The following is a 251,523-nucleotide window of genomic DNA, read 5'->3' as shown; positions in this document are numbered from 1 at the left end:
GAGTACCAAGATTCTAGATTCCCTTAGGCACCTCAGTAGTGAATATTCACACCATGAAGAAATGTATAATGAAACATAATATCCAAGCCCAGTAAAAACATTATAATAAGTTAAACTCATATTGGAAGTCTCTAATAATATTTTGAACATGGACAGGGCACTCCTATAGATGACGTCAGGATGTCCAATGCATCCAGCACCCTGTTGGAAGGGAGGGAGGAGTGGTGTTTGCTGCTATGCCTCCAGTTTGTGTGTTTGTTTGAAAACAATTTCCCTCACATTGCAAATGAATTTAGATCAGCTCCAGGCCTGGTCTAAATTTTCAACCTGGTCAGGGGCATGTTTAAGGGTTGGGAGAATTTTGGATCCTGTATATTGAGAGTCTGCTGCATATCACCCACAGCATACCCTTGATCTTCTTCCTTTTCCCCCTCTCCAGTGTCAGAGCTCTGACGTCAGAAAGGTGAGGGGCATAGACAGGGCTGGCCCTACCACTAGGCAGGGTGAAGTAGTCACCTCAGGTGTCAGATGCTGGGAGATGGCAGCAAGGTGTTGGAGGAGAGAGCTGTGTGCCTCACCGCCTGTCCTATGCTCCCTTAGCTAGCCTGTTGCCTTCAGGTTCAATCACCAATGTTGAAGAAACAGCCTAGTCAGCTTTTGTACACGAAATGGGAGAGGGTGCCATCTTGTTCTTTGCCTCAGGCAGCAAAATGTCTTGGGCCGGCCCTGGGCATGTATCTTTCCATGGGGGGGCATGGAGGGGGGATCCGAGATTGCTTAGGGTTAAACAACCCGGAGTTATAATCCATGGTTTGTTGTTGGGTTAAAACGCTGGGGTGTTTAACCTTAAACAACCCAGAGTGCCAGGTTCGCATGTCACAACAACAACCCAGGAATGGGGAGTTCCTGGGTTGTTTTGGAAAGTTGATTCAAAGTGGAAGTGGGGGGCAGGTGGGGGGCACTATGGATGCTCACTCCCGTGCAGCTACACCAGTTCCTGGGTGGTTTAACCCAGGAATGGCCATTACATACAAACCCGGTCATAGTCTTTTACAACAACAAAGAATCCTGTGCCACCTTATTGACTAACCAATATATTCTGCCACAGGCTTTTACAGGCCAGAACCCAGTTCATCAGGTGCATGGAGTATCATCCTCAGTTAGCATGTGTGTGTGTGTTTCAAGGATGCTATTAGAGAAGAGAGGGCTTCCTTCAGAAAAAGGAAGTCTTGCCCAAGTCAGGAAGACAAAGAAGAGCACAAGCTTACATAAAGGCACTTCAAGCAGACAATAAGAGATGCAAAAAAGCATTTTGAAGAGCATATTGCTAACAACATTCAGGCCAACAATAAAGAATTCTTTAAATATATCAGAAGCAGGAAAACAGCTAGGGAGACAGTTGGACCAGCGGATGACAATGGAGTTAAAAGAGTACAAAAGGAAGACAAAGAGATTGCAGAGAAGCTGAATTAATTCTTCTCATCAGTCTTCACTACAGAAGATATAGGACAGATACCTGTGCCTGAACTGATGTTTTCAGGAAGGGAGTCTGAGGAACTGAGGGTGTTAGATAAAAAGTCCTTGCTTTCGGATTAGAAGAAAAGAATGCCAGGCAGGCAGCAGTGGATCCAACACTATTTTATTGAACGTTTTGCAAAACGGGTGCAGAGCAGTCTGGACCCCGAGACACGTGTGCAAAAGCCTTTTATATCATATCGCTTCTATTGTTCTCACCAGTAACCAATGAAACAGTTAGTACATCGGCTCACTAAGTTAATATCCAATAAACAGTCACTATCAGCTTACCAAGCCGTTAGTCATGAGTGCGTCAGTATGATTCCCTTTTTGCTCCACCTATATTTTCCCGCCACTCGGGCTCTTACGTAACTTGAGACGCCAATGGTTATGGAGTCTCCTTTTTTTCTAACAATTCCCTCCTTTAAGTCTTTATTCACGTCTTAAAGCATTTAAAACGGAGTTTCTTTATCAGCACAATAAAGCAAGAGCATCTGTTTTGACAGAGCGGTTTCAATTAACCGCTGGGATAAGCCTCTAGCGCAGGGGATAATGCAACAACCAAATAACACTAAAACTCCTATCATCACTACAAGCGAAATAAGGATTGAGGCTGCTAGGTGTTTCCATTTTCCAAACCATCTCTCCAACCAGTCAGTCACGGGGTTGTTAATCCCTGAATTCTCGGCTAATTCTTCAGACAAGGCGGTGAGACCCTGCAAAGCCCTTGTTACCGTGCCATCTGGGGCAGTGTTGTTAGGGATGAAGGTGCAACACCGTCCACCTAGCATGACACAAACCCCTCCTTTTTCTGCTAACATCATATCAAGAACACGCCGATTTTCCCAAGCCATTTGGCTGGTGGCATCTAGCTGCTCAGCCAATCCTTTTACAGCATCTCGAGTATAGTTTATAAACCTCTGCTGATTATAATAAACGTAATTGATCCAATCTACATTTTTGTTAATGGTCACCCACCAAAACAGGGTAGATTCAAATCCTGCAGAAATTTGATTTCTTCCTTTGAACTCATCTGGCACTCCCCTTGGTACTCCTATGGAGTCAATATATATTTGATCATCAAAAGGGGTTACTGATCGTTTCTGCCGGGGTTGGCCAGTCTTCTCTGCTGGATGGTATGCAATTGAAAAGGGGACTGCCAACTGAACTAACCCACAAGCTCCGGACCAATTGGAGGGCAATACCTCATACAACTCTAGGCCACCACAATACCACCAGAGATCAGCTCGTGGGATTGAAAGGGAATTATTCCTAAAGCGGGTAGAATTAACACATCTTACTTTACTCATCAGGTTCCCTATACGCCCCTCTGTGTCTGCAAGGTTTCGGTGTATGCATCCGGTATGGTTTCTTCTTTGCAGGAAGACTGTGGAAGGTCTGACACGATCCTTTGATTTGAGTGGGGGGTATAATTTATTGAGGGTTTGGCATTCCTCCTCTCCCCATGCATCAGGGTGTTGGAACAAACGGATCACGCAGGTGAGGAGGGAAGGAGTGTCCCATCCCAGTGGAAAGGGCAGCACCTTTGCCACAGATCTCCCTGTGGCACAAACAAAACAGTCAGACTTATTTAAAGACTTGGCTGTATACTTTATCCACTCTAACCACACATTATCAGTTTCCTCTGTTATTGGGATCCCTAACCTGGTTCTCCAGGGACGCCTCTCTTTCTCAGGGATCTGTACCAGAAGTGGTCTGAGGGGTGTTGGTGTGACATTTCGGGGTTTTATCTTAAAGCTGTCAAGCCCAAGTCCTTGAGGTATCACCATCCACGTTAATATTTCTTTAACCAACATTACCAACACCACCCACAATACTTGCTTCATATTACAAGTTTTTTGTAATTCGAACCCGAGCTTTTCCCAGATGTTGTGACTTGTATATTACAGGCGATTGTGGCTCCTGGATGGCTTCTTCGCCTGTGTCCTTGGCAGCTTCCAGAGGGGTGCCAGGGAGCAAAGGACCGTTGCCTGTGTCCTCCTGTTCTTTCCAAGTGACAGAAGGAAGCGAGGGTCGCTTAAATGGCTTTATCCGGCTGCAGTGTGTCCATTTACTAGAACCCACAAGCTTTACACACGAGTGGCTGGTTGGTCCCACCAAATAAGGCCCCTCCCACCCTTCCTTTAAAGCTTCTTTATTCCACTTTTTCAGCAACACCTCGTCTCCCGTCTGGAAGAGATGGATAGGTGTATCTAACGGCAGTCTCTGAAACGGAACGGAATAAGCTCGTAGCTGTGAAAGAACAGACTGTAGAGAAGTCAACTGATCCCTTAGCATCTGATCACCCACCTCCCACTTGACTTCCTCCCTCCTTCCGCAGTGTACCCGAGGCGGGAACCCAAACATCAGTTCAAAGGGGGACAATTTTATGTCCTTTCTTGGCATCCTTCGAAGCTTCGTTAAAGCTATTGGCAGAGCCTCAACCCAAGTGAGCTTCACCCCTCGTTGGAGTTTGGTTAAAGTCTCCTTGAGGCTCCGATTGATTCTTTCAACCTGTCCACTTGCCTGGGGCCTCCAGGGGCAATGTAAATGCCACTCTACTCCCAGAGCTTGTGCCAGCCCCCGTGTAATAACTGAGGTGAAATGTGAGCCCTGATCGGACTCTATAACTTCGGGCAGGGAGAACCGGGGCACCACCTCCTGTAACAATTTAGCAACAACAGTTTTAGCTTGGCAGTTCCTACATGGAAACGCCTCTACCCACCCTGTCATTTGACATACTATTACAAGCAAATACCTGTAACCCCTACATGGTGGCATCTCAGCAAAATCAATCTGCGCCCTCTGGAAAGGATAGTAGGCCCATGGTCGCCCTCCTTTTGGAGGAGGGGGTGCCCTGGGAGGGTTGGTTTTCTGGCAGACTTCACAGGTTGCGGCTAGTCGGTGGGCGCATACAGTTAAGCCAGGGGAGACAAACAGCCTCTTGCAATAGTCGATCATGGCTGATGCTCCAGGGTGTCCAAGAGAATGGTGAACTTGCTCTAGAACAACCCTCTGCAGGGTCTGTGGAAGAAGCAGTCTTCCATCTGTCATCTGGATCCATCCGTCATCGCAGGGACTTATTCCGTGTTCTTGTGCCATCCGTAACTCAGCAGGGGAGTATGTGGGGCGCTCTTTTCTTTTGGGTAGAATGAGGAATGTTCCTTGGATTCCCTCTCTGGCTGCTCTTTTTGCGGCCTCATCTGCCTTCTGGTTTCCCTGTCTCCATTTTTCCTCTTTTTCTTTCCCATGGGCTCGGACGTGGACAACAGCTACTTGTGAGGGTAGCTGGAGGGCATCCAGAAGATCCACTATTAGGCCGCCATTAGCCACTGGAGATCCGTTTGCTGTAAGGAATCCCCTCTCTTTCCACAGTTGCCCATGAGCATGCACAACGGCGAAGGCATTTTTGTTATCGGTATAAATATTTACTCGCTTTCCCTTGCTGGCTTGCAGGGCTCTTGTCAGGGCTACCAGTTCAGCGGATTGGGCGGAGAAATGAGGAGGCAGCCTTTCCTCACGCACACTCTCCTCTAGAGTAACGACAGCCGCGCCTGTGTAGCGCCTTCCATCCAGCATATAGCTAGATCCATCTACAAACAGATCTCTGGCTCCCTCTATTGGTTCATCCTCAAGGTCCGGTCGGCCTTTGGTGTCCAGGTCTAATACTTCAAGGCAGTCATGATCTGGGAGTCCTGATCCGTTTGTGCCCAGTAATGTTGGCAGCAGTGTGGCGATATTAAAGCTGGAGCAAGCCTTAAAAGTGAGGTTTTCGTTTGTTAGTAAACCTATTTCATATCGGGAATGCCGGGCTGGGTTGAGAAATTTGCTTCCTCCTCCTGATCCCAAAATTTGTGGCACTCCATGCGGCACCCAAATTTCAATGGGTCCTCCCATTGTCAATTTCTCCGCTTCAGCGCAAACCAGAGCCGTTGCCGCTACTGCCCTCAGGCAACTTGGCCATCCTCGCGCTACGACATCTAGGACCTTGGAGTAATATCCCACTGGTCTCCAAGAGGGCCCTTTTCGCTGGCAAAGCACTCCCGAAGCTATGCCCTTATTTTCATGCACATAAAGTCTAAATGGCCGGCTGGGATTTGGTATGGCTAGAGCAGGTGGTGACACAAGAGCAGCTTTAAGACTGAGAAAAGACTTATTCATTTCCTTAGTCCATTTCCATTTATCCAGTCTATCTTTCTGCAGCGCCTCATACAGCGGCCGCGCTGTCTCCCCATAGTTTGCTATCCATAGTCGGCAGAATCCGGTCAACCCCAGGTAGGCCCTCAATTCGCGGGGGGACTTAGGGACAGGAGTGTCACGGATGACTTCAACTCTTTCTTGCCCTAGGCTCCGAGTCCCCTTAGTTATGTGGTAGCCTAGGAATTTTACAGTTGGTTGGGCCAACTGTACTTTTTCTTTTGACACTTTATACCCCCCCCCTGCTAGATAGTTGAGGAGGGAAACCGTCCCACTCAGGCACGCATTCTTGGCCTTGGCTGAAATCAGGAGGTCGTCACAGTACTGGAGGAGATGCACCTCTGAGTGCTGCTGGACCCAGGGTTCGAGATCCTTTTGGAGCTGCTGGCCAAAGACCACCGGTGAGAGATTCAGCCCCTGAGGGATGACTGTCCATGCTAATTGAACTTTTGACCCCCCCCCTGGGCTTTCCCATTCAAAGGCGAACAAAGGCCTTGAATCAGGGTGGAGGGGGATGCTGAAAAAGGCGTCTTTTAGGTCTATGACAGTGAACCAGGCGTGCTCTTCCGGAATTCCTACAAGGAGGGTTTGTGGGTTGGGGACCACAGGATGGGGGGCCTCGATCTGCTGATTAATGAGCCGGAGGTCTTGCACTAAGCGGTAGCCCTTGCCCCCCCCTCCCCTTTTTGGCACAGCGATGATGGGCGTGTTATAGGGAGACATTATCTCAATGAGCCGGCCTTCTTCTCGGAGCTTTGTTATTACTGGTTGTAGGCCCTCCTTTCCTTGGCGGGAAAGGGGATACTGTTTCACATGAACAGGCCTTGCTCCCTCCTTGAGGGGAATTTTGTATGGTGCTGCCGACTTGGCACGAGAGGCCCCTCCAATCCTGGCCCAAGCTAGAGGGTTGACTCTGTTTTCTATTAAGCTCCAGTCCTCGGTGGCCTCTGGGATGGATTCTTCTGCAAACTTCAAAAGGGCCATTTGGTAGTTACTACTCTGCTGTTTAGGGAGCCGTATCTCCATCCTTCCGTCAGGAGTAAAAGCAATCTCAATTTGGAGTTTAGTCAATAAGTCCCTCCCTAGCAATGCCACCGGACAGGAGGGGGTACAGACAAATGCATGTTCTAGGTATGTTTTCCCAACCTTGGTGAACAGGGGACGAGAGAGGGGCACTTGAGTTGCCCTTCCCTCGACCCCCATTATGGTGGTGAACCTCCCACCTCCCGTTGGGGGCTCACTGAGGGGGAGGACGGACAGGGCGGCCCCTGTGTCCACAAGGGCTTTGTAGGAGTGGCCCCCAACCTTTATTTTGACCATGGGGTCCCATCTTGCCTCAGAGACGGCTAAGAGGGGGCCGGGCCCCGGTCTGTCCTAATCTCTTTCCTGTTCATACAGAACTCTCTGCGCTTCTCCCATATTTTCCCCTCTCTCTTTCTGCTTCAAAGCCTCACAGTCACGCTTCCAGTGCCCCATTTTCTTACAAAAGGCACATTGATCTTTCCCCAGGGGAGATCCTTTCCTTCCCCCTTTCCTCCCCTTCCTAGCTCCCTCCTTGTCAGGTTTAAGAACCGCAGCAAGGAGCTTGGCCTGCCTCTTGTCTTTTTCTTTTCCTTCTTCTTCTTCTCGCCTCTCATAAACCTTTTGAGCTACTTCAACTAAAACTCCTAAGTCAGCTGCCAACCCTCCTTCAACTTTTTGCAACTTCTTTCTGATGTCCTGGCAGCTATTTCCCACGAACTGAGTCGTGAGGATCCTTAAATTATTTGGATCATTCAAGTCAATGTCAGTATATTTAGCGAAGGCTTCCCTCAGCCTTTGGAGGAACACAGCAGGAGGTTCGTTTTTGTCTTGCTTTAGAGTCAGGACTTTTTGCAAATTGGGGGCCCTTCTCGCGGCTTGCTTCATGCCTGCTAAAATGAGTCGAAAATAGTCAGCATGTAAGCGTCTATGTGCCGCTGTGGCCACCCCCCAATTGGGTCGCCCTGTGGGCAGAACCTCCACCGTCTCCTCCTCAGTTGCTTGGGGATTTTCCTCCCTATACTTGGCTCGTGCCCCTGCAAGGATGGTTGGCTTTTGGCTGAGAAAACAGGTGTTCAATAGCATTTGTGTATCGTCCCATGTGGGGTTGTGAGTAAGCCTCACATTCTCCATCAGAGACAGGAGTGGCCCGGGATCCTCTTCAAAGGAGGGGTTAAATTGTTTCCAATTATACAAATCAGATGTTGTGAATGGGACATAAACAAACATCGTCCCTTGAGGATGTTGGGCGGTAGGGTCGGGGACTTCTCTGATGGGGAAGGTGAACTTCACCGGTGGTTGGGGGTCCTTTCGCAGATTGTAGTTAGGTCCCCCTTTTGCCTCTCTCTGTAGGACCTCCAATCTTTCCTCTAGGGAATATAGACGATCTTGGAGAGTGTCCTGGCGTTCAACTAGAGGGGTGGGGTCCTCCGGTACTATTTCATGAGAGGGGTCCTTCTCGGGGGCATCTAACCGCTGGGCGGGCCCCTCAGGAGAGGGTGGTGGTTGCAACGAGCGCCCTGCGACGGCTGTCCCGTAGGGAGGAGGAAGCAGTAGGTCCTCCGGTGCCGTGGCCACGACCCTGGGTGGTCCTTCTTTTGGTGGTTTCCTTTTGACCACCATGGGAAGGGCAAGGGACATGCATTTAACAACCCACGGAGCAGGCCTGCCGCCAAGGGGCACACAAGTTGCCCACGAATCAATATAAGGGAACTGGTCCCAACTTCCCCTCTGTGCTACTATTGTTCGCACATCAGATACCAAGGTTGGGTCAAAAGACCCCTCGGGTGGCCATTTGGGTTCTAATATTGGCCATTCCCGGGTGCAAAAAAAGACAAGACGATCCTTTGTCATCTTAGTTCCATAATCCTGCTTAAAATGTGACCAATTGCGCAAACAACACTCCAAGGGCGTATGGGACTTCTTCGCAGACTTAGATTGGGACCCGCCCATGACGGTGGGAATTTCAGTCAGCAATTCTTGCGCTTCGCCCTCCTCTGACCTAGCCCGTCTCCGGGGTAAGGAAATGCAGATCGGGGCTCCTCACTCGCTTCGCCCGTAGGCGTCTCACACAATCACAAACACACCACCGTCCCGCGTTTATCCCCTAATGTAAGCTGTTTCACTTACCCCAAAAGCCTCTTCTGTCCCGCCCGCAGCTGCGTCCAGCTGCTTTATTGATCCACTGCCGGTGCCTAAAAGGAGTGATCACGTCTCCCTCTTCCTCTGGCGTTGGTCCCCAGGCGCTTCTGCCGCCACCGTCGTGAGGAGAAGGCAGTATAAAACAACCGCCTGTGGCCACTTCTCCTCCGCGGCCCCTCGGCTCAGCGCGAAGGGGACGCGCCCCGAAGCAGGATCCGAGTCACGGCACCAAATTGTTAGATAAAAAGTCCTTGCTTTCGGTTTAGAAGAAAAGAATGCCAGGCAGGCAGCAGTGGATCCAACACTATTTTATTGAACGTTTTGCAAAACGGGTGCAGAGCAGTCTGGACCCCGAGACACGTGTGCAAAAGCCTTTTATATCATATCGCTTCTATTGTTCTCACCAGTAACCAATGAAACAGTTAGTACATCGGCTCACTAAGTTAATATCCAATAAACAGTCATTATCAGCTTACCAAGCCGTTAGTCATGAGTGCGTCAGTATGATTCCCTTTTTGCTCCGCCTATATTTTCCCGCCACTCGGGCTCTTACGTAACTTGAGACGCCAATGGTTATGGAGTCTCCTTTTTTTCTAACAAGGGCAATAGTGGTGACAAAAGATAGTTTTCAACCTTATTGATAAATTGAAAGCAATGACTATGAACTTGAGCACACTCTGGGAGAGAGCGGAGGACAGGAAGGCCCGGCGTGCTATGGTCCATGGGGTCACGAAGAGTCGGACACGACTTAACAACTGAACAACAACAAATCACCAAGCCCAGATGGTATGCTAGAGTTCTCAAAGAACCAAAATATGAAAATGCTGATCTTCTAACCAAAACATGCAACATGTCCCTAAGATCAGCCTCTATACCAGAGGACAGGAAGATGGCCAATGTAACACCAATTTTCAAAAAGAGATCCAGGGAGGACCCAGGAAATTACAGGCCAGTTAGCTTAACGTCTGCTCTGTGTAAATTAGTTGAAGGCCTTATTAAAGATAAAATTAGTAAGCATATAGAAGGGTAAACCCTGTTGGAAAAGAATCAACATGGATTCCGCAAAGGTAAGTCCTGTCTCACTTAACTTTTTAGAGTTCTTTGAGAGGGTCAACAGACATGTAGACAGGAGTGATACAGCAGACATTGGGCATTTCTGCACCAGCCTGAAATCCTGCATTTATGAGGCTTTCTGCTTCCGTTTTAAAAGCAGGATCACAACTGCTTCCCTTTACATGTGCTTCCTTTTTTACTTCCCCTTTCCCCCCATTATCTGAGTCTTCCATTATCTGTCATTGATCTTGCACCTCTTCTTGCCACTTTAAAACTTTTGAGGGAGGAAACTGACGTGGAATACAATGTGGTAATTTGATAGCTCATTATCTGCGATCTATTTAAAAACTGAACAAAGGGCATTTAGTGCAGGAGGGTCACGGCAGGGTCGCTGCGTCATGTAAAGAGCCCGCAAACTTCCGTGAAGGAGCAATCTCAATCGCAAGATAAAAGCCTGGTGTGAAGGAGCCCACTGTCTACCTGAACTTCCAAAAGGCTTTTGACAAAGTAAGTCTCTCACTAAAGATTCCTTAGCTAGCCTAGCAGTCATGGAATAAGAGGACAGGTCCTCTTATGGAACAGTAACTATTTAGAGAATAAATAGTTCTTAACTGGTCACCAGTTGTTTTCTGGGCCAAATTCAAGGTGTTGGTTTTGACCTTTAAAACCCTGTACGGTTCTGGCCCAGCTTATCTCAAGGAGTGCGTCCAGCAACATCGGACAGGCCACTCAACAAGATCAGTCTCAGATGGCCTTCTCTCTGTCCCATCAGCCAGGACAGCTAGACTGGTGAGGACGAGGGAGAGGGCCTTCTCTGTGGTGGCCCCCACTCTGTGGAACTCTCTCCCTAGGGGACTCCGCCATGCCCCCTCTTTAATGAGCTTCCACCATGCATTGAAAACTTGGTTGTTCAGGCAGGCATTTGGGGTGGGTTAGAGTATTTTTAGATGATGTTTTAATGTGTAATTTTACTGTTTTAAATTGAACTGTTGTTGTACATTGCCCAGAGTGGCTGGGTGATGAGCCAGATGGGCAATTAAGAAATTTAATAAAGAAAGAAAGAACAGAAAGCAGAGACTAGGTATAAATGGTAAATTTCCCAATGGAGGGATGTAAATAATCGGGTCCCACAGGGATCTGTATTGCGACCAACGCTTTTCAACTTGTTCATAAATGACCTGGAATTAGGAGTAAGCAATGAAGTGGCCAAGTTTGCGGATGACACCAAATTATTTAGGGTGGTTAAAACAAAAAGGGATTGTGAGGGGCTATAAAAGGATTTCTCCAAACTGGGAGAATGGGCATCTAAATGGCAAATTAGGTTCAATGTAAGCAAGTGTAAAGTGATGCACGTTGGAGCAAAAAATCCCAACTTCAAGTATAGCCTAATGGGATCTGAGCTAGCGGTGACTGACCAGGAAAGAGATCTTGGGGTTGTGGTGGACAGCTTGATGAAGATGTCAGCCCAGTGTGCGGCTGCTGTAAAAAAAGCAAACTCCATGTTAGGCATAATTTCAAAAGAAATTGAGAATAAAACTCCCAATATCATACTGCCCCTATACAAATCTATGGTGCAACCACACTTAGAATACTGTGTACAGTTCTGGTCACCACACCTAAAAAAAGTTATTGTAGAGCTGGAAAAAGTGCAGAAACAGGCAACTAAAATGATCAAGGGGCTGGAGTATCTCCCCTATGATGGAAGGTTACAACAGCTGAGATTGTTTAGCTTGGAAAAAAGGCTAAGGGGAGACATAATAGAGGTTTACAAAATTATGCATGGTGTGGAGAATGTGGATAAGGAGACTTTTTTTCCTCCCTCTCTCATAATACTGGGCCGTGGGGTCATCCCATGAAGCTGATTGGTGGGAGATTCAGGACAGATAAAAGAAAGTACTTCTTCACACAGCGCATAATTAATTTGCTACCACAAGATGTACTGATGGCCACCAACTTTGACAGGTTTAAAAGAGGGTTAGATAAATTCCTGGAGAAGGAGATCAATGGCTACTAGTCCTGATGGCTATGTGCTACCTCCAATATCAGAGCAGAGGCAGTAGGCCTATGTACACCAGTTGCTGGGGTCCATGGGAGGGAGGGTGCTGTTGCATTCGTGTCCTGCTTATGGGTTCCTGATCAACAGCTCGTTGACCACTGTGGGAATGGAATGCTGGACTAGATGGACCCTTGGTCTGATCCAGCATGGCTCTTCTTATGTTCTTAGGTAGGTGTGTGTGTGTACATGTACATATATGCACACACAAGGACTACAGTTTTTTAATTGATTAATCAGTTAGATTAACTTTTAATTCACTACAAGAGTCCCTAGTTAAATTGGGCAGCAGATTTAAAATAACACATGTGTATAGCTGTGCTGCCTGATGTTTTTTACCCAGCCAGCTACTTCCAATATCCCAGCTAGGCTGAAGGGAAAATTAAAGCTGTGGAGTGTGAGAAAGTTAGATGGGAAAGGTGTGGGGTTTATTTATTTATTTATTAAATTTATTAATCGCCCATCTGGCTGGTCACCCAGCCACTCTGGGCAATGTACAAGCATATAATAAAACAGTTTAAAACAATAAAATTCTACAATAAGAACATTTTCTAAAATACCCTAACCCACCCCAAATGCCTGCCTGAACAACCACATTTTTAATGCACAGCGGAAGCTCATTAAAGAGGGGGCATGGCGGAGTTCCCTAGGGAGGGAGTTCCACAGAGTGGGACCACCACAGAGAAGGCCCTCTCCCTCGTCCCCACCAGTCTAGCTGTCCTGGCTGATGGGACAGAGAGAAGGCCATCCGAGGCTGATCTTGTTAAGCGGCCTGTCTGGTGCTGCTGGAGGCGCTCCTTAAGATAGGCTGGGCTGGAACCATGTAGGGTTTTAAAGGTCAAAACCAACACCTTGAATTTGGCCCAGAAAACAACTGGTAACCAGTGCAACTCCTTCAGCACTGGAGTGATGTGATCTCGCCAGCGGCTGCCTGTAATCAGGCGAAGTGCCGCATTCTGCACCAGCTGCAGCTTCCGAACCGTCTTCAAGGGTAACCCCACGTAGAGTGCATTACATTAGTCTAAACGAGAGGAGACCAGGTCATGTACTACCGATGGGAGCAGATGGTCGGGAAGGAAGAGGTGCAGCCGCCATATCAGATGGAGTTGATACAGCACTGTTTGGCTCACAGCTGACACCTGAGCCTCCATGGACAGCTGGGAGTCCAAAATGACCCCCAGGCTGCAGACCTGGTCTTTCAAAGGTAGCCGTACCCCATTCAACACCAGGTCAACATCCCCCATGCTCCTCTTGTCTCCCACCAAAAGTACCTCGGTCTTTTCAGGGTTCAGTTTCAGCTTATTCCTCCCCATCCAGCCACTCACCGTCTCCAGACATTTGGACAGGGATTCTACGGCCAACTTTGGTGAAGATCTGAACGAAAGGTAGAGGTGCGTGTCATCCGCATATTGATGACACCGCACCCCAAACCTCCTGATGATAGCCCCCAGAGGCTTCACATAGATGTTAAATAGCATCGAGGAGAGGATGGAACCCTGTGGCACCCCACAAGTGAGTGGCCACGGGTCTGAAACCTCCTCTCCCAGTGCTACCCTCTGGTACCTGCCGGAGAGGAAAGACCGGAACCACTGCAATACGGTCACTCCAATGCCCAACCCCTCCAGGCGGTCCAGGAGGATACCGTGGTCAATGGTATCAAAAGCCGCTGAGAGGTCGAGGAGAACAAGGAAGGAGCATTCACCCCTATCCAGAGCCCTCCTCATATCATCCACCAAGGCGACCAAGGCCATTTCTGTCCCATGCCCAGGCCTGAAGCCCAACTGAAATGGGTCTAGATTATCGGTTTCTTCCAAGTGTGCCTTCAACTGCATCGCCACCACCCGCTCAATCACCTTGCCCCAAAATGGCAGATTTGAGACTGGACAAAAGTTGTTCAAAATTTGACTTCGTCCTGTCCCCGGTATGCTTCATTGTGTTAAAAGTAGATACAGGAAGCTGCCTTATACTAAGTCAGTCCCTGGATCCATTTAGCCTGGCTTGTCAACACTCACTGTTAGCAGTCCAGGGTTTCAAGCAGGATTCCTTCCTAGCCCTGTCTAAAGATGCCGGGGATCAGACTTAGGACCTTCTACATGAAAAGTATGTGCTCTACCACTGAGCTACAAACCCTGTTTTATAGCCAAACTAGCAAGTATGTGTTTCGCAAACACGTGTTTAGCCATAACCATGTCCTGTCATCTTTCATAGATTTTGACACAGGGACCCTTCAGATGCAGTTACAGCCATGTAGAGACTTATTTTCTGTGACTTAGATCATTTCCACACCAGCCTAAAATCCTGCATTTAAAATGGGGCTTTCTGCTTCCATTTGCATCACAACGGACTCCCTTTACACGCACTTCCTTCTCCCCCTTTATCTGAGTCTTCCATAAATTTCATTATAAAGCCACTAGATGGCACTGTGGTCTAGCTCCTCTTCTTGTGCGTTTTCCTCTTTTCATGGAGGAACTCAAGCAGAACTCATGTGTGGTATAGCTCATTATCTCCAATTTTTTAAAAAATAGAATAAAGGTCATTTAGTGCGGGAGACGCCCTGGAGGTTTGTGACATCATCTAAAGGACCTGCAAACTTCCATGAGTAACCAATTTCAATAGCAGGGCTGCATGTGAATGAGAGAACTGACATGGATCTTTTCCCATTTCTCTGTGCCTGAAGTCTGTAGTTGTATTTGTGTGTGTGTGTGTGTGTGTGCACGCACACACGCAATGAGAAATTTATTGCACAGCCTAACACATTTTGTGGCATTTCAAGTAAGGGTCCAATTGCTTTACTCAGTAATTGTCCAGCTACTTGGATGATGTTTCTAGTCTTCTTCCTAGTAATATCAGTATTTGTAGAAAGTGCGATTGTATTTTTCTTGTGCGCATCCTCCTAACACTATGTCTTTGATACCTATTATAAACTGATAGGCATGTCTTTGATACCTACTATAAACTGATAGGCAGAGCTTGAGAGGCCAAAATTTGCTCTCTCTCTCCCACTCCATTTTCCATTCCAGCCCCCGCAATTGACATCCTCAATATTCTGCGGCTCAACTGCTCTCAACATTCTGTAGATCTCAGAAGCTCACAGGGTTTTTGTCAAGCTATTTGGGGTCTTTAAAAAACACTACTTTTTCTTTTAATTTGCAAACTGTGTGTGTGTACACAAACACCCATAATAAATGTGTTAGTCTTTAATATGCCACAAGAGTCTTCTTCCCAAAAGTCAACTATTTATTTTGTTACAAATCATTGGGAAAGCCCCAGGGCAGAAAAACTTGGATGGGAGGGGTACGGGGGAACCAAGTGCAACTTACCTGAAAATTGTTAATAGTCCACATATGTTATGTTGTATTTTGTTTTTATATTATATTTAAGTTTCGTTTTGTGAACTGCAAGAAAGCTTCAGCTACACGCCAATATAAAAATGTAACAGATAAATAAGTCTCAGGATTGTGCTTGGTCCCAGGGAGATTATGCAGGCTCAACAATCCATATAGGCCTCCACTGCAAAAGTGAAACTGTTTCTTCCCAGTTCACTCACATAGCCTGCTCATGCTGAGGCTTTCTGGTCTTGCCTCTGAAAGAGGCGTTACACAACAGGTACAGCAATTTGAGAAACTGTCCTACGCACTACGACAAAATGGCTGCCATGGGAGGCCTGGCTAGTCACTGTGTAGCCCAATGACAGCCATTTTGTGGTGGTGCCCAGGAATTTCTCAAATTGCCCAATGTGCCCACAGACCCCCAAAGGTTGCCTACCCCTGTTGTAGGTATTTACCCTTGTCCAAAGGGCAATGGTTCAAGTGGTCTGTTCTTGATGGTAGATGAAAGTGTCTCTTTGAAGTAAGGCTGGCAAACCTCAGGCCAGGAGGCCAAATCCAAGGTTCCCCAGTTGCCCTCCTTCTTTTCCTGGGCCCCAACCCCTTCCCAACTGTTTGACGATGTCCCAGCTTTTGTGCAGTTTTTCCCCCTTTCTGAAATATTGAAATTCTTAGAGCTTTAAGCTACAAAACGCTGGTATTTTTAGCCCCACTGCCTTTGCCTTTGGTCCACACCCCCTTTACCTTCAGCCCTGGAACACAAGCCCTGGAACACAACCCCTAAAAGCTTCTCTGAAATTGAATTCGACCCTTGGGCCTTGCTCTAAAGTGTAGCTATCATTTGGTTTCCAGCATAAGGTGATGTTTATATATCCACTGCAGAATTATTCTGTGGTTCCCAGAACTAGTTAGTAGTAGAATGTTAAGTTGTTGGTCCTAGTGGAGTTTCTCAAGGTTCTCCTTTCCATGAATCCCGTAAGTGATTCTTCCAGAGGATAACATTAGGGTGGCCGCTTACACATAATCAAAAATAAGGAAATGCATCACCAAAAAAAGGACAAAAGAGGCGGACTTGGATAAAAATTTGCATGTGTTAATTTGTATGTATAGATATAAATTTAGAAATAATTACTATAATTTAAACAGAAGTACAATGCATCTAACCACAGCAGGGAAGACAGTGAGATGACCTGTGTGCTTGCTCAGTCTGCTGTCCAGATGCTGATTGCAGATACGCAACTTCAAAGCCCCCCATCTCCCTTCTTATGGTCCTTTATCCTTAAACCAGATATAGACTGGACAGCCTTTCAGGAGGCCTTCAAATAGATTACTGTCCTTTCTAAAATAAGACACATGGCCACCCTACAAATACCACCTCCACCCATGTTCAGACCATATGTGATTATTCCTCAGGAACACACATCTCTGGTTATTGACAGATATAAGGATTAACCACAACTAATTATCTTAAAATATATTAGGTTCAGGACAGATGTTTGTTTTTTTGCAATTTAATGTTGAATATATCCAAGATCTGACCTCTGAAGCTTGCTATGAGCCCTCCCACACCTTACTGAAACGTCTTTCCTTCTGGCACCAAAACATTAACGAGTACCCCTGGGAGATGTGAACTTTCAGCAGGACGCTCCATATGTTCTACTCAAATCCCTGAAGCTCATCTAGCTGCAGTATCTTGTCCCATATTTATCAGTCCTGGAAAGGAAACCTGTCCAAAAAAAAAAGGAAGTGCAACATTTGTAGGGGATTATGATTCAGCTTGGACTTTATCAAACTGCTCAGTGAGAGAATGGTGGATAAACACAGAATATCTCATTTGTTTGGAACTCACACAGAGAGCAAAGGTTGAACATTTCAAAGTCAATCATACTATAAGTTCAAGACTTCATCCAAAAGAGATTAACTACGGAGAGATGGAGGGAAAAAAAGCCAACATCACTGAATTAAAGAAATTATCTGTGATGATAGTGTTCATGCTTGGAATTTGAACAACTCTGCTTGCCATCAGCTGAGATGTCTGTGGCAAGATCATCAGCTCTTAAGGAATCTTCAAAGAAAAATCTAGTACTGAAACTGATTAAAATAGCCAAACAATATGACTTCCAAGCCCCAATTCCAAGGATAAATTATCAATCAAGAGTCAAAAGAAGGAGGTAAATTTGAAGACATTGGTTTTTTTTTTAAGACATATCTGACCACACAGAAGCACAGCAAAATATCAATTTAAGGTTGCAATCCTATGCATGCTTACATGGAACTCTGTTTATCCTATCCACACACACATCCACACACCTTTACCTAGGCCCAAAGGAAAGGAAAATGCCCCCAGCCTCAAAAGGAAAGAAAAAGTTTTTGCTACCTTTACCCCACGCTCAGTCACTCTGTTCCCCACCATAGTTTTAACAATATGAAAGAACTATTAGATTAACCTGTGTGAGTCATACTTCCTGGGAGTTAAGGGCAACACCCACTGCTTCTAGCCTGGAAAGAGAGAGTGGCCACAGCCTGAGACAGCTTTGTACAGAAGCCCTTGTTTAAATACAACTTGGAAGATTGTTTGTAAAGCAGAGTCTATTTGAATCTGTGGGGTGTAGTCCACTAACTCTGAAATAATAGCAAGAAAGAACAAGGCTAGAGGCTAGGAGGGGAGAGAAACAGCCAGGATAGAAGCTGGGAGTAGATGGGAGAGAGAGCTCAAAGGGGAACGGTCTCTGTGGGTGAAAGAAGATTGGGCGAGGCCCGGAAGCAACTTTTTCCTTCTCTTCCTGCCTGCAAACAGTTGATCAGTGGCAAGTTCAGGAACAGGAAGGAGAAGCTAGCGCCCTAAAGTTTTTCAAGTTTTTCTAATTACAGATAATTCTAGGAAGGGGGCAAGGAATGGAGAGTTTTGCTGGTGCGGTTGGAGATCCCTGCAGGTGACACACTGGGGACCCCTGATCTATGGCAGCGACAATTCCCACCAGTCATGGCATTAGCCATACACAGAAGAAGGAATATAGCCCTGAAAGGTGGGGTATACGTCTTTGAACACATAACTAAATAAACACATAAATGTCAAAGTGCCCCTTTTTGTGGGCTTCCACTAGAGTTCCCATCATCCAAGTTCTCTCTTATGTTTCTAAGGTCTCTAGGCATGAGGATATAGTTTTGTAACCCATTGATACCCCCTACCCCAGAGCTTTCCAAACGTTTTGTGTTGGTGACACACTTTTTAGATATGCATCATTTCGTGACACGGTAACTCAGTTTTACTAGCAAACCGGAGGTTAAACTAACCCGTTATAAGAGATACGGACACATACATAAATTGTAATAACGAAATGTATGGGGATACAACATATCTCATGAAAACCTTTCATTTATATTTTTAAAAATATATGATTTGTAAGATAATAACATACATTGTTGTCATTTATGAGTAACAGTATGTAAATATGTGCAAGAATTTAAAAAAGTTGAATAACACCAATAACTACTTACCATTTTAATGGGATGTATGAGGTTGATGGGATGAACACAGCTTTTCAATATTTGGTGGAATATTAGATAAAGACACTCGCATTTCGTCATCAAGCATTTTTAAGCTTCCACGTTTCAGTGTCTTTAAGTTTGCCATCGTTGAAAAGGATACTTCACAAATGTATGTAGTACAAAACTGCAGAAGAATTTTTAACGCTTTTTTAGCTATGTTTGGATGCATTTTTGAAATGTGAATCCAAAAGTTGTCTAAGTCACCCTGTTCATGCATCATTAACAGATTTCGATCATTTTTTATGTCAGCTAATTCTTCTTCAATAAGTGAAAAATTCCTCATTGCAGTTGAAAGAAATGGATTTCTGATCCAATCATAGTCTTGGATTTTAACATTTGGGAAGTAATGATGAACTTTCTCTCCAAGCAATGTTAAATGGTCAACAATTAGCGAGCTGATATCACATTTTAGCTGGCACTCAGCAGTTTTGGAAAACATTTCAAAATTTCCTTCTTTCACTTTCCTTTTCCAAATTGCTATTTTGTCTCTCATAGCACAAATGTTATCTACCGCTGTTAAGATATTTTCTCCTTTTCCTTGCATACTGGAGTTTATTTTATTCAAATGTTCAAATATGTCAGCAAGATATGCCAATTTTGTGCACCAAAGTTTGCTTTGAATTAGATTGCAGAATTCATTCTGCTGATTTTCCTCAAAAAGTTTAAGCATCATTTCCCTCAATTCATATACACGACAAAGCACTCGACCTCTTGAGAGCCAACAAACTTCTGTGTGTAATAGAAGCTTTTTAAACCTTGCCCCCATGTCTTCACAAATATGAGCAAATAATCTTGATTGAAGAGGTCTACTTTTAATGTAATTGACCATTTGAACCACTTTGTCCAAAACTTTTCTTAATTCATTTCCAATGGTTTGCGCGGCTAGTGCTTCGCGATGTAAAAAGCAATGAGTAATTATAATATTTTCATTCTCTTTCTTTGCTAAAGCTATAAAACCTTTTGTTGAACCAACCATTGAGGGTGCGCCATCTGTGCATATTCCTACACAATTTAACCATTGCAAATTATTTTCCTTCATGAAGCAATCAAAAGTTTTAAATATATCTTCACCTCTAGTTCTCATTGGAAGTTCTAGACAACACAAGAATTGCTCAATAATTCTGTCAGTATGAATGAAGCGTATAAAAACCAATAATTGTGCTAACCCACTGACATCTGTTGCTTCATCTAATTGCAATGTAAAGATCATATTATCGTCTTGAAAAATATCCTTCATTTGCTGCTTAATGTCATCAGACATGTCTTGAATACGTCTTCCGATTGTGTTATCTGCCGAAGGGATTTTATTAACTTCTATCTCAAATTCAGGCCCAAACATTGTTTGAACGATAGCACAGCAAGATTCCTTTATGGTGGTGTCGGCAATAGCGTGTGGGTCCTTGTTTTTGGCAATTATTTGAGCAACCAAGTAACTTGCCTTTTGAGCTTTCTCTGATGTCTTCATTCTCTTTGTGAGTGATGCAGACTCCTTCTTTATAGATTTTGAAAGCTCAATAAAGTATCCTACTGATTTTTCTGACAAATGACACTGTTTTGAGGTAAAATGACACTTTAATTTATTTGGTACCATACTTTCATGTTTTTAGTGCTTATCTTTCTCTGTTTTTTCTTATGAAAATAACAGCACCTGTGCTCCACTCCCACAGCGATAAAGTGAGATAAAGATAGGAATCAGGACTAGGAGAAAATGTGAAAAATAAACAAAATTAACTAAAGTATTTACAATACATATTAGGACACATAGGTCCAGGTAGGAGCTCAGCTGCAAAAACACATGAAGTAGAGAAGCAAAAGTCCAACAAAAATGGTGTAAATATATATGTCTCACTACAAGGCTATACTGCTGTAAATATTTGCAATGCCTATGTCCAGAGTCCAGTTCCAGCACTCTCCGGTGGTACACTGCCAGTGGGTGGTTAATCCACAATTACAGCAGAGTAAAAATAAAAATAAATGGCAGAAATCAACTGAGCTCCATTCTGACTGGCCAAGATGGCAGACGGCCCGCTCGGTGCAGTCCCAGGTGGCGTTTCCACCTGTGTGGTACTTTGGCCAGAAGTCCGCGAAGGGCACGCCCGAAACCACGCAGGGCTGGTGGCCGCTGCCAGTTCTCCGCGCCGGTGTCGGCCGAGCTCTGCTCCCAGAGCAGTGCCTCCCTTCCCCTCTCTTCGCCCCGCGCCTCTACCTTTCTGGGGAGCGCAAGCTCGAAGCTCCTCGCCTGCGCAGCACAGCCCCCCTGCTCTGGGGGTGTCCGGCAGGCCGTTGTTCTCCCCCGCTGCCCTGCAGCCGCACCGAGGACGTGGGGAAGCCTCTCACCCGAGCTGATTGCAAATTGCTTGACTAATTGCTCTGCTAACTTGGAATTCTCCACACTCCTCGTGCAGCCAGCGTTTCCACACTCCTCGTGCAGCCACACTCCTCGTGCAGCCAGCGTTACCACACTCCTCGCTGTACCGCTCCAACACCGCCAATCACGTGCTTCCTGCATCAAGACACCACGTGATCCTAAAGCAGCTAATGTTAAAGCACCTAAGCTAAGCCTTAGCAGCTAAGCTGCTTTAACATTAGCTGCTTTAGGAAGTTCCAGGGGAGGGACCAAGCGAAGCAAACGTGAGTAAGGGAACTCCGCGGTGCCCTTCCACACAATTTTCGTGCGACACACCTACACACTGCCGGCGAGTGTGTAGGTGAAGCAGTCACTAATGTGTCGCGACACACAGTTTGGAAAGCTCTGCCCTACCCTATTACCTGAGAAAGTGTTCCGTGAGTGAGTTCTATATATTATTGGTGGTGTGCTGTTGCTGCAGTAAAGCTGAATTCAAAATGCCTCCATGCATTCACTGAACACATGGAGGGGGCTTTCAGCTCAACCCTGACTTGCTTGTGTTTACCAGAGAGTCTGCAATGGGGAAGCTACATGCATACAGCTGTACAGATGTGGACTCCCCATTCAGACCTTGTGCCGTGTGTGTGTGGGGGGGGGTGGAGTTGGCAGGGATGTTGATATTAGGGGTGGAGCCAGCAGGGGTGGCCCCATTCAACTCTCCACGCATTCAGTGAATACATGGAGGCTTTTCTGAGCCGTGGTGTTAAGGAGCCAAGGTTCATAGGGGTGCAGCACCAGTGTGCTGCCCCCAGCTCTGTAACTGTATTAAAGTATAAGAAATGTATACATTTACACTGTGGGTGGCGAGATCAAGGATCTGCTAGCCAGGCCTGCTGTAGCTGGATCCCAGCAGTCTGAGATGAACTAGTAGAGACTTTCCTTTGGGCAAGAGTCTTTTTTTCACTGTTGGCCTAGCCAGCAAAGCAGCGCAAGGCTCAGAGGACCTGTTTTTACCAGGCTTCACCCCTTTTTATCCAGCATCCATGAATAATTTCCCACTGGACCAAACCTTCATTTGTGACAACAACCTTATTTCCTGTGGACTGTGAGTTATTATTTCTTTTTTGTGCCATTGAAAGAGACTGTTCAATAAAGAATTGTTTGTTGGATTTAAAGAGAGGCGTGAGTTCAACTGGCTGAAAAGTGTCTATACGCAGGGCACATGGTCATGGAGACCTGGACACATGGTCATGGAGACCAGGGCACATGGTCATGGAGATGGCACAACCAGCACTTTTTTATTAGCAGGGTTGCTGACATCATCTGCCAACCCCCCTCAGAGCTTAACTGCAATACTCAGTGTAGTTTTATTATTTGTTTGCTATATTTACATCCTGCCTTTCCTCTGAGGAGCCGAAGGCGTCATACATGAGCCTCTTTTCATTTTATTCTCTCAACACCCCTATGAGGTAGGTTAGGCTAAGAGTTGGTGACTGACCCAATGTCACAGAGTAAACTTCATGGCAAAGTGGGGACTAGAACCCAGGTCTCTTCAGGTGTAGTCCAGCACTGTAACCAATATGAGTTTTCCCAGCAACAGTATATTATTCCTGTTGTAATGCAAAGTATCTTGGGGAGGCTTGAGACAGAATCCAACTAAAGTCCTACTTAGAGTAGACCCATTGAAATGGAGTTAGTCTTGACTAACAAGCCCCATTCATTTTAATGGGTCTACTCTCAGTAGGACTTTAGTTGGATTCTACCCTTGGTCTTGAATGGGCAGTTAAGACCCATTAGCGTTACAAAAGACCTGCTCCTGGTAGAGATGAAAGCTGTTGGAACTGGTTTGTTTGTATGGATCAATCAACACAGCTGCCTGAATTTTCAGACTCTTCTTGGGGCCTGTCACAATGAGTGCCTGCGCTTCAAAATTTACCACTGCACTACTGAATTCTATCCTACATTGTGGCTGTAATATAGAACTGGGGGAGGTGGGACACTGGGGCAGTCATTTTGGGTTCTCCATTGAGTTATTTAGTTACTCAATGGGAGTATTTTAAGTTAACTACCACTTGAGTTGAATGGGAGTATGGAGTTGAATGGGAGTATTTTAAGTTAACTACCACTTTTATCAGTGGGACCAAGATCTAAGCAAGCAGAGTATTTTGATTAAGTCCCACTCCTCCCCTGCTATGCCCCTACTGCCACCCTTTGGCTCTTGTGCCAGTAGAGTGACACCAGTCTCGCAGTTATGGAAGCATAACATTACACTAGTATGGCCTGACACTGGAATATCTTTGCGATCTGCCCGCACAAGGGAACTTAGTCAGCTTCCTGTCCTCATCCAGAGAGCTTCGGCTATTGGGCGGTATAGAAATGAAATAAATAAATAAAATAAATAAATATCCAGCCAGGATAAATTATGGACAGAATTGCATAGTTGGTTTTTGTGAATTTTTAAAATATTTTTAAGCCATCTAGGTGACTGAACATCACCACATTTTGGGGTAGGGAATCTCATAAGTTAATTATCCATCATGTGAACAAGTACTTGATTTTGTTTGCCCTGTCTTGAATCTACTGCCAATCAATTTTATTAGGTGAATCCTGGAATTATGAGAAAAGGTGAAAATATTATGTCTTATCGATCAGCTCCACACATTCATAAACTTATACACCTCTCTCATGTTCCTCCTTATTGTCTTTTTTTAAAAACCAAAATGCCTCAAACACATCAGCCTTTCTTGTAGGAAAAATGTTGCTGGAATCTTTTGAAAAAAACTGCTTTTTTTCTATACCTTTTCCAGCCCTACAATATCCTTTTAAATGGGGTGACCAGACCTATACACAGTATTCCAAATGTGGCTGCTGCATTGCACTGTAGACTCTGGGAAATCTTGCACATGGCAATGGAGCAAACTCCAACATAAGGAAAGATAAAGAATGAGAGACACTCTGGAAATGGATATCTTCTGAGACAGGAGAAGGAGCTGCCAGAGTCAAGAAGGCAGCAAGGAAATCTCTTGGAGATGCTTCCATCCATCAGGCTTTGTCATCAAAGACGTGGCTTGAAGCATTTTCAGTTATTTGAATCCCTCCTGCTGAAATCAAAAGATATTTCCACACAGGAGCCTCAAGACAGCATTCAAGAGACATTTCCAGTGACACTCGCTGGCCCTCAGGTCACCAGCACCAGCCCTGTGAGATCCTCCATCACAAATCCTCAGAGGCAAACCCAGCCTTGGAAATAGCCCAGCCAGAAAACCAGACGTGTGTCAGTGATGGTCTGCTGTCAAAACAAGGAGCATGGAAAGCTGTCCAGCAACTCCCAGTTTACATGTTGGTGTTTGTTTACTTTAATATTTCTTCTGCTTTCACTTAAGCAGGGCACCTCTGAGACACAGGGAGGGACAAAGGCAAAGGCCAGCCCTGTGGGTGTTTCAGGCCAGACGCTTTGGGAGTGGTGTTCTCTAAACATAATCATGCATATTAACAATGGCCTGGACCACACACTGTGGAGGCTGGCGCACAACTCTATATGTAAACATGTGAATACAAATGAGAGAGAAACCTGGGGGGCGCTTAAAAAGTGAAAACCCTGTTTGCAGCGATATTTGAGATTGAGACAGCTCAAGTTGTAAAGCGATAGGGCTTACTGTGGTTTGGAACAGCAGTTTGAAACTGTTCTTTGCTCAGTAATCACACTGATCATGTGCCCTCTCAGCAGTACCATCAATGTGCCAAGTTACAAAATTGCAAATATGTACAAAGGCATTTTTGTGGTTGTCCCACAAGTCCTCTTAGGGATTCACCAAAGCATAGTCACCCGCAAGCATTTTCCTGAACTGATTCTCACTTTGCATTTTGTACTGAGATATCCAAGTACAAAATATACGTGTGCCTTGTCAGTTGGGACAAATGTGAAGGGTACATGCATGTAAAATTCTGCATGTGTCTCTTTAAAATACTTGGCACTAAGTAAATACTCTGTATTTTCAAGAATCTATTTAATTATTTGTATAATGTATGTAATTTTAAATGTAATGTTACATGCTCAGAGCATCTCGTATTAGACACGCAAAATTTAAATAAAGAAAAAATAATTTTGTATTTCTGCACTACTTTTGGTAATTAGAAGCAAAAAGCAGTAGAAAAAAATGGTTCAGTTATATCCCAGCACCTTTTCTCAGATTAATTATTTAAAAAACAAATAACAGAGAGATAAAGTGGGCTCCCTGATTGCTTTGCCCCAAGCTACACAGTCCTCATTATACTGGCTTCTCTCAAGAATGTCCTTGTTACTCCCAGTTTTAAGCAGGGATGGGCAATTTGTGGCTGTCCAGATGTTGTTAGGCTGCAACCAGTGGTGCACCTAGGTAATTTTAGATCCTGGAGTAAATGGTCTTATGAGAGGCCCATTTAGGTGGGCCTGTGTATTACTTCAGTAGTGAAGCACAAAACTAACATTTCTGTGCCCCACCCCGCCGTTCCATGCTTTCAAGCTTCTTCTACATTCCTGATGTTAGAACAACAACAACACTGTTTGCCAATGCTGATAAAAAAAATACTTTGAGCATGTGCAGTTTTCCATCTTTTTAACTCACTTGAATCATAGCTACAGCATGGCTTCAGCAGTAAACTGGAGTTTGTTTCTGATGCCTCATTGCTTGCTGCTTTCTGGGTGGTCAGTTGGGGCAGGGGGGACTGGCCCCAAGGTTCAGCCCTAGCTGCACCACTGACTGCAACTCTCATCATCCCTCACCACTGGCTAGGGCTGATGGGAACTGTTGTCCAACAACATCTGGAGGGCTACAAGCTGCCCACCCCTGCCTTAATACACCTTATGGATGGCCAACTAGGCACTTTTGCAAGTGGCAAAAACAGCAGTGGGCTATGACACCCCTAAACAAGAGGACCTGGTCCAGTAAACCTTGGAGATGGAATAGGGATAGACCTGTGTTCCTGCCTGCCACTCCTATACTGTGCTGCTGCCTGTTCCCCAGCTCTGTGGACTGGCCTCTGGAGAGCAAGAGTGGGCCTGCAGCATCCAGAGAGCCGGAGGATGCTGAGGATTGCATGAAATTAGGCTGGGGATAATGGGTCCCTTTGGGCACTGGTTCCCACCTCAGGACAAGAGGGAAAACTGCATCAAGACCCAACTGGAGAGGTCTGCATATGTACATATAAAATGGCTTTAGTTTGAACAGAAGCAATGCTAACAGCCCAGGTGACTGGGGTCTCTCCAGAGACTGGTGTGTCCTGCACAGGAGGGAATGGTGCCAGAACTAGAAGTAGCAGTCAAAAGCACAGCATGAGAACAAGGAATACAGAGTGTTCCTTTTCCAGCTCCCCAATAACAGCCTGGACCTCTGCAGTCTCAAGCGGAGGAACTGTAACACTTCCCCTGCTAGCAGACTCAACAGAGATAAAGGCTGTGCAGAAGAACGAACTGTGGAGACAGTGTGATGACAGCCCAGAGGGCGGTGAGGAAATTATAATGACAAATGCAGGAGTGCCTATTAATTCCCATCAGAAAACACTGTGCTCTAAATACAAATGCCACTGGGTTAATCCTCAGTCTTTCCTGTAACTAAATAATTGAGGATGGCAGTTCTATAGTAACCAAGAAAGTTCGGTATATGGATGACTCAGTATAACACAAGGGCCATAACAGAAGGGGGAGAGTGTATCATGAGGCTGCACAAACAGCTCAAGCCAACAGAGATTCATTCTATAGGTCACATTGAGGGTTATATTGCAACCACCAACATTTCCATTTACAAAAACCCAAGCGTCCCACAGGACCTAGTAAATTTGCAGGGCACAAACCAGCAAAAGTTTGTCACAATCGTGAAATCAATCTGATGCATTTTTGTTACTGAGAGAAGCCAAGCAATATCTGAAGACCTTGATCGCATGATCAGAGTATTGTGCCTCCACCTTATTCTTTATACCTGGGTCCCCAATCTTTTTGGACCATGGGTGCATTTGGGAATTTGAGATACTACTCTGGGCACCACCACAAAATGCCTAGTCAGTGGGTCACTCCTTTGGTGTCTGCCTGTTGCGTCTATGGATCTTAGGCTGCATCTTATAAAGCAAAAACTTTTGTTTTGAGTCTATTGCACACCGCAGTGTCTCTTTAGTAAGGGGTTGCCTAATTCAGCTATTTGCTGGCAGTGCAATACAGCTAATGCGTCTTTTAAACATATGTTTTGGCGATGTCCAAAACATATGTTTAATTTTAAAAAAAATAAAAAATAAATTTTCAGGTGCTGGTGGGCACCTTATTGGGGACCCCTGCTTCACACAGTATGCCCAGACCAAGTGCTAATGCAAAATCTCATAATGTCATCGATTAGAAGGACAAGTCTGCTTCAATTGCAAATAATAGCTTTATGGGTGATATAGCCTTGCTACTTTTCATCACTGTGGTTGGTTTTGTGTTTTGTGTTTTGGTTTTAAATAAAGTGTCCCTTATTTAAAACAAAATAAAGTCCCCAGCGCACAACTTGGTTATTGAGTTTATTGCATTGCATCTACCCATTCCACAGCCTCTTGCCTGGAAGATACAGTTATGTCCTACACATCAGACCTTCAGCTTAAACATTTTGAAGATAATTTTGTAGAGTAGGTAGAGGAAAAGATCAACTATGTCTGCCTGCAAAGTTCTGTCATCTTCTTTCCACAAGGCTTGTACATGCTGACTGAAGATTATGGAAGTTGTAGTCAAACACATCTGGAGGGCACCAGTTTGGGGAAGTCTGCCATAAATGAATCCCATGCAAATTAGGCCTCAATTTATAATTCCTGATTGCAGAGTTATTTATATCTAGCTGGTGCAAGAATATTGCAATAGACTCCAGGAGTACTCAGCTATGGTGTGTCAGGCAGGAGTGGGCAACTTGTGGTCCTCCAAATACTTTAGCCTACAATTTGTATAATTCTTGGCTATGCTGGCTAGTGCTAATGGGAGTTATGGGCCAAAACATCTGATGGGGCCACAAGTTGCCACCCCTGCTGTAGGGCATCAGAAGTCAAGCAGGGGGAGTTTAGTTTCCACCCTCAGCCAGTATTACAGACACCTGTTTATCCTAGCCCAACACACTGTAAGGTTGGAATCTGTTGGTGGGTAACCTAGCTGTAACTGCCAGTTGATCCTGTGCTTTTCTTTTTAGCACCTTTTCCAGGCCATTACCTAAACAAGGAGACAGTTTCTGGACAGTGTGTGGCACCAGCAATGACTCAACTGGTTTCATGCCTCTCCCCATCTGGAGTCAAAACAAAGGGCAGGGCAGTTTGGGATGAAAAGGCAGTTATTCTGGCTTGTATTGCCCCTTCCAAGCCCTGGTAACAGAGGGCAAACCACATCAGTTGGAGCAACAAGCAATATCTGCTAACCTTTGAAAATCCCAAAGACAGACATTCAGAATTCTCCTCCTGCTCTTGAAGCCCTGACTCATTTGCCCCTACTACTTTGCCTCAGATGTCCATGCATCTTACTTAACAGAGGACAATCCCCTATTGGAAGGTGTCCTGTCTTTGAAGGGCTGTCAAGTCCAAGTCTGGTTTAAAGATTAAAAAAAAAAACATAAGAAACCCTAAGAAGGGAGAGCAAGGGCCTTGAAGTTGCCCTCCAACAGGTAGTACCTGGGCAACAGACTGAGCAGGCATTCAGGTCACCTGGTTGCAGTCTTTCCTACTCTAGTGAGATGTATTGTCTTTCTATTTAAATGATAGCAATTACTTCTAAATTTGCACATTATGTAAATTTGTGTCCTCTTTTTTGGCTATGCGTAAGTATTCACCTTAACTCCCCACCCACCTCCGATAATGATAGCAAAAAATAAATAAATCTGAGTAGATGCTAAAACATACAGAAAGGCACACTGTTCCTCACTTCCTTCAGGCTACCTAAAGAGGGAAGGAAAGTTGAATCCACCAATGCTACCACTGCCATTTCATTCTGACCTCTCCACCTCTTCAAAGAGCTCAGGTGGAGAAAAGAGAAGTAGGGTATGTTGCTGCTGCTACAACCCACTCCTTACAACTCATCTCTTCTTTCCCCTCAGCTTAAGCAGGGGAATGGAAGCCAGCCACACTGCTCTTGTGCCTTTTCTTCCTCCTTCTCCCCGACACCACCTACCTTGGCTTTCAGTGGTCCCTGAATCAGTATCGTTCTTTCTTGGCAAGTTCTCACATACGTTGGGGGGAAGTGAGGAGAAGATACCACAAGATCAGCGGATGCAATAATAGCATACCCTGTTCCCCTTCTCATGCCACGCGGCTCAGTTCAATGGACCTAGGTATCACCTTCATGCAGACCTGAGCCAGGCTTTGGGCTTGATCCAACCCATAGGACATAATTTCCTGATCTAGCATTCCCACACATGACTAACCTTTCAATTTACTATCAGAAATTCCTCTGCAATTGTCAGGAGGAACATTTATAAACGTATACCATTCCTATAAATGGTAGAAGAAAAACAGCATTTGGGGGCTAGTTCAGTTTGTTGCAGACTTATACGAGCATTGTGTTGTTGCTGTAGTCTTTTGACAAAGAGATCTGATGCAAGGATAGAAATAGCCTGTAGATTAATAACGGGGACAAATTAAGGAGCATTAGATTTCATAACACAATTGAGTCAAAAGTAATTTTGACTACTTGTGGATGTCATTAAGGTAACAACCCTATGCATGTTTAGCTATGCTGGCTGGGGGATGCTGGGAGTTGTAGGACTTTTTTCTGTCTAAACATTTGTACGATTGCACCCTAAACACACACACACACACACACATGCGAGTGTGATCTTTGGCAGGAGCAGCACCGGGGGAGAGGGGCGTCACTAAAACCCAGTATATCAGTTACTTGAATGAAGACGGAAATTTACCAATCTCATCTGTGAATGATAAGAAAGTGTGGGAAGTAGAATGGGATTAAATGTTTTATTAAACGGGAAAACAAAATGTGAAAGTTATCATAGGGAGAAAATATCTATGAAAGAGGCACTAACCACTGTATATATGTGTGTATGTGTTCATTTCATTTGTATCCTACTTTCCTGTTAAAAGTAAAAGGCCTTCACAATATAATCAAAACCATTAAAAACATTGAGACCAACTAATAAAAACAATATGAAAGAATACAAAAGAAAAATAAAATGGTAATATCACATTAAGGATTTCTCCCAGGAGACTACAGGAATGAGTCAACAGTGCAGCCCTGCAAAAGTATTATGGGTAAGAATCAGGATACAACAGAAATAGTCTTCAGATAGGGGATAACCTCTTTGCCCTGAAGGTGGAATCAGCTTTCTTATCTCATCTGCTGAGATCTTGTATTGCAGTTAGGACTAGAAGACCCCAGAGGGAGCAACCTCTGATGGTTGTCCGCCTAAGCACTCAGCAGTGAATGCTGTACAAGGAGTGGCCAATTAAAAGTTAACCAAGGGCAGGAAGGCAACTGGCTGATGGAGCAGGTAATAGTAGTTAGGTCCAGTCTAAGTTTTGTGGAGGACTTGAGGGGAGAAAAAAGGGGTTATAGTTTTCTCTGCACAGCACAATAAAGTATGTCGACATGAAAAGCACTCCATCATGGTGATTGGGGAGGACTTTTCTGCTGCTGGTTTCCTCCAGCAGGGAAGAGGAGAGGAGAAGCATGGGAGTCAGGAATTTTAACTGCAGCACAGGTCTACTGTCAAGGTTTGGATACAGCAAGAGAAATTATGTGAGTGCCTAGTCTCTGGTGAGACAGGCAATTGGGCCTTCTTGGTGGTTAATTACCATATAGCCAAAGCATTCCTCCTTCTGGGTCAAACTAAGGGATGGAGAAATGAAGGCAGGAATGAAACCAAGCCCTCAACAAAATAATCTTCTTGTCAGTCTGTCCACAGGAATTTAAACTTTAAATTCCACAGGCATTTATATCTTGGTAGATATAAAGATATGCTGAAACCAGAATGCAAGAAAAGGAGGTATACAGCAGTGAAGTTGGAGATAGATATTATAGTGACGTGTTTGCTATTGCTACACTTACTGAAATAGAAAACACAGCTCTTGGGATGCATTACTGTATGGTTTTAGAACTGGCAAAAGGATTCCAAACTTAATACTTGGGTAAAATGGCTTAATCTGGAGAAGGAAATGGCTGGAATACACACTCCAGTATTCTTGCCAAGAAAACCTCATGGAACGTATCACAAGGCTAAAAGAGATGACGCCGGAAGATGAGCCCCTCAGGTCGGAAAGTGTGCAATATACTACTGGGGAAGAGCAGAGGGAATTTCCAAGTCGCGCCAGAAAGAGTGAAGCGGCTGGGCCAAAGCCGAAAGGACACTCAGCTGTGGATGTGTCTGGTGGTGAAAAGAAAGTCCGATGCTGTAAAGAACAATATTGTTTACTGGAATGTAAGATCAATGAATCAGGGTAAGCTGGAGGTGGTCAAACATGAGATGGCAAGATTGAACATTGACATCTTGGGAATCAGCGAACTAAAATGGACAGGCATGGGTGAATTTAATTCAGGTGACCATTATATCTACTACTGTAGGCAAGAATCCATTAGAAGAAATAGAGTAGCACTCATAGTCAACAAAAGGGTGGGAAAAGCAGTACTGGGGTACAATCTCAAAAACGATAGAATGATCTCAGTATGAATCCAAAGCAAATCATTCAACATCACAGTAATTCAAGTCTATGCCCCAACCACTGAGGCTGAAGAAGCTGAGGTTGATCGGTTCTATGAAGACCTACAACACCTTCTAGAACTAACACCAAAAAAAGATATCCTCTTCATCATAGGGAATTGGAATGCTAAAGTAGGAAGTCAAGAAATCACCGGGATAACAGGCAAGCATGGCCTTGGTGTACAAAATGAAGCAGGACAAAGGCTAATAGAGTTTTGCCAAGAGAACACGCTGATCATAGCAAACACGCTTTTCCAACAGCACAAGAGGCGACTCTACACATGGACATCACCAGATGGTCAATATCGAAATCAGATTGACTATGTCCTTTGCAGCCAAAGATGGAGAAGCTCCATACAGTCAGTAAAAACAAGACCTGGAGCTGACTGTGGCTCAGATCATGAGCTTCTTATTGCAAAATTTCGGCTTAAATTGAAGACCGTAGGGAAAACTAGGGGTGGATGAAAGTCCCTTACCTTTCGCCGAAGCTTGTTCGCGGTGGGGGGGAGGCGCTTCGCTGCCCCCCCCCGCGAAGTTCAGGCCAGGGGGGGAGGCTTCCCGCCTTGCCCCGGCCGAAATTCAGGCCGGGGGGGGAGGCTTCCCGCCTCGCCCAGGCTGAAATTCAGGCCGGGGTGGAGGCTTCCCGCCTCGCCCGGCCGCGAACTTGAAAGTTTAAAAAAAACAAAACACGCCCCCGTGATAGGCTACGTGACGATTAACGTAGCCTATCACGGCTAGATCTGCAAAGTCAGCCGTGATAGGCTACGTTAATCGTCACGTAGCCTATCACGGGTGACTTTAAATAAAAATAATAAAAAAGCACGTACGCTAATGGCGGTCCCCATAGGGAGCCACCATTCGCGTTCCTTACTTGGTCGCTGTAGTCTACGTAAATCTTTACGTAGACTACAGCGACCAAATAAGGAATGGGAATGGCGGCTCCCTATGGGGGCCGCCATTATCCGTACGCGCTTTTTTTTTTAAGTCACCCGTGATAGGCTACGTGACGATTTACGTAGCCTATCACGGCTGACTTTGCAAATCTAGCCGTGATAGGTTACGTTAATTGTCACGTAGCCTATCACGGGGGCGTTTTTTTTTCTTTGATTGGAATGGCAGCGGCGGCAGCCGGTCAAAAGACCGGCTGCTGCTCCCGCCCCGCACGAACACCCGCTGAACCGCCGGCCGGACCCGCCGCCGGGAGGGACATTCGGCGAAGGTAAGTCCCGTCCCGGGGGTGTGTGCGGGGGCGGGGGGGGCGGAGGATTTCTCCCCGAAACTTGTTCGGGGGGCCAAACACGTTGGCGCTCGGCCCCCCGAAGTTTCGGGGAGAAATTCTCCGCCATCCCTAGGGAAAACCACTAAACCATTCAGGTATGACCTAAATAATATCCCTTGTGAATATACAGTGGAGGTGAGGAATAGATTTAAGGGATTAGACCTGATAGACAGAGCGCCTGAGGAACTATGGACGGAGGTCCGTAACATGTTCAGGAGGCAGCAACGAAATCCATCCCAAAGAAAAAGAAATGCAAGAAAGCCAAGTGGCTGTCTGATGAGGCTTTACAAGTAGCTGAGGAAAGAAGGGAAGCGAAAAGGAAGGGAGAAAGGGAAAGATATACCCAACTGAATGCAGAGTTCCAGAGAATAGCAAGGAGAGACAAGAAGGCCTTCTGAAATGAACAATGCAAAGAAATCGAGGAAAACAATAGAATGGGAAAGACTAGAGATCTTTTCAAGAAAATCGGAGATCTCAAGGGAACGTTTTGTGCAAAGACGGGCATGATAAAGGACAAAGAAGGCAGGGACCTAACAGAAGCAGATGAGATTAAGAAGAGGTGGAAAGAATACACAGAACTATACAAGAAAGATCTTAATGTCCCTGATAGCCATGATAGTGTGGTCACTGAACTTCAGCCAGACATCCTCGAGAGTGAAGTCAAGTGAGCCTTAGGAAGCATTACTAACAACAAAGCTAGTGGAGATAGCAGTATTCCAGCTGAGCTATTTAAAATCCTAAAAGATGATGCTGTTAAAGTGCTGCACTCAATAGGCCACCATATTTGGAACACTCAACAGTGGCCACAAGACTGGAAAAGGTCAGTTTACATTCCAATTCCAAAGAAGGGCAACGCCAAAGAGTGTTCAAACTACCGCACAATTGCGCTCATTTCACATGCCAGCAAGGTGATGCTCAAAATCCTACAAGCTACGCTTCAGCAGCATGTGAACCGAGAACTACCGGAAGTACAAGCTGGGTTTCGAAGAGGCAGAGGAACTAGAGATCAAATCGCCAACGTTCGCTGGATCATGGAGAAAGCAAGAGAATTCCAGAAAAACGTCTATTTCTGCTTCATTGACTACGCTAAAGCCTTTGATTGTGTGGATCACAACAAACTGTGGCAAATTCTTAAAGAGATGGGAGTACCAGACCACCTTACCTGTCTCCTGAGAAACCTGTAAGAGGGACAAGAAGCAACAGTAAGAACTGGACATGGAACAACCGATTGGTTCAAAATTGGGAAAGGAGTACGACAAGGCTGTATATTGTCGCCCTGCTTATTTAATTTATATGCAGAGTACATTATGAGAAATGCCGGGTTGGATGAATCACAGGTCGGGATTAAGATTGCCAGGAGAATTATCAACAACCTCAGATACGCAGACGATACCACCCTAATGGCAGAAAGCGAAGAGGATCTAAAGAGCCTCTTGTTGAGGGTGAAAGTAGAGAGTGCAAAAGCTGGTCTGAAACTCAACATTAAAAAAACGAAGATCATGGCATCTGGCCCCATCACTTCCTGGCATATGGAAGGGGAAGAAATGGAAGCAGTGACAGATTTTACTTTCTTGGGCTCCAAGATCTCCGCAGACGGTGACTGTAGCCATGAAATTAAAAGACGCTTGCTCCTTGGGAGGAAAGCTATGGCACACCTAGACAGCATAGTAAGAAGCAGAGACGTCACCTTGCTGACAAAGGTTCGTATAATCAGAGCTATGGTTTTCCCAGTAGCAACATATGGCTGTGAGAGCTGGACTATAAGGAAGGCTGAACGCCGAAGAATTGATGCTTTCGAACTGTGGTGCTGGAGAAGACTCTTACAAGTCCCCTGGACTGCAAGGAGGTCAAATCAGTCAATCCTAAAGGACATCAACCCTGAGTGCTCATTGGAAGGACAGATACTGAAGCTGAAGCTCAAATATTTTGGCCACCTAATGCGAAGAGAAAACTCCTGGAAAAGACCCTGAGGCTGGGAAAGATTGAAGGCAAAAGGAGAAGGGGACAGCAGAGGATGAGATGGCTAGATAGCATCACCGATGCAATGAATCGATGCAATGAGCCAGTGTAGTGTAGTGGTGAGAGTGACGGACTGGGAGCCGGGAGATCCGGTTCTAGTCCCCACTTGGCCATGGAAGCTCACTGGGTGACTTTGGGCCAGTCACAGACTCTCAGCCCAACCTACCTCACAGGGTTGTTGTTGTGAGGATAAAACTGAGAGGAGGATAATGTAAGATGCCTTGGGTTCCTTGCAAGAGGGAAAAAGGCGGGATATAAATGCAATAAATAAAAATGAATATGAACTCGAGCACGCTCCGGGAGAGAGCGCAGGACAGGAAGGCCTGGCGTGCTATGGTCCATGGGGTCACGAAGAGTCGGACACGACTGAACGACTGAACAGCAGCAACAACAACAATTCCAATTCTACTTTCTCTCTCCCAGCCCCTGAATGGTTCTTGAACTCTTTCACAACACAACCCTATGCTTGCCTACTTGGAAGTAAGTCTCACTGTGTTCAATGAGGCTTACTCCCCTGTAGGTGTCTTCAGGATTGCAGCTTCTATGTGAATTCCCATTAGGAAATTATAAGTCTACTCCTGGGCTTTTCAGTTGGTTTTTCAATCTAGTTTTTATTACTTTAGTGCACAAAGACCTGCATAAGGAGTATTTATATTTAGTAGATTCAACTTGTAATAGCCATTTAGGGGGATTGTACACCTTAAGAGCACAAGAAAGCTGTAAGGAATGGGTCTCCATGCTTGTTACAACATCTAAATATGACATAATTACAACCCTCCTCAAAGGACCTATTAGGGTATATATTTTAGTGCCATTAACTAGCCTTTGGTTCCATGGCTACTAAGATTAAACAATACATATGCTTAAGATCACAGTTAAGGGAAACCCAGAATTATCTCTCTGTTCCCAGGTCTGTAATTCAGAATCAGAGCACTTACCTGAAATTGCTCTTGAAGTTTTCTTGAGTTCTTTTGGATGAATTTCTGTTTTTGCAGAGAGTAGAATCTATCAACATTAAGGAGCAATGTCTGAATATTATCCCAGGAACACAATCAGCTTTAGCATTGGCTTCCTTATAATTTGCAATTCCATGTCTCTGGCCAATCTATAACCTGTTTACTAGGGTCTATAACTGCCATATAGGTCAAAGTATAGCAGGGAAATGGCAGGAACCTTTCATTTTTTAAAAATACATTATTATCTACCCTTTTTGCCAGTTAGCTTCTGGATAAGGCTAAGTTATCAAAAATATTTGACTTTAATTGAGGGGTGGGGAGGCAAAATCTGCTCCAAAACCACTCCTCATCTCAATGTTTTTCTCCACTGCCACTTTTCTTGTGGTGACAGAACTTCTAGCAGCTGGAGGTTGCCATTTTTCCCTCAGAATCTCCCACAGAATGATGTTACATCATCACTTAGGACATTTCTACATGAGTCATTTATCATGCCCTCATCATTCCCTACTGATGGTTGCTTATGGGTTCTTTAGACAACTACCTGATCTTCCAGTTTTGCTTCTGTGTCTAACCAGCACTTTCAGAGAGTTTTTTTAGAGCAGGGAAAATGTGGCTTTAATTGTGAAAGCAAAAGAAAGTGTGATTTTTTCTGGCATATGTAGGGATGTGCGAAAGTCACTTACCTTTTCGAAGGGTGACATTCACGATGGGGGGGAGGCGGTCCGTCCCTCCCCCCGAAATTCTGTCCAGCTGGCCTCGGAGATTCCGCAGAGCTGCCGGCCGGGGCCACCCGCAGCCGGACAGGGCAGCCTGCAAGGACGCAAATGGCGGCTGCCATAGCCACCGCCATTTGCGTCCCTGTATTTTGCTGTGATAGGCTACATAAATATTTATGTAGCCTATCACGGCAAAAAAAAATACAAAACACTGGACGCAAATGGCGGCGGCTACGGCGGCCGCCATTTGCGTTCCCTTTTTTTTTGCCGTTTTAGCCTATGTAAATATTTACGTAGGCTATTACTGCAAAAAGAAAAAAGGGAATGCAAATGGCGTAGTGGCCGCCATTTGCATTCCCTTTTTTCTTTTTGCAGTAATAGCCTACGTAAATATTTACATAGGCTAAAATGGCAAAAAAAAGGGAACCCAAATGGCGGCCACCGTAGCCGCCACCATTTGCGTCCGCTGTTTTGTTTTGTTTTTTTGCTGTGATAGGCTACGTAAATACTTATGTAAATACTTACGTAGCCTATCACGGCCTCCGCAGGGACGCAAATGGCGTCCCTGCGTTAGCCGTGATAGGCTACGTAATTATTTACGTAGCCTATCACGGCTATAATGGGGAAGCGAATGGTGGCCACAGACGCGGCCGCCATTCGCAAGTCAGCACGGACGGCAGCAGGTAAGTGCTCCATTTCGCGCGCCTTTCGTGGGGGGGCGGGGGGCTTCGTTCTGCCATGGATTTTGGGGGGCCGAATGCACTGGCATTCGGCCTCACCGAGATCCGTGGCGGAATTCTCTGACATCCCTAGGTGTATGTGTGCTATTCCACTCTACCACAATGCCACCTAGAGGTTATGTAGCAGAAAAACAGAAAAGGAAACACCCTTCATCTAGTGCTCAGATCTCAATTCTGCAATGAAACCGAAAACAGATACAGCCGATTAATAGCCTCATGTAGAAAAGCTCTGCGTGTTGTTCTAGGGGACTTGGAGGGGGAAATGGTGGTCAACAGCGACCAAGAGGAGCACCACTGCTGCCAGTAAGTTTGGCTGGCTTTCCCCTCACCCACCCTCAATATCACTGAAATGGCCAAGTCGTTTTCTTTGCCTGCAGAGAGGACAGTGAAATGCAGCAGGGGGCAGGGAATTTCACCACAGCATTAATTTATATTAATTGTGACTGCTAAGGTTTAGTCAGTTTGCCATTACTGACTTTCATCTTAAAGGGGCAAAACTCCATTTTGGTACCTAGCCAAAGTATTCAGTCAGTAAAACCTAGCTCTCTATCTTTTCCATGCTGCCTAAGTAATGGCTCCTAAATGTCCTGACATTCTCCAGTCTAAAGGGTCTTAGCCAGACTAGTGCAGAGACGAAAATTAGATATTCTTCCTGCAACCATTAATTTGAATTAGCATGACAAATAAACTGTGCTACAATTATCTTCTTTGTCTTTTCACATGTTCTGCATCTTTGTTGTCTTCGATTTGTAAGAACTGATTGTTCCATGTCATCCTTTCCTCAAACCTGTTTCCCCCTATTAAATTTAGCAATAGGCAAACTCCCCTTGGCTTGACTTGTGGAATCAGCTCAATATTTATGAGATTTGGGGGTGAGTATTTCAGGCCTGTAGTCAGGGGGGAGGGGGGCTTGCCCCCCTAAATTTTCTTTGCCCCCCTAAATTTTTGTACAAACAATTAAAAACAGTTTACAATTTTGTCTCTTAAAAGGCCTGCGAACCAGATGAAGTGCTCCCCTACTTTTTTTGCCCCCCCTTCTTAGGCTGGCTATGAGCCTGGAGTATTTGAAGAAAGCTCATCTATTTTAATGATGTGGACATAAAGTACACTGATAGCACCATGCATAGGTACTGCCATTTACCCCCTTGGAAAAAACAAACTTGGGGACATCATCACAATGTAGGCAAAACTTACCCCTTTTAATACATGGCCCAGCCTCCACTGACAGGGACCCCGCCCACCCCCAGAGACCCCAGAGGTGGCAATTTGTGTGCAGCCTGCATAGAGATGCATTGAATCTACAGAGGGTTCATTGCAAAAGACTGGCCTTCCTCCAAAACACCCCCCCACACACACACACACACTGCACACACACCCAATTTTGTTAGTTGATACTAAAGACCAAAGTGGCCATGGGCAAAGTCCCTGTAATATATAGAGCAATTCCTGGATCATCAGTGAAAGAGCTTGAAATGTGCAGGTCAGAAGAACATAAATTACACAGACATTTGCTTAAAATACAGAGATAAATACACAGCTTCGAGGTGGTCCATCTTTGACACAGTGGACAGTTGTATAATCCAATGGTGAGATACACAAGTTTTTGCACACTTCCAGATGCTTTGAGATGAGAAAGAAGTCTACCATGTTATTGATGATGTAGATATTTTTAAATCATACTGTGCATCCTGCCTAAGCTGCCTGGAAAGATCAGCTTGCCAATGCATAGATGGTTAAATCGTTCATGGGGAGGAAATAAGGCCAATATCAAGGAACACTGCTAGTGAGATACTGTATTATTATTAAATTAGTCATTAGTAGCAGCAGCAGCAATTGTCTTCCCAGATTATAGAGAAACAGTATTCTTTCTGCTTTTTGAAAACTACTTTGGCGACATCAGGGATCTTGTTCCATTTCCAAAAGCTTTGATTTATTTCAAACTAGCATTTCCACAGAACTATCCCTGTCTAAAATCAGAGAAAATAGCCATTTCCAAGGTTGTGCAAGACCGAAACCCCCCGGTTCTGTTTCCTGGGATAAGGGGGGGCCCTCTTTTGTGTTTGGAGCACATAGAAGAATACAAAAAAGGGGGTGGAGTAATTAGTCCCTAGGAGACAATGTAGCAAACCATGGGGACATGTCTCCTCTTGTAAGGACAAAGATGCCTGGTGCTGGAAAGTGTATTGTACTAGGAAACTGCCTGTCTGCGAGAGAAAACCCTGGAAACAATCCATCCTGAAGAGGTTAGGAGAGGAATGTGGGGCTCCTGGGAGCTTTTGTATGGATTTTTTTTCCCATTAACACAGTTTTTCTAGGTGGCCCGGGAGCAATATCCCTTCTGTCTTCCAAAGGGGTTCTATCACACTATGCTGCTGGGAAAGGGGAGGCCATATTTAGTACAATAGATTCCTACACAATACATGATTGTAGTTCCCTTTCATGTGCAGAAATAGAGGTTTAACCCTAACAACAAGTGGCAACTGAACGATGAAGGCCACTGTAGCCTCACTGACCAGGGAAAACCCATACTTGAACCCACTCTGTCAGGAACCCACAAAGACTATGGGGAAATGACAGCTGGGCCTGATGGGAAACTGGTCCAGTATAGCCTCACAAAATTAAAACTCAGGGGCTGTTATTCAGAACTCCCACTGAAATTAAGTTTACCTGAGTGATGACTGATTTTGGTCCATATGATAAAATGATAAACACAATGATGTATTTTTATTGATGTGAATCTATGAACTGTATTTATCTCAAAATAGTTATTGTACTCTGCTTGTGGAATTGAAGCCATTAGAGTAAGCCTTTGAAGCTTTATATCTCTTCTCCTCTGTGTTCAAAGATCCTGTTTGGTCTCATAAAAAGCTATTTACATGCATTGTGGCCAGTCTTTTAAGTACTTTTTTAATGCCTTGCAGTTTAATGCCTTAGCTGAACTGCTAGGAAAATGTCTGCACTTCAGTACTGACAGAAAAGCTCAAAGAACACCTGGTCTTTGATATTATTGACAGACTGGGCATTACACAAAAATGTAGGGAGCGAGGAGGAAGACCACAGTGTTTTTCATCTTGAAACCTTCTCTCTGAAGCACCATGGGCCAAATGGAGCAGTAACATAATGCCCCCCTCCCAATCCTACCTACCTCAACATACATATGACCAAAAAACTGCAGAGTGAGCTCTCTCACATGGGGATATCTTGGTCATTTTGATCACCCTGCCATGTGATAAGGGGAACTATAGCTCACATTGTGCATGGGTGTTTCCAGATGGAGGGCTCATAGCACTACCAATCAGAGGGCATTGTGCAGCTGTTCCATCTTTCCTTCCTTAACAGATTTTCTCCAGTAAGGAAAAAGATGGAAGAAGCGATGGGAACATAAGAAGAGCCATGCTAGCTCAGACCAAGGCCCATCTAGTCCAGTATTCTGTTCACACAGTGGCCAATCAGCTGCCCACAGGAAACCCACAAGCAGGACATGAATGCAACAGCACCCTCCCGCCCATGTTCCCCAGCAATGGTATATATAGGCATACTGCCTCTGAAAACTCAGGAGGGCTACATTCAGAAGACATCGTTGTCTGAACCCACAGTAAATTTTAGTGAATAGCAGTCTTGTCTAGAAGTGCCTCATATGTGTAGTATGGTGTGTAATAAAATTGTCATCCATATTGGGCTTTCATTCTTTCTTGATATGATCAGATCCTTGACATTTTAACCAATTTCTATCATTTTGATCTGGAGGCATTTTGATTTGGAGACAACAGAGTTGTCTTCTGCATTTGATGTATTTCTCTCATTTTGGTATTTGGTACAATAACAACATTCTTCCTCATGGCCTCCAGAAGGGATTGCTCACAAGGTCAGCACCCACACCCAGTCCTCTCAGCAGTAGTGCAGAGACCTCATATTCTCCAACAGCTGCATTTTTCTCTTTGCCTATCACCCTCATGCCATTTTCATCCCCGCCCCGCCCCCCAATTTCTCTGGTTCCAATTACCTCTGAAATGCTGCTGCCATTTAGACATGTCATCTCCTTGGCGATTCTTTCACTACAGCTTCTGGCATTTCAGGCTTGATTTATGGGCTGCACCAGTGGCGGTGAGAAGCGCTTCGCTTACCTATCACTTGTTAACATCCTGTCAGTTAAGATTTGGCAATGCTCCACACTTGGGGAAAATCCATATATGATTTGCAAGCAAGAGGAACACAAACAACTCAGAAATAGAATAGTTTGGGCCTTCCCTCTATGCAAGGAATGATCAAGGCTGGTCTCTTTGTTTCATCTTCACTCATAACTGCAGAGCCCAACAAAGTACAAAATATCTGAGCCCGGCACTGCTGCTAAAAATAAAAAAATCAAGGTAGTGGCCTGGGTTATCGCCACCCATTCGTCATTTTTATGGGCTGTTCGTATTTTGGGAACACTGTGCATTGCAAGTAAACAACATATCATGGATGTAGTTTGTCCATTGTATGTGCGCATGTGTGTGAAACCAGGAAAGAACTGTATGTACGTAGGTTGAAAGAAATTTCAGCTAGTTCAATTTCAAACACATTGACACGATCCAGTCATTGGGCAAGTGCAGCCCTCCTGCTTTTGCAAGAGGGAGGCCAACAGGGATTGGCATGGCAGGAAACAATTCCACATAAGAGCAGCATGTACAGAAAAGGGGAGGATTTGGCGGGGGATTGTGTCCTGTTGTTTGGATCCTGCCTGCATGAAGAAGAAGAGATTTCTGTTCATGCAGCGAGGGGTGGGGGAGATCCCTGATTTCTGTGGATTTCTCCTCCAGCTGCAGCCCCTGTGCCACATCCCACACTATTCCCAAAGGTCTCCTGGCCCTCAGGAGCAGCTTTTCATGGGGCTGCAGCAGGGAGGAGGAGGAGGAAAGCACTATTCTGTAAGTCTATTCTGTGCACAGTTTTCTTTCTTTCACTGATATGGTGAATGATCGTATAAAAATCAATTCCCCGAGAGCTGAACTGGAGATTGCACTTGACACAGGGCTGCTGTAGCTCCATGTTGAATTGTCTCCCCATCATGTTTAGGCATATTTATTTACCCATCTTGTGGCATCATCACACTGTGCACTTCATTCACCTCCCTCCAAATTATTGGCTGCAAGCGAGGAAATATGAGGGATCTAAATGATATCTGTGCCTAAACAATACAAGGAGAAGGGGGGGTGCAACTTGATGCAGGGGTGCTGTTTTTGGCATCAGCCCCTGTTAGACATAACATCTAATTCCACTCTCAGTGAAATTGGCAAAGTACCAACAATACCCGTATGTCTAGCTCCTTCCCCTATTAAATCCAGTGACCTTTTCCAAACCAGTGTCTTGGTTCAAGGAAAGGTCTCTCTACTTTAAAATAACAATAATATTCTTCTTAGGTCCCCTCTGCTTTCCCTATTATAATCTCCAGGGATTAGCCTCTCCCCACAGAAGTCGGTGCTACATGCAACCCAGGAAATGAAAGATGTGTATAGTCTGTTTCAGGGTACATGAACTATCAGTGAATGCCCCAACCACAATATTCTGACACAAACCCTTAATTGGACCATATTGAGTCTTACTACAGGTAAGGTCGTCACGCAATGAAAGGACAACTGTTCACCACGTTTTAACAAGCTGCAGGGTCATGTGCTCTATTGCTGGAGGGTGTGAGTGTAAAAGACATGATGGGATGAAGCTTGTTTGACTAAAGGCATACATGACTGCACTTGCACTTGTTTGCAGGGGAGTGGTCCTCCAGCCAATAATTTTTAAAGGTTACAAAACAGCATTGGCAGGGGGCAGGGGGTGAGATTTGTGTTCCTATCATCACTCACACTACAAGTTTTTTTTTTTTTTTTGAGCTGTAAACACGCTCAACCCAGATAAATTACTTGGAGAACCACTACCACTACTTCTCTTTATTTCTATATATATTTCAGAAAAGGAGGGAAAAAATGAGACATATATATCAATGTTAACAGTGATCCTGCTGTGGGTCCTTTATAGTGCTTCCCTGAAGCTCTTAACTCTTTGGCAATCTTAAACTGGATAGCAAACCCTGGAGCAGTCTAATGCTCATGAAGTGAAAAGCTACTGGAACAAATACCAAGATTATGTCTGAAACTATAATTAGCGGTGATAGCAAATTTGACCTCTAGACCAGATGCTATCGGGTAGAGGGGGGGGGGAGGAATCAACAGTAGAAGGATGTTGCCTTCATGCCCTCCTTATGGGCTTCCAGAAGATCTGGTTGGCCACTACATGAAATGGAGTGGTTGGACTCTGGTCTGATCCAGTAAGGATGCTCTTATGTTCTTCTTTTATGAACAGAAGGTCTACCAGGAAGAAAGATGTCTGGATTCCCCACCCCCACAATGATTAGAACTATATTACATAAAGCAGAGGTGTACAATTTCTAGAGCAAAACATCTGGAGGGTCACAGCTTCCATCAGTCCTAGCCAGCATAGCCAATGGTGAAGGATGATGGGAATTGTAGTCAAAACATCTGAAATTTAAGAGCAGCTGGTTGGCTCTGCTGGATGATATAGGGCCTAGGGTCCAGCTGACTGCAAACAGCTCCACTCCCAACATCTGAATCATAATAAAACTTTTTCCACAATGGACCACATACCTCGAAATATGTTTATTTCAAAATAAGAGCAAATTCTAATGCAAATTCTTCTTCCCCAGAAGGATACCTATGAAATGCACTAATTGGAGTGACATTTTAGGAAAGATCCAGCAGCAGGAAATTAGATCCCTGCCTGCTCCTATTCAATGATTTCTGCAAAGGCCATTGATATTTAGAGTTCTACTTTAGCTATATATTCTTCAGTGGTGAAAAACTGGTCAGAACTAGTGATGGACGAACTTCCTTCATCTTGATTCAGGATCCATATGTTTATTTCAACTTTCCTGGAGAATGGTTGAAGAGTAGGGGACTTGTGTATTTCCAAGTATTTTGGCAAAATAATTGAAAAAAGGAATTGGGGCAAATTTGGCAAAATAATTGAAAAAAGAAACTGCACCCCTTTTCATACCATTGCCCCCTTCCTAAGCAAAAAACCCCCAAATGAAACAAAAACAAACCTTGAGAAGGTAGAGGAAGTAACCAGTGGCAGGAAGGGTTCACTGTTGTGGTTCACTATGCTATCTGTTATATGCCAGTGGTTTGAGAAACCTACAGCTAACTCTGAATGAGAAGCAAAGCAAGCAGGAGATTAATTTGTTCTTAGTAGCTTGAAATATGTGTGTGTTGTCTGTTTATGTTTGTATGTAAATGATTTTTATATTATGTACAATATTGTATTTTTAAGGTTTTTAATCTTTGTAAACCACCCGGAGAGCTTTGGCTATTGGGCTAGGCTGACCGTACGTACCATTTTAAACGAGACAGTACCACTTTTTTAATATTCCCTGACCATCCCATCATTTTAATATGTCAATTTTGTCCCATTTTTTAATTTTTTGTAAAAAACTGAACGCGTTTATCATAAGGCTCTATGCTAATCAATTGTTGTTGTTCAGTCGTTCAGTCGTGTCCGACTCTTCGTGACCCCATGGACCATAGCATGCCAGGCCTTCCTGTCCTCCGCTCTCTCCCGGAGTGTGCTCAAGTTCATATTCATTGCATCGGTGATGCTATCTAGCCATCTCATCCTCTGCCGTCCCCTTCTCCTTTTGCCTTCAGTCTTTCCCAGCATCAGGGTCTTTTCCAGAGAGTTTTCTCTTCGCATTAGGTGGCCAAAATATTTGAGCTTCAGTATCTGTCCTTCCAATGAGCAGTCAGGGTTGATTTCCTTTAGGATTAACTGATTTGACCTCCTTGCAGTCCAGGGGACTCGTAAGAGTCTTCTCCAGCATGCTAATCTCATGCTAATCAATACGTGCAGTAAAACTACTAGTGTGACGAAAGAGGAAGTTCCATTTACTTCATCCAGTCAGGGCCAGGCTTCTTGAGCTAGCGATGATCAGACACCACCCCCTTGCTTGTCTGCAGTGGCGGGGAATTCAAGAGGTGGTCGCTAAGCCCCATTCAGCGTGTGGCAGCCAGAAGGGCGAGTCTTACTGTTATTTCTACTATCATTCCGCCGATAAGTGTTGAGACAATGAGGGCTATGTTAGTTGTAAAACAAAATTGTGTCATGGAGTGTGAGAAGTTTTATGATAAGGTGTTGAAAGACCGAAATTTGCTGCGTAAGATTACTTCATCAGAGAAATATTCATGGTACGATCGTGGTGTAATACAGTCCCCCTCTACGTCTACCTAAATTTTTGTATGAGTTCTGTCACTGAAGAATAATTGTTAGCTCAATATGTTCATGTAATAAAATGTTTGTTATCGTCTTACTTTTTCATGAGTACAGAATATTACATAACCCCGTCCCGTTTTTGTCATCCCAATATCCTGTTTTTGTCTCAAGGAAATATGGTCAGCCTATATTGGGCGGTATAGAAATGTAATAAATGAAATGAAATTGAACCATCACTATTCAGCTATTGGGTGGTATAGAAATGAACAATAAATAAATAATTTGCTAGAGGCAGGACCTCATCTTTAACAGGAAATGAACTGACTCAGGCAGCAGAAGAAACTACAGTCCTATGCGCCCTGGCAGGAACTGATGCACCTGAGCACGCTTAGCGGTTAATTACCAGTTTCTATCTAGGACTCTCCCTTACCAGTTACCCCTTCTTCCTTCTCAATGTATGTCTGAGGAGGGGACAGATAAGTGTGAGGATACCCTTCATTATAAACCAGAGTAAAATATGGAGTCTGTCATGCCCTTCTGTTGTCTACTGTGCAAACAGGCAATGAGAAAGAGAAGTAGATTGTTATAGAACTGTGCGTAAAGATGCTTCAGAGCTAATGTAGAGCTAATTTTTGAAAGATGAATTAATATCCCACAGTAACATTCTAGCACATGGATGTTTAGGCTCGCTGTAAACTCAAGTCTTAACAGCCAACACAAACATACATGCCTTGTTGATGCTACAGTCCAGTGCAAGATGACAGCACTGTGTAATATTCATGACCTCTCCAGACTCTCCTAAAACTGTTTGTTTTGTCTGAAATTTCAATTTTCTAAAAGGAAACTGGCTTTTTATGGCCTTTGTTATATCATACTGCTTGCCAATGAGTGAAGTGGCCCAACAGCTGTTTCTTCTGCATAAGCATCATAATGGATCATCCTGACCACAAAAGATGTCAGTAGGAATGTTTTACATAGGTTGTAGTTAATTGGGCACATTAACCACAGAGATATTCAGCTTTATATGGGCTTCTGGACATAACCTCTATAATGTATGCTGTCCTCACCTCTCCCTCCACTTCCTTCTGTTGTCTTCTCTGCTGTTGGTTTTAAATCGTGAGCTTTTTTTTTTTTTTTACTCATGAAAGCACTATGTACATTGGTGGAACTATATCAATAACAGTAATATTTTCACTTTCAAACATAAATTCCTATTCTGTTGGAACCCATTGACCCAACCTAAGGAACTATTGATCATTCATTATTTATTCGGCTCAGGGGAGATTTTAATAACCAGACTGATGTGAAATTATTAATATATAACATAATTGGTGGTTTTGCACAACAATTTTTATAGTCACACTGTGGGCAGTAGCCTATGTTGCCCATGTGCCAGTGGGAGCGACCACTGACACAATCGGGAGCTAGCGGTTAAATGTAACCCAAAAGAAGTGGAAATGCTTGTCTCTGGAATGCGGCAAGTCAGTGAAGTTTACAGAAACGAGCTTTGCTGATCTGTCCCAATCCAGAAATGAGCGTTTCTGGCTCATTTCCAGGGTTCCCTTACAAAGTGCTAACTGACGCACAATCAGCAGGAGCAGAGTGGCCTGGTTGGATACTACTCTCTCAGAGTCATGTTCTAGGTTAGAGAGTTAAATTCTGTTTAGTTTCTCAAATTTGAGAAACCAGCATTGCAACGTGGGAAGCTTTTTTCTATAGATGTGGGTGTGAATAGATTCCTGGTACTATAGATGTGTGAGGAGGAAAATAATTCACTATATAAGCTATTTGTGTCCCCTCATTTTTATTTTTTTTTTAAAAGAAGAACTATGCTCGTCTGAAAAAAATGGAGAGCAGGAACTGAAACACTCAAAAAAGGAGCTCCCTTCCTCTCCTAAAATCTGTTTCCATTCTATGAAACTTAGGGCAGCTGGCTTTACGGAGTTGGGGGAGAGGCCCCTTTCAAGTATGTTTGTGCCATTCCTCCTAATGGGGTGTTGTGTAATGTTGAGGGAAGTGACTGCATCAAGGACCCCAGCTGAGAACAGAGACTTTAAGCCTGCAGCCCAGAGCGAACTTGGAAAAAATACATACATCTGTAATATTGAATTAGGCTTATGGCTCCAAGGCTGACAGCTGACACTGGCTGCTAGCGATGCTGACGTCCAGTCTGTGCCAAAACAGTGCCAGGGCAAATTACCCTGACTGACTGGAAAGGTGAGCCATCCAAAGAGAATGAGGAGGAATGAACACAGACTGCTCAGGTCCTCAGAAAATAGAAAGGGGCAAGCAAGCTTAGGATGGTCAGCATTTCTTTTGCACACCATGCCATACCAGAGTTAGCCCACTCCAGCACTCAAGAAAGTCTAATGCCTTTCCTTCTGCAATAAGAGGGACAACTTATTGCTCTGCAGGAGGAAAAGAGAGTGCCTTCAGATGGCACATTGAGACAACTGAAGTGAAAGGGAAATTGGAAGAATCATCATATTTGCCAAGCGTCTGCACATTCAGGATAGCCTGAGCAAAAATCCTTTTTGGGGGCCATAACTTCAGTCAAAATTTAAGCATATCTCTTCTGAAAAATAGACATAGACATAGAATTATATAGGGTTGAAAGGGGCCTAGAAGACCATCGAGTCCAAACCCCTGCTCAGTGCAGGAAGCCTGATTCCCAGGCGGTTGCCCATCCAAGTACTAACCAGGGCTGACCCTGCTTAGCTTAAGAGCTCAGATGAGCTCAGGCACATCCAGCCCTTTGCTTATATTTTGCTCTTGTACGACTGAAGCCACAGAGAAGCTTTGACATTAGCTTTTTGACTGTTGTTTATAGGAAAATAAATAAAAGAGCCAAATAAATTTTGCCAGTCTAGTCAATGGCATTGTTTTAATTTAAAATTATTTTTAGGCTGCCTTTAAAGGTGGAACCCTCTCAAAGTGGTCTACAAGATAAACACCAATAAGTACAGATTCAATAAAAATCCATAAAGACAGATTACCAATAAAAATAATTTGAAACAGAAATTACCAATAAATCCTGCCGCCCAAGATGCCAAGGTGGAACTTAGTTTTCCTGAAGAACAGCAAAGAAGGGGCCTGATGAACCCTTGATGAAAGCTGATTGCAGAGGCATGGGACCACCACTGAAAAGGCCCTCTCCCTTATATTCACCAGTCTAATCAACCTTAGTGGTGGGCAAGTGAGAAAGACCACTTGAAGACCTCAGAGTGTGGACAGGCTGGTGTGGGAAAAGGCAATCCTTCAAATAACGTGTGCCCAACCCATTTAAGGCTTTAAAGGTTAAATAATCCATTTTTAAAATCCTGCTGAACATTTGCTCTCAGCATTCTATTAATCTTTCTCTGCTTTAGATAAGAAATGGGAGAGACAATATACTGGCTTGAATTCAGTACATAAGAGGCAACTGGCCAGATTCTTATATTCAGCAGGCTTCTGTTAATAAATTCCTGGGTATTTGCAGAACAGCACCTTCCCGTGTTGCCCTACAAGTTGCTTTTGAAACTGAGAGGACTTTGAAATACAGTTTGAAATATGTTATGAGGGCCAACTGTTCAAATGAAAGAAAAATATAAAAAAAATCTACTGGGACAGCACACAGCCCCTGCCTGTGCATAAGCAGCTCTATGAATCCCAGCCATGGGCAAAGTGGAAAAGATTTGTTCCAGTTGGTCCAACCATCTGTAATACATAAATTAGTCAGGAGGAGGAAGAACTCAGAGGTCACTGAAGCTTTCCTGAGTCATAGGTGGCTTCCCTTTCCACTGGCAAGCTAATATCCAGCCTTCATGGTGCAGCCCAAGGCATACGTTTAATTGCCTTCTGTCATCATCTTCAGAACGGGATTCTTATTAGGATTACCTTCAGCCTTATATTAAATTGCAAGGGCATGCAGCATTTGTCCTCAACATTCATTCATACAAAATGCAGCCAGGTCAAATTTAAACCAACCTAGCTTTGTTCTATGTTAAAGTGGCTAGATGTTCAGTTTTTAAAATACAGTTCATGAAGTGGAAGTTGTTTTACTTTTGAAAGATATGCAACTAGCCATATTTTGGGAAATTAAGAACTATATACATTTAGATAGGGGATTCATACCACATTAACTGCTGAAGCAGTAATTCCTCTTATGGCTAGCAAATCCTCTTAATATGAGAGCAGAAATCTCTAAGATCAAGCAACTACACGTAGGCCTCATTCAGATAAAACTCTAAATGATTTAGCATTACATCAATGAACCTAGGCAAGCCTTGGGCTCATATACCTCCTCCTCCTCTCCCCTGGCACAGCTGTGAGATAAAGAGACTTCTACTACCAGATTCCCTCCAAACTGCAGCTCCATACAGCGATCAGTTTTAAGTACAGACTTCCCTCTGGTGGCCAAGAAGCAGCAGTGAGCTTTTGTCCTTTAAATGCAAGTCCTCTGGGACATCAGGTATTGTTCTTTCCTCTATATCATCTTTTTGACCAACATGCAATTGGAGAAATGGGGAAGATTGCTGGTAACAAAATGCTTTATGGAGTCACCCCAAAGGCTCCCCCAATAGGTATTTGCCCAAATTGTCCTTGCAAATATTTTGGGAAGATGAACCACCATTTCACAAAATACTTTCTCCAATAATCAGTCTGCAGAGCAGGTTGGTGCTATAAGTAACATAGAGTACATCACACCTATTCTTGTTAATCTGCCCTTGCTTCCAGCTACCTTCTGGACCTAATTCAGATGCTTGTTATTTTTTGAATTAATTACATTTTTATACCGCCCAATAGCCAAAGCTCTCTGGGCGGTTCACAACAATTAAAACCATGAAATACAAAACAACATCCTAAGGCCACAATACTATGGGTTGCACCTATGATGGTCATAAGCCCCTGAACTTGGAGGCTTATGAGCATCCTATGCAGGGCGGGAGGAGCAGTGGAGCCAATCTTCGCCGCCCCATCCTCCCACCCTACATTTCTCACTAGACAGGATGGGCTTTTTTGCCTGTTTAGCAAAGGAGTTTCAGAGGGGGAGGGAAGAAGGCTGACAGAGGCTCATATCCCGCCCTCTCCAGTCTCCTCCCCTCCCACTGAAATGTCCCCTTTCCCCCCCTCTGAGGTCAAGTTCCTGATCTTGGGGGCCATCCAGTGTGGTTCTTTCCATGCTGGCTGCAAAAGGGTGAGGCAGAGTGGTCAGATCTCTAATTCCTACCTCCGACTGCGAAATCTAGACTATCCTATGGCCCCCCAGATGCTGTCTAGGATCCATAGGATGTCTTCCTCCATAAGCTGAGCCCTGTGAAGCAGTCTTTCCTTCGTATGTTCCTCCCATCCTCAGATTGGGAGTAAACATTTTGCTCCAGGTTCCCTCCTTATCAGAGGCAAGATCAGAGGGAACTCAGACCAGGGCGTTCTCACTCGTTGCATTAACTCCTTGGGACTGACTGTCCAAAGAAGTTCACCTTACAACACCTCTATATACTTTTCACCGTTGAATTAAAAGTTAGCCGTGAGTGCTTGAGAGTGCTTCTAATGGGGTTGGTTAGCTTGTTTGTTTATATTATGGTTGCTACTGAGTTATGATTTATTTCTTATACATTTGGGTTGTTTTTGTGTACTGTCTTTGACTGTATTATACAACATGGTTATTTTGAATAGAAAAGTTTTATATGCACATTTTAATAAGGCATACAGTAAAAGTGGCTGTTTAAACACAAATATCTAAAATGAGCATGAAAAAATTCACCCATCTTGAGTGCCACAAAGAAGTGTTTATATGGCTTACAATAAACTGCATGTTCAAGAGCATAGCAATAGGTTATGTATGGACTCATGATTATGAGTATGGGACTGGTAGTTATTCTCAATCAAGCACAAAAATCACTCTGAGATGTGTGCCCAGTGATAGCAAAATAGTAGGCTGCCCAGGCAATTGCTAGAATAATACCAATTTATTGTGTGAAACTAGCTTTTAACTTGAAACCTAGCAGATGAGTCTCCATGTAGGTGCAGAGCCCATATGTGTGATGCACAGAGACCACGAAGAAGAACACACTATATTTTAAATATTTTATTTATTGTACAAACTATTTACAGAATCATCTATTAGAGGCTTACATAATTCTTGCTGAATTCCACCTGGAGCTAGCTAGCTGGAAACAGGCCCTGGCCAAGTTAAAGTCATAGGCCTTGGTTTCTAAAGCATGCAAGATAGTTCACAGGTGTAGGCCAAGTCCTGTGGCACCCACAGCAGCTCCAGAGAACAGAGATCTACTTGAGACTGTACCATGAGCTTAACCCTCTATCCTGGAAACTGATGCACTTGACATTAGATGGAACAAACAAGGGTCAATGAAAAGGGAAAAACCTCTACAGAACATACACATATGCACACTATAGATGTCTAGAGCACAGCCTGTACCATGGCCCACACGTGGGAACTAGGGCAACATACAAGGTTAGGAAAGAACAAGAAGCAAGATTTAGGAAAATAAGATCCTCTGCATCAAAATTGTAAAGCGTTGGGAAGACTGGACCCTGCTCAGGATGGGGGCAAGTAGGAGCACACACTCAAGTGCATTGTTAGCTAAGAACTAGCAGCATCCACCATTGTGCTGACTGTGCTTGTGTAAAAAGAAAATCCTTGGCATCTGGAAAGAGGCAAGAAGTGCCAAATACATTTTATTAGGAGAGTGGTTTCAAGCAGAGAATGTCTGCTGAATATCCAGCCACTCAGTCCTCAGTATAAAAACAGCTGAGCTCTAGAGAAGAGAGGAGAGGATTTTCCTGAGGAAGATGTAGCAGAACCAACCTTGAGCCATAGCTGGAAAAGCCTTCAGTTGGCCAGGGAACAAGACAAAGGACTGGAACAGCACCAAGCAGCACCCCCGCAACCATCAACTGGCTGAGCTGCGCAGCAGTATCTCCTTTTGGTCCCTGGGGAGAGCAGTGGGTAGTTTCCAAAGGCAATCAGGAGCCTTAACTGCACTGGTTACAGAAGCCAGCATTAGTGCAATAAGATGGCATGTATATGCTGTTTAAAGGGGCAGCTGCTTGAAGGAGAAAAAAATGCTGGCCATGAAGGAAAATACAGTGGTGGTCTCTAAAAATGTCCCAAAAGGAAGGGATCCCTGAGTTGTCCCAATACTCAGAGTTCTAAAGTTTTTGGCAAAACAATGGCTTGAACATCTGTACAAATGCGATATGCATTCAGGTAAACATAAAGTAAAATAAGTTGTTTTATTGAAACAGGTTTGCACGCTACCTTACCTTGTCTAATTTGCATGTAATTCTGCTTATTTTGGAAAAGCACAGATCTATTATCTTAAAAAATAATAAGACATGCCCACTTTTTACCTCAAGAAAACTATAGCTCCAATCTAAGGCAGAAAGACTAGACAAGCTGGCACAACTGTGAATTGCATTGTTTTAAAGTTTGCTTTTATGAGACATCCAATTGAGATTCCAGCCTTGGGGTGGGGGGAACTCCCTCAGTCCAAGCAGTCACACTGTAGGCTCCTCTCACTAAGTAACCAGCCACCAACCTGTCTCTCCAGACCAGGAGAAATGCACTTTCGGTGCCAACAAAATTCTCAGTTCACAATCCAATCAGATGTTAGCTTTGCTGACTAAGATTGGCTAGACTGCCAGCTGGGATCCCTGAATTCCCACTTCTTTTCCCACTTCTTTATTGCCAAGGAAATGGGAGTGGTGGAGGGGGAAACAGTTAGAATTATGAGCTACTTATAAGTTATACAAAGCAGCTCACACTGCTGCTCTCTCGTGGTCTGATGAGTAAGTAGTGCAGTGTGCTGCCTTGTGGGCCCACTTCTACAGTACCTGTATCAGCCGCTCCAATTTAATCCCCTAAAATATCATGGAATGCTCAGGACACAGAATGCAGGACAACTGGACGGAAAGAAGGATACAGGTATCAATGCCTTATTTAACAACTCTCTCTGCCCAAAGCAAGCTGGAGAAATAATACCCTTGCTGCCATGTGGTAGAGGTAGAACACCAGACCCTGTGGAATGGGAGAGAGATCGGGGTACCGGGCTCTATCCAATACTTATCTCCCCATTGTACTTGTATACAAATGTAAGTTTGATGCACGGAATAATAGCTGCCTCTTGGCCTACCGCCACTGCTTCCAAAGTACCCAAGAAGGTCGGTGCTGGGATATGCATAAGACCTTAGACATTGATTGATTGATTTATAATCAATTTCCATCCTCTCCAAGGAAAGGGAGTAAGGAGGTGGTAGGGAAAAAAGTTCCTGTCCAAGTTCATGACCACTGCCAGAAACAGCAATTAGAAGAGAAACTCCTCTTCCAGTTCAGTGGAAAGGCCAGTGGAAGCCATTGCCACTACAGAAATTCGTCCTATTGCCAGCTCCTGGTGGAGGTAGAACAATGTCACTGTCAGGGCCAGCATTTGTGCTCAAGTGTTGAATGCTGCCTTCTCTTCCTACTAAGAACAAATGGCGGCAGCATCTAGTGCAAGGTGGCTAAGAGAATTAAGAGCCTTACAGGACCAGGTACCAAAGGAATAGGGCGTGTGTGTGTGTGTGTGTGTGTGTGTGATTTCTTGCTTTCTTGTAACATCCAAGTTAAAGGAGGATTACTTATGTGAAAACTTGGGCCAAGGCATGGAAAGGTATTAAGGCTTCCCATAATCCTGGGATTTAGTGCTCCATACTCTACTCATCCCCAAAGCAACCAGAATATTGCAAGTTACAAATCTCCTATACCAAACTGCGACTTTTGCTTGTGAGCTTCCTCCCTTCAGGAAACCAGACAAACCCTGTAAGCTGCCAGTATCATGTCACCCCAAGAGATGAACCCCATTTCATTTCATATATCATACTGGAAAGGGGAAGGGACAAGATGTGCTCCCAGTAATATCCTTTTGCCATGGAGAGACCTGCAGGCGACACTGCAGATTGATATTCCCGTTTGCATGGTTCCTCAGCTCTGTTCTCCATTAGCCTTGGGATGGGGGTGAGACTGGAGTAGAGAAGTGGGGCTGGGCCTTGCCCTGAAGAGTTAAAGAAGCTAGACAGACTCCTCTTGTGAGGAGTCAGAGCATGCCAAAACCCTCACAGCCCTCACTGATGGCCAACTGCAGCATCTTGTGCACCTCTTCATAGGAATCGTAAGTGGGGAGGCACAGCTGGTTAAAACTGAAAGAAAGAACAAAACGAGTACACAGCATGAATCCTTCACACACAGTGATTTCAGTATCTCCTAGGTAAGGGAAAGCATACGTGCCTCATTGGTAATGCATTTGATGGTTGTCCGTCACAAATACCAATTATGAGCAGCTAAATGGCCTTTAAAATTTCCCCAAATATAGCACTGACAATTCACTACATGGGAGAGAGACTGCACATTATTAGGCTTCCTACAGATGACTGAGACACACTCGGCTCAATCAGAGAGGCCCTGACAGGTACTCACCAAGTATGGGCTGTTGGCAGTGTATTGTGCGTCGGAGCTGCAATGATCTGGAAAGACGGACAGAGTGCAGCAAATCCTCCAGGAGGCAGCTGAGAAGAGCCAGTGGTGAACTGCAACAGCCTGGCCAGCTCCTCCTGTGTGAAACTAGAAACCACTGTCCAGAACCACCGCATAACCTGAAAGACACAGTAAGAAGTCAGGGAAGCAAGAACAAAGGACAGATCACAGGGAGAAAAACACCACTAAAATTTCTCACAGAACATGCAGCACAGAGATGTCAAAGCCACTCACTTATGAGGACAGGCCAGGGAATGAATTAAAGGTCTCATATTCAATTCATATTGTTACCTTTCTCCAAGCCCCACTATTACACTGATGTTTCTGTCTGACCTTGCACAATCCTATAGATCTCACAGGATTCTTTTTCTCTGTCTTTTTAAAAGCAGTAGCAAAAATGATACTATCACATATTTTCACTGCTGTTGAATAACTTAAATCTGACCCAAAGTATAGTTCTTAATCAAGAAAGGACAATGGGCCCATGTGCAAACAGCATTCCTAGGATTCTAAGGCCAAGACCAAAGGAAAATAATATGAGAAGGTACATCGATAGAGACTTAGCTTGAAAGTTTTCTGTCTAATCTTTGCTTTTCCATTAAAAAGGTAAAGGTGTCCCCAACCAGCCGTGTCCGACTCTAGGGTACGGTGCTCATCCCCATTTCTAAGCCGAAGAGCCAGCGCTGTCCGAAGACGCTTCCGTGGTCATGTGGCCGGCATGACCGAACACCGAGGTGCACGGAACACTGTTACCTTTCCCGCCGAAGCGGTACCTATTTATCTACTTGCAATTTCTTGCTTTCGACCTGCTAGGTTGGCAGGAGCTGGGACTGAAGACGGGAGCTCACTCCGTCACGCAGCACTCGGGTCTCGAACTGCTTTTCCATTAGTCCACCTTTTTCTCCATTTAAAACGTATTATTTCCTCGCCAGCACATAATCAGTGCCTTGGGAGGCACAGAGGGGAGTCAATCCATTTTGGGAGATGAGGCAATTCGTTCTACCCACCTTCTCTCGGAAGTGCCAAGAACCGCCCACTACTACAGCATGTGCTTTGAAATCACAGACACTGATGTCTCCAGTACCACACATCAGCAGCTGGAAGAAAATACAAGTTTCAGTCAAGAAGAGTTAGACAATTTTTTCTTCAACCCAGACATCATTCAGTTAACAAAGTCAGTTCTGGACTCTTAAGCACTCAAAATTCAATGCCAGGGATATCACTCTTTCTAATAGCAAACCCAGGCGGTGAGTTGCCAACAGGACTGTGGCCAAATGAAGGGCCAACTGAAAGTCAAGAGGGAGGTATCAGCATGCTTAGAGAAACCCCAAGGTTTGCAGAAGTACAAAAAATATTTTTAAAAAGACAATCAAAGAGGACTGTGCATGCTCAGGAGCCACGGAATGCAGGGTGCCTACTGGAAAAGACAAATGGAACCTGGGGTAGAGGAACAAGAGTGGAATATCTCTTGGAGGGAATGGCTGGCTGGAATGCTGAACAGGAAATGAGGATAGACTGCAATATTTTGTTGCAGGTCTCTACACATGCATATCTCTACACTTCTTGTCTAGAGGTGGTCATTCAAGTTACAAAGCAAGACAGTCTCCTATTGTATAAAACAAGGTACTAAGGAAAGGGAAAAGTAGTAGTTATTTCAGCACAAATTAAAAGATGAAAATTCAAAAGGGGGAATGAGATCGTGAAGAATCACAAGGCCATTTTCGAAGTAGCTGCCATTTATACTGGTGATACCATACATTAGCTTTGGTGACAGACACCCATGTACAGCTCCCCAGAGTCCCATTGCACGTACACAATATAAGCCAATAGTAGCTGGAGTCTCCACTTGGCTACAGTACAATGAGAGTTTTTTTTTATTGTCCCAAGACATTAACAGGATTTCATTATCCTAGGAAAAAGCATTTTGGTCTGGTTCACCTTGGCCTGAATCAAGGGTCAAAGCCTCCAGGTTCCAAGGTCTAGTGGAAAAAGGGAACTTCGCAGGGTTGCTCAGAAAGCTTGAGCAATATGCCAGATGTTTCCTGTTTTTCTCCTTCTGTTAGAAATTGCTGCTCGCTAGTCAATAGTTTCTGTAAGCATTGCAAAATCTGTACTAATTTAGGAGTCATCGCATCATAAGGAATAATCTTGAGTAATGTATAACATACGCTAATAGTGTGCTGTATTATGATTGGCTATTAAGCTACAGTATGATTGACCTTTGGGCTGTCTCATATATCTATCTGAGGTATAAGAATATGTGTTGCTTAGAAGGAGGTTGTTGTTCCCACCTGTTGGCGATCAACCTTCGTGCATGAAGAAAGGAACGTTTAACTCAGCCTCGACCTCCAGCCTCATTCCTTATTGAGTGGAGAACCCCACAATTTGGTGTTAGCAGAGGGATTTGAGCCCATGCCTCCATTCGGATACCAGAATCTCCGAATGGAGATGTGGTTTCAAATCCCACTTCTCACAAAGTGGGATGGCTGGCATTCCCGGGTGGCCTGCCTGCGAACGGGGTTTTGAACACACGCATGTCCTCAAGAGGTAAGAGATCCTACTTGTAAAATCTCCTGGTGCTTCAGCACCCCATGCGCAGCATGGGCTACTGAGGGCAGTAAGAGTCATTTCCCTTTTAAAAATATTATTTGGGAAATGGTTGAGTTATACACATTTGGATTCTAAGGTTGACTATAATGTGGTCTGGTTAAAAGGCTTTCAAGCGAAGGAGTGAATTATTGGGTTTGTGCCCAGAAGACGAAACACTGCCGTGGCAAGCCCCACAAGGCTGTCACCTGCGGTGTGTGGGCTGACGCCTGGGTTGTAAGAGACTGACCTAGGAAGCAGTTCCCTCCACGAACAGGCTCCTAAGCCAGTGGAGTGGTGTGGTGTGCTTGATTGTGTGAAAGCCAGGTGGGTGAGTCTTTCTTTTGATGGTCCTAGCTCAGTTGGGCTATCAGCTGAGGAGAACTAGGTTGGAACTCCACCATGAGGACCTTACAGTCGAAAAGATGGCCACCTGGTTCACCGCTGGCGCAAATGATTAAAATTTATAGTCAACTGGGGAAAATGCCAGCCGGATTAACCATAAAGTGCATGGTTTTTCTTTGTCATGTTTGGAAGGGATTTACTTATGAAAACCCTACATTGCAATGGCCTGAAGTAGGTTCCTTTGATTTGGCTAAATTGAATTATTTGAAAGGATTCTTACAGCATCATGCAACCACACCTTTATCTCCCGCTACCCACTCCCTCAGTTCTACCATAGTTTCCCCACCTGATCCGTCACCCTGTTGTTCTACGGGTACACGGTCACCTTCGCGCTCTCTTTCTGACACATCCCCTGCTGCTACTTGGGCAGCAACCGATCTTGAGAGCCTGACCCTATCACAGCTAAAGAACCGTCTCCATGAAAGGACCAGAAAGCAAGGATGGACTGTGACAGGACTAATTGAAGAATGGGGGAAACCAAAAGCTGTTTTGCATTTGAAAGATCCCCAGACAGGCTGGGAGTGGACAGCAGTAGCCCCCCTAAATGCCAAGTGGTTTTACCCTGAAGTCCTGCCACCTGAGATGGCGGCTGCCTCACTGTTCCTGCTCCGTATGTTCTCCATTGTCCAAGACCTCAGGGCTGTAAACAACTTTGTTGTCCCTTTATTGCCTGTAGTCCCTAATCCTGCCACCATTTTGACTTCCATCCCAGCTAATGCAAAGTGGTTTTCTGTAATAGACCTCTGCTCTGCCTTTTACTCTATCCCTTTGCATCCTGAGTCACAATTTTTGTTCAGTTTCTGTTACCAGGGCTGTCAGATGACCTGGACCAGAATTCCTCAGGGATTCTGCAATTCCCCCTCATTATATTTCCAGTTTTTGCATAAAGACTTAGCCTCTTTTGACCCACACAGTGGCTCCACATTAGCCCTTTACGATGATCATTTGTTATTATCATCTGACATCAAAGATCACTGTGTAACAGACGCAGTGGCGCTTTTGTGTTATGTGGATGAACATGGCCACAAAGTCTCAAAGTCTGAATTACAATTTGTCCAACCAGTGGTGAAGTATCTAGGCCACATCATAATGGAAGGATCTCGGCTGTTAGATCCAAGTCAAAAAGAGACCATTGCACATTTACCCACTCCAAAAACCAAGAAGGCTCTGCGCCAAGTCCTGGGGATTGCAGGCTATTGCAGACAGTGGGTTCCAAATTATGCCATATTAGTAAAGCCATTGACAGATCCCCCACAACAACAGAACCATTCTGTTTTCTGCCTAAGAAATCTTCACTCAGAAGGCATAGAAAGGTGTATGAAAGCCTGGCTACTTCCCAAATAAACAGGGAATTGTAGGACTGTTTCTGTCTAAAGATGCATAGGGTTGCACCTTAAACCACTCTCTTGCATATTTAAAGTATACAGACTTCTGGTTCAAAAAATAATAATTGGCTAGGACATGAAACAATGTAAGTCATATCTCCATAGTGACATATATTCTAGGGTTGCAGCTTCTCTCACAATTTGATTTATAAGGATCATACGTGTTATAGGCTAAAATGTTCCCAACAGGTCCCCTGCAAAGGATACGTACTACGTTGCACAGCATAAAAATAATTAAAAAATAGAGAAAGAAGACAAGAGCAGTGGGGGAAGGTATAGAGTGAGAAGGGGCTAATCTGAGCTGTTTAATTGTGCAGCTATATAAGTAATGGGGTTGGGAAGGAGCCTTTGCAGTGCTGGGGCCATGGAACCAGCCAATGGTTGTTTTTTTATTAAGAGAAGGTGACAAGAAGGAAGACTAGAAGGAAGTTAGATTGGGGAGGCACACTATATTGCCCAGCAGACCCATAGGTACAACCTTCTGAGTTAATGTTACCTTTGTTGTGCATGAAGCAGTTTTACTTAGTTTATGGGGGTTGCCTCATAAATATCAGTATGGATAAGCCATGATACAAACAGGGAGCGTGCTTATGAATGGGGATACCCAACACCTCCCACCCCCAGCTATCTCAAATTTATCTGAGAAGCTGCAGCCATCCCACGGACAGCAATACCCAATCTCACCTCAAGTTCATTTTCATCAAAAATAGCTAGGAGGTTTTCAGGAACCAGTTCATTGAGACCTGAAAGAGAACAGCAGAATATATGAAGAATCACAACAACCAGGAACGGGTATCAACAAAACACAAACCAAGTTTCCTGATTTGTTGTTTCCTGTTTAACTAAATTGTATTCATTTTGAAAAATGCTCAATTAAAAAAAAGCATAGACCATGTGCCACACTACCTTTCAAGAAGTGATCCACTTCCTCTCTAACCTGATTGGCCAGTCTGTACTGTGCAAGCAGATTCAGGTAGAAAATTTTATTCTCATTGGTCACTGGCATTTGAGCACCACCAGTTAGCAGTTCAACCACCTGAAAACAAAACATGAGAGAATTTTTATGTGGTGAACAGTCATATGTGTTTCATAAATCCATACAGTAAAGAATTCTTTACATCTTTCCCCTCCTACTGAGGCAGTGCTCCTTTCCCCATTGTGGATGGAAGGGATCCAAAATGCACCATCTCAACCAATGCTTCTCACCTTCTCAAGCTGTCCCAATTTGCTGTATTTTTCTTCAGCAAAGACTAACTCCATCTCACTCACATCATTATTCAGGATGAAGCAAACTTTGGATTTATAGAACTCTGGGTCATCTGTCTCAAAATACTGAGGGGAAAAATAGAAAGGAGAGAAAATACATTTAGTATGTGCTGCAAAACCACAGCTGGTCTCTGCCTTATATGCAAAAGCAGAAGAAAGGGCTAAAGTTGATGTCACCTTATAATGCATCCTCAATCCTATGATCTGAGCCAAGAAAGACCTTGTGAAACGAGCTCTCACCAGCTGCTTGTAAGCCCCTCCCAAAGATGACTCATACAGACACTTTCCAACCAAGCGCCCTGCAAATTCATACACCTTCAATCGCAGATAAGGTGGCCGATTGGGGTTGGGGTGTACCTGCAAACAAGGCAGCCCACAGTTACTATAGCAATGACAACAGCAATCGCTTAAAGCTAGCCTAAACGAGAAAAACTCTATGCATTCTTCTTTATGTACATTTGGTCAAAGGCCTTCACATCTTAGAAATACTTTTATCTAAACAAGAGTGCAGAACCCTGTACAAAATTGAAGAACTGTCTTCTAGTCTAAACCTATTCTTAATAGCAAAGAATTTAATCACCTGAAACCTAGGCTTCTCTGTGTAGCCACAGACTCTATGACAAAGAGGCACAGTATCTGGGGGTTGGACTCGATGGTCTTATAGGCCCCTTCCAACCCTACTATTCTATGATTCTGTGATCTATAAGCACATATATGAACATGTAAAAAGACACATCATATACAATTCAGTATGAAAAAGCTTTACTTACTTCCCATATTTTAGGGAATCAAAAGCCCTGTTCAGTCATTTGGTTTCTGTGGGTAGCAAATGCGTGAAGAAGCCAGTGGAACATATGGGGCTAGCCCTGCCAGCTTTGATGTCACTGTGCGCACTGGCCATTCACCCTAGCCGATGAATGATTGGAGTCTATCTAAAGTGGGCTGCTTCTATGGGAGTTTCCTCCATGAGTACAAGAGCCCTGTTCAATCAGGGTTTCTATCCCCATGGAGGACAGAAGACTGATACTGATCATGCATCAGATGGGGGAGCATGGCACATTCCTGCTGGCTTCTTCACACCTTCAGCAGCCATGGATACTGAATGCCTGGAAAGGCTTCATCTTAGAAAGTCAAAGAACAGACTGCACCAACCAACTTTTCTTTAAAAAAAACACCATTAGCATTACTCAATGTAAGCTCATGCTAATTTCTCTTCCTTCTTAAGTTTCCATATTAGTATCCCTACTAGAGAGGCAACCCAATTACTTTTTTGCCTACAGGACAACCTAGAAAGAGCTCAGAGAAGAATGTGAATGCATGAAATAAGCCTCTGAATGGAAGACACAGAAAGACACACTCCTTCTTGTTTCTACCAATGAATGAGAGAAAGATACCCACCAGTGCTTGGTTGTTGTCACTGAAGTGAGTAAAAAGTTGATCGGTAGTGTCAAATAAAACTTTGCAGATCAGTTCAAACCACTCTCTGCGAGGACCTCCCCAGTCCAAGGCTACAAGATAGAACAAATCGAAGACTAATCAGATTTTATTGTAGCTCTATGCCTTCTAGAACACAGCTGTCAATAAAATATCCATCTTTGTATATGGGGTATTATTATTGTGTAGAGTTCATATGCAATATGAACCTCTGTACTAGAAGTGGAAGCAATGCAACACCTAAAAATGACTTTTTTCTCCCATTCATCCCTCAGCTACCATTTATATTCAGACAATATAACAAAAGGATGACATATAAATTACCTGTATCAGGATTTTTTAAAAACTGGGATAAGTGTCTTAACTTTTCTACATATTCACTATCATACCTTGGATTTGCCATTTAACCAATACCCTAACATTTACATTATCTGTAAAATGAGCATTATTCATACTGGAGAATAAATTCATGGATGGTTAAGAGATATTATGGTTGTGAAGTATTATGGAAGCCTTAGAAAGTTTTGGTCATTCATAGTATAAAACAGTTCTCTTTCTCTGAATGCACGAATGCAATGGCAAATTAACTCACCTTCTTCATCTTGGAAAATCACTTCAAAGTTTTTGCTCCAGTCAGAAAGAGAAAAATTCCGTGTTGCTTTCAAAGACTAGGAATATAAGGAAAATCCAGCATAAATTGATGTCTGCAACCAAGAGGCTAACATGAGATCTTAGTTCCATTAACAAGCAATAAAAACAAGTCTATGATTCTGCTTGGGCCTTCCCTCATCTGCAGATACTGCTCTTACCTGCAGAATGTATGTGGTATTCCCCACTGATTCCCTCCAGAGCTATTCTTCTAGGGTTGCCTTAAATTATCATTTAATATTCCTCCTGTAAGGCCATTTCTTTGTACTCAGATTCTTTTCAGAAACATTTTTGCTTACCACGCATTTTTGCTTATCAGTTTATTCTCCAGTTCTCACTGAATGTGTTTCCAATGTAAGATGTGTGTACATGTCTTTATTGTAACACGCACAACACATATATACATATATATGCATGCATACACACGCTATATCAAAATCTCATCTGTTTAAAACCAAATACAGTGACCCAGTTTGCACATCACAGTTCTTGGATTGTTTAACCCAGGAATTGCTGGGGACAAGCGCTGCACGCAAGCCACAACCCAGGAACACCCTGTTCAGGGGTTGTTTCATGATGTTTGAACCCAGAAAGTCTGGGTTGTCTATGGCTAAACAACCCAGAGTTAATCCAACAGTTACCCATGGTAATTGTTTAACCCCTAAACAACTGAGAGTTCCCAAGTTCAGATGTCACGAAACCACCCAGGGGTACTGAACTCAGAAGTGGCTCATGTGTGGTGCTCATCCCCAACAATTCCTGGGTTAAGCAACCAGGAATTGCTGCTGTGATGTCAAAAGCGGCTCACTGACTGCCTCTGTGAGCTTGTGTGAATGCAGGCAAAACAGAGAGCATAACAGAGTGGCCATCTGTCTTATTGTACAGTCCCATATTCAAAGGCATTCTCTGTGTAATGAGCTGTCCAGTCCAAGTCTGGTTTAAAGATCAAGAACTGCAAGAAGGGAGAACTGGGACCTTGACGTTGCCCATCAACAGTTTGCAACTGGACAGCAGACTGAGCAGGCACACAGGTCGTGGTTTACTAAGACAAGAACAAGCTTCAGGCCCATGCACTTCCCCCCTCTTTGCTTAACACTTCTAGAATGATGCATTTGAGCTATAGTTTCCCATTACACCTGAACTGGGAAACTGTGCTTTAAACTAGCATTCCAGAACTAGTGTGCAGAGGAGGCGGGAGTCTGTGGCCTAATACTCATTATCAGCTTAGTAAACTATAGTTTATTAAACAGAAATTGTTACGTCTGATCCTGATCCAAGAATGAAGTTTAGAGTTGCCATTAGAGAAAATCCTGAGTCATGAACCAAACTTTCATTTTGCCCTAGGTTTTACAGAAGCTTGTATCTAGATAACAATGTGAAATTCATGGCCCAGGGCTGAACAGTATCCTCAAATATAAATACTAGAGATATGACTGAAACAGCACCCTCCCGCCCATGCTCCCCAGCAACTGATGTACATAGGCATACTGCCTCTGATATTGATATTTTCCCTGGACTGGATCCAGAGGTGCTCTTCTGCAAGTTGAAGACCACTTCTTTGTGTAGAGGGCTTTTTCTTACTTAGCCCAAGAACTTTGAAGGAGAAAACTGAAATCCAGAGGTGCACTTACATTTGTGCAAGGCACTGCCCAAACTCTTAAATGAGATCTCCCACAACATCACAGTTTCAGCCAGTCCGCACATCATGGCAGTAATTCCTGGGTTGTTTAACTCAGAAACTGCGGGGGTGAGCGAAGCATGCAAATCACAGGCTTGTCATTTCCATTTTTTATTGTTTTGTGACATGCAAACCTGGAAATTCTGAGCTGTTTCTAGGTTATGTGTTTCTGGGTTATGAGTTCACCCAACAATAACCCATGGGCACGTTTGCACATTTCAAAACAACTGAGGAACAGGGTGTTCCTGGGTTTTTAATTGGAAGTGGAAACAACGACCGTGTGGCTTGTCACTTTGCTTGTCCTGGCAAATCTTGGGTTAAACAGCCGAGGAATTGCTGACATGATGTGCAAACTTGGTGCATTTGCATCTCTTGGAATCCTAGTTGTTAGAATTTATAAAGTTTTTCTTGGCTTAGTGTCACTGCAAACCTGAGAATTAATCTCTGTTCTTTCATCCAAATCTTTGGCTGCAATCCTACACAAATGTACCTGGGAATAAGCCCCACTGAACTCAGTGGGACTTACTTCCAAGGAAGTGCAATTCTATGCAAGTTATTAATATAGCAAAGCTAGTTCAAGGTATCTGTCCCTTTGTCACATGGTTTGTTCCCCGGTCATGCAGGGGATGCATGAACATACCAACAGCCTAGAAGTGGGTGGGGAGAGAGATTGCCTCCACCCTCTTGCAGACTGATAGGTGTAACATTCCTACCATTCCAACTTTTAAGATGTGATCTACAGTGCAAAAAGGGTGATCTATGGAGAGTGAAAGCACTGGTTTGGTACAATTATAGTTCTAGAAATATTTATCTTTCTTATTCCTTAGTGAGCGTTTAAGAAAGCAAGCAGTTTCATGACTTTGGAAAGCAAACAAAATGTTTCGCACTCATGATGCTTATCCTCATTTTTAATGCATTGACCCCACAAGATTAAGTTCGCTTTGAACAACTTCTTAAAAACGACTAAAAATACCTAAGAATCGAATCTCTATTCCAGATAGAGTCACAGCAGAAACAGAAAGCAAGAAAGCAACTCCTGGCTCATTCTTAGTAGACAAATAATTTAAAACCTTTTGCTGCCTCACTAGTGAGAGCCCATTCTCTGGTCACTTTCACAATAACCTTCCTCTTCCCCATGGAGTGTTTTTATTTCCCACACTTGAAACTGAGTTCTCTTAATCTGATCTGTCAGCAGCACTACAGCAAGAATCAATTATGTTGTAAGACCTTACATAACAGGGAGCTTGGGATTTGATGGAGAATGTTTTAGGAATTAAAAACAGTTTTTACAGTGAGCCTCTAGTAATAAATAATGTATCTATTCTGAGCTGCATGATGTGGTTACATCAACATTATTGTACCAAGTCAGAGATAAATCAGTCTTGTATTCAAAGTAAATAGCTACTCATGATGACAGGAACTGTGTGGTTACTCAAGGGCAAATTCTCACAGAACTAAATTACCCTCAAGATGCAATATGAACACACTGAACTATAGGTGACACTGAAGAATACGTCCCCCATCTTTTCTTCAAGTACTGGTGGAAGTCTAATCTGGACACCTAAACAGACAGAAGAGTTGGGCTTCTGTAATGCTCCCTTAAAGCAGGAGTGGGCAGACTTCAGGCTTGCAGGACCTACTTTGTTTTTTGTTAGAACCCCGAGATCCACCAACTGGAGCCAGGTGTAAAAGACAAATAATTCTTTTATTTGCTCCTCTTCCAAGCATGGAGGATGGGGCTTCTCTGTGCTGCTTCTGTGGGGGGAGGTCCGTTTTCTGGGAACTGACCTCGGAGTGCGGGCTCCGAGGTCGGTTCCCGGAAAACAGCATATCCTATGGATATCTAGCTGCTGTCTAGTGGCCATAGGATTGCTCCCTCAGAATTAAAGAATTTTGAGCACAGGAATTTGTTTTGAGTATCGAAGTGAACAAACCTCCTTCCCCACAAAAATCCACTCCATGTTTTCTTAATTTCAGCAGTACAGCTTGGGGTGGGAGTTAGTCATTTTGTTGTTGCTACTGTTAAGCAATTGGGTGTCAGAAATCCTTGCTGATCTACTTACTGCAAGTCACCCAGAGATCTACCAGGAGATCCTGATCTACCTTCTATCCACCCCTGCCTTATAGAATAGTAACTGCCTCACATCACTGACTCTTCAGGCTGGGTAAGGATCAATATACTGAGAGAAGTACTTCAAGGAGAAAGTTTCGAAGAACAAGAGCCTCCTGCAGTCTCTGAGATCAACAGGTCAGCGCTTGGTGGCAGTGGCAGCTGCAACAACAGGGGATATCTGAGAGCAAACAAGGGAACCCAAAAGGTTAGGGAAAAATATATATATCTATACAAAACTATAACTTTTAATATCAATGATCAAGGATATATTTTCCTAGAGACCTTTTGAGGCTAAAATGTGTCCGGGCTATTGATACTTCTTTATTTGTATATATATTGCATTGCTATGTTATTTGGTTCATCAGTGTTCATAGAATCATAGAATAGTAGGGTTGGAAGGGGCCTACAAGGCCATCGAGTCCAACCCCCTGCTCAATGCAGGAATCCAAGTCAGAGCATCCCTGACAGATGGCTGTCCAGCCTCGTCTTGAAGGCCTCCAGTGTGGGAGAGCCCACCACCTCCCTAGGTCATTGGTTCCATTGTTGTATTGCTCTAACCGTCAGGAAGTTTTTCCTGATGTTCAGCTGGAATCTGGCTTCCTGTAACTTGAGCCCATTATTCCGTGTCCTGCATTCTGGGATGATCCTGGCCTTCCTCTCTGTGACAACCTTTCAAGTACTTGAAGAGTGCTATCATATCTCCCCTCAGTCTTCTCTTCTCAAGGATAAACATGCCCAGTTCTTTCAGTCTCTCTTCATAGGGCTTTGTTTCCAGTCCCCTGATCATCTTTGTTGCCCTCCTCAGAACCCTCTCCAGTTTGTCTGCATCCTTCTTAAAGTATGGTGCCCAGAACAGGACACAGTACTCCACATGAGGCCTAACCAGTGCTGAGTAGAGGGGAACTAGTACTTCCCGGGATTTGGAAGCTATGCTTCTATTAATGTGGCCCAAAAGGGCATTGGCCTTTTTTGCAGCCACATCACATTGTTGGCTCATATTCAGCTTGTGATCGACAACAATTCCAAGATCCTTCTCACTTGTAGTGTTGTTGAGCCACATATCCCCCATCTTGTAACTGTGAATTTGGTTTCTTTTTCCTAGGTGCAGAACTTGGCATTTCTCCCTATTAAATGTCATTCTGTTTTCTGCCCAGCGCTCCAGTCTATCCAGATCACTTTGAATTTTGTTTCTGTCTTCCAAGGTATTAGCTATCCCGCCCAATTTTGTGTCATCTGCAAATTTGATCAGCATTCCCTGCACCTCCTCCTCCAAGTCATTAATCAAAATGTTGAAGAGCACTGGGCCCAGGACTGAGCCCTGTGGTACCCTACTTGTTACCTCTCCCCAGTTTGAGAAGGTTCCATTGATAAGCACTCTTTGAGTCCGATTCTGTAGCCAACTGTGGATCCACCAGATCGTTGCTTCATCTAGCCCACTTTGAGCTAGTTTGCTCATCGGGATATCATGGGGCACTTTGTCGAAAGCTTTGCTGAAGTCGAGGTATATGATGTCTACAGCATTCCCACGGTCCATAAGGGAGGTTACTTGATCAAATTAGTGATTACTGATAAACACTTCAGGTTAGTTTATATACTTGGTTATTTCTTTATTTTTGTGGAACTCTTTCCCACAATTATTTACATTTTTGTCTTTTAATTCCCAGCTCTTTAATTATTGTATCACTGTTTGCCAGTAAACCCTTTGATCCTTCAAATATAGATTAAATCTCCCAAGTTGGAAGTCTCCTTTATGCTAATGTTGTTCCTAATATCTCTAAAATAAAACTCCTTATTTGAAAATATTGATAAGAGGCCAGTGCCCAGGCCCACGATGTCTGAGCTATTCCTTGTCTTGTTAGCTTTTGATTCACTACCAGTTGTCCAAATTTTGACACACTATATACTTCACAATTTTCCAGGCCTTGTACTTGTTTTCTCCTGATAAAGGTATTGTCCCCAATGTCTGAAGCTAATGGGGACCCATCTGGACTCAATTTTCCATTATACTTATTCCATGTTTTAAGCAATTGTTGTGGTATCAATTTCCTGTCTATTAGTTCCCCACTTTCTTGTTTTGGGACTAACCAAAGTGCTTTAAGGGGAAAGTCAATATTTAATTGTTCTAACTGATATGATTTGTGTTCCTGACCTTGTGTAATCCATAACCTCAGCCAATTTGATTGTGGTGCTTCATAATATGCCAATATAATTGTGGTCATTTATATTCAAAGTTATCTTTGTATGTATAGATAAATTTTGCCTTAACTTTTTTGGTTCGCTTGTTTGTTCTTTTAGTCTCGTTTGTTTGTCAAGACCACTGTTTGTCTTGGTGACTACTGAGAGCAACTAGGAACCTTTCCACCACATAGATTTTCCACCTAGGCTTTGCTATATTAGAAAGGACTAATGGTCTACTTAAGACAGATTTTTTGGCCATCTCCAATGCCATAGGTTTCCGCAGAAAAAATATAATCTCATATTATATATGAATGAGAAGTACTATCCCAACCCCTTCCTATTTGAGCCTATTCTGCAGCTCAAAGTGAAAGAACATGGAATGAAAAGGGAATAGTCTACTCTACATAGTCTTCTTTGAGAGAGAAACACATTCTCCTCCAAGATTTCTGCATCAGACACACTCACTGATTCCAGAAGGTTGTGGCGGCTGACTTTCAGAGTAACTTTGGAGTGGGGTTTCTTCATGTGCACCTGACGCAGCTCCCTCTGGAAGAAGTTTACTTTGTCTTGAAAAGTTTCTGAGCCTCCTGAAACCAACAAGCCCATGGTCATCTTTGTATTCTCAAACACCTCAAGCATCAACTGTATCCTTAGCCCCTTTTTTGTAGAAGGTAGCGGAGTCAGTCTGCACAGAGCCCTAAAAATGGCACCTGTGCATTGTCTCAGACACATGCTTACAGATAGCCCTATTATCTGTACAGATAGAACATAGCAATTTCTTAAGAAATGGAAGATCTATCGTCATCCCTGAAGGATTCACAGTCTAAGTATAAAGGACTTGAGGAAACAAAGCAGTGCAAACCATAACAGCTGAAGACATTTTTTATTTAAACAAGGCTTCCTTGACTAACCAGCCATGGCTTTACTGGTACAATCTTATTTTAAAGGGTTAAATTCTGCATTTCAACTATTGTTATTGTTATTTCCCTTTTATTGTTCACCACTGGGATATTTTACTGATGTAGGTACATATATTGTGTAAATTAATTAATTAATTAACCCTGTAAGCACCACTTCAAAGATAGAGTGCTAATACAATTTCCACCCACTAACATTTCCTTATCCCTATTATTTTCTCCCTTCCCCCACATCTGTATTCTTTACACACACACACACACACACTGGTTCCTGCGCATGTGTGTTCTCTCGCTGTCCTGCACGCACACACGCAGCCCATCTGTGCAAAAGCATTATTTACCTTCCCTGCCTTGGCATGACAAAACAGGAAGGATTACAAAAAAAACATAACCAGTTGGAGGAGAGAGAATAACCTCTTCAAAACACACACATGTACTAACTGTGCAAACTCTTCCAAAGGAATATCAGGCAGAGTCCAATGGATTAGAACTCTTTATCAGAAACAGGGAAATGTACGAGGTTGCTCTACAATTACTTACAGCACCATTAAGTCAAGCTAAACTTCTCTCCGCATTTATGAACAAACATTGAGCTAGGTGGTGTACAGAAGGGATGCAATTCCTGATGGTAATGCTTCCAGTCTACATCATAGAAAAATTATCAGCAGCCCTATGTATTATTTTCTACCAGGTGGCATGCATTCGACAGTAAGCAATGGAATCTTATACCCTGACTCTTTTTACCTATGTTTTTATGCAGAGAGCGAATGAAAGTGGCCGCCAAGATGTTCCTCTCCTTGCAGCTGAGCTCCACAGGAGGCTGGATCCCATCATCTACTACCAGTGTCAGCAGCTTGTGTACAGGGTCAGGCCCATGGTAAGAAAACTAGCAGCAAAGAGATGCAGGAAAGGGGGTGGGGGAACCATCATTCACCAGAAAGCACAGCACATAGAGCAGACATAATGAGATCACCTTCTACGCATGTTCCCTTGCCCCTCCACCTGTTCAGAACCAGTTAGCAGGAAAGGTGCTGTCAAACGGCCAGCTGAGGGAATGTTTTTTATAAATTCCACTTCCCACAGAATGTGCCTCAGTACATGTTTCATTTGGGTAGGGAGAAGAAATTGTAAGAAGGAAGAGGCTAAATGGACAGGAGCGGGATGCAATGCAAGGGGAAACCACAGCAGGCTCCCAAGCATAATCTAAAATGTTGACTGTGTAATACTATTTCAAGCTTCTGTATTTTAGATTGAAGAAGGGAATAAACCTTTCTCCCTAAGCTTCCCCAAAACATTAACACAAAAGCAAAACAAACCCCATCACTCAGCTGGGAGTTTAATCAACTCACCTTGGTGCCAGGACATACTCGGAAAGTAAAGAGGCGCCAAGGAATGATCTTCAAGTAGAACTCCTTTACCGAGAATTGCTTTGAAGCCAGAGAAAACAGAAACCATGGAGAGTCATATTTTCTTGAATACACTATTCTGAAAGAACTTGAACAATGGAGAAGTCCATTCTTCTGGATCAACGTGGCAAAAAGTATTCTAAACTATACAATGTATTGTTTTTATTGTTCTTATACTGTTTTATATCAGTTTTATACTATATTTCATATGTATTATGAACTGCTTAGAGATTTAGCATATTAAGCAGTATAAAAATAGTATAAATAAATAAGTAATAGATAAAATGTAGCCACTCTTCAAATTTCTAGTTAATACAGTGATGAGCCAAGGAAGGCCTGGGCAGTTTTATCTCTGGTGTCTTTGCAGAACTACTTCGGTTGTTTCACAGCATAATACATCTCTCCTCGCAATAGTGATAATAGCCAAAAATTAGACTGAAGTGATTCTTGAAGCTTATTGATAACAGCAGATATACATAATAGTGCTTATAGGAATAATGTGATATTGTTTGAAAGGGGGAAAAAACCAGCAAGCGTTCCTTACCTTGGGTGAAACATAGCAATACACTTTTTTTGGTTTCTTCACTTTCTCAGGAGTCTGGCTGTCAGATGGAGAGTCTTCATCCTCATCTTCAGTAGCAGTGGAAGGTCGGCGCTGAGAGGAACCCAAATGCAGGGGTGGAAGATGCCACTGGGTGTTGGCATAACTACTAGCATTGTAAAGGTAGGCCTCAAAGTAGCTACCGACCCCTGAGGTAGAAACATTTCGCTCTACGGTATTCTTTTCATTCTCTAGAAGATAGAAAACAGAGAGGTGTAAACCTTAACATACCTGGAGCCTTGTGAGCTTTGGGTAACAAGTTCTGAACAGGTTATGGTTGTTGGATTTTTTAAAAAGTTGTTGTCCAAGGAGACATTCTGGTTGCATATACTAAAAGAAAAAAAAATAGTTTGTATGGACAATCCTTTATTTATGTTACATAGAGAGAGGGTAAGAGAGGTGGTGCTCCATTTAGGATTTATTTACCTCAAATTTGTTTTTCCAGACTCCTTCCCCAGGATTACCCATCCCTCAGCAAAAACTAAAGAGATGTCAGAAGTGACTCAATTCCAACCTCACCCCCCAATACTACACTTCATTTCTTTAGTGTTTTCAGAAATAATTGTAGAAGGATATAAGGGACCACAGCTTTCAGAAGTTTCTGAATGGTACAGACCCAATACCCATATGCATAGCTGCACTGAGGACATGAGTAATATCCCTGGTAGCAGAGGGCAACATGCAGCCACAAGCACGGGGAGCTGTTTAGAATGTCGGCACAAGCCCAACAGAATGGGAGAGAGGAAGGGGAAGTGTTTTTTCCCTCCAGTTTCTTTTTTGTCCTGCTTGAATTGTTTCCCTCCCATTGACGTAAGGGGGAGGGAAACAAAACTATACCACCTCCAGGTCTAGTTGAGTTCTCCGTTCTAGGGGCATGCTTGGAGACTGAGGCTTTGGGTTGGTACTCCCAGGGACTGGCCACTGATCCACTCCCTTCCCCGTCTCAAAGAGGTAAGGGCTACAGATATTTCCACATGGTGTGAGAAGGGGTTCCAAGGTCAGATCTCACCCTCCAAGCTTGGACCTCTTTCTCTCTCTCTCTCTGTTGTCAGAGGTGAAGATCTGACCTGGGATGCCTTCCCAGGGACCACCGAATTGCACCATTACTCTGGTTAACTTCCCTTCAAATGAAAATAAAGGGCATTCTTCTTTGTGGGCTAGCTGTTTTTTGCTTGGACTACAGAATCTTGTTAATATAATATATGTTAGTATCAGCCCTTTTAGGCTGGGGGCTCACGACAAATCTAGGGAAATTATTACATTGGCATCTTGCTGCTTTATCATCTGATAGCTGAAAGGTTACAATTTATTTTATAAATATGAAAAGGACAGAGAGAGCACACTGAAATTCTCATATTGATTGCAATGAGACAAATACTCAGCTATGCATTTCTCAGACTGATATCAATGGAACTTAAATGTATTTTGGTGCTTAAAGTACTTGGCTGCTAACTACATGTGACATGCAAATGTATGCAACTGAAACCCAACTTTTTTTTCTAAATTAAAGAAAACAACTGTGGGAAGATGAATTTGGAGCAGAGAAGAAGCAGAGGGGAATGGTGTTTAATCTTTTCCCCACCTACTGCTTCCCCACTCCAAATTCCCACATCCTGAAACTGTGTTTCTTAACAGCCAGCATTGGAACTCTGTGTGCATAATAAGTAGTTGGACAAAGTTTCTCTGAGTTGTACGTGTACAAGATGCAAGTAAACTATGAGTCTCATGTTATTTCACACAAATAAATCCTTTCTTACCTGAGAAATGCTAAGAACAAAACGAATAGAAGGCAGTAATGTTTTACCAAAGGTACTCTATCTGCCTTTCTTTATTAGTAGCAAACTAGTGAAATCAACAAGGAGACAATGATAGGCTAGTTCTTAGAGAAGGTGCTGGGATGGCCACATTTCTATATGAGAGAGAGAGAGAGAGAGAGAGAGTGCAAGCCAGTGTTCGGCGATGGCTTGAATGTGAGATTTGGATGTGGGAAGCCCAGATTCAAAACCCCACTATGAAGTTCACAGCTCATTAAGGGCGCAATCTTATGTCCCCTACACAGCGTCTGGGGGACATAGGATAGTTCAGTTTCTGGGATCTGAAGTTGAAACCAGGGTTCTGACCTCAGAGCCTAGAAACTGCACTACCTGCCCCCTAGTAGCTGGCATGGTTCTCTCTGCTCCAGCTATGTCTCCGAACTCCAAAACAGAGCATGGAGACAGCGAAAGGGGGGTGATCTCGGGGGCAGGGAGGGGAGGACACTGTGGAAGCTGCTTTACGCAGCTTCCTATGTGCATTCAGGCCTCCTTCCCTCTCCACTCCCTGAAGCCGTGCCTAGATGGGTGAAATCACCCAACTAGGGAAAATGCAGGGCAGCCGGATCACGGAGGCAAGGATTGCCTCCATACTCTGGCCACCCTGCAGCCTCCAACTTTGGAGGCTGCCAACTCTCAAGATAGGATTGTACCCTCTGTGACCTTGGGTAAGCCATTCCTCTCAGCCTAACTTGCTTCACAGGTTTGTTCTGAAGCTAAAATGACAGACTGAGCTTCTGCAAGGACAGTTTAGACACAAATACAACAAACAAATAAACTTTAAATGTTGCCAGCTGGAAATAGGATTGTGTGGAGGAGTTGAAATGGAAGTGAAATAATGCATTTTTAACTTACCACTTAGAACAATTATATCAAACTCCCCATTGCTAATAGGCTGGTTTTGGTAGGAGATGCAGGCATGGAAACATCCCCTACGGAGTAGGATGAGTTTCAAGAGAACTTGACAAGTCTGTCGATTGGACACCACAGACTTCTCAAACAAAACATCAGAAGGCTCTTCTTCTTGAGGACCAAGCTAGACAAAATGAACATACATTAGGCTATATTAATGTGCTCTACTCTTATAGAAGATGAAGCAGAGAGGGACAGACATCACTTACCTCATGGATTGAGAGGCTGTAATTGTGCTCATCTATCAGTGATACTGAATTACTGGTAGGATTATCATATTCATCTCTGGGAACTATCTGCAAAGTGTGTGGCTGTCCACATGTCAGCACCAGAGTGGAGAAATGGCAAACAATTTTGGTTTTGGAGGGAACCACCATTCCTGAAATAAGGAATAAAAGACATTTCATAAACGTAATATATGGAATGAAGAGTACACAGAGACATGGAGGTGGAAAAGAACTAAGCAACTAAATAGTGGTAAAGAAGCAGAAATTGAAGCTGCTGGACAAAGAAATGCATAGAGTGGGTAGCTGATGACTTCATGGCTGCAACGATAATCATGGAGCTCATTGGTCCCACACATAGGGTAGATCACACTCTGATTTGGTATTCTCAGTGGGGTAGGGGGATGGTGATTTGGATGCGGGAAATTTCCTCTCCATGCCTTTGCCATGATAAAGATTACTTCCCGGTGAAGCTTGATTCTTCAATCTGCAGCTATGAAGGACCAATTACAATAGTTTCTCCCTGGAGACTGAGGGATTCAGACACCCCCCCAAGGATCCTGCTGAAGCTTTAACTTGGGTGGTTGGCATGATTGGTCCTAAGCCCTCTCCCTGACTGGATAGAGTTCATTCAGCTCCTTGATTTACTCAGGAGTTGGGAGCAATGAAGCAGATAGGATGAGATGATGTACAGATAGTGGACAACTCAAAATGAATCCAACCAAACATGAGGTAGAACTCATTTTATAGTATACGACACGGTAGTGATGGTGGCAAGGAAGCAATACTTCACCATCATTTTGTCCTCTCAGAGCCATCCAATGGAGCTTTTCCAAGTGACTTGGGACCTTTTCCAACTTGGTCAGAAAAGGAATATTAAGAAACCTTCAGAGCCCCACTATGACTTATTTCCTAAGCACTTTGATAAAATTGCTTCTATTTGTAGTCATTTGGATCTAGCTTTATTTACAGTAGAGTCAGTGGATGTGTCTAGAGCAGTGTCTGTTCAGATCTCATTGGATGAATGTTAGGTGTTGTGGCTTGGGGATGTGGACAGGTTGCATGGAGAAATGTAGCCTCTTTGCTGACCCTTCGCCAATCCTGACATATAACATGTATCAGGAGGTCAAGCAGCTGGGTCCAAAATGTGACTAATGCCTTATTGCAAGAGGAAGTGGTCTTAACCGCCTTAACAGCCATGGTCATCTCGATGGATGGCCTATGCCAAGAGAATGGAGGGAGTGCCTCACAGCATGACACTCCTCTGAAACGCCTTCCTGAGACTGGGGACACTGTGCTTCAGTGACTCCATTCCCATTTCAAATAGCTGTTATTTAAATTAGTATTCTTCATTCTGGTCTGACCGTCAGTTAAATAGTGAAAATAAACTCAAGCTCATTCCCAAAGTCGGTACACAGTGTAAGCAAGCACTCTGTTCGGGGTAACAATGCAACACCGAGTATGGTGATGGTGCTAAATAAATGTTAAGTGGCAGCAGTAGTAGTAGTGCTCATATACAATACATGTTTTCCCATCTATGCCTTGGCTTGTTATTGGCTTAACCAGGCCTTACCTGGCTGAAAGACTTTGTAGTAAGGACTATATGCCACATTCAAGCCTCCAAGTTTTATGCTGATCTCATAGCGTCCAGCCTTACGTACAGTGAATGCCACCTTCACCACATTGGAACTGGGCTCCTGAAGTACCTCCTGGGTCACAGGAATATCCATTGCTAGCTCCACATGGCAGATGTGAACTCGCAGGCCCACAGGACGATGGGCAGGGAAGGGCTGGCCATTCTTATAGAATAACTGCATGGGGTTATAAAGAAAACCAGGTGAGCAGTGAGTTGCAGAGTCATTAGGTAAGTTATTTTATCAATGATAAAAAGGATGCAGTGAGTGCAAACATCCCAATGTTCCATAATACAATTAGTGTCCTAAATTAGACTGAGGTATAGAAATGTAGTTCTGTAGCTCTGAGCCTAAAAACACACAGTACAAATGTTTACACAATTAAAAAAGTTACCACCTCCAAATATGCTTCAAGATAGAACACTTCCGATGTGGAGATTAGCCTATAAGGCAAACTCAATGAAACTAAGCCCAGAAGGAAAGCGTACAAAACTTCATCCTTACAAGGAAATCACTAAGCATGACCTGTCTGAATCCAACAGCCAGAAGCCTACACAAAACTCACTGCAAAAACAAACGCATAGGAGATACCCCCTGGATATTTCCCAACACTGTGATAATGATACCCATCAGCATGGGAAAGGTTCAGCCTATAACACGAAACTGACACAAGAAGCCACAAGGAATAATCCCCACACCCCCTAAAGAGGGGATTTTGCCCTACAAATAGTAGTTCGACCCAACCCCCAAACAGTAATGGAAACAGAAACATTCCCTTACATGCACTCGGAAGGCCATGCTGTGGCCCACCTCACAGGGGTCCTTCCAATCCCAGAAGACTTTGCAAGAGCGGGGATCCAGGTAATTGCCTCGCACGTAGTCATAAATGGTCCGCTCTCCTCGGCGCTCCCGGTCCTCATGCTGGAGGAAGCTGACTACACGTGCGGCAAGCTCAAAGAGGAACTTAATGGTGAAAAAGAAAGCTACCACAGATACTGTGATCCCACCTGTCACAAGGAGAAAACAGATAGCATATAAGATCCAGCAAAAAGCTGAAAATAGACCATCAGCATCAGCAACAGCAATTCTTGGCACTGAAGACTGCTCAGACCCAATCTGGATGAGAATTCACAACATTTAACCTTGAACTGGAATTCTCAGAGGGAACTATTTCTCCACACAGGGTGAAGTCTTACCATTAGGTATAGGTCGCAGTTTTTGAGTACTATTAAAGGGCAACAAATAATAAGTTATTTAGCTTATTATATTTTACTGGAATGGGAGCAGCATTTCAATTTTTTGCCTCAAGCACTAAAATATCTTTAGCGGTTGTTGGCACTGGAACAAGAGCTAAATACAGAAGCTGAAGACGGTATGATGGCAATGTTATGCTAGGCAAAGATGACATACAAGTTAATAAGCGGAGTGATAGCGAAACAGGTTATGAAGTTCACATGACTGAATTAAATGAAGTAGAACTTGAAGGCTCCTTCTGAATCCAGTAAGCAGATTTTCTTTGCTTACCAATAACGTAAAACATTAGGTCCCTTCAATGAGACACACAGCTGAGGATCACAGCTGCATCTGGAATGGAAAGAGCAGATTTAGTTCAATATCCCTCCCCACTACAAGTCTCCTAAGAAAGGGTCTGACCCCTAAGAAACATCAAACATTCTCCAATCTTTCTATTTTTCCTAAATCTACCGTCCACTTAAGGAACCCACCCTCCACTAATATATTACAGTTCTAGAGCGTGAAACTGTAGACAGAAGTTACAAAGACCAGTATAAGAAACAAGGTTACAAAGTCCAGTATAAGAACCAAGGTATTTTGTATGTTGTTTTGAGTGGAAATTAAGGATCACCAATATTCCCCAGCAAATGTTTACAATTGTCAACCAGCGAAAGTGTCATCAGAAAAATTATTTAAAATTAGGGATGTCAATTTCTGACACTCGCAGTAACATTTATTTACAGAGTTTACATTCCACTTTACATTTCTGAACGCATTTCCAAACCAGTTAACAATATTAACAGAAGTACAATACAATAAATTGCAATATAAAAGTAGACCTGAAGAATCAATATATAAAAGCAGCATCAACAACAATATGAAAAAAAATCCAGGAAAAAAAAGCAAATAAAATAATCAGTACATAGGTTCTTGGGTGATAAAAACAAGCATTAGAAATTCAGATAAATGTAAAGGTCTTAACATGGCCCCTAAAACTTAAGAAGATGCCTGGAAGAACTCTTTGACGGGGTTCACATGACATACCAACCCATCATGGGCTGTTGTCTGGAACAATCCACGATGGGTTAGCGTGTCATCCGAATCCAGATAGCTTCCCATGGGGTGGGTTAATTTTTTGAAACAAGCATGGCAAAAAACAATGGCTTGTTCTAGGGGTTGTTTTACCCATGATGCGGGCGTGTTGTCCGAACCTGGGACACCCAATCCAACATGGGTTGAGGGAAGCAGTGAGAGAGTTGCTTGGCAAGAGCAGGAAAAATCTCTGCCGCTCTCCATGATCACTGCCAAGCCACCTCAAGCCTCCCTCACCAATGGCAGCCCCTCAAATGGTGTTCAAATGGCGCTTCAGAGACTCCGTCACTGGTTCCCTGACATTAAAAAAAATGTATTTATATTTCTATACTGTCCAATAGCCAACGCTCCCTGGTGATTCTCTGGCCATTTGCACAAATGGACTTTTTTTATTTTGTCAATCTTTCACTATTGTGGAACAGTGCTATGAAGAAATTTAAAAAGGGGAAAAGAGGGGTCCTGTGAGGCAGAACCCGTCTTGTCTGCCCATCCTTACCCCCTTCCCGCTCCAATCGTTACCCCTTCTCAGTCACCGGCTTCATTTTTCTTTAAAAAAAATGTGTCAGTCACAACAGTGCTATAGCAGAATAGTGCCATAGCACCAAGATGAAATTTAAAATGGGGGGGGACACACACAAGAGAGAGGATAAAACTGACTTTAATATTGACAGAACAGGGGAAGTAGTGAAAACATCACATACAAGCACCACAATATGAGGGGAATTGAACAGGAACGTAATGTCCCCGGCAGCTGTCAGTCGCTCCATTGGAATAGCACTATAGCACCATGAATAATTTTTTTAAAGGGGAAAAGTGCTTCACATTACCGACTTCTCAAGGTGATGGCCAGGATTCAAGGGGTGGACCTGACCCCGGGAGATTTTCTACTTGTAGTCCACACTTCCCTTAGTCGGCATCCCCTCTTTTTCAGAGCAACGCATCCCCCCCCCCCCCGCCTTTTGCTCCTATCGAATTTGTTATAAACGTATTCAGGGCAGCTTAAATGTGTATAGCAGCAATTTGGAAGAAAGCTGCTACTCCAACAATATCTGAATGGTATGGCAGAATATGGAACATTGCAACCTTATCAAAATTAACTTATTACAGAAGATCAAGGAAAGGCTAAGAGATAAATGTATTGAAAAATAGACCTTAATTGCAATGTTCTAGAATAGCAAATATCAGGATAATATTCAACCATATATTTTCTTCTGTTTATTGTAGAGTGTTTCTTGTTCTTTTATTATGTGTAAAATATCATTTTTATATGTAAGAAGGGATGATATATTTGTAGAAAATATTTTTTTAATCATACCTTTACACAAGCTCCCATGCCCCAAAAGAAAATACGGGAGTGCCCATTCCTCAGCACCTTTGTTCAACATACAGAAACCTGTAAACTGTCAGCAGGAGGGGATGACTGCCAGATCATCATTGGGACAAATAATCCAGGAACTCACAATACAGGTTCACAGCCAGAGAATCAAGCACAACAACAAGTTGACCATCACAAGAACTCATACTCTGCATTGTCACACCATGCAGCCTGCACGAGATTTGCTGGGAGATTTCCTGAAATGAAATTCAAATCATTATCATTACATTTATCAAATGATCAAAAAGCTAGACAAGAAAGTAGAACAAGAGCATCACCATCACTTGACTCTCAAACTTATCGAGCTAAAGTGCATGTGCATTTTTCATACATTATAGCATACATACACTTTTCCTACACAGACAAGATACTCAGATAGCAAAATGGTTTTGTTATGTTACGAAGGTTGCCGAATGCTTGGTGCTTCCAGTCCTGAGACTCAGGGGCAGTCTGAACAATAAAAGGAGTGGTGCCTGCAGTATAGGAGTTGATCATAGAGGCCCAGTTCGTACATTATGATAACCCACAATTTTTTTAAATTGTGGATTACCATAAATAAGTAGGAGCAGCTAAACAACTCATGGACTTTCTGTCCATGGCTTGGTTAGTGTTACGTGCAAACCAGAAACTCTGGTATCATTCTCCCCTGACAAATCAGAGCAATTACCCAAGAACAACCTATTTGCATGTAACGAATGGAGGAACTGCGGGCTGCTGAATTGCTTCTGCTTGCAGTCGGAGTGATCAGGCAGCGTGTACCAGCAGGCTGCTTCATACCCCCTAACTGACATTTTTTAAGCACCTGGTTTGCATGTCACAACAATCCACATTTTTAAAAAGAACATGGTGGGTTGTTGTGGCGTGAAAACCAGGTGTGTCAGGGGTCAGAGCCTGGACAAGGAAGCAGAACTAATATTAAAAACTCTCATCAAGCCAAGCAAAATATAATCTACCATTTGGTTCTTGCTCTTCATCTCAAATTTTATTTCTTCTCTTAAGAGACTTCGAGGATGCAGTTAAAACCTCAAAAGTTCTGATCAAACCTTGAGACCTGGCAACATTATAAGTAGCCTTTAGCAAATCTAGATTAAATGAAATACAGTAAAGTCAGAGCAGTTGCTAGCAAGCTGACAGAATCAGCACAGTAATGAACAAGGCCCAGGCAAAAAGGACACTGTACATCAGGTTAAGCCAGATGATTAGTAAATGCATGTGCCTTAGCCGCATTTTAGCCTGTGTGCTAATCTCACAAGTCCACATTCAGGAAGAACAGCACAATGGCCAGTCTACATATAATGGACTAGAGAGGGGTGAGGAGGACAGCTGTGCTGTTATGCACAGTACACACACAAAGTCAGATTGTGGTAGTCCTGCAAGTCAGCACTGGAGAGCTCACAGCTTTAATTTGAAACATTAATAAAATGGAGCAGAGAGGGAAGGACCTATAGGGATGTCACTGATACTATCCAACAGCATTCAACACCCATGGACATGATGTGCTAAGGGTGGAAATCACATTTTCTAAATACAGTGGTACAGAGCAATGGACAATATATCTTTGCAACAGAAGCATTATCTCAAGGGGAGACAGCTCTAGATTCTGTGCAACAAATGAACACAGCATTTATTGTACAAAACAAAGAAACAAAAATGATGTTTGTGTGGAAGAGTTTCACTGATAGAACACTTTACCATGTGTATTTGAAAACCAAAATTTAGCTTTTCTCAGTTGTATGACCAAGCTATTCATCTACGGGATATGTTCATAGATTAAAACAAAAGGTATTGTTTACCTGTCTAAAAGTATTACATGGCAATCTAACTCAGACCAAAACAATAAATCCTACAAATACATTGCAATACAGGAGAAAAAAACCCCATCTACACTGCTATGGCTTCAGAAATGCCCACAGCTTTCAAAAATGCTAGGTCTCTTGCCAAAACTCTGACCTGTATCTAATTATTCCCGAGACAGAGAACTATACAGGGGAAAAGGAAAAAATGGAAGATGAAGGGGAAAAGTACACCATCATCTATACCTGTCCAAGCCTGTCACCTACTATCAAGCAAATCCCCTACTATCAAGCAAATCCCCTAACCTTCAATAGTAATGCACCTGTCAGAAGCGCTCTAGCTGCCTCCCCTCCAATAGCCAACTCAAGACACAGATGAGGATTCTTTCCAAGGCTTTATTCCTTTATTACTTAATGACTCTTACAGATACTAATCACTAGCGACTAGGCAAGGAACTGCACTGGGGTAGATAGCAGAGTAGCCTAAGCTCCAGGTAAGGCAGTTGGTCCCCGTTTGAAGGAGAAGCGCAGGAAGACTCTGAACTTATGAGCTATGGAGAGATCCTCCCTCTTTCCCTTGGGTCCTCAGGACGCGACCGTTGTTTTAGCACCAAACGAGCAGAGAGCCTCCTTTCATCGCTCTCCATCTGTCGCCACTCCCTGCGTCTGCGCTGAGCGTCCAGCAAGCCCCCCTCCACCGCTCTCTCACTGCCAGGGTCACTATCTCTCTCAAGAATGCTGGCAGGAGGAATCTCTGCCAGTTGCTGTGCTTGTGAGAGATGAGCGAGCTCCTCTCTCACGGATTGCTGTTCTTCCTCAGAAACAGAACTGCTCTGGGGCTCTATGGGCTCAGTTTCCACCCTGACAGAACCTGTTATTCTTCTCTCTTCTTGAAGATCTGAAGCTTTGCTATGCTTCCACTCACTATAGGCTTCCACATTCTTGAGAGAGATGGCAAGAGTCAGGGGAGTAGTTCCAAATACATTTACTTGTGCTTCACAAAAACCCAGTCTCCAAGAGTCAACACATACCAGTGGAAATCCCATTGGCCCAGGCACACCTTCCTTTCCTTGCTGAACAGGGGATTCCAGGTAGGTAATATATTATGTGGGTCAAAAGTCTGTTGGTGGAAGATTAGCTTAACTTTCTAAGTACACATACACCAAAATATGTATCAGGCAGACAGGAAAGGCAACTCAAGATCTTAGCTCTTCAACTGACTCTCTGCAATGAAAGGAACCACAGACCCAAATGTTCTATTGTGACACAGGCTTTATGGCAAGCCTCAAATCTTTATTGTACATTAATACGACTGGTTAAAAAAAACTCCAATGATCAAGGGGGCTGAACAGAGCAATGGAGACTCCCTGTCACAGATGCTTCAGTCACCTTTCATAGAGAAACCCAACAGGGATCCAACTATTACTGCTGCTACCAACCTGACTAGGCTAGAAACAGCTCTAGGCTGGAGATGGTGTATCTTCTAGGCCCTAGGATTGACTGGGAAGGGACATAAGCTGCCTGCTGTCACCCCTATAGCCACTTCTAGGGCTGCCTCAAATTCTGCTTCGCATTGCAGGGATCAACTATAAAAATAATGTGGACTGGTGTGGGTAAACTCAATCAAAACACCCTGTTACTTACTGAACAGTCTCACTTTTTTCATTTTCAAAAGAAAGGGAATTTATTTCAATACAAACTTTGTGTTCGTTTCAAGTATAAGGCAATCTGAAATGTAGACTCAGAATTCCTTTCTATATCAAACCAAGAAATGTAATCACGGCAGGAGATAAAACTAGCACTTTGAGCTGTCCTTCCATTAGCATCCTCTATGCCTGATCAAATGGCAGATTTCCTGTATAAATTTTGACTTGAAACTTGGCAATATCTTTGCTATTCTTCGGAGGTTAGAATTAACTCTGCAACTCTGATGCTGTTCTTACATGAACTGTTTCAGAATTCTCCTTGCCTGAACCCCAGTCTCACTCTGTTAGTAAATTTAACTCTGATTCATGTGCTCTATATGAAATGACAGGCAAAATGCCTACCAGGCAGACAGAAGGGAGCTGACACATGCAAAGCCCTTTTGCACCACAAATTAGGACGAGCCAACAAACTTATTTAGGGCACAGAGGAACAGGCTGCTTTGCATATTTAGCTAGTACCCAGGATATAGTGACTTTGGACTGGAGAGCTAATTTGGATCAAACTACTTAAAACAACTAAGTAATGAACAGGGAAACTAATAAATAATTCAAAAGATACTTGTTTAGATAGTCCTTCCTTAAAATGTGGGTGATTACACAGATTCTCTGTAGCCTTCTGTGCACAGAATCTGATCCCAAGATACATGGATGATAAAGTCTTTGGTAAATCAAAGAATTTGAAAGCCATTCTCCAAATTAGAATCTATGAAAGTTATCTGCACATTCAAGCTTTTGATTAGAATGGTCAATTGCTATTGGGCCAACACTTCATTTAAAGTGCTAGCAGGGATAGTATTATGGTGATAGCAGCCTCAGAAGTAGCTTTTTATGAAATAATAAAGCATTTTGACCTGTTAGCACACTCGGCACAATGCCCTCTGCCCTTCCATGCAGTGCTGAGTGCAAGGGTCTCCTTGGTGGTCCTCTATAGTGACTGTACAGATAAATTAACATATTCTTGCTTTTAGAGTTACAGGAAAACATCCACATTCAGACAAATATGTCCTAATTTCAGCAAAGTGCTACTGGCATTCTGACAGTTCTCACAAATAAATATGGACACTGAAATATTATTACAGATTAAGCCGACCTTTCTAATATGGCTACCAGAGCTCCTGGTGCACCACCTTGTGACATATTTCAAGAAAAGGGAGGCAGGCAGGCAAAAACCACTTCGCACAACCTATTCCAGATAGACTTCTTCTCTCTGTCACAAGACCATCTACCACTACCTGCCCTGTAGGGAGGATTCTGATCACTTGTTACTTAAACCATGTTTGTGATTTTATTAATGACAGCTGATGTTATCTGTAAGATGTCTTGCAAGGATTTGTATCCTGATATAATTGAAACAAATATTTAGCATAAACTCTGTATATATTATGGGTAGTAAATATCTTGTAGCATCTGGCAGTGGTACCCATACCCATACCCCTCCTCCATCAGACTATAGCAACTTTATATTCTCCATCTCTTTGTATTCCCTTATTTCTTTTTTGATAGAGTTACTAGCCTGGAAGCTCAGGGGAATGATTCTATTGTATTATATCTTGATTTCAGCAAAGTTTTCAATGATGTCCATCATTACATTCTTGTTGATAAGCTGTTAAATTGTGGACTTTTAGCTGGTTGATGGACTGTACCCAAGAATGCTCATCAATGGCTCCTCGTCAACCTGGAGAGAAGCAAAATATGGAATGCTGCAGGGTTCTGTCCTGAATTCATTGTTGTTCAACATATTTAGAACTGACTTGAAGATGCTTAGAGGAAATTCATCAGATCTGTAGGTGACATCAAACTGGGAGAGGCAGCTAATCTATAATGATAAAAGAGCATGTGGGTTTGTCTGCGCCATAGCGCAAGGACCATGAAACCTAGACACCTAAAACTAAACATGCAAACTAATGGGATCATAGAGTGTGTACCTCAGTGTTATTTTGTTTTGTTAATTTAAAGAGCAATCTTATGGTTCCTGGGTGAGTCTCCAAGGAACCGTAGAATGGCTTGGAAGGCCCCTTCTGAGGTCGGAGACAGCACTCCAACCTCAGAAAGGGGAGCTGGAGATTCGCCATCTGTCCCCCACCCCGCACAGCCAGTGCTGAGAGAACTGCCATTGGCTGCCTTTCTGAAGTCAGAAAATCGACCGTGGAGAGGGGGGAAAGGGAGCATTCCAGTGCGTGTGGAGGAGAGGAGATAAATTATATCCCGGCCTATATAATTTATAGGATATAATTTATCTTGAGCCTCTTTCCCTCCCTCTCCAAAGCACCCTCACTAGCCGGGCTGAAAAGCACATCTAGCGAAAATAAAGGTGATTGGAGGATGGCAAGGCAAAGATTGCCTCCGTCACTCCTCCTGCCCTGTTGGCTTCAGCCCAGCAGGGCATAGGAATCTTGGAAGCCTCTGAGTTTGGGGGCTTCTGAGCAGCTAGGGCGCAGTCTGTAGAATTGCACTCTCCAACATGTCCATGTGGTTGAAGCCTGCAGTAACATCTTCACCCAGCAGGGGCAGACTTCCCTAACCAGCACATAGTTTTGCAGTCCATACAGTTTGAACCCATGGAAGATTAGTAGGCCAAGGAACAGTTAGATGATGCTAATATCTGTGGGGCAGCTCCTCACAGGAATGGAATAGACAGATGTCCCCTCAGGGGTTTCTAGGGCCGCACTATGGCAGGGGCCATGCCTAGAGGCGCCAGCAGGAATGGCTTTACTTAGATCTGGTGAGCACAATGTGTCCAATTCTAACAGCTGTTTAAGTTTGCTTGAAGGCTTCACTCTATCAAACTAAGGGTTATTCCAACCTGTGCAAAGCAGGGTCTGCTTTGTGAAGACCTTAGAAGACAGAAACAGGATTCAATATGACCTTAACGGGACAGAGAACTGGGCCAGAACTAACAGAGTATATTTCAGTTATAAATATGATGTTCTGCATAAATATAGGATAGATAACATCTGGCTTGACAGCACATCTGAAAAGGATCTAGGCATTTTTGTACCCCACTACCTAAACATGAGTCAACAGTGCAATGCAGTGGCTAAAAAGACTAATAGAATTCTAAGCTGCATCAGCAGACGTATAGTGTCCAGATCATAAGTAATAGCACCATTCTATTTTGCTTTGGTCAGATCTCTCCTGGAGTATTGTGACCAGCTCTAGGCACCACAGCTTAGGAATAATATCAACAAACTTTAATGTTTCAGAGAAAGGTAACAAAGACATTGGGAAGCCTGGAGACCAAATCATATGAGGAAAGGTTAAAAGAGTTGGGTATATTTAGCCTGGAGAATAGATGATTAAGGGCACAATCCTATGGCCACTAGACAGCAGCTAGACAGTCACAGGATTATTTGGTTTTCGGGAACTGACCTTTGAGCCCGTGCTCTGAGGTTGGTTCCCAGAAAACTGCCTTCCTGCCCCCTCCCCCACCGCCTTGTAGGTGGTGTGGATCATCTCTGGCTCTGCGCTTGCAAGAGCAGCGTAGAGCAGCGTAGAGCAGGAGGAAAGGGGGCTTTCCCAGGGGCAGGGAGGGGACTGCAGAAGCCCCCCCAAATCTGAAGCGCTGTGGTTAGATCGCCAAAATCAGCCATCTAGCCATAAATGCAAGGCAGCTGGAGCATGGAAGAGAAGATCCCTCTGCACTCCACTCGCCCCACATTGGATAGGCAGTCACCTCTGAGTTCAGAGGCAGCTACCTATCCCCATAGGATTGCTCTCTAAGGGGTAATATGAGAACTATCTTCAAATATTTGAACAGCCGTCACATCAATAATGTGCAAGTTTGTTTTCTCTTGCTCCAGAGGGTAGGACCCAAACTCATGGGCTCAAAGTACAAGAAAAGGAAGTTTAGGAAGGATTTCCTGACAGTGTGAGCTGTCTGACAGTGGAACAGGCTGTCTTGAAACGTAGTATACTCTCCTTTGTTAGAAGTTTAAGCAGAAGCTGGATGGCCACCTATCAAGGATGCTGTAATAGCAATTTCCTGCATTGACACAAGGAAGACCTTTGATACCCCTTCCAACTTGCTGATTTCATGCGTAGTGCTATATCAAGCTACAGAACATTTTTGGATTAAAAATTCTCTGTCTCCTTGGATCAATCCCATTTCAATTTAAAGTTTAAAAAGGAGATTAAATTTTGTTTATGTGACATGAAACTTACTTTGTACCAGTACAGTAGTCATAATCAAGCTAAAGACTACCAAAAAAAGCGAAAGATCTGGATGAAACAGTCCAGATACTTTTTATACCCACAGTTTCCCAAACATATAATCCACCAGACACCTTTCAGCATTAAAGCTTTGCATAACACTTAAGCCCTCTTTTATAAGGATAGCTCTTTGAGAAATCTCTCCATGAGTATTTACTCTTCGCCACTACTCGTCACTACCTGTTTATCGCTAGAATCACATCAGCAATGGAAGAAGCTTTGTCGTGAGCGAAGTCGGTCTATGCAGAAGTCACTTCCATACAGCGAATTGCAAAAATCCCATGTGTACTTTGTCACATGTGTGAATGCGCACACACACCTATTTTATTGGATGTATTGGGAAACCATTGCCAATTGTGGCTTCCTGCTGTGCTTGTACATGGTGAAACTGGCATGTTTAATCAAACTTGTATTAGACAATGCAGTATTTATGCAGTTTCCCTGCAAAGAAATGACTCCCTATAGAAAATGCATCTTGTGTGAAACTGACCTCAGGTAACATTAGATTACATCAGTCCAGCATAAGGAGCTCCAAGCCAACAGCAAGCACAGTATTTAAATGGAAAAGTAATAACACCACAAATGTTCCCTCTTCTAATACAATGGGGAACTGTACTACAAGTACATATTGATTTGTTCCAAAAGAAAGTTTCCAAAATCCGTATCACTGTAATACCTTTATATGGATTTGTATAAATGAGACTATTTGGAAAATGCAGTTTCCTGGGTACTTAAGGAAACTAAGCTATTGAAATACATTTACACTCATCATTGACTCGTAACATGGTGAACTGAATGCTGAGCACATTAGGCTCAGGCGCCATAGACAGTCATATAAAACATAGATAATAGTTTTAATTTGAGCAACTAGACAAGACATAATCAGGGCTCAACTGAACTTGCAAAAGAACCACAACCATTAGCTGCAAGTGCCAGCAAGATAGGTCCTTATGAAATAGAAACGTTGTCATTAATCAGAGTTTACAGTAGTAATTTTAGAAGGTTATGACAAGCTATTACAGTAGCCTTACAAATATGGCACTAGTCCACAGATTTTTACTCACCCTCCCATGCCTGTACTAGTCATTTGTGGCTTAAAAGGGAACAAGTGTAAAATTTAGTAAAATTGACCTGCCTGGTCTCTAAGAGACAGTTCTTATTCACTATAAGTGGCCAAGAGAATGCTTATTCACAGAACTCTATTACAAGAGCAACCTTGCAAATAAGAACAACAGTTTACCATATGCCTCTGTCTCACAGAATAGCACACCTGAAAAGCTGTTTTCCCTAAAGGAAGGACTTACCTCTAGCAAATACCAAACCGTTACTCTACACAAGAAGAAATCACCAGAATCTGAATTATTACAAATCAATTATCAATTAGTTGGAAATGATCCAATCTGTCACCTGACTCCCAGTATTCTATGTGTATATGTATCCAAGAAATACCTATTCACAAAGACTGAATACCTATTCACAGTCAATGTAGGGCTGATTTCACAGCCTAATTCATTAAACAATATTACATACAATTGTGAATTTCAAGCCTTTGTAATTTCCCTTAAACTTTATCAGGGTTTATGGGGGGGGGGGTGCAAATCTACAAGTCCCATGCATACACAAACTCAAAACTAAGAGACTATTCAATACTGGCATAACAAAAAGGACAAATTCAACAGCATTGCAACCAAAACAGAAAGCATACTGTCAAAAACAAAAACAACAAAAGGGTGGGGGGAGGGAGAAAAATACTTTCCGATTTGAATTCTTCTAGAACAGCAGCATAAACAGGACTGAACATTATCCTCCAGATCAATACAAAACAAATTCCTCACTGCAGCAAAACATGCATCACATAAACAATGCAGAACTGGAGACAGCAGGATAGAAATAAAGTTTTCAAAGCTAAGGTGGATTCTAGAGAGAAAATCCCTTGTAAAACAGTGAAAACGGATGCATTTTCTGTATCACTCTTTGAATTTCTCAAATCAAGTAATGAAAAGTAACAAACTGCCTATCAGGGCAAATGTTAAATGGGAAAGGGGGAGGGGGAAGCGAGGAAAAACTGGACGTACATAATTTCTGGGCACTCCTATCCGCTCCTGAAGTTAGCTTCTCCTGAACTGTGGCGGTAAGAGTATGTGAGGGAAATGCAAGGGGCCACAGCATCGCCCTTCTGCCTCCCCTGGACGCGAGACACACTCGTGGGGGCGTGGGAGAAGAAATCAAGAGGAATAATCAAATAACTCAAATTCCAGAGTTTCTGCAGCCTGCAAATTTGGCCGGATGCAACTCCGTGAGCAATATGCTTGCCCCGAACTAATTTCCTTCCACCAGGAAACCCGATTCCCTTCTGGGGCTCAGATCCCCGCACTCCGCTTTAAATCCACAGTCGACCCTAACACCTCTTACTCGCCCGGAGCGCCCAATAATTCAATTTCCCAAAGAACTCGGCCGCTGCCCCTTCTTTGGGGTGGTGGAAGAAGGACAGGGTTTCCCAAGGGCGCCGCCCCCCTCCCAGCATCAAGCGCTTCCCGTTTCGCTCGTGCACGAACCCCGCGTCAAACCCTCCCTTCTCTTGCCTTCTCCCTGAAGGAAAAGGAAGAAGCGGCACCCAGGGGAAGCAACGCGAACGAGCCAGGGGAGCAGCCTCGCGATAAATACTAACGGTCGCTTCTGCGACAACCTCGCCAGACGAGGTTCCGACTACTCTCTCAGCTGCTAGTGCCCGGAAGTGACGGATATACCGCTGGCCCAACGAACCTGCCGCGCGCCGGAAGTGGGTGCTGAGAAAGAACTCGCCGCGGGGTTTACCGGCGGAGCTGCAAGATGGTAAGTAGTACCGGTGTAGTCGTGGGTTATGAGGGCCAGACACTCTCACAGCTCAGTCCCATGCGTATTAGTCCGGAAATGTATACCCAATCATTCCTGCGTTGCTTCTTCCCCTCGATTCACTTTATGGATGATCACAAAGGTATACCGGGAGGGCATATGAGTCATAGCAAGGTATATTTATTTATCGTATGGCACATTTACATCGCATTACAATAAAAACGTTGTTGTTGTTCAGTCGTTAAATCGTGTCCGACTCTTCGTGACACCATGGACCATAGCACGCCAGGCCTTCCTGTCCCCCACTCTCTCCCGGAGTGTGCTCAAGTCCATATTCATTGCATCGGTGATGCTATCTAGCCATCTCATCCTCTGCTGTCCCCTTCCCCTTTTGCCTTCAATCTTTCCCAGCATCAGGGTCTTTTCCAGGGAGTTTTCTCTTCGCATTAGGTGGCCAAAATATTTGCGCTTCAGCTTCAGGATCTGTCCTTCCAATGAGCACTCAGGGTTGATTTCCTTTAGGATGGACTGATTTGACCTCCTTGCAGTCCAGGGGACTTGTAAGAGTCTTCTCCAGCACCACAGTTCGAAGACATCAATTCTTCGGCGCTCAGCCTTCCTTATAGTCCATATAGCTCTCACAGCCATATGTTGCTACTGGGAAAACCATAGCTTTGATTATAAGAAACTTTGTCGGCAAGGTGATGTCTGTGCTTCTTACTATGCTGTCTAGGTTTGCCATAGCTTTCCTCCCCAGGAGCAAGCGTCTTTTAATTTCATGGCTACAGTCACTGTCCGGGTGATCTTGGAGCCCAAGAAAATACAATCTGTCACTGCTTCCATTTCTTCCCCTTCTATATGCCAGGAAGTGATGGGGCCAGATGCCATGATCTTAGTTTTTTTAATGTTGAGTTTCAAACCAGCTTTTGCACTCTCCACTTTCACCCTCAACAAGAGGCTTTTTAGATCCTCTTCGCTTTCTGCCATTAGGGTGGTATCATCTGCGTATCTGAGGTTGTTGATAATTCTCTCAGCAGTCTTAATTCCGACCTGTGATTCATCCAACCCGGCGTTTCTCATGATATACTCTGCATATAAATTAAATAAGCAGGGCGACAATATACAGCCTTGTCGTACTCCTTTCCCAATTTTGAACCAATCAGTTGTTCCATGTCCGGTTCTTACTGTTGCTTCTTGACCCTCGTACAGGTTTCTCAGGAGACGGGTAAGGTGATCCGGTACTCCCATCTGTTTCAGAATTTGCCACAGTTTGTTGTGATCCACACAATCAAAGGCTTTAGCCTAGTCAGTGAAGCAGAAATAGATGTTTTTCTGGAATTCTCTTGCTTTCTCCATGATCCAGCGAACGTTGGCAATTTGATCTCTAGTTCCTCTGCCTCTTCGAAACCCAGCTTGTACTTCCGGTAGTTCTCGGTTCACATACTGCTGAAGCCTAGCTTGTAGGATTTTGAGCATCACCTTGCTGGCATGTGAAATGAGCGCAGTTGTACGGTAGTTTGAACACTCTTTGGCATTGCCCTTCTTTGGAATTGGAATGTAAACTGACCTTTTACAGTGTTGTGGCCACTGTTGAGTGTTCCAAATTTGTTGGCCTATTGAGTGCAGCACTTTAACAGCATCATCGTTTAGGATTTTAAATAGCTCAGCTGGAATACTGTCATCTCCGCTAGCTTTGTTGTTAGTAATGCTTCCTAAGGCCCACTTGACTTTACTCTCTAGGATGTCTGGCTCAAGCTCAGTGAGCACACTATCATGGCTATCAGGGACATTTGGATCTTTCCTGTATAGCTCTTCTGTGTATTCTTTCCACCTCTTCTTAATCTCATCTGCTTCTGTTAGGTCCCTGCCTTCTTTGTCCTTTATCATGCCCGTCTTTGCACAAAATGTTCCCTTGAGATCTCCGATTTTCTTGAAGAGATCTCTAGTCTTTCCCATTCTGTCGTTTTCCTCGATTTCTTTGCATTGTTCATTTAAGAAGGCCTTCTTGTCTCTCCTTGCTATCCTCTGGAACTCTGCATTCAGTTGGACATATCTTCCCCTTTCTCCCTTGCTTTTCGCTTCCCTTCTTTCCTCAGCTACTTGTAAAGCCTCATCAGACAACCACTTTGCTTTCTTGCCGTTCTTTTTCTTTGGGATAGATTTCGTTGCTGCCTCCTGAACAATGTTATGGACCTCTGTCCATAGTTCCTCAGGCACTCTGTCTATCAGGTCTAATCCCTGAAATCTATTCCTCACCTCCACTGTATATTCATAAGGGATATGATTTAGGTCATACCGGAATGGTTTAGTGGTTTTCCCTACATTCTTCAATTTAAGCCAAAATTTTGCAGCAAGAAGCTCATGATCTGAGCCATAGTCAGCTCCAGGTCTTGTTTTTACTGACTGTATAGAGCTTCTCTATCTTTGGCTGCAAAGGACATAATCAATCTGATTTCGATATTGACCATCTGGTGATGTCCATGTGTAGTGTCGCCTCTTGTGCTGTTGGAAAAGTGTGTTTGCTATGATCAGCGTGTTCTCTTGGCAAAACTCTATTAGCCTTTGTCCTGCTTCATTTTGTACACCAAGGCCATGCTTGCCTGTTATCCTGGTGATTTCTTGACTTCCTGCTTTAGCATTCCAATCCCCTATGATGAAGAGGACATCTTTTTTTGGTGTTAGTTCTAGCAGGTGTTGTAGGTCTTCATAGAACCGATCAACCTCAGCTTCTTCAGCCTCAGTGGTTGGGTCATAGACTTGAATTACTGTGATGTTGAATGGTTTGTCTTGGTTTTGTACTGAGATCATTCTATCGTTTTTGAGATTGTACCCCAGTACTGCTTTTCCCACCCTTTTGTTGACTATGAGTGCTACTCCATTTCTTCTCAGGGATTCTTGCCCACAGTAGTAGATATGATGGTCACCTGAATTAAATTTGCCATGCTTGTCCATTTGAGTTTGCTGACTTCCAAGATGTCAATGTTCAATCTTGCCATCTCATGTTTGACCACCTCCAGCTTAGCTTGATTCATTGATCTTACATTCCAGGTTCCTAAACAATATTGTTCTTTACAGTATTGGACTTCCTTTTCACCACCAGACGCATCCACAGCTGAGTGTCCTTTTGGCTTTGGCCCAGCGGCTTCACTCTTTCTGGAGCTACTTGGAAATTCCCTCTGCTCTTCCCCAGTAGTATATTGGACACCTTCCGACCTGAGGGGCTCATCTTCCGGCGTCATCTCTTTTAGCCTTGTGATACGTTCCATGGCGTTTTCTTGGCAAGAATATTGGAGTGGGTTGCCATTTCCTTCTCCAGTGGACCACTTTTGTCAGAACTCTCCACCATGACCTGTCCATCTTGGGTGGCCCTGCACGGCATAGCTTATGGCTTCACTGAGTTACGCAAGCCCCTTTGCCACAACAAGGCAGTGATCCATGAAGGGGAATAAAAGCATAGGGCATAATAAATATGAAATGTAAAATATAAAATATTGACAGGAATATTACAAACGTATGTCTAGGTTACAGTTAGAGTTTTTTACTTCAGTTGTCAGAGTCAGGAAATCAGCAACGTCTCCATTGTAGGCTCGGTTTTGACACTCTGTCACTATATGTTGGATAGTTTGTTTTTCAGCCCCACGATCACAATTGATGATGTTGTTTTGCCCCATTTATAAAGGACATCTGTACATCTACCATGACCCATGCGAATTCGGTTCAAGGTGGTCCATATCGCACGGGGCTGGTCAAATCCAGGTGGGTTTTCCAAGATGCGGGGCAGGCTTCGGCATGGTGGAGGGCAGTTTCCTAGCCAATGTTGTTTCCACATGTTGTGGATATTGAAATCATCTTCTAGAAGAGCTTTAGCGGTAGAAATGGCTGGATGTCTCCATCTTAATCTGTTTCGCTCCAAGTAGGTTATGTCATTTAATATTGGTATCTGGAGATTGTCAATAATCTTCCGGTGTTCTTGAAGAAGGGCGCTCTTTCGTCTTGCATCCGGAGCTGGTATATGGCTCAAAACCGGCAGCCAGTATGTGGGAGTAGATCGTATTGTCCCACTAACAATACACATTGACTCATGCAGTTGTGTATCGATCTTTCTCATGTGTGGACTATTAAGCCACACTGGGGCACAGTACTCTGCTGCTGAGTAAACCAGACTGAGTGCAGTCATTCTCAGCGTATCCGCTGTTGAGCCCCAGGTAGTGCCGCATAGTTTGTGTAGAATATTATTTCTACTTCTCAGTTTGGCAGCAGTCTTTATCAAGTGTTCTTTATAGGATAGTGTCCTATCCAGTGTGACCCCAAGATATTTGGGATGCATGTTGTGATTGAGCCAGTTTCCCTTAAATTGAACATTGCTATTACGAAGGTGGAAGCATGTTACTTCCGTCTTTGTTGGATTGGGCTGTAACCTCCACTTACAGAAATATTTATCTAGTATGTCTAGATCAGAAGCGAGGACATCTTCAGTTGTCTCAAGGATTTATGTTGTGTGGCTATAGCCCAATCACTCACGTGGCCAAACTTCCTCGACTTTGTGTTTGGTATGTCAGCTATGTATAGATTGAAAAGGAGAGGTGCAAGAACCGAGCCTTGTGGTAGTCCGTTGTTTAAAATTTTAGGGATGCTAGTATCCTCTCCTATCGTCACAGAGAAAGTTCTTCCAGCAAGCATATTATCAATAAGTCGGGTAGTTTTTCGGCATGAGGGTACTTGTATTAATTTATAAAGTAGTCCATGTCTCCTCACTGTATCATATGCTGCACTTAAATCTATAAAAGCAACTGATGTTTTTTGCTTTGCCTGATAATCCTGCTTATATATAGGTTGTTAGTGAAAGCACTTGGTCAGCGTTGCTTCGTGCGGGGCGAAATCCAGCTGATTCCACTGGAATTATCTGGAGTATCTTCTGGCTGATTCTATTATGCAGAAGCCTTTCGAGAAGCTTATAGACAGTGCTTAGCAGTGTGATTGGTCGAGCAGTGCGATTGGTCAATAGTTCTTTGGTTGGTCATTTGTTTTTCCCGGTTTGAGTATTGCGATGATTTTTGCTTGCTTCATCTTGTGTGGTATTATAGCAAGGTATAGAAAAGTATTGGTAGGGATAGGTTTGCAGGGTCAGCAGTAGGCTGAGCGGATTCCACCCTTAAAGGCAGCCTAATAATGATTTTAAATAAAGTTAATGAATAAGCAGTCCTGAACATAAATGGTGTCTGTAGTCACGATCAGCTGGAGCCTGGAATAATCTCTTAAAAGTCAGCTAAACCTCAGCAATTTCCTCTATTTTGGTTATTGGGGACATAAAAATAAAGAATAGCATGAGCAAAGTGCCTTTCTCTTTCCAGTAATTAACTACAGCTAGCCACACACATCTGGAGCTAGGGGACAGGTCTTCTGGGTCAAAGGCTGAGTCTTGGCACCATTTTACTTAGAAATTAAGTTCCTGTTGTGAAGATGGCATGGAAAGAAACGAAGAGGGTGTTATAGTGTTTCTTCAGAATCATAATCTATTATTACTTTATCCCTTTTTAGGGGAAACAAAAGAAAGCAAAGAAATATGCTACCATGAAACGGATGATCAGCCTTCGTGACCAGCGGATGTGAGTCTCTTGGTATTATTCAGTAGTAGTGGATACTGCTGAAGTATTTGAATTGAACCTAAGAGCTTTTCATAATTAACAGGACTAAACATTTACAGTGCAATCATATGTGTGTCTCCTCAGAAGTAAGTCCTGTTAAGTCAAATGGAACTTACTCCCAGATAAGAAGATAAGTGTGTATGGGATTGTAGCCCTATTCCCAGATAAATATGTATAAGATTGCAGCCCTACTTGATCAGTTGTTTTATATCAGTTAGATTAATTGATGTAAAACCTTTGGATTAAAAATGTGCCTTGTTTCATCTGGTAGGAGATCTCCCCCCCCCCTTTTTTTTTTTTAATGCAGGAACTTATAAAAAGGACAGGTGCCATTTTAAAGAGCCATTACTCCTCCAATCTTTCACAGGAAGGAATAATTTGCAAGATGATGCCTTATGTATGCAACGTGGTTTCTTCAGAACTATTGTTCTAATTCATATGCAAATTTATGGTGATTCAGTTGATTGAATAAAACTGATACCATTAAGAAGGTGAAATTAATTGGATAGCAGTATGTTTAAATCCAGTGTCTCACAAGCAGATTTCCCTGTCCTCTCCTCCCCTCATGCTGCAACCCCCAAACTGCTCTGGAGGATCCCCCATCCCTTTGGTGCAGAGTTGAGAGGCAGCAGTGGGGAGGAGAAATCCTTTCTGGAAGTGGTTTCCATTCTGCTGGTGGAAGGACACTGTTGGATGAAAGTCATAGTTATTACTGTTTTTTAGGTAAGTCTTTCCCTTAGGGGGGATACAGTAGAAAGATATAAATGTGATGTTTGCTATACTTGTAGTATATGATACTCATTTTTAAGTCAAAATGGTTTGTTTTCCATTTTTTAAAAAAATACTGCTGGAAGTAGACGCCACCCCCACCCCCTATATAATGAGGAGGAATGCTTACATGGCATCTTTCCACTGAGAGAGTGGGTGCTCTGAGTATTGTATTCACTTCCCTATAATGAGAACGGAGAAGACCTTGGGCAGGGGTGAATTCTTATCAAAGTTGTTCCTTGAGGAATGCTGGGAGATGAGGAAGAGCACTAGAAATATCATCGAAGGTGTGAGAGCAGGGAAAGGGTGGGGGATTGTCTCAGCTAATTTTATGCTCCTGTGTAACATAATACTTCTCTATTAGTAGCCAGTAATAACTAGAAGCACTTGCTTGTTCGTTTGTAATTTGACCTGTTAAACATCAAATAAACTTTTGGTGGCCAAACAAATGCTCATTTATTTTCACAGTTAAGTCATAAGATTGGGGCCATTTTAGTCCCTCAAAACAAATCCGTAAAAACTGAGCATTTCCTGGCATCAGTAACTTTCAGTTTGTACTGTGATATTTGTACTGTAAAAAGAATTGAGATATCCAGAAAAGGAAAAGAAGATAGGCATTCTTCAGCTAAAATGTCATAGGAGAAATGGAAGAGAATGTGTATACTTTAAAAGCATTATTTTAGAGTTGGTTTCATGCATGGTTTCTGGGACTGGCTATAGTGAATTCTATTCTTTTTACTACATTGTGTTACAGTGCAAGAGTTCAGGCTACTCTGATGATGCTGAGGGCAAAAGTGTCACAGTTTTGCATTTTCTTCCTCAAGGAAGCAATCCTATGTCCCCTAGAAGCGTGTGGAGGACATAGGATTTTTCTGTTTCCTGGCTCTGTGCTCAAAGACAGGGATCGGAGTTCGGAGCTAGGGACTGCACTCCTCTCCACCTCGTAGCTGACGTGGAGAGAACCGTGCTGGCTGCCTCTCCATGCTTGTTAAACGGAGCATGAAGACTGGGGAAAGGAGGCATTCCTAGGGGCAGGGAAGGGAGGAGACCAGGGCTTATGCCTTTTCCTGTTACCTCTCCAGCCTCCTTCCCTCCCTCCTCTGGACAGGCGAAATTGCCTATCTGGTTAAAATGCAACACAGGAGGCTCAAAGCGCCTCCCTCTTTGCATAGGATACTCAAGCCTCTTTCGGGGACTTATGAGTACCCATTCAGTTCAGGCATTGTGAGGACCTGAGGCCTTTTTGACCACCTCACAATCCTACTTCTAGTCACCAGGTCAGGTGCTTTGGTCAGTGTCTCTCCTCACACTGCCACTTTTAGGCTCTCACCCACAACCCTCTGATTGTGTATGGTGATGCTTCACTACTCTCTCAATTGCTGCCACCAATAACCCTTTTAGAGCTGCTTTCTTTCTTTTTGGTAGCACGGACTAAGCAGCCAGCATGTGGGGGTTATTCCACAAAACCTTTCCTAATAACTAAAAAAGAAACTATCTCTTAAAATTGAAAACAAAGAAGGTTTATTTGGTACAACAGGATTGGAAATAGGAACTGGGTTGGGATGAGGAAAGGATATCAGGGAGGATGATTAAAATAAGTCAACACTATAAACTACACAATATAACTCTTGCTTTTAGTTCTGTGTTAAAAAACCTCTCTCACTAGATGTTCTCACTCTTATCTCCCAGTCTAATCTCAGACTTATCTAGCTGTACCTAATCTACCTTCCTCCCAGACTGATCTGACTGTCTAGAAGCAAACACCTCACCTTTTTCTGCACAAGCTCTCATCCAATCACACTGCATTCCATTCTCACTCAGCCACTCCCCCTTTCTTCCACTTGCCAAACTGTCATTCTTGCCCACACTCTGCCAAACCCCGCCTCACACTCACCTGTCAATCATTCCAGATACATATCAACCACTATACATATATACAAACCTTTACTATATACATACTGTGCATGTGGAATCGCCATAGGCATGTTTCCCATTGAATTTGTATAATGAGATTTCTCAGTAGAGAAGATATCAGCCTTTGGAGAGATGGCTTTTCCAGTCCTTTACTTGGAATTATACAGAGAGGTTGTTCTGGTTTTGTGGTGAAGGGGAAATGTTCCACTATATTATTTGGATTACTGTCATAAACATTTGAACTATATTTTACTTCCGTTTTATCACTTGATGCTATATTTATATATTTCTTCCCAACTTTAATGTTATGTACTTAAGTTATCTACAATAGGTTACTGAAAAGACAGTAGGTAGTGCATACAAATGTTTTTAAACTTTTTGTCATTTCTAGCAAAGAGACAGACCGAGCAAAAGCCAAAGAGAAAAAGAAGGAAGATCCCAGTGCAATCAAAGAGAGAGAGGTGTAAGTACCAAATAATTTCTTGTTATCTGGGTAGCACTCACAGGAGTGTTGGAAATGACAAGATCTGAGTCCCAGTCTTTGTGTGGGCAATGTTGAGAGTGGTCTTTCAGAGCTGCTGAATGGGTTGAGGAGTTCACAATGGACTGCTTAACCCTAGTACTACCTTCATTACTTTATAGAATTATGCATTTGGAAAGGACTAAAAGGTCATCTAGTCCCACCCCCTGCTGCAATGTTTGGCCATTAATACAGTCCTCCACAGGTCCATCTATACAGTGTGTTACAGCTAGAGAACTGGTGTACTGAAAAAAAAAAGTCATATGTTGTAGGAAAAGACAAAAATACACTTCTAATATCACTGCCAGTTGCACCTCAGCAGGGCTGGATTAAGCCATGCTGAAGCCCTAAGACACTTCAAGATTCAGAGGCTCCATACCATAAAAATAAAGAGAAAAAAGTGTATTACATGATAATGGAAGGGTAATCATAGAATCATAGAATAGTAGGGTTGGAAGGGGCCTATAAGACCATCAAGTCTAACCCCCTGCTCAGTGCAGGAATCCAAGTCAGAGCACGTCTGACAGATGGCTGTCCAGACTCATCTTGAAAGCCTCCAGTGTGGGAGAGCCCACTACCTCCCCAGGTAACTGGTTCCACTGTCGTATTGCTCTAACGGTCAGGAAGTTTTTCCTGATGTTCAGCCGGAATCTGGCTTCCTGTAACTTGAGCCCATTATTCTGTTTCCTGCACTCTGGGATGATCAGGGTGTGTGTGTGTGTGTGTGTGCGTGTGCGCATTTGTAGGTAAACAGTGATAGCCTTCTCTGAAGTTGTATATAAAAGCGCTAATAATAATTTTTGTGAACCACCCAGAATGCTTTGGCTATTGGGCAATATAGAAGTGAAATAAATAATAAAGTTGTTTTGAACTTCTTTTAAACTGGCTCTAGTTTGCGCTTATTGCCTCCGATACGAAATGCTGTATTGCCACACTTTGTCTATATAAGGTAACTCTGCTTTATAGAGTCACACCAGATGTTCCAACATATTTAAGCCAAAGCGATTTCATCTTAGTTATCTTACATCATAGTTATCCCCAACATATTTAGAGGCCCCTCATAATATGAGGCCCTAAGCCATGGCTTACTTGGCTTATTCCTAAATCTAGCACTGCACCTCAGAGAAAGTATACTGATAACTCAAATCCTGAGCATGAACCGAGTCCCAAGGGAAATGGAGATATGTGCAGTCAAAGCATCCTCTTTCTGGTTGTCATTTCTTGACTCCCCAGAAGTAGGGGATGTGGAGCCCTTCTTGGTCCCCAGCAGGCTACCATTTAGACATTGTCTCAGTCCTATTTCTGTATTACCCAGCAACTCTTTATGCTACCTAGATCCAAAATGAGAAGCAAGTCTGATTTTAGTAGTTGTTGCTTTCAAATAAGTATGCTTAGGATTGTGTCCTAATATCATTAAGACTTTGTTATACTAGTGTTTTCTGTTTGCGAGATGCAAACACATGTGATGTGAGTCATCAGCAAAGTTTGCTGATCAAGCAGGTAGTGGGAGACCTACTTCCACTTCTAACTAGCACGTTTGTTGCCGTTCAGTGGTAAGATTGCCATACGTATTTTAAAGGTTGGTCATTTCTTCCAAATATACTGCTATAAAGAATTAAAACTAAAGATGTCTTGGACGCACCCAGCTAGTATTTGATCAGAAGAAGGGTTTAATGTGGTTTCATTCTTTAAACAAAAAGCTTTCTGGTGGATCAATTCAATCCAGGGGTATGCAACCTGGTGCCCTCCAGATGTTTTGGACTACACTTCCAATATGGCCAGTTACCTTATACCCTGTTGAACAAGAACAATAATCTTCCCCTAATATATTAAACATTATGACCCAGGCCTATACAAAGATAATGAGTGAAGATGCCCTTTGCTTTAAAAAAAAAGAGCTCAAAAATGGCACAGGTGGTCTCTGCCTGTTCTTATCTGGGCATAGGGATTCTGACTGCAGACCCCCATGGAAGTTGATTCATTTGGGGCAGTCAAGAAAGCCAAGACAGACTAATTTATTAAAATATTAATATACTGCTTTTCCATTGTTCAAAGCACTTTAAAAATAATAATGAAAATACAAATAAGACAAATTCAATATTCAGTAATCAGATTAAACAGATGCAGAAAGTCCTGTCAAAAGCTAGCCTAAAATGTAGGCCTTGCAGCTGTTGTGTAAAGAAAGGAAAGAGGTACCTTCCTGACCCCTAACAGGAGATCATTTCACAACTTCAGAATAGCCAGTGTAAAACTTATTTATTACATTTTTATTCTGCCCAATAGCCGAAGCTCACTCTCTCCTGCTATAAAAGCCGTACTCCTGCTGTCAAAGTTTGTACCTTCTGAAAAGATGGCACAGACAATAAAGCCTCCTGACTAGACCTCAGCAGATGAGTTTTGAGGTGTAAGAGCCCCTCCTTTTTAAATGCACACAAATGCTTGTGAATACCCTGAGCAGTAAATGTGGCTTGTGTGGGTCTTTACCTTCTGAGCATTTTGACATGCACAATAATCACACTTTTCAAAATATTTTCTGAAAGTAAGAGAGCCACAATATTCTTTATATAGGTAAAATTAAGAAGAGTCTATAAGCCAAGAAAAGGTGCTTCTGGAGTAGTAGTACACAATGTGTGGACACTATGTTTTGTTTCCCTGCTTAACTTGTCCTTTCTCTTTTTTCAGCCCTAAGTATCCCTCCTGCTTGTTCTTCCAATATAACACACAACTGGGGCCTCCCTACTACATCCTGGTTGATACCAACTTCATTAATTTTTCCATTAAAGCCAAACTAGATCTGGTGCAGTCCATGATGGATTGCCTCTATGCCAAGTGTAAGTTTCTAGATATATTGTGACTCCTTCCAGACTAGTGTCATAAGGTGAGGTTATATTAAAATATCCTCCATTTATGGAGACACGTTATTGAGATTGATGTAACAGTGGGGCACCAGGTTTTGGCTTCCATTATTATTAATAAGCCTAGCTCTAAGTGTTTGACCGTTAGTTTTGCAAGTATATCCACATTTCTTAACACAAATAGATCTGAAGATTATGAAATACCTAAATTAATGTTAAACACAGCTTTGCTTTAAAATAAAAGCAGTCAGCTACAAAGCTATCACAGGCTTGTTGCTAATTTTGTTGAAACATTGTTACGTTATTGAAAGTAAATAACCTGTGTCAGTTATCAGATTTAATCCTCTGACAGTCATGGTCAAAGTGGTCTCCATTAATGGTGCCTTTTTCCTTCTGATGGATGCGTATATTAGATGTATAGAGTGAGATAGATAGATAGATAGATAGATAGATAGATAGATAGATAGATGGAGAGAGGGATGGGGAACCAATCAACTAAAGAGTGTGTAATTGTCTGTGATGTTTTCATTGAGACTGTCTTTCAAAGGGATTAATAGAGTGACCAGATGAATAAATATTTATAGGTCTGAAGCTTAATATTTTTCTGTATTGGCCACCTGTAGGGGTTTGTTGCAATGCTTGTTTAATATAATAAAACATTATGTTCCTGCAGGTATTCCCTGTATCACAGATTGTGTCATGGCTGAAATTGAAAAACTGGGGCAGAAGTATCGTGTGGCCCTAAGGTAAGGACATGATAAATATGTTCTTCCATCTGTCTTGTCTAAAGTATGAATATGGAGAACAGAGGCTCACCATAGATTCAAGATCTAGTTCCTGGCTGTACCCTGTTACACTTGGATAGGTTGCCACCAAACCCTTCTCCCTTTGCTTCCCAGGCTGTTACAAAAATTGTGTTCTTCTCCCTGGTAGACTTTCCAATTAGTTTACCAAGAATGAGAGGAGGCAGAGATCTGGTCCAACACGATTTTATTCTGCAGAATAAGGCAACCCTTGGGGCTAACACTCCAACAAAGGTCACAATCAAGTGATGTGATCCAAAAGTTTATATAGGCAAGACCTTTGGGGGCTGTCTTACGCCTGCGCTGTACTAATCTCTTTGTCTAGCTGAGCGGGAAACAAAAAACAGACAGCACCTTTTATATATTTAGGCATGCGCAGAGAGGTAGCCTTGTACCCTAGTAAACACATTCTTGGCATTCCTGAGTTTCTGATAAGGCGCTGTGTTTTTGTCTAGCATAGCAGTCTCACACTGAGGTAGAATAGACATAGTTTAGCTTATAAAATTATAGTATAACAGACATACAACAACTGAAATTTTTATAACAAGGCCAGACGTGCCTCTTGAGAGCATGACAAAGCTGCAGATCTTCCTAGGTGCTGCTGGACAAAGACACAGTTCTGTCTCTCTTTCTGACCTTGTAGCTTGAAAAAATGTGCAGGCCCAGGGGAGAACTTTCTGGATTGCAAATTCACCCGTTAGCAGTTTGGTACAAAGAAGAAAAGGGGAAAGGATTCAAGAGTGCAAAAGGAAACAAAACTTTTCTTGTTGTTCAGTCGTTAAGTCGTGTCCGACTCTTTGTGACCCCATCGACCATAGCACGCCAGGCCTTCCTGTCCTCTGCTCTCTCCCGGAGTGTGCTCAAGTTCATAAAACTTTTCTATCTTACCTTAATATTTGAAATTCAAGATAGGCTTCTGAACTTAAACTCTCAGACACCTTTGAGGGTAGGTGTGCATTTCAAAACAGCTGACAGTGTTCCACTGGTACAAAGCTTTATTATGATTATTATTATAACATACATAATGTGCTGCTTAGAGAAAGGGGGGCAATAGGTTTGCTGCCTCTGATTAGAAGGATCTAATGGGAGAATGTTTTCCTAGTTGGGTGGGTCAGGGATTACTTCTTAGCACTGTGCTTATGTAACATGGGGAAAGACCTTGTCTAGATCACATAACCAGGTATAATCTCATGTCTGACTGTCAGATGGAAGTAGTTAATGAATGCAAAGGATCAAGGGGTGTGTGAAGCTTTCCATAACGTTGGAGTTACGTACATTAAATCTCCTCCTAACACAAAGTTTTCTATTAATGGATTTCTTGGGGGTTAGGCAGTAGCATACATGCTGGACATGTGACAGGCAGGATAATTCCTGATGCAGCCAGAAAGACCTTTTAAACTGAGAACAGTCAATAAATCAAAATTGGCCAAAGAAAAAAAAAATCCTACATTTCATAGGGTTTTTCACCACAGTGGGGGGGATAATAAACTGGCTTTAGCATTATATCAGGGGTGCAGAATCAAAGGCTCAGGGCCTGAATATGGCCCTCCTGGGGTCCCAATCCAGCCCTCTACATTTTCCCAGATGGCCATTCCCCCAGTCCCAACCCCTTTCCCCCAGCCACCAGTCTGCTGGTTTCCTGGCTTTTCCCTCTTTCTAAAAGGTTGAAGGGCCTCTCCTAAGGCTTAGTTATTGTCAGTCATAGATTTAAGCTAAAATATGCTGATATTTTTGGTGTTTTCAGCCCTGTCTCTTTTTCCTTTGGCCCTGCCCACCAATTGAATGCAGCCCCAAGAATTTCTCTGAAATGGAATTCTGCCCTCGGGTTGAAAGTGGATCAGCATCCCTTCATTACATAATCCTCACTACTGTGCATTCATTGAATCTAAATGCATGTTGGGAAATGAAAATGATTGATTTTTTAAAAGATTCTGCAGAATCCTTGGAAAGAAAATCTCATCCGTTCTTAACAATTTTATATTTCAAAGCATGTTCTTGGCATAGGGCAATTATGGATCCTAAAATATATAAATATCAAACAATTCACTGAAATCATTACCCATACCAGTTGGAGGTGTTGTTCGTCAGCACAAAACCTGACTCAGGGCTTGCGATTCAACTTGCTTTGGAAGGGGTTGTATTCTCCCTGAAGGATTAGCTCCATAGCTTGGGAGTGCTCCCTGGATCTTCAGGTAGTGGTGGCAAGGAATGTGTTTGCGCAATTATGCTTTGTACATCAGCTGTGACCCTTCTTAAGTCTGTCTGACTTGGCAACAGTTTTCATGCCTTGGTTCCATCACATTTAGGCTACTGCAAGTCTAAAGGATGTCAGTTGTGGCAGTTAGGCTGCTAATCAGTGCACGGTATTGGGACCTTATGACACCTGTTCTGAATGACCTGCACTGGTTGCCAATTGCTTTCTGGGCACAATTCAATTAAATCATAAATAATACCACAATTTTCTCTGTAAAACTTGGGACCAAACTATTTGACTCCTGGATTTAAATATAACAGATTTGGCATCTCCCTAATGAAGAAAAGACAGAACAGGTTTCTACTAGGAATTTCCTAATTCTTCTAATTTGTTAATTGCATAGGTGCTATCCTAATTTTCAGTTTTATGATTCCACAGGATAGCAAAAGACCCACGATTTGAGCGCTTGCCTTGCACTCACAAAGGAACCTATGCAGATGATTGTTTGGTGCAGAGAGTCACTCAGGTACCTCCTGTTCAAAAATTTCTCTACTGGACTGTTGGTATCAAATGTATTTAGAACTGCTTAACTTCTGTTAGGGTTAATAACTTCAGAGAAGCTGACATTCAGGTGAGGCTAATACTGCCTACTTGGGAAGAAGGTATCAATTTTGCACAGTTGCTTGTAAGTGGGGAGATCGTGTTTCCTCAGCAATCCAGTATGTGACCTTGGAGATCCTGGGTTTTAAAGGAGTGAAACTTGATGTTTGTCCAAGCTCCTGGTCTTTTTGGATATTCTCTGGCACTTGGTGACCAAAGGAATGGAAGCATTTATTTTTTCTCATTAAGAGATTGTCCCTTTTTCCTACAGCACAAGTGTTACATAGTGGCTACTGTAGACAGAGACCTGAAACGGAGAATACGGAAGATCCCAGGAGTTCCAATAATGTATATCTCCAACCACAGGTGAGCTCCCAAGTGGGAAAGCACTGGATAAAATCCAACATAAGCCTTACTTAGAGTAGATCCATTGAAATGAATGGGCCTTCAATGCATCTACTCTAAGTAGGACTTATGTTGGGTTTCACCTATTGTCTCTCTTTTTAAGATTATTTTAAATTATTGTGGCTTTACACTTTTTAAATGTGTTTTACGACTGGTTTTATTGTATTTGTTTTTATTATGCTTGTCACCCTGAGAGTTTTGGCTATAGAGTAAGATTAACTGAATGAAAAAGGGCACAATCCTATGGTCCTTGGAGAACATCCCGAAGCCGTAGACATTTCGAGAAAGGGACTCCAAAATCTGATCCCTCCCCCACTCCCTCACAGCTACCACAGAAAGAGCCATAGTGCCTGCTTTCTGAGGTCAGAAAAGCGGCCTTGGAGGATCTCATAGAGGTCAAAAAGGGGGTATTCCAGGGGGAGGGGAGAGGCCAGGATATGAACAGTCCTATGGCCTCTCCAGCCCCACTCCCGCCCCAGCTTGATAGGCTCAGAGGCCTGTTTAGAGGGAAAAGAAAAAAAAGGACAGAGAAGTGAAAATTGCCTCTGTAGCTCTTCCTGCCCAGTTTTCATAGAATCATAGAATAGTGGGGTTGGAAGGGGCCTATAAGACCATCGAGTCCAACCCCAGCATCCTGACAGAGCGTTGGATATTTGGAAGCCTCCAAGTTTAAAGGCTTCCTTCTAACAAGTTGCACCCTAAATAATATCTGATGACAAAATTAAATTGCAGTTTATTTTGAAATATAGTTTGAATCTTTGCCAGCATATATGTATGTTTTTAGATAATAGACCTGTGTAATGGAAAGGCTTAATAGTAATAAAAGCCACATCATGCTTAAATCTGCATTGGTTCTGTTGTAAAACTTATTGCTGGAGTAAATTTTCAACACCCAGCTGATCCAGGTTAATATGCAATTGTCTTTTGATGCCTGAATAAACTTACAGTGCAAGCCTATATATGTCTACTCCGAAGTAAGCCCTATTGAATTCAGTAGGATGTACTTCTGGGTATACGAGTATAGGATTGCAGCCTAATACATGTGCATTTTCTCACATCCATAATTTGTTATTTTTGTCACTTGCTTCCCTCCCTAACCTCTGTTAACTGCCCCCACTGTTGAAACTGGGATTTGTACGTTCTTTGGGGCAGGGACCTGCCTTTTTGCTTACGTTACTGTATAAAGCGCTGTGTAGACTGATGATGCTATATAAGTAAAATAATAATATATAACTTCTTCAGTGTACATAGCCCTTGTTATTGCTTGCTCTCTCCCATTTGTGTGCCTAAATTCCACTTGACTAGCTATACAGTTGACTGAGTGTTTCAGCATCTTGAACTGCTAAGAAAGGCTCAAAGGGCTACTTAATGGTAACAGATATTGTGGGGCCGTCATTGTGTGCTTGTTACATACCACAATGGTAGTATGATGGACCACTTATCAAAAGGTTTCTTTTCTCATTGTAGATATAACATTGAACGGATGCCTGATGACTATGGAGCTCCCCGATTTTAACCACCTGTTGGAAATAATCTAAGACAAGGCTACTATGTCAAATTGCCAAATTCCAGAACACTGAGCCTGTGGTTCTGTTTCTAATTTACTTCCTGTGGAGCTTGGAGTGGAACTGCTTTCTTTGACTGGTCTCTTCCAGAAAAAACATACTGTCTATTCCATTGCTCTGTGTTCCAGAATAAATATTCCTTATTATTTAGAAGTGGGCTTTGGGGAATTTCTCCTTTATCCTTTATCCTTTCTCATGTTGTAGCCATTGCAATTAAAGTTTCTCATGACACTCCATTATGAAATGTTGGGAGGGGCCCTTTAGGGGGGATGTATGCATATTTGGCCATTTGCTTGAAAATGAAGAAATGTAGAATATTCTGAATATCTGAGAGCTGCAAAAAGAAAAATTCCTTGGGCATGATCAGATTCAGGTCTGTTCCATTCAAAATTCCATTTCAGTTAACAATTTAAAGGAGCTAGGTTAACAACACTAACATATCCAATTTGTATTTTTTAGGAGGATACAATGAGCTCTGAAGAACAATCAAAATAGAGAAAATGGATTAAAATTAGTTTATGGGTTGGATCTAGACTAAGTTAGGCACCATTTAGTTGCATTGAAATCAGCAGGGCAAGTTATGCACAGGGGTGGTGAGCTTGTAGTCTCCAATAATTGTTGGACTCCGGCTCCTATAATCCATGACCATTGGTTTCTGGCTCTCAAAACAATTGTTGAGTGCTGTGAACCAGGCTTTTTATTTTGGAAGCATATTCTCTATTTGGACCAGTGGTTTTTCCCTGCAAACACTTTGTTTCATGAATACATGTTGTGATTGTTAACCCACTTTCACATCTGGAACCCTCATTTGTTCTGTGTAGCAATTACACCAGCCATGGCTGGTGTGGAGAACTGCAGTTTCTATGTAGTGATATGATAAGGTGCATCGGTGTGGAACCATCAGTGCATATGAGTCAATATTATAAACTTGGAAATAACTTGATAAATATACCATTTTTTTCACATGCTTAATTACTGGGCTGAGTTCACCTAACAATATTTCTTATTTATTTATTGCATTTATATCCTGCCTTTTTTCCTTTTAAGGAACCCAAGGCAGCATACATTATCCTCTCCATTTTATCCTAAGAACATGTTCTTGGAATTAAGTTCCACTGGAATCAATAGGACTTACTGGGTAAGCAGTAATCGGTAAAAGGATTAGGATAGAAGTCTACTTGTTTCTTTGCAGAAGTCAGACATGAAAAGAGTCCAGAGTGTCTGCAGTGGTATACTAGTAGTTTGGCAATAGACCCCCCAAAAAACCAGGTAGTGCTGTTATCTAATACATACTGATGTTTTCTTTACATTTCAGGTTGGCTTTTCACAAATATAAATTATGTTTCCAACCCCCCCCCCCCCAAGGTAGTTGTGTTGACTATGAGAAAATTATGTTGTAACTTTAAAAATTGACCATAAAAATTTCTGTGCTATATTTTCTTTCAGGCCTTTGCCCCAAGTTTATTTATAAAGTATTTTTATTCCACTCCTCAGCCAAAAAAAGGCTACCTGAGCAGCTCACATATCATTAGTAAAATAAGACAGTCCATGCCTGCAGGCTTACAATCTAAAAAGACACACAAGGAAAAAGGAATGGAGAGAGAGAGAGAGAGAGAGAGAGAAAATTAAGAGAGCAATCATATGCCTACCAGACAGTGCCTGTGGGGGGTGGGGAGATAGGACAGTTTAGTTTCCTGGCTTGGAGCTAGGAAACCACACTCCCCTCCCCCTCATAGCCTGTGCAGAGAGAACCATACTGCCTACCTCTCTGCGCTCACAAAACAGCCCAGAGATGGGGAAAGGGGGCATTCCTGAGGGATGGGGTGGGGGACCAGGGGGACCTTACACTGTTTCCTATGGTTGCCCCAGCCTCCTTCCCTCCCCCTCTGAGGCACTGTGCTGCTGCTAGATGGACGAAATCACTCATCTATCAGAAATGCAGGGCGGCTGGAGGGCGGAGCTGCTGCTCTCTTCCTGTCCTGCATTAGATACACAAAAACCTCTTGAGTTTGGGAGCTTATGAGTACCCAGGACGAATCTAATAGGATTGCGCCCTTTATTTATTTATTTATGTATTTATTTAATTTCTATACCGCCCAATAGCCAAAGCTCTCTGGGCGGTTCACAAAAATTAAAACCAAACAACACACAATAAAACAATTTAAAATATATAGAACATTAAAACCACAATATAACAATACAACCACAATAAAACCTAGCAGCAGTGCAAGAGTTTAAAATACAAATTTAAAACAGCAAAGATAAAAATTTAGAAAGCTAAAATGCCTGGGAAAATAAAAAGGTCTTCACCTGGCGCTGAAAGGAATACAATGTAGGCGCCAGGCGAACCTCACTAGGGAGCTCATTCCAGAGCCGGGGTGCCACAGCAGAAAAAGCCCTCCTAGTAGCCACCCACCTCACTTCCTTTGGCAGGGGCTCACGGAGAAGGGCCGCTGATGATGATCTTAAGGTCCGGGCAGGCACATATGGGAGGAGGCCTAAGTCTTTCAAGAGGGTTGGTGGAATGGTTGCTGCTCTCATCTTCCAGTCCCCCTCTTCTCTTCCTTAGTATAGCCTGCTGGAATTGCTCTATTACCCACCTTTCTACTCTCCCTAAAAAAAACCCTCAAATTTTTAAAATAAATGCGCACTTCTTCACCTCAGCATTTGCTATACGTAATTATAATTCAAATTCACTTAGGGCACTGGCTGGGGAATGCTGGGAGTTGTAGCCCTTTTCTCTGTCTAAACATGCATAGGATTGTGCCCTTATTGTTAACTTTGTCACACATAGGTTGCATATGTATACTTTCCTGGGAGTAAGCCACATTGAATACAGTGGGACTTCTGAGTAGACATGCAGAGGATTGCACTGTAAGAAACAAATTTCCTACGTACAAACAGCAAAAGTACTAGTTTGGGGAGATCTGGACAGAGAGGAATGCAACATAGAACTAAGTGGCTAACGTAGCGGGGACACATTTATTGAACATAAACTTAGCCATAATTTTGTATGTATTTGTTACATTTTTATCCAGCACTTTTTCCAAGTAGCTCAGAGTCGATGGCAACTCCCAGCTTTTTGCTCTATTCCCAGCCTAATTTGCCAGCCATCTTGATTATTTTAAATTCCTCAAGGGTTTGCATAGCTCTAATACCCTTTTTTACCAAATGTTATGATGCAAAAATGTATGAGAAAAACCTGGGTAGACCATACTTGACGGGTATTAATTAAAAAGCAAAACTCTGAAGCTCTGCCCCGAGGCTAGAGGACCGAGCACTCTTCGTTTCCGTCTTGGCTGTGCAGGCCCACGTCTAAGACAGGCGGTCCTCCGGTGACGCCAATTTTGTGCTCCGCGCAGTCCGTTCCGTGGTGCTGCGCCGGAACCGCTCTACCTTTTAAGGAAGTCACACTCTATGGCTCGGGCGGGCTAGGAACTTCAGCGCGCAGGCGCAGTGGACCGCACGCGACCCCGTCGCCGCCCGCCGCTTTTGCGGCCTGTGGAAGCCCGTGTTGCGCTCCAGCCGACGCCGTGTGAGACCCGCTCGCTGGCTCCATGTTCCCATCGTGGGGTCTGTACGGGGCGGCCCCCGGGTCCTACCCTCCGCCGCCCACCATGATGCCGCCGCCACCAACGTTGCCTGGGCCTCTGCCGGCCGTGCTGTCTACTGCCATGCCGCCGCAGGTCCCGGTAGTGCCGCCGCCTGCCCTGGGCGGCTACGCGGCCACCCCGGCGACACCTGCCGCTGCTGGCACGGGGGGCTTTCTGAGTCTGCAGGAACAGCACTTGGTCCAGCTGCAGCAGCTCCAGCAAATGCACCAGAAGCAGTTGCAGTCGGTGTTACTAGGGGGGCCCCCTCCACCCGGCGCGCCTCCCCCGAGCCTGCCGCCCCCTCTGCCCAGCACCTCCGTCGCCCCTGCTTCCTGGCAGCCGCCGGTGCCCGCCGGACCGCCGCCCGCGCGCAGCTATCAGAAGCAGTTTAAGCACCGCGACCCTCCAGCGCCACCTCTGCCCCGGGAAACGCAGTTCCGCAATCCCCCGATGCCCCCCCTGTCTCTGGCGGAGGAGGTTGCGGAGCCGTCCCATTCTCCTGAAGACTGGGAGCCCCTCGTCCCCTCGACCAGTCCCCATCCCCATATGGATATGGACATGGATCTGTCCTCTCCGCCACAGTCCCCTCCCCAGGCTTACATGCCCCCACTTGAGAGTGATTCCTACATCCCCCCGCCTCTGCCATCGGAGAACTCACCAGCACCATCTTACCAGGGCCATTCACAGTTGTCTCAGGCAATTCCACAGACATTTGTGGACCCGCTCCCTTCAGCTGTTTCTCAGCCATATCTGACCCAGGCCCAGCCTTACCAACCAACTTCCCAGTCCTCATCCCAATCAACCCAGCCCATTACTCCATCGATCTCACAGCCTGAATCTCGCTTCACCTCATCTCAGATGTCACAGCCCACTCCTGAACCTCAGGACTTAAGACAAGGTAGTGGCCCAGGCATAGATATGTGTGAGCGGCAGCAAAACACCTCACATGCAGATCCCTCTGCAATGACTCCCCAGGTAAGAATGAAGTATCCAATGTAATTTGCCTGCAGACCGTCAAAGCTGCCTGGAATAGCTTTCTAAGTTATCCAGTTTTGAGATGTATGTAGGTGGTGATTGAAAAGGGATAAAACTGATGATACGTAATAGTAAGGTTCTTATTTATATGGGAGACATCTGGGTTAAAATTAGGCTGCAGAGTCGAAAGGTTCACATCATCATGAGTCTCTTTATTTGCTAAATTACATCAGGATTCTTGTTTTCTATTATCATATAAGGTAGAGGTGGGCAACTTGTGGCCTGCTAGATGTTGTTGGACCGCAGCTCCCATCAGCCCTAGCCAAGGGTGAGGGCTGATGGGAGTTGTAGTCCAATATCTGGAGGGCCACAGGTTGCCTACACCTGATATATGGGCAGCTTGATGCATTATAATTTTCTTAAAAAAAAAAAAAAAGACTAGGAAATCATGTGAAATCCACATGTTAGATTCTTAGAAGATCATCATGTGAGTGCTAGTCTGCATGCATATGTGTACATTTATGTGTGTGTACTAGGCTATCTAACATAACGTTCACATCTCTTCCTTGAAGGAAGTACTTCATTTTAGAAAATCGTAACACATGAATCAACCTAATTTTCTGGTTTCACAGTTCCCAAGCATGTGGGTATTTTTTAGGCCTTACTATGACCTAAGACAACCTCTTGTCTAAGAAAATCTGTTTCTTTTAAAATGTTTTAATTGTTTTAATGTGAAGTTTTATTCTTTTATCTTTGTTGTTCACTGCTCCGAAATCTTTGATGTGGAGTGGTATATAAATATTGTAAATAAATAAATCTTCTCCAGCTTGGCCTCTTGATGTGTTGGACTACAACACCCACCATCCCTAGCCAACATATCTAATGGGGTAGGCTGAGCTAAATGGTCTCAGTCCTAACTCATGTTTTGAATGCTGGGTTCAGCCCAAATTGTTGTTGTTGTTCAGTCGTGTACAACCTTTCGTGACCTCATGGACCATAGAACGCCAGGCCTTCTTGTCCTGCGATCTCTCCCGGAGCATGCTCAAGTCCATATTCATTGCATCAGTGATGCTATCTAGCCATCTCATCCTCTGCCGTCCCCTTCTCCTTTTGCCTTCAGTCTTTCCTAGCTTCAGGGTCTTTTCCAGAGAGTTTTCTCTTCGCATTAGGTGGCCAAAATATTTGAGCTTCAGCTTCATTATCTGTCCTTCCAATGAGCACTCAGGGCTGATTTCCTTTAGGATGGACTGATTTGACCTCCTTGCAATCCAGGCGACTTGTAAGAGTCTTCTCCAGCACCACAGTTCGAAAGCATCAATTCTTCGGCGCTCAGCCTTCCTTATAGGCCAGCTCTCATAGTTACTGCTGGGAAAACCATAGCTTTGATTAGACGGACCTTTGTCGGCAAGGTGATGTCTCTGCATCTTACTATGCTGTCTAGGTTTGCCATTGCTTTCCTCCCAAGGAGCGAGCGTCTTTTAATTTCATGGCTACAGTCACTGTCTGCGGTGATCTTGGAGCCCAAGAAAATACAATCTGTCACTGCTTCCATTTCTTCCCCTTCCATATGCCAGGAAGTGATGGGGCCAGATGCCATGATCTTCGTTGTTTTAATGTTGAGTTTCAAACCAGTTTTTGCACTCTCCTCTTTCACCCTCAACAAGAGGCTCTTTAGATCCTCTTCGCTTTCTGCCAGTAGGGTGGTATCATCTGCGTATCTGAGGTTGTTGATCATTCTCCCAGCAATCTTAATTCCGATCTGTGATTCATCCAACCCGGCGTTTCTCATGATGTACTCTGTATATAAGTTAAATAAGCAGGGCGACAATATACAGCCTTGTCGTACTCCTTTCCCAATTTTGAACCAGTCAGTTGTTCCATGTCTGGTTCTTACTGTTGCTTCTTGACCCTCGTACAGGTTTCTCAGGAGACGGGTAAGGTGGTCTGGTACCCCCATCTCTTTCAGAATTTGCCACAGTTTGTTGTGATCCACACAATCAAAGGCTTTAGCATAGTCAATGAAGCAGAAATAGACGTTTTTCTGGCGGGCCTCATCGAGGAAATCATTCCATAAGGGGCAGAATCTGATGGGGCGCTTATACCCCTGCTGATTCTCTTGCACCCCACCTACCCATGAACCTACCCATACGCTATACTCAGCATCTAAGGTTCTCCTCTGGGTGCCTCCTCTGATGGAGACTTGGAAGTTGGCAACAAGGGAAAGGGCCTTCTGTGTGGTTCCCCCCCCCCCCCCATTATGGAATGATCTCCCTGATGAGGCCCACCTGGCACCAACATTGTTATCTTTTTTTACCACCAGCTTAAGACCTTTCTCTTAGGCATTTGGCAGTATTGATGAGTTTAATCAAACTCTGGATTTGTCTTATGGTTATGGTTGAATGCTCAAAGTTGTTTTAGATATATATTGTCTCTGTATGTACTCTCTGTTTGTGTGTTTTTATGTAAATGGTTTTGAACTTTGTATACTGTATTGTTAATGGTTTTTAATCTTTGCAAACTGCCCAGAAAGCTTTGGCTATGAAGTGGTACAGAAATGTAATTTCTGCAGGCATTGCTTAGTGCTTGTGGAACTGAGATTTAGCCCTTCTGGGGGTAACCGAAAACAAATGAAAATGCTTGTTTCTGGAAACAGGGCAGGTACCTCCACAGACCTGTCCCAATCCAGGAACAAGCATTTCTCTGGGAAGCGTTAAATCTCTGTTCTGCAAGCAATCAGCAGGACCCACCACTTGTGCAATAGAATATGTGGGGTGCAAAACAATTGCCGGGTGCACAAGCACCCTGTTGGATTCTGTGCAAGGCATCTCTGATACTGACATGCGCCGTTCATGACCATATTGAACTTAGCTCTGACAGCTGTCAGCCTCTGTACTTGAGCATCCAGTAGGTGGGCAGTGAAGGATCAGTAAAACCATAGATAGACAGTTGTGTGCATACCTCCCCTTTCCATGCGAACAGACAGATGTTACACTAATTGAAGACTGCTTTCAAATTGGCCATTCATTACGAGGGATACAGAGGTGTGGAGTATTTTGCCTGATAAGAGTTGTTTTTTCTGGATAAGAAACTACTAGGTATTTGTTCAGTAGTGACTGATAATTTTCTTTCTTGGCTTAACAACTGGAAATGTTTGTGTTAGGATCCCATACTGTACATATTTGACTATAGCTTAATAATTTGATTGAATATATACATCAGTTGTAGGGATTTAGTCTGAACTGATGAACTTATGGGGGCAATTTACATTATTCCTCCAGCTTAAAAATCATAATAACTATTTAAAAAGCCAAGTTAAAATATGTTGCTTGACCCCCTTTCTGAATGCAGAGAGAGTGGGAACGAGTTGCAACTCCAAAGGGAGTGAGTGCATTGCAGAGTGTGGGAACAAAACAGTAGAAAGACCTTTCCCACGTGCCCAGCAAGCCGGCCTTTGCAAATGGGGGTGTCCTCAAAAGGGCTTCTCCTGCTTATCTTAATAACTGAGCATGTTCATACAGAGATAGGTAGACCCTCAAATAGGCAGGCCCTAAGTTGTTTAGAGCATTAAAGATTAAAACTCGATGCCTTGAATTGAACCTGGAAAACAATTGGCAACCAATGCACATCTTTCAATATTGGAGTGATGTGATCGTGATACCATGCACCAGTTAGTAATTGAAGCTTCCAGATTCTGTTCAAGCAAAGCCCCATGTAGAGTGCATAGTCTAACCATGATGTAACTAAGACATGTGTTGCCTGATCAGACTGACTCAGGAACAGTCACAGCTGGCACATTAGAGATAGTTGTGCAAGGATGCTCCTGACTGCTGTTGCCTCCTGAAAATCTAGGGATAACGTAGGATCCAGGAGCACTCCCAAGCTATGAACCTGATCTTTCAGGGAGAGCATGATCCCATCCAGAACAGGTTGAATCCCAGTCCTCAAGCCAGGCTTTCTATTGACCAACAGCACCTCTGTCTTGTCTGGATTTAATCTCAACATAGGACATTGAGGCCTTGCATCTCCAGAGGATTTTGGAGATGAAAACAATTGGACTGGAGAAAGGAGGGGACAAAATGCTGAAGTGGTTGTATTTGATGGTTTTAACTGTGGTGAACAACCCTGAGAGCTTTGGCTATTGGGTGGTATAGAAATGTAATAAATAAATAGACCCTGAATAGTGGTGTAGTCAGATGAGTTCATTATTTGGGCCCCCACGTACATTTCAGTTGTGGATTATTACTTTCCTTATTACTTGTGGATTATATACCACAAGTAATAAGGAAATAGCATTAGTGATTTTATGTTCTTCATTAGTTACTTCTGGAGAAATCATAACTTGACTTGATGCACAGTAGTAAGGTTACTGTCAGTTGTATACCATGCTGTATGTAATTTACCTTAAAGGAGAATACTAGATGGCAAAATAACACCTGTGGTATTTGGCTGTGCGTTTGGTACTATTTTCTAAGCATTGTGGTATAGCTTCCATGCAGTTATTGCTGCTAATAATTACTATTGTGGTACTTTGTCGTTTCCAGCAGGAGTTAACAGTGGTTAAAAAAAACTATTAATTTTATAATTTCTGTCAAAAATAGTTGTGCCATGTATATCAGAACGGGTAAGAGATTTTTCAGGAATGTCTTTCTCGGAACTTGGGAGTGTGTGTGTGTGTCTGTCTGTCAGTCATGAGAGCAGAGCCATAACTTTAGCCGTGTAGAAAAACAATTCTAAATTGGCCAGAATGAAAAATGTATGCTGCTTTACAGTAGTCTTTGCTTCGGTGCAAAGTGTATTCCTTTTTGCCTTATGCTGAACAAGAACTGAATGTGAAATGTTGCTTTCTGGTGTTTTTTACAGCAGGGATTCAGATTTGTGCATGCTCAGCTTCTGCTTCCTTCTTCCATGCAATGTGTACAAACTTGCATATGTCTATGAATTCAGACATTGACCTGGTTCACATATAACAACAGCCCAGAGTACAGGTTGAGTATAGTTCATTATTGAATTGTGGGTTGTCGTTACTTGCGATCCCTCCACTATGATTTAACTATGGTTGTTAACCATGAACAACCCAGAGTTCACAACCCAACAACAAACCATGGGTTCTCTTCCTTGATTGTTCATGGTTAACAACCTATAGCGCAGGGTTCGAACGTAATGACAACCCATGGTCGTTATGTACGAATCAGGTCAACCTGCACTCTGGATTGTTACGTATGAACCAGGTGATACTTTGGGTTGTTGTTATGTGTGAACTGGGCCATTTTGTGTTATATTGTTTTTATTTGTATTAATTGCTGAGAGCCAGTTTTTAGCTGAAAAGTGGGATCAAAATAGTAATGATAATATAGGTAATGCTTATAAATAACTGCATCTTGTAGTAATAAATGCTTTTATAGTTTTAAAGAGGTCAGAAATACTAAATGGGCTGTGGGTGTCTTTCAAATAGAACAGGACAGTAGTTTTAAATATGTAGGAATCTGTTTAAATAACAATTTGTCCTGGAAAGGGCACAAACCTTTAAAGCCCTATATGGCTTGGGCCCTAGGTACCTGAAGTAGCATCTTTTCCCACATGAATTTGCCCACATATCAAGATATAGGCCTTTCTCTAGATGCCCTTGCTGTCTGAGGTGAGGGTGGTGATGGTTGTGGCTCTCCTTTTCTGGACTGACTTAACCAGGAAGGCTTGCTTGGCATTCACCTTTTTGTTTTTCCAGTGCCAGTCAAATACCTTTTTATTTTCCCAGGCTTTAAAAAATTGTGACTGCTATGTTTTGTTCCAGCTCTGTGACTTTATGTTTTTTACTGACTGTTTGTATATACAGTTTTAATGGTATGTTTTTATGATTCATATATTTGATTGTTTGCTGCTCTGGAAGTGGTGGCAATACTGAATGTGGCATATATATCAGCAATAAAATTTACTATTTCCAAATTCAGGTCATCCTGAATATCTCTTGGCTTGTGTTGGCAAGATTATAGCTCAATTGCTGTATAGTGCAGAATTTTGGGGTTTGGATTACGTTAACACCCTAGAGTTTATACAGTCATTTTCTTTAAGCCCTTTTTGCAATCCCTAGTGGTAAACTAGCTGCACTGTGAAGAGCAGATATTGGTGTCATTTTCTTCTACCAGGGCAAGAGCGTACAAAGTGCTCTTACTGTGGCTCAATACAGATGACCAACTCAGCAAGTGGTAAGGTTTTCCGCCACAGATTTGCTGAGTTGTCTGTATTGACAAAAATTGTGAGATTTTTTTCCTGCCATGTTGGGACCTTTTCAAATGGTCAGGCTCCTTCCCCTCCTGCCCATTAACTACTTGGTGAGTCAGTCAGTGTCTCTAATAGCAACCAGTGGCAGATGACAATGAGTGAGGAAGGCATTTCCTCAAGCTGTAGTCTCATGGCTAGGGACAGCTTGTCTTCCCTGCTTTTTCTTTTTGATTTTCAGATCTTAAATTTAAGATTACTGTTCCAAGTGTGGTTTATGTATTTTGAAAGTTTTAATTATTTGCTGTTATCTGAGGCACTTTCTAAAATTCTCTTAGTTTTGGCATGTTTGAGGAAGGTTTTCAAAACAAGAAGCCATAGTTATCTCTCAGAATGTATCTGTGTACATGCGGTGGGGGGGGGGGTTCATGAAGTGTGTGTTAACGTGATTGATCTTGATTTCAAGGTTTAAACTGAACGTTATTTTAGGGGATTTTTCATAATATTTTTGTTCTGAGTTTTTTCTGCACTAGCAGTTGTATTTTAATTAGTTTTTTTCATGCTAATCAGTTTCACAGGATAATGAAGTTGTACAATAATTTGTTTAGCTTTGAGTGACACACTGGACAATTTTTCTGTCACGTTTTCACTTACATCAGTATCCATGAGGACTAGAAAAGGTTACATAATAACTCTCAGGCTATGCAGAACAGCGGTAGGGGACCACATATTGTTCACCTTGCTATAATCAGTTTTGCAGAAGTATTTTAAAGAATGGAAGAACATTTTCTTCGCTTTACTATTTCAGTTTGTTCAGCCGTACAGCTCCAGAATTTTGCATGCAATTCATATTTAGGTCTTTTAAAACTGGATATTTTCATTGTTAGAACATCTTGTCTTAAAGGTTTACAACCCAAAACGTGAACGTAGTTGAGTACACAAGTTCATGTATTTGATCTCTGGCTTCTGAATGTGGAACTTCATGTTATATTGGAAACATAGCTTTTTATACAGTGCTAGAGCAAGCAGGAAACCTCCTCCCTATTAGGTCTCTTTAGCCCCCCCAGCCTCTCTTCAGGGTCAGGATTACCTTGACAAAAGTATGTTATGGGGCATGAGATGAGAGGACTTGGGTGGTGGGTGCAGAGGACTGCAGTAGTGAGGAAAGGACAGGGAATTCCCTTGTACAAGGCTTTTTCCTGCTTGCATTAGCATTGGATGCAACTCAAAGGATTCTAACTCTGTGTGCCCTCATACTGCTAATATGGGGTGGAGGTGGGGATTTGCGGGGGAGAATCAGTGGGTGGGAGGGGATACTTCTCCCTTTTAAACATCCCACACAGCTTTAAAATACCCCAAAGCTGAAGGAAGTCTGGCTGCAGGGAAAAATGAACAGGGAGGGGGCATATGCAAAGGATAATTAACAGATGCTAGAAGTGTTAAGACCTTCCCTTCTTGCTGCTGATCCTCCCCAGCAAATTTATATCCCGCTATCTTCAAAAAGAAACCAAAGCAGCTAACAATAAGAAAAAATTTAAACAATAGTACATATAAAAATGAATCAGACACAGTAAAAACAGCAGTCAGTAAAATACAGTAAAGGTATAATGTTAACTGCAAATACACCATTTACAAAGGGTAGCTTCTTAATGTTCAGTTAGTGCTTCAAAGTTAGTTCATAATTCTGTCTTTAATTTCTATTATTTCTCATCTTGTAGATCAGTTTTCAGTAACTAGATTGGTCAGGGCTAAGAAATAAGAATCCGAGCCCCTGTACTTGCATGTTTCCACTAGTGTGTTTATAGTGGGTTGATGCTGACCTGCTTCAGCACTACCTGTACAAAGAGGGAGAGGGGCACTGCAGGAAGCCTGTGGGTGTCTGATTGTTCTCCTTCCTGAAGTCAGCTGCAAGGAGCTTGTAAAAGGAGTGTTTTAGCCCTAGGCAAATGCATAGGTGAGTGGGGGCTCAGACCCAACTGGTGGGCTAGATTTGGCCACATCACCAGTTGTGCTAATGCATTTCATTTCAGGTTAATAGCATCCAAATAAGTGGTTGACTCACACTCAGTGATTTCTCTTCATGCTCATGTCTTTTCAAAGCAGAGGTTATCTGTGTTCAATATATGCTATATTTAAAAGTCTATCTGGAGAGCGTGAACTACATTTCTTAAATTTACTTATTTCAAAGATATATACTACATTATGTGCTAAAGTTGCACCCAAGCAGTGTACATAATAGATAACAGTATAGATCTATTCACTATGTTGTTGTTGTTGTTCAGTCGTGTCCGACTCTTCGTGACCCCATGGACCATAGCACGCCAGGCCTTCCTGTCCTGCGCTCTCTCCCGGAGCGTGCTCAAGTTCATATTCATTGCATCCATGATGCTAACTAGCCATCTCATCCTCTGCCGTCCCCTTCTCCTTTTGCCTTCAGTCTTTCCCAGCATCAGGGTCTTTTCCAGGGAGTTTTCTCTTTGCATTAGGTGGCCAAAATATTGGAGCTTCAGCTTCATTATCTGTCCTTCCAATGAGCACTCAGGGTTGATTTCCTTTAGGATGGACTGATTTGACCTCCTTGCAGTCCAGGGGACTCGTAAGAGTCTTCTCCAGCACCACAGTTCGAAAGCATCGATTCTTCGGCGCTCAGCCTTCCTTATAGTCCAGCTCTCACAGCCATACATTACTACTGGGAAAACCATAGCTTTGATTAGACGGACCTTTGTCGGCAAGGTGATGTCTCTGCTTCTTACTATGCTGTCTAGGTTGGCCATAGCTTTCCTCCCAAGGAGCAAGCGTCTTTTAATTTCATGGCTACAGTCACCGTCTGCGGTGATCTTGGAGCCCAAGAAAGTAAAATCTGTCACTGCTTCCATTTCTTCCCCTTCTATATGCCAGGAAGTGATGGGGCCAGATGCCATGATCTTCGTTGTTTTAATGTTGAGTTTCAAGCCAGCTTTTGCACTCTCCTCTTTCACCCTCAACAAGAGGCTCTTTAGATCCTCTTCGCTTTCTGCCATTAGGGTGGTATCGTCTGCATATCGGAGGTTGTTGATAATTCTCCCAGCAATCTTAATTCCGACCTCTGATTCATCCAACCCGGCATTTCTCATGATGTACTCCGCATATAAGTTAAAATAAGCAATTTTTATGTCCTCCAGGTTTGTTACATTTTGTTGCACCTATATTGTCTATTTAAGTTTTAAAATGTTATTGGAAGTTTTAAGTTACGCAAGCCCCTTCGCCACAACAAGGCAGTGATCCATGAAGGGATAGTGATCTATTCACTATAGATCACTATATAAGATCACTAATTTTAATACCAAAAATCCCAATTTATTTTTATTTACATAAGTATTTTATGTATATGTCATATATATTGCAATTTCTTTGTGCTGCCTTTCTATCAATACTGTCCTTTGGACCAACTTACACTTTTAAAAATACAAAAATAATGAAACAAAGTAAAGTAAAAATAAACATGAACAATAAGACAGCAAGCAAGAATAATAACAAGACTATGATTATTTCCAGGCCAAAGGCCACCAATTAAAAATCCTTTCCATAATTAAAATTCTGGTGAAACCTGTTACCTAAAGTTCCACTGGGCCTTTTGAAGTTTACTGCAGTAGAAATCACTATAGCCACTAGTTGTTGTTTTTTTAAAGTAGGTAGAGATGTCCTTCAAAAACTCTCCATTTTCAGTGGTTAATGTAGCTTGCTTCAAGTTCTAGGATATGATCTCATCAATTAAGCCTAGATATTACTATTCTTCTCATCTTTTTTTGTTATAGGAACAGCAGCAGTATTGGTATCAACAGCATCTGCTGACTCTGCAACAAAGGGCAAAAGCACATGCACTGGGACAGCAGCTGCCATCAGTTCTAGGAGTTGTAAATGATGCTCCTGAGCAAAGGCAAGAAGAAAGGGAAATGCCTGTTTCTGATGAACTTTCTCAGCCCACCTTGCAGTATGAACCCATATTACCACAGCCCAAAGACAATGACCTTCCGTTGTCATCTGTTGAGCCCAAGGTATGCTGTGCACAGAGATGTCACTGTGTATTGTGTTCATTCATAGGGAGTTGTTTCCCTCTTTTGCTTATTTCAGCTTATCTGCTATAAGTGGAAGGGCTAGTAGAAAAACCTCTTGCCCATGGCATAGTAGCTTGAGAACACAGGGTTGATTAATGAGAACCTTTTGCAGATCAGTTGAGGTTTACAGTGCCTTAATGCAGGCTTGAAAAACTCAGTACTTGGCTTTCTAACTCCTTGTGCTGAAATAGATTCATTCATAGCAAGTGTATAAAACTGCCCTGCATTGTCAGGAGAGGAAAAGGAGATGCATTTAAACGAACCACAGCTCTTCCTTTCGGTGGGTCAAATGGCCATTTTGGCTTCACGATTAAGGCTTCTAGTGCATGAGTATGTGGTCACTGTGTGGAGATGCTGCATGCATTGAGGGATGTCTGTATGTGGAGTAGAAACTCTTGAAATTGGTATTGCTAGCAAAGCCCAAAGATAACATCATCTTACACAGTATAATTATTTTGTGCTTCTACCTTGGTTCACATGACATGACAGCCTACCATGGGTTAATTTACCCATGGGGACTGTCATGTCGTGCCAAGCACCTGCGGGTGCCATTTTTGCATGGTACCTGGCTAGTCGTAGCTTCTTGTGTCATGTGAACCCAGGCGGCAGGGGGTGTTGAGGGTTGACAACCTTGAAATAACCCATGGTTTGTTTTAGGTTTATTTGAGGGTTGCCTAACCCTCAAACAACACCTACCTCCTAGGTTCTCATGCCATGGCAAGCCAGGCACCCATGGGCACCATGCAAAAATGGGACCCAGGGGCGCCCAGCATGACACGACAGCTCTCGCGGGTAAATTCATCTACGGTAGCCTGTCATGTCATGTGAACGGGCTCACTGCCTCTGCATCATGGAGATTCTGTTTAATTGTCAAGGTAATAGCCATGATAGGCTTGTTCTCTGTGGATTTGTCTAATCTTTTTAAAAGGCCATCTGTGCCAGTGGCATTCTCCATTTCTTGTGGTAGTGAATTCTATGTTAATCTACTGTGTCATATGTTCCTTTGTCCTGAACTGAGTGGCTGCAAGTTCTAGAATTAACTAAAATAAAATTTTCTCTGTCCACACCACTTATAATTTGATAAGCCTCTACCATGCCCTCTCTTAGCTGTCTTTTTTCCTAAACTGAACAGCCTCAAACTCTTAAGGCTTACCCAGCAGATAATGTACTTCAAACCCTTGATCACTTTATTGCCCATCACATACATTGTCCAGATATATGATATCCTTCTTGAGACAATGGCCAAAACTGTAGGCAGTATTCTAAATTTAACTGCACCATTGATTTATGTAATGAAATCAATTACTTGCTGTTTTATCTTCAATATCTTTACCAGTAATTTCTTGCATTGGATTTCTCTTTCCCTCTCTTTTTCCTTACTGCTGCAGCATACTGAATTTGTTTTTGGTTAGCTTTAGATCAGGATCTCAAGTTCTCTTTCCTGTGTAATTGCTGCCAGTTTAGATAGTAACAGCATATTATGAAATTAGCATATTTGAAATCACATGTATCACATTGCATTTACATGGAATCTCACATACACACATTCTGATCATTATTCACCTTATCCACCACTTTGGAGAGATCCTTTTGGAGCTCTTCATATCCGTTTGGGGTTTCACCATCCTGAATAATTTCATGTCATCCACAGATGTGGCTTCCTCACCATTTAACCCGGATTCCAGAGAATTTATAAATATTGCCTCACCAGTTCCAATACAGGTCTGAATAAAATCACACTGCTTATACGCCTCTGTTGAGAAAACTGTAGCTCAGTGGTAGAATGCTTGGCATGGAAATGGTCCAAGTTTCAATCCCTGGTATCTCCCAATAGAGCCAGGAAAGACTCCTGTTTGAAACCCTGTCAGTGTAAACAGTAGTGAGCTAGATGGACCAGTGGTCTGGCTCTGTATAAGGCAGCTTCCTATGTTCCTTTTTGTCTCTTATTTCTCCTCCTGTTTCCTATTTTTTATCAAGCTACCAATCCATATAAGGAACTGGCCTCTTATACTATGACCACAGTTTTCTTAGGAGCCTTTGATAAGAGACTTTGCCAAAAGCTACCCGTATCTACATGTTGACAGTCAGAGAAATTTAAAAGATTGTTGAGATAAGACTTCCCTTTGCTGAAGCAATGGTGATTCTTTCTCAGCAAGGCTAGTTCTTTTTATGCTTGACAGTTCTACTCTTAATAATGCTTTCCTCCAATTTATATGGGACTGAAGTTGAGCTGTTTTCTGTTCTGTCAGATTGGCTCAAAGTTCCCAGGGGAGCCAATCTGAAGCAGTTGTACTTACTAAAAGGACAAGGTAGAGTCAAGTCTAATGAATCAGAGACTGGGTTCTCACAATCATCAAGGGAAAATAAGCCTCCAGATGTTTTGGACTTCAGCCCCAGCCAGCATGAGCAATGGTCAGGAATGCTGGGAGTTATACTCCAAAACATCTGGAGGGCACCAAGTTGGGGAATGCTGCTCTAATAGTTCTGTTACCTCTCCTTGCCAGCTTCCTGCTTCTGTTGTATTTAAATAAATCACTCCCTCAAGTAGCAAACTCAGTTGGTGAGTGCTGACAGGATTGTAGCCAAAATAGGGCCTCTGAGAAACAAGTGGGAGAGATCAGCATGCTCAGGGAAAGCCCAAGGATTGCAGAAATACATTAAAAAATTAAGAAAAATATCTGAAGGGGTAACACTCCCTCCACCCCATCAACCCAGTGAAGACTGAGCATGCTCAGTTGCCATAGAATGCTGGGGGTGGGGGATGGAATGGAGTATCCTGGAAGAGGGTATGGCTGGCTGGTTGGAACCCTGAGTAGGAGCATTCCACAGTGCAACATTTTGTTCTCGGTCTCACTTGTTTTTATTATTTATTTTAATAACTTCAGAAGCTTGTTTCTCAAATTATTTCTTGCTTGCCTTATTATCAGTCTACATTTGGTTTGCCAGAGCTTGCGTTCTTTCTTTATATTTACTCTTATTTTTGAAAGATCGCCCCTTTTAAAGTTAAGTAAGACCAGGTTGGATTTGTTGACAATTGGTTGGCAATTTTCTAATCTCATACATACTTAATTTGATAATGTTGTGGTCACTGTTTCCAAGCAGTTCTGCAATGTTTGCATCTTAAACCAGTTCCCCAGGCACCTCTTGGCACCAATCCTGAGTCATTTCTCCTCTTACTGGATTCATAGTTAACTGTTCCAAGTCACAATAATTTAGTGAGATGGTTTTTAAGATTCATTAAGCAGATCTTAAAATCCTGGGAGCATCCCCATGTTCTGGCGGTCCTTCAGAGCAGTGTGAGAGGTAGTGCGGGAGGGGGGCATAGAAGGAGGTGGAAACAACAAAAAGTGTGCGCCCCCCCCCCCGCTTCCGTGAGTTGAGCTACCATTGGATCAAAGGCCTTTCCAGTCATAAAAGGGCACCTTAGGATCCAAGCTAGAAGTTTTGTCTCTGCTATGTTCTGCGTTTAAATTTATCCATTCAGTTCAGGTATGGTTGAAGTTGGCGATTATTATTTCATTTTCTTTTTTCAGTTGACTTACCCACTTGATTTCTTTTCACATTTCAAGATCACAATCAAACTTTTGAGCAGGGGAGTGATAGTGTGTTCCCAGTCTTATACTTACTCTTTTGGTCTGGTATCGTCAATCCATAGAGATTCTGTGAATACGTTTATTTTTCTTGTATTTTTTGTTTTGGGACTCTTTGCCCCTGTTGACACAAAACTCAAGATCACCTCCATTACAGCCTATTCTGTCTTTGTTTCTGTAGATTTCCTATCTAGAGATAACATTATTCCATTGATTTGTACTGTTGCACTAGGTTTCTGATGTGCCAACTATATCTCTGCCTTTCGCTGTATTTAGGACTTTCCTTAAAACTGCCAGCGAGATCATTCTGTTATCTGTGGTGCTTCGATTTAATTGCTAAGAATGTATAGTAATGTCCTACTTTCAAGGGTAGTTGTTATAAAGAGAAACTCCTGAGCTCATCGCTACATAAATTAGTTCATCAACCACCGAATGGCATGTTCCTAGAATAATGGGTTTGTTCTTGGCTTACTAAATCTGGCTTGTTTGGGAGCAATAAACCAGGAGCCTGGGTTTGGATGTAATGCTAAACAAACCATTTCATGTTTGTTTACCCACTTGTGCTAATGGGAGGAGTAAAGTGGATGTGAATGGGCTGACTTGTACCAGGGTACAGCTCGTTCACAGTAAGCCAGGATTTGCAGCAATCCTCCTTACCATTATATGCAAAAGAACCCTGTGTCTGGGTTTACTTGAGTTTGTATATAGAGTATTTAGTTAAACAATCCAAGTTTTGTTAATATGGTAAGTACAGATTTATTGCATGCAGTTATCCTAAATATTTCTTTCAGGTATTCTTCTGTTGTTTGTTTTCATTTTCCTACTTGTATTGTAATCAGCATTGTACAGCAGTAATTTATTTTATTCTATAATGTCAAACATTGCAGTTTGTTACTAAAGTGCGTTGATTTACAATCCATTTGCCTCACTTTGTTGGTATTCAGAACTTAGCACACTACAAGAAGCCCTTGAACTGGGTTATTTATCGCAATTGGTTTTAATTAGAAGTTGGTTTACAGTAGGGATGTACAAAACACTTACCCTGCACAGTTCTGGGGCATCCGCGGTGGGGGGGAGGCGCTCCGTCCCTCCCTCTGGAATCCTCCCCGGCCAGCTCCGCTCTGCAGCGACTCTGCGGAGCCGCCAGCTGGGGCCAGCCGCAGCCGGAATTCTGGCCACTGTTGGGCTGCTGTGGCCGCAAATGGCGGCCGCTATGCCAGCCGCCATTTGCGTGGCTGCCAAGCTGTGATAGGCTATGTAAGTATTTACGTAGCCTATCACGACAAAAGGCAGCCACGCAAATGGCAGCCACTACTCCATTTGTGTGGCTGCCTTTCTTCGTGATAGGCTACGTAAATACTTATGTAGCCTATCATGGCAAAGAGCAGGGGCACAAATGGCGTAGCAGCCGCCATTTGCGCCCCTGCTCTTTGCCGTGATAGGCTACGTAAGTATTTACGTAGCCTATCACGAAGAAAGGCAGCCACGGAAATGGCAGCCGCTGCAACGGCCGCCACTTGTGGCCACAGTGGCCAGGAGATCAGCCGCATCTGCATCCGCTGCCTCCGTCACCAGGTACGCTCCGTCCTGAGGGGATTCCACAGGGTGGCAGGGGGGGCTGTTCCGCCATGGATTCCTTAGAATCCAGCCTCACTAGAGGCTGTGGCGGAATTCTCTGACACCCCTAGTTTACAGTCCCCAAGGGCCTGTTCAGATAGAACAATCTCTGTTTACTAAACCATGGTTTACTAAAATGAGAATGAGCTTCAGGCCCATGCACTTCCCCTTCCCCTCCTTGCTTTGCACTTCTAGAATAATAAGTTTAAACCACAGTTTCCCATTACATCTGAACTGGGAAACTGTGGTTTAAACTAGTGTGCCAGAGCCAGTGTGCAAAGGAGGAGGGAGTCTGTAGCCCAATACTCATTGTCAGCATAGTAAACTATAGTTTATTAAGCTGAAATTGTTACTTCTGAACCAGACCCAAGATTGAAGTTTAGAGTTGCCACTGGAGAATATCCTGTGTTTTGAACCAAAGTTTTATTTTATCCGAGGTTTTACAAAATTTTGTATCTAGATAACAAAATGAAATTCATGGCCCAGGGCTGAACCTCTGAATCCTCAGATATAAATACTTTAGATTTTCGGTATGGCTCACATTTGAATTTCTCATTCCCATTTTGGCTATTTCCCCTGGGCTGGATCCAGAGGTGCTCTTCTGAAAGTGGAATACTGCTTCTGTTTGCAGAGGCACTTTTTCCTATTTAGTGCAAGAAACTTGAGTGAGAAAAGAGAACTGAAATCCTGAGGTACACTTATATTTGTGCAAGGCATTTTTCAATCTCATACAAGGTCTTCTGCATATTACAATGTCTTCCTGTTAGCTCTTGCATAATGGTTCATGGAATCGTGCAACTACCAGAATTTATTCCCTGGCTAGCACATCTCTTGGAACCAACCCTGTTTTTTATGTGAGTAGTGATTTCTTTGTTGGCGATTCTCATTAAAGGAGCAATCTATATTTGAAAACCAAGGAACTTGGATAGTCCTGTTCCTCCAGAGACATTTCGTATCCATTTCATTATGCTGTGCCTGAACTATTTAACCTATAAAATATTGAGGGAAATCTATGTATAAAAAAAAAACCACACGCACATCAGTATTTTCAGTGATCAGAGTTGTAAACTGCTGTGTCTTTCTTGAACAAGCTTTCATTTGTTTAATATTGTGCCTTCAGCTGAACATTGAACCACCGGAGGATCCTGAAGAAAGTTTGAGATTACAGCAGTTGCAGGCAGCTGCAACGCAATGGCAGCAGCATCCACAGCAGCGAGTGGGTTTCCAGTATCAGAGAATAATGCAAAAGCACTCACAGTTGCAACAAATGCTACAACGCTATCAACAGATCATACAGCAACCACCACACTTGCCAGTGAGTCATTAAAGGAATAGGATTTGATTTACATTTTCTGCTGTTTGAGTGAAATGGTCACTGTGCTCTAATGAGCATAGTTTAATAGATCTAAACAGTGGCCTCATTCATCTATGTAGACCTTTGCCCACTGGGTAAATGTTAGCTTCTTGTTCTCTTCTTCAGAAGTTACATTCCAGTCTTACTGTTAAAACAAGTACAGGTAAAACTGTTAATGTGGGAGCAGCTTCCATATGAGAAGAAACTGAAGATATTTGTTTACAAAATATTTGTGTCCTGATATGAAATAGATTATGTGGAAAGAATTCTCATTATGTTCTGTGGACTTAGCCATGCAGTGTGTTTAGGATCAAAGTATGAATTCATTTTATATTGGTTATTTGATGTTGTGAATGTAATTTAAAAAAGGAATATCAAGTTCCAGTGTATGACTTCACCTTTAAAATACACTAACAATTTGACTATAGTTGCGGAAAGTGAGAACTGTTTCATTTAAGCTTTATAGGTCTGTTTTTGCTACAATGACACATTAGAGAAGTTTGAGCTCACAAACCCATTGTGAGTATAGGTTGTGGCTGTACAAGGAACTAACTTACAATTTGTCCATTATTACTTTCTCTTTCTGGCAGACAATGTCAGTGGAGATGCAGCTACAGCATTATGAGACTCAGAACAAACAATTCCAGCCACTTTACAAAGAGTGGGAACGTGAATTTCAGCAGTGGCAAGACCAAATTCAGGCCTACCCTCACAAAGACCAGCTTCATGAGTGTGAGAAACAGTGGAAGATGTGGCAGGGACAGATGAAAGCCACTCACACCCACCTTCAGGAGAAGGTGAAGTCGCTTCGGAACATGAACAGTCAATATACTGGGGGTATAACTTTGCCCCTTCCATTTTCTCCATATTCTCAAACAATGCAAGGTGGCATGCCTATTGTGCCATCGACTTTGCCCTCAACTCCACATCCCCCTGTGTCCACTGGATTCTCCTCTGGCCCTCAAACATCTGAAATACCCGTTCCAAAAGAATCTGGTCCTCAGAGCACTCAGGCTACTGAAACAAGGCCAGCTGTCTTTCCTACCCCTGGTTCTTATAAATTTAAAGTTACTGAGCCGCTTCCCACTTCCCAGATCACAGAGATGACTAGACCAGCTCTGCTTCCTACCCCTTCTTCTGCTTCTTTTACGTACAAAGCAACTGAGTCTCCTGCCACCCCCCAGACTATGGAGACAACCAGGCCATCGCTGTTTCCTCCTCCTGGTTCTTTTATGTTCAGTGTTACTGAGTCACTTCCCACTTCCCAGACCACAGAGATGGCTAGGCCAGGTCTGCTGCCTACCCCAACCTCTACATCTTTCACATTTAAAGCAACGGAGGCTTCTGCCACGTCCCAGACCATGGAGTCAACCAGGCCAGCTCTGCTTCCTACCCCTACCCATTTTTCTTATAAAAGCACTGATTCATCTGTCACCTCCCAGGCCACTGAGACAACCAGACCAGCTCTGCTTCCTACCCCTACTTCCGCTTCTTCCTTTTCATTCAAAGTTTCTGATTCAGCTGCCATCTCCCAGGCCACTGAGACAACCAGACCAGCTCTTCTCCCCACCCCTTCCTCTGCTTCTTTTTCTTATAAAAATACTGATACATCTGCCACATTGCCTTACCACTCAAATGTAACATCATCTGCTAGCTCTTCAGACCAAGGCAGTTCTTATGTTCCATTGGGCAAACAGGCAATGCCATTTGGTTCTGTCTCCTCTGAATTAACTTCACTTGAAATGAAAATCCATTCAACAGTGTCCTCATCGTCTGCATCCTCCACCACCGCCACTACTACCTATCAAAACAGACCAATGAGGCCAGCTGGGTTTTCTGACTGCCCCAGAGGACCATACTACGAGGGCCCAAGAGGCCCAAGGTAGGTTTTCTTTCTCATTTTAATGCTCTGTATATTTTATATTGTTTTATTGTGTGCTGTTTGGTTTTAATTTTTGTGAACCGCCCAGAGAGCTTCGGCTATTGGGCAGTATAGAAATTAATTAAATAAATAAATAATTTTGTATGTGACTTTGTAGCAGAAGGACCTTTAAATTAGTGATGTATGAGAATTTTGTTTCAGTTTGCAAATCACTCGAAAATGTCCCTTTCGGGAAGAGGGCAGAGGAAAGAGGAAAATTGCTTTTTTTTCTTTTGCCTTGCCTTGCCTTTTCCTTTTCCTTTTCCTTTTCCTTACTGTTGTGTCCTCAAAAGAATATTGCATTGTTGGGAAACTGTAGTTACTGATCAGGTTGTTGGCATTGTTTATTTCATTTATAAAGACTAAATAAATAAAAAGTATTCAAAAAAAAGAAAAGAAAATGTCCCTTTCGCAGCCCTGAATGGGAGCATATGTACTCCAAAAATGTTCACAATTTCCTGAACTTGTGCGTGTAGAATGTACGCTTCAAAAAATCCACAGTTTTAAAAATGCTCACATTGTGCATTTCTTAATCTTTAAAATGCAGAATTTTAAGAAGATGCACACTTAAAATTTACACGGTTTAGTCAGTGGGGGAAAAGATGCACGCTTTTGAAAAATGCACAGTTTTCCCACTCAAATGAACCAAAAAAACAGGTCACAAACGAGAACAGGAGCAAGCAGAACCAAGCTTTGAAGTGAAGTTCAGGGAATTTTGGTGAGCTTGAGCATTCCTGGTTCTCTCATCCCTACTTTAAATTCAGATTTGCAGTACCATGCACCTGGCCTGTAGAGATGTAGCATTTCATGTGACTATGCTCATCCCATGGTCATTGTCACATTCCGGAATGTTCAAGCCATCAAGATCTGTATTTACTTGATAATCTACTTGATGAAGGGTGATGCTTGAAGCACACCTGTTGGGGGTCAGTAGTATTGCTCCTTCTAATAACAAACTCAAGTGATTCAGTGCCGACAGCTTTGTAGCCAGAAAGGCTTCACCTACAAACAAGAGGAAGGCATTTGCATGCTGGAGGGACCCCAGGATATGCAGTACAAAATAATGGTACCTGTGCAGACTGTGTGCGCTCTCATAGGGGCTAAGGGAAGAACAAAGGAATGAGCAGATGCACAGCCTGCTGTGGCAATTAACAGCCATAGCCTATTACCTCAGCTGTTCCATAGCCTCACACATGGGAGCATCAGGCTGGCTCAACATGAAGGGCACCTCTGAATCTATGCAGATTGTTGATCACAGGACCCCTTCCCATCTTCTGAGTTGAAGATGGAGAGAGCTACGCTGCTGCTGCTGCTGCAGCAGAAAGGAGGTGGACACCCAATGGGAAAAGCTGTCCTCTGGTGCACTCACAGTGAGTAGCTGGAGCTTAAAGAGCGAGTGTATCTTTTTGTAATCCAAGCAACATTTTGCTGCAGGACCCCGCTTGTTTTGCCTATAGCCAGTATATTTTTTGTCAGAAGTAATCTGCTGTACAGTTACTTCTTTTTCAGTGAACACTTTTTTTTAAATATGGAAGGTTAATTAATTTAATATATTTATACATTTTGATGCCCACTAGACTTGCTCCCTGTTATGCTATATTCAGGGAGCAATGTCTGACCTGGGCCTTGTCTTCAAGGCTGAGTCTAATACTTATTATCACTTAGTTTCCTAAAGCTTCTGTTGCCTCTGTCTTATAGGGGGCGGGAGAATGACATGTTGCATGGTAACGTCTATTTTCTGGGTAATTTTGAGGATCATTATTACTTCACAAAGTTTGAATTTGATAACTGTTTCCCTGACAAAGGGGGCTTATGGGGTTGTTTTGTAAAAAGTCTCATCAAATCAATTACTTGAAAATAATCTGTTTGTATAACACACAGGTTTGATGGACCACGAGGAAGAGGCTTTGAGAGATTTGAACCTCCGAGACAGAGAGGGCCTCATTTTCAGGGTCAACGTTTAGAAGGTCCAAGGCCAAGGCTTCAAAATCAGCACATGGATGGATCTTCAGGCAAACAGGGGACGATCCCTCGGGGGCCAGCAGCAGCATTTTATACTCCCTCAGGTGCACCACAAATGCAGACTTCCCAAGGAAGTGGACCACGGTGGCGGGGGCCTAGACCTCCTTTGGGACAACAGAACCATCAATCAGAAAGTAAAGAATCTTTTACTGATATGAGCAGCAATCAGACAGTGGCAAATAAATCTAAATTTACACCAGATACAAAACTTTCTGGCCCAGTTCAGTCAGATAAGGGCCTTTCTAAAGCACAGCAAAATATACCCCGAAAAGAAAGCAGAGAAGTAATATCAGAAGCAAAGAAACAGAGTTCCGTTGAATCTGGGTTGCAGACAGAAGCATCAAAAACATCTACTCGTACTAAAGCTGGTCTACATCAGACACCGGTTTCCACTATTCCTCCAAAACCAGGGGGGAAGAAAACTTTACTACCACCACCAGTAATAGGAAATAAAGACTTGAACTCTGCAGAAAATAAATTGGCTTCTTCAGAAAATAATCAGAGCAAGGAACCATGTAAACTGGAAAGCAGGGAGAGGGGGCAAATTAAGCCAGGAGATAATCAGGCAAAAGGGCCAGCTGGTAGAGGCAGGGGCCAGGGTAGAATGGAAGATACCAGAGGTAGGGGCCGGGGCCGAATGGAAGATGTCAGAGGGAGGGGAATTCCAAATAGAGGTAGAGGTCAGACTAGGGATGTAACTGGCAGAGATGTAAGCTGTGGGCCAGGAGCCCATGACAAATTGTCAGAGGGTCAGGCAGACAGCTGGGAATCTGGCATGGGTGGTCAGGCAGGCATCCAGGAAAGGGCATTGGGTAGACGCTCAAGCAGCCAGGACAGAGGGTTACCAGCTCCTCGGATGGGCAGCAGAGAGAGAGGCCGTGCAGGTAGCCGGGAAAGGGGCACAGTCAGGCACCCCAACAGCCAGGAGAGGGGACTGGACCGGCAGGCCAGTAACCGGGAGAGGGGCCCAGGTCGGCGAGCTAGTAGCCGAGAGAGGGGCCCAGATCGGCGAGCTAGTAGCCGGGAGAGAGACCCCGTCAGGAGGCCCAGTAGCCGGGAGAGAGACCTACACAGGCGTGACGCAGGTCTTGGAGGCGGTACTGAAAATTTACCTCCATTTCGTGAAGAACCCCTCAGGCCACCATGGGCTTATGGAGAGGTAGGCCTAGAAGAGGGGCATCCATTTGAGTACAGAGACGTTCCCCCCCTAGAACGCAGACGACTGGAGGATTGGGACAGAGACAGATACTGGCTTGAGCGTGACCAGCGGTATCACGATGATCCTCTTGATCCATATGAGAGAGAGGACTTGTTACCGCACCGTCATCCATTGCCCCCTCTTTCACCTCTGCCCCCTTTACCTCCTTTACCTCCCTTGCCTGCTGATCTTGACAGACGAGATCCATTTTGGGATGACTGGGAAAGGCCAGTGGGTAGAGAGAGGGAGATGGACAGAGACCTAGACAGAGACCTCGACAGGATCAGAAGACCTTTGGATGCGTATGATCATGAATTAGAAAGAGACTGGGACAGAGAATACATAAGACCCTTGGGGGATAGAGATACACTGAGTTGTGATCTGGACATACCTCCTCTCCCACCTTTGCCTCCCCTTCCTCCTCTTCCTCCTCTGGACAGGTATCGTGAGGATCGATGGCTGGAAGAGAGAGAGAGAGATTTCTATGACAGAGATTCTAGAGACAGGGGGGAGCTCAGAATTCGAGAATATCCAGAAAGATGTAATACATGGAGGGAGCAGTCTGATTTCCCACCTGACAGGGGTGATTGGGAGAGGGAAAGGTTTTCAGATAGGTGGTATCCAGATGAAATGGACAGATTTCCACCTTTAGAGGATCGTCTGGATCCACCACCTCTGCCACCACGTTCATCTGAATTGCTGGGAGAAGAGCCGAACTCGGCCTCTGAGCAGTCTCTAGGAGGAGTAATGGTCCTTAGTCAAAGGCAGCATGAAATTATCTTGAAGGCCGCTCAAGAGCTAAAAATGCTACGGTGAGTTGGCTCCTGTTCTTGTTTATTTTCCTTAGAAAAATCTTGCTTTTTCAGTTGAACCCTAGCTCCTCCACACTGCCCCTTACATACTGCTACAAAAAGACGTACATGCAGGTGGCAGATAGCTATAAATATTTTGGCCACCTTAGATGTATGCAGGTTTGATACTCTTGTGTCAAGGATCACTGAGATAAACTCTCTGCTTTCAACCAGGGGTAGGCAACCTGGTGCCCTCCAGATGTTTTGGACCACAATTCCCATCAGCATAGCCAATGGTCAAGGGTTTGGGGAAGTGTAATCCATAAGATCTGGAGGACACCAGGTTGCTTACTCCTGCTTTAAACAAAGCTTTTTATCTGTTTTAAACTAATGAACATAAAACATTTTCTTTAAAAAATGTCAGAGATCCTCGCATAGAATCCAGACAAATTGTGAGCATAGCAAACCCATCGTAGAAGAAAATTCAGATAACATAGTTGGTGGTGATCTCTCTTACCCTTGACCCTGGGTGATGGAGTAGGTAATGAACCTAGGTGATGAAGTGCAACAATCCTGCTCATGCAGAACTGCAGTGTTTTTTTATATAAAGAATCCCAAAGGAGCCATAGAAACAAAATGTCTGTGAAACAAACATTGCTCATTGGCCTCCAGCACTCAAATGAATTCATACACAAGGGATACAGAATCCACTCACGCTAATTTTGCAGTTCACTACTTCGTCTCCTGATCACATCAAAATACTTAAGAAAACTAAGCTTGGAGGGTTCAGAGAAAAGTTTTACTTCTGGTAACAACTACCAGTACTTCCAAGGGATAATTAACTCCCATTTGTGAATTATGATACTGGATCAGTGATTCATATGTAAAAGCAAATGTTCTTCACATGCAACAAATGAAACAGAAAAAGTTTAATTTTGCTTTACTCAGTTTTAAATTACTCTTGCATAAAGCCGCCATGTAAGCACATTACACTGCATTTAGAGATGTTTGCCATGTACCTCCATGGATGCAGCAAATATTCAATTCTCCGGCAGTGGGTAAAATACGATTATTATAACTCTGAGATGGGGACAAATGCTAGAGCACTTGCTTTGCATGCAAAACGTCCTATGTTTAATCCCAGTCATCTCCAGGTAGGACTAGGAAAGACTCCTGTCTGAAGCCCTTGAGAGTGACCGCCAATCCGTGTGGATAGATGGACCAATGGTCTGACTCGGTGTAGGGCAGCTTCATGTGTTCCTGTGTAAATGTAGAGAAGTTTTTTGCCAGCTCCAATGGTAAATGGTGATGGGTTTTGCCATTTATTGTGTTAGGGAAGTGGCTTGTGGCCACCATTTTGGTGTACATTAGAATTTTGACCTGAAGGTTTTCTAGCCAGGAGAGATTTGAGCGGAGGTTACAAAGAATCACATCTTGGGAGCTTAAGGCTCTCTGCAAATTGCTTAACTAGCCATTTTTGGTAGCGAAAAAAATGCTACCTTTGGTTGGTAGAATTTATTTATTTATTTTAAAATGTATAATTCTGCCCGTCTTGTGAAATGGCAAGCCAAGTTGGCTAACAATACACAGTGACCTGGTTTGCACGTAACGGTGGCAAATCGTGGATTAATTAACCTACAGTTTGCCGCAGCGCATGCTCCACACATGCCTCTTTCTCTTTAAATATGCAACTTCCGATTGACCTAATTGGAGGTTGCTTCATGGCGTCCGAACCCAGACACAATGGGTTAATCAACCCAAAGTTAACCTACAATTAGTAGTTCTGTTAACTTTGGGTTGTTTAACCCATGATTAACCCATAGCGTCCAGTCTGGATGTCAAAGAGCAACTGCTGATTGGAGGTTACATATTCAAAATGGCGGTGGCACATGCCGGGCAAAGCATGGTTTAATTAAAAAACCCACAATTTGCCACCATTCCATGCAAGCAGGACTAGTATTAAAACAATATAGCAACAAATCAAAACAAAGTAAATGGAGCAAAAACAGAAAAAGAGCAATACAAACAGCAGAAATTAAGAGTCACAAAAAACAAAGCGCCAAGCAAAACACACATACACCCCCAGGCCAAAAGAAACCAGTAGCAGAACCGATATCAATTCAGTCTAAACGTCTTACAAAGTAGTCAGTTTTTCACCTACTGCCTGGAGAGGGCATTAGGGCATTCCATAGTGTTTGTGCCACAACTGAAAATGTGCATGCTCTGGTGTCACTGTTGGTTCTTAAAGGATATTTAAGGCAAATAATATACATTTTGACTCTGCAGAGAACAGAAAGAACATATGCAGAAGATGAATGAATTTGTTCCTGAGCCCCAAATGCCTGAACGGCCACCACAGGAAATGCCTAGATCCCAAAGTACAACTGTTAGGAAGGATAGCTTTCAGGTAAATCAAGTATTGCTACAAAAATACTGTGCAAGTGTAACTTGGCTGTGATGCGCATGTTTCTTGTATGTTTTTAAAAGATGTATAAACTGGTTTTCCTGCAAAGAGGAAGCCCAGAGTAGTTTATGAAGTTAACATAGTACAATAGAAGTGTGATGCCATCAAATAGAAACAAATAAAAGGTAAAATCCAAATTTCATCATATCACAAAAAGGGTTTAACTGTAAATTCCGTGTTAATAAACATTTTAATGATTATTCTAGTTGATTATAAGGTTTTAGTTCTGGGGGACCTCTACTAGGATAGAATTTCATGATCCTTTGCCACTACAGAGAAGGCTGTGTTTCATGCTCCAGCAGAGTTTTGTCTTAAAAATTCAGTTCCAGCTTCAGAGTTTTAAATAGAGACAGAAGCTTCACTTTCATGAGTGTGGGGCACTTCCACTGCACAAGCAGGGGATCTCTGTTTACTGTCAGTTCCCCACCATCACCACTGTAGCCCATATGCTACACTGCCATATCAAATACTGTTCCAGTGGATCCCCCAACTCTCAAGAGGCGTTTTCAAGGAGCTGCAGAGAGGAGAAGGAGGAGGTCAGACATTCCCATCACAGATCATAACCATCAGAATCAGAATTCATTAGTAGTACAGCAGCAGTATTTAATTGCAAAGCAAGAAATGTCATGCAACAATTTGTCCCCTTTCTGAGGAGGCCTCTTTGATTTCTGGAATGGTTCAGTATACTTTATTTTTATAGTTTGTATTCTACTGTTCATTCAATAAAGAAGCTCAAGGTGGCTTAAAATGTAGCCAAAAATATATAAACAAAGCCACATAAATAAAACATAGTGCTATAAAGAATGCCATAACATACCAGGCTCAGCACATAAGTTTCGTTTTTAGTCAAAGGAGCCTCCATCAGAGCCTCTCCTGCAGATTTGGTTTACCAGGAGAGAATGTGGGAAACTGTGCTCCCTTAGGTCCATGGGGTCCAGGCCATAAAGGGCTTTATAGGTAATCACCACAATCTAGAATTGTGCTAGGAGGCTAATCAGCATCCAGTGCAACTGCAAACCTGCGAGGAGGAGGACTGCTTCATTTGTACTGGTGGCAATATCTGAACTTTATTCAAGCATAGTTCTACATAGAACAGGTTGGAGTAGCTAATCTTTGAGATCACCAAGACATGGATGGCAGTCACTTAGATTCTTAGCCTTGAGGAAGAAACAGCTGGCTATCAGGTGGAACTGAGAAAAGGCATCCTGTGCCACTGCTGCTGCTGCCCAAGCTTCCAGGGCAGGTAATCCTGCCTCTAACTTGAACACATGCATCCCCACTTCTACTACATGCATCTTCCCTGAATTCAGTTTGTTAGTCCTGCTGGAGTCCATTATGGTTCCCAGGCACCAATTCAGGAAAGACAGCGCTGCTTCTGGATCAGATGAAGGTAGAAGATGGTGTTATGACACCACACATCAAATCTCCACATTTCTTCCAGCAGCTTTATAGAAATATTGAACTTTATTGATGACAGAACATTTGAGGTACCCCCAAAGATAATTCCCATAAACTAGAACAGTAGTTACACAGTGCTACTTTTTGACCTGGTTTGCATGACACGATAAGGCACTTTGTCACTGTTTGTTGTTTCAGGGTAGCTTGTCATGACATCTGAACCCAAAGTTCAGTGTCAAAGTGTTTTTTTCATCATGGGTTTTTTTTCACGAACAAGCCATCCAGAGAACCCATGGCTTCTTGTTGGGTTGTTCAGGGTGGCTTGTTTTCAGGGTGGCTTGTTGTGACGTCAGTACGGTGACTTCATCATGGGTTGTCGGGAACATCTAGAGAGCCACCTGGCAAGAGTGGGGAAAATCCCTGCCACCCCTTAAGATCTCGCTAGTGCCACTGCCATCCTCCCTCATCTCTTGTAAGTGCTCTCCACTCTGTGTTCCTAAAAATCAAGAAGAAAGGACACCAGAGGGTGTCCAGAACATGTTAGCAACCCTTAAAAAAAACAGTCTTGCTCAAGTGTGCATGTTTGAGAGCCTGCAACTATTAAATTTGTGGTTCTCCCCTCCTCTTTACTGCTTTCCCTTGAAATTTGCATATATTTACCGATCCCCATCACTGCTCTGTAACCCTCATATATATCTTACTAGATAGCTTACTAGAGAGACCAGTGGAGGGAAGTGACAAGCATGAAGGGGAGATGGGGGGTCGAAAGCACTTAGCGGCTGCAGGAGAAGAAGCTTTTCAGGCAGGTGTAATTACTTCAGTAGAACATGAAGCAGCCTTAAAAAAAGGTGTTTGATAGCAAGGCAAGCCCAAAAGTGGAGGATGAAATTGACAAGGATGTTGACAAGGGGAGGATATTGGTATGCTGGGCTAAATAGTGGGCAGGTGGTCTTGCCCTCCTTTGCACTTGCACAAGACCCGAATTTTTTTTAAAGTTTGCGAATGCATTACCATAGAATCATAGAATAGTATGAATCATAGAATAGCAGGGTTGGAAGGGGCCTACAAGGCCACTGAGTCCAATCCCCCGCCCAATGCAGGAATCCAAGTCAGAGCATCCCTGACAGATGGCTGTCCAGCCTCGTCTTGAACGCCTCCAGTGTGGGAGAGCCCACCACCTCCCTAGGTAATTGGTTCCACTGTCGTATTGCTCTAACAGTCAGGAAGTTTTTCCTGATGTTCAGCCAGAATCTGGCTTCCTGTAACTTGAGCCCATTATTCCATGTCCTGCGCTCTGGGATGATCAAGACCACATTCATAAGTGCTCAGAAAATTATATGCATTTCATGATCTGACGTGTGGGGGTGGGGGAGATTCCATCGTGAGCTGGAAACCCTAGTGGACCTATTGCAGAAAGGGTGCTGACATAGGGAATGAGGAAATGAGGATTTCTGCTGCAAGGGCACCTGGGACATGTGCTGGGAGTGGCCAGGAGGACTAAGGGGGAAACACCCCACAGCAAGCTGCAGCGTACCCAATTGTCTGTCAGGAGTAATGTGGGTTATTGAGCGAACAACCAACTCATTGTGTCTTAACTTCAGGGTGGCTTTGCGTGACCTATGAACTTGCCCATTGTTGGTAATTTACACCTTTCCTTTGTAGCAGCTCATGTTGTGAATGCTATTTAACTGAGGGCTGGCTCATTAATTAATTAATTAATTAATTACATTTATATCCCGCCTTTTTTCCTCCTTAAGGAACCCAAGGTGGCGTACATAGTCCTCCTTCACCTCCATTTTTTCCTCACAACAACAACCCTGTCAGGTGGGTTGGGCTGAGAGTCTGTGACTGGCCCAAAGTCACCCAGTGAGCTTCCATGGCTGAGCGGGGACTAGAACCCAGATCTCTCCAGTCCTAGTCCAACACTCTAACCACTACACCACACTGGCTCAAACATTTGTACATTGCTCTATATAGAGCAATCCCAAAGACTAAAAGCAGAAGTGAAAGCTTCAGAACACCTCCTCCTGGCTGTGTGGGAGGAGGAAATGGGGGCACACATTCCCGAGGTTCACTGCAATTCATTCCTGGTTGTGTATGTCATGCTAAACCATGATTTAGCAGGACATGAGCTCTGACAACATTGTTGAAATAACTCTTACTTTATAGGTCTTTTATTTACAAATTGCCTTTTATGTAGGCCTCTTCTGAAATGCAGGCTGAGATACCAATAGAGGAACAACCTATTAAGCCTACTCCAGCTGTAATTATAAAGCCACCAGTCTTGTTTCGGAAGCCTACTCCAACAACCAAACCAGCTGCTATGGTAGCAAAGCCTTCTGCCCCAGTGATGAGGCCACCTGTTCCAGCTACAAAGGCCCCTCTCTCAGCAGCAAAGCTACCTGCTCCGCTAACACAGCCAAGTGTTCCAATCCCCATTTCAACTGCAGCAGCCACTCAGGTCTCAACTTCTGTGATAAAGTCATCACCTGGCATAAACCAAGAGCGTTGGGATGAGGATTCTTTCCAGGGACTTTGGGATAGCAGTGAAGATAAAGGGTTAAAAGAGTATGACTTACCCTCATCAGATCCCTCATTGCCTTCATCGACAGTCCCAACATCCTTTGCGCCAGGTATGGCACAGCTTTCCAAGCCACCAATTATTCATCAAACTGTTGACTATGGACATGGACACAGCCATGGGCAAGGTGAATACTGTTAATTTTGGTAATTAATGCTATTCAACACATCAGTTATGTCAGAAATATAAAAGAAACTTAGCCAATACTGTTATCTTCAGCTGAGGGTACTGGATTACATTCTGTGCATTGAAAACCGCAGATGGCCACGCCCCTTTCCTGGTTCCCACTCCCTTTTCCTTGACCGCCAATCATTTGGTGGTTCCCAGCTTTTACATGGTTATTTATTTATTTATTATATTTCTATACTGCCCAATAGCTGAAGCTCTCTTTTTCCTGTTCTAAATTATTGGAATGCCTCTCCTAAGGTTTAGTTAGAATTTAGTTAGGCAGTAAGAATTTTAGAATAGGCTGGTATTTTTGTATTTTGGCCATGCCCCTTTAGCCTTTGGCCCCATCCACCACTGGAATATGGATCCCAAGAGCTTCTCTGAAATTGAATTCGGCCTTCAAGCTGAAGGAGGTTCAGTGCCCTTGCTGTACTGATAAATAATAGAATAGCAACTGAGAGTCTACAGAACTACCAACATGGCGCCTGACATTGCTGTTTTAATGCAAGAATATGAATAGAGGAGAAGATGCACAAACTCTGATAGTTACCTAACGGTTTGTAAATTGATCATGTGTTTGAGTGACTCTCCGGCCTTAATAACTACAGCACTAAATGTGAAGCCACTTTCCTGTAAAGAAAAGCTAAAACATTTGAGGCTTTTTAGTTTAGAGAAAAGATTATGATAGAGGTTTATAAAACTGCGTATAATGTGGAAACAGAATGCTGGACTAGATGGACCTCAGCATGATTGAACAAGGCAATTCTTATGCTCTTTGTTATTGTGAAATACACATCTGTTTTGGCAGATTGCTGCTGCTATGACACCTACTTAACCATTCACCCGCCCAGTCTCTACTGACAGATAGGTGGGATTTGGGTAGCTGTGAGGGCCTTTGATCAGAGCTAGGCTTATGATGATTTGTGATTCTTCTCAAGATGCCTTATTGGCATCTGCTGTTTTGTTTTTGGAAACAGAAATATTACATGTGGATGAGTTGCAGCGTTGCTGAGGAGTTTTTCTCCCTACGGACAAAAAAGCTCTCATGAGAGCTTTAGCTAGGCAATGTCTGTCTTTAATTTAATTAAACATTTGTGAGTAAGGCAAAATACAGAATATTTTTGCTAAGTGCAGTTTGTTGGCCTAAGTGATTGATACAGCTCAATCTTTTTTAAATTGTAAAACAGCAGATTGCTGTTGCCTCTCCTGGAGCCATTACCTACTAAAGAAAGGACAAATGTTTTGAAAGATGGGCTCTGGGGCAATATCTTTAATTCTATTATTGCCAATTTGTATTTAACAGATATAACCACCAGTAAAGGTGGACAAATTCCTTATGGGGAGCGAATAACTCTACGTCCAGAACTTCCTCATGAGAGGCAATCCTTTTCAAAAGGTGGGTGTCTTTGAGATAACTCTTTGAAGAAGGCAGGCATTACTTTCATATTTGATAGGGTGCCTTTTTAGAAAAGAGGTGCATTTTTCTCTTCCTTTTTACAGCAAGGTGACTTAAATACATTCCCTATGTTTTGGATTGTTTTAAATATTCAGTTAGAGCTGTTCTAAACAGTATGTAGAATGTGATGGTAGGATTCAGGACTACCACTTCAGACTGTGAGTGGAATGGAGCACTATATAAAAAGCTGCTCACATGTAGAAAATTAGTACATCAGAGAAAGAGAGAGAGGTTTAGCATAGCCTTCTCCGTGAAATGATAGTTTTCTTCTTGAAGAGGGAATGTTTAATACAATCCCTCACTTGCAGTCTGAAGTGGTTCAGCCCAAGAAATCTACCACTTCATTTTGGGGAACTATAGAATAGCTCTAGATTATTTTGATTTCTTTTTAGAACATCCAGGCCAAAGAGATCGATACATCAAGGAGAGAGACGCTTACTTTGAGCGGCAAAATAATACCAATATAGATCACAGAGATTTCAGGAGAGAGCGAGAGCCTTACAGGGACCGTATTTCTGGAGACCATGAACGGGAAAGATTTGACAAAGAACGCTATCCACGAGAAGACAGGTATGTAGCGTAGGAGTAATTGGAATACAAAAGTGTGTCTTCATAATGGTTGTTGTGGCCTTAAGACTGTCAGTTTTATTTGTGAGCAATAATTGTCAAACTCTTTTCTGCATTGACTCTGTACATGTGGGCAACATTGTTAAAAATTGTTGTGATCCGTAATTTGGATAACATTGAAATGTTAGATCATATAAAAGACACGGTAATGTAGGCTTATGTAAAAATAGACTGGCTTAACCTAAAGAACAGGTTAAAAATAACCAAGAAAAAAACACTTGTCACCCTGGTGTCCAGTAAGCAGGGGTTCACAAATTTTGGCTGGGTAGCCAACCATTGTTTCTAGTAGCAATCATCTTGGCTTTCTTTCATCCTGCTCCACAAAGGCAGTGTAGCTCCACAAGGGATTCTTATGTGGAGAAGGGCATAAGGTTTGTGTCTGGTGTGTGTTTGCAGCAACCCCTTCTCTCCAACTTGTGACACTAATGCTGTATCACAGCATGAGATTCATCATGGCATCAGTTTGAAAGAGGCATACTCTGCTTCCCTGTGTGGCTGGTACCTTTATTTAAAAACAAGACCTTTTTTCCTGTGACTTTCTTTGCTGGCTGCCAGAATTAAATGCCTGGCTGCCAGTGGCAGTCCGCTGGATTGTATTTGTGGTGTTTTTTTGTTTTAATCTTTAGTGTTATATTGACCTGGTTTGCATATAATGACAGCCCATCGGTTTAAAAACCGATGGGTTGTCGTGCATGAGTGGGCACGCACACCTCTTCTGCTTCAGCACACAACGCATGATAGCCTCCATCACAGGTTGTGCAGCATGTCGTGCAAGCCTGTGTTTAGAGGCTGAACAACCCAGCGGTTAACCCATGGTTTGTTGTTAGATTAACTACTGGGTTGTTTAGACCCTAAACAACCCAGTAGTCCCGGTTTGCACATCACATTGCACAACCTACAGAGGAGCTGATCACGGGTTGTGCTGTAAAGCAGAAGAGGCGCCGCTCATGCACAACAACCCATTGGTTGTTAAACTGATGGGTTGTTATGTGCGAACAGCCCCACTATAAATTGAAAGGATGTTTACAAGTATTAAATTATTGATTTTGTTATAAACCTAAGCCGCCTTGAACTCATCGGAGATAAGGCAGAGTATAAATTTTAAAATAAAAAATCAAACCCTTCCAGTAAGTTAAACAGAAATATATTGGGTTACTATCGTAACTTATATCAAAAAGCTAGCTTAACAAATCATAGTTTGTGTTCGTTGGACCACTATAATATCTTCTATAGAGTTGCCAAGTGCTGGTTACCTTGGAACATATTATAGAATATTTGAAAGGAAAGAAGAAATGATGATAGGAAGAGGTGCTTCTGGATTCCTACAGACCGGTTAACATTTTCCTACAGATGTATGTCATTTGGGGTGGGCATACTAGAGTACATTCATTGCATCCAGCAACCATGTATGGGGTCAGCCAGGGATTAGGTGATCAGAGAGCCTCATGTACATTTTTGTAAAATATATGTAATAATCTGAGAGGTCATGTTCTATGTGTTACAAAATGTTATGAACCTCCCAGAGAGCTTCGGCTTCTGGGCAGTATGGAAACATAATAAATTAATTGAAATGCTTTCTCCATTTGGCAGGCCATCTCCTTCAAGAACTCAGTCTTACCGTGACAAAGACCATTCAAACTCAAGAAGGGGAGGATTTGAAAGACAGTCATATGAGAGAAAGCCTGATCGTCCTCCCTATGATCATGGACCTTCTATGTTTGGAGGTATAAATCTTTAGCCTTGGAGAAATATTAGACTATTGGGGGCTTAGAATGAGGATGGGGACATGAGCTTGTTTGATGCTCTTTATCAATAAGGAAAAAAGTATTAGTAATTTTTCAAAGTTTCTTTAAATTATTTGGCTCTCCTTAATCCAAAGAGGGTAATTTTAAGTACATACAGTCATGTGAAAAAGAAAGTACACCCTCTTTGAGTTCTATGGTTTTACGTATCAGGACATAATAAAAATCATCTGGTCCTTAGCAGGTCTTAAAATTAGGTAAATACAACCTCAGATGAACAACAACATATGACATATTACACCGTGTCATTATTTATTCTATAGAAATAAAGCCAAAATGGAGAAGCCATGTGTGAAAAACTAAGTACACCTTATGATTCAGTAGCTTGTAGAACCACCTTTAGCAGCAATAACTTGAAGTAATTGTTTTCTGTATGACTTTATCAGTCTCTCACATCGTTGTGGAGGAATTTTGGCCCACTCTTCTTTACAACATTGCTTCAGTTCATTGGGTTTGCGGGCATTTGTTTATGCACAGCTCTCATAAGGTCCCACCACAGCATTTCAATCGGGTTGAGGTCTGGACTTTGACTGGCCATTGCAACACCTTGATTCTTTTCTTTTTCAGTCATTCTGTTGTAGATTTGCTGGTGTGCTTGGGATCATTGTCCTGTTGCATGACCCAATTTCAGCCAGGCTTTAGCTGTCGGACAGATGGCCTCATATTTGACTCTAGAATACTTTGGTATACAGAGGAGGTCATGGTCGACTCAATGACTGCAAGGTGCCCAGGTCCTGTGGCTGCAAAACAAGCCCAAATCATCACCCCTCCACCACCGTGCTTGACAGTGGGTATGAGATGTTTGTGCTGATATGCTTTGTTTGGTTTTCGCCAAACTTGGTGCTGTGCATTATGGACAAACATCTCCACTTTGGTCTCGTCTGTCCAAAGGACAGTGTTCCAGAAGTCTTGTGATTTGTTCAGATGCAACTTTGCAAACCTAAGCCGTGCTACCATGTTCTTTTTAGAGAGAAGAGGCTTTCCCCTGGCAACCCTTCCAAACAAACCATACTTGTTCAGTCTTTTTGTAATTGTACTGCAATGAACTTTAACATTTAACATGCTAACTGAGGCCTATAAGAGTCTGAGATGTAACTCTTGGATGTTTTGCAATTTCTTTGAGCATTGCACGGTCTGCCCTTGGGGTGAATTTGCTGGGACATCTACTCCTGGGAAGATTGGCAACTGTCTTCAATGTATTCCACTTGTGAATAATCTTCCTCACTGTAGAATGATGGACTTTAAATTGTTTGGAAATGGCCTTATGGGCAGCAACAATTGCTTCTCTAAGATCATTGCTGATGTCTTTACTCTTTGGCATTGTGTTAACACACACCTGAATGCTCGAGACCAGCAAACTCCTGAGACTTCTGCTTTTATGGAGGTGCTCACACTTGCTGATAATCAAGGGCATTTGATTAGCAGCACCTGGCAGCTACTTAGCCTCTTCATACCTATGGAAGCAGTAAGGGTGTGCTTAGTTTTTCACACATGGCTTCTCCGTTTTGGCTTTACTTCTGTAAAATAAATAATGACACGGTGTAATATGTCATGTGTTGTTGTTCATCTGAGGTTGTATTTACCTAATTTTAAGATCTGTTAAAGTCCAGATGGTTTTTATTATGTCCTGATATGTAAAACCATAGAACTCAAAGAGGGTGTACTTTCTTTTTCACATGACTGTATATTAATTTTGTTCACCAGTGTCATATAGATCTTTCTTTATGTAAACCGCCTTGGGAATGTGATTGAAGGACAGTATATAAATGTCCTAAATAAATAAATAATGCAGGAATTCAGGTCTGTCTCTCTGGCCATTAATATCAGTAAGATCCATCTCCTGGATACAGTAAATAATGACATTTAAGGGTTTTAGAATGTGTGCAATATTTTCAGCACGTAAAGTCATTGCATAGAGAGCTTTGGCTATTGGGTGGTATAGAAATTTTAAAAATAAATAAATAAATGGGATAAATATTATGCATAACACAGTCCTAGGCATATTTAGTCAGAGGTAAGCCCCGCTGTGTTCAACAAGACATCCCAGGTAAATGCATGTAGGATTTCAGCCTTAGTCCTGTACCCAGTGATAAAAAGAACTTCTCTCAACCATGTAACTATAGCTTGGGTTCAGAGGTCCCCCAGTCCTCTTCATGGGTGAATTGTGTGAAAGGCAACACATGTAGAAAGGGGGCGCAGAGCTGTGCTGCTGGCCCTGCCCCCAAGGTTGCATGTCTCCTCACTTCGCACCTGGTCTCCGTGTATTAGGCATCGACATCTGCAGGAGAAGGTCTTTATGCATAGTTCTTTATGTGAGCTGGCACCCTACACAATCGAGAGAACAGCTCACCTGGAAAGCCTATGCATGTGGAGGTCTGTGAACTCCTGCTGACATCCACACCTAACATGTGGACATTGGGAGTGAGGCCAGTGGTGCAGCCCCTTCTTGCGTGTGATGTCTCTTCATGTGTCGCACACATGAAGGGGGCTGTTCTGGTAGTGGAAAACCTCTTCTGCTTCTTTGGCTAAATCTGACCTAGTGGAGTGTGTTGTGTGAATGAAATTATCCCAAGTCCAGTGAAATGGCACTGTTTGCACAAGCCCTTTTCAAGACCCGGTAATGTTATATGCTACAGCCTGCTTCTTCCTTATTCACTTTGTTGCTCATACTGTAATGTAGCCCCTAATATATTGTGGCGCTGCACTGTGAGAAGTCTGATCATGCTTCTGCAAGAGTTCATCAAACAGCATTAAAACATTTTCCCTTTCTGCTGACTGTTCTTTAGACTGAAAACAAACTCAACAGGGATTATAAGAGGATTTTCTCCCCAAGCAGCATAACATATAGTCTGCAATTTTATACACTTATAGGAGTAAAATATCAGAAGACAGGGGTTGGAGGCTTTCACAGGTTGAACCCTGGAGAACTTCCAGGTTTTCCATGTCTTGCTACATCTTGTGCCAGACAGATAGAATAATTGGTGTAAATTAGGGCGCAGTCCTATGGCCGCTAGACAGCATGTAAACGGCCATAGCATTTTTCACTTTCTGGGAACCGAGCTCGGAGCCAGCACTCTGAGCTCGGTTCCCAGAAACCCAACTCCCCGCCCCACTATCTTATAGGCAGTGTGGTTCATCTCCAGTTCAGCGCTTGGAAGAGCAGTGCAGAGTGGCCGAAAAGGGGGCGTTTCTGGGAGTGGGGAGGGGACCACGGAAGCACCAGTACGGTGCTTCCTATGTGCTGTCCGGCCTCCCCCCCCCCCGAAGCACCCCAGCTGGACAGCTGAAATCAGCTGTCTAGCCACAAATCCAGGGCAGCCAGAGCATGGAGGAGAAAACCGCCTCAGCGCTTCGTCCATCCCGCATTGGATAGTCAACCACCTCTGAGTTCGGAGGTGGCCGACTAGCACCATAGGATTGCACCCCTAAGGAAATATCTGCTGATGTGCTTAATTTGCATGATTTATATAGTTCACAACATTCAGTATTTTGTGGTGCAGAATTATTTTTTTAACCATTTGCAGAGTTGTATTGGAAGCCATGCTAAACAAGGCAATAGGGGAATTCGTATGCCTTACAGATGGTTATGACTTTTCCCCAATAAAGCCCATTCATGTGCTCATATATCAGTGTTCCAATTCAAGCAAGATCGTTGGTTTATAATATGTAAAAATGAGAACATAGCTCAGATCACATTTCTGATAAATTGAGGATGCAGTCTTATGGATGTTTATGCTGGCTGGGGCATGCTGGGAGTTGTAGGACTTTTTTCCATCTAAACATGCATAGGATTGCACCCTAAGTGTCTCATAATCCTTTCTGTTGTTTGCCACTGAAGTTAAAATCAAGTTAGCATATAAACCCTTTTTTCTGGAACATATGTTAAAATAGCTTTCATAAACTACAGAAGATTTTAGACTCAAAGCCTCTAGCTTGAAGGGGAAAGTGTCTTCATTTCATTCTTGTTTTTATTGTACGATGCCATCTTCTGGTGGCTTATTTTTGTTCTAGTTTAGAAAGTTTATTTTGAAATAAATACATTAAATTTACAGATTAATAAATTACCTTTTCATTCAATGCAGATTTTTATTTAATGTTGTTTTTTCTCTCTTGTGTAAACCTCACATTAAGGTGACCGGAGAAATTACCCTGAGGATAGAATGCCTATTTCTGCTCCATCAATACCCCGCCAACCGCCACCTGCCCCACGTGTAGAGAGGAAACCAGAATCTAAAAACGTTGATGATATACTGAAACCACCTGGACGGGAGAGCAGACCAGAGAGGGTGAGTATTGTAATTTTGACTTTCCAATCTTAGCCAACAACATGTATAAGAAATGAAGCACTTCTGCTACATTGAACGTGCAGTTTTCTGAAGCTGCTTCCCATGACTTCCAAAGTCCTTGGCAAATCTTTGAATTTCAAAAAAGAAAGCAGATTAAATGCCTACAGAGTTATTTGATAAATATGAGTGCAGTTCTGCTCTGTGCTCTGCCTAATCCCTCTCACCTTGTTTGCCACTACACTAACATGGTGTGATGGTGAGAGCAATCTTCACATAGGGACTGCCATGGCTGAGTGGCAAGGAAGGGGAGTAATTAGCCAGTCTGCCCTACTGCTCTAACCATCCCACACCCTGCCTAAGGTGCTTAATTGATTCTGTCATTGTAAAATTTAATATTGACACAGAATTCTCTCAACAGAATTATGTTAAAATATGTTAAAAACTAAGTACTGGGATCTTTTATCCATTCCTCTCAGGGAGGACTAGGATTCAGCTGGAACCTGTGAATTGAGGGCAAAGGATTGGCTTGAAGAAAGAGCAGCTTATTCTTGTGCTAATGGTTGTATCACTCCCACATCACCTTTATTCCCCAAGATCCCCCCCATATGTGCCCTATAACATCTCTACTTCCTTCGATTTGTATATGCACTGCTGACCTCCTCAAATTCCTGCTTAAAAGGTGGTCATAAGAGCATAAGAAGAGCCATGCTGGATCAGACCAATGCATTCTGCTAGTCCAGCATTCTGTTCACACAGCAGCCAACCAGCTGTCGACCAGGAACCCACAAGCAGGACACGAGCGTAACAGCACCTTCCCACCCACGTTCCCCAGGAACGGGTATACATAGGCTCACTGCCCCTGGTACTGGAGATAGCACATAGCCATCAGGACTAGTAGCCATTGATAGCCTTTTCCTCCAGGAATTTGTCTAACCCCTCTTGCAAGGTGGCCTGACTTAAGCATCCAGAACTATATAAATTATAAATAGCTTCCCTTTATTCCCTTAAGGAATTTTCCTTAAATAGTGCTAACTTACTTGGGGTATTCAAATTGAGCTCTCTCTTTGTGGGATTTTGATTGATGCAGGTGTCTGAGGAATTATGCCAAGTTAAAACTGAAATCTGGTCCCATTGTTACCATGATAACGCTAGAGTAGTGGCTTCATTTTGTGAAGCCCAAGGGGCTACAAAGACTTGAGCTGTAGCTTACCTGTTGATAGGCAGAAAATTATTTGTCTGCTACATACTCATTATTCAACTCAGTCCAGTCTTTCATTGATGTGGTCTTTGTTTTAGATTGTCATTATCATGCGAGGATTGCCGGGGAGTGGAAAGACTCATGTTGCTAAACTCATCAGGGTGAGTGGATAAATAGCAGCTTTCTTTATGTCTGTACTGAAGAGTAGGACTCAGTTGCATCGTAGTCCTAGCCATCTTTATCTATTCAGAGCCCAAAAGGAAATGAATTTTGAACATCTCCTTGGTGGAGGTAGATTTTGGAATCTAAGTTATACTGTATATTTTTATTCAAATACCTCGGGTGCCCTTTTCCAGTGTGATAGTGTACTGCAGCTGGGTTGACTGAAATGAAAAACTGAAAATAGAATGTTCTCTTACTAATTGGAGGGGGCTGTAGCTGGGGCTCTTTATTTTCCAAGATGAATTCCCTGTCACACCAGGAACGTAAGCTGTTTTCCTTCATATTTCCTTCCCAGGATAAGGAAGTCGAATGTGGAGGAGCTGCACCCAGAGTGCTCAGCCTGGATGACTATTTTATCACTGAAATAGAGAAAGAAGAGAGAGACCCAGATACAAAGAAAAGAGTGAAAAAGAAGGTGCTCTTAATGCATGTTCCAGTTGTTGGTTAAGATATTGTAACTGACTTCTCAAGGAAGTATGGATCGCAGCAGTAGGATTCATGGTCGCCACGTCAACTGTGGGATTATCCTAGCCTATAGGACCTACCGTATTATGAGCCCAAAATGTGGCGGGATATGCACTTGATTTGGTTTTCCCTCTAGACTGAATGATGATCAGGAAGCAGGAGAGATGTCAGCCATTTTCTTTTCAAGAACTTTACCTAGCAAGGTTTAGTCTGTTGGAATTTTCCAACAACTGCAGTTGGTCCACTCTCAGCGCCTGATAGATCCAAATGGGTTTCCGATGGCTCTGTGGGATTTTCCTGCTGATATGGCTGGTGTTTCTGTTCACTACCTGATCACCCTGGAATGTGAAAATAGCTTTGCGTCTCATAGGCATCCTGTCATGCTGACAAGAATCAGATAAACTCCATGATTTTCCAGGGGGCTTAGGGCAATGATATAATCTGAAACAGTAATTAGAATACAGATGAAGAAAATCTCTGAATGAGTCCAACTGAACACTGGCTAGAGCCTACTTGAAGCTGCAATGTTAGCAAAGGTAGCTTAGTTTTATGACACTGTTGCATCCACAGCAAAACCTTTCCAATAATCATGGGCCTTCTCCATCCTGGGCCCCAAGAGGATCAGGGACAGAACCCCATTGAGATGTATTTGTTTAAGCATTTTGTGGATGAGATCACTTATGTCTGGTCCAGCCTGGACTCCAGTCTGAATATAGTACTGATGTAGGGTACCCTAGAACCTTGTCTGATCACAGTTGCTTGGATGATTTTCAGTTATTCTAGCCCAAGTATGTACTGTGCGTTTAGAGACGTGCAGCCTATTATCTGCATCTTTTCCAACCTTGGCTGGTAATATCTAGCCAAGAGGATGCAGTTGGTTGGATCAAGGAGGTGGTAAATGCTTTACCAAGAGAGCAGATTGTCCCACCCAGCTGGAAAGAATAGCGAGGCCCCTCTTGAAGAAACCAACCTTAGATCCTAATGATTTTACCAATGGTAAATAGTCAGTGGTAAATCTCACTTTTTTCGAGCAGGTGATGGTGGCCAGCTGCAGGCATTTCTTAACAAGAACTGATTTGTTCAATCCATTTAGTGTGTCTTCCAGCCTGATATTTGGACTGAAATGGCTTTAACCTGTGCCAGAAGTGTGACATGGGAGCACATTCCTGTTAATTCTCCTGGTTTTGCCAGTGGCTTTCAGTACCATCAGCCATAGTAAACTTCTGGATCTTCTGTCTGCTATGGGAATCGGGGGCATCACATTCCAGTGTTTCCACTCCCATCTGGTGGGCAGATTCCAGAATGTAGTGCTGTAGGCCTCCTCTTTGGCTTCCTGGCACTTATGCCATAGGCTTCCTTAGGGCTTCACCCTTTTGCCCATGCTGATTAATACCTACATGAAGCTCCTGTGAAGACGGTACTCAGAGTTGGGTGCCATCAGTAAGCAGATAATACTCTGTGCTGGCGCTCTCTCTCTCTCCTTTCCATCTAATCCTCATTCACTATGTGCTTTACTAGGCAGTTGCTGTTAAATTGCCAGCATATGTGATTTTGTTGTTGTTCAGTCGTTAAGTCGTGTCCGACTCTTCATGACCCCATGGACCATAGCACGCCAGGCTTTCCTGTCCTCCGCTTTCTCCCGGAGCATGCTCAAGTTCATATTCATTGCATCGGTGATGCTATCTAGCCATCTCATCCTCTGCCGTCCCCTTCTCCTTTTGCCTTCAATCTTTCCCAGCATCAGGGTCATTTCCAGGGAGTTTTGTCTTCGTGGCCAAAATATTTGAGTTGGCCAAAATATTTATGTTTCAGCTTCAGTATCTGTCCCTCCAATGAGCAGTCAGGGTTGATTTCCTTTAGGATGGACTGATTTGACCTCCTTGCAGTCCAGGGGACTCGTAAGAGTCTTCTCCAGCACCACAGTTCGAAAGCATCAATTCTTCGGCGCTCAGCCTTCCTTACAGTCCAGCTCTCACAGCCATACGTTACTACTGGGAAAACCATAGCTTTGATTAGACGGACCTTTGTCGGCAAGGTGATGTCTCTGCTTCTTACTATGCCGTCTAGGTTTGCCATAGCTTTCCTCCCATGAAGCAAGCGTCTTTTAATTTCATGGCTACAGTCACCGTCTGCAGTGATCTTGGAGCCCAAGAAAATAAAATCTGTCACTGCTTCCATTTCTTCCCCTTCCATATGCCAGGAAGTGATGGGGCCAGATGCCATGATCTTAGTTGTTTTAATGTTGAGTTTCAAACCAGCTTTTGCATTCTCCTCTTTCACCCTCAACTAGAGGCTCTTTAGATCCGCTTCGCTTTCTGCCATGAGGGTGGTATCGTCTACATATCAGAGGTTGTTGAGAATTCTCCCGGCAATCTTAATTCCGACCTGAGATTCATCCAACCCGGCATTTCTCATAATGTACTCTGCATATAAGTTAAATAAGCAGGGCGACAATATGCAGCCTTGTCGTACTCCTGTCCCATTTTGAACCAATCAGTTGTTCCATGTCTGGTTCTTACTGTTGTTTCTTGACCCTCGTACAGGTTTCTCAGGAGGCAGGTAAGGTGGTCTGGTACTCCCATCACTTTCAGAATTTGCCACAGTTTGTTGTGATCCACACAATCAAAGGCTTTAGTGTAGTCAATGAAGCAGAAATAGACTTTTTTCTGGAATTCTCTTGCTTTCTCCATGATCCATTTGTTGGCCATTTGATCTCTAGTTCCTCTGCCTCTTCAAAACCCAGCTTGTACTTCCAGTAGTTCTTAGTTCACGTACTGCTAAATTTAAGCTCTTCTAGAAAGAACATTTGTTCTTCTTTTGTCTAATCTTCTCTTTTTTTTTTCTCGAGCAGATTTTGGAATATGAATATGAAGCTGATATGGAAGAGATTTACCGTGCCAGCTTGTTCAAAACCTTCAAAAAGACTTTGGATGATGGGTTTTTCCCCTTTATCATCCTTGATGCCATAAATGATAGAGTACGCCACTTCGAGCAGTTCTGGAGTGCTGCAAAAACAAAAGGGTTTGAGGTAAACATTCTCGGATAATCTCTGTAGTTATTAGCACTTCTGAAACAGACTTTCAGTACCTTTGAACCATGACCATCATTCAACACTGGGCCATAGGCAGTAAAGGCAGAGCCAAGCTTAGGTACCTGGAGGGTAGGAGGTCACTTTTGCCAGGGAGCCCCAGTAGCTGTTGACCCAAGGCTCAAGGTACTACTGAAGAACCAGAGCCCAATGGTAGAGTGTATGTTTTGCATGTCAAAGGTTCCAGGTTCAATCTTTGGTATTTCTAGATAGGGCCGGAAAGATTCCTGTCTGAAATCCTGGCAACCTGCTGTTAGTCAATGCAGACAATAGTGAGCTAGATGAACCAGTGGTCTGACGAAGGCAACTTCCTATGTTCCTATCACTGGCCTGGATTGAGACTGATATCAGTCCAAGGTTCTGGGATGCACTGAGGCAGCAGACAGGGAAGGCAATGAGCAGGTTGGAGACAAGGTGCCAGGTTAACGAATCATAAATCTAAACTAGATTGTTACCCAGGCAAAGATCCAGGTCTGACCTGGAAGCATATATAGCCAAGCCATGAGAGATAGAACAAACAGATTTTGTGGTACGCGGGGAAGCCATGCTGAAATGTAAAGAAGATAATACTGCACCCTTTCCTCTCTGCAGTGTAGAGTGGTGGCCTAACTGTGGAATTCCTTGGCAACAGAGGCCCATGTATGCACCACCCTTTCCACCTTTAGAAAGCTGAGAAAAAACACCTCAGTTCTGGCAAGCTTTGCCTTGTTCGAATGAAACTACTACTTGATGTGGCTGCTGTGATTTACTGGAAAACTGTTGTTTCATTCTTGTCTTTGATATTAATGTGTTTACAGTGGTTTGTTTTATAATGTGATTTTATTGCTATAATGAATATTGGATTTTTAGCCACTTTGAAAGTGTTGCTAGTAAAGAGGCATATAAATTCAAGAAATAACAAAAGGGCATGAACACATAGGACAGTACGCTTCCCGTTTAGCTCCAACTGATCCAGATCGTGATCATGCCTTCTTTCAGCCAGGTCTTTTCCATCTGAATTTGCATACACTACTTTTCTTTTGTCCACTGAATATATGTTGGAGAACACTTCTTACGACATGGATCACAGGTTTTTGAACACATACTGTTTTCTTTCGGCATTCTAGGTCTACTTAGCTGAAATAACTGCAGACAACCAGACTTGTTGCAAGAGAAATGTCCATGGACGTAAGCTCAAGGAAATCAATAAGGTAATTGTATAAAGATGCGGAAGCACAGAGGTCACTGAAATTTAATTTTCTCAGGGCAATCAGAATTACTTGTCCTGGGGAAAAAGCAAACCTATCTATTTTGAAGGGAGCTAAGAATGGACCTACATTCACTGTATTTATTTCACTAATCAAGTATTCTGTAAACTTCTTTCTTTTGTACCTCCTATAATCATTGAGCCCTTTTCTGGCTTGGAAATATCTATTGCTGTTGTGATACCTGTAATGTAATAATGTTGCTAATACCAACATTTAACAGACACACCTTAAAAAACTTGGGGTTAGAGATTGCTCTCTCTCTCTCATTCTCTCTCTCTCTCTCTCTCTCTCACTCACACACACACACACACACACACTTCTAATCCACCTGTACTCGAAGAAGGGTCACAGTCCTGATAAAAAACAATATTTTTCTCCTGAATAATTCATACGTTGTAGAAGCTTCTTCAGTTCCCATTTCCCATTTCCAGATGGCTGATCATTGGGAGACAGCACCCCGTCATATGATACGTTTAGATATTCGCTCTTTGCTACAAGATGCTGCTATTGAAGAGGTGAGATTTGCAAGAAGCTAACTTAAGCATATAAGTTAATTCATGGCTGAAGAAAATATGTGAAATATGCTTATTAAGGTAGAAACCAGGCATTAGTGCAGGGTTTGACTACAGATTGGACAAGTCATTATTTAGTGAAATCATACTGAAAAATATTAAAAGTCTGGAAGAATTTTTGAGTCTGTCACAGGACTTCCACAAGAGAATGGTTTAACTAAGATAAGAGTGAAAGAAACATTGTAAGATCTCTAAGAGATGAATAAAGATCATGGCTCTCTGAAAGAGATGACTGTGGGCAGAAACCAACATGGCACAAATAGAAGTCCACTTATGCAACAGGACTTTCTCCTGCTCCTCTCTCCTGCAGCCCCTTGTGCCCCTGAAAATCTGCTCTGAAGGTTCCCCCAACCCTCCAGAGCAACTTTTGAGGGCATGCAGGGGGCTGCAGGTGGGAGGGGGAATCACCCCCCTCCCAGTTCTGCTGACAACCAGTTTTGTCAGCAGAAAAGCTAGATTGGATTACACCCTGTAACTGTAGGCTTCATTCTATTCTAGTATTGTCCACTGACTTTGGATCCTCGGGAGCTTTGCTCATATACTTAGTCCATTATGGATATAAACATCAGAAAAGAGAAATGTTATGTGTAGAGTATAGTAGTTTCTTGAGTGAATCCCAAAAATTTTATATGTCATTTGAGTACATGCAACAGTATGCCTCAGTGTGTTTTATGAGTATCTGATACATAATTTCAAATGGTTTTGTATAATCCAGTAATTATGTGTTGCCTTAGGTGGAGATGGAGGATTTTGATGCAAATATTGAAGACCAGAAAGAAGAAAACAAAAAAGATGCAGAGGAAGAAGAGAGTGAATTGGTAGGAAACACATCATCCAACCCCAACAACAAATTTCTTTTATTACAGAGCCTAATATAGTTTCTGCCTGCTGTAAAATCCAACAGCTTTCCCCTAACCACTTCCGCTGCTATCATTTCCAACAGTATAAGAGCACTGGATGCATACATTTCTGTTTATGAATTTCTTAGCCATTTTTTAGATGTTTTCAGTACCATAGCTGTTTTTAGTTGAATCTAATTAAAGCCTTGGTTTGTATTTTCTATTAGCAGAAGTTATGACCTGGACAGAGCTGGCAGCATGTTCTGAGAACTCTAAAAGCTGTAGCTAGTTTGAAATGTTTTCAGGTGGGGTGGAGAGATTTTCTTTGAAATATTGAATGTAGAAAGAAACAGTTAAATTATTTGTTTCATTTTGCAGGTTTCATAAGAACTGTTTTAACTAAACTTTTTCTAATTATTAGAAATATGTCTTATAGCTCAATCCTGTGCATTCAGAAATACTCAGAAATAAGCCCTGCTATGTTCAGTGGGGCTTACTCCCAGGAATGTATGCACAGGATTGCAGCCTGAGAAGACTGGGTGGAATCCTTCATTCTCATTCAGCTGGTAAGAGAGCTGTCAGCAAAGGGCTAACTTGTTCTCCAGCTCATAAAACAGAGCTCACACACATGACATTCCTACAAGGGAAGATTCCCCTTGTTTCAGTTCTACCTTCTACTGGAGGGCAGGACTCCTTTGGAGCTCTAGCACAGAGCCAAAGCCAATTTTACTGTAATCACAGATCTCCTAGCAGGGGATAATGATCTTTGTCTTTCACTACCTTTCTCCTGAACAGCTGTAATAGGTAGATAGGTTTGGATGTGCCAACACACCCCACCCATTCTTGGATGACCATACTGCTCTTTGCAACCTCATACTCTGCTCATACCTTGATGGGGAATGGCAGGGCAGGTCCACAGACATGCTTCTTTTACTCTCTCTGGCACCCTGTCTTGCATGAAGACTGCTTTGAGAGTGGTAGCCATTTTAGGCAAAAGACAGCTCTTTTCTACTTTGTGGGAAGGGAGTCCACAGCATATCAGGGCAAGGTCTGAGGGCATGGGGACTAGTGATTTCCAGTTAGAGATCAACTGGAATCCAAATGGTAAGGGCATTCCCAAAGATATCTCAGAGTTGTTCCTCATGTCATTGCAATGCAAGTACATGGTTCTTTTTTCAGATTCTTCAAGAGAGCAGAAGCCAAAGACCCAGCTAGGGTTAGGCTCCCCTGCAATCTAGTTTTAAAAACCCTCTAAATTCTGACTTAACGTACTGTGGAAATCTGATGTTGCTATTGGGCCTCCATTTGAGCCCTATCCTCTAAGGAGATAGCTCTCAAAGATGGGAATGAAATGCTTGGAGACAGGAAGGATTGGTCACAACTGCCTGTGGAAGGGCCTGAATAACCTCACCTAGGCAGAGCTGGCTACAGTTTTCTGCCTGCTCCATCTTAACCAGTGAGATAATCTGGAGAAACATATGGCTTAAACATTGGAATATAAGGTTCAGATCCAAGTCCAGCCACCACACCATTCCTAGGGAAATAGTCTGCAAAATCCTGGTAGAGTGGAGAAGGGAGGGGAAGGTTCCTCTTCCCTTTTGCGCCAAATGAGCAGACTGCAGATCTTACAACTTCAAGGAAACTAGAGGACCCAAGCCTGCTTGATCAAGAAACTGGCAACGTGGTAGTTGATAGGCTCTTCTGTCCAACAAAGACAACAAGAAAAGCAAGAAAAAAGCCGATAACAGCCTGACACAAGGCCCCTGCCACTGATGGATGGGTTGTGGCCACAGTCCTACTACATATGGGAGTCCATAATCTTCAACTACAATGTCCTTGAGAAAGTACAGCTGCGTTGTGCTCTGGAGCAAGCCACTGTGCCATGAGACAGATTTGTTGTCTTTCTTCCAACTAGGTCAAGCCAATGCCATCAGACAGTTCTTGTTACCGCTGCTTATTTCTTGGACATAGGAGCCCTCAAGGAATTTCCACCACTCTAAGGGTCTAATCCTCCCCTGTGGGCTTTCAAAATAAATTCAGCCTGGAAACCACTTTCTAGATTTCAGGTTCCTGAACCAAAAAAGAATTCTGAACTGTTATTAGCAGGTTGTGGGGGCGTGGGGGGATTGTGAATTATGAGGACACAGAAAAGTTTCAGCACCCTAAAATCACCTAATTTTATTCATGGTACGTACTTCATTATACGTTAGTATACTAGTATTCATTGCTGTTTATCCCCATTAGTAAGGTTTTGTACCAAAATGGACTATTGGACAAACCTCCCACTGAGGGGGAGCTTGGAACTCTGAAAATGTATATGCATGGTGAAGTCTGGGATAATATATTCCAAACCTGCACACCAAGGGAGAAGATATGACTTTGACTTGACATGCATAGAGTACTCAGTATTTTCCTCAGAAGGTGCAAGGACATCAAATGCTCAAAGCCTCCTGTGTATAAGTGTGCATATCCAGTGTCATCAGATGGATTGGGGAATACAGAGGTTTTTTCATATCTCAGGGATGTTGCCTCTGTCAGGACAGCGGCATATTCCATAGAGTTTCCCACGAATGCCATTGTGGATATTAAGTGGATATTAATGAGAAACAACAGATGGGCTGGAGGAGAGCAGCTATTAAAAACCCATACAAACACAGTGTGTACTGTTAAGCTAAGATCTAGATTTATTGAGAGCAATTCACAAATATGTAACCATCAGGGCATCTGGTGGAGTCTTCTGGGAGTTGTCTGCTGACCCAGCAAAGGACAGGGTGAGGATCGACCTGGAGGTATTCATGACTTCTGAAGCATTTTCAGAGTGTCAGATGGATAGATAAACACCAAAGCTTGCTAGCTTAACACCTATATTCACAAACTTGGTAAAGAAGGGTCACTAGACCTTTTCCACCAACAGTGATTAACCAGGCATATTGGAGAGAAATTTAATAATCTTTCCTCTAATTTGGGTAGGTTTTGGTTAGGATGTTATGGAACATAGAGGGCTTATTATGAGAATCATTTCCTGATACCTACCTCCACATGTTAATGGTTTTGGAATTTCATAAGACGAGCCATGCTGGAACAGAACAAGGATTCATCTAGTCCAGCATTCTGTTCACACAGTGGCCAGCCAGCTGCCCACAGGAAACCCACAAGCAGGACTTGAGTACAGCAGCACCCTCCTGCCCATGTGGTGTACATAGGCATACTGCCTCTGATACTGGAGGTAGCATATAGCCATCAGGACTAGTAGTCGTTGATAGCTTTATCCTCCATGGATCTCAGTCTACTGGAGCCACTTCCTCGTGTCATGGAGATTTTGTTATAGAGCATAATTTCTGCTGTGCTCTTCCATCTCTCTGAGAAGATGAATTTTGCTTTATAAGATGGTCCCTTTGTACCATAATGGCTGGGCCCTAGTCCTAGCTACTAAAGTAGACTGAAGATGGAGTATATATATTCGGCAGTGACTTGACTTTTTCCAACCATATTTGTAACGTACTACAAAGTAGGTGCTGAAGCTACATCAGATTGCTTTGGAGAAGAATGCTACGAGCACTGCAGGATGTGGCGTTATTCCCAGTATGATGGTCTATCCCTGGACTGTAGGTACTGTTGCTGTACATCCACTTGTTGGCTGCTCTCCTGCCATTTGAACTAGAAAGGGAAGCCGGACTTTCTGTGAGGTTATTTTCTGTTCAGCGGGTAGAAGACCAGTCAGGCTCAGCCTTGTGACTACAAAGGCCTCCCAGCGATATCCTTTTATTCTGTCAACTCTCCCGCCCCCTTTTTCTGGTTTTCTCGCCTAGAGAATGGCTAAAAGTTTTATTATACAATTCTAGAAGTTGGAACCTTTTCTCCAGTGTGCTGACATTATACCCTTGATTTGGGCAGGAATTGCTATGTTGGTGGCCATGACCATTCAGGTAAATGAAATTTAAAGAATAAAAATGTAAGGCTTATTTAAGTTTTAAAAAAACATAGAATGGCCCTTCTCCATTAGTTTGAATGCAATGTTTCATTCTTTTACATTTTGCACGAAGTCCTAGCTTAACTGTTTTACATTACAATCATGTACCTCCCACTTGAGAAGTGAGTGGATGTGATGGATAAATTAAGCGTCTAGAGAGGAAATATAATCAAGAAGTTATAAAAACCAAATATGCTCAGAAAAAGTGGGATGTACTTTAGAAAAAGAACATATATGAACCAAGTACGTTTAGAGACTCCATCCAAAGACCTTTCACTGTATGTACAGGAACATAGTCTGCTTACTACAACCGTTGATTGACTTTTGCCACAGGGTTTTGTTTTTGAGAATTGTGTGAGCATGTGAGAGATGGACTAAAGTAATCAACTGTAGTATATACAAAAAATAGTCTGATGTGCAGGAGATAAGAGAACTGACTTTTATAATGAAAAGTAGCTCATGTACAAATACATGGAACAACAAACAACTCACTGTTGTATGTCACAACTAGAGAATAGGCCAAGAGGCTGAATAGAACTCTTCAGTTGACCTTTGTTGGTGTGACAGTAGTTTCTTGTGTTCCACTTAATTATTTTAATTAAAACAATTTGAGGCTATCTTTAAGTGTGGAACCCTCTCAAGCTGGTGTACAAGATTAAAAAAAAGTACAGAATGGATACAATAAAAACAGAAATTGCCAATAAAACCAACAGCCAAAAGCACTATGGGAAGTCCAGCAAAAACAGGTGGGTCTTCAAAGCTTTCTTGAAGACCTGCAAAGAAGGGCCTGACAAACCTCCAATGGAAGCTGATTCCAAAGATGCAGGGCCACCACTGAGAATGCTGACTCCCTTATACTCACCATCCTAACCGCCCTTGGCGGTAGTCAAGTGAGAAGGACTTCTGTTGATGACCTCAGTATGCAGGCAGTCTGGTATGGGAGAAAGCAGTCCTTCAAGTAAGTTGGGTCCAACCCATTTAAGCGTTTAAAGGTTAAAACCAGCACTTTAAATTGGGCTCAGAAATGCTAGTTGCAGCCAGTGCAACTAGCATATCTGTGTTGCATAAGCCAATCACTTGGCCCCCACCAATATCTGGGAGCTTGTAGTCTGCACCAGCTGAAGTTTCCAGAGTGTCTTCAAAGCAGCCCCATGTACATAGCATTATAGCAGTTCCGCCTGGATATCACTAGAGCAAGAATAACCGAGGCAAGATCATCCCTCTGCAGTTAGGGTCGCAGCTGACTTACTAGCCTAACCTGGTAAGAAGTACTTCTGGCTACCACTGTCACCTGAATTTCCCTAATTACAACTGAGTCCAGGAGCACATCCAAAATGTGCACGTGTTCCTTCACAGGGAGTGCAACCCCATCTAGGACCAGATGTAATTCTCTATCCAGATTAGTCAGTTCCCCTACCCGGAATACTTCCCTCTTGTCTGGATTAAGTCTCAGCTTGTTTGCCCTCATCCATCCAAAACTGCCTCCTGGCACCAGTTCTGGAGTTCAACAGCCTCCCTAGGATCATTAGATGGAAACAAGAGGTGGAGCTGAGTGTCATCCATATAGTGATGGCACTTCAGCCCAAACCTCCAAATGACTCCTCCAAATGGTTTCATGTAGATGTTGAAAAGCATACGGGACACGATAGAACGTTGCGGCAGGCCAGTGGTCATGGGATGGAGCAGAAGTCCCCAAGTACCACGTTCTGTTCATCCAGGAAGGACTGGAACCACGGTAACACCATCCCTCCTATGCTTAACCCAAATAAGCATTTCAGAAGGATACCATGGTTGATGGTATCGAAAGCCACTTGGAAGTCCAGGAGAACAGCAGGGTCACACTCTCTCCCTTCCATTCTCCGGTGTAAGTCATCTGCTAAGGCAGCCCAAGTCTGTTTCTGTCTGAAAACTAGGCCGGGAGCTGGATTGGAATGGATCCCGATAGTATCATCCAACATGACTTGGAGTTGAGAAGCCACCACACATTCAAGGACCTTGCCCCAAAATGACGAAATTGACACTACACAGTAATTACTGGAAACCAATTGAACTAAGCAAGGTTTTTTCAATAGTATCTTCACTATTGCTTTCTTTAAGTTAACAGGGACCATCCCTTCCTTCAAGGAGGCATTAATCACCTCCAGGGTCCAAATACCCAGCCCAGTTCTGGCTGATTTCACAAGCCAGGATGGGCAAGGGTCCAGAGAGCAAGTGGTGGGCCTCAATTCTCCAAAAAGCTTGTCTGCTTCCTCAGGCTGTACAAGCTGGAAGATACTCATGCTAACATGACTAGATGGTATTCTGGTCACATCCTGTGCCAACTCTGTTAAAACAATGGCATCTAAATCGGCACAGATACAAGCGACTTCCTTTGCAAAATGTGCAGCAAATTGATCACAGCGGGCTTTTGAGGACTCAAGTTGTGTTTCCCAAGGCATACTCGAAGAATGCCTTTCACCATGCAAAGGAGCTCTGCTGGGCAACATGGAGCAGACACAACCGTGGTAGAACAATACAATTTCTTCGCCACCATCACCGCCACAGAATAAGATTTAAGATGGATTCTTAACTGTTCAGTCATACTCATTACAAGTATTTCACCATTTGCGCTCTAATTGCAGACCTGTCACATCATTGCCCTCTGTTCCACAGAATCCACAAGGCTGATGTGGCTCCATGACTGGGTCAAGAACATTTGGGAGCAATCGAATCAAGGGCCTGGGTCAGACCTCAGCAAACCCTTTGGATTCATCAGCCTTCTGGGGCAAATCACAAATCCAGTCTACCACCCTGATGGAGGTTACAGGCAGCTCGAAGGTCAAAAATGATGAGATAATGATATGTCCATGCCAACAGAGTCATTTCTGGCTCCCCAGCCACATATCCTTATCCCCTAGTCCAGTACAGAAAACCAAATCTAAGATATGTCCTGCCACATGCATTGGGCCAGATATTACCCGAGAGAGGTTGACATGGAGGCCATGAAATCCTGAGCTGCCCCTGTCAAGGCAGCTTTGGCATGAATATTAAAGTCTCCCAAAACCAACAACCTTGGGGCCCTCAATACCAAACTTGAGACCACCTATATCAGCTCAGTCTAATCCTGTCTCCAGATCTCAATATCAGGTATAGGCATTTAAAGCTGTCTGACTGCTGTACTGGGTACCCAGTGAGGGAGATGGATTCCCTATAGACCAGAGCTACCCCTTCTGCCTGCCCCTTGAGCGAGCTTGGTGCTACACTGCAAACCCTGGTGGTCACATCTGGGAAACATTGACCACACCCCCTAATCCAACCAGATCTCAGTGATACCAGCTAGGTTGGCATGTTCTTCCAGAATTAGGTCCAAACTAATGCATCCTTTTCCATTAACCAGCCTGTTTTTCACCAGCAGCTCCTGCAGGTGCAAGGTGCAAGAAGCCCCCAACATTACTAAGGCTGGGAGGCAAAACCGGAAGAAGAAACAGCACAGAGGTGTCTCAGTCACCTTCCCCAATGGCATTGTCTCCCATCACCATGACACCTTCTGCCAATGCACTATGCTTATACCAGCCCTCACCTCTGGAACACATAACAGGCTTCAGTCAAAGACCCACAAACTGCAGTAACTCAACCCACAGCCAAGTTCCTGGCAACACCCTGTCCACACTGGGATGGAAATATATCCCCTCTCTCCTGAACAGAAGTTTCTTCACCGCCTTAGGTAGGGCTTAATGTTCTGAGATCAGCTGTGGGCACTCTGCCAGTTTTTACCTCTCCCATTCCTCACCCATGGAAAGGCAAATCACTGTCTGCTCTCCCACCTGGCTGAAAACCTTTATGCTCTCACTCTCTGACTTCTGCCAGAAGTTCACGCCTACAGTGAGCTGCAAGCTTTAAGAAAGGTACCTGGGAGCAGAAGAACCAGAAGAAAAAGCACACAGTCAGACACTACGTGAAAACAAATCTGCAACCCTCCCTGCACTTCTCCTATCTCTTCAGGAGGGGTTTGAAGCTACTGTTTAAATGGAACACAGTTTGGCACAGGTTAGCACAGGTTTAAATGGAACATAGGTCTGGCAGTAGTACTCAGACCACTTATATATTAAGTAATCCCACTGAAATAATTTTGACAATAGCTTGGATCCAAAGGTGCCTTTACATGAGCAAAATACACAGCAAAGTACAAAGGACAGGGATTACAATTTTTCACCCATTCTCCCTTCTCACAGCAGCACCCATGCCACATCCCAACCCTCAGAAGTTGCTTTTCAGGGTGAGCTGAGGGCTGCCAGGAGTGGGGAGAACATCTTTTTGTGAGCAGAACTCACAGGTTAGGATCAAAGCCACTGAACATTAGGAAAGCTAGGATCAAAGCCACTGAGAATAGTTTGAAGAAATTCAGCTATCTGAACCAATAGCTAATACCTGAAACCTATTCTAACTATATAGGGCTATCATACAAATGTTTGATTTTTTGCTTTTCATTTTCACAATCAAAATTACCCCAGTGGTCTTAGCCTAGCTCTACTGGATTCCTGGTATTCTTTATAAATACTTGTTGGGCTTGATTACTTGAATGCACTAACTAGGAAGCAAGCCCCATTGCACACAATGGTATATACTTCCAGCCACACATATGTAAGATTGCACTGAAATTGTAACATTCTTATTGTATTGGCAGAACATATGTATAACAGTGTTCTATTAAAAAGTCTCCAACAGTTCAGTCCCATGCATAATTACCCACTGAGTTCAGTGGGACTTACAGGTAAGTGAATATAGGATTCCAACCTTAAATATTGAACAGATACCCCTTCATACTAGAAGCATTTACTCACACACCAATGTTTCTATAAAAAGCATCAGGATTCTAGAAAGGGTGATGTTGCAGGTTATGCAGTATATTCAACGGCATGTCTTTCTGCAGTTGTATTTTTCTGATTTACAATACTACCTGTTAATTATATCATAAAATATAATGTTCAAAAGAAAAATAGAATAGGAATGGAAATACCTTAAAAGTATTTTAAACTTGTTTATATAAGGTGCTCATGAAACTTTTTAGGAAGGGGCTGAGTTTATTCCTTTTAAATTAAGATTCTGTTCCTAACATTCTTTTTGCATACGCAGACAGCAGTTTTATAGTATTCTTTATAACAGAGTTGAGGGCTAAATTACACATTGCATGGAGCTCTGTATAAGTTTCCCCTGGCTTCCCCCACCACCACCTTGTTTCAACTGTATTGGGGGCTATTTGGAGAGGAAAGAGTTAAGCAGCCCTCCGCCATCCTTTCTCCACTCCTGACTGCAGCCTCCAGTGTTCTGCTTTGGATTTAAAAAATCCAACATGTAGTTTAGGAGTTGAGTGCAAATGAATACACTCTCATGAAGACAAAGGATGTAAACCCTAATATACTTGCCAAATTCAAAATTATTAAATTGATTTGTATAGACTACACATTAATTTCAGAAAACCGTCAAAGCCAACAATGGTGAGCATACTAGGGAGTAATACATACAGGAAAAAACAAGGGGTAACAGAATCACCTGATGCTGCAGGTCTTCCTAAAAAGCCAGGTTTTTGACTAGCTTCTGTAGGCATACAGTATCAGGGCCAGGTAGTCCTTACTGGGGAAGGTATAGGGTTGAAGACTCTACTAGAAAGGCCCTGCTCCTAATGGACAACTGCCAGACTTCAGTCATTGAGAGCGCTCAGAGCAGGACCTCAAATGTTGAACAGAGCACTGCAGGGGATACATAGAAGAGAAGGTGTTCCTTCAGATACCCAAGTCTTGGGCTGTGTGGAACTTTAAGGGTAAAAATCAACACCTTCAATTGAACCCAGAAACCAACAGCCAGCCAGTGCAGAGCAGAGCAATTCTTGAGTAATATGCTCTGACTGGCCAGTTCTTGCCAGCAATCTAGCAGTGGCATTTTGCATCAGAATTTCTAGGCGCCTTTCAAGGTCAGCCCTACATTAAGTGTGTTAAAGTAGTCAATTCTGGAGGTTAGTAGAGAATGAATGATTCTGGCTAGGTGAGAATTTTCCAGCAAACTGTTCAGTTGATATACTAGCCTAAACTGCTAAAAGATGTTCTTAGTGACTGTTGCCACCCAAGCCTATAAAAGCATTGTTGGATCAAGGAGCGCACTCTTAAGCTACGAACCTGATTATTCAAAGGGAGTACAAATCACATCCAAATGGATTTTACACCTCTTTCTAGGTTAGGCAGTCTGCCAACCAACAGTATTTCCATCTTATGTGGATTATGTTAAATATTGTTCAAATTCAGTTGAGACAATAGTTCTGTTCACATAAAGTACATGAACCAAAGACTGAATTATAATAGGGTTGTACTTTCATTATTAGAAACTTTCACCCTGGTCCAGTTATGGTCCATCTATGTGTGTCCCTGGCCAGAAGGGCAGTGGTGCACCCAAACAGCTGCTGCTCTCGCTATACTGTTTTCGACTCAACAGCCAAGGTGGCGTGCGCGTCACCTTTTCCACAAAGCTGAAATTGTGGGCGGGTTCACATGTCACTTTAAGCCATGGTGTTTTATAAGCTACTCACAGTATTTGGAAAATAAGCTACTGTGAGCCCTCAAATGATCGGACAAATAAGCTACACCAGTACTTCCCCCCCCCTTTGTCCCTCCTCCCTCTGTAGTCCTCCCACCCGGCTGGGATGGTATCCCAGCTTCCTTTGCGCTGGATACCATTCCCCACCAACCCTCACACCTCAGCTACATCACGTTCCTCTCTCCGATTGGCCGGCTGCGTGCTAGAGAGCATCTTCTTCTGTCTCTGCCTTGTTGGAACTCATCTCATCCTGGCATCGATCTTTACCCACTTCCCAGTACCCTCGCCACTATCACCCCAACCAACCCGCAGTGCTCCCCACCTCTCCTTGCACCGCCCTTTCCCCCTGCCTGCGCGCACCAAAAAGGGAATGGCAGCTCTATACCCTTAAAAGTTTGCAGGAACGGGACAAAATTTCATACACAGGTTCCCCTCGTAGGGAGGCACCCAATGCACAACCAAAACCCTGTGTGATTACAAACACATGTGAGTAAAAACATGTTTGCACCAAAAAGGGGTGGCGGTGGCTCTAAACTCTTGGACGTTTGCAGGAAGGGACAAAATTTCATACACAGGTTCCCACTGTGGGGAGGTACCCAAGGCAGAACTAAAACTCTGCACAGCTGTGCCTCTCCATGGGAAACATGGGGTTTGACACTTTGGAAGTTTGCAGAGCACACCACCAGGAGAGGAGTAAGGGTGGATACAGGCGGAGAGTACAATATGTTGCTAGACAGATCTCAGAAACAGTGATCACCCTAGAGAAGCAGAGCAGTGGCAGTGGTTTTGCCAGGCGGCTCTGTGGGTGATCTGTTTAAACCACTCTGGAGCACCAGACAACACAATAAGCCCTGATGGGTAAAATGGACCTCACTGCAGACCATCAGGGTGGCTTATTTTTGTTAAATAAACCACTGTGGTTTGGGAAAACTGCTTGCAGATGACACAATAAACCATCATGGTTAATTAAGAAAAAAACATTGTGGCTTAATCATGTTGTGCGAACCTAGCCTGAGTCATCACATGTTCAGGAAGAGGAGCAAGAGCTGGACTCAGTCCCCATTTGCTGTCAAATAGCCGATTGGTGAGATTTCATCTTTTTTTAAAAGCCAATTACTCATGCACTTCTGGCCACTTTCTGTGTGCTGTGCTGGATCAGAGCCAGGCCCAGCTATGCTTGCACATTACACTTGGCACTGGTAATTGTAGCTATCACTTGATAACTTGAACATGTGAGACTCCCATCACGAAATATTTGCTATCATCTGAAGTGGGCTAGACTGGTAAATGATTTAAAACGAGTTACACACTCAGCTCTTATGTTCACTAATACATGTCCTTTGTGCATATTCTTTCTTAATTCTTTAACACAAATACGTGGTGTAGTCTGAACATGAGTTTCAAAAATCCATACTATCAAGATAGCTACTGCAGAATAATTATTTGAACCTATATTTGTAGGAAATCCTCTGGGCAGAATGCAAAGAACAATGGGTACGATCTGAAAAGCTCTGGTGTGCCTGTGGAAACACTTGGGCATGATGAGCGTGGGTCTCTTTGAATGCTGGCAGTGTACTGAGGGTCTCGGTTTGCAACTGGAATGCAAAGTTCACGCCACGTTGAGAGAGATGTGATACATATTTGTACCACTGTTGCTATACACTGATCCAAGAGCCCTGTACTTACTGAGAGTTGTATTCTTGCACTAGGTGCAAAGTGAATATGAAAATTTGCATTATTTTGTTTTTTCAAATATTTTCTCTCATTTCACAGTTCAGACTGAGTTTGTTCTAAGGAAATGTTTGCAGTATAATGCTGTTGCAAGTTTAAATGTGTGTTATGTCTTCTATATCTCTCTCTAATCCTTCGAGCTTCTTTCTGTATATGATTTAGGGTTACATTCCGAAAAGCAAATGGGAGATGGATACTTCTGAAGCAAAACTAGGTGGGTATTTCATTTATTATTGCTATTTTTAAAAAATCTGATGAAAGTATTTGCACAACTGCAGTTTCCTACTCTGATTACTTGCCTAAGGCAGAATGGTATGAATTGAGTTTGACATTTCTGAAGATATCTCTGAGCAGTGTAATATATACACTTTGTCTTCTGTAGTTGCAAAGACACAAATAATCGAATCCTTTAACTTGTAGTTTTTTGTGTCACTTGGGTGATGCATTACTTTTATATTAGTATATTAGTATTCAAATAAATATGTTGTGAGTAAAGGGAAATATTTGCATTGTCTTAATGTTTCCCACATAGGTGCTGAGAACAATAGGACTTAATGTGTATTCTTCTTTATACTATTTTTGTTTATAGGTCCATACATGTTAAGCTTTCATTAGTTTGCGTACATTGTTCAGCATTATGCTTTGCTTTGGCATGGTTGCAGGCAGCAAGTAACCACCAGCATTTCAAACCACTGTTAATGGGAAGTAGCTGTCAGTTCATTCATTAATTGCATTGAGACCTCAGTGATTCTGAGAGAAAAGAGAAATGAAGGCCAGACTTCATCGTGTTTCTGTCTTACATTTATTTTCAACAATCTTCCTTAAAAGCATATTGTTTCCTTAGAGGCCATTACTATTAAACAATTATTTGATTGACCGACCTAAGTGTGTGCTTTCTGGTTTTAAACTAGCTATAACTAATCAAATCAGTGTGATAATATGATTAATTGAAAACATTTGTAGAATCAGAACTTTTTCATAGGAACAGTTCTTATTGAAAAGGAAAATGGTTTGAACACTGAAATCTTATTAGCACCGTTATGCTGCAGAATATCCCTGGTAAGAATCAAAAAGATATATAATGCTGAACAATGGTTAATATATGGATATCAAGGAACTTCCATTACACTTCAGTTTCTGTATCACACATTGAAATAAATCATTGGTGCATACATCCCAACATAATTCTTGGAAGTTTTATAGCACAAGATACTAAGGAGTACTTCATTCCCTCCCGTATGTTTTTGACTTCCAGAGATTTAAGGTATGCACGGCAAATTCAGCATTAAGCTGGATTTATTGAGCATCCTTCCTAATAAGCTATTGCTATACTTGAAAACATGGACTTGAGCACACTCCGGGAGGGAGCACAGGACAGGAAGGCCTGGCGTGCTATGGTCCATGGGGTCATGAAGAGTCGGACACAACTGAACAACAACAACAATACTTGAAAACAATACTTTGGATTGCATTTATTTAGCAGACTAGTTGCTTGAGAGGGTGCAACATGAACTAAATGACAAAGTGTATGACATGTCCTTTCAGAATGTGAATCCAGGTATTGGTGCTTGCTCATTTAGTCTTTTTTAAATTCCCCTAACGCTTTAGGGTGCAACACTTTGGGGTGCAACTGGAGAAAACTCTTTTTTATTCTGGAACTATTTGCATAAAATTGCTTTCTGATGATTCTGGTACCTTTACTGCAGCTATGTTCTGTTGAAAAGCAATTGAAATTTCAAAAGAACAGAATGACTTCCTAATACTTAAGGTGTGTCCAGCAAAATGACAATGCTGGAGAGTTAAGTAGTTCAAAAATGAACTACCGATGAAGATGTGCACGTTCATAGAATTTAGAGCTTACTGTGCCAGTTGCTTAATGTCATGATTTTGTCACATTTGCATGGTGTGGTATAGTATTGATGAATTTAACAGTTTGTCAATAGTTATGTAATTTTAATATAAAAGTCCACACATTTTTACCACATACAAGGAACTGTTGTATATCTCACATAATTTCCCTTTTTCACACAGCAGTTTTTATATCCAAATATATAATCTGAGAATCTTTGCAAGATCGGTCATGATTTTATCCACTAGGAAGTTATATTCTCTCTCTGGGAAAAGGTCTTGGTATCCTAGTGGCTCTACATGGTTTCAGTCTTCTAGGATAAATTAAACTGAAAATTGGTGGTAAAGGTTGCTGATGGTAATCCTGGAGGTTTAGAGATGGGAGACTGCAACATGTCCTGGATCTGGATAGAATATACTCTAATATGTATAAATATAGAAAGTGGTTAGGTTGGTCTCTACCACATTCTATAGCGATTAAATGGGGAAAAGTTATATATGGGAAACATCCCTCACTAACTGTCTAAAGATTCCTATAATTCTCAGCTGCTTCATGGAGCAAATGCTAGAAAGCAGTTGTCTTATAATGATGCCCAAATTACTGGGTGTACATGGCATATGATGTGTGTGTAGATAAGCGGTCATGAATCTGTAATTGTTAGCTTCACACACTCACTGTAGTAGCAGGGTCTGTTTTCATGTGATTGTTGTAAGCACACCAATCTCATAAGAACATTGTATGTAAATTGAACTGAAGTACTTTAAGCAGTAATATTTTTAAAATAAGGGATGGTCCTGAATTAATTAATTAATTTATTTATTTATTTAAAACATTTGTGATCCACCTCTTAATCATGATTTGATGTGGCATGCAATATAGTTAATATACACAGTGAATAAAAACAATCCAGCATCAAAGTATGACTAACAGCACAGGGAAAAAATAAAAACAGTTTTAACCAGTTTTAAAAGGAGTTTTAAAACATCAGTGAAAATATGGGGTTGTAAATCCCACTTAAGGCCCATGCAGAGAGCAGTATCTTCAACTGGCATCTAAACACCAACAAAGCAGATTGTTAAGCAAATGGACAGGAGGAGGGAGTTCCACAAAGAAGGTATATCATTAGTTGCCACCCACCTCACCTTGGTGGGTGGGAGTACTCTGAGCAGAGCCTCTGAAGAAGGTCTTAATAGTTGGGCAGGCTTGTATAGGTATACGCTGTCCTACAGCTACCCTGATCCCAAGTCTGTGCTTTAGGGCTTTCTAAGTCAAAGCCAGCATCTTGAAATGTGTCCAGATGCAAATTGGTAGACAATGAAGCTCTTTACATACTAGTGAGATATGTTATTTACTGTCAGTGCCTGTTTGTTCGTTATATTTCTATACTGCCTTTCTGAGGCCAACCAAGGCAGTTTACAAGTTAACAGCCTTGCTGTTGTATTCTGAAGTTTCTGAACAGTCTTCAAAGGTGGTTTTATGTAAAGCACGCATCAGTGATTTATCAGGGCATGGATAACTGCACTCAGCTCTTGTTTTTCCAAAAATGGCCACAGCGGGTGCACCAACTGGTTGAAGATGCTGTGAGCCATGGAGGGTGACCGAGCATCCATCTTAAGGGGCCTGATCCTTTAGAGGTAATGCAACCACATCCAGAACACACTCAATCTTGCCTTGGTCAACTACATCACTAGTCAACTGTACTTCAGTCTTTTCTGGCAGTATGCCACTGTATACCAATTGCTAGAGCACAAACATTGGAAGAGGACTATTTCCTTCATGCTCTCCTTGTGGGCTTCCCAGATGGATCTGGTTGGACACAGTGAGAAACAGCATGCCAGACTATATGGACCTTTGATCTGATCCAGTAGCACTCTTTTTATGCTTTTATATTGTCAGTTCTCTTCTGTTTATTGGTCTGCATCCAGCCCATTACCAACTTCAAACACCTATTCAAAGCATCTACAGTAGATGGAAAGGAAAGAGACAGTTGTTTCATCAGCATACTGATGACAATTTACTCCAAATCCCCAGATGACCTCTCTCAGAAGCTTCATGTAGATATTAAACAGCATGGGGGACAAAATGGAGCTTTGTGGAACCCGGCAGCAGAATGCCATGGGGCAGAATAGCAGTCCCCTGATACTATCTTCTGGAACCAATCGGAATATAGGCACAGAAGCACAATCCCTTCAAATAACCATCCAAGACGGACAATGCAGAGGTTTACCATGGTCAGTAATATCAAAAGCCACTAAGGGGTCCAGGAGAACCATCAGTGATGCACTCCTCCTCCCTTCCCTTTCCACAAGATGTAGTGATGGCTAGAAATTTGGATGGCTTTAAAAGGGGGTTAAACAAATTAATGAAGGAGAAGGCTATCAATGGCTACTAGTCCTGATGACTATATCCTACCTCCACTATCAGAGGCAATATGCCTACATGCATCAGGTGCTGGGGAACATGGGTGGGAGGGTGCTGATGCACTCATGTGGGTTCCTGGTCAACAGCTAGTTGGCCACTATGTGAACAGAACGCTGGACTAATTGGACCCTTGGTCTGATCCAACATGGCTCTTCTTACGTTCTTATGTTCACTCCCGTTGAAGGTTATCTAACAGGGCAATGTAGAGAGAAAATGACATAGACAGTGTAGCAGTATTGCTCCTTTTCCAAAGTAGCTCTGAAAGTAATGGGCTGCTGGATGTTGTGATCTCAGCTAGCTTTCCAGATGCTCTGTGAGTGCTGTCTGATAAATAACAGTAAAATTCCGCTATGTGTTAGGCTCCTGATTCATAGGTATATCTCATATGTTAAACATTTTGCTACAAATGTTGCCTGTAACATAAAATAACGTGCTGTATTGGTGATATATTCTTCTGAATACTGTGTACCTGCAATCTCCTTACATACATGCTTGCAAAGAAAATAATATTTCAGCTAAAATATAACTGCTGCTAAGTGGTCACGAGTCCATCTGACAACTTCACTTTTGCAGTAAGTCCTTTCAAGCAATAATTTCAAAATGATTTCAGTACCAAAGCAGTCTTCATGGAAACAGAAGACAATTCTATTATAGGTCTAATGTTTGTCTCCACTCTCATTTTATTAAAAAATATGCTTGTGTGAAATGGTTATTACCATTGGGTATGTCTTACATCTTAAGCTGCTCTTCAGTCCTTTTGCATTTGCTTAGGTGAGTATTCATTACATTCCATAGAGGCATAGTTTAACATCACATTTTAAAAACATACCATAAGGAAGGAAGGAAACTCAGAGACCAAGAAATAAGAAGAACATTTCATGAAGTAGTTTACTGAATGAACAAGGACTTTGCTCTCAGTTCTTATTTCTCCCTTTTCTGTAGGAGTATTGCATACACCACTACTATGCCACTTGAATGAAAGAATTAATGTTTCCATGTTGATCAGATTTACCTGTTAATGCTTTGATTCAGAACAATTTGATGCCAGGACCAGTATCAAAGGAGCTGTGTGTGCAGCAGGGCTTTTCTGCCCCCCTCCCCTTGCAGCGTCCTTCCAAAAGCTGCTCCAAAAGATGGGCAAAGGCTGCTCTGGAGCATGATTTGGTGCAGAACTGAAGGACTGCAGATGGGAAGGAAAATCAGCAAAACACCACACACGTGTACACACACACACACACACACACACACACACCATAAGCCAAAGTACTTTCCACTTGTACACAGGACTGTTTGGATCCTGGGCCTAGTTTGTGAGAGTTTCAGTGTGGCTACCTTTCATATCTCAGATCATTTATCTTAAATATGTCCATATACTTCTCCCTTATGTAACTTTTATGCATTAATTGGTGCTATTCATGGTCAAAGCTCTCAAATAGAAAATGGTTTGTGTAAACTAATTTGTTGGTAAAGGGCAATAGATTTCAAAACACTTTTACTATTGCAAAATATTAAAGGTGCTTTTCATATCTTGCTGCTGGCAGATGGCATCCTTCTATGGAACTGAAACCACCGTTTTAATTTGAATATAGCTAGCATATATAACTGGAGCATTTGAAAATACAGTTAGAGTTTAACTAGAGTTAAATTGCCCCAAATAATCATAATATCATTATAGGTAAATGTAATAGTCCATTTATTGGATATATGCCATCTTTTAGGCTTGAAATAATTTCAGAAAAACTAGTGAAGTGGGTTTAGATGATTTGATTTAATATGATTTCATACTTATAAATTCTGTTTTGGTATACAGAAACACATATTGTCATTTGTTAATTTACATATAACTGCCACCCTTCTGTTTGCACTAGTAAGAAATGAGCATTTATGATTTGTAATGTTCTGTCCTACAAACAGGGAGGATGAGGGATTTGCCAACTTGTAATAACAATCTCTGGTGGACATTTAGACAAACTATAACCTTAAAATATGCTATTGTGCATTTAAACATTGGTATATTTGTAAAAATCATTTAAAATGTTCAGTCTACTACACAGCCCTGTGAACCTGTGAAAAAAAATTATGCATATAGAAAGTCTTTGTGAGCTATAGCACTAATTTCATCAATTCACACCTGCTTGCAGTACAAACTACTTCCTAGTAATGCAGGTTTTGAAATATACTGTTCAGGAAAAAGTGACCATACCAAAAAAATTACTATAACCATAATTCTGAACTTCACATCAGGAGAGTCATATTGGTTCAAGCAAAGGTAGGAAATGGTAAACTGCCTGTGGATTTAATTTGTAGTGGATACTCTGTACCATAGATCGCTTGGTGAAACAGTTCAAAAACTGTCTTGTGGTGTTTCTGAAATAAGTGTAAATGTCTGGTGGACTCCTGATGTATTTGCCACTGCATTGGCCTAAACACAAGGAATGAAAGGTTGCTTTTAATAATTAAACTGCTGGTAAAATGGAGTCATCGTTTTCGGAACATGTTCAAGTATCACTATAGTATATGAACTCTGATGTGATTATCCAAGACGAGAAGCTTCTCTCCTTTCTGTGTGTATATCTTACTATATTACAGACTCATGGCTCAATGTTTCAAATGGGTAGAAATGGGTTTTCCCATTTATCTGAATTTGTTCCACTCATGAAGACACCCAAGAACATGCGGAATCCACTGTTATAAGATACCAACTTGCCCTTTTAAGAGTATTTCCATGCACCTTGTTTGTGTTGGGCATTACACAGAGTTTTCTCCTTTAACCCTAAGGCTGTATGTTTGTTCTCAGACAAATTGGATGGATTGCGAACTGGTGCTAAGAGGAAACGTGATTGGGAGGCAATTGCCAGCAGAATGGAAGATTATCTTCAACTTCCAGATGATTATGATACCCGTGCTTCTGAACCTGGAAAGAAGAGGGTAATAAATGCCACTTTGGATTTAATGTCTCAGAGGGCAGACCCAGAAGCCTTTCCACAAAGCAAGAACTGTATATTTTGATTCAGTTCATGTATGTTTGGGGGCATTGTTGGGTCCATTGTTTTCATTTTATTGTTTCATTAGGTTCCATTTCTCTTACTGACAAAGCTTCTGAAAATCAACATGCCTAGTCGTGTGTGTGTGGTAGAGAGGACTAGAAAGAGAAGATAGCAAAGCTTAGTAGTATGTATATAAAGCTAAAGGCAGGAAAGGCTGTATAGCAAGAGGCAAAGGAAAAAAAACAGTTAGTAACTGTGGAAATGGAAAACACACAGATACTTGATAGATTTGCAGTATGGGTAGAGGGCGCGTATTAAAGCTGTCTACTGAAGTTGCTACAGGGTCCCAAAAGGATAATCCGCTTAGTGCTGTGCCAGATTTTCATGAGGTTTGATTTTTACACCAAAAGTTGCTGTTTGGGGAGGCAGTATGAAACCCCCTACCTTCCGCGCTCTCTCCCTCCCCCCCATCTCACTTTTACACCTACAGCTATTGTTCCCCTGATGTGCTGTGTTGTGGGAGGAGAGGAAACACATCCCCAATGCCCAGGCAACGCTCCCTGCCTTGCTACACTGTGCTGGCAGTTTCATGGCCCTACATCCCATTGAAAGTAATGCATTGCAGATGGATGATGCCCAGATGGATTCATCCTCACTGTCTTACTTTCAGTGGGATGCACATTTAGATGTACATCTAAATACACATCCCCATCATGTCCAAATTACTCAGCTAAACACAATTGAAACAGGGCAACAGAGTATTAGCCTTGCTGCCTCTGCAACAGGGATGGGTTTGCGCTTTGCCCCAACACCTCCCTTGTGAACAGTTTCACATCCTTTCACAAAGGGTTGCAAAATTGCTAAAATTGGGGGGGGGGGGAATCTTTTGACTCAGTTCTAATTCCATTACAATTTGGTGAACTTTGAGAGTTGAAAAGACATATGGAAAATAAGATGAGAGTACGGCTGAATAGCGCATCTTTTTGTGCCTTGAGGCTTCAGTGCTTCATTCTCAATTTCATTATCTGTTTTTATATAATTTTAACAGGTAAATAACATGGATGGTAGAAAGTAGGCTTTAGTGAGCCAGGCTAACCATTTGACTTGTGCACATTTTTCCTGTCCCAGTATTGGATAGCAGGCCTAGGCAAGACAATTGCGTAGGACCCTTGGTTTGAGACTCAACTGCCTGTGAGGGTTGGCATTACTAGGTTGGATGGACACTGTCCTCATTTAGTATATGGCGGCACCATACATCTAAAAGAGAAGTTGATCAGGAACAGCCTTGGGGAGCCACTGGAGAAAGTTTCAGTAATCGAAGCAGGAAGCAGAAAAACAGGAATGAATGGTCACCCTATGACATCCTCACATGTTCAGTAAAGAAGCAAAAAGCAGGTCCTGAAGTGATGCACTTCTGCTTTTGGTGCTTCCTGGTTACATATGAGGATGGACCTTGAACAGCTTCCCTAGGATAAGATGTGCGAATGTCATACTCGTGAGTTCCAAATGTGTATGGAACTCACATCTGACTGCAGGGGAATGCCCTGTACAATAAGCAACTGGGTTTTACAATCTACAGTAGCCAGCACTGAGAAGGAGAACAAGACAGAAGAATGCCCTCATATCATCTTAGATTTCTTTCTTTGTGAGCAAAGTGTCCATCTGAATTGTGCAGAAAGGATTGTGCAGTGACTTCTGAAATTACAGAACTGAAAGTGGCTTAGACTTAAGGTTTGTCCACCTCTCTGTCAGTATGTTAGGATGTTCAACTGATGGGGTTGCTATCCCTTTTCTAAATTGTCTGAAATCTTTGTTGAGTGCTACACTATTGGGGTAAAAAAGTTTCACTTCCTTTTCCTGAAATGAGAATCATTCCAACATTATGTTCTTTGTAGGTGAGGTGGGCAGACCTTGAAGAAAAAAAGGATGCAGACAGGAAGAGGGCCATTGGTTTTGTTGTGGGACAAACAGATTGGGAGAAAATCACAGATGAAAGTGGTCATTTTGCTGAGAGAGCCCTCAATCGCACCAAATACATCTGATGCAATTGACAAATGGATTTTTTCTACATTTAGGGTAAGAGCTAAACCTTTTGTGCCTCTGTGTGTTTTTGAGAATGAGCTAAAGAATGTTCAGTGATAGAGTTCTGCTCTAGATAATGACATTGGGGCATAGATAGACTAGTCAATTGTGCATATCTATTTGATGTCTAGTCTCCTATTTTATGTGTGATGATAGGAGGAAATGGAATGCCACAGTTCAAATATTTAGCAATGAGAAACTTTTCAAGGAAAGCCTTACTACTCGTCAGCACTGTGGTTATTTCTTCCATGCCAGATGCTGACTAGTTCTTTGTAACCATTTTCTTTTCTCTGCAGGCCATTTGCTTTGGTGAGAACTGAACACAGGGTGGCATGGAACATGTAATTCCCCATCTTGAGAGTTGTGGGATTCTTTTCTTTGAAGCTTTTATTTTATTGCATTCGTTGAAATTCTAACTGGTGATATCCAGCATCCCCAAGTTATATGGAGTCCTCTTGCATCTAAATGTGAAAGAAGGTTTTTGTTTTACAATTGGTAGTCTTAGCTTTTATGTGTGCAGTAGAATGGAAAGATAAGGCCAAGGACATTTCCTCTGCTGTACTGTCACAGAATGTCAGCATTACCATTGCATTGTTGCTTTGTGGCTGTTGTTATTTTATACTGTACAAACTTTGTAGTTTATTGTACTAGAAAGCAGAACAATAAACTTTCACTATGAACCTAGTGAATGACGTAGTCGGCCATATATATCATGTGGGCTTTTTTATGTGTGCATGTGTGTGTCTGTGTTTACCTTTTAAAACATGGGCTCTTCATCTCTTGGCAGAATGCTGGAAGCTCCTGTTCGGGAATGCAGGTGAATGAGCCCTTGGTGATAGTCCAGAACCCTTTTGGTCATTAAAGGATCCTGTTTCCTTATAAACTTCTGCTTCAAAGCATTATTATTCTTCACACACAAAAATTAAACATGCACACAATTGCCAGAAAGCACTCATGTATGCACAGAGACTAAAAGCCATTCAACTGTCCCAAGAAGAGGGCTTTATTTCATGTTGGAAAGAAAGTGTTTTGTCTCTAGGAGGATGGTTGAGTGACTTTAAATACAGTGGTCTCTCTGTCTTATGACATGCACAGCTTCACGTGCTTGCTAATGAACAAATGGAATGAATTGTTTTTATACTTTCAGATGTCCAATTCAGTGATTTATGTTGTGAATTATATGGATAGAGAAGGAGCCAGATTATCTGAATGAGGCTATTTCCATTAATGAAATCTTAGAAATTGTGGTCTTTACTTTTATTTTAGAAAAGGGGAGGGAGGGACTGAAAGCTGCTTCAGCAATTCTTCTTAGTCAATCAATTTAGTGATTACCTTGCAAACAGTTTCTGTTCACAAGCACATTAGTAGTGATGAGGGTATTTTTCATATTGAAGGAGGCCACTGTTTAGTATTTAATGAACGGTTTGTTACTGTAATATATTTGTTTACTTGACATTTTCCAATCTGATAAATTATGTTTAATTTAATGTTCCCAGAATGAATAATAGAATATCTGAATGCAGCGCAGAATGTTAAAGGGCTACAGAAGCTTATTCATGTGTATAGTTTCCCATTATGCCATTCTGTGACATTTTATTTTTGCTAAGCTGTTTTTGGACCTGCATTTCACAAAGTTACAAAGAGACATAGGAAACTGGAAGCTGTTTTGACCTTGTAGTGGTCAGGATTGCACTCATTGTTGCTATAAGAAACCAATAATTTGATAAGGATACAAAGAGATGCTACGCTGTTCTCAAAGCTGGAATAATAACTGGATCTTTTGGATAAAGATGCTCAGGAGAATCTCTTGTTTGAACCCTATATAAGTGATTTTTTTACGTAAGCATGCCTCGTATCTAAACCAACTTCCTTTTGGGTTTTTTGTCCAAGAAAGAGAAAGGAAGTTCTACATAATACTTAGTTAAGCAGGCAGATGTAGTATTTATCAGAATGATATGGTTTACTGCTCTTGTGTGAAGAGAAACAGAAATGGTAAGACCCAGGGTCATCTGCAACATTTTAAACATGCAAACTTTTGAAGTGCACAACACTGATTTGATTATGAAGATTTTCTGTGCATGCTGTGTTCAAGTTTAAGCCCACTGAAATCTGTCCTTTGTCTGGCATGGTGGATGTTTCTCTTCACCATATATACTGGCTTCTTTACAAGAAATTTAAGCATCTTTTAAATTTGTCTGAATTCACAATTCTAATGCATAAGAATAATCTTTTTCACTTACAAAATAATGAGAAATTACTTCTACAAATACCTTTTGTCATCCCTGGCAGAAGACTAAGGATTGGTATCTGCTCTTCTGACATCAGAGCTCTCATCTATAGAGTCAATGTTATATTATCCTGTTCATTGCTGCAACTCGATATTTGACTATCATGGAACTTTTATGGCAACATTTGCAGAAGAACCCCTTTCCACCTAAGACAGAGGCTTGAGTTAGACAAGTGTAAATGTAATGCCAGATGAGCAAGAAGAACTTACTTGTGCAGCATTGCATGCACTCAGCATCTCATTTGAACTGCTACTCTTTATGTATTGTTAGTATACCAGTGCAGTGCTCACCTGAGCTATGGATGCCTGGCACAGTACCACTGCACACACGGGTGTGGAAATTCTTCTTGGCCACTCTGCGTCGTGTTTAAATTAGGCCTGTGTGCTTCCTATTCTAATACATCTGGCTGTAGATAATTGTACTCTTATTGCTGTTTTAGCATGGTTCTGTCACCACAATTTAGTGTCTTTTTGTGTATCCAAGCCTTGTACGCTGTTTCAGTACATTATTTGGAACCAACTGCATATTCTAGGGAAGACTTGTGATATTCCCCATTCTTATGGTTTGATAGCACCACCTGTGGAAAATTTGCTACACATGTTGGAATGCAACAATCGATGCTTCAATAATACAAATGATAGAATAGGCTGTTGGAGCTCTGTAATGCATATGTTCCATGTTTTCAGAGCTTCCTTATTCCTTTTCTATTTTCTTCTTACTTTCTGTGGGCAGCACTTCAGGAATACCTCCATGGTCAGGAACAGCTGAAGACTAGTTGTTGGTGAACAAGCAATGTGGAAGGGCTGTTGCCTTCATTTTATTTTATTTTCAGCAATTATGCCTTACTTTTCTAACAAATATTCGAGGCAACTTACAGTCAAATAAAACTAGACTCACATTAAAACAAAGAATGTCAATAAAACACTGACGATCTTTTAAAAAACACACACAAAAGGCCAGGCAGCATAAAATAATCTAAGCATGATAATCTACAAAATAAATAAAATCTAAAAAATAAATTAACTAGTCTTCACTGCTAATGTAAAAGTTAGCAGTGAAGGAGCCTGGTGAACTTCTGTTGGGAAAGCTGTCCAAGATCTGGAACACCTCAGCTGAAAAGACCTTGTCTAGGGTACCCACCTACTGTATTTCTGAAGCAGCATCCCAGAAGATGAATGAAGTTGCCGGTCAGGTTCATGTGGAGGAAGCTGATTCTGATTGTGGGCTTCCTGGAAGCATCTGACTGGCCATTGCTGAAAAGAGGATGCTGGACTAGACAAATCTTTTACCTGTTCTTGCATATGTGGGCATTGTTGCTACAGACATGACCAAGGCAGAAGAAGTCCATTCACACATGTTTGAACTTATTTCCAAAAAGTAATTTTGTCATTTTTTAATTGATTAGCTCAGAATTGCTATATGAGAGGAAAAAAGAAATCTTGATATTCCAGATTTAGTTCAGATGATGTTGACCACCACCAACTGTGGCCACATAGCACTTATTACTGTACTTTGAACATTGATGATTGTTTGAACAAGATGGAAAATTAAAACTGCCTACTGTAGTCACAATTTCCACATATTCAGCATCATCAAAGGGAATTAAATATTGAACTTCTGAACAATCCTCTGTCACTGTTTTGTGGGATTCTAGCTGAAAAATAGATTACTTATGAATTGAACAAATGAATGGCATATCACCCTCACTAAGAGCAATTTACATTTAATATTTCAGTAGCAATGGTACAGTCTACAGGGTATTACAAGTCAGTGTGCTTCTTGATCTTTGAGCTTGGAATGAGGAATTCTTGAAAGAAACCATTACTTCCTGTCAGTAGCTAGCTTACTGAATTGGGTAGCATGGAAACATTTAATGTTAGGTATACTGTAATTGACCCTGGGACACATCCTCTTTTGAGATGGAGGGTGAAATGTTTTCATCGGTACATAACACTTGAGTATAATGTAGAGGACCCACACTGATTACATTGAAGAATGATACTAAAGGTAGCACGCAACCTCCCTTTAAAGGCAGTGGCAAAACTCGCTGCTGTTATTAAAGTTGGATTGCTCCTATTACATTTGACAACAACAAACGTTTGATTAAGCTTCTTTCTTTGCAGAGTTTTATCATCCTGCCTTGAATAAACATTTAGGAAAAGGTACATTTCATTCAAAAAGCCATTAGTATTCAACGCTCTTTGATTCATCTGTACATTTATTTAAGAAATTTATTACCGGCTTTTCATTATATAGTGATGAAGTCTCTTCTCCTGGTGCAGTCTGGGCAGGTTCACACATCATTTTAAGCCAAAGTAGTTTATAAGCTACTCACAGTAGCTTATAAGTTCTTGTATCCACCACAGGATTGGACTGTGCATAGCTTATTTTCCCTGCCCTCCTCCCTCTAGTGTCCTTCTGCTCAGCCAGGATGATATCCCAGCTTCCTTTGCGCTGGATAGCACTCCCTGCCTATCCTCGTGCCACAGCTACGTCATGTTCCTCCCTCCATGCCGCCAAAGGAGCGAAAACCCTGTTTGCACCAAAAAGGGAATGGCATCTATAAACCCTTGGAAGTTTGTAGAATCAGGACAAAACTTCATACACAGCTTCCCCTAGTAGGGAGGCACCTGATATACCATCAGAACCCTGCATGATTATGCACAGAGGAGTGAAAACCCCGTGCGCACCAAAAAGGGGGTGGCAGCAATAAACCCTTGGAATTTTGCAGGATTGGAACAAAACATCATATACAGCTTCCCCTCGTAGGGAGGTACCCAATGCGCCATCAAAACCCGGTGTCCCTTCCCCCTCCCATTCCTTTCGTTTCCCCCACTGACAATAGCACGCTTTTGACAGACTTCTTTTCCCACTGTTCACTATGTCGGAGTAGCGCTATTTTGCAGTAGTGGTGTTTCACAATAGCACTATTTCACTTATTCACTTTAATGAGCTTCCGCAACGCGTTGAAAACTTGGTTGTTTGGGCAGGCATTTGGGGTGGGCCAGGGAAATTTTAGAAAATGATGTTTTAATGTGTAATTTTATTGTTTTTAAACTGGTTGTGTTATTGTACATCGCCCAGAGTGGCCGGGTGACAGGCCAGATGGGCGATTAAGAAAATAAATAAATAAATATTCACTACTTTGTAGTTGCACCCTTTGGATATAGGGCAATTGGAGCTATATGACACTGCTCTTCATTTTTACTTTGCAGTATGTTGCAGTAGTGCTATTTCAGAGTAGCGCTCTTTCGACGTTTCAGGGGCGGTTTAGAGTTTTTCTCATTGACTGTCTGTGCCTGGCTGCTAGGCAGATCTCAGAAACAGAGATATGCCAGGTGGAGCAGAACAGTAGCAGCGGTTTTGACCACTCTTGCCAAGTGACTCTGTAGGCGACCTTTAAACCACACTTTAAGCCACTGTGGAGTGCCAGATGACACGATAAGCCACAATGGTTTAAATAAACCTCAATGCAGACCATGGCTTATGTCACAGTACCAATATCATTATTAAGCCAAAATAAGCCACCATGGCAGGGGAAAACTGCTCGCAGATGACACAATAAGCCATGGTGGTTTAAAAGCTACTGTGAATAGCTTATGAACCACCATGCTTATCATGATGTGTAAACCCAGTCATTGTGTCAACTGAAGCATTCCATATTAGAAGAAGAGCTAAGAATTATTTGCATTACTACTGCAGGCAACTGAAACTGAAAAGGCTGGTGATGTCATGAAAAATGGTAAGGCCATGGATCCACATGATTCCACTATGGAGTGGCATAAAAACCAACAAGAACCTCTGATCCCTTTCTTATTAAAAGCTGTAGAACAGTAGTGGGTTTTTGGCCCTCCGGATGTTTTGTCCTACAATTCCCATCAGCCCTAGCTAACATAGCCAATGATGAGGGAGGATAGGAGTTGTAAGCGAAAATATCTGGAGGGCTACAAATTGCCCAGCCCTGTTGTAGAGGATACCAACAAATCTGTCTCCCAAGTAGAATGTATGAGGCTGTTATAGCAGTGCTTCTTAAAACATTGAGAGACCCTTAATCTTTAGCAAACTGTTGGCTGATTTCTGTAATGAAAGGTGACACAAATTTTGGACATTACCCTGTTTCTTAAGGTTTTCTCCTGTGTTCTCCATCAAAATCAAGTGGGGTATTTTTTTTTCAGACAAGGTTTGGATCATTTGCACCGTCTTATTGACATTATTATAATCAAAATAAAAATTGGTGTCAGGTATTAGCATTCTCCCTGAATGCAGAGAACATTCATCTTAAGGAGGTATTTCATTTATCTCCTATGACGTTGTGGCATTGCCTAGGTTTTAAAACTTGGCTTTGGCGCTTATAGCACTTCTGAGCTAATTGTTCTTTTACACTGTTGACAGTCTTGGAATAAAATAGGATGTCCAGCTATTACCATATCTAACAGTAAAAGAATGAAATTAACAGTAATAAAGTGAAATTTCGCTTAAACCCAGTGTACCTTGACTGGATCACTAATGTAGGAGTACTATTATGACCTTTGCAATCAGCTTTGAATTCAGTGAAGATAAAACATCTTTAGACTTCAGGATGTGTCTGGATCAAAAGAAAATTTTGCTCAAATCACATTGGTCTGCTACTCATTTTCTCAAATGTAGCTTTGCCATGAAGGCAGGTGCCAGAGATGTGGATTCCCACAAGTGGGCTATGTGCATATGGATTGCAGATAATGAAGTTTATAATGCCACATGAACTTTACTTTGTCCACATATGTATCACTTCTACTCATTTGGTTTTGCAGAGAAAACAAATATAGCAACAAAATATATTTGCTATATTTTCATATTTTCCAAATATGACCTTCCATAGGTTCAGCAAGCTGTGTTGGTGGCAGGGAACTTGATAAACCATTCTCCTTGTCACATACTAAGATCCAACATCTTTTCCACACATTACTTGATAGAAATTCCTAACAGGGGAAGACTCTTAACATTCCTCTTTTTAAAAAAAATTGACAAAAGTTTGCTGATTTTATTTCACTGTTGAAGCTTGAGTACTTTCTATAGATATGGGTTAACCCAACCCCTCACTCTTTCCCCTTTTTCTCCCTATCTTCTGTTTCTCTTCCCACAGATGTATTCATTTTATTTCTGTTTCCTTCTTCCTTCCTCCTTCCTATTTTTCATTAATTGGGGAAGTTCTGGGTTAGGGTTGATGTGATGGGGTGTTGTTGTCTATGCTGAGTAAATGTAGAAAAATAAAACGCAATATTTTTTTAAAAACAAAACTAGACTGTTTCCAAAGATTTTACTGGGACTTCTACTTCTAGGGAAAAGGCAGGCAGGAACCTTTCCCCATCATGGTCCCTCTTCAGAATTCCTCACATTTTACCCTGATTACACCCTTGAGGAAATGCAGTGCCTTTAATTGAATATCTTTGGTTGCAGTTTGTTTCAGTTGTGCTACCTTCTGCAGCTTAGGGTAGTTGTAACAATACCAATTCCACCTCTGGACAGCACGATTAATAGTCAAATATTCTGGGAACTTACTGCTGGAACTTCTAGATTTTAGACCTTATGCTGAAATTAGGTATGACCTTCACACTGGAATACAAAAACACAAATGGATAATGGTTGGTTACCAGATGCTGGTGCCAAAATCTAGCAATGGTATTTCCCTCAAGCTCTGTTTGAGAGCATCCTGATGTTGAAGACAGAATGCTGCAGTAGATAGTCCCTTGGTCTGGTACAACAAGGCAGTTCTTCTGTTTAAAGAAATACCTTCCTCCCGAGCATAGCATGTACAACATCCTACATGCTTAGCAGGCTTGGCTTCCAAGAATAAAGATGTTTGGCTTCTCACCATTCATTGACTTAACTGTGTATGATATTTTGGCACATATTTGTATTAATAAATATAAGTAACCATGATGGTCCATGATCAAATGCATAAATATCATCCAAGGCAACTTGCATTCCTCTGGCAATGTTCTTATGAAAATCAAGAACAATGTGTGCAAGGACCAGAAAGCACACACAGAGGAATGAACTATTGCTAGAATTGCCCTAGACTAATATTTGACACTTGATAGGTGCAGTAGTCAACTCTGCAGATGTTGTCCAAGTTACATTCTAATTCTTCATCAGCTGAGCGCTGCGTTATAGTGAAATAACCATTAAATAAGTCACTTCTGTTATATAGCACTGATTCTGTCTGCACTGCAAGTAGGTATGGAGCTACCATGCGGCAATTATGAGTGCACCGTGCACCACGGAGATTGAATGCAACCGTCCCTCTTGTAAAACAGTGCAGATAAGCTCTTGGTGATATGAGTGGAGCTATGTTATTACTTTATACTGTTTAAAACAGATGTGCACACCCATATCAGTCCCAAGAGCTGGATCCAGTGTTGGCTCAGAGACCGGACATGTACACCCCCCCTTCACTGCCTGCTGAAATCTGGGGAATCTCTGAGGGGGGAGGTAAAAAACCTCTCCCATCTCCAAGTGATCACCACTAAGTTTGAACAGCGATCTCACAAATCGGGGAACAGCGTTTTTCCTACCACCACAGCCCAGCTAAATGGGTGGGGTCCTGCTGGCCTCAGGGGCTTCTCGGGGAGTGGTCAAGGGTCACAGGTTGTACACCCTTGTTTTAAAGGAAGAATCCCATTTTTTCCACTTCTTGGGTTGTTTGGATCAGCAGGATGCTATTCTGATGGTGGAGATCATACACAAATAAAGTAAGTATGTAGATGTTACCAAGGTGAAGGAAACCTACATATAGAACTTGTGAGAGAGCCATTTATGTTTTTCCATGACTTGTTTTCCAATCTGAAGTCTCATGGTACCTTGAAATTGGTGTATGCAGCTGGTAAGTTACATAGAAGAACTTCAGATTGAAAAGAGACAGTAAAACAATACTAGCAGTATACAGTGAGTGGTTTCACTTCCACAAGGCTGTATGTACTTAGCACTAAAAAAAAAATAAAAAATCTGCGTCCAGACAATCTCAGTTCTGCACCAAACTTTATAAAGTATATACAATTCAGAATTCTGCAAGTTGTACAAATTAAATGTATGCAATGTCTTATTTTGCATAATTGCGGGGGCAGGTGGGCTTGCTAGTGTCCCTAATCACTGAAAATCTAATTCAGCTCTCTGGCTTCTGAGGTTGGACTCTTCTTTTAAAATAAAAATGTATTTTAAAAGCTTGTGATTCCTAGGTGAATTATATATTCACCACCACCCTCTGTACCAGCTTGCAGGTTATGGCTTTATTTGGACATAATGCTAATCTGGTTTAGTGTTATGGGATTGAGCCTGAGGCTTGTCAGCTCCCCACTTCCCTTTGCTGTGGTCATAGGGAGGAGATAAGAATCTTTCATTTCCATTTTTAACTAAGCTTTATTTATTTATTTATTTATTGCATTTATACCCCGCCTTTTTTCCTCTTGCAAGGAACCCAAGGCGGCTGACATTATCCTCCTCCTCTCCATTTTATCCTCACAACAACAACCCTGCGAGGTGGGTTGGGCTGAGAGTCTGTGACTGTCCCAAAGTCACCCAGTGAGCTTCCATGGCCGAGTGGGGACTAGAACCCAGATCTCCCAGCTCCTAGTCCAACACTCTTGCCACTACACCACACTGGCTCTATTTGTTTGGTTTATGTCCAAACCCAGACAAACTTTCCTTAACTATAGTTTAGGGAAAGAAGCTAACTTCATACCATGGTTTATGAGGCTGGCTTGTTTTTATAAACCATAGTTAAATTAACCGCAGTTTGTCCAGGTTCAGACATAACAAGAAATGGTGGTTAATTGAAAAGAGAAGAAAAATGTCTGATCTGTTTGCATCATACCAGCCACATCTTTACATAACATAATGTCTTCTGGAAACTGCTGCTAAAGTATGGAATGTGCATGTATCATGTGTTCAATAAACCATCTTGAGATTTCTGTATTAGAGATGCATTTCATGATATTTTTAAATGCATGGCTGAAGCAGACAAAACTCCATTTGAGAGGATCAACATTAATATAAAAGGAGTTAATTCTTCAAGGTTGTTGAAGAATCCCAACTTTCATAGTGAATTTAAATTAGGACTAACACACAGACTGCCTTTATTTATTCCCAGCTCATTTCATTGTAGTCTCTGGAAGCAGGGCTGTCCATTGACTAAGGGCTTCTTCACAGAGAGCTTTTATCCTGCAATTGAGATTGGTTACTCATGGAAGTTTGCTGGTCCTTTAGATTACATCATCAACCTCCAGGGTGTCTCCCACACTAAATTACCTTTATTCCATTTTTAAAAAGAGAATGAGCTATCAAATTACATCACTTGAGCTCTGCTTGAGTTCCCTCCTGAAAAGAGGGAAAGCCACAACAAGAGGATCTAAGCACCATCTAGCAGCTGTATGATGAAACATATGGAAGACTCAGATAATGGGGGAAAGGAGCAGGAAAGGAAGCACATATAAAGGGAACCCATTGTGATCCTGCATTTAAAACGGAAGCAGAAAGCCCCATTTTAAATGCGGGGTTTTAGGCTGGTGTAGAGATGCTCTAAATATTGAGAAGCAAAGCATATTAAATGCAGGTCAAAGTCAACATCCTGGTCAAAATCACCTAATGTGCTTGACATTTTACAAATAGAGTCCTTATTTTACTCCTTTTCTAGTTTTTGTAATCTAATTATTTCTGTTCTAGGAATGTACAGTGTATTCATTTATTTTCTTTCCTCCCACCATGATGTCATTAGCGAACAAGGTTAATGGATCTTAACTTCAGCAAATGCTGGGTTTGGCCATTCACACAACCAGTCCACTGAGGACTTTGATCTTTCTAATCATAATCTTCAAAAGGAGAGTGGTAAGTTATAGTCCTGTTACACATTCAGTTTTCTCAGCAAGTGAGTTTTCCACAATTATGAACAACGTCTTTAGTTAAAAGCTAGAATAAAAGTGGCACAGGAACTAGACTGGACTAATGTTTACATTTCCCTGTCTCATATCTTCTGTAATTTGACCATAATAACAATTTCAATTCATTTTTTCCAGAATCCTCTTGCTTCCAGATGAATATGCATGTATGAACTTTGTTTCAGCCAACTCCCCACACCCCAGAATTCAGTCTGTGATCACAGCTTCAGGCGATGGCTTGCATTTGTGAAATAGCAGTCACAGAGGAAATGCTAGACAGAATGTCCATATTCCATCACTTCAAATAACAATCTCATTAGAGGCAGTTCTCACATCCAGCTGCTATCATTGTGCCTGCACATGTAAACCAGCCCTAAAGCTGAGTGAAGAGTCTGTGCACGAGTCTTTGTTTTCTGTTAGGTGTCCTTCTGCTACTCCTTATTTGCATTTTTTCTGTGTATTGAATATGTTCACACTGAACTGGAAATGATTTGTTAGCTTACTTAATTATGAGCAAAATACTTGTATGGGAGACCGCCTGGGAATCAGGCATTGCGCAGAGGGCTGGACTCAATGGTCTTGTAGGCCCCTTCCAACCCTATGATTCTGTGATTCCATTGTAATGTTTCTTCCACTGCATTACATGGGGCTGAATAAAGTGTAATCTCTGGGAATTATGTACGTCTCCAGTGGAATATTTCTGTTCAGAAGGCTCATCTGTAGTTTCTTTCACTTATTCAGTGATTTGATCTGCATTCCAGTATTTGGTGTGCGTTGAGAGGTTGCTTACCAATCAAATACTGTGAATTCACTGTATTTTTTTTAATAGGACATTTTTAAGTACACCTTGCTCCATTGTTGTGTAAATTTGATCTGCTCTAGACCCAGGGAGAAATAATAATTACTCCTCTAAGTATGTTGGCCCTAAAACATTAGCTAAAATTTTAAACCAGAAAAAGCTTACTTAAGTTGCAGTCCTAAAGCCTGTCAGCTGTTCTCCAGGCTGAAGGATATTGTAGCATTGCCACTGCACCAGCGGGACATCCTGCTAAGCCTGCAGAAAGCTCTACAAGCATAGATATAATGCCCACAGTGTTCCTGCCGGTGGTAGGGTGCAAAAGAGGGTATTCTGAGGGCATGTTGCTTGCAGCTGTGGATCTGCGGAATCCAGAGCCCTCTCGTTCCCCTGACAACCCCTCCCCCACACGCATACCCACAAGGGCCAACTAGTGAATTTCTAAAAGCTTGTGCTGGGGGAAAACCCGCCCCGGGTGCATTAAGCTGACAGGGCACAGGAATTGGGGTTGGCTTCGCCATGGATTCTCTTCCCCCTCCACAGGATTGTTTTGTTAATATGAACATATGAATTGACCTAAAATGAATTCACACATGCACCTGATTTCCTCAGTGACAGAATTAAGATATGTAAAGTATCTTAAAACTATGACATTACCACACTGTACTAAGGTTTGGAAGGCAGCAGTGCCATGAACAAGACGTCCACACACTAATAGGAAGTAGATTTGTGACATTTGTCATTAAGCATGATAGAAATGTTTGAGTCAAATATGTAATGTCCCCCTCAAAACCATTGTTTTGTAAGGAGGTTGTGTTCTATTCAGGTATGAGGGGCCTTGAAGCACTATCCTGATGTGAATTTCCTATCAAATAAGGCAGTTTCATAGAGTGGGAGTGGGCGGGGGGTGGGGGGAGTGGCAAAGCAGAAGGTGAAAGGTGGGAGTGAAGAGAAAATTCTGAATTCATTCCAGTGTGGGATACACTTGTTGGTCAATGGCACATCCTACAGATACTTTAGTATGCTCTTGTGCCAAAACAAAGGTGGCAAATTCATAGCCTTTAATCCAATGGTGTCCTTTCATCAGCAGAACAGACACCACTGGTGGAAATTATTTCCTTCCCCCCCTCTCCCCAGCAGCCCCCCAATCTACTCTTGGGGGTGGAGGAGAGTACAGGGAAGCCTGCTCGACTGATGTTGGATTTAAGGCATGGGAGCCACTACCAATTCTTTAGGTGCTAAACTTTAATTTAGATTCTCCCCCCCCCCCCAGCTCAATGCAAGTTACAGAATCCTGTTTACAGACATGAGAAAATACTTGGAACTATGAACAAAGTTTAGGAGCTTGAGAAACAAGATGCCTGGCATTTATCTAGCCTTGACCTCTATACTTGCAATAATATTTATGTGAAGATGGATAGTTAGAGTACTTTTAAATGCTGACAAGCAGAGACATCAAAATGGAGCCTTTCTTGCCATCATTTGCCTTAACTTTAAACAGCAAAATGTAATAAAGGAATAAAAAATGGTGATGTGGGAAAATAACTCTTCCCAGAGATGTGGGAAAATAAAAAATTTGTACCATTAGTAATTTGACATGGGAAAGCTGGGGGAGGGAGGAATCTTAAACTATTATTTGAATTAAAGATTTGTTTTTTCAATGGACAAATGGCTTTCCAGGTTATCTGCAGAGATCTGGCCCGTTTCTCATACCTCATTTTGAAACACAAGAGTTCAGACTACTGTACCTAGCAACTGAAGACAAGAATTTATCTTGCATCTCTCTGGTTTTGGGCATTGAAGTTTGTTGTCTGGCTACCTTAATTTATGTTAATTTTGTAATTAACATAATTTTCACTACTGAATTTATCTGATGTGACTTCCATTTTACATTGGTACTGCAACTATATAACAAATCCAAGTAGCAAATAGAACAGTAGTATCTTTGCTGGGAAAACATTACAAGCCAGGAAGGTCCATGAAGTAAGTTTTCAAATCTCTGTTATAAGTGTAAAGGCAAAGAAAACACAAATAAGAAACAATACAGTGTAAATAAACTGGGTTGTGCTGCTACATATGTTGTGAAGTTTTCTAAATGCAATGGTGTTACAGAGAAAAGGCAAAAATAATCATCCTGCCAAATATCTCCCCATGTTTGGGGAGGGACTGTAGCTCAGTGATACAGCACATGCTTTGCTGGTAGAAGAACCCAATTTTAATCCCTGGCATCTCCACTTAAAAGAATCTCAATTAGCAGATGATGTGAAGCACCTCTGCCTGACATTCTGGGAAGCTCCTGCCAGCCAGAGTAGTTAATACTGGGCTAGATGAACAGTCTGACTAGGTATAAGGTAGCTTCCTATGGTAGTACTTCTATTTGGCTCATGACATACTTCAGAAACTAGGCTGGGCCCTATGCCATAATTAATATGTGTTCATTTTTATTAAACATTAGTATCCTCTTCCAAAAAGTTCAGGGATTTTCCCACTTTATCCTCACAGCCACCCTAGATTAAGCTGGCTGAGTATGTATGAGAGTGAGAGACTGGCCTGACGCCACCCGGTGAACTTTGAACAGGGATTAAAATCCTGGTCCAAATCCAATGCTCTATCCATGACACCGCACTGTCTCTAGAGGACAATGACTTCCATGCATGTTCAGGGGGTGGTCATATATTTAACTACACTGCAACAGCTTAGAAGCCACCCGCCACCCACCACAGTGTGTGCTGCACTGTAACATAAAAGCCCCTTTCCTCTCCCAAGTCAAGTCCCTCCATTCCTTTTTGTGCCTGTTAAACATTCTGCTTGTGTTACTCCATTCCAGTTAGTGAGAAGACTGGAGAAACTTTAATGGATGCAGATCTAGTGAGTGTCTTCCTTCTGTAATCTCCAACTGTTGTAATGTGCTGTACTGGAGTACAAGAATGCAGTAACCAGGACCACTTGAGAGATATGGGTGACTACTAACTTTGCACTGATTTCCTGTAGACTCCTGATCACAATTTGAGATGCTAGTTTTGATCTGTTCTGTTCTAAATGGCTTGGGCCCAAGAAGCTTCCCATACATCTTGCACTCTCCCAAGTGGTGACAGGATTGTGTGTGTGTATGTATATGTATATATGTGTGTGTGTGTGTGTGTGTGTGTATATATATATATATACACATACATACATACATCTTCTGGAAGTATTATAACTCCTTGGTGTGGCTGTGTGGAAAGTGGGTGGTAGTTGCTTTAACTGGATTCTAATTGTATATTTTATAAGCATGAATATATGCGTATGTATCACCTATCTGAGTCTGGCATGGAGTAGTCTGTAGAACAATAGAACTAACTACACTTCAGTTTCTCACTGAGCCACTTCTCTTAAAGACATACAGTTCAAATTGTCTGTAGCCAAGAATCTGATTATTCTTCTACCAACATTTGAGAAAAAGTCTGCATTTTAGGCTCTATTTGTAATGACCTTCCAGTATTGCCAACATGGTGGTTTGTATTGATCAAAGAGCAAATGTCTTCATGTGGCATGAAAAATGCCTGGAACATTTCATCTTGGGATCATCCAAATAACCTTGCTTGGTGTCTCTGGTAGAGTTCATGATTCACAGTGGGCACACATTAGCATTTACAGTGACCCATAAGGTGATGTGATTGTGTGAATAAGCCTTTAGCTCCATTTTGTGACCTCTGAAGATGCCATGTTTTGTTGCCCGTTGTCTACCAGTGCTACCAGTAAGTATTTCTATGCAAGCAAAGTCCCGTGTGGTATGTAGCTCTGTAAAAATGCTGGGATGCAGGTAAGTATTGAAACATCCACTTATGTAGCATTTATCCACCAAAATAATTCCTTTCCTGAAATAAAGCATGCTGTTGAGACCAATCAGCAGCCTTCCCAGTCCAGTAATGAATGTACTGTAAGCTTTTGAATATGGGCCTGTTTTTGTCACTGTTGCATATGCTGCTGTGTGAAACAGCTATGTTCTGAATCCTGTTGCTGCCAAGATTTAGAGTGGATCTGGGGAAGGACCAAGGTAGAGCAGATGCTTTGCATGGAGTAGATCTCAGGTTCTCTCTCCTGGGAAAGGCTGCCTGAGTCCCTGGAGAGCCACAGCCACTCACTGTATACAGTACTGAGCTAGATGGACCAGTAGGCTGACTCCATACAAGGCAGTTTCCTATGTTTTGGGTTCCTGGCCTCAGTTTTAGCAGCAGATGTTAATAAAAAGTGTATTGTGCTGTGAAGATATATCTATGTCCATTAGACGTGGCTCAATGAGACTTCAACTTAGATCCTCACGTAGTCTGAGCATCTTGATGGACCAGCAGTCTAAGCTGGACTTTTAAGAAGTGTTGCTTCAAACTGAACCAAAGAATACTCCAGCCTCCGGCTCTCCTCCCCGGGCCAGTCTGTGATCCAGTTCAGTGCATCCAAGCCAGCCTATACCAATATCTTGATTTGCATGGGGGATTGATCAATTCTGGAACCACCGTTGTCATTAAAGCAAAAGATTAATTAATTGTGTTCATTTTTTAATGTAATGCCCTAGAACTTATGCCTGAGGAAGAACCTCTTGGATTGGAAAATCTGGAACATTTTAAATTGCTTGTTGAAATTAAAAATGTTTTACCTTATCCAGTTAATTTAGCTTTAATTCTATGAGAACAACCACACTGCAACCATCTTGTTCAGTTTTTTTTAAAGTCAGTTTACAAAATCACTGACTAATTTCAGTGGGCTATTAAAAACTATGTCTTGCTTTCCATCACCTGACCTGAAGAATTACATGATAGTGGTCGTTCTTCAGAGCAGCTGATGATACTTGACATCAGTTTTTTAAAAGCTTGTACAACAGTATGATCTCTGGAGATCTATATGCTGATGCCTTGAAATTCTGCTGTCCTAATGTGGAAAATAACTGGGTCAAAATTAAAATTGCTTTATAAACGATTGCATTCTTTACTGTTGTAATTCCAAAATGTTTCTGTCCTCGTGTGAAACTTGACAAATCAAGAAAGAAGGAAAGATTCAACAAGTGAAATTGAAGTTCTTGTGCCAGCTAATGTGGAACGCTGGCACAATGGTGCTTAAATAATACTATTGTCTGATTTTGTCATGCTTATCCAGATAGGAATGAGTTTTTAGGATAGTAATACTGTTATACACCACCCCTTAGGAGGTTTTTTTTTTTAATGAAAGTGAAAATGCATGTTTGCTGAAAGCCACTCACTGGTATTGCAAATGAACATTGATTTCTGCTAGACCTCAGTGATATTCAGATGTTCCCCCTGTACTTTATGTAGCTTAGTATGTATTATAAGAACATTTGCTGATAAAGTGTGTTTTGTGTGAAAAATAATAAAGAGGTTTTAAAGTAGTTGTGTGTTGTTTTTCTGTATAGCCCGGCATATATATATGGGCTTCTCCAAATAGGGCTAGGAAGGAATCCTGCCTGAAACTCTGGAGAGCTACTGTCAGTGTCAACAATCCTGGGCTAGATGGGCCAAGGGCCTGACTCAGAATAAGGCAGCTTCCTACGTTCCTATAATCGCTTTTGTAATATCTAATTATTCCATAATAATAGCACAAGCTTTTAGGATTAAGGCCTGATTCATAATTTCCCATTGAGGTGTGCAAATCACACCATATCCCTCATTGTCTGTAAAACGATCCATATGAGTGGGTGAGTGGCATCATTTGTTTGCATGCTAAACTTGCCAGGAAGTTACCACATCATTTGCCTGGCCCACATGGTTCTGCTTTACTAGTTGGCCAACTATGCAGAAAGCACTACGGAACACACTGCCCATGCATTCAAAGACTTCTGTTATCCATTTGAATACATATGTGAGCAGCAAGGAAGAACTACAAGGCGATATCAAAGACCAGGACTTTCTTACAGGCAAGTAGGTTGGTGATAGAGGGCAGGGGGGCAAATATATACAATAGCTCAGCATGGTTGCTGGGTGGAAAAAATGGAAGAGAATGGTATAAAGGGGAGTTTGAACCAGTGCATGACTGCTGCTCAAAGCCATCCCATGGGAGTCTGCCTTTCCCAACTGAAAGACCAATGATTGCTTGCGGGGCACACAGGCCTCTTAAGCTGCCTTTTGAAATGTATGATTCTCCACACTTGTACTAACCTTTCCAAACCTGGTGTCCTCCAGATGTTTTGGACTCCAAGCATTCCTGACTATTTGCCATGCTGGTGCAGGCTATGGGAGTTGAAGTCCAAAACATCTGGAAGTCATCAAGTTGGGAAAGGCTGCCTTATGCTCTCAATGGCTGCGTGCCTGCTGAATATGAAAACGCCCATTGTGCTAGTAAAATGGTAGCCATCAAGACCCGCCATACTCAGATTGTCAAGGCACTGCCAAATAATGGCCAGCCAACTTTTGCAGCAAACCAAAATGCAAGGCAGATAGATCAGAAGGTGTATGTGCCTAAGACCCATCTCCTTTTCTTACATCCCAGGAGTAGATGAGAAGTGTCTTCCCCTCCCAGGCCCATACCTATCATATCTTATTCCCAAGCCTATGTGTTTCGCTCTTGGGACAGAACATTCCATGACAAATAGTGTTGCCAGCCTGCGTTCCAGCACTCTGTTGCCAGGCGCAACAAGGCCCTTATTCAAGGGCTGAAGTGACGCATTTGAGGGAACTACAAATTTAATATATCATCAGTTACATTTTAATACTGCCCCCTGTATATTTTTAAAAATCCATAAAATAGCCTTGACGCTGATGTCTGGGATGAAAATTTTAAAAACAATAAGGGTAATATTTGTTGGTAACATTCATAATGTACAGTATTGTTCCTGCTACGTTCTTGCCGCATGTCACTTAAACAGAGCTATGTAGGGGCTTCAGTTCTTCCTTTTTCTAAGGCCCTCGTTTTGTATGGAATTTGGGGTGGGAGATCATTTACATAGGTTTACTTGCATCTGTCCAGTTTGAAAGAACTTGCCAGAAGAAAAGCTTGACCTTTCTTTGCATAGTTTGATGTCATTCTCATGATTTTCTTCACCTCATTGGAATGTATAAAGTGTGCAAAGTTATTTAACAGAGGTTTTTATACTTAGGTCTAGTGGGATGGTGATTATCAACATCTTTCTGCTGGTTTAACTGTTAGCACAGAAAAGCTTAAAGGCAGCATGTCCCTAGTAAGGTATGTTTTTGTTTTTGTGTTAGTCCTTTTCATTCTACCCTTTAACTTTATTTTTAGATTAAAAGGACCTTGAGGCAGAAAGAGTGTTGGATAATACTGCATGCTGGTATTTTTCTGTGTGGTAATATACAGAGTCTTGCCCATACCATTCTGATAAGTCCTCAGAGCCTCTGCATTAAAAATATTAAAATTCCATGCCAGCAAGAAAAGCAGAATGTTTGACCTGCACCAATTATACAAATTAAGCATGTTTTCTTATACTTGTTTCTTTTGCATAATTTATTCTGTTTCTATTATGCATGCATCAGAGACAAATATAACAACAAGTCCCCACCCTATACCACTTGAAATCCTGCGAGCCCACTCTCCTCTCTGAGATTTCACTCAGCATTACTGTCACCACAACTTTCAACCCTCACTTACCAGCCTTAAGGGCAAGAAAGTTGCTCTTTTTTAAAATGGACTATGAGATTCTCAAGATGTTGAATTCTGCATCCAATACCAGTCTCAGTGCTTGCCGGATATGCATGCAGTGCTCAGATTAGCTAGCTTGTTCACTGCCTTCCTGCTCCTCTCCCCGTATGCACTTGGTTTGGTCAGATACTCTCCCCTCCCAGTCAGTGTTTTGCCAGTCCCCAAGAGTCCTACCTGCCCTGGGGAGAGTTTGGGCATCAGCAACCGAGAGTTGTTTTTTTTTAAAAAAAACAAAACCTTGGGTTACTGTCAGGACCAGCATCGAGGTAGGCATGGTTGGGCATCTGCCAAAGACTCACACCCCAGCAGGGCCCACTGACAAGAACCCCCTGGAGTTGCTCTGCTTCACTTTTGCAATTTGCTTGTTCACCTGCTTCTCTCTCTGACCCAGACAACGGTGGTGGTGAGGAGGAGGAAGTGTAGATGCCACTGCTTACTTGCTCACTGGCTGTCTACCTGACCAGGAAGCAAGTGGTAGCAATGATGAGAAGGAGGAGACAGAGCAATAGCAGCTGGAGACAATGGTGGTGAGAAGGTACCAATGAGGGAGGATGCCCATTGAGGTTGCCTCTGCCAAGGGCCCTCAAAAACCTGGAGCCAGCCCTGGCTACCATCAGTGAGCCAATGTGCTGGGGCATGCAGCTTGATCACCCCCACTTGGCTCCTTCTGCCAGCAAAAGTGGCTAAACAAGCCAGGGACTCTCTGTCCCTGACTTGGTTAGTGTAACATCTGCACCAAGGACTCTGGCTTGTCTGTCCCCCAGAGTTGTTGTTGTTTTTAACTCTGGGTTGCTGTGACGTGCAAACCGGGTATAAGAGTACATTGGCTGAGACCACTCTGCAGCCACGTCAAGCAGCCTCACTATCTACTTTAAAGCTTAACTTCGATTTGGCTCAATGTCAGGATCCAAAGGAACCTTGGCTCCAAGGTGAGCACAATCTTGACTTTGCAGTTCCAGTAGAGAAATGAGCATGAGTGGGTTGGGCAGGACGCCCAACTCAAATGACCCTCAGGAACCACACAGAGGAGGGCTGTCAGTGTAGAACTGAGGCCGTGCTGCAGGACTGAATTACATGGCAGGAGGAGGCTTTGTAAGCCCTGGCTCTGGCAGCCTCAGGGTTATATAGAGCATATACACAGGAACAGGAATCCAGACAACAAAAGGGGAAAGATACAACTGAATTGTATTGATCTGAAGTATAGTGCATAGGCCTGCAAGGCTACCATACCCTTTAATACATTTGCCTACAATGCCCAATCACAAAAGGGGATCATTATCAAATGGCAATGGCTCACTGCAACCGTACTTGATGTGGTGTAGTGGCTAGAGTGTTGGGCTGGGAGCCGGGAGATCCGGGTTCTAGTCCTCACTCAGCCTGGAAGCTCACTGGGTGACTTTGGGCCTGTCACAGACAGCCCAACCTACCTCACAGGGTTGTTGTTGTGAGGATAAAATGGCGAGGAGGATAATGTAAGCCACCTTGGGTTCCTTGCAAGAGGAAAAAAGGCGGGATATAAATGCAATAAATAAATAAATGCCTTCAGCAAAGAGAGGTAGCCAATCTTGAGGTGAACCCTTTTCAATCAGTTCAGCGCAAGGCTTTGATGCTGGAGCAGGCAGAGCATCCTGGAGTCAGTTGACCAGGGAGGCCTTCTTTAAAATCCTAAATGTCACCTTGTCTTAGATCAACATAACTGGAGCTAATTGTCAGGTGTGGGCCCTCCAGATATTTTGGCCTATAACTCCCATCATCGCTCACTATTGGCTATGCTAGCTAGGGCTGATGGGAGCTGTAGGTCAAGACATCTGAAGGGCGATAAGTTGCCCACCCGCCTCGCTGAGCAGCGTCCTTCTGCTAGCTATTCCTTATTGTATTTTCAGCAAAGAGTTTACAGAGATACAAGCCACCCCCTATGCTATCCTGAAATACAGAGCCCATCCAAACAATGTAGTGATGTCAGCAAACCAATATGGTAAACTCAGAACAATGTATGAACCTGAAGGAGTTTACAAAGGTTTAGCAACATCTTCCATGACTAGCTATATTAGACCTAAAGTAATATCTTAAGCCACTTCTACCTCCTTAGAAATGTTGTGTTGTACTTCCTCAGAGGCTACGTTCTTCAGGCCCTCTCTTCATGTTCATGTCTGTGGCCCCGCTAATGTCATCAGAGGTTAATTTAAATATATTTGCTTCATCACATCAGCAGATGTATATAAAGAACATTTGCTAGACATTGTACCCCTGTAGGAAAGAGTTAAATGTTGCTTTTGCATTAAATAGGTCGCAAATGCTTTTGAGCAGTAACTGAGCTGAGACAGGATGTGGAAACGTGTCTAAGGTACTTTGTGGTAAGAAACTTAAAATGAAGTTAGAAGTGTGGTTAGCTAAGCAAAGTAGAAACCACATTAGAAAATTTGATAAAACACCCAGAGTTAGGACATGTATAACTGCGCGTGCTTAAAGAACTCATGAATATTATGTTACACACCCTGCATAGCTAATAAGGTCCTTATAATGTACATGCGATGTATGTAAAGGGAGGGGGAACATGTCAAGGAGATAATATGAACACAAGCAGAATGTTTATCTGGAACAGAGCTGAACGTTCCCTCCCTGGACAGGGTGGACGTTTGCCAGCTACTGATACGGAGTACAGTGCTTATCAACATTTCCCCGGGGAGGAATCCATACTCCCAAGCAATTCTCAGGGCAAACTGCCGGCAGGCTGTAATCTGGCGAACAAAGATTTAACACAAACGCAAGAATCTGTTGGCCGTCTTATGCAGATCCGCATTGCCATTCTAGGGTATACACAACACATTATGGGTGGGGTTAAAGGATTCCTTCCACAACCTTCCCTTTGATCCAAATAGTACTCTTTGTACATTCTTGGATCATGAATAGAATTCTTTAAGTTTAAGGCGATGGGTTGGATAGCTGGACGTTTCAATAGGGGGAGACTCTCTTACAGGCCCAGCTGCATACTGGCCTGTAGGAAGTTGACAGCGCTTATATAATAGAGAAACAAGGTTTATATAACATTGCACAAAGCAAGGGATGGCAATTACTAACACGAGAGTAATAATGACTGCAATAACTAGTTTCCTTACCCAAGCAGTAGAGGGATGCCAGGAACTCAGCCAATCTCCAAAGGTATCTTTACCTACGTATGAAATATCCCTAGAGATCTTGTTTATATGATTAAGGCGGTGCAAGATGTCAGGTTGGTTATCTGTTATTCGAGTACAACACTCATTCCGAATTAAAGCACACACACCTCCTTGCAAGGCTAGGAGGCAGTTTAGAGCTACATTCATGAACTGAGTGAGGGATTCAGATAGCGCACAGATGTCGGCATAATGCTTTGCAACTCCATATGTCGGTATGAGGCCATGACTAAACCCAGCCCAACCGCGTTGCATTGGCGGCCCTGGGGAAGATCTGTGACAATTGCATACCTGGCACAACAAGCCCTGGGGCACATTGCCATAGAACGCTCAAAGATGGGAGTGCAAGTATTGCTGTGTGCCCACATAACCACCAAACTCTTGCTGGCAGCCTCAAAGTGGAAATGGTGTCATTTTGTATAAAGGGATAAAAGAGATTATGAGAAACAGTTGCTCAACCACTAACTACATCGGCCACACCTTCTGTAGAAAAATCGGTTTCTACAGTCCAGTTTTTCCCATAAAACTGAAGTGATATGTTACAACTGTGGTGGAGTATGTTGGACTGGTTAGCGGGGAGGTAGGTAACACAAAAGGGGGCAACAACCTCACTACTTAAGGACAGTCTGGTTTGGCCATTCATGTCAGGAGATGTCAAGTTTAACTGCAGGTATTTCTTCTAGCTTTTCAAGGCAATTCTTTCTTTGACAAAGACGTGGCTGTGTAATGGAACATATAGAAAGGCAGGGAAAGAAAACCCCGGGGGGGGGGGAGGACATGTTTGAAGGAGGTGATCTTTCTTCCACAAAGAATCCAGAAGCAGAAGCCATTGGGTTAAGTGGCAGGTTAAAAGCCTAATGTAGAAAAGCCTTAAGGGCTCAATCCTATGCATGTTTAGACAGGAAAAACTCCTACAACTTCAGCATTACCCAACCAGCATGGCTGGCTGGGGAATGCTGGGAGTTGTAGGACTTTTTTCTGTCTAAACATGCATATGACTGCACCCTAATAGATTTCCAGTGGCATAAACTTTCATGGATTGCATCTGATGAACTGGGCTGTAGTCCACGAAAGTTTATGCCATAATTTGTTAGTTCTTAGCCTGCCACGCCCCTTCATGGATCACTGCCTTGTGGCGAAGAGGTTTGCGTAACTCAGTGAAGCCATAAGCTATGCCGTGCAGGGCCACCCAAGATGGACAGGTCATGGCGGAGAGTTCTGACAAAATGGTCCACTGGAGAAGGAAATGGCAACCCACTCTAGTATTCTTGCCAAGAAAACCCCATGGAACGTATCACAAGGCTAAAAGAGATGACGCCGGAAGATGAGCCCCTCAGGTCGGAAGGTGTCCAATATACTACTGGGGAAGAGCAGAGGGAATTTCCAAGTAGCGCCAGAAAGAGTGAAGCCGCTGGGCCAAAGCCGAAAGGACACTCAGCTGTGGATGTCTCTGGCGGTGAAAAGAAAATCTGATGCTGTAAAGAACAATATTGTTTCGGAACCTGGAATGTAAGGTCAATGAATCAAGGTAAGCTGGAGGTGGTCAAACATGAGATGGCAAGATTGAACATCGACATCTTGGGAATCAGCGAACTAAAATGGACAGGCATGGGGGAATTTAATTCAGGTGACCATTATATCTACTACCGTGGGCAAGAATCCCTTAGAAGAAATGGAGTAGCATTCGTAGTCTATAAAAGGGTGGGAAAAGCAGTACTAGCGTACAATCTCAAAAACGATAGAATGATCTCAGTATGAATCCAAAGCAAACCATTCAACATCACAGTAATTCAAGTCTATGCCCCAACCACTGATGCCGAAGAAGCTGAGGTTGATCGGTTCTATGAAGACCTACAACACCTGCTAGAACTAACACCAAAAAAAGATGTCCTTTTCATCATAGGGGATTGGAATGCTAAAGCAGGAAGTCAAGAAATCACCGGGATAACAGGCAAGCATGGCCTTGGTGTACAAAATGAAGCAGGACAAAGGCTAATAGAGTTTTGCCAAGAGAACACGCTGATCATAGCAAACACACTTTTCCAACAGCACAAGAGGCGACTCTACACATGGACATCACCAGATGGTCAATATCGAAATCAGATTGATTATGTCCTTTGCAGCCAAAGATGGAGAAGCTCTATACAGTCAGTAAAAACAAGACCTAGAGCTGACTGTGACTCAGATCATGAGCTTCTTATTACAAAATTTTGGCTTAAATTGAAGAACGTAGGGAAAACCACTAAACCATTCAGGTATGACCTAAATCATATCCCTTATGAATATACAGTGGAGGTGAGGAATAGATTTCAGAGATTACACCTGATAGACAGAGTGCCTGAGGAACTACGGACGGAGGTCCGTCACATGGTTCAGGAGGCAGCAACTCAATCCATCCCAAAGAAAAAGAACTGCAAGAAAGCAAAGTGGCTGTCTGATGAGGCTTTACAAGTAGCTGAGGAAAGAAGGGAAGTGAAAAGCAAGGGAGAAAGGGGAAGATCCAACTGAATGCAGAGTTCCAGAGAATAGCAAGGAGAGACAAGAAGGCCTTCTTAAATGAACAATGCAAAGAAATCGAGGACAACGACAGAATGGGAAAGACTAGAGATCTCTTCAAGAAAATAGGAGATCTCACGGGAACGTTTTGCGCAGAGACGGGCATGATAAAGGACAAAGAAGGCAGGGACCTAACAGAAGCAGATGAGATTAAGGAGAGGTGGCAAGAATACACAGATCGTAATATCCCTGATAGCCATGATAGTGCGGTCACTGCACTTGAGCCTGACATCCTAGAGGGTGAAGTCAAGTGGGCCTTAGGAAGCATTAGTAACAACAAAGCTAGCGGAGACGACAGTATTCCAGCTGAGCTATTTAAGATCCTAAAAGATGATGCTGTTAAAGTGCTGCACTCAATATGCCAACAAATTTGGAACACTCAACGGTGGCCACAAGACTGGAAAAGGTCAGTTTACATTCCAATTCCAAAGAAGGGCAATGCCAAAGGGTGTTCAAACTACCGTACAGTTGCGCTCATCTCACATGCCAGCAAGGTGATGCTCAAAATCCTACAAGCTAGGCTTCAGCAGTATGCGAACCGAGAACTACCGGAAGTACAAGCTGGGTTTCAAAGAGGCAGAGGAACTAGAGATCAAATCGCCAACATTCGCTGGATCATGGAGAAAGCAAGAGAATTCCAGAAAAATGTCTATTTCTGCTTCATTGACTACGCTGAAGCCTTTGATTGTGTGGATCACAACAAACTCTGGCAAATTCTGAAAGAGATGGGGGTACCAGACCACCTTACCTGTCTCCTGAGAAACCTGTACGAGGGCCAAGAAGCAACAGTAAGAACCGGACATGGAACAACCAATTGGTTCAAAATTGGGAAAGGAGTACGACAAGGCTGCATATTCTCGCCCTGCTTATTTAACTTATATGCAGAGTACATCATGAGAAACGCCGGGTTGGATGAATCACAGGTCGGAATTAAGATTGCCGGGAGAAATATCAGCAACCTCAGATACGCAGACGATACCACCCTAATGGCAGAAAGCGAAGAAGATCTAAAGAGCCTCTTGTTGAGGGTGAGAGAGTGCAAAAGCTGTTTTGAAACTCAACATTAAAAAAACTGAGATCAAGGCATCTGGCCCCATCACTTCCTGGCATATGGAAGGGGAAGAAATGGAAGCAGTGACAGATTTTATTTTCTTTGGCTCCAACATCACCGCAGACGGTGACTGTAGCCATGAAATTAAATGACGCTTGCTCCTGGGGAGGAAAGCTATGGCAAACCTCGACAGCGTAGTAAGAAGCAGAGACATCACCTTGCCGACAAAGGTCCGTCTAATCAAAGCTATGGTTTTCCCAGTAGTAACGTATGGCTGTGAGAGCTGGACTGTAAGGTAGGCTGAGCGCCGAAGAATTGATGCTTTCGAACTGTGGTGCTGGAGAAGACTCTTACGAGTCCCCTGGACTGCAAGGAGGTCAAATCAGTCCATCCTAAAGGAAATCAACCCTGAGAGCTCATTGGAAGGACAGATACTGAAGCCGAAGCTCAAATATTTTGGTCACCTAATGCGAAGAGAAAACTCCCTGGAAAAGACCCTGATGCTGGGAAAGATTGAAGGCAAAAGGAGAAGGGGACGGCAGAGGATGAGATGGCTAGATAGCATCACCGATGCAATGAATATGGACTTGAGCACACTCCGGGAGAGAGCGGAGGACAGGAAGGCCTGGCGTGCTGTGGTCCATGGGGTCACGAAGAGTCGGACACGACTGAACGACTGAACAACAACAAGAAGCCTGCCACGAGACTGTTGTTTTAAAAGAATTGACGCGCCAAGAACTACCCTTGCGAGGAGATCCTTGGTTTGCCTCTCTCAGCCCATCCTGTAGGTTTAACCTCCCAAAGACTGTAAACTGGGCTCTTAATTTAAGCCGGGAACAAGGGCCCCCGCCCCCTGCTTTCCACAGCGGGGCTCTCTCCTGAAGGCAGAGAGGGGCTCCAAGCCCTGACGGGCCGCCTTCCGGCGGCTCAAACCTGATCCCCGCGACGTTTAGGGGAATTCGGGGAATGGCAGCGACCCAGGCCGAAAGGGGAAGACGCAGCATAAGGCAGCGCCAGCAACGGGAACCGGCGGGCGGGATGTGCGCTTCCTCGGCGGCCGCTCCCTTGCCACAGGCGCTGCCTGCGGAGGCCTCGCCTCCGGATTGTGCCACCGCCGATCGCTGGCAGCGGCGCCCGCGCCTCGGGCTGCGGCCGCAGCGGCTCCTTTGCGGCCTCGGCCTTCTGAAGCCGCCTCCGCCCAACTCTGCATATTTCAAACATATTTCTCAGGCCAAAGAAAGAATAGAATGTTCCGCCATTCCGTATACGTATGCAAGCCATTGTAATGTCTTCTATAGCTACTTTATTCACTCTCAACGGACAAAATATTATGTATGGCTGCCATCTCAATCATTGCTTTCCTCTTCATCAGCCTTGTTTTGTCATGTTTAATTGTTGGCTCTTCACTTCCAAATGTTTTACATAACCCTTGCGCTCCAGTTTCACTCTCTAGTTATATCAATAGTGCCCTGTCTATATAGTTGTTGCATTACTGAGATAACATGAAGTGCTTTGAGTATTTAAAAGGGGCAAACTGGGATCTGTTTCTGTTGAGGAGTGTGTAGGATTGGGGGCAGGGCTATTCACTCCGGAGTGAATGTGACAGACATGTCAGTTATATCTAGAGGTCAGCCCTGCTATAATAGAATGGCTGCAAACTAGCTGAGATGCTAGCACCTCTGAAAGCGTGCGTACACATTTGCAGATTTCAGACCTGTCTTTTGGATGAGGACAGCTACACATCTCATGCAACCTTAAAAAAATCACAATTTCTTTGACTGCATAATTTCTTTGTATGTAAATGATTTTTATATTGTATTTTAAGGTTTTAATAGTTTGCAAACTACCCAGAGCGCTTTGGCTATTGAGTGGTTCAGTAATGTAATAGTAGTAGTAACAATAGCATAGGTGTACTCCTCACCAATGCCGCGACAATGCAACGTATATGTTTATTTTTTCAATGTATTTTAGCAGCCTTTCTGGAAAAAGACTCAACCCGTCAACATACAATCCTATTTCCTAAGGTGGAAGTGATGATGTAATGGATCTTACATACAACAAATCCATTTCCTAATGGGAGTCTTTGAAGTGGTTTTTCCCCTCCACAAACAAGGCAGAGCTTCTGCCATTCAATGAAGAGAAGGAATTCGATGACTGTCTGAAAAACAGGGGTGGAGAGGGAGACACGGGCATCTAACCAAGGCCTAAGCCACAAGCCGTATGGCGGGGTGGAAAGCTCGCGGCGAGGGGCTGCATCAGCGCTGTCGCTCCACTCGCGCAAATGACGTCGCGCTAGCAGAAACCACGCGCTGAACTCCGCGCAAGGGCTTGACCACCCCCGGCTTACAACGCGGTCTGCTCGCGCTTGTGCAAGGGGAAAAGGTGGATTGGCAGCAGCGGCTGGTAGCGGCACGTTTGGGCTTAAGCCAAAGCGGGCGCCCCGCGCTGCCATCCTCTCCCCTCGGCGGAAGAACAGGGAAGCGGCTTCGGATTGTGCCCCCGCCGATCGCTGGCAGCGGCGCCCGCGCCTCGGGCTGCGGCCGCAGCGGCCCCTTTGCGGCCTCGGCCTCCTGAAGCCGCCTGCTCCCGACTCTACGTCCGCCCGGCCCGGCGCGTTCTTTTCGCTCCAGGCGGCGGCGCGGCAGAGAGCGAGGAGGAGCTCCGCTGGCTGTATGCAGATGAGGCGGCGCCGCCGGGCATTGTGGGCGGCGAGAACCGGGGCGTACCTCGCGTTTGGGGCGTGGGAGCCCCACGAACCCCGCCCGGCAGTCTCTGTCTCGAGGGTGCGCGATTGTCTGTAAGCATGCGTGGGGGGAAGCTTTGGGCGATGGCGTTCGCTGTGCCGTAAGGTGCGGCGGGAGAGCGTGGCTCCGGCGGTGGGCGTAGCGGAAAGCATACTTACCTGGCAGGGGAGACACCTTGATCACGAAGGAGGTTTTCCCAGGGTGAGGCTCATCCATTGCACTCCGGGTGTGCTGACCCCTGCGATTTCCCCAAATGCGGGAAACTCGACTGCATAATTTGTGGTAGTGGGGGACTGCGTTCGCGCTTTCCCCTGATCTCTTGGTTCCAAAAGCAGATTTGTAAGACCCTCGGCTCCTCATTTCAATGCTTTTTTTCAATAGCGGTTAGTTACTCGCCCCGATAATTCTTCCCAAATCTTTTGTCGTTTTATGCTAAGTTTAAAGCCGGTTGTCTGTGTTTACGGAGAGAGGAGAGTCCAAAAGCCTATGCGTTCTGCTTCATATGTCTTGTAATGGTGTCCAAAATGTATTTGGACGTGTAGGTCGTGGTTTTTCTTTTCATTCTAAGAAAAGGATTTTAAAACCAGTACAGGTTACTACCGTTCTTCGTCTCCACCAGATTCTTTCCCCAACGCTACAGCTAGACTGAAGTATTTTAATATGTAATATCTGAACCAGGGGTGGGGGATCTTCCACTCTCCAACTGTGAGGAGTGATAAGAGCAGTCCAGCAACATCACCTTTGATCTAAACAAGCTGAAGGAGAGAGACCAGAAGTAGGATGGTTATCTTAAGGCTGGAATAAAATGTGGGGAATTATTACTAATTAAAAGATATTATACGTCGATAGAACTATATTTTAATTGTTTCCCGCCTCCCCGCTGAGCAAAGCAGAGGAAGCTGCTTCAGCTGGTCCAGGGACTACAGAAGCAAGCAAGCTCCCAGAGAGCAGAGCGAACAGGGGGAACAAACAGGAGTTGGCCAGGGGAGTTGCAGTGGTAGAAGAGACAAAGGCAAAGAGGTAAGTGGGCTGCTTTTTTTTTTACGGATTCTATTTTTCGCGATAGGTTTTCATTGACTGCGCTCCGCGACTAATTAGCGCTTTCTGGTAAAAAAAATTATCTTTTTAAATGTCTGGATTTTTATCATAGAATAGTAGGGTTGGGGGGGGGGCTACAAGGCCATCAAATCCAACCCCCTGCTCAATGCAGGAATCCAGGTCAGAGCATCCCTGACAGATGACTGTCCAGCCTGGTCTTGAAATGTCTCCAGTGTGGGAGAGCCCACCACTTCCCTAGGTAATTGGTTCCATTGTAGTGTTGCTCTAACAGTCGGGAAGTTTTTTCCTGATATTCAGCTGGAATCTGACTTCCTGTAACTTGAGCCCATTCTTCCGTGTCCTACACTCTGGGATAATCGAGAAGGGTTCCTGGCCTTCCTCTCTGTGACAACCTTTCAAGTACTTGAACAACGCTATCCTATCTCCCCTCTGTCTTCTCTTCTCAAGGCTAAACATGCCCAGTTCTTTCAGTCTCTCTTCATAGGGCCTTGTTTCCAGTCCTCTGATCATCTTTGTTGCCCTCCTCTGAACCCTCTCCAGTCTGTCTGCATCCTTCTTAAAATGTGGTGCCCAGAACTGGACACAGTACGCCAGATGAGGCCTAACCAGTGCTGAGTAGAGGGGAACTAGTGCTTCTCGGGATTTGGAAGCTATGCTTCTATTAATGCAGTCCAAACGAGTATTTGCCTTTTTTGCAGCCACATCACATTGTTGGCTCATATTCAGCTTGTGACTACAATAATTCCAAGATCCTTCTCGCTTGTAGGGTTGTTGAGCCACGTATCCCCCAGCTTGTAATTGTGCGTTTGGTTTCTTTTTCCTAGGTGCAGAACTTGGCATTTATCTCTATTCAAGGTCATTTTGTTGTTTTCTGCCCAGCGCTCCAGTCTGTCAAGATCACTTTGAATGTTGGGACAGCCCCATGGTTGTCATGGCGGCCATGAAGTCCTGAGCCGCCCCGGATACAGCGGCCTCGGCCTGGAAGTTGAGATCCCCCAGGACCATCATCCTAGGGGTCCTCAACACCAAGTCTGAGGCCACCTCCATCAGCTCAGGCAGGGAGTCTGATGGGCAGCGGGGTGGGCAATACACCAACAGAATCCCTAATCTGTCCTGGATACCCAACACAAGGTACAAACACTCAAGATCTGCACTCAAATGAGCAGGAAGCCTGGAGAGGGAGACTGAATTCCTACAGACCACAGCAACCCCCCCTCCCCGACCCTCAAGTTGGTGTTGGTGCTGCACCAAGTACCCAGGGGGGCACAGCTGGGAGAGAGTGACCCCTCCCAGTTCCCCCACCCAGGTCTCAGTAATACATGCCAGGTCAGCCCCCTCATCCACCATCAAATCATGGATGAGGGAGATTTTATTTTGCGCCGACCTGGCATTCAGCAGCAGCAGCACCAGACCTGAGGGCAGACTGGTAAGGCTGCCAGGAACCATCAGGTTGGGGGAAGAACCAGAAGAGGGGACAGCTGTAAGGTGTCTAGCCCCTCTTCTCCTCAGCTGGCCTGTTAATCCCCCAACGCCATACCTCCCCCTGCCCGTGACCACAGTTACAGTGGCACCTCCCCGACCCCCTGAGTTGCTCAATAGTCCTCCCAGGCACATATTAAAATGTTAGGATATAAAATGTACAACAGTGTAAAAGAATATAAAAGATAAAACAGATAAAAGAAAACAGCAGCTAAGAAGGAGCAGATAAAATCCACATTTGCCCCTTTCTCCCTGGTCTTTAAAGCTGCTGCCCTCTGCTGCTGCTATTTGCTGCTGGTATCTGTGGCTGCTGGTGTCTCTGGAGAGGCAGGTGGGTGGGTCTTCAGGCGCTGTTCCATGCGACTCCATGTGTGACTCCAAGTGTGACACTTAGCGTCGCACTTGGTGCAATGCTGAGGCACAGCGTCTGGCAGCCCCGCCTTAAGTACCTGTTTGGCGGGGGCAGAAGCAGGCTCAGGATCCACCTGGTACAGCTGGCTGGTCCTCCTTCCCACAAGCTCCTTCCCAATATACCTTAATTTCAGACAAACAAACTGGGCAGCACACTCACTGAGAGACAGCCTGGGTAAAGAAATGGCTACAGTTGGCACCTCCTGACTACCAGCACGGAGGTCATTCCAGAAGGTGGGCGCCCCCACAGAGAAGATCCACTCCTGATTGTTGTAAGATGGCAATCTGCAGCTTATGGTACAACTAGCAAGGTCTCCTCCAATGGTCTTACAGGTCCAGTATAAGACCTCTGGGGCCTAGGAACATCACTGTTAGGAAGACTTGCTCTAACCACCACTTTCTCCATTTCTAATTGTGCCTTCAGAATTTCCTTTTTTTTAAAAAGCTCCCACCCATCTTGGACTCCTTTTCCCGCTAGCATCGCTTGCCATGGGACCTTACTGATCATTGTTCTGAGTTTATTAGAATCAGCTTTCGTAAAATCCAGGGTACGCGTTTGACTACACTCGGCTTTTGCTTCCCTTAGAACCAAGAACTCAAGTACAACATGGTCGCTTTCCCCCAGAGTTCCTGTAACTGCTACTTTATCCACTAAGTCATCTCTGTTGGTTAGGATCAAGTCAAGGACAGCCGATCCTCTAGTTCCTTCCTCTACTTTCTGTAGGAGGAAGTTATCTGCCACACAAGTCAGGAATTTCGTGGAGGAGCCATGTTTTGCAGAATTTGTCTCCCAACAAATATCAGGGAAATTGAAGTCCCCCATTACTACTACATCATGCTTCCTTAAAACATTGGCTATTTGCTTTTCAAAAGTTTCATCCTCATCTTCTCCTTGGTTGGGTGGCCAGTAGTAGACTCCGACCATCAGGTTCCTTTTATTCTTTGCTCCATTTATTTTGATCCAGATGTTCTCGATGGGGCTACCAAGCTCATCCTCCTGTATTTCTGTGCAGAGATATGCATTTTTCACGTACAGTGCAACCCCACCTCCCTTTCTGTTCCTCCTGTTCTTTTTGAACAAGTTATATCCTTCAGTTGCTGTATTCCAATCATGAGAGTCATCCCACGAAGTCTGTTATACCTATCAAGTCATAATTTCCCTCTTGTATTATGAGTTTGTTCTGTTTGTTTCCCATATATAGGCATTGAAGACCATGTGCTTCATAGTCTGGCTTTCTTCCTACATGTGTCTGAAGACTATTATTGGGCGCTATTAGAGCTGTTCTCTGTTGCGGTGCATGAGCCTTCATCCATTGTTACCCCAACTTTACGTCTCCCTCCCCCGTAGCATTCAGTTTAAAGCCCTCCTGATGAAGTTCTTCATGCTGTGGCCAAACACATTCTTCCCAGCCTTTGTGAGGTGCAACCCATCCCTTGCCAACAGCCCATCTTCCAGGAAGCATAGCTCATGGTGCCAGAATCCAAATCTCTCGCACTAGCACCACTGTCGTAGCCAGACATTCACCCGGAGTATTTTTCTTTCCCCTTCTATCCCTCTTCTAACTACTGGAAGGATGGATGAGAAAACTATCTGGGCCCCAAAGTTCTTGAGTTTCCTTCCCAAAGCTTCAAAGTCTGATGTGATCTCTTTGTAGCTCCATTTGGCGGTATCATTTGTTCCCACATGGATGAGAAGAAAGGGATACCTGTCAGTGGGCTTTATGAGTGCAGGCAACTTTTCAGTCATGTCTCTAATCTGTCCTCCCGGGAGACAACATACCTGGTGAGTCCACGGGTCTTTGCTACACACTTGGGTCTCGATCCCATGCAGCAAGGAGTCTCCCACTATTACTACCACTCTTCTCGTTGTTGTAGGCCTGGGTTTCATCGCCTCTGCTTGACTGACCTTCAGCCTCTTGCTCACTCTCATGCAGGTTCCCCTGTGATTCTTCCTCTGCAGGCTGTCCTCCAGTCTCATCCGCAAGTACCCGGAATCGGTTCCACAGCTCCACTGCTTCCACTGGTGCAGAGTGGCGTCTAGTTATTCTTCTCCTGACACCCTTTTCCAAGGAGTACCCCCTACTGCATTTTTCTTCACCACAGCATTTCCCACTTCTGCCTCAACTCGCTGTTGTTCTTCAAGCTTCAGGTCTTCACTTTGCTGCTGTAGTTCCACTGTTCTGTCCAAGAACTCTTCGTGTTCTCTTATTCCCCAGTGGGTCGACAGTCACAGCTCCAGTCCTCTTACTTTTTCTTCCAGCAGCGTGATCAACTTGCACTTGTTGCAGGTGTAGGCCATGTTGTTCTCAGGCAAGAAAACAAACATTGCACACACCTTGCAGGTCAACACCACTGGAGAGTCCTGTCCTTCCATTGCCTCTTTTCTAGGGATGTATGAAAGGTACTTACCTTTCGCGGATTATGTTTATGGTTGGGGGGGAGGCGTTCCGTCCCTCCCCCCGGAATCCTTGCCGGGGGGGGGGGAGGCGCTCCGTTCCTCCCCCCCCCCGGAATCCTGGCCGGCCAGCTGTGCTCCACAGCAGTTCTGTGGAGCCGCCAGCCAGCTCCGCCAGCAGCCGGACATCCGGCCACTGGCTAGCAGGGACGCAAATGGCGGCAGCTGTAGCCGCCGCCGTTTGCGTCCCTGCAGTCAGCCGTGATAGGCTACGTAAATGTTTACGTAGCCTATCACAGCTGACTTAAAAAACAACAACAACGTGCATATGCAAATGGCAGTGGCCATGGCCGGCGCGTTCCTTATTTTGGCACGTCTTAGTCTACGTAAACATTTACGTAGACTAAGACAGCGAAAATAAGGGGAACGCAAATGGCGTAGATGCTACGCCATTTGCATTCCCCTTATTTTCGCCGTCTTAGTCTACGTAAATGTTTACGTAGACTAAGACGTGCCAAAATAAGGAACGCAAATGGCAGCGCCATGGCCGCCGCCATTTGCGTACACACGTTTTGTTTTGTTTTTTAAAAGTCAGCCGTGATAGGCTACGTAAACATTTACGTAGCCTATCACGGTTTTTTTTTTTAAAACCTAGCCGTGATAGGCTACGTGAATCTTGCCAAGTTCCGCACCTAGGAAAAAGAAACCAAACGCACAATTACAAGCTGGGGGATACGTGGCTCAACAACCCTACAAGCGAGAAGGATCTTGGAATTATTGTAGTCACAAGCTGAATATGAGCCAACAATGTGATGTGGCTGCAAAAAAGGCAAATACTCGTTTGGACTGCATTAATAGAAGCATAGCTTCCAAATCCCGAGAAGCACTAGTTCCCCTCTACTCAGCACTGGTTAGGCCTCATCTGGCGTACTGTGTCCAGTTCTGGGCACCACATTTTAAGAAGGATGCAGACAGACTGGAGAGGGTTCAGAGAAGGGCAACAAAGATGATCAGAGGACTGGAAACAAGGCCCTATGAAGAGAGACTGAAAGAACTGGGCATGTTTAGCCTTGAGAAGAGAAGACAGAGGGGAGATAGGATAGCGTTGTTCAAGTACTTGAAAGGTTGTCACAGAGAGGAAGGCCAGGAACCCTTCTCGATTATCCCAGAGTGTAGGACACGGAAGAATGGGCTCAAGTTACAGGAAGTCAGATTCCAGCTGAATATCAGGAAAAAACTTCCCGACTGTTAGAGCAACACTACAATGGAACCAATTACCTAGGGAAGTGGTGGGCTCTCCCACACTGGAGACATTTCAAGACCAGGCTGGACAGTCATCTGTCAGGGATGCTCTGACCTGGATTCCTGCATTGAGCAGGGGGTTGGATTTGATGGCCTTGTAGCCCCCCCCCCCAACCCTACTATTCTATGATAAAAATCCAGACATTTAAAAAGATAATTTTTTTTACCAGAAAGCGCTAATTAGTCGCGGAGCGCAGTCAATGAAAACCTATCGCGAAAAATAGAATCCGTAAAAAAAAAAGCAGCCCACTTACCTCTTTGCCTTTGTCTCTTCTACCACTGCAACTCCCCTGGCCAACTCCTGTTTGTTCCCCCTGTTCGCTCTGCTCTCTGGGAGCTTGCTTGCTTCTGTAGTCCCTGGACCAGCTGAAGCAGCTTCCTCTGCTCTGCTCAGCGGGGAGGCGGGAAACAATTAAAATATAGTTCTATCGACGTATAATATCTTTTAATTAGTAATAATTCCCCACATTTTATTCCAGCCTTAAGATAACCATCCTACTTCTGGTCTCTCTCCTTCAGCTTGTTTAGATCAAAGGTGATGTTGCTGGACTGCTCTTATCACTCCTCACAGTTGGAGAGTGGAAGATCCCCCACCCCTGGTTCAGATATTACATATTAAAATACTTCAGTCTAGCTGTAGCGTTGGGGAAAGAATCTGGTGGAGACGAAGAACGGTAGTAACCTGTACTGGTTTTAAAATCCTTTTCTTAGAATGAAAAGAAAAACCACGACCTACACGTCCAAATACATTTTGGACACCATTACAAGACATATGAAACAGAACGCATAGGCTTTTGGACTCTCCTCTCTCCGTAAACACAGACAACCGGCTTTAAACTTAGCATAAAACGACAAAAGATTTGGGAAGAATTATCGGGGCGAGTAACTAACCGCTATTGAAAAAAAGCATTGAAATGAGGAGCCGAGGGTCTTACAAATCTGCTTTTGGAACCAAGAGATCAGGGGAAAGCGCGAACGCAGTCCCCCACTACCACAAATTATGCAGTCGAGTTTCCCGCATTTGGGGAAATCGCAGGGGTCAGCACACCCGGAGTGCAATGGATGAGCCTCACCCTGGGAAAACCTCCTTCGTGATCAAGGTGTCTCCCCTGCCAGGTAAGTATGCTTTCCGCTACGCCCACCGCCGGAGCCACGCTCTCCCGCCGCACCTTACGGCACAGCGAACGCCATCGCCCAAAGCTTCCCCCCACGCATGCTTACAGACAATCGCGCACCCTCGAGACAGAGACTGCCGGGCGGGGTTCGTGGGGCTCCCACGCCCCAAACGCGAGGTACGCCCCGGTTCTCGCCGCCCACAATGCCCGGCGGCGCCGCCTCATCTGCATACAGCCAGCGGAGCTCCTCCTCGCTCTCTGCCGCGCCGCCGCCTGGAGCGAAAAGAACGCGCCGGGCCGGGCGGACGTAGAGTCGGGAGCAGGCGGCTTCAGGAGGCCGAGGCCGCAAAGGGGCCGCTGCGGCCGCAGCCCGAGGCGCGGGCGCCGCTGCCAGCGATCGGCGGGGGCACAATCCGAAGCCGCTTCCCTGTTCTTCCGCCGAGGGGAGAGGATGGCAGCGCGGGGCGCCCGCTTTGGCTTAAGCCCAAACGTGCCGCTACCAGCCGCTGCTGCCAATCCACCTTTTCCCCTTGCACAAGCGCGAGCAGACCGCGTTGTAAGCCGGGGGTGGTCAAGCCCTTGCGCGGAGTTCAGCGCGTGGTTTCTGCTAGCGCGACGTCATTTGCGCGAGTGGAGCGACAGCGCTGATGCAGCCCCTCGCCGCGAGCTTTCCACCCCGCCATACGGCTTGTGGCTTAGGCCTTGGTTAGATGCCCGTGTCTCCCTCTCCACCCCTGTTTTTCAGACAGTCATCGAATTCCTTCTCTTCATTGAATGGCAGAAGCTCTGCCTTGTTTGTGGAGGGGAAAAACCACTTCAAAGACTCCCATTAGGAAATGGATTTGTTGTATGTAAGATCCATTACATCATCACTTCCACCTTAGGAAATAGGATTGTATGTTGACGGGTTGAGTCTTTTTCCAGAAAGGCTGCTAAAATACATTGAAAAAATAAACATATACGTTGCATTGTCGCGGCATTGGTGAGGAGTACACCTATGCTATTGTTACTACTACTATTACATTACTGAACCACTCAATAGCCAAAGCGCTCTGGGTAGTTTGCAAACTATTAAAACCTTAAAATACAATATAAAAATCATTTACATACAAAGAAATTATGCAGTCAAAGAAATTGTGATTTTTTTAAGGTTGCATGAGATGTGTAGCTGTCCTCATCCAAAAGACAGGTCTGAAATCTGCAAATGTGTACGCACGCTTTCAGAGGTGCTAGCATCTCAGCTAGTTTGCAGCCATTCTATTATAGCAGGGCTGACCTCTAGATATAACTGACATGTCTGTCACATTCACTCCGGAGTGAATAGCCCTGCCCCCAATCCTACACACTCCTCAACAGAAACAGATCCCAGTTTGCCCCTTTTAAATACTCAAAGCACTTCATGTTATCTCAGTAATGCAACAACTATATAGACAGGGCACTATTGATATAACTAGAGAGTGAAACTGGAGCGCAAGGGTTATGTAAAACATTTGGAAGTGAAGAGCCAACAATTAAACATGACAAAACAAGGCTGATGAAGAGGAAAGCAATGATTGAGATGGCAGCCATACATAATATTTTGTCCGTTGAGAGTGAATAAAGTAGCTATAGAAGACATTACAATGGCTTGCATACGTATACGGAATGGCGGAACATTCTATTCTTTCTTTGGCCTGAGAAATATGTTTGAAATATGCAGAGTTGGGCGGAGGCGGCTTCAGAAGGCCGAGGCCGCAAAGGAGCCGCTGCGGCCGCAGCCCGAGGCGCGGGCGCCGCTGCCAGCGATCGGCGGTGGCACAATCCGGAGGCGAGGCCTCCGCAGGCAGCGCCTGTGGCAAGGGAGCGGCCGCCGAGGAAGCGCACATCCCGCCCGCCGGTTCCCGTTGCTGGCGCTGCCTTATGCTGCGTCTTCCCCTTTCGGCCTGGGTCGCTGCCATTCCCCGAATTCCCCTAAACGTCGCGGGGATCAGGTTTGAGCCGCCGGAAGGCGGCCCGTCAGGGCTTGGAGCCCCTCTCTGCCTTCAGGAGAGAGCCCCGCTGTGGAAAGCAGGGGGCGGGGGCCCTTGTTCCCGGCTTAAATTAAGAGCCCAGTTTACAGTCTTTGGGAGGTTAAACCTACAGGATGGGCTGAGAGAGGCAAACCAAGGATCTCCTCGCAAGGGTAGTTCTTGGCGCGTCAATTCTTTTAAAACAACAGTCTCGTGGCAGGCTTCTTGTTGTTGTTCAGTCGTTCAGTCGTGTCCGACTCTTCGTGACCCCATGGACCACAGCACGCCAGGCCTTCCTGTCCTCCGCTCTCTCCCGGAGTGTGCTCAAGTCCATATTCATTGCATCGGTGATGCTATCTAGCCATCTCATCCTCTGCCGTCCCCTTCTCCTTTTGCCTTCAATCTTTCCCAGCATCAGGGTCTTTTCCAGGGAGTTTTCTCTTCGCATTAGGTGACCAAAATATTTGAGCTTCGGCTTCAGTATCTTGTCCTTCCAATGAGCTCTCAGGGTTGATTTCCTTTAGGATGGACTGATTTGACCTCCTTGCAGTCCAGGGGACTCGTAAGAGTCTTCTCCAGCACCACAGTTCGAAAGCATCAATTCTTCGGCGCTCAGCCTTCCTTACAGTCCAGCTCTCACAGCCATACGTTACTACTGGGAAAACCATAGCTTTGATTAGACGGACCTTTGTCGGCAAGGTGATGTCTCTGCTTCTTACTACGCTGTCGAGGTTTGCCATAGCTTTCCTCCCCAGGAGCAAGCGTCGTTTAATTTCATGGCTACAGTCACCGTCTGCGGTGATGTTGGAGCCCAAGAAAATAAAATCTGTCACTGCTTCCATTTCTTCCCCTTCCATATGCCAGGAAGTGATGGGGCCAGATGCCTTGATCTCAGTTTTTTTAATGTTGAGTTTCAAAACAGCTTTTGCACTCTCTCACCCTCAACAAGAGGCTCTTTAGATCTTCTTCGCTTTCTGCCATTAGGGTGGTATCGTCTGCGTATCTGAGGTTGCTGATATTTCTCCCGGCAATCTTAATTCCGACCTGTGATTCATCCAACCCGGCGTTTCTCATGATGTACTCTGCATATAAGTTAAATAAGCAGGGCGAGAATATGCAGCCTTGTCGTACTCCTTTCCCAATTTTGAACCAATTGGTTGTTCCATGTCCGGTTCTTACTGTTGCTTCTTGGCCCTCGTACAGGTTTCTCAGGAGACAGGTAAGGTGGTCTGGTACCCCCATCTCTTTCAGAATTTGCCAGAGTTTGTTGTGATCCACACAATCAAAGGCTTCAGCGTAGTCAATGAAGCAGAAATAGACATTTTTCTGGAATTCTCTTGCTTTCTCCATGATCCAGCGAATGTTGGCGATTTGATCTCTAGTTCCTCTGCCTCTTTGAAACCCAGCTTGTACTTCCAGTAGTTCTCGGTTCGCATACTGCTGAAGCCTAGCTTGTAGGATTTTGAGCATCACCTTGCTGGCATGTGAGATGAGCGCAACTGTACGGTAGTTTGAACACCCTTTGGCATTGCCCTTCTTTGGAATTGGAATGTAAACTGACCTTTTCCAGTCTTGTGGCCACCGTTGAGTGTTCCAAATTTGTTGGCATATTGAGTGCAGCACTTTAACAGCATCATCTTTTAGGATCTTAAATAGCTCAGCTGGAATACTGTCGTCTCCGCTAGCTTTGTTGTTACTAATGCTTCCTAAGGCCCACTTGACTTCACCCTCTAGGATGTCAGGCTCAAGTGCAGTGACCGCACTATCATGGCTATCAGGGATATTACGATCTGTGTATTCTTGCCACCTCTCCTTAATCTCATCTGCTTCTGTTAGGTCCCTGCCTTCTTTGTCCTTTATCATGCCCGTCTCTGCGCAAAACGTTCCCGTGAGATCTCCTATTTTCTTGAAGAGATCTCTAGTCTTTCCCATTCTGTCGTTGTCCTCGATTTCTTTGCATTGTTCATTTAAGAAGGCCTTCTTGTCTCTCCTTGCTATTCTCTGGAACTCTGCATTCAGTTGGATCTTCCCCTTTCTCCCTTCCTTTTCACTTCCCTTCTTTCCTCAGCTACTTGTAAAGCCTCATCAGACAGCCACTTTGCTTTCTTGCAGTTCTTTTTCTTTGGGATGGATTGAGTTGCTGCCTCCTGAACCATGTGACGGACCTCCGTCCGTAGTTCCTCAGGCACTCTGTCTATCAGGTGTAATCTCTGAAATCTATTCCTCACCTCCACTGTATATTCATAAGGGATATGATTTAGGTCATACCTGAATGGTTTAGTGGTTTTCCCTACGTTCTTCAATTTAAGCCAAAATTTTGTAATAAGAAGCTCATGATCTGAGTCACAGTCAGCTCTAGGTCTTGTTTTTACTGACTGTATAGAGCTTCTCCATCTTTGGCTGCAAAGGACATAATCAATCTGATTTCGATATTGACCATCTGGTGATGTCCATGTGTAGAGTCGCCTCTTGTGCTGTTGGAAAAGTGTGTTTGCTATGATCAGCGTGTTCTCTTGGCAAAACTCTATTAGCCTTTGTCCTGCTTCATTTTGTACACCAAGACCATGCTTGCCTGTTATCCCGGTGATTTCTTGACTTCCTGCTTTAGCATTCCAATCCCCTATGATGAAAAGGACATCTTTTTTTGGTGTTAGTTCTAGCAGGTGTTGTAGGTCTTCATAGAACCGATCAACCTCAGCTTCTTCGGCATCAGTGGTTGGGGCATAGACTTGAATTACTGTGATGTTGAATGGTTTGCTTTGGATTCATACTGAGATCATTCTATCGTTTTTGAGATTGTATGCTAGTACTGCTTTTCCCACCCTTTTATAGACTACGAATGCTACTCCATTTCTTCTAAGGGATTCTTGCCCACGGTAGTAGATATAATGGTCACCTGAATTAAATTCCCCCATGCCTGTCCATTTTAGTTCGCTGATTCCCAAGATGTCGATGTTCAATCTTGCCATCTCATGTTTGACCACCTCCAGCTTACCTTGATTCATTGACCTTACATTCCAGGTTCCGAAACAATATTGTTCTTTACAGCATCAGATTTTCTTTTCACCGCCAGAGACATCCACAGCTGAGTGTCCTTTCGGCTTTGGCCCAGCGGCTTCACTCTTTCTGGCGCTACTTGGAAATTCCCTCTGCTCTTCCCCAGTAGTATATTGGACACCTTCCGACCTGAGGGGCTCATCTTCCGGCGTCATCTCTTTTAGCCTTGTGATACGTTCCATGGGGTTTTCTTGGCAAGAATACTAGAGTGGGTTGCCATTTCCTTCTCCAGTGGACCATTTTGTCAGAACTCTCCGCCATGACCTGTCCATCTTGGGTGGCCCTGCACGGCATAGCTTATGGCTTCACTGAGTTACGCAAACCTCTTCGCCACAAGGCAGTGATCCATGAAGGGGCGTGGCAGGCTAAGAACTAACAAATTATGGCATAAACTTTCGTGGACTACAGCCCAGTTCATCAGATGCAATCCATGAAAGTTTATGCCACTGGAAATCTATTAGGGTGCAGTCATATGCATGTTTAGACAGAAAAAAGTCCTACAACTCCCAGCATTCCCCAGCCAGCCATGCTGGTTGGGTAATGCTGAAGTTGTAGGAGTTTTTCCTGTCTAAACATGCATAGGATTGAGCCCTTAAGGCTTTTCTACATTAGGCTTTTAACCTGCCACTTAACCCAATGGCTTCTGCTTCTGGATTCTTTGTGGAAGAAAGATCACCTCCTTCAAACATGTCCTCCCCCCCCCCCCGGGGTTTTCTTTCCCTGCCTTTCTATATGTTCCATTACACAGCCACGTCTTTGTCAAAGAAAGAATTGCCTTGAAAAGCTAGAAGAAATACCTGCAGTTAAACTTGACATCTCCTGACATGAATGGCCAAACCAGACTGTCCTTAAGTAGTGAGGTTGTTGCCCCCTTTTGTGTTACCTACCTCCCCGCTAACCAGTCCAACATACTCCACCACAGTTGTAACATATCACTTCAGTTTTATGGGAAAAACTGGACTGTAGAAACCGATTTTTCTACAGAAGGTGTGGCCGATGTAGTTAGTGGTTGAGCAACTGTTTCTCATAATCTCTTTTATCCCTTTATACAAAATGACACCATTTCCACTTTGAGGCTGCCAGCAAGAGTTTGGTGGTTATGTGGGCACACAGCAATACTTGCACTCCCATCTTTGAGCGTTCTATGGCAATGTGCCCCAGGGCTTGTTGTGCCAGGTATGCAATTGTCACAGATCTTCCCCAGGGCCGCCAATGCAACGCGGTTGGGCTGGGTTTAGTCATGGCCTCATACCGACATATGGAGTTGCAAAGCATTATGCCGACATCTGTGCGCTATCTGAATCCCTCACTCAGTTCATGAATGTAGCTCTAGACTGCCTCCTAGCCTTGCAAGGAGGTGTGTGTGCTTTAATTCGAAATGAGTGTTGTACTCGAATAACAGATAACCAACCTGACATCTTGCACCGCCTTAATCATATAAACAAGATCTCTAGGGATATTTCATACGTAGGTAAAGATACCTTTGGAGATTGGCTGAGTTCCTGGCATCCCTCTACTGCTTGGGTAAGGAAACTAGTTATTGCAGTCATTATTACTCTCGTGTTAGTAATTGCCATCCCTTGCTTTGTGCAATGTTATATAAACCTTGTTTCTCTATTATATAAGCGCTGTCAACTTCCTACAGGCCAGTATGCAGCTGGGCCTGTAAGAGAGTCTCCCCCTATTGAAACGTCCAGCTATCCAACCCATCGCCTTAAACTTAAAGAATTCTATTCATGATCCAAGAATGTACAAAGAGTACTATTTGGATCAAAGGGAAGGTTGTGGAAGGAATCCTTTAACCCCACCCATAATGTGTTGTGTATACCCTAGAATGGCAATGCGGATCTGCATAAGACGGCCAACAGATTCTTGCGTTTGTGTTAAATCTTTGTTCGCCAGATTACAGCCTGCCGGCAGTTTGCCCTGAGAATTGCTTGGGAGTATGGATTCCTCCCCGGGGAAATGTTGATAAGCACTGTACTCCGTATCAGTAGCTGGCAAACGTCCACCCTGTCCAGGGAGGGAACGTTCAGCTCTGTTCCAGATAAACATTCTGCTTGTGTTCATATTATCTCCTTGACATGTTCCCCCTCCCTTTACATACATCGCATGTACATTATAAGGACCTTATTAGCTATGCAGGGTGTGTAACATAATATTCATGAGTTCTTTAAGCACGCGCAGTTATACATGTCCTAACTCTGGGTGTTTTATCAAATTTTCTAATGTGGTTTCTACTTTGCTTAGCTAACCACACTTCTAACTTCATTTTAAGTTTCTTACCACAAAGTACCTTAGACACGTTTCCACATCCTGTCTCAGCTCAGTTACTGCTCAAAAGCATTTGCGACCTATTTAATGCAAAAGCAACATGTAACTCTTTCCTACAGGGGTACAATGTCTAGCAAATGTTCTTTATATACATCTGCTGATGTGATGAAGCAAATATATTTAAATATATATTTAAAATATATATATTTTATATATTTAAAAATATATTTAAGCACGGTACTCCGTATCAGTAGCTGGCAAACGTCCACCCTGTCCAGGGAGGGAACGTTCAGCTCTGTTCCAGATAACAGTGTGTGCGTATGCCTTCAAGTAATGTGTCTAGTAGAGCATAGCTAGAGTTCTTCCCTATATGTGACGTATCTCGCTGTATAAAAGCCTGCCCCACTGAGCATTCAGGTCTCTCTGCCCCTTTGCTGACAGAGTGCCTGCGAACCTCGTAATAAATACGTGTCTGATCCAGAAGCTTACCCGTGTCTAGTTGATTTATTGGACCATCAGCTAGCCAACGAACCCAGGGGCCCTTTGCCCCTCTTACCACACTAGGTGGTGCTATGGTATAGTGGAATTACACAAATAAACTAGAGTTTCATGCCATCATTCACAAGAATACCAGACTTTCCTTGTTAGACACCCACCCCCCCCTCCCTGGGTATAATGGTTGCAAAGAACAGGAGAGGCCCTGGAGGATGACAACGTTGTGTAAAGTACCTGCAAACTACTGTGAGTGAGGAATCACCAGCGCACAATAAATGCCTTGTGTAGAAAGGCTCCCAGTCTTTAGAGTGCCATAGGACTCTTTGTTGTTATTGCTGAAACAGACTATATCACCATTACACCTCTGGAAATTCTCTCCTTTAAGATACTCAAACTTTATAGTTTGATCCTGTGTTTATTTAGAGTGTACTGAACTAAGTGAGGATTTACTGTTAAATATATGTGCTAGGATTGCAGCCGTGCAGCTCAATCTTATGCATCTTTACTTGAAAGTAAGGCCTGCTGAGCTCAATGGGACTTACCTTCTGGTAAGCAGGTTTAGATGAGGCCTCAAACACTCTCCTGGCATCATGAGGAAAGGAGGGGAGTCAATGATGTGACTGGATAACTAGTTCTGAAACATACATCCCACAGGATTTTGGATTTATCACCATTATTCCCTGAGCAGGAGTCTGGCAGTGCCCAGCGCCTCAAGGTGGTCACACATGCAAAAGTGGGACCTTCCATATGTGTCGTTGTTGACAAGGCTTTTGCAGAAAGGGCTATTGTAAGGATGCTGTTCGTGACCAAAGTGTGCTTTTTTCCATTTGCAAGTGGTTCGTAAGTGAAATCTAGATGGCATTTGTGACTGGGAAAAACAATCTGGTTCTAGGATGCGTTTGCTCTCTTAAAGCTGCAATCCTATACTAATTTACTTGGAAGTAAGCCCCATCAGTCAATCCTAAAGGAAATCAACCCTGAGTGCTCATTGGAAGGACAGATACTGAAGCTGAAGCTCAAATATTTTGGCCACCTAATGCGAAGAGAAAACTCTCTGGAAAAGACCCTGATGCTGGGAAAGACTGAAGGCAAAAGGAGAAGGGGATGGCAGAGGATGAGATGGCTAGATAGCATCACCGATGCAATGAATATGAACTTGAGCACACTCCGGGAGAGAGCACAGGACAGGAAGGCCTGGCGTGCTATGGTCCATGGGGTCACGAAGATTCGGACACGACTGAACGACTGAACAACAACAAGCATGCAAAGATCCTGCAAGATGCATCTTATGATCTTATCTATCTAGCACATTTCTATCCTGCCTATTTTCCAAGGAGCTCAAGGAAGTGTACATGGTTCTCTCCACACTTCCATTTTATTTTCACAACAGCCCTGTGAGGCAGATTACTATGAGAGAAAATTTCTGGCCCAACATTAATGAAGGGATTTGAACCCAGATCAAGCAAGAGGCACAGACTCCTGATCAAAGGTTTAGGGGAAGGACTATAACTCAGTGGCACAGCACATGATTTCTACACAGAAGGTCCCAAGTTCAAGCCCTGAGATCTCCAGCTAAAAAAGGATTAGATAGCAGGTGATGGGAAAGACCTGAACCTGAGATCCCAGAGAACCACTGTCAGAGTAGATAATTCTGGGCTAGACAGACAGTCTGACCTGGGATAAGGCTGCTTCCTGTGATCTTAAGGTCACTTTTGGGTGGTATGTTTGTGTTGGAACTCACACATTTACCCTCAACTCTTTGCTTCTGGTCAAAAGGACAGTTCCATGAAACATACATGTTTGCATACTGTTACGTTACGTTACATGTCTGTTTATACGAAGTCTTTGGTTATGGTTATGTATTCCTGTTAGATCTCTGTGTTTTATAGTGAGTATTTTTGTGGTGAGAGGCAGCTGAGTGACAGGAAGAATGGTGGATTTGAATATGTGTAATGATTGCCTCAGTGACTGAAGGGGGGTGGAATGTATGTTATATAAACTGTGTGTTTTGTTTGAGTCAGATAGAGACTGGAATATAATTTGATAGGGAAATAGGATTTTAGGACTGAGAACTGAGAGAGAGGGAAGTCTGTGGTGATTTGTGAGGTGATTGATTGGGAGTGTGATCTGGAGTATTGTGTATGAAAGAACATACATTAATAGAACCATCAAGAGTTATTTACTATTCAACAACTTATTTGCTGTAGTTAATTAAGTTTATTTGTTTAACCAAATCTTACACCATCCGCTCTTGGCTATGTTAGGGGAAAGTAATAAATGAAACAATACAGGGGAAAATATAAACAGGTGTGTCCTCACAGCTTGAAGATAAAGGGTTGGACCTGAGCCTTAAAGGTCCTGGTGGCAGCGTGATTGTGTGTGGAGAAGGCGTTTCCTGCTTGGGTGAGAAAGGCCTTAGAGAAGGGGAATTCTCACAGGGAAGAGGCAAGAATGCCACACGTGTGTGTGCCAAGAGAAGCCAGTACAGGAAAAGGGACCATCTGGTATCACAACTGTTTTGTGGCTCATCTTCTACACAAGATCACCTCTATCCGTATCTCAGACACTGAAGAGCCTAGCTTCATTCCATTCCAGTTCATTCAATTGCCTAGCAGCTTCAGGAGGCAATTTCCGGTGGGAAACAGTACAGTGGGAAGATGTAACCTCACCATCCCAATTTAGATCAGGCTCCCCACAGCTGATACTGCTTTTAAAAAAGAAGAGGAGAATCCCAATCACTGGATTAAGAGACATCGCTGCTGTCGTCGTCTAATTTATCCTTAGGTTTTGTCCTGAATAGAATTCAAGAGTAATCCATTCTGGTAACATTTTCTAAGTGCTCAAAGCATTTCAGACGTTTTCTTATAATTATCTGAAATTGTAAACCAGTATTTTTTGTTTTGTTTTAGAAAACAAAAGACCAGTGATAGCAGAGCAGTTCATATTATTGTTATGGCCAGTCATTCTTGGACATACCTTCTTTTTGTTAGGGAGACAAATTGCTCAACATGCTTTCTCAGTGGGAGAGAAACAGAAATCTCTCTGGAGTGACACATCTAGGATGAAATAAGCTAGATCTCTGTATTAAAAGAACAACAGAAACAGTTTTGAGAAAGAGGTACAAAGAAAAGGAAGCAGAGAGAGAAATTTGAGCTCTAGAAGGCAAAAAGGCATCTCAAAGTGCTGGGTGCCTCTCTTTGGAGATGTGATGTGGGGCAATAGGTTTGCTGTTTGTAGGAAAGCTATGCTGGTATTTGAAAAATGACAAAAAGCTCAGGTTTTTTTTCCACCTGGCCCCAGTATGTGTTTGTGAATTCCTTCAGACCTAGCTAAACCCACTATACACAGAATACAGCTTCATTGAGCACATCTTACTCTCGCCTTCTACTTGACCAGGTCATCCATATAATTGGGGATTAGGATGAGAAAATTCCTGAGAGAGACCTTCTCCTAAAGATATTTTGCATGCATAATACTTAAGCGATTATGTCTCATTGGAACATGGCAGAAAGAAAGGCTCCAGCTGGCCACAGTGCACTGGCTAAAATTTACCAACTGCTTTGATGATAGAGGGGCCCATAATTGAAATGTGGAATGCTGAACTGTGATCTTAATAACTATGTTCAAGATGGTGTATTTTATTTCTTTGTATCCCTCTTTATTTCTCCCTGGTCTCACTAGAATTCAGACTATCCCTTGCCTTTGTTCAGCAAACTCTTACTTATTATATAATAAACAGGACACAAAGGGTTGGATCCAGCTTCTTTTCTGCTGGCAACAGCATTCCCTGAGTGGAGTTCCCCTCAGAACTCTCCTGCCCCCAGAAAGTGGGGGAGGCGATATTCATCCCTCCCTCCCTTCCTTTCTCTGCAGCCTGCAGTGCCGCCTCCCCCACTGTTTCAGAGGATTGGGGGATTTGGAGTGGCATGGGGGAGGGAAGAATCAGTGAAGGTCACCAGCTTCTTCATTTGGCCAGCGGGATTCCTTCATTGGATCAGAAGCCTCTTGTGGATGGAAGGAGCCCTTCCATCCATGGGTGGCAAATTCTAGATCCAGTGCATTGTCTATGCAATTTAAAAATACTAAACTGAGATGCACTAGCTAATTCTGGATCTTGACACCACAGTGTTTGCAAAACCTATTTTTTTCCTGTAAAGGACAGAATTGGATGCTTCTAGGATAGATCCTAACGGACTCAGAGTATGTTTACTGCAGCTTCTGAAAAAGCAGAGGAAGGGTACTGAAAAATTCTCCATCTGACATGGCCAATGCACCAAAGGATTCGTTTTATTATATACACATGAGAGCCTTTAACAACAAGCTGCATTCAACTAAAAGAAAAGCAGTCACATAAGGGCTGCAGCCCTATGTATACTTACCAAAAACAAAGCCCTATTGCATACAGTGGACTTACTTCTGGGTAAACATGCATAAGGCTGCAGATTGTTCACAGACAAGGCTGCATTTCTTGCATCCACCTCACTTGTGCAGTTGAAAGTGTTTACAGGCACACAATTTTGGTTTTGAAGCTTACACAAAATGGGGGAATTGGGACTAGTCAAACCACAAAAGTATGGAGATACAATTGTGCTGGCTGAAAGCTAAATTTTTCATGTAGAGACCCCTACAGGATTTATGTTGTGATGTAGGTAATATTTAATCATAATAGTGGGAGAGAATGGGGGCCCTTTACTGACCCTATTTTAAAAAGTTGTTAATTTTCCATGGACGTCCAAAGATGCTTAATGTTCCATAGAGTGCACTGTAGAATTACGGGCACTGGCTGTAATCCAGCAAACGTTAAGCATGCCTAAATTCCACTGAAATTAATGGGACAGACAATCCTATGATTGTGAACTAAAGTCCTCCTGAGGTCAATGGGACTTCTCAAGTAAACACGGATAGCCCTGTATCCTTAAACATTTAACGCTGTACTTTCGTTCCCTTGGTTTCAATGAGTCTTGGCTATGCCTAATTTTTGCTGGATCATGCTACCAGATGGCCACACTGTAGCTTAACTTGACAACTCCAAGGGAATTATATAAATTAATTCAGAATGGCCACACTGTAGCTTAACTTGACAACTCCAAGGGAATTATATAAATTAATTCAGAATAACTTGGACTGTGTAAAAACTGACAATTGAAAGACAGAGCAGGCAGAAAGCATAAGTCCCTACTCCCATCCCAGAATAAGGGCTTTCATATATTTTACTCCATAAATATACTCCACAGAGATCTTTTTATTTTCCCAGCATTTTAGCACTCTAGTCTTTTAGCTGTGCTGTTTTAATTCTGTATTTTAAATGAGTCTGTGTCTATACCTCTGCATTGCTGCTAGGTTTTATTCTGGTTGTACTTTTATACTGTAGCTTTCAGCTTTCATTTTTTATATTATTTTATGCTGTACTTTGTGGTTTTCATTTTTGTGAACTGCCCAGAGAGCTTTCGTTATTGGGCAGTATAGAAATGAAATAAATAAATGAAATAAATAAGTACTAGCAATATTGATGGCATCACAATCTTTCTCCATGAATTCAGGTTTGAGTTTTTACATTGGTTTGTGGTCATGAAACAGCCCGTAGTAGAGGTGGCACCTCGACTCTGATCGGGCTTGTCCTCAAGGGGGCGCTCCATCTGTGGTCACATGCCAGTCACACTGATAATTCTGCATTAGCCTTGGATCAGCTCCTTGGGGCAGCTGGAGGATTTAAATGCATCTGGGATCTCACTATCGAGTTTGGAAATTATTTTGTAAATTGGTTTTTTCCAGGAAGGGTCCAAGTCCTTCCCTGCCCTAACAGCACTAAAAAATTCCTGAAGGGTCAGACTGGCAACATCCAGGAAACCATCGGGAACCTACAGAGATAGAGAACAAGATGGTTAGGGATACGAAACATGCCATTCATCAATTTGGTATCTGTGTAGGTGGACTGATCTCAATCTGGCAAAGCTAATGTCCTGGAGCACCTGATAGAAACTACCTCTGTTCCCTGGGATATCAGTATCCTGGCAAAGATTAGGATCTGAAGGATTTGCTCCTCTGAAAGTTACTTCCCTAACTAGGCTGTACCGAATTCACTGAATCTCTGCCAGAAAAAAAGAGTCTTAGGCCCAGTGCTTCATCGGGGCTCTTCTTCACACACCAACTTTATACAACACCTGGAGAGGCTACGTATCACTAGCCAGTGAGGAGTGTACTGGTCCTCACTGAGAGATGCATGAGTTTCCAGGGAGTCAGAGCATAGAGGAAAGGCTACTGGTTAGTTGGCAGTTCTTGGACGTGGCTCCTCTCAGCCTACAACCAATTACAAACTAGGGGCAGGACCTGATGATACATTTGCAGAGCATCTTGCCCTTAGCTCCAGACACTTTGTGGTTTAAATACTGAGCCTTCACCACGATAGCCTGGGAGGGCTAACTCTTTCCTTATCACTGAGGGACGCATAGGGGCTGCTTGGAGCTTTCCTATCAGTTGCTGTAAAGGAGCCCCACAGCCAAACCTATAACAGACTCTGAACATTCTTCTTCATGGTCTCTCTGCATCACACATATGAGCCCTGTGCCTGCATGAAGGCTCAATTCGGGAAACTTCTATAGCTGAGGAATTTTGGCGGGAACCCTCCCCCCAATCCAGTGCGCAAGTCCCTAGCAGGTTCCTGCTTATTCCCTCAGTTCTCTTTCGACCGCCATCGTTGTAGCCTCATCTGGGAACTTCTCCTGCATTCAGTTCACTTGAAAGCAATTCTATTAATAATAGCTGAGGCTTTATTCCTTCTTTCTCTACTTCCTAATACTTCTGTCTCATCCTTTGCGTTATTTTATTTCATTCATTGTTTTTGCAATCCCACGATCGCCCTTGCAGGCGTATGGCCCTCAAGGTGCCATTTAGGAAGTGTAGCCATCGTAGGAGCAAGCCACTGCCATCTGACAGGCACTCCTTGTGTCTTTTCTGTCTTGGTGAGGGACACACTGAGGCTCCTCTTCATTGCCAGGCGTTCTCAAAATACGCCAGGAAAAATTGTGCCAATTGGCTGAAAGCTGCAGTTTGGAAGAAAGTGCTTGAGGCAGTTGCAGACCCACCGATGGCTCAAGTGCCTAACCCTCCTGTGTGGGGGATACTCCTGCCTTGCCACTGCCTGTACAAGTGTCAGGGGTTGCTTCCCCCCAGCATCCCCCATAAATATCTCCGAGTGCGATTAAGCCCCCTGCCTGGGGAAGGCACTAACAATTTAACTGGCCAAAAAGCTGATTCGAAAGGCCAAAACAGGCAATTCAATCTTCTTTGGAGAAGAAGAAGGAGAAGAAGGAGAAGAAGAAGAAGAAGAAGAAGAAGAAGAAGAAGAAGAAGAAGAAGAAGGTGTTAAAGAGGCTAACAGGCTCCCCTCGGGATTGAACCAGGTTGCACTCCGCACCTTGGAATCGACCCAGGTCTCTGACACTGACAGTTGTCACTGACACTCCCGCGAGGCCTCAGGATCAACCAGCATCCCCAATACTGAAAGTGATATCTGCTCCTCCACCAGTGTTTTTCTCACTATCTCATTAGCACTATCAGCAATGAGATTGGACCCAATCCCGATTATGTTGACATCAGAAGGTGAGATCTGGGACTTCTCCCCTCCTGAATCACCTGCTCCACCACCTCATCTTCATCATTTCCCGAGGGAGCATGGTTTCTAGGATAGATACACAAGTTCACTGGACTCCTTTTTGGTCGCCACCATCAGGCAGAATCAGCCCCTTGGGTTTTATGAGTGACCATGGGAGCAGTCCAGATCCTCAGTCTCAGAGTGGGGCAGACACCATGACTGGGATTTCCCATACAGAAGGCCAAGAGATTGGGATGATTGGAGGGATGATCCTTACCATCGGCACCAATATTTCATCCAGCAGGGACCTTCAGACAGAGCACCTCCTCAGTACCAAACCCTGCCATCAGCTATGGTTTCAAGACCTCCCGAATCTAGGAGATGTTTGTCGCCCCTCTGCCAGTCACCAGAGAACTACAGAGCCCATTGGCTCCTCAGATGTCTCTGCGCCGTCCGCCATCCAGGCAGCACATACCACTACTGGTCTTGGCCACGCTACCTTCTCCCGCTCAGACACCGCAGCATCCACGGGACCAAGCTACTGAACAGACCACTCTACCACTGCCTATGGAAAGGTCACCAGGCACGGAAGGCTACGAGTCTGATTCCATATCACTCTCATCACAACATCCCTCCCTGTCATCTCTAGATGCAGCAGTCAGGTCTGAGGATGCAATTTCACCCTCGGAAAACCCAGCTCCACATGGTTTCTTTGGTGTCTATTCTCCCTCTCCTCTCTTGAGGGGATTGGTTCACCTCTGTTAACCTCAAGGATGCTTACTTTCACATCACCTCAGAGGAGTCGTACCAACCTTACCTCCACTTTGCCATCGGACCTGATGCCTACCAGTTCCTGGTACTCCGCTTTGGTCTAGCCACTGCTCCGAGAGTATTCACCAAGTGCATGGTGGTGGTCTGTTCCCATCTTTGAATGCATGGGGTCAAGGTGTACCTATACATCAATGATTGGTTATTGGTGGCGTTGACACAGAACCATCTTCTTTGGTCAACAGAGGTGAACTGCACTCTCCTTCAGCACCTGGGACTTTGCCTAAGTCCCGAGAAATTTCATCTACAGCCTACCCAAAGTATTCAGGTTTGTGTGGCATTACTGGACTCTTGCTTGGCCAGGCCTTTCTTCCACAAGATCGAATGGAGGTGCTGACTTTGCTGGCAACAGAACTAAGCCTTCGCAGATCCACTTTGGCGTTCAAGATCCAGCACCTACTGGTCTGAAGGCTGCAACGACATCTGTCATTGGTTCCTCCTGCTTGAATATGAGGCCTCTCCAGAACTGACTCATATCCAGTTTCGATGCTGAGCAGGACGCACACTAGACCAGGCTGCAGCTTCCACAGAATATCAGAAACACCTTACAGTCATGGACACTGTCAGCCAAACTTTTATGGGCTATACCCTTCCTTCAACCCTCTCCATCCCGAGTAGTAACTATGGATGCGTCACTCTTGGGAAAATTGGGATGGGAAGCTCATTGCTCGGGCCTCACAGTCCATGGACAATGGTCGGCTGCGGAGGTGAAACAACACATCTGCCTCCTGGAGCTCAAGGCAGTAGACAAATCCCTTCAGGTGTTCGAGCTAGACCTGGTGGGCAGACTGGTACAAGTCACATTGGACAACACTAAGGTGGCTGCGTACTTGAACAAACAAGGGGGTACGAGATCGCTTCCACTCCTCGCCCTGACATTCATGATCTTTCAACAGCGTTCACCTTGTATGATCAGATTGGTCACAATACATGCTGCCAGAGTGGACAGTGTCTTGGCAGCCCAACTCAGTCAGACCAAGCTAACCTCCCACGAATAGAAGTTGGACAGATTGGTCCTGAGGGCGCTTTTTCACCACTGGGGCACAATGGATATGGATCTTTTTGCCATGCAGCACAATACCGTTTGCCAAGCCTTTTGCAGCAGGACAGGCCACAGGGCAGGTTTGTTGGGAGTCACTTTCATTTTCACATTGACAGGAGTTTGTTGGGAGTCACTTTCATTCTCACATTGTACTACGTTTTCTCTCCATTCCCATTGATTACCAAGACCCTGGCAAAGATTGGAATAGACGGAACCGAATGCATACTCGTAAACCCATGGTGGCCTTGTAAGCCTTGGTTTGCCCCACTGCTCAGGATGGTCAATATTGTCACCTCCCATTCTATCTATCCCTCCTCACCAGGGAGAACAGCTGAATCCAGCACTCCAAACTAGCAACCCACTGCTTGACAGCATGGAAGATTGGGTGACAGAGACTGAAACGGTCCTGGCATCAATACAGAGAATGTGGGATGCTGCTTGTAAGCCCTCTACATTGTACTCTTACGTGAGAATCATAGAATTATAGAATCATAGAATAGTAGGGTCGGAAGGGTCCTATAAGACCATCGAGTCCAACCCTCTGCTCAATACAGGAATCCAAATAAAAGCATCTCTGACAAGTGGCTGTCCAGCCTCTCCTTGAATGCCTCCAGTGTGGGAGAGCCCACCACCTCCCTAGGTAATTGGTTCCATTGTCGTATTGCTCTAAAAGTCAGGAAGTTTTCCCTGATATTCAGCTGGAATCCGGCTTCTTGTAACTTGAGCCCATTATTCCGTGTCCTGCACTCTGGGATGATCGAGAAGACATCCTGGCCTTCCTTTCTGTGACAACCTTCCAAGTATTTGAAGAGTACTGTCATATCTCCCCTCAGTCTGCTCTTCTCAAGGCTAAACATGCCCTTTCAATCTCTCCTCATAGGGCTTTGTTTCCAGTCCCTTGATCATCTTCGTTGCCCTCCTCTGAACCCTCTCTAGTTTGTTTGCATCCTTCTTAAAGCATGTTGCCCAGAACTGGACACAATACTCCAGATGAGGCCTAACTACTGCTGAGTAGAGGGGAGCTAGTACTTCACATCATTTGGACTTCTATTAATGCAGTCCAAAATAGCATTTGCCTTTTTTCCAGCCATATCACATTGTTGGCTCATATTTAGCTTGCCATCTACAACAATTCCAAGAACCTTCTTGCTTGTAGTATTGTTGACCCACGTGTCCCCCATTTTGTAACACTGCATTTGGTTTCTTTTTCCTAGGTGCAGAACATGCCATTTATCCCGATTCAATGTCATTCTGTTGTTTTCTGCCCAGCGCTCCAGCCTATCAAAATCACTTTGATTTTTTTTCTGTCTTCCAGGGTATTAGCTATCCCACCCAATTTTGTGTCATCCGCAAATTTGATAAGCATTCCCTACACCTCCTCCTCCAAGTCATTAATAAATATGTTGAAGAGCACTGGGTCCAGGACTGAGCCCTGCAGTACCCCGCTCGTTACCTCTCCCCAGTTCAAGAAGATCCCATTGATAAGCACTTTTTGAGTCCAATTCTGTAGCCAACTGTGGATCCACATGAGAGTTGTTTCATCTAGCTCACTCTTAGCTAGTTTGCTGATCAGGATGTCGTGGGGCACTTTGTCGACAGCTTTGCTGAAGTCATGGTATATTATGTCCACAGCATTCCCACAGTCCATGGAAAGCAGAAAGCAGAAAATGGACTACTTTTTCCACCTTTGCTTGTGCTCAAGGGTTTCACCCGATCCAATGCTCTCTCTGCATCATGTTCTCCAGTTTTTTCTCTCCCTCTTTGAGAAAGGACTCAAATCATCATCTCTAAAAGTTTGTCTGCTGTCTCTGCCTTTCACTCTCCTGTTGAAGGATTATGAGTTTCCTCGCATCTGATAGCAAAGAGATTTCTGAAGGGGATCAGAAATCTGGCACAACCTGTTCACTCCATGATACATAGTTGCAGCCTGTTGGTAGTGTTAAAGGCATTCTCGTCCAAGCCCTTTGAGCCACTGGCGATTACAGATTTGCGCCTCCTTTCCTGGGAAGTGGCATTTTTTATTGCTGTTACTTCTGCACATCGTGCCAGTGAACTCTGTGTGCTCAGAGCAGACCAGCCTTAACTCAATTTTCACTGAGACAAGGTGGTCCTCAGACCTGACCCCTCTTTCTTGCCTAAAGTCATGTCAGATTTTCATTTAAACCAAGACATTATTCTGCCTGCTTTCTTTGCTTCCCCATCTACACCTTTGGAGTCAACCTTGCACATGCTCGATGTGCCGAGCTTTGGCTTTCTACAAGTCGAGGACCAAGCAATTCCGACGTTCGTCTCACCTCTTTGTCTGCTACGATGGCAAGCACAAGGGCCAGACTCTCTCAACTCAGTGCTTTGCTTCCTGGGTTGTCAGGACAATCAAGCTGTCATATGAGTTGACTGGGCTCAAACTGTCTGTCCCAGTCCAAGCTCACTCTACTCGTGCGGTAGTGACGTTGGTCGTATTCGACAGGGGGGTTGCCATCACTCAACTGTGCTGCACTGCAACTTGGTCTACACTGTCTACCGTTTTTAGACATTACAGATCAGATGTTCGGGCTAGAGCTGACTGTGTTTTTGGTCCTGCCGTCCTTTCTTCTGTGTTATAATAGGACACTGACCCACCACCTTGTAAGTTAGCTTGCTACTTGCCCATATGTGTGATGCACAGAGGCCATGAAGAAGAAAGACAGGTTGCTTCCTGTAACTGTAGTTCTTTGAGTGGTCATCTGTGCATTCACATAACCCACCCACCGTCCCCTCTTCGGTGTCATACTCAATCTTGGCTACCGAAGGTATTTCTTCTTGGTTCCAAGGCTGCAATGTCAGTCTCAAGGAACTGAGGGAATAAGCAGGAACCTGCTACGGACATGTACACTGGACGGTGAGGAAGGGTTCCCGCCAAACTTCCTCAGCTATAGAAGTTTCCCAAATCGAGGCTCTGTGCAGGCACAGAGCCCATATGTGTGAATGCACAGATGACCACTCAAAGAACTATGGTTACAGGTAGCAATCTGGCTTTCTCTTTTATGATTTCCAGAAGGGCAGCTGTATTATTCTGTTGCAGCAAAAATAACAGAGAGTTTTGTGGCATCTTAAAGACTAACATATTTATTACAGCTTAGGCTTTTGTGGACTAGAGTCCACTTTATCAGATGCATGAAGGGTTATCATTGGGTGGCAGATAAATAGCGATGTAGAGGACAACATTATACATTTATTTATTTACTTAAATCATTTGTATACTGCCTAATTAACAATGTCCCCTGGGCAGCTAACAATCAAATTAAAAACCATAAAAACAATCAACAGGAGTTCTAAAAATCAAGGGGAATAACAACCAACCACAATACAAAACTAAATAAAAATAAAACCAGCAAGAGCAAAACCTTAAAGCAGAAATTTAAAAAATAACAGCACATTTCTATGCCTGCTTACACAGAAATAAGTTCCACTATATTGAATGGGGTTTACTCCCAGGTAAGTGGGCATAGGATTACAGCCCTCAGATCTTAAAATTATCTTTAAATGCCTGGGAGAATAAAAAGGTCTTCACTTGGTGCAAAAAATGATAATATGGGTGCCAGGCAAGCCTCTCTGAGGAGGGCATTCCACACTCAGCACCACCAAAGAGGCCATGCTGGTTGGGAATGATGGGAGTTACAGTCCAACATATCTGCAGGGTACCAGATTGGAGAAGGCTGGTTTAAGGTGTAGCTGTGGAACAGCTCCCTTACTTACTTATGTTCACAATATATTTCCATACTGCAAAAGATTACTGTGGTACCCTGATTTGAATACCCACCCCCCATGGTATTCCCCTGACATGGTGCGGGGGGTTTGGACTTGATGGCCTAAATGGCTCCTTCCAACTCTGTGATTCTATTAATATGTTATGGTGCCTTTTCGATGGTGTTCTCTTGAACTCTACAGTTCTGAAAAAACAAGACACACCCATATATCCCCGGGAGCTGTCCATTTCTAGAATAAAGGTAATTTTCTTAGACTAAGGTACATCAGTTAAAATAAGGAATACTTGCTAAGTGTAGGCTCTCACCTCAAAATCATTCCCTTTATTGTAGTGCACATTAAGGATCCGGAAGAGTTCAGAGTCCCTAGTGACAATGAGGTTACTGGGATCTGTGACTCCTTCCAAGAGGGCTTGCCTGGCAAACTTTTCCATCTGGATGTAATAAAATTCACGGAAGTTGCTAAACCACTTGATGAGCTGGGAGGTGATACAGCGGGTGAACTGTGAAAAAAGCATGTTACATCACGTTATGGTTAAAGTCTCTACTGTTTTCACTGGATTATACATCCTATCTCTTCTGTATATGTACACTTCCTCTGAAACCGAGCTGCTGTATCCCCCTACATGAGATTTACTGCATGGCCACAGACCTGTTAGAAGGCCGCTTGGGTTTTGAGAACATCTGAAGAGGCCCTTCTCTCTGTTCCACCAACATTAAAAGTACATTTGGAAAAGACAAGCAAGGGCTTTCTCAGTGGCTGCACCCAGGCTCAGGAACTTTCTCCCTAAGGCCCATCTATCCTCTTTTCTGATATCCTTTTGCTGAAAGACTCCCTAGTTCTGAGCTCTCCAGTGTGGCACCTGTGGGCACCAATGTTTCCGTGGACCCCTCTCTTAGCACCTGCCAGGTCCCTGCCCCTCCTGAATTCTATTTACGTTTTTAAAAAATAAAAAACTGGGAAGCTGGCATGCTTCAAAACAAGTGCTGTCCTCCAGTGCTACCTTTATTTTGGTTCAAAATAATGATTTTGTGTTTTGGAGCTCACAGCCCACCTCTGCCCTGTACTGGATTCTTGTAGAAGTTACTTTTCTTTTTGTCTTACCAGTTTAGTTTCTGACAAATGAATGTTTTGTGACAGGCCATACCCACCACCGCAGCCATTTTATGAATGGGCAATCTCCTCACCATGGCAGCCATTTTGTAAGAGTTTTTGTAAGAATTGAGCTGTGTTTTGTATGTTTGGGGAAACGTCCCAATTAGTATGAATTACATCTTCCCCTGCCCACATCACTTTCTCTGTCCTTGACCCCACCCTGTGCTCTTAACCCAGCCCATTGCTGGAATGTGCTCTCCTCCTTCCCAAATTGGAATTCAGCCTGTGCACCAAAAAAGCTTTGACACCCTTGCTTTAATTAGTCAGTCCTTGTTCCCTGCAAATTTGCAGGGGGGATTTAATTACTGGTATCATGTTTGCAACCAGAGCAATTGCTCTTTTATTTTATTGCAAAATTGCACTCTAAAAGAATAAAAACAATACTATGCAATAGCTATGGCTGCAGAGAAGAAACAAGTAATTAGAATCCCTCCCTCCTATGGGGAATGCGACCTGATTGGTTAAGGGCCAATTTGGGAAAATGACTGCTATGCAAGTGAACAGGAAGTAACTGATTACAGAGGCAAAAGTCACTTTAAAGGAAAGGGCCGATGGGAGAAAGCTACCAATTAAAAGGCCAGTTGCAGTGAGAAGCATCCACTTTGCTAAACAGGACTTACTTTCAAGAAAATCTATCGTAGTCACACTTTAGTTCTAAAGCATGATTAACTTAGTGTGGATCCAACCCAGTGCCTGCACAGCAACCAGGGTCTCCATCCATTCTGAACAAACATGAAAAGTTTCCAGAGGGGTGGTCATGTTAGTCTGTTGCAGCAAAAAGCCTTGTAGCACCTTAAAGACTAACACATTTATTATGGCATCAGTGCATCTGATGAAGTATGCTCTGATCCATGAACATTTATGCCATTATAAATTTGTCAAACAGGTGCCACAAAACATGAAAAGGTTGCTGCTCTACAAATTGTCACTAGGGATCGCTAATGCTCCATAACTCATCTTTTTAAGAGATCTGGTGCTTACCTCCCTCATGCAAGAAATCAGGGAGCTTTCACTTCCAGACAATTATTTAGTTCAATTATTACTTGAATCTCTGCAATCTTCTCCCACATTCCATCTTAAAACTGTGACTAAATGCCGACTCTATGGCTTTAGTATCAGCCAGCTGATTCCCCCACACACTTTTTTTTTTTTTTGCTTTATCATCTAGCCCAGCTGTGGACATAAAGTGGATCTCCAGATATTTTGGACTTCAACTCCCAGCATTTCTGACCATTGAAGATGCTGGCAGGAGCTTCTGGGAGTTGAAGTCCAAAACAACTAGAGATCTACCTTCTGCTCACCCCTGATCTAGACCAGCCTTCCCCAACCTAGTGGCCTCCAGATGGCCATGGTGGCTGGGAATGATGGGAGTTGCAGTCCAGGAGGACCCCAGGCTGGGGAAAACTAGGCTTGCCTGCTGAAGAGTTCTGGAGAATGTGAAAGTTTGCATGCCAGTTTGTGACCTTGGGGATGGCTTCATAAAGGTATTACCATAATATTGACTTTGGAATTTATCTTATGGCCAGCACAGCTACCTTTCTTTTCTATTTAATTCATACCCGACACTCACAACCCAAACAGAGATTGTGCTGGTCCTTGCCAGTCCAATTGATTATTTTAATTTTAATAATTTATATCTCAGCCTTTTCTTTCAAAGATGGACCAAAAGCAGCTCATAAAACATATAAACACATCTGATCCAAATGATAGTCTGGGGACTAACATGACGGCCATAGGTGGTACAGTTTAAAATGGCAGTTCTTTCGTACACCCTGACACACATACATGCTAGTTGGTACTTTTTTCTTGCGGTACCTTTCCTCATCTTCCAGTTTATTTCAACAGTGCATAGCCTGTTATAGGAGAAGCTAACATTTGCACAGGCCCTTACATTAACTTTGGGATACATGAAGCTGAATAGTTTTACCTGGACATCTAGGAAATAGGCTTTCAGCAGAGAAGAGGTTGGGTAGCGAGAGAAGAAGAACATCAGCTTAGCCTTTTTCAGATGGCCTGGGGTCAAAGCTTCCTGGATGTAATCTAGAGTCAAGGAAAAAATTGCTTCCTTTTCCTACTTGCCATAGCCAACTTCAGCTGGGTTAGAGCAATGTGTTAAACCTGAATGTGTTGAACTTGCCTGCTGGGCTTCCTTTCTTTTGTTATGCAGCAGTGCTGCCAGGGAAGGACTTTGGGGTGGATGTCCAAGGCCCCACTCAGCAGAATGAGCAGCAGGGGCCCAAACTCAGCAGGGCTGACTCACCACATTTTGAAGTACGTGAACTAATACACATTAAAGAGTTGGGGACACAGTAAGATAGCCTACCCCAACTGGGCACCCTCCAGATGTATTGGACTACAAACCCCATCACCCCAGCCAGCATGACTATTGGTTGTGCTGGCTGGGGATGATGGGATTGTAGCCAGGTTGGGGAAGGCTGCCGTAAGACCATTAAATCCAGAATCTATTGTTGCCTAACTGCACCACTAACTGTTGATATGATGCCCTGATCTGATGCAAGGAAACCTAGCAATAGGAGGCTTGCACCTGATTTTGTGCTCCAGCCAGTAAGTGAAATTATCTTGCATTTCTGTTGCTTTGATTCCAAGCAGAGTTCAAACTGCGAAGGGAAAATTACAGGGAGATCAAGCTCTAGGTTTAAGGGCTGCCAACTCCTGATGCAAAGGTAGGCGCGGTTTCTCCACTCATTTTGCAGCAGCAATCTGGGCCCCATCTACACCGGGCTTTTACTCCAGGGTGGGTGCGAGTCGAGGTCCCTCATGATAGTGATGCAGTCGCGACTTCGCAGCCATCAGTGGTTTTCTCCTGGAAAATGCGGAGTTCCAAGGAGTTGTTTTGCTGCGATGTTTTTTGTTTGCTAAGGGTTTCCTCGCATTTGTGAGGCATCTGTCCCTTCCCCAAACCGACTTCGCATTTTACAGTGGGCGTGTTGTAGGCGTGCATAGTGCCTGCGTCACTCTGTGACACGCCTTTACTTCCCCAACCCTTCGCAGCTGCACAGTTACAGAGGCACAGAGGGATGTTTTCATCTATTTAATCACACTTTTGCACATTTTTGCAGCTCTGTACCTTTGCAACGGTTGCTTTTGGACTTGGTACCCAAGGGCCAGGCAGGGGAGTGTATTGGGGGAGGACTGAGATCGCTCCGGCTACCATTTCAGAGCGATGGCTAGGCACGTAGCGCTGACACTTGTGAGCACGAACCATCGCGAGAGTCTTGGGCTGGGGAACTGACAAACTGATGGTGTGGAAATGAAGGAGCACAAAACACCCACTTTTTACCTAAAAAGGGACAGAAAGATACAGCAGAGTCCCTCAAATACAAAACAGCCACTGAAGTGTCGCACCCCTGCACTCATGGGACTGCACAGCTGCACATTTCAGTATAATGGCCAAAAAAAAGGGCACAGCCGGTCTGTAAGGGAAGTGTGCAGTACATCGTGAGTGTATCGCAGGGCATGCTGACTCGAAGCCACAGTGCTGCGCAGTTCCGATGGGGTGGGGGGTCAAAGCGGTACCATATAGCTGGGGCCCTAGCCTCCTTGCCTATCAACTGCTGTATGTAGGACTCAACTTGTCACATCAGCAGGCATGGGAGAAAGCTGAGCAGTCAAGCTGCAGCAGTGTTATTGAGCACAGGCTATATTGCACCTATTTGTCTTCTCAATGAAGCAGGTCAGGAATTGGCAACCCTACCCAAGCAAGTGACACAATTCACTTCTACCATTTGCATTTGTTTTCTTGAAAACCGTTCTTGTTCTACAAGCAGATTTAGAGTGAGTTAAGGGTGCCAGATCCAGATCCTAAAAGGACTGCATTTGAGGAAGAATTTGGTGGCCAGGCGTGACTTTTCCCATCATAGTATTGCAGCGATGAGAGAAGTTGCCCCTGGCAGAATTTCCCCTTCTGCATAGCTGTTAAAAGTGCTGCAGCTCTCTCAGGGTCTGGATATGACACACCTTGGCATAGTAATGCATCCTGTCCTCTCCGGCTCTCTGCTTGTCATAGTCTAAAGTTGGGATGATATGGGTTAATTTGACAGGCATGTTTAAGAAGAGGCTTGAGCTAGATGACTTTCAGGACCTTTTTACCCCTACTGTTTCAAGATAAACGGTCCTTTACTTCTTATCCAGACCTATGAAGAAACATTAAATTTTATCCAGAACATGAAGGAGCAGAGCATATGTACCCTCCTTATTAACTATAGTGAAGGAAATATATGGATACAGAAAGTCCAGATGCATTCCTTGCTCTTCAAATATGCTAGTTCAAGGTGGAACTGTTACACTGAAATAGCTGTAACAAAAATCCAGATGGCCACTGTAGTTAGATAAAAGCTGCTTTGGGAAGGGGTGATCTGGAGTGGGGAAGAGGTGCTTAATCCTTTCCCACCTGCTTTCTTTCCACTGTAGTGTCCTCACCCCCACTTTCTCCCTGCAAGGCTCAATAGATGACTGCATGGTTAAAGTCATGTCTGGAATCCTGTAAGGGGAAAGGCAGTTTTGGGGAAGTTGCAGTGGAAAAAAGCAAAAGGGGAAATGAGCTAAGCACCCTCTCCACCCCTCCACACTTCTCCATGGCAAATCGCATCCTCTCAAAGCAGCCTTTTGTAACAAAAGCAGACACTGAGGTTTTACTACGTTTGTATGCGACATTTCACTCTGAAGCAACATTTCATTTAGGCCACATAGGGGCAACTTGCCATGGGCCCCCGTGGTGCCTGAACTGCCAGATGTCCCCCCACCCTCAATTCTCCCCTGGCTCTACTGCCGTCACCACAATTGTGCTGAGGGAGAGGGCATGTGAGGATGATTCAGCCTTTCCCCCAGTGCAATTGGGCTCCCAACAGCGCCAAACAGGCACAAATGTATATTTTATCTTACCAGAATATATCAGAATGCAACTTCAAATTGTCACCTGAGCCTCTACATGATGAGGATATAGGAGGGCTCATAAAGGATATATGCATCGAGGGGAAGTACACCCCATCCATCATAGCACGCATTTCAGCAAACTCTGCATTTGAAGCCGGAAGAGAGGTCAAAGTTTCAATTTCAGATGATTTATAGGATGTTGGATAGCGTTGTTTCATTACAGATGACTTCAGTTTGATTGGTTGCCATGGCACATCTACGGACTCTGGAGAAGAGACCATTCTTGGGGAGGGGCTGCTCCAATGTCTGTTTTGACCACAAAGTAACATTTGGCTAAAAATACCACTTCCTTGAACTTCAGAAGAGGTCATGATCAAGGGACAATTCACAGGTGGTACTTGGCAAGGTTTTCTCTCCATTTTTGACTGGATGGGGTAAGTACGAAAGCCTGGAGGCTTTTCTGTGATTAGTGACATGGAGCCTTTATGAGGAAGAATCTTAGGAAGCCATTGACTGGATGCATTTTCTTCGGCACCTATAAATTCTCTCCCAGTAGGGGACATGTTCATCTGGGGGCCATTGGGCAACTGAGATTGGAGGCCTGTTGATTTAGATGAGACCCTTTTCAAAACAGAGTCCACGGCCTGTGTCACCACCTGGATTAGCTCATGTTTTAATATCTCTGAAAGAGATCTTTCTTCTGAAGCTGAAATACCTGAATCCATCATTCCCGCTTCTTTCTCCAACAATTCGGGCCCTCTCATCTTAGGGATGCGTCTCCGCAAATTATCTTTCTGTTGGTCACTTATGACAGCTTGATTGCTGTTGTCCAAACTTTGTCCAAACTTCTCCTTCAGCAAGTCCATCATTTTCTCCATACTTCCTTGGCTTCGACTGGAATCATTGAGCTCAGAAGATGGAAGGAACCTCTCTCGAAGCTGCTTCACTTGGTGCTGCAAAACATGGAGCTGTTTTTTCAGCTGGAGGCATTCTTCTGCTGGGACGCTGCTTCTGCCAGGTCTTGCCAGAGAAGTCTCATGCAGACTTTGCTGCTGAGGAGGTTTCTGCTTTCTCTTATTCTCCCTATAGTCTTCCTTTATTTTCTCAGCATGGCATTGATCATCTTCCCCTAGGGTACCAGGCACTATAGGGTTTGGCACGATGCTCATTCCCCGGATAATATTTTCTACCCTGGCCCTCTTAGCTTGTAGGTGTTCACTATTACTGGAGTTACTCAAGCTGAACACAGGCAACTGATTCATGGAGGAGGCTTCCCTGGAAGTTGTGCCATTCCCACTACTTTGGAACACCAGTTCAGTTTTCTGTGGCGAAGGGAGAAGAAAGCTTGGATCCAGCTCACAGTTAGCTTCTGGCTGGCTAAGGAGATGTGATATTACGGATGCATAGTAAGAAGCAGGAGAAAAGAAATGGTCTCTTTCAACACAAGGCTCTCCTTTCTGACCATCCGCATGCCCAGAATTAGGACCATAAATATATTCGTCAGAGACAGTGCTCCCCTTCATATCTTTTTCTTCTTCGAGACCAAGAGTTGGTATCCAACAAAATAGCACAAATTGCTTAGGTAATAAGATTGCAGTATGGGCACAACTTGTGATTTTGAGACCAAGGGTGAGTTGTGTATGTTAGTTTGGTTTTTTACACTTTTTTGTTGTTTTACACTTTTGACTGGCCAGAAATCTGCAGCATCAAGAAAAGATAAAATACATTATCCAGCAGGTAAAAAACAACATAATTTGTTGTTCTATGGCTCTCTTCACACCTGGCATTTTATTCCACTACAAACCATTCCTTTGGATTCCTGACCCTTTCCGGGATTTAGACTGACCCTGTCAACAGGCATCTCTCATAGCGTGTCCCTCCACACTATATCTTTTCATGGCTGGGCCGAACAGTCAGGACAGAAGGGGGCTGCTGGCTCCATACCCCCTCCCGTCCCCTGATCATTGGTTCCTGTAACATGATTGATGGCTCTACCCCATCCCTCTACTCCTCCACAGCAGGAGGGAAGTTGGAAGTGATCTGGATAGCAGGCTATGGGAGCTGATCCCCTCCTTCCTCCGAGAGAGAGAGAGAGAGAGAGAGAGAGAGAGAGAGTCTTCTCAGTGGCTTACCCCGAGGTTGCTGGCGCTGCTAGTCCTTCTCTGCTAAATATGTCAGTGTGTGATGGAATTAAACGCAGTATATTGCTTGCACTACTGAGTTTGAAGGGCATACCGATTTCCAGGTTCCCAACTACAGAAATAAGAAATCCATAAACAGACTTGTATACAGTCAATGCACCAAGCCATCCCTAGCAGCCCCCCCCCCCCAAGGTGACTGCTTCACAGGGGACACTTCCTTCATTAGACCTGGCTTGCTTCCCCGCCCCACGCTGTTGTTGCTCTTCCCCCCTATTCTGGCTTCCCAACGACCCTGCAGAGTGGGCTAGGAGAAGAGATAGTGGCTGGCTAGGTGGGAGGGAGTACTATGGAAAACCACCTCAGCATTACTGCCTTATCTAAAACAACTGCACACCCAAAAAGGAAACTATTAAAAATGACCATTCCAAGCTCTGCATGATGAATTTATTCAGGGGAGAAGAAAAGACATCTTTAATACCCATTGAAATCCTAACTGTCAAGCCTTTCTCCTGAGTGGCTGATAAGGGAGATTTCCCCATCCCCTGGGAGGAAAAAAGCCCATCAAACTGATGAGCAAAAGGGAGAGGAAGCAGTCAGTGAAGTCAATGGGAGGGGGAAGTTCCAAGTAAATGCACTGAAGGGGATGCACTCCTATGCATGCCTACTCAGAAGCAAGCCACACAGATTTCAATGGCACTTACTCCCAGGAAAGGAAAGCCTTACAGCCAATGAGATTACTCAGAAGTAAGCACTGCTGTGTTCAAGGGGATCGCGGAGCCCCATAGTGGAATGGGAAAGAGGCAGAAGCCGGTCAGTGACCTGCCCCCTCTTCCCACCAATTTGTTGTCATGACAATGTTATTCAACACCACCCAGCAACACCCCCAGCGGGACACAAAGCGGGACATAGCGTCGGGGAAATAAACAAAAGGGAGGAAATGGCGATACTTGCAAGCACAGAAAATGCCGAGTTTTCCCCGTTCTAAAGTAACACGGAAATAGGGAGTGGAAGTTGTGACAGAGCAGCAGGAGAGCAGCAGCATCATCTAAAGCTCCAGTGAAAACCAGTGATTAAAGAAGAACGATCCTGCTAAAAAAAACTCAGGTGTGAAGAGAGCCTATATTGGGGTGCATAACTTCTTCAACTTTGAGGACTGCATGTGGTGCTGGCTTGGGAGCCGAGGATCACATGTTCATACGCTTACGCATACACACATGCATACACAGTTGTATGCACATACATAGATATACACACGCATGCTTGTGCACTCACAGATCCAAGTAATCCTGATATAGATTGCTTTTTTCTTGCTGATAGTAATGGCAGAGCCCCTTGGGGAGAGAGTGAAGAGTATAGGTGGTTGGGAAATTGGTGTGGGGTCATTTGCTAGGCGCTGGGGAATGTTTTGGAACAAGCCGGGCCTGTACAAGAAGGACACTCCACTTGAACCAAAATGGAACCAGACTGCTAGCACTAAACTTAAAAAGGGTGGCAGAGCAGCTTTTAAACTAAACCCTGGGGAAAGCCGACAGGAGCTGGGTAGCATCTGGTTTAGGTTAAATCATCCCAAAGGGATGAAGAAGAACATGTTTTTGATTGCCCAAATGTAGAAGGGGAAGAAATAGGCCAGGAGTACATGGTAGAACATAATAGCCAATCAAAGGGGCTAATGTCTCATAGCAAAAGATGCACACACCAGAGGCATCTGGGGAGGGATATTAGGTGTTATTATGCAAATGCTAGAAGCTTCCAAGCCAAAATGGGAGAGTTGGAGTGCTTGATTTTAAAGGAAAACCTGGATATAGTGAGCATTACAGAAACCTGGTGGAATGGAGAGAACCAGTGGGATATGGTCATCTCTGGATATAAGCTCTACAGGAAGGACAGGGAAGGGTGTACTGTGGGAGGTGTTGCCCTGTATGTCAAAGAGGGCATAGTGTCAAGCGGACTAGAACACCTAAAAAGGGTAGACTGTTCCACAGAAGCACTGTGGGTGACAATATTAGGCTCCAAAACTAATTTAGTACTAGGAACATGCTATCGTCCCCCAGAACAGAATGCTCAGAGTGACCTTGAGATGGAAAACGAAATCAGGGAGGCCTCCAAACAAGGAAGTGCTGTAATAATGGGCGACTTCAATTGCCCCCACACTGATTGGGTAGATGCATGTTCCAGCCACAACAAAGAGGTTAAATTTCTCAATGCCCTAAACAATTGTGCCCTAGAACAGTTGCTCATGGAACCAACCAGAGGGGAGGTGACCTTGGATTTAATCCTAAGTGGTGTCGCCCAGGACCTAGTAGGAGATTTTATTCATTCATTCATTCATTCATTTCTATACCGCCCAATAGCCAAAGCTCTCTGGGCAGTTCACAAAAAAAGAGAGATGTAAATGTTGTTGAACCAATTGGAAACAGTGATCACAGTGCTATCAGATTTAATATATATATTTAAGTGGAAAATTGCCCAGGAAGTCCAACACAGTCACATTTGACTTCAAAAGGGGAAACTTCTCTAAAATGAGGGAACTGGTGAAAAGGAAGTTAAAAGGGGCAGTCAAGGGGATTAAATCCCTTCAAAATGCTTGGAGATTACTCAAAACCACAATAATAGAAGCCCAGCTAAAATGTATACCACAGGTTAGGAAAGGTAGCACCAAGTCCAAGAGATCGCCGGCATGGTTAATGAGCAGTGTTAAGGGAGCTATTAGACAAAAAAGAGAACTTCCTTCAGAAAATGGAAGTCTTGCCCAAGTGAGGCAAACAAAAGGCAGCACAAGCTTGCACAAAGGCAATGTAAGCAGACAATAAGAGATGCAAAAAAGCATTTTGAAGAGCATATCACTAACAACATCAAGGCCAACAATAAAAAATTCTTTAAATATATCAGAAGCAGAAAACCAGCTAGGGAGACATTGGACCATTGGATGACAATGGAGTTAAAGGAGTACTGAAGGAGGACAAGGAGATTGCAGAGAAGCTGAATGAATTTTTATTTATTTATTTTCTTTCTTTTCATTTCTATACTGCCCAATAACCACAGCTCTCTGGGCGGTTCACAAAAATTAAAACCAAACAGCACACAATAAAACAATATAAAATATATAGAACATTAAAACCACAATATAATAATACAACCACAATAAAACCTAGCAGCAGTGCAGGAGTTTAAAATACAGATTTAAAACAGCAAAGCTAAAAGTTTAGAAAGCTAAAATGCCTGGGAAAATAAAAAGGTCTTCACCTGGCGCCGAAAGGAATACAATGTAGTTGCCAGGCGAACCTCACTAGGGAGCTCATTCCAGAGCCAGGGTGCCACAGCAGAAAAAGCCCTCCTCCTAGTAGCCACCCGCCTTACTTCCTTTGGCAGGGGCTCACGGAAAAGGGCAGCTGACAATGATCTTAAGGTCCGGGCAGGCACATATGGGAGGAGGCGATCCTTCAGAAAACCTGGCCCCAAGCCGTTAAGGGCTTTAAATGTTAATACCAGCACTTTGAATCAGGCCCGAAAATGGACTGGCAGCCAGTGCAGCTGAAAAAGTACTGGGGTAATATGAGCTCGCAGGCCAGTCCCTGTTAACAATCTTGCTGCCCTATTTTGGACCAGCTGAAGTTTCCAGACCGTTTTCAAAGGTAGCCCCACGTATAACGCATTGCAGTAATCCAGACGAGAAGTTATCAGAGCATGGATAACTGTAGCTAGGCTATCTCTGTCCAGATAAGGGCGTAGTTGGTATACCAGCAAAAGCTGATAAAAAGTGCTCCGTGCCACTGAGTTCACCTGTGCCTCAAGTGACAGTTCTGGATCTAAGAGCACCCCCAAACTATGAACGTGATCCTTTAGGGGGAGTGCAACCCCCTCCAGAACAGGTTGAATATCACCTAGCCGGGCAGATGAACCATCCACTAACAGTACCTCCGTCTTGTCTGGATTGAGTTTGTTCATTGGACCTTATCCAGTCCATTACCGTGTCCAGGCACTGATTCAGAACAGCCACTGCCTCACCTGGTTTTGATGAGAAAGAGAGGTAGAGCTGGGTGTCATCTGCATATTGATGGCACCTCAGCCCACACCTCCAGATAACCTCCCCCAGCGGTTTCATGTAGATGTTAAACAGCATAGGGGATAAAATAGAGCCCTGTGGAGCCCCATAGCACAATTACCATGGCACAGAGCAATAATCCCCCAGCACCACCTTCTGGAATCAGCCATCCAAGTAGGAGTGGAACCACTGTAGTGCAGTGCCTCCAACTCCCAACCCAGACAACCTATCCAGAAGGATACCATGGTCACGTATCCTTCTGGATAGCTGCTGAGAGGTCCAGAAGAATCAACAGGGTCACACTCCCCCTGTCCCTCTCCCAGCAGAAGTCATCCCACAGGGCGACCAAGGCAGTTTCCGTTCCAAAACCAGGCCTGAAGCCCAATTGAAATGGATCTAGATAATCCGTTTCATTCAACAGTGCCTGGAGCTGTCCTACAACCACCCGCTCAAGCACCTTGCCCAGGATGGGGATGTTGGCCACTGGCCTATAATTATTAACATCCTCTATGTCCAGGTTAGGCTTTTTCAGGAGTGGTCTAATTACTGCCCCCTTGCGGCAGGCACCACTCCCTCTCTCAAAGAGGAATTTACAACCTCCTGGACCCAGCCAGACATCCCCTCCTTGTTTGATTTAATAAGCCATGAAGGGCAAGGGTCAAGCACACAAGTGGTCGATCGGACTTGGCCAAGCACCTTGTCCGCATCCTCAGGCCTCAGTAACTGAAACTCATCCAATAAAACTGGACCAGACAGTGCTCTGAACGCCTCTACCAATGGAACTGCATTAATTGTGGTGTCCAATTCATGATGAATCTGAGCGACTTTATCTTCAAAGTGCCTCGCAAACTTATCACAGCGTGCCACCGAGGGTTCCACCGTCTCTCTCCCTGGCCCAGAATGTAACAGGCCGCGAACCACTCGGAAAATCTCCGCTGGACGACACTGAGAAGATGCAATGCTGGTGGAAAAGAACTGTCTCTTTTCCACCCTCACCGCCACAGAGTAGGCTTGATAGTGGGCTCTTACCTGTGTTCGGCCAGACTCAGCACGAGTTTTCCTCCACCTGCGTTCTAGCTGTCTCCCCTGAATTCTTTTCATCCGTCTTCACTGCAGAAGTTATAGGACTGATACCTGTGCCTGAACGGATGTTTTCAGGAAGGGAGTCTGAGGAACTGAGGCAAATAGTGGTGACAAAAGATGAAGTTCTCAACCTTACTGTTAAATTGAAAGCAAATAATCACCGGGTCCAGATGGTATCCATCTGAGAGTTCTCAAAGAACTCAAATATGAAATTGCTGATCTTCTAGCCAAAATATGCAACATGTCCCTAAGATCAGCCTCTATACTAGAAGACTAGAAGATGGCCAATGTAACACCAATTTTCAAAAAGGGATCCAGGGGGGATCTGGGAAATTACAGGCCAGTTAGCTTAACATCTGTTCCAGGTAAATTGGTTGACAGCAGTACTAAAGATAAAATTAGTAAGCATATAGAAGGACAAACCCTGCTGGAAAAGAATCAAGACGGCTTCCAGAATGGTAAGTCCTGTCTCACTAACCTTCTAGAGTTCTTTGACAGTGTCAATAAACATGTCGACAGGGCCAATCCGGTAGACATTGTTTACTTGGACTTCCAAAAGGCTTTTGACAAAGTCCCTCACCAAAGACTCTTAAGTAAACTTAGCACATGGTCTTCTTATGGATCATAACTGGTTAAAGAACAGAACGCAGAGAGTAGGAATAAATGGTAAATTCTCCCAATGGAGGGAAGTAAATAGTGGGGTCCCACAGGGATCTGTATTAGGACCAATGCTTTTCAACCTGTTCATAAATTATCCGGAATTAGGAGTGAGCAGTGAAGTGGTGACACCAAATTATTTGGGGTGGTTAAAA

General features: G+C 43.4%; 4 protein-coding genes and 2 non-coding genes across 10 annotated transcripts; 3 read left to right on the top strand and 3 right to left on the bottom strand.

The window, feature by feature from the left end:
- Positions 1-51,603: 51,603 nt before the first annotated feature.
- Positions 51,604-90,709, bottom strand: AREL1 (apoptosis resistant E3 ubiquitin protein ligase 1). Of its 2 annotated transcripts, XM_084842343.1 has the most exons (20): positions 90,639-90,709; positions 80,203-80,459; positions 78,087-78,146; positions 77,343-77,569; positions 76,502-76,739; positions 74,914-75,083; positions 74,648-74,828; positions 71,925-72,172; positions 71,324-71,401; positions 70,719-70,860; positions 69,523-69,644; positions 63,033-63,108; positions 62,405-62,514; positions 61,184-61,363; positions 60,947-61,072; positions 60,647-60,776; positions 60,425-60,483; positions 56,372-56,461; positions 55,308-55,483; positions 51,604-55,030 (listed from the first exon to the last, which is right to left on the bottom strand). In XM_084842343.1, the coding sequence occupies exons 3-20, from the start codon at positions 78,100-78,102 to the stop codon at positions 54,928-54,930; spliced, it is 2,472 nt and encodes an 823-aa protein (XP_084698469.1). In that variant the 5' UTR covers positions 78,103-78,146; positions 80,203-80,459; positions 90,639-90,709; the 3' UTR covers positions 51,604-54,927. The 2 variants fall into 2 exon arrangements, with proteins under 2 accessions (XP_084698469.1, XP_084698479.1); XM_084842353.1 differs by lacking the exons at positions 80,203-80,459; positions 90,639-90,709 and having other exon boundaries at positions 78,087-78,188.
- A 31-nt stretch (positions 90,710-90,740) lies between these two features.
- FCF1 (FCF1 rRNA-processing protein) lies at positions 90,741-109,078 on the top strand. Its single transcript, XM_084842366.1, has 9 exons — positions 90,741-90,802; positions 94,482-94,558; positions 96,341-96,408; positions 99,521-99,592; positions 102,332-102,480; positions 103,178-103,250; positions 105,940-106,027; positions 106,373-106,467; positions 107,974-109,078. Exons 3-9 carry the CDS (start codon positions 96,374-96,376, stop codon positions 108,020-108,022), a joined length of 561 nt encoding a protein of 186 aa, XP_084698492.1. The 5' UTR covers positions 90,741-90,802; positions 94,482-94,558; positions 96,341-96,373; the 3' UTR covers positions 108,023-109,078.
- A 67-nt stretch (positions 109,079-109,145) lies between these two features.
- On the top strand, positions 109,146-180,336 carry YLPM1 (YLP motif containing 1). Of its 4 annotated transcripts, none has more exons than XM_084842331.1 (21): positions 109,146-109,209; positions 122,647-122,886; positions 129,274-129,468; positions 130,098-131,389; positions 133,310-135,460; positions 137,726-137,846; positions 141,502-142,009; positions 143,354-143,446; positions 143,899-144,076; positions 145,724-145,857; positions 150,067-150,221; positions 151,518-151,580; positions 151,937-152,056; positions 154,958-155,134; positions 156,301-156,384; positions 156,873-156,956; positions 157,748-157,831; positions 170,280-170,331; positions 177,185-177,315; positions 179,270-179,450; positions 179,753-180,336. In XM_084842331.1, exons 1-20 carry the CDS (start codon positions 109,165-109,167, stop codon positions 179,414-179,416), a joined length of 6,054 nt encoding a protein of 2,017 aa, XP_084698457.1. In that variant the 5' UTR covers positions 109,146-109,164; the 3' UTR covers positions 179,417-179,450; positions 179,753-180,336. The 4 variants fall into 4 exon arrangements, 3 of the variants coding, with proteins under 3 accessions (XP_084698457.1, XP_084698434.1, XP_084698448.1); XM_084842308.1 differs by lacking the exon at positions 109,146-109,209 and adding an exon at positions 111,042-112,639; XR_014788923.1 differs by lacking the exons at positions 109,146-109,209; positions 170,280-170,331 and adding an exon at positions 111,042-112,639 and having other exon boundaries at positions 179,753-180,162.
- A 28,431-nt stretch (positions 180,337-208,767) lies between these two features.
- LOC146357203 (U1 spliceosomal RNA) lies at positions 208,768-208,931 on the top strand. Its single transcript, XR_014787035.1, has one exon. It is a non-coding gene; the product is annotated as a U1 spliceosomal RNA (small nuclear RNA).
- Positions 208,932-216,223: 7,292 nt separating this feature from the next.
- Positions 216,224-216,387, bottom strand: LOC146357202 (U1 spliceosomal RNA). The gene has a single exon (XR_014787093.1). It is a non-coding gene; the product is annotated as a U1 spliceosomal RNA (small nuclear RNA).
- A 13,313-nt stretch (positions 216,388-229,700) lies between these two features.
- On the bottom strand, positions 229,701-245,079 carry PROX2 (prospero homeobox 2). The gene is made up of 4 exons (XM_084845198.1): positions 243,489-245,079; positions 240,480-240,592; positions 237,705-237,899; positions 229,701-230,050 (listed from the first exon to the last, which is right to left on the bottom strand). The coding sequence occupies exons 1-4, from the start codon at positions 244,966-244,968 to the stop codon at positions 229,865-229,867; spliced, it is 1,974 nt and encodes a 657-aa protein (XP_084701324.1). The 5' UTR covers positions 244,969-245,079; the 3' UTR covers positions 229,701-229,864.
- Positions 245,080-251,523: the final 6,444 nt, after the last annotated feature.

This window comes from Heloderma suspectum, chromosome 1 (genome assembly GCF_057233095.1).
Source record: "Heloderma suspectum isolate Gila_16-S chromosome 1, 16-S_ref, whole genome shotgun sequence".
NCBI classification, from domain to species: Eukaryota; Metazoa; Chordata; class Lepidosauria; order Squamata; family Helodermatidae; genus Heloderma; species Heloderma suspectum.
The sequence above is the reverse complement of the archived record's forward strand: the minus strand, read 5'-3'. Positions and strand labels throughout refer to the sequence as shown.

Excerpts from the sequence above, each read along its gene's own strand:
- AREL1 (XM_084842343.1), bottom strand. Across the intron at positions 75,084-76,501 it reads CTACAAAGTCTTTCAGCCAG|GAATGGTGGTTCCCTCCAAA; the intron begins GTAAGGCCTGGT and ends TCCTTATTTCAG. Across the intron at positions 60,777-60,946 it reads AATTGGGACAGCTTGAGAAG|GTGGTTGAACTGCTAACTGG; the intron begins GTGAGAAGCATT and ends TTTTGTTTTCAG.
- FCF1 (XM_084842366.1), top strand. The coding sequence starts at position 96,374 with ATGAAACGGATGATCAGCCTTCGTGACCAGCGGAT. Across the intron at positions 99,593-102,331 it reads GCAATCAAAGAGAGAGAGGT|CCCTAAGTATCCCTCCTGCT; the intron begins GTAAGTACCAAA and ends CTCTTTTTTCAG. Across the intron at positions 102,481-103,177 it reads GGATTGCCTCTATGCCAAGT|GTATTCCCTGTATCACAGAT; the intron begins GTAAGTTTCTAG and ends ATGTTCCTGCAG.
- YLPM1 (XM_084842308.1), top strand. The coding sequence starts at position 111,629 with ATGTTCCCATCGTGGGGTCTGTACGGGGCGGCCCCCGGGTCCTACCCT. Across the intron at positions 143,447-143,898 it reads GAGGCAATCCTTTTCAAAAG|AACATCCAGGCCAAAGAGAT; the intron begins GTGGGTGTCTTT and ends ATTTCTTTTTAG. Across the intron at positions 150,222-151,517 it reads GGGAGAGCAGACCAGAGAGG|ATTGTCATTATCATGCGAGG; the intron begins GTGAGTATTGTA and ends TCTTTGTTTTAG.
- PROX2 (XM_084845198.1), bottom strand. The coding sequence starts at position 244,968 with ATGAAGGGGAGCACTGTCTCTGACGAATATATTTATGGTCCTAATTCT. Across the intron at positions 240,593-243,488 it reads CTCATCATGTAGAGGCTCAG|ATTACATCCAGGAAGCTTTG; the intron begins GTGACAATTTGA and ends CCTTGACTCTAG. Across the intron at positions 230,051-237,704 it reads ATAAAGGGAATGATTTTGAG|GTTCCCGATGGTTTCCTGGA; the intron begins GTGAGAGCCTAC and ends CTATCTCTGTAG.